The sequence below is a fragment of the Hyperolius riggenbachi genome, chromosome 6 (genome assembly GCF_040937935.1).
Source record: "Hyperolius riggenbachi isolate aHypRig1 chromosome 6, aHypRig1.pri, whole genome shotgun sequence".
Taxonomy (NCBI): domain Eukaryota; kingdom Metazoa; phylum Chordata; class Amphibia; order Anura; family Hyperoliidae; genus Hyperolius; species Hyperolius riggenbachi.
In genome coordinates, this window is record NC_090651.1 from 281,210,020 (window position 1) to 281,498,377 (window position 288,358).

The 288,358-nt window shown below is 44.2% G+C and overlaps 1 protein-coding gene across 7 annotated transcripts; it reads left to right on the plus strand.

The window, feature by feature from the left end:
• The first annotated feature begins 105,788 nt into the window (after positions 1 to 105,788).
• LOC137522765 (uncharacterized) lies at positions 105,789 to 222,268 on the plus strand. 7 transcript variants are annotated; one of them, XM_068242822.1, is made up of 13 exons: positions 105,789 to 105,876; positions 117,350 to 117,396; positions 126,634 to 126,690; positions 128,651 to 128,785; positions 141,044 to 141,127; positions 152,051 to 152,135; positions 160,843 to 160,980; positions 199,328 to 199,392; positions 202,368 to 202,560; positions 213,162 to 213,305; positions 216,079 to 216,199; positions 220,111 to 220,223; positions 221,209 to 222,268. In XM_068242822.1, exons 3-13 carry the CDS (start codon positions 126,641 to 126,643, stop codon positions 221,299 to 221,301), a joined length of 1,221 nt encoding a protein of 406 aa, XP_068098923.1. In that variant the 5' UTR covers positions 105,789 to 105,876; positions 117,350 to 117,396; positions 126,634 to 126,640; the 3' UTR covers positions 221,302 to 222,268. The 7 variants fall into 7 exon arrangements, with proteins under 7 accessions (XP_068098923.1, XP_068098922.1, XP_068098927.1 ...); XM_068242821.1 differs by lacking the exon at positions 105,789 to 105,876 and adding an exon at positions 106,363 to 106,446; XM_068242826.1 differs by lacking the exon at positions 105,789 to 105,876 and adding an exon at positions 106,363 to 106,446 and having other exon boundaries at positions 202,371 to 202,560.
• The last annotated feature ends 66,090 nt before the right edge of the window (positions 222,269 to 288,358 follow it).

Genomic DNA, 288,358 nt, shown 5'->3' on the forward strand with positions numbered 1-288,358 from the left:
GTTTTCTTTGCACAGGTAACATGCTTTTTGTCGGCATGCAGTCATAAATGTAATACATATAAGAGGTTCCAGGAAAAGGGACCGGTAACGCTAACCCAGCAGCAGCACACGTGATGGAACAGGAGGAGGGTGGCGCAGGAGGAGAAGGCCACGCTTTGAGACACAACAACCCAGGCCTTGCATGAGGACAAGAAGCGTGCGGATAGCAATTTGCGTTTTGTCGCCATGCAGTCATAAATGTAATACAGATGAGAGGTTCAATAAACAGGGACCGGAAACGCTAACCCATCACAGATGTTCATTGTTCATGTTACTTGGTTGGGGTCCGGGAGTGTTGCGTAGTCGTTTCCAATCCAGGATTGATTCATTTTAATTTGAGTCAGATGGTCTGCATTTTCTGTGGAGAGGCGGATACGCCGATCTGTGACGATGCCTCCGGCAGCACTGAAACAGCGTTCCGACATAACGCTGGCTGCCAGGCAAGCCAGCACCTCTATTGCGTACATTGCCAGTTTGTGCCAGGTGTCTAGCTTCGATACCCAATAGTTGAAGGGTGCAGACGGATTGTTCAACACAGCTATGCCATCTGACATGTAGTCCTTGACCATCTTCTCCAGGCGATCGGTGTTGGAGGTGGATCTGCACGCTTGCTGTTCTGTGTGCTGCTGCATGGGTGTCAGAAAATGTTCCCACTCCAAGGACACTGCCGATACCATTCCCTTTTGGGCACTAGCTGCGGCTTGTGTTGTTTGCTGCCCTCCTGGTCGTCCTGGGTTTGCGGAAGTCAGTCTGTCGGCGTACAACTGGCTAGAGGAGGGGGAGGATGTCAATCTCCTCTTTAAAGTCTCCACAAGGGCCTGCTGGTATTCTTCCATTTTGACCTGTCGGACTCTTTCTTGGACTTGGATTACAAAGATGGGGTCCCTACATCTCTGCAAACTAGAGTTACAGGGGTCCAAAATTGGTAAAATCCCCCATAGACTTTCATTGCCTCCCTATTTCACTTTCCAAAATCTCACATCTTTTCAAAGGGCAATGGCTCAGCAGTACCAAATTTTCTAGCATTGTAGGGACCCTTAGGGGGATCATGAATGGTGAGTTTTGCCACTGCTGAGCCATTGCCCTTTGAAATGGTGTGAGATTTTGGAACGGTAAATAGTAGGCCCAATGAAAGCCTATGGGGGATTTTACCAATTTTGGAGCCCTGTAACTCTGGTTTGCAGAGATGTAGGGACCCCATCTTTGGAATCCAAGTCTAACAATATGTCTTCTACCTGCATGAGACATTTTGTGAAATTCAGACGTTGCTAACGGCCATGGCTGAGATTTATGTACGTCACCATCACTACCATTGAAATAGCCCAAATAAACAGGTTTTTGTGACCTAGGCTATGACCACTTTGGCCTAGGGGCCCGAAACTAACCAGTCATGTTTCCCCTAAGGGTCCCTACAATGCTAGAAAATTTGGTACTGCTGAGCCATTGCCCTTTGAAAAGATGTGAGATTTTGGAAAGTGAAATAGGGAGGCAATGAAAGTCTATGGGGGATTTTACCAATTTTGGACCCCTGTAACTCTGGTTTGCAGAGATGTAGGGACCCCATCTTTGGAATCCAAGTCTAACAATATGTCTTCTACCTGCATGAGACATTTCGTGAAATTCAGACGTTGCTAACGGCCATGGCTGAGATTTATGTACGTCACCATCACTACCATTGAAATAGCCCAAATAAACAGGTTTTTGTGACCCTAGGCAATGACCTCTTTGGCCTAGGGGCCCGAAACTCACCAGTCATGTTCCCCCTAAGGGTCCCTACAATGCTAGAAAATTTGCCACTGCTGATCAATTGCCCTTTGAAAAGATGTGAGATTTTGGAACTGTAAATAGGAGGCCCAATGAAAGCCTATGGGGGATTTTACCAATTTTGGACCCCTGTAACTCTGGTTTGCAGAGATGTAGGGACCCCATCTTTGGAATCCAAGTCTAACAATATGTCTTCTACCTGCATGAGACATTTCGTGAAATTCAGACGTTGCTAACGGCCATGGCTGAGATTTATGTACGTCACCATCACTACCATTGAAATTGCCCAAATAAACAGGTTTTTGTGACCCTAGGCTATGACCTCTTCGACCTAGGACTGCATTGAACGCGACCCACGCATTGTGCGCATTCTGGACAACACCAATTACTGGGTTTATACCCTTCTGGATCCACGGTACAAACACAATGTTCCAAAACTGCTTGAAGAAAGAGTCCGACAGGTCAAAATGGAAGAATACCAGCAGGCCCTTGTGGAGACTTTAAAGAGGAGATTGACATCCTCCCCCTCCTCTAGCCAGTTGTACGCCGACAGACTGACTTCCGCAAACCCAGGACGACCAGGAGGGCAGCAAACAACACAAGCCGCAGCTAGTGCCCAAAAGGGAATGGTATCGGCAGTGTCCTTGGAGTGGGAACATTTTCTGACACCCATGCAGCAGCACACAGAACAGCAAGCGTGCAGATCCACCTCCAACACCGATCGCCTGGAGAAGATGGTCAAGGACTACATGTCAGATGGCATAGCTGTGTTGAACAATCCATCTGCACCCTTCAACTATTGGGTATCGAAGCTAGACACCTGGCACAAACTGGCAATGTACGCAATAGAGGTGCTGGCTTGCCTGGTAGCCAGCGTTATGTCGGAACGCTGTTTCAGTGCTGCCGGAGGCATCGTCACAGATCGGCGTATCCGCCTCTCCACAGAAAATGCAGACCGTCTGACTCAAATTAAAATGAATCAATCCTGGATTGGAAACGACTACGCAACACTCCCGGACCCCAACCAAGTAACATGAACAATGAACATCTGTGATGGGTTAGCGTTTCCGGTCCCTGTTTATTGAACCTCTCATCTGTATTACATGTATGACTGCATGGCGACAAAACGCAAATTGCTATCCGCACGCTTCTTGTCCTCATGCAAGGCCTGGGTTGTTGTGTCTCAAAGCGTGGCCTTCTCCTCCTGCGCCACCCTCCTCCTGTTCCATCACGTGTGCTGCTGCTGGGTTAGCGTTACCGGTCCCTTTTCCTGGAACCTCTTATGTGTATTACATTTATGATTGCATGCCGACAGAAAGCATGTTACCTGTGCAAAGAAAACAGACATTTCCCGCATTTAAAAGACAGTTTTCCCTTTGAAACTTTAAAATCGATTTTCTCAAAAACTATAAGCTCTTTTTGCTAAAAAAAATTTTCCTCTTGTACCCACTCCCAAGGTGCACATACCCTGTAAATTTGGGGTATGTAGCATATAAGGAGGCTTTACAAAGCACAAAAGTTCGGGTCCACATTGACTTCCATTATGTTCGGAGTTCGGCTCGAACACCCGAACATCGCGGCCATGTTCGGCCCGAACCCGAACATCTAGATGTTCGCCCAACACTACACGTGACCCGTTCGGCCAATCACAGCGCTAGCCGAACGTTCGGGTAACGTTCGGCCATGCGCTCTTAGTTCGGCCATATGGCCGAACAGTTTGGCCGAACACCATCAGGTGTTCGACCGAACTCGAACATCACCCGAACAGGGTGATGTTCTGCAGAACCCGAACAGTGGCGAACACTGTTCGCCCAACACTACTGATGAGTCACAGACCCTGCTGTAACACCGGATACTTTCCAGCAGTATTGTGGCAGAACTTGCTGTCTCCAAATTGCCCTCAGCTTTTTCAGTCACCTCCTATTAAGTAATCATTGGTTTTTAGCTAGTAACTAAGGGCCCGTTCAGACTGCACGCGTTTCCAGCCACGTTGTGGAAACGCGTGCAGGAGGCAGACACGCACGACATCAGACAGTGCATAGAGTGCACTGTCTGATGTTCACACTGCATGCATTCCAGACCTGTGCGGTCCGGGAACGCATGCTGCATGCAGATTTTGTCAAAACGCGTGGCTGTCCCATTCACTTTTCAGTGATGGGATCAGCCACGCAACGCACAAACGCGGATGGCGTGTGTTCATACGCGTTGCATTCCGCACGCGTTCCATACGCATGGCCATCCGCATTTGTTATCTGAACGGGCCCCAAGGGCCCGTTCAGATCACAAGTGCAGATGGCCATGCGTGCGGAATGCGTAAGAATGCACGCCATCCGCGTTTGTGTGCGTTGCGTGGCTGATCCCATCACTGAAAAGTGAATGGGACAGCCGCGCGTTTTGACAAAATCTGCGTGCAGCATGCGTTCCCGGATCGCACAGGTCTGGAACGCATGCAGTGTGAACATCAGACAGTGCACTCTATGCACTGTCTGATGTCGTGCGTATCGGCCTCCTGCACGCGTTTCCAAAACGCGGCTGGAAACGTGTGCAGTCTGAGCGGGCCCTAAGGATCAGACTTGGGTTAGTGTCTGAAACCTTTGGCATGCAAAATTGCATATTATTTACCTAATGACACCACAACCAGTTTGAATCATTTTCGTCACAAAAGTGATAAAGTGTACTTGTTCTTTAACTGCTTCGGGACCACCAACCTTTAAAAATAAGCTGCACTTGTGGCTGCCTAAGCCTAATGCCAAGTAATTTTAATGCCAGCAGCTCCCGTGCACAGAATGCAACAGCGCATCCCCACACAGGACACAACAGTGCACCCCTGCTGGCAGAGATCTCCGCTGTCTAGAGACGGCAGGGCTTCGTACATCAGTTGGGAGCCGTTTTCATTGGCTCCTAACTGCCTGATCACTGTAAATCAATCACAATGATCATGAAATGTAAAGTTGTTTGTTTGGGTTTTTTTTTTATTTTTTAAGGCTCTGGTCCTTAAGGGGCTAGAGTGTGGTGGTCCAAAATGAGTTAAGAAATTACACAATCACAGTAATAAGAACCAGAGGCTGTTTTGTACAAACACAAGGAATCCAGCGCAGGAGATTTGGGTGCAGTCGGCGCCACCATAGACCATAATAGGAATTACGGCTATAGTGGCGCACAGTGAGTAACTTCAGCGCTGTCAGAAGACGGTGCTGAAGTTACTTTTAAACACTGTAATGCAGCCGCCAACAATAGCTGGAAGCAGAATTACATCACTCCTTACCATCCACATGGACCTGGAGGAGGAATAGTAATTAACGCCGCCGGGACTTGTGCAGCAGCAGGATAAACCATATATTGTCTGTCTCCTGCACCCAAGTCTCCCGGCAGCGATTTCTTTCGTACCTGTTTTGTACACTTTTGCCCGGGTTTCAAGAGAGTACAATTTAAATCTTTTCACATGTTTATACAATCAAAGCTGACTTCAGACCCAGAGTCTAACTGCAGGTAAATCGGAATGGATGATACTTAGGTGCCAACAATAAGACAAATTGTTCACGGATATTAGCATGATTAACAACAATACTTGCTAGTTCTAGATCATTGTTGCAATCAAAACAAGCATTATCAACATCAGGAATATTGGACAGAAGCTCTTTTGGCTCAGAAAGACTCCTTCTGGTGCTCTGGCATAATGCTTGAATATGACCTTTCTTGTTACATTTTCTACAAAAAGTATCTCTGTTTCATCAAACTGCAGCACTTTTGAATGTGTCTGCATACCTGTAGCAGGATCATGATTTCTGCACCTTCTGTTTCTTATTTTCCCTGCGGTGTTGGCCTTGCCTTTGTTGTGTATATTTAAGGTATATTTAGTATAAATTTCTACAGTGCTTACCGGTATTTAAAAGTCAAATTATGTTCTGTCAGCAACTTTCACTGCATAATACATACAAAAAGGATCCCGCAATGGCTGGTTTAAGCCTATTTTAAAGTACAAAATACTCTAGAACAAAACATTTTCAATGCACAAGAATTAGTAGCTGATCGAGAGATACAGCCACTTCCTTTTTACAGTAGTTGTGTCATTTATTTTTAAAGAAGTAAGAAAGAAGAAAGAAGAAATAAAGAAAGATTGAAACACTATTTCCCTTATGAAAACAATAAATTAAGAATAAAACATTTCTGTAGATCAATTATGGGAATTATAGCGTTAAAATAATGTAATGAATAAAATGACTTTTTCATTTATTTTTTTTACAGTATTCATTTATAAATTATTTAGTTGGTGTTTCCCCATTGTCAAATCTTTCCTAACCCTGATTTACATTCTGAAATGTATCACAGGTGGTGACATATTTCGTCCTGCCAGGTGATCTATGCAGAATGTGTTTTTACTGACAGAAAGCCAGTAGAAAATATACCTGGTCTCTCACTATGCTTGGGGGAGGGGTAACACATATTTAATAAGTCTAGGCTAAGAATCACTAGGAGGGTGTGGTCTGATACCAATAAAAAGCAGGGGCAGAGAGAACAACAGGGTGAGCAGTGGACATCAGGACAGATTCCACTAAATACCTGCTCCCCCTGTTTTTTTACTTCCGCTGTGGTACGCTTTAAGCATGTTCCACTATATCTGTAAATAGTGGCAACTCCAGCTTCATTATTTTTACTTATTTTTTTTGGGGGGGGGGGGGGGTGCACAAAGGGCTGGCTTGTGGAGCCCGTTTTGGTGATCAAAATCAATGTTTGTATGGCGAGATTAAGATATTTTCTGCCTAACTCGGGTGATAAAATTAAGGTTAACTAGTTCAGCAATGGTAGGAACTAAATGTAAATTTCACAAACTGAACGCAAAGGCTTTTGAGCAGAGCAGATTTTCCAAATGATGGTGCTATTATGGAAGAAGAGTTACTTGCAGATGTACTTGGCTAGTTGGCTAGCATGCTTCAATATTTTGCTCCTGTGTGAATAGATCACAGACAATTCATTCCAGCCTCCAGCCTTTCTTATGACTCTACGAGCAAGGGGAGGGGGAAGAGGCAAGAGGGAGAGAAACACTGTGTGTGCAGAGCTTGTGTTTTACAGACAGGGAGTTTTTGAATCAGGATAATAACACTTATTGGTTAATTTAATAAGGAAAAAATTAAGCTTTCAGCTAGTAAGCATTTTAAGACTCTATCCTTACTGACTAACAATGCTAGAATATACAATCAGTAGGAGGTAAATATTTTTTTTTTTGTAAAGAGAAGTGTCATCCAGATATTAATTTCAAGGGATCTTGCTAGGGTTGTGAGGTATGTATGGCAAATAGATAAGATCCATGACTTACTTAATGCTTACATAGACTCAGGCTGACGTGGAGAGTTTTTTACAGACACTATCCTGTTTGCTTCAAGAGCGTGGAAACAGTTAATTGTATGTTACTGAGGGTGTGTGTGTGTGTGTGGGGGGGGGGGGCAGTGATTCGTGGGCGGGGGGCAGTGCCCCAGTGTGCCCCAGTGTAGTGCCAACACTGGTCAAAGAAGATCCATAATGACATATAGTACAATGTAGTAAATTGCACTGGATACTACTTATTTTGATCTTATTTTGATGCAATCAAAGAGGGAGATAAATGTAATTTAGAAAAATACATACAATAACATACAATATGAACAAATCAACAGTTATTATAAACATCTGCAAAAATACATTTACTAGAAATGGAGCAAGTCAATTACAGTCAAGCAGACCACTAAGTGTTGGGCAACATGGAGTCTATGCGTCAGCAGTATATTGCAACAAGACGTGTCTGCTAATTACTGCATAGCATCTTGAGGAAAGAGATATATCCCCAAATGTGCTGATATGTGCAATGAACATGGGGAACCTCGACAGCAGGCAGTGCCCCGGAATACAGGATTTCCCATAACTGACTATCATGCTAATATTTAGCACAAGGGATGGCTTTAATACATTGTACTGCTGGCCAGAGCTTCCTAGTTACTTGGCACCTAGTGGAATGCTCAACTGAGCTTGGTCTATTTCCATATCATGTAAGTGTTTTTTATCAACATTCCCTTGAAATTAATTATTGATTTGCAGATTGTGTACCATCTGTGTTCTTTTGATTTAGTTTGACATCCCAGCAATTTTATCTACATGTTTGTTTACACATAGTGATTGTATTGTGAGGATCAACAAGGCAAATCAGAACCCTGCTACATGGGCGTCCGCAGAAAATTTTCCAGGGAAAGGGGGCAAATATGGGGGGTGGGGGGGGGGGGGGGTCAGAGTCATGCACCGAAAAATGGGCAAGGCCATGAAACACAATGTGGGTGTGGACACAGGTAGAGCCAGAAAGGCAAAGAGAGAGCAGAAAGGCAGAAATCGAGAGACAGCAGAAAGGCAGAGAGAGAGAGAGAGAGAGAGAGAGAGAGAGACAGCAGAAAGGCAGAGAGAGACAGCAGAAAGGCAGAGAGAGAGAGAAAGAGTGCAAGCAGAAAGGCAGAGAGAGAGAGCAGAAAGGCAGAGAGAGAGAGAGAGAGAGAGAGAGAGAGAGAGCAGAAAGGCAGAGAGAGAGAGAGAGACAGCAGAAAGGCAGAGAGAGAGACAGCAAAAAGACAGAGAGAGAGAGAGAGAGAGACAGCAGAAAGGTAGAGAGAGAGAGAGAGAGAGAGAGAGAGAGAGAGAGAGAGAGAGAGAGAGAGAGAGAGAGAGAGAGAGAGCAGAAAGGCAGAGAGAGAGAGAGCAGAAAGGCAGAGAGAGAGACAGCAGAAAGGCAGAGAGAGAGAGAGAGAGAGAGCAGAAAGGCAGAAAGAGAGAGAGAGAGAGAGAGAGAGAGAGAGAGAGAGAGAGAGCAGAAAGGCAGAGAGAGAGAGAGAGAGCAGAAAGGCAGAGAGAGAGACAGCAGAAATGCAGATAGAGACAGCAGAGAGGCAGAGAGAGAAAGGAGAGAGGGCACAGAAAAGGAGAGACAGCAGAAAGGCAGGAAGAGAGTACAGAAAGGCAGAGAGAGAGAGAGAGAGAGACAGCAGAAAGGCAGAGAGAGAGAGAGAGAGCAGAAAGGCAGAGAGAGCGAGAGAGAGAGCAGAAAGAGAGAGAGAAAGAGACAGCAGAAAGAAAGAGACAGCAGACAGGCAGAGAGAGAGTGTGACAGCAGAGAGGGACATCAGGAAGGCAGAGAGAGTATAGTTGCCCCCAGTATAGTTAGTATAGTTGCTCCCAGTATAGCTAGTATAGTTGCCCCCAGTGTAGGTAGTGTAGTTGCCCCAGTATTAGTATAGTTGCTTCCAGTCTAACTATTATAATTAGTGACATAAAGGGATGATCGTAATCAGCAAAATTACAATTTTGCAAAATTTTGCGTACATTTTCGCAAATATACGTAATTATGATTTGCTAACTAAATTTATTTTGTAGTCATTCGTAATTTCGCATAGACATTTTGTGTAATTTTGTGCCGACTTTGGAGGTTAATAAAAAAGCCCCCATACATGCTATTGACACCAGAATTGCTACCTATGTTAATGGTGATAGAAGGTACAAGAGGAAAAAATATTTTTCCAAAAAGACCATATAGTTTTTAAGAAAATCGATATTAAAAATGCAAAGAAAAAATGTTTTTTAAACTTTGAAAAATGACAGTTTAAAAACCATTTTTCTTTGCATTTTTTAAAATCGATTTTCTCAAAAACTAGTTTTTTTGAAAAATTATTTTTCTTCCTTCTACCTAATAGTCTCCTTAACATATGTTCCAATTTTGGTAGCAATAGCATGTATGGGGGCTTTGCTATTAACCGCTAAAGTTGGCACAAAATTTCATGAAATTGCGCTAAAATTACGCGAAATTATGAAATACTCTTATTACAAATGAAATCAATAACGATTTTTCCCAAAATTTCACATTACGATTACGATGTGTAAATGCGAATTTCGATGTGAAATTTCAGCCCACCACTGGTGACATATAGTAGAATGCAGTATATCATTCCAGATACCCACTTTTACATGAATTATTGTGGTTTCTGCATTATAAACACTTTCTATATCCATATATTGTCGTATATTTGTATGTAATCCTGCACTCCCACTAATGTCACAGCCTTGACTTTTTATTATGCAGAATTCTCCTCCCAGTGCACTTTGGGAGACCAGGGGTCATATTCTTTTCATGGTGATAAGTAGCTTATAGATGCATTTGGTTAATTTATAGTTCATTTTACCATACTAATTTATGGTAAAGTTCCCCTCTAGCTATGGACACTACGGTATGGACACTGTTTGGCTAATGCAGTCCTAAACACAGCAAAAAAATAGAGATGATCATTGACTTCAGAAAGCAGGCCACCATCCACCCCAAATCCATATTGATGGGACCGGAGTCGTAAGGGTATCTAATGTCTGCCTAATGAGCACTACCATTTCCGAGGATCTGACCTGTAGGACTAACACCGTCTTAACTCAGAAGAAGGCGTAGCAAAGACTCTTCTTCCTTCGCCAACTAAAGAAGTTTGGTATGGCCCAGGAACTTCTGAAGTTCTACTCAATCAAGTCAGTACTCTTCTTAGTCTGCTCATCCATCCTGGTCTGGTACGCTAGCTCTTCCACCGGCAACAGATACAGAATCCAGGGGGTCATCAACTCAGTGGAGCGAATCATTGGAAAACTCTTCCCCCTTTAGACCTAATTTATAACACCAGAATGCGAGCTAGAGCAATGAAAATTGCTGAAGACCACTCCCACCCAGGACACAACTTGTTCCGTCCCCTAAATTCGGGCCGGAGGTTTTGGTCTATCCCTGCCAGGACCTCGAGGCACATGAACACTTTTTTTCCCCATGGCAGTAAGACTTTTGAATTCTGCCCTTTCTTCAAACACCCCCTCCGCAGCCATCTGCTGACCATCTAACCACAGCTGCTGTTGCTTAGAGATGGCTCGAACCTCCAATTTTTGGTTGGCGAACCATGAACGCGAACTTCGGCAAAAGTTTGGTTCAAGTGAACTTTCGCGAACCGCAATAGACTTCAATGGGGAGGCGAACTTTGAAAACTAGAAACATTTATGCTGGCACAAAGGTGATGGAAAAGATGTTTAAAGGGGTCTAACACCTGGAGGGGGGCATGGCGGAGTGGGATACATACCAAAAGTCCCGGAGAAATACCGGCTGCTGCTAGCAGCGGCCTTAAAGATTCAGGAATCCGCCTGGAGTCCTGGACCCTGTTGGTAGCGGTGGAGAAGGCAGTCAAGCGACCTGCAGGCAGAGATGCTGTGTGGGGAGTGACTTAGTTATGGGGCACACAGTCACACGGCGTGCAGGCAGAGATGCTGTGTGTGGGGACTGACTTAGTCTTTGGACGGGCAGTAGCCCTCCGGGATCCATGCCTCATTTATTTTGATAACGGTGAGGTACTGAACACTTTTGTGACTTAGACGACTTCTGTTCTCAGTGATAATGCCTCCAGCTGTGCTGAAGGTCCTTTCTGACAGGACGCTTCAGGCAGGGCAAGACAGAAGTTGAATGGCAAATTGTGACAGCTCTGGCCACAGGTACAGCCTGCACACCGAGTAGTCCAAGGGTTCCTCTCTGCTCACAGTGTCTACATCCACACTTAAGGCCAGGTAGTTGGCTACCTGCCGGTGCAGGTGTTGGCGGAGGGTGGATCCGGAAGGGCTAAGGCAAGGCTTTGGACTAAAGAATTTAAAGAATGTCCGCATGTCTGACATCACCATGAGATTGCTGGAGTGTCCTGTCCTTGCCTGCGTGGACATGGGAGGAGGATTACTGGCAGTGGTACCTTTATTCCATTGTGCTGTGACATCACCCTTAAACACACTGTAAAGCATAGTTGCCAGCTTGTTCTGCATGTTCTGCATCCTTTCTGCCTTCAGGTGAGTTGGTAACATCTCCGCCACTTTTTGCCTATACCGAGGGTCTAGTAGCGTGGCCACCTAGTACAGCTCATTCCCCTTCAGTTTTTTTATACATGGGTCCCTCAACAGGCTGGACAGCATGAAAGACGCCATCTGCACAAATTTGGATCCAGACGTACTATCCATCTCCTCTTGCTCTTCCTCAGTGACGTCAGGTAAGTTCTCCTCCTCCCCCAGCCATGAACAATACCACGGGAACATTGAGCAGCACAAGCCCCCTGTGACACCTGCTGCGGTTGTTCTTCTGCCGACGCCTCCTCCTCCAAAAAAAAATAAAAACACCTTCCTCACATCTAAATCTGACTCCTCTTACCCACACGACTCTTCCTCCTCCCCCCTCTGTGCTGCTGCCGGTGTTGAGGAAACATCTTGTTCTGATGAGAATTGATCCCACAACTGTTCCTCCTGTTCCTGTTCCTCTTCATGCTCCTCCACAGCTTGATCCACCACTCTACGCATGGCACGCTCCAGGAAAAAAGCATAGGGGATAAAGTCGCTGATGGCGCCTTCACTACGACTCACCACTGATCCACCTGTTTGTTAAGAGCAGCCAGGAGAACTGCTCCAGTGTGACTCTCCGCTTTTAGGCAAGACATGTCTAAGATGGCATGACACCGTCGTACCTGGCATGCAGCATAGGCCCTGTGGAGCTGGGGCTGTGTAGCTGGAGAGGAGATCGCAGCACCAATAGAGTTGAACTGCCACTCAGCCAAGCAGGAGGAGGAGAACAACAGCAAAAAGGATGTAGCAGGAGGAGATGAGGTGGCAGCAGGCCTGCCTGCAAGCCATGGAGGTGTCACAAGTTGGCCCGCTGCACAGCCACGTACTCCCTGCTTGCTAGCAGTCACCAGGTTGACCCAATGGGCTGTGTAAGTAATGTACCTGCCCTGACCGTGCTTGGCAGACCAGGCATCCATGGTCAGATAGACCCTTGACCCAACGCTGTGTGCCAGAGATGACAGCACTTGCCTCTCAACTTCATGCTACAGTTTTGGTATCATTTTTTTTGGAGAAATAATTGTGGCATGGTATCTTTCACTGCAGTGTCCCAATGGCAACAAATGTACGGAAGGCCTCAGAGTCCACCAGCTGGTATGGTAACAGCTGGCGAGCTAACAGTTCTGTCAAGCCAGCTGTCAGACGCCGGGCAAGGGGGTGACTGGCAGACATTGGCTTCTTCCGCTCAAAGATTTCCCTCATGGACACTTCGCTGCTGCTGTGGGCAGAGGAGCAGGAACCGCTCAAGGTGAGAGGTGGAGTGGAGGAGGGTGGCTGTGATTGTGAAGGTGCAAGGGAGAAAGCGGCTGAAGATGATGCACCTGAAGGAGGAAGAGGATAAAGAGGGTGGCTTTTCTTTTGTGTGCTGTTTTTCCTCAGGTGCTCTTCCCTTTGCAGTTTGGGCCTTTTTTGCACGTGCCTTCGTAAGACAGTTCTCCCTACGTGGGTGTTGGCCTTTCCACGGCTTAATTTTTGGAGGCAGAGAGAACAGATGGCATTGCTCTGATCTAAGGCAGACACACTAAAAAATGTCAAAACCGCTGAGCCCCCCTGGGGTGTGGGCACTATGGCGGCCTCAGCAGCTGACATTGAAGGGCATGTTGGCTGGCTGTCCATAGGTGGTGATACATGGCGCCGGACACTGCCACCAGCTATTTCTGACGACGAGCTCACCCTGCTTCTTTCAGCAACTCATCTCCTCCTACTCCTCTCTGGCTCCCCCTCTGAACTGTCCCCTTGGTCATCTTGTCTCTTAAGATCCCATGTGGCATCCATATCATCATAATCATCATAATCATCCTCCCCAGCTTCGCTTCCCTCAGACACCTCATAAACTGCACCAACAGCTGGTACTTCATCCTCCTCCTCCTCACACGTTACATCAATTGTGTCGCCTAACTCAGACATATGAGGTGGTGTAACTTGCTTAGCGCCTTCATCTTGTTGTAACAATAATGGCTGTGCATCAGTGATTTCCCCACCAAATAACTCCTGTGAAGTGTCAAATGCAGCGGATGTGGTGCTTGTAGTAGCGCTGGTGGCTGCGGAAGATTAGGTGTTTTGTGCTAAATAGTCAACCACGTCCTGACAATCTTGGGAGTTGATGGGACGTGCCTTCTTCTGAGCACTGTACTTTGAGCCAGGGCCGCACAAAATCATGTCAGCACGACTGCGAACAGACCTGCCCCTGCCTCTGCCTCTGCCTCTACCTGTTTTGTGCATATTGGGTGGGATGTAGTGAAAGGTATGCACTGACTTGAATACAATGTGCAGTCACACAGGTGCAGTGAAAGGTATGCAGTGACTGGTGATACAAAATGCAATGTGCAGCTGTCACACAGGTGCAGTTAACAGGTATGCTTGGAGTGGTATATTACACAGTGTGCGGTCACACAGGTACTGTGAACAATTACCGTATGTAATGAGTGGTATTACAAATGTGCACCTGTCACACACAGGCAGGTACCAGACAGGCACAGTGACACTGCATGCGCTCACATAGGTAGGTGGGTGCACTGAACAACAGGTAGGTATATGCAGTGATGGGTATTACAATGTGCACCTGTCACACACAGACAGGTAGCGGACAGGCACAGTGACACTGCGTGCGCTCACGTAGGTAGGTGGGTGCACTGAAGTAAACAACAGGTAGGTATATGTAGTGATGGGTATTACAATGTGCACCTGTCACGCACACAGGTAGTCACTGAATGTGCTGGGCCTGGCAGTGGCACAGTAGTAGGAATTACCAATGCTGTCTATGCAACACAAGTGTCTGTGGGACACACACACACACACACACACACACACACACACACACACACACAAATTGATCACAAGAACAAGATTAGCTCTCAAAAGAGCTGTTGAGGGGTGCTTTCTTAGCAATAAGAATCAGCAAGGAACAAGCTAACAAGCCTACAAGAGCCTAACTAAGCTTACCCTATATCTCTCTCTGAGTCTGCAGCTCTCCCTTCTCTAATTACTGCAGGCACACGAGTGAGTGAAATGGGTGACACTGCCTGCCTTTTATAAGGGGGATGGGGCTCCAGGAGGGAGTGTAGCCTGATTGGCTACAATGTGCCTGCTGACTGTGATGTAGAGGGTCAAAGTTGACCCTCATGATGCACTATGGGGGCGAATCGAACTTCCGGTAAAGTTCGCATTCGATCGCAAACACGAACCACTGAAGTTTGCGTGAATAAGTTCGCATGCGAACCGTTCGGGTCACCTCTACTTATGCTCTGCTTTCTGTATACTGTCCCGCCAGAGGTTTTACTTGGTTTTACTGTTCTTATCTTCTGTAACTCGCTGCTGTCTCTTTAAACTTGTGTTGTCTTACTTCCATTGTTGTATTACTTTCACTGTTCCAAATCTCTGTGCCAAAACCAATTCTGGGCACGGCCTAGCCGTGCTTGGCAAAAAAAAAATGATCCTGATTCCGGTATAGTCCCTCTATAGGTAAGAACACTATTTGTTCAGTGTATATAGAAATACTGTAAGTATATGCAACTGAATTTAATGTAATGATTCACAATACCACTTTTATTTTTTATTATTTTTTTTTTACCTTGTAATGCCTCTATTTACATGTGAAAAGGGAACATAATTGTGCATCAGTTGCAACACTTTTCCCATTTTGCTTCCCTTCCTGCCTTCCCCTTTCTCCCTTTTGTTTATGACTCTTGCACTCTTCTTTCACCTCTCATCACTAATTGATAAAACATTACTAGTAATGTTTCACGATGTTAGATGGTATATATACACACACTTATGGAAGACCCTCCCTCTTTTTTTCTCCATGTTCCACTGTTTTTTCACCATTACTGTTTATGTTCTTTACAGCATATCATGCTCCTGTTTCACTTTATGTGGATAAGTATCTAACTTAAAAAAAAAAACTCACAGGTTTCCTTTAAAAAATGATGATGCTTTGCTATAGCTAGTTGTCAGTGGAATCTTTTACTGATGCCCAGTAGTGCTACAGTGTCCCCAGAACATGGGCAGGCCTGTAATATTAAAACGGGAATGTAACGATTGTGGAATCCTCTCCGTGATCAGCACACAAGACGTGCGCTGACACTGCGGAAATTCTCCAGAAGCGTATAATTTGAGGGAACCCAGCAAAAGGTGCAATGCACCTGTAGAGGGAAATTCCTGTCGGCAGGTGGAGCTGTGGAGTGCAGAGCAACAGCTCCTCTGCCCTGCCACAGATGCAAGACAGGAATTGCACAAAGGGAAGAAACGCAGGGCAAGATAGCCCTGAAAGAGAGAGATCAAAGCGACAGAGGGTATGTGTGTCCACCAAACTAGTCGCCACCCTGCGACGATGAACACACAACCATGAAGATAAAGTGAGAAGGCAATCGCCAGAGATGGCGATTGCTAACAGCGACACAAGACCAAATAAGCACAGATGAGGAATGTATGTATGTCCACCAATCAAGCCGCCAACCTGCGACGGTGGACAAACAACAGAAGAAACCAAGTGAGAACGCAATCGCAAGAGAAGCGATTGTGGAAGAGAATGAGCACAGGGACAGAATGTATGTATGTGCCCCAATCTAGTCGCCAACCTGCGACGGTGCACATACAACAGCAGATATGAAGTAGGAACACAATCGCGAGAGAGGCGATTGCCAGAGGTGACACAAGGCTACAGCAAGGCAGAGCACGAGAGTAGCAAAGGCACAGCAAATATACAATGAGAAGATAAGGAAAATAACAAACGCTAACTAAATGCGAACACTGCACTCATTCGCAACAGTGCACGCATTTATGCGCGGTCTCTGCGTGTTAAGCACAACAGAGACAAGCACGCCTAACTAACCACCGACAGACAAACATGAAACAGAGGACGCGAGCGCTTACTTAACGGTTACCTCACCGAGACTCCAACAAGCGTTCGTAGCAGACAATACAGATACACGAAAACAGGAATAAGTGAGAGATATGATCCACTGCTCTTTCCATCAGAGCAAGTGCGATCCAAGTATAGAAACAAAGCGAGCTGGATCCACTGCTCTTTCCGCCAGAGCAAGTGCGATCCAAGTACAGCAAGAGAGATGGAGATCAGACGGATCCACAGCACTAGCGCCAGGCGAGTGCGATCCAGGCAAGACAGATCAGAAGAGATAGCTGGTAGCAACTGCTGCTCCAGCTATACTCCAAGAACAAAGATCAGAACGACTTCCTGTCGACCACCGCTGGGACAGGACAATCGCAACAGACAAACAAAACAGATATGCAATCCTAACTGCACTAGGGAACCTGCCTAGTGCAGTCCCAGGAATTACTCTAGGCTGATCTTCAAACAATGAGCAAGGCTGACACTCCAGGAGTGTTTCACAGGGCTTACCCTTATGATCAGCCCAGGTCTGTGATATCACATGGTATATATAGAGCAAGCCTACAAAGGATGTGGCTAGGCAATCTGCATGACAAACGTATGCAAATTCCTCAGCAGCAAGCTGCAAAACTAACAAAAGGTCTCTCTTCCAGAGACCTGCAGAATGCAGACCTGAACAGTGGTCAAAAAGCTGCCTGCCTGCGCTGGCAGCCGAGCGGATCCTCACAGGGAATTGCTGAACTTGTTATTCTAAAAATCTGTTTGCTGACAAAATCATCATCATCATCATCATCATCATTCTAACAATTGGATGGTGCGCTCCTGCTGGCATTTGAGAGCTGCAGCCTCTAAGGGAGCACACACAACAGGCCACCCTGGAACATTAGGGTGCCTTGCCCAAATACTACTTAGGTACTGGCCCCAGCTAAAATAATGCTGGGTCAAACCGGTTCCCGATTTTCTCAATGACAGTTTCCATTTTTTCGAATTCTATTTTCCGTTTTTCTGTGTGAGAAAACGCGGAAGAGCCGCCGCCATGAGCCAGCGGCAGGCGGCTCTTTCTGCGCACGGACGTGCCACACACGGAGAGGCAGCCGCCTCCCCTCAGCATGAGGCGGCTGTCTCCGTGCAGGCGTCTGCGGAGCACGGAGAAACCGCCGCGTTGGACGCGGCGGTTCGTGCGCATGCCCCCGCTGCGGAGGCACCGCAGAGCGGGGCTGCTGTGGCTGGGACTCGTAGTCCCTCAGGTTTCAGAGTGACGCGCGCGCACTCAGGCAGGATTTATGACTCTTAGAAAGGAGTCAGCTGACCAGGCTGGTCAGCTGACTCGAGCTCCACTTCTCATTGGTCCAGCACTTAGGGAGGTGCTGGGGGCACAACTGTGTATATATACTACTGGCTGTTCACTTGCTCCTTGCCTGGCGTTTCGATCACATATGTGGGAGCACCCAGATCCGTAGTCAGACCCGCAAGTGTGCCGGGACCAGCTGGAGCTGTAATCCTACACTTAGCTAGATTCTGTTGATAGCTAAAGTACTAGTTTGATTGTGATTATCTGTTATGACCTATTGCCTGCTCGACTATCCTCCTGAACTCTGATCTTGTACCTCGATATTTCTGATACTCTGTTGCCGAACCCCGGCTCGTTCCTTGACTCTGCTTCTGCCTCCTGATTTTGTACCCCGATATATCTGATACCCCGTTGCTGAACCCTGCCTGTACTTTGACTCCGCCTTTGCCCCCTGATCTTGTACTTTATCTGTCCGTGTGTGTACGACCTGGCTTGTCCGACCTCGAGAACCGACCTTACTGTTAGAGGCGGTTCCTCGTTCTGTTAGTGATCCTTCCTCCTGAAGGTTACTTTCAGTCTGTCCTTCCTACTGTCAGTCTGACTCCTTCCGTCTTGGAGAGCTCAGGTCTGCGGAAGGAATCTGTGCAGTACTCCTTGCTGCACTGAGGCCTAGTCCTCTAAGTGTTACTGTTACACCTAACACTACACTCTACTCAGGTGAACAGAGGTTAGCGAGTATATCGGATTATCAGTGATACTGCAGATCACGTATAATCTGGTATACATCTGTATTCCCAGTGATTCTGCAGATCGCTGGTAATCAGATCCTCTCTGTGCTTCACCGATCGTTACATTCTGATTTCTGTTTTTCCGATTTCCGAGTTTTTGATTTGTAATATTTTTTTGAGTACTTTATTAATAATTTTTTGCATCAGGGATTGAAAAAAAATGAAATAAGAATGGAAAAATGTAAATCATAAAAATGTAAATCATAAAAATGGAAAATCAGTCTTGTCATTGGTCTAAAATGACTGCGGTGATCCAATTTTTGCTGAAAAATTCTGCATTCTCTGATTGGTCCAAAGCTTCCGAGTTCTGTGATAGGGCTAAAATTGCTGAGCTGTGGTAAATGTAATTTCCACGGAATTCAGAATTCCATTTACCAATTTCCGATCAGAAAATTCAATTTTGAGGAATCTAAATGAGCATCCCTAAGGCTTGGAACACGCTAGCAGCGCTTTTCTGAGCCTTTTCCTGAGCGCTTGTGATTTGAAAAGCTCTTGCTAATGTAATGCTATGGGTGTGATCCCACTAGAGGGATGTGAATTTTTAAAAATCCCCCATAGCATTTCATTAGCAAAAGCTTTACAAATCACTGGTGCTTAGAAAGTGCTGCTAGTGGGTTCCAGGCCTAATACCAGGGCTAGTGACTCCCTGAAACGGATGAACTAAATTCTTCCCCTTTTTCTAGCAATACTACGGCTTACAACTTTTTGTTCTCTATAGGTAATTTGAAAATACATTAATAGTGGAAACTAGATGACCTAGCTGAACTTTACAAAGAACTCTCTTCAAAGTTAGCTAATGTTACACTTGCAGGATAAGTGCGAAACAATTTTTTTTGTATAATATCAGATTGCTTTTCAGAGTTCTAGCAAGTGGATCAGCACTTAGCTTTTTAATGCACACATAATAACTGTATTCATAGGAACACCTGCTGACAAAAAAAGGCCATTCTTACAAAAATCAAGCACTCTGCATTTATGTGACTTTAAATAAATTGGGCAAAGAAGCCATTGTCAACTTTAGTACACAATTAATGTTCCAGAATGGCTACATAAAACAGAGGCACTTTAAGAATCAGAAAGAGGAAAACATGCTATTATAGTACCGGTCTAAATTCCTTTCTATTATAGTGTACTGATTCTTGCTGCTACATCTCAGCACATTTCCCTGTAGGCTAGAGTCCGTTAATAGACAGTCTAGCTAGAGTCAACAAATAGCTGGCAAAACTCATTTGCAAAAAAGAAAAAAAAATATTTATGACAATATCAGCATTCTTTTATATGTAATTCATCGTAAGTGACGGAAGTGGATAGAATAGTAAAAGGATACAGAATTTAAAGATAACATTTGCATTAGTAAAGTGTTGTTGACTGTCATCTTTTGTTTATCTGTATAGGAATTTTTCAAAAATTCTGAAGAATACATTTATTGATGATTTAACCATTTCAGCCCGCGGGTATTTTTTACCCTATGCATCCAAGCAATTTTCATCTCCCATTTATTCACCAATAACTTTATCACTAATTATCACAATGAATTTATCTATATCTTGTTTTTTCCGCCACCAATTAGGCTTTCTTTGGGTGGTACATTTTGCTAAAAAAAATTCTGAATGCATTTTCACAGGAATATTAAGAAAAACGTGGAAAAAAATAATTATTTCTCAGTTTTCGGCCATTATAGCTTCAAAATAATACATGCTACCTTAATTAAAACCTATGTATTTTATCTTCCCATTTGTCATGGTTATTGCACCATTTAAATTATGTCCCTATCACAATGTATGGTGTCAATATTTTATTTGGAAATAAAGATGCATTTTTTCAGTTTTGCGTCCATCACTATTTACAAGCTTATAATTTAAAAATGTTTGTAATATAGAACAAAACACTTAGGAGGGAAAACCGTGAGATGGATGGTACATACATATAACACAACAACATTATTCTACTAGAAAACTGTATACATTTTATTTATCAAAAGACATGAGTTTAAAAACTTTAACCCCAAGCCTATTCCCTAAACCCACCCTGGATCCACTAACCTCTTAATGTCACACAAACATACACACCGCACACCGAACAACATGCATGCAGGGCCAGCAGCAGCAGCACGCTTAGGTAAATACTGAGAAGGAAGCATATATTATGTGATCACATATAATGAATTTTCACAGATGGGCTCATTGATGTGAACTATATGATAAAGTCACTATTAAAGGCTCATGATCTGCAATGATCCAGCCCAGTTCAAAGACATAATGATGATAAGTCAGTAAGACTTCTTGACCACTTTGCACATAATGATATAACAATCCTTTTTAGTGAACAATAGATGTCTTAGCAAGCTTTAGGCCAGTCAAGTGTGCACTGTGCAGCAAGAGGTTGTAGCATAGCATAGCATAAGCCAGTGTGGCCTACAGCATAGCAAAAGCCAGTAGTGTCCACAGCAGCTAGTCAGGTTTAAGTTCCCAAACACAGCGTAAGCAGACTTGCAAAGTACATATAGACAGTGGCTGAGTACGTACAGGCATACACGCCTTCAGCTGACAGTCTGTCAAGTGAAGACGGCTGTGTAATGGCTCACCAGACCAGATGTCATGTTTAAATGTTCATTGATCTCATTGAATGGCTGTGGACCGCCGCAGCAGCAAGTTGCTATATGCCAGTCGGAGGTGTCCAGATGGAAGGGGAGTCCCAGTGGAGCAGAGAGGTCGGGAAGGCCGAATTTTCGTAATAAACTCTCTTCACATGCATATTAAAAAGTTCAGACCCTTAGGTAACTATTTATGTTTTGTTTTTTGTTTTATTGTAAATTTGTGTTGTCATTAAAAATTGATTTGGGTCATTTTTGGTGTGGGAGGTAAACAGTTAATTTAAATGTAATAATGTGTGTTTATTTTATTAAAAATGTATGTAGATGTAGTTTTACTATTTGGCCACAAGGTGGCTACATTCAAAAATATGTTTTTTGTAGTCCTGGAAGCGAATGCTCTCACTTCTAGGAAGCATTAGGGGGACGGGAAACTTTTTTTTTATTAGAAAGATGGCGGCACTGAAAAGAAGCAATCTGTCTTTCTACCTGAGACTTAGATCAATGAATGGGAACACGCAGCATCGCAACAGAAGCTTAAACGGTTAAAGCAAATCTGAAGGGAAAGAAAACCTTTGATATAATGACTTGTACATGTAGTATGGATAATAAATAGAACATTAGTAGCAAAGGAAAAAGTCTCATATTGTTTTCCAGTACAGGAAGAGTTAAATAACAAAGTTATCTGCGCAAAAGAGCTTCTCTGAGCTAGTTGACTAACTTGGTCGAACTCAGCCCTGTTTTGTGAAGAGCTTAAAGAGTAACTGTTAGCCCCCAAAGTGAAATTTAAATCTCTACAGCAATGTTTTATGTAGTATTAAAGTGATCCAAAAATCTATTCGCACCACAAACAGCTGACCGCTCTGACAGGGAGAGAGAGCGGCAGCACTTCCAGCGCAGCCACGGCAGAGCAGCCGCCACCGTGCATCTCTCTCACATGTCTCACAGGTGACTGGGCGGCGGCTGCTCTGCGTGGCTGCGCTGGAAGTGCTGCCGCTCTCTCTCCCTGTCAGAGCGGTCAGCTGTTTGTGGTGCGAATAGATCGGCACCTGGTCCTGGGGGGGAGAGGGGGGAGAGGGGGGTCAGGCAGACATAGGCATGCTCTGCATGCTCATCAGTATCAGATATGCGGCTTTGCGTCATTAGCTTGGGCAAAAGGCTACATAGTAACAAAATTATATTGATTTTTAAGTTCAGCATTGGCTTTTTGGATCACTTTAATACTAAATAAAACATTACTGTAGAGATTTAAATTTCACTTTGGGGGCTAACAGTTACTCTTTAAACAGCCAAGAAACAATTAAAGACAGCTTCAGATAAGGTTTTACTGCAGGAAAGTTCAAAGGGTCATTCGCTCTGCGTTGTTTTACAGCTGAAAATACAGAGTTTGGATTCAAAACTGCAACTGTATATGTCTGATGCAATGTAATAAATAAAGCTATATATCTGAAAATACAATATGAGACTATTTTCTTTGCTACTAATGTTTATTTATTATTACCTGTACTACACATACAATTCATTACCTCATAAGTTTATACATACAGTGGTGTGAAAAACTATTTGCCCCCTTCCTGATTTCTTATTCTTTTGCATGTTTGTCACACTTAAATGTTTCTGCTCATCAAAAACCGTTAACTATTAGTCAAAGATAACCTAATTGAACACAAACTGCAGTTTTAAATGATGGTTTTTATTATTTAGTGAGAAAAAAAACTCCAAATCTACATGGCCCTGTGTGAAAAAGTGATTGCCCCCCCTTGTTAAAAAATAACTTAAAGGTGGTTTATTACACCTGAGTTCAATTTCTGTAGTCAACCAAAATTACCCCAAGAGCGCAGAGAAAACTCATCCGAGAGGCCACAAAAGACCCCAGGACAACATCTAAAGAACTGCAGGCCTCACTTGCCTCAATTAAGGTCAGTGTTCACGACTCCACCATAAGAAAGAGACTGGGCAAAAACGGACTGCATGGCAGATATCCAAGGCGCAAACCACTTTTAAGCAAAAAGAACATGAAGGCTGGTCTCAATTTTGCTAAAAAAAATCTCAATGATTGTCAAGACTTTTGGGAAAATACCTTGTGGACCGATGAGACAAAAGTTGAACTTTTTGGAAGGTGCGTGTCCTGTTAAATCTGGCATAGAAGTAACACAGCATTTCAGCAAAAGAACATCATACCAACAGTAAAATATGGTGGTGGTAGTGTGATGGTCTGGGGTTGTTTTGCTGCTTCAGGACCTGGAAGGCTTGCTGTGATAGATGGAACCATGAATTCTACTGTCTACCAAAAAATTCTGAAGGAGAATGTCCGGCCATCTGTTCATCAACTCCAGCTGAAGCGATCTTGGGTGCTGCAGCAGGACAATGACCCAAAACACACCAGCAAATCCACCTCTGAATGGCTGAAGAAAAACAAAATGAAGACTTTGGAGTAGCCTAGTCAAAGTCCTGACCTGAATCCTATTGAGATGTTGTGGCATGACCTTAAAAAGGTGGTTCATGCTAGAAAACCCTCAAATAAAGCTGAATTACAACAATTCTGCAAAGATGAGTGGGCCAAAATTCCTCCAGAGAGCTGTAAAAGACTCGTTGCAAGTTATCGCAAACGCTTGATTGCAGTTATTGCTGCTAGGGGTGGCCCAACCAGTTATTAGGTTCAGGGGGCAATTTCTTTTTCACACAGGGCCATGTAGGTTTTGAGTTTTTTTTTCTCACTAAATAATAAATGTGTTCAATTATGTTATCTTTGACTAATAGTTAACGGTTTTTGATGAGCAGAAACATTTAAGTGTGACAAACATGCAAAAGAATAAGAAATCAGAAAGGGGGGAAATAGTTTTTCACACCACTGTACATACTATATGGTTCTCTTATTAAATATCATAATCTTCATTATGCATAAAACAACTCTCTGGCCAGTTGGGCCACTACTGCAAAGAATGTAGTGTATGTACAGCAGCACCTAATTGCCTTTAAATAATTAGTGCCATGATCCCCTCTGATGCACTGGTGATAGAAAGTGGTGAAAGCCTCAAACCTGGTACAGTTGGCCATTGGGTGACTGGGGTTCAAATTCAGAAAAGGGGGTTGAAAGGTTTTATTAATGTGCTACTTGAATCACCCTGATATTAAAAGATATACAGCACATCAAAATGTCTTAAAATGACATAATTTCTCAACTAGTCAGCAGCACATTCCTGCAGACAGTGCTTTACAGATAAATTAAAATTAACACTTTAGAAGAAAATAGATTTGTTCAAGGCATCCATGAGAGACAGGATACAAACCTGTATTTGCATAACCACTTGGTGTATTACCATAAAAGCCAATGTAACAGAGATCTGAAGACTCAGACATTTTAAATGCATTGTTGTTAAGAACCTGGTGTATTGAAAATTTAAGGTGGCCATACACTGGTCGATTTGCCATCAGATTCGACCAACAGATAGATCCCTCTCTGATCGAATCTAATCAGAGAGGGATCGTATGGCTGCCTTTACTGCAAAAAGATTGTGAATCGATTTCAGCATGAAACCAATCACAATCTGTGGTGGTGCTGCTGCTGCCCCCCTCCCTTGCATACATTACCTGCTCCGCCGTCGCGTGTCCCCACTGTTACCGCTGTCTTCTTCTCCGCTGGGCTCCGGGTTCTGGCTGGCTTCACTTCTTTCTGTCCGGGGAAGTTTAAACAGTAGAGGGCGCTCTACTGTTTAAACTTCCTGCTGGGATAGTAGAAGTAAAGCCTGCTGGACTCGGAGCCCAGTGTGGAGACGGAGTAGCGGTGACAGTGGGGATACGCGCCGGCCGGATCAGGTAATGTATTGCGTCGGTCGTCGGGCATTGGAACACCGCTATCGACACACTCCCGACCCGCCGGCGGTCGAGAAAAATCTTCTGCACGGACGGCTCGACAAGAATCGACGGGAACGATTGATTTCAGATGGAAATCAACGTTTGCGTTTGCGCAACGATTTCACATCAGATTCAATCACAGTGATCGAATCTGCTGTATATCGGCGGGAAAAATGTTAGGTGTATGGGCCCCTTAACACATGTAACCAATTCTACCTTTGCTAGTGCTTATAGTAAAACATACCCTATTGTCTTTTCTGTCTGTACTATTGTTTAAAATAACTCACATGTTCACTCCAGTTGAATCTGGTTTTCCCCCCATCATCAGTGTATATAAGATTTATTTGTAAATAAAGACTTCAGATGCATTTTCACCAAACTTAAGTGTAGTGTGATTATTGCATCTCCCAGCTGTAGAGAAACTACTCACTAAAACCAGCGAGCTGATGTAACAGCTGAAGAGGCAGCCGCGACGAACAGCACCGCCGCCGCAGCTGCCTCCATTCCCCTACCCGTCCCTCTGGCGTCTAGGACGCCGAGGTCGGGTTGTTGGTCAGGCAATGGGGTCCCAGTCTCGCGCGGCCAGCCGGTCAGCTGACCTCAGAGGAGACTCACGGCGCCCAGGATTGGCTGAGCGCAGGGGGGGGGGGCGTGCCAGTGAGGTCCCCTTTGCTTCTTAAGCCTCTGGGCTTCAGTCTGGCGCTGTCTGCTGTCGTGAATACATCCTGTGTTAGCGCTCAGACCTTAGACTAGATCCCAGGTGTTGAAACCAAGGACTTCACACCTAGTCTAGGATATTATTTATATTGTGATTGATATTCTGTGTTTGACTCTGGCTAAACTCTGACTCTGCTCTAAGCTTATCGATTCGGTACCTCTGCCTATCTGCCTAAAGTTGCTGAACCTCTGCCTGATTACCGATTACTCTTCTGCCTTACGATTCTGCTCTGATACTGTCCCTCTGTTGCCGACCCTTGCCTGTCTGACCACTCTACTCACCAGGGGATCCTCGCCACTGGTGAGCTGTTAGCTTCACCAGCTCCTCTGGTGAAGTTATTTTCTTATGATCGATACCTCCTGCTCCTAGGCTGCAGTACGCTCTGAATCACCTGCTCCTCAGGTGATCAGTAGTTACAGTACTGTTTGTACTTCCTGCTCCTAGGCTGCAGTACGCTCTGAATTGCCTGCTCCTCAGGTCATCATTAGTCACAGTATTGTTTGTACCTCCTGCTCCTAGGCTGCAGTATGCTCTGAATCGCCTGCTCCTCAGGTGATCATTAGTCACAGTACTGTCTGTATCTCCTGCTCCTCAGGCTGCAGTACAGTCTCAATCATCTGCCCCTCAGGTGATCTCTAGGCTGTAGTACTGTCTGAATCACCCGCTCCTTGGGAGGTTCTATCTCTTCAGTCTTATTATACCCAGCTTGTTGGGGTTGATATTCTAGCACACGGTCAGTGTGCCGATAGTACCTCACCAGCCCCTCTGATGAGGTCTCGCCAAACTATTTAAGTTCTGTACTCTATTACATGGTCAGTGTACCGATAGTACCTCACCAGCCCCTCTGGTGAGGTCTCGTCAAACTGTTAAGTTACGGTTGCACCAAGCACTACATACTCAGCTCCTTGTGCTGCTATACTGGTATTATTGGTGATTCTGCAGATCACACATAATCAGGTATAGCGTCTGCATTATTGGTGATTCTGCAGATCACCAAATAATCAGACATCTGAGTTGCGACACCCAACCGGTACAGCTGAATCCACAGGTCTGCCTGCTGCTAAAGTGATCTGGCAGCCATCTCGGAAGGAACCGATCTACCAGGAGTGGAGTCACAGCTAATAAGATTTGTTTCATTTTAATGCAAATGATTGATGCCAAAGACCACAAAGCTCACAAACTAGGTCATTGAGTAATTGGGTAATTGTGTGTTAGAGTCATAAAAAGTGGGCAGAGCCAACACCAGCCAAATACATACTTGGGCAACACCGGACCATCAGATAGTTATTTAATAAAAGTCTGCATCCTTCAACTTTATCATATTGAGAGTTGTTGAAAGGTTCATAAATTAGCATGCGTGTGAATACAGTCCTATAAAATCACTCATAGTAAAAAAAACATTTAAACCTCTTGAGCCCCAGAGTTTACACCCCCTAGTGACAAGCTATTTTTTACAATTCGGCACTTTAACGGTTTATAGCTCGGTCATACAACTTAGCACCCAAATGAATTTTACCTCCTTTTCTTCTCACAAATAGAGCTTTCTTTTGGTGCTTTTTGATTGCTGCTGCTAGTTTTAGAGTTTTTTTTTATTTTGAATAAAAAAAGACTGTAATTTAAAAAATAAATATACCGATAAGTTAATTGTCTTCCCCTAAATTGGTCCTAGACTACGATATAAACACTACACTACATATACATAGACATATGCCTACGATAGGAACAGTTCAAGACTATACTCTGCGTAAGATGTCAGTGCTATATAAATAAATAATCATTAAATACTAAACAAAACAGCCTGTCAGCTCTGATGCTGATCGCTGGGGACCCATGCGTGCAATCATGGGAGAGCGCGCTTGTGCGAGAGCGTGAGCGAAGACCTGAGAGAGATGCTGTCCTGTCGCAGTCCTGCGCTAGGCGGACGGGAAGCGGTTAACAAAGAATAATAATAAAAAAAACTAGTCTGTCTCTGATTTATCAAAAAATGACCCAAAAAACTAAAATAAAAACAACACTAATCACCTAAATAAGTATGCCATGTGTCTCAAGTATGAGTTATTTAATGGAGGAAAGAGGTGAAGGTCGACACTGGATTCCTAAGTATTTATTAGTAGATATAAAAAGCTACCAGTGCCCTGCACCCACCCACTCCCTACTCACCAGGTATGTGTATTTCAACTTGTTTGAACCACCTACACTCACAACAATTGTTCATTGCTTGTTGCTTTTTATATCTACTAATAAGTACTGAAGATTGCAGTGCCTACTTTCACCTCTTTCCACCACTGAATACTGCTATCAACTTACAGGTCAGAGCATGCAGTACCTTCATAAGTGAGCGTACCACTCCTGTTACACCACAGTAGCCATCCTCCTGTGACATTCATGTACTGCAGTGTCGGCAGCTTTCTCTCTTCAATATTTGTTCAAGAATGAATTATCTCCACAAAGCAGCTTACATCTAGTGTGGTGGATTTGTTGGGACTTGTTAATGAGTATGGACCATATCAGAGACACACAGTTAATTTATTTAGGGGATCTAGAGCATTTACCACAATGATGGATGCAGGGAATTTGGGTGTCCGCTAGTGGCAGAAACCTGGGCGCTGCCATAGTTGCCTTTATAAATATCGGGAATAGTGTGAAATTTCTCACAACTACTGAATTTTATAAAAGAGCCTATGGCAGCCTGAAAAATGTGAGGTTTTTGTGGCAGATTGGTGGCAGGGAGGGTGGTGTCGTCCATGGCTAGGTATGCGGGGGGAGGGGGGTTAAGGTAAGGTGTGGGGGAGGAAGGTTAAAGTTAGCTATCGGGAGAAGGTTAAGGTTAGCCATGGGGGGATGGTTAAGGGTAGCCATGGGGTGGGGCAGTGCAGTTTAGGTTAGACGTGGGTAAGGGGTGGTTAAGGTCATATATTATGGAGGGAGGGTTTTGTGTGAGAATAGGGTTAGGTTTTGCGGTAGTAAAATATAGGTACATTTTACAGATATTTTACAAATGAAAAATAACTAACATAGTAGAACATCAGTAAGATACTGATATTCTACTATTGGCTATTCCCAAGCAACCAAATTTGTCAACGCCTCTATTTCATGCATACCAGAAGAATTTCTGGTGATTAAAATCCATTGGACTTGCATTCTTTAATGAAGATGATGAGCTAGTGATCTGCATAAAATAAATATTTATATATTTATGATGGTGGTGGAGCTCAAATTACAGTTGGTGAAACTCAAATTATAGTTTTTTTTTTAATAATATTGGCCTCGATTCATAAAGCATTCCCGCATTCGGAAATGCTGAAAACTGCTCACTTTACCGACCACACAGCAAAATCTGTATTCATAAAGGCTTTTTCCGCATGAAAAGCCGACATTCGCGAGCAGAGTGATCAATCACCGCCTTGCGCGGTGATTATCATAGCAAAAGTAACAAGTAGTCAATTCATAAAGATTAGAGGTAGCGGTATGCGGACGGGTATTACCGCTACCTCTGATGTGGCGAGAAGCGTGCGGAATACATTGCACTGAATGGGACAGACCTCCCAAGCAGCTGCAGAGAGAACACCGCACGGAGGGATTCCGCCTGCTTCTCCTGTTTCCGCATGTCTCCCGACAGCCTAACGCCTGCCTACAGCGGAATATCTCCGCACACCTGTCACAACTAGCAAAATGTTTATGAATTACCACCCTGAAGGCGGAAATACCGACAGCGGTGTTTCCCCGCTCAACGTTACCTTCCCGACAGCACTTTTATGAATCGAGGCCATAGTGGTGGTTTGTAGAGAATACACTGCTTAGAATGTGTATCATTTGTCTCCTACTGTAAGTTGTTTTTGAATAAATTGATTTTTTTTATATAAAAAATGTTGATGCATAGTGCCTTGGCAAGGTTCAGCACATTTTCACAATGCTTTAGTGTACAATGTATATGGGGTTGACATTAATGTATTAGGCTGTTTATGATCATTGAGTCCATTGAAGGTACTCGCACTGTCGGCAGAGTGGAAATCTGCCACATCATCAGATGCAACACATTCACTACCCATTAAAAACTGTGCAGTTTGGAAATGTCCATTGCAATTACACATTGGATAAAACCATACCTAGTGAAACCAGACTTTATGAATGGACCTATAACAAAGCATACGTTAATTCTACATGTCCATTGGTCCACTGTGGCCCAGTCTGGACAAGGTTCTGGCAGTGGATTTAATGTAAACCGACCCTCACTCTAAGCAGCTCTGTAAGCAGAGGTGATATGCCCTTACTAAAGAGCATTTTGAATGCTGATGACATAAATTCATACAACAGCATCTCCCAGCTGTATTTTGAGCTTAGAAGACTTGTGATTTTCACACAGATTACATATCTTTGGACAAAAAATTAAGATAACTGTATAAGCAATAAAGAGCAAAGCAATTCATTTCTTACTATGTTTTATGACAGATTGTAATTCTGCTTTAAACCGCACAGAACACAGCTACCCCAAGAAACTGAAGTGGTGGCTTTTTTGCTTTGGAGAGCTGGTGGAGTATAGTACAGTTGGAAAACTTGCTTTTATCTTACCTGCTCCACTGCAAAGTCCACTGATGTCAAACTTCCTGTCACCGCTCAGCTCTCCCCTACCGCCTGGCTCCTCTTCCTGCATCACGTGATTACGCAAGTGCAGGAAGCGATGCCAGCACTAGGGGAGAGCTTAGCGGTCACAGGAATTCTGACATTGCTGGACTCCAGGGAGCAGGTGAGATAGCAGCGCGTCTTCCAGCTGCACTATACTCTGCACGGTGGCTGCCGGCCGGGACACTGTAGCTGTAGAGGGGCTGGTTGTCTTGTTACCCCCCCCCCCCATACGCTGAGACCTGGGATGAGCCACTCCAAATACTACCTCCTTAGGATGCCTCAGACTCACAGTTAACCGATGAGCAGTATTTAATTCTCTCTCTTTTCTAGAGATGGTAAATGCACAACAAAGCATGCAGTCAATATGATCAGATCACTGATTTAAAAGTTTCTAATTAGATGATTGTAGCAGTAGGGTATTGTACCATGCTAGCCATCAGTAAAAGAAAGACGTTTTAAATAAGGATGATACCATTTATTGACTAACTAGAAAGAATAAGAATAAGCAAGTTTTCTGCTTTGCAGCCTTCGTCGGGCTTCGTCAGGATTTAAACCCGACGAAGTCTGCAAAGCCGAAAGCTTGCTTATTCTTATTCTTTCTAGTTAGCCAATAAATTGTCTCATCCTGATGTAAAACTTCTTGCTAATTCGATGATTATGATCATGCAGTCCTGTCTAACTTATACTAGGCTAAACATAAAGCAGAAATAAGACTAAATAAGTCAGCTACTCAAATCATTCACATGCGGCTTCAAAAAATTTGTGTAGAATGAATCGCTTGCCTCTTCGGTTTGCTCCCACCAATGAGTTGCTAAGGAATTCCTTTACCTTAAAGGAAATACAAGGTGAAAATAAACAAATGAGACAAACAATTGTATCTAACCTTCTCCTCCTAAAAATGACCCTTTTTTTTAGATATCAGACCCGTTTTTAATGTTACATTTTAATCTACTTTGTACTTTTTACTGTTTCATTGTCTCTACTCAATGACACACTTATTGAAGTATGCCAGAGCTAAACTCTATGAACTATTGTCCTTTTTTATCTCTTTCCTGCTCTTAGAAGCCATTTACTGCCAGGAAAGTGTTTTATGCTTTTAATTCCTTATCAGAGAGGGTTACTTTATAGTCTGACCCAGTCCCGACCCTGGACAGAAACTTTCACTTGCATACCTGATGTTTAACACTTTCAGGCAGAGAAAGAAAAAAAAAGGAACACAGTTGAATTATTTGTATGCTTGGTACTGTACACACACATGTCTGTCTCATCATGTCATATTTACCTCGTGTATAGTTTAGAAATGGATACAAAAGCTGTAAGTTGTGATGACATTAGCAATGGGTTAACCACTTACTACATAGCTCATAGAATATTTCGCTGGTTACATCGCAGAGCTGTTTTGTAATTATGATAGCTTTTATGTAGGTTTAATTTTACAAACCAGGAAAATCTACACATGCACACTTAAAAACAATAAAGATAATCACTTTGTAACTTCCTAAATTCAGTAATACGAGTCAAAAGGGTGGGGGAGGGCACTATTTAAGTAATGTACTATTACCTATTATACAGTTTAGCACAGCTGTTCTTCAAGAAATAGATGTGCATGCTTAAGATAAAGTGAATGTGAATTACTATTATCATATGAGAATAGAAGAAAGCACGAGTTTTAAGGAGCAAAGCAAGAATTAATAAGAAAGCCTTTGGTAAATGAGTCATTGTCAGAAGCTATTTTAGTGTCTAATACAATGCCAGTGTAAAAATAATATATATTTCTGACAAGAGTGTAGATATACCACAGAAGGCAGGGAAAGGTGTAGAATAGTTATATAATGCTATAGGAAAGACCTGCAGTGTGGAGTAACATTGTAATATCAAGATTAAATTCAATGTGCCAAAGCAACCTGTAGAGAAAAAAAACATTGCCACAGAGTTAATATGTATAAATAATTAATGTGTTCAAAATGAATAGTACTATTGTAAGTAATGTTTGTGAATGAAAATGAAAGCTTGAGATCCATTACTTCAGTGAAAAAAAAAAAGCAGAAAAGACATAAAAATGGGCTGTGGGATGTAAATAATGAATCTATGTAAGGGGATTATTTGGGGAGAAAAAGAAAATGAAACAAGAAAGATTTATTGAATATGGCTTCGTGCAGCAAAGAACTAACACTGATTATTCCGCTGTAGACACAAAAATGCATGCAAAGCGGGAGTAGACGAGGATTTAGAGAATTGCAAAGCCTGCCCTGCACTCAGTTTGAACCTTTGAGGGTAAAAGCAAAGGAGACATGGAAGTCAAGCCGAATTGAGCAGAAAAGTAGAGATAACATCATTAAGGCAATTTATGTCCAGGCACTGAATTCCTGTGGATACAAAAACTTGCAGAGAAATATTTCAAAGTAATGCAAACATAGACACGCAAGGAAAATACCAAAACAGACACTATCCATTAAAAATAACTCAAGAGGAACAACTAGAACAAGACTATAAACAATATAAACTTCCATGAATTCTGCACAAGTAAACAACTCAGGAGTTCACCCATAGCTCCGAAAAGTGTTTCAGACAACAGTAGTAAAGTTGTTTCCATTTTTTTTTTTAGTGGACCTAGGTTCAAAGATTTTAGCAGGACAACCAAAAGGCTGTAAATACCCACAATTACAAAAATAAAAATGCAATGGTAATGAGAGCATCCCTGGTATTTAAAGAGAACAAAGGTTGTAAAAGTTGGTTAAGAAAAGCTTTAATGTAAATATCTGTGTCAGTGCTGCAAGGATCGCAGGTTGCCAGTGGCAATAAGTTACCTGCTCACCCATAAATCAATAGAGATCTGAAACTCCACCCCCTCCTTGGCAAAACTGCCATGGCATTTTTTGTAAAGTGTTCCGAAACTCTGTGACCACACCCACTTGTGTCACCTCAGCCCACCCCCAGCTCGGTAGCTGCAGCCAAACTGGGGGGAGGACCATGTCAACACAGGTGTGGGTGGCAACAGTGCTTCAGAACAGACAAAAACTTCAGATAAAAATGGCCTTAGTGGTATTTCCAATGGAGGAAGCAGAGTTTCAGACCTCTAATGTTTTAGGGGGGAGCGGGTGTGTTATTGTCACTGACAAGTGATCTTTCACCCTTATTCAGTACAATCTTCTGGGCTGGGCTGGTATGCCTTTAATGATTCAGTCATGCTTGTGGGTGCCTAATGTTTGTGACTGAATCATCACAGGCACTTGTAATTGACCTGAGGAAACGGGCTGAGACCCATGAAATGTGCTGTTTTATGTGCATCAATAAATTTGGGCAGCACGGTGGTGTAGTGGTTAACACTCTTGCCTTGCAAGTGCTGGGTCCCTGGTTCAAATCCCAGCCAGGTCAACATCTGCAAGGAGTTTGTATGTTCTCCCTGTGTCTGTGTGGGTTTCCTCCGGGTACTCCAGTTTAATTGGCTTCCCCCAAAATTGGCCCTAGACTATGATACATACACTACACTAGACATATGACTATGGTAGGGATTAGATTGTGAGCCCCTCTGAGGGACAGTTAGTGCCAAGACAATATACTCTGTACAGCGCTACGGAAGATGTCAGTGCTATATAAATAATAATAATTTACCTTTTGTATTATTTATGGTTTGCTCTTCTGAGAAGGTAAGACATTACACTTCTCATTAATATTTTTGCAACCAGCCTATATCACCAAGGGTGCCTCCACCAGTGCTTGTTTGTCTATTATAAAGATAGATTTGGGAGTTTTGAAAAACTTTTGCTGATAAAGCCTTTTAAAATATGTTGCCCTTGGGAAGTCAATAATAACCACTGTTTAGATTTAATAATCTCCCAAAATTATGCACCGATGGTTAAGTGATTGTATACTCTCTTGGTTGTTAATTGTTGATTGTATACTCTCCCCATTTTGTGTGAATTGCCTTTCACAAACAAAACAAAACAAGCTATCACCATAGGTTAATTGGCTTTCTCCCCCCAAAATGGTCCTAGAAAGTGGTGGAAGACATCAGACTGTGAACTGAAGGACAGTTAGTGGTTTCATTTGTTTGTTACCTTTGCAGCAAGAGATTAATAATAGTTACAATTATTTAGGATTCCGAATGAGGAAACAGACTTTAGAGAAAGTAACTATTTGAAATAAAGAGGTTAAATAAGGTTTCAGCTTTGTGTTGTACAATCCGTAAATGTGAAAAACCTTCCATTCAACTACTATTGAGCCAAGATGTACATTGTCCATTTCAGAACATACTTCAGCATGTTGTATATGCTATGAATACTGAAGACTTACTCATAACTGCAAGACAACAGTTCCCTTACATTTTAGTGTGAGAAAAAAAAGCTAGTGGCAAGTGTTTAGTGTAGCTGGCAGACACTGAGCACTGCAGGTGGCAAATGAGATACATCGGAAAGATGAGTCGTTTCTCAACACTTGCTGATGTTTGAACAAAAAGAAAAAACTGTAGGCGTCTGGTACATAGCAGAAATTTCATTTTATGCTTACCTTGCTTGAAAGTGAGACTCTAGATAAAACTTTTTTTAATGTTTAGTCAGAGTTCAGTTTCCAATTTTTCCAACTCTCTTTTTTAGGATCATGACATTCTGAAATTTGAAGCCCTCTAATTTCTCCCAGTTATAGCTCAAGGGTTCAAACATATGCTGATCTTGAAATTCCCAGAGACCTACAGTCACGCTTTGGTCCCTTCAATCTTTGCTAACCATGCACTAGTTCTCTAACCTTAAGCTAGACACTACTCATTACCATTATATTTTTGTCACAACTTAGGCCCAGTCACTCCCTCACTGTATCATTTTAGTCTAAATTCACTAATTAGAATACAATTCTGATTATAAAAAAAAACCAGGGCCTCTGAATAGTGCTGGCATAGGGAATGGAGCTGTCTTGGTTTAGTGTGGTCAAAGGTTTGGCACAGCATGGCAGAAGGCTCTGAGTTCAAAGGTTCTGAGATGTGCTCTGGGATAATTAGATTAATCCTGTCACTAGGTTTGTTGGAGGTGGGCTGCAGCTGTTACAAATCGTTTACTTAACCAGGGCCTAAATTGTGTAAGAAGTTAAGTGCCAATAGACAATTTTGAGAAAAATTCTATTTTGTGGTTAGCCAGTGGAGTTGGCATTGTGTGGCAATGGTAGGATTTGTTTGTCAATAATTTGGCAGTAGCATTCGTCTCAGTTTACCCCCAAGCCTATGGACCATATGGTTTGGTATTGAGTAGGAGGTGAAACATCATGCAGAGGGCTTTGAATTCCTAGGGAAACATCAGCTTGCAGTAAGGACAAGGGGTTAAAAGTCTTTGAGAAGGGGCATCACACTATTCTGTCCATTTAACCCCCAAATCACTTTCATCAATTGACTTTGCATAACAAAAGCTATAGTAGATTGAAGCTTGGGGAAGATAATGAGCCAAAAACAACTACAATTCAACTGGTTAAAAAAACAAAACACTACTTTTAAAGCTTCTTCCATAGTTGAGTCAGCACCATCAGAAGTGTATATAAAGCTCTTTTATTGGTATATAAGCAGCATGATCATCATTGATATCAACTTACACAGCTTGAAAAAGGTCTGATAACCGAAACAGCGGAGCTGTCGCTGCTGGAAAGGTGATTATCGTGCTGCTTTTAAACCAATAAAATAGCTTTATATACACTTCTGATGGTGCTGACTCAACTGTGGAAGACATTCTGGAGTGTCTGAGTGTGCAGAGACACTAGTAGTCATAGCACATCACACATCCCCTACTTGGGTGCTTGCTATACACTGAAGACTACTTTTAAAGCTAAATATGGTGATGATAGAATGTTTGGGGGCTTTGCAAGTAACTTAGAAAGCCACAGCATATACCGAAATCCAAAATGCCAGAATTCCAGTCTAGTCAGACTCCAACTCGGAAATTGAGTAACTCTAGTGGTTGCTTTGTAAATAATGGTATATCAAATAAAAGATAATAAACAACCACCTACAAACATGGATAAACACAACTGGAATGCTGTGGAGATGCTAGTATACCTGAAATTATGGAAATATGATTGTAATATGTTCTTAGAAAAGCATATCTATTGTGAACTGTCTTGACTTTTTACTAATTATTTGTTAGACACCCAACAGTTTGGTTTCTGCCTTCACAATTCAACTGATACAGTACTTACTAAAGTTGCTAATGACCTTCTGGTAACAAAATCCAAAAGCCAACTCTCCATACTCATTCTCATTGACCTAGCCTTTGCTTTTGACACTACTTTGCTTCTCCATATTTTGTCATTACTAGTAACCAAGAGCGAAGTACATTCCTGGATTTCCTCTTATCTGTCTGAACATTTTAATATTTTCTCTTACTCCTTACTAACTAAAATAACTCCTTCACTGACTCTCTGTCTGTTGGTGTACCACAAGCTTTTATATTTAGATTTCTTTTCTACCCTGTTCACATTATTGGCCTGGAATAATGAATAAGCACTTTCAATTTTCAGAATAAGCTGCATGCCGATAACAACCAAGTGTGCGTACATTTAGAAACAGAGTAGGTGATTTCTAGCCCAATATATTACTAATATTACAGGTATTTTATAACTACATTCTGTTACATTTCTCCAAGTGAATCTGATATCTACTGTATATACAAATGGGATAATGAACAACGACTAATTCTGTTATTCAGGCAGAAACTAAACATAGCTATTCTGCCATATTGTCCAAAATATGGTTAGGAAACCAGGGATGGGAGTAGGGATAGGAAGGGGGCTAATAAAGTGCAATGGTCCAAATGTGTTGTGCCTTCATTTATTAAGTGCATATAGTATCAAAAAGGCAATAACAATAAGACATAGCGGTTCATAAAAGTTCTGTCTAAACATAAAAAATAGAATGACCGGCCCACACACACACCATTCACTAGCCAAATGCTCTGCACAACATATGTACCTGCCAAAGCAGGGCTGTCTGCTGTCTGAACACAAACATCTTGACCCCTGAACAAGAGAGATACAAGGTACACTGGGAGTATGGTGGTTTTCAGGAGAAAATACAGTACTGTCAATGCCGTATAGCTGAGAAGTCTTTTGGACACAAGCGACAAGCAAAGCAGGAATTAACAGTGTAAACATGCACGAAGCTGAAAGCTGAAGCTTTGTAAATTAGCATGCCAAAGTTCGTTGACACAGCAATCACATACGTCAGGAGGATCAAAGCTGTGCAATTAGATGCCCCCCAAAGCATGTCACTTATCCCCATGCTATACGGAGTTAGACCCATTGGACATGAAGTCTGCACCAGCAATGTCAAACAGTAGCAAACAGTTCTACATTAGCTGCATTAGCTTCTTTCACCACCTCCTTTCACTGTATGGTCTCAGCAGAGCCAAACGGTGTGCATGTCGCTCACTCATGAAGTATCTCCCAGAGAGCAGACAAGTACAGGCAGAGTCCCCCTGAATTTGCATCGGCTAGATGCTGATCACATGCGGCAGATCACTCCAGCATGGCATGGACAGCATTCCCATGCCTAAATGTTTTGCTTGGTCCAATCCAAGCTTTCTCAGGGCGGAAGTGTTTGTATTTTACCATATTGTGTCTCTAAAAAAATAGCTATACAATATTGTATGAACCTTTTATTTGTGTTTCAAAGTTTTATTAGGTTTTTAAATTTTATAAACAAGACAAGGAATTGTCAAATGACACAATACAGAGTATACAAGAACATGAAAAGGGGACACAATGACAATAACATCAGTACTCAACAGGGTGGGAATTGCCGAAGATAATGCAGTATGTGACCCAGAGGGTTAAACCCAGCTATATCTGAGACATGTTCTACTGATATTTAGGGGAACGGGCCCGGCATATAGCCAGGATTACCTGAGACCTCCGGGGCTCGTCGTCCAGCGATAGACCAGCCGCCAGAGGGGTCGTGTATGTTAGCTCTGCAGGTGGGAATGAACCTGTTATTTGGACTGTTTGTGGCCAGACAATCAAGTGGAACGCTCCTGGATTAAATTTGAATTTCATATGTTCTTTTGCCATTGCCACGTGAACCATAAACAATTCCGGGTACAACAATAATTGTACTTGGAGAATAAAAGTGATTCTAATTCTAAATAAATGTGATTCTGATTAAGTTTGCATAGAAAATCCTTTGCATACTTAAGTTGTAACCGATATGAATTTTCCTGTTCAACCCAAGCTGAAGAGGTCATTTCAACACCTTGACTTGCTGAATTAAGCATGCCTATCAAGATGGGTATTTGATGTGTGTCTGTGGCAGTAAACCCTTTGATAATCATTCATCTTTAGAGGGAAATGCTTTGTTACAGGGGCACAAGGTGTGGATAGTGATGGCAGAACAGTTTGCCAAGAGAACAGTTACCGGCGAACTTCCACTGTTCACCTGTTCGCATTTAATGCAAACTTTCCTGTCAAACGTCCAAGTTGCATTTAACATTAAAGACAATGACTGCCAACTTCAGCTGTTAACTTCGTGCCGACCACTCTTCACCGAGTGGAGTGAACGTGACGGCAGCCCCAGGACCACTCCATTCCAATTGGCGTGAAGTACTGGGAGTGGAGATTGCAGGAGATCGCCACTTGCATTACAGAGTTCCGCTCCATCATCAGCCTCCCAGCGGCAATCGACGCTAGGAGACTGTTAGACGGCAGAACCACTGTCTATTTACATAGTACAGTGCAGCGATCTACGGTAGTGCTGTACAGGGGACAGCCATGGGACACGGCTGTCCCCCTGAGACCCACAGGAGCAATCCACTGTCTTAGGCTGAAGCCCATGACAGCTAATTGCTGTCATTGGCTAGCGGGGGGAGGGAGGGAGTAGTAAAAAATAAATAATAAAATAGGTTTATTTATTTAAAAAAAATAGAATAAATAATTATTAAAAAACAACATCCTGAGAGCGATCGGAGCCCACCAACAGAAATCTCTGTTGGTGGGCAGAAAAAGAGGTGGGGTAATCACTTGTGTGCTTAGCTGTATGGCCCTGCAATGAGGCCTTAAAGCTAGAGATGGCCCGAACGGTTCGCCGGTGAACTTGTTCGCGCAAACCTCAGTGGTTCGTGTTCCAGGTGAACCACACATTTTTCCCAAAAAAGTTCGGGTTCGCATTTTTCCCATAGACTTTAATGCCCGCCGACTTTAGCGGTTAATAGCAAAGTCCCCTTACATAGTAGAAAGACCAAATTTGCAGGGTATGTAGAGGGGGAGAGTGACTACAAGAGAAACATTTTTTTTTCAAAAAGATCTTATAGTTTTTGAGAAAATCGATTTTAAAATTCTGACCGTGGGAAAATTAAAATGCCCGCTGACTTTAGCGGTTAATATCAAAGCCCACTTAAAAGCTAGAAGCACCACATTTGCTGGGAATGTTAAGAAGAACAGTGGGAACAAGAGGAAAAAAAAAGAAAAAAGTTACAGAGCTGATTCATTTGATTTATTCAAAATAGCCAATTCATTAAAAAGAACTGGATCATTCATGAACCGGTTAGTATAGCTTAGAATGCATCCTGTGCAGGACGCATAGCTCCCGCTGTCTCTCCCCACCTGCCTTCACCTGTCACCCTCACCTAGCCTAGCATCTGGTGCATCCATGGGTGCACCAGGTGCCATGCTAGGTGAGAGTGAGAGGTGTGGAGGCGGGGAGGACAGTGGGAGCTGGCAGCTATGTGTCACACACGATGCATTCTAGTATTCAGACTAGGAGACTTTGTCCACAATAATGATATCAAAGATATTTCAGCCTTAAACCAACTAGTATCTTCAGGTAAATTTCCTTTTTGGGCATATTTTCAATTGTGCAGTTTTTTAAGCAACACTGTACATAGAGCTGGAGCCTGCATGCCTTTGTCTACTCTCGAGCAATCACTAATGCAACCCGGGCCCCACAGTCACACAGTCTCCTTATTATACGACTTATTAATCACTATGGGTATCCCGTCCACCCTACCTTACCAAGCCAAGTGGGAGGATGCATTGGGGAAATCCCTCACAATGGCAATCTAATATCTCTTTGGCTCACAAATCAACCCTGAATGTCTCTATGCAAGAGCAAGGTTTCAAGATTCTTACTTTCTGGTACAAGACCCCGGTTTTACTAAGTAAATGTATTCCTGAGGTCACTGATTCATGCTGGAGATGCTCAGCACCTAATGCGGATTTGATACATATTTTCTGGTCCTGTCCCACCCTGGCCTCTTTTTGGAAGGAGGTACATAAGTGGATAGGCATAATTTCTTCCATAAAAATCCCTTTTACTCCTGAAGCCTTGTTATTGCACTGTTGCTCAGTCCCTCAGAAATCCTACAAAAAACAGTTTTGGTACAGTTCATAAATGCAGCTAACGCTTTGATCCCATTGTTGTGGAAAAAACAAGACCCTCCTTCTATTACTCAATGGTGGGCTAGAGTAGACAATATCACTCAAATGGAGGAGATTATTCTCACTGCACAAGACAAGACTGAACAATATGTACATAGTTGGGCATGTTGGGTCATGTTTAAAGATTCTGATGACTACAAAAATGTCACTAGACATTTCATCCCTTAGACCCCAAGATTCTGCACTTATTCTTCCCTTCAGCACTTCTCTGTGCTGCTGCTGATCTCATCCTGGTCTCTTCTTCTCTCTTTCCTCCTCTTCTTTCTTCTTTTTCTCTTCTTCTTTTTTTCTTTCCTCCCCTCCCCAATGCTTCATGCCGGTGCCATGTGGAGACTGTTTGTTCTTGGTAATAACCCTAAGAACACCCACTTTTAACTCACCAATGGCTACTTGACTAGCTCTTCTTCCTCTCGTTTTTGTAATTTTTCTTTTATTCCTTCTGTAATGATTGTTAATGTTACCTTGCTCAATACTTGTTCAACAATTGTTCTTCTTTATATGCCTGCTGATTTATTCTGCTACACCATGTTAATGTTTTTTCATTGAAAGATAATTACCTGTTTCTGACTTACCTTGTTAATGTCTGTTTATCATATACATAAAAATTAATAAAACTCTTGAATGTTAAAAAAAGGCGGCTCAGAGCTGGTGAGTTTCGGGCCCTTACCTTACTGTTCGGCAGAAACCTGCGTTTTTGTACCCTCAAAACCTAGGCTTCAATGAAAGCCTATGGGAAATTTTAGCAATTTTGCACCCCCATAACTCTGGTTTGCAGAGATTTAGGGAACCCAAAATTGGAGTGTAAGTACAACAATATGCCTTCTACCTGCATGCGAAATGTCGTGAGCTTCAGACTTTGTTAATAGCCATGGCGGCGATTTACATTCATCACCGGCATCGTTGCCAAAAAACAAGCTTTTGTGACCCTAGGCTATGACCTCTTTGGCCTAGGGGCCCCAAACTCACCAGTCCTGAGCCCCCTAAAAGTCCCTACAATGCTAGAAAATTTACCACTGCTGAGCCATCGTCCTTTGACAAGATTTGAGATTTTTGAAAGTGAAATAGGAAGCCCAATGAAAGCCAATGGCAAAATACAGCACCTTTGCACCCCCATAACTCTGGTTTGCAGAGATGTAGGAAAGCCAACGTTGGAGTGGAAGTACAACAATATGCCTTCTACCTGCATGCGAAATGTCGTGAGCTTCAGACTTTGCTAACGGCCATGATGGGGATTTATTTTTGTCACCAGTACAATTGCAAATATAAACAGGTTTTTGTGACCATAGGATATGATCTCTTTGGGTTAGGGGCCCGAAACTCACCATCCCTGAGCCCCCTTAAACTCTGTACAAAGCTTGAAAATTTGGGCCGCTCAGCCGTACCGTTTGGCAGAAACCTGCGCTTTTGTACCCTCAAAACCTAGGCCCCAATGAAAGCCTATGGGAGATTTTTGAACTTTTGTACCCCCCTAAACTCTGATTGGTGATCACCTGCCGACTTTAGCAGTTAATAGCAAAGGACCCTTACATCCTAGCAACACCACATTTGCGGGATATGTTAAAAAGATAGCAGGAAACAATATTTTAAAAAAATAAAAAATTATTATTTTTATGTGCTGAGTGTGGGAAATCTGAAAAAAAATTACGTGGGGTCCCCCCTCCCGAGCTCTCTGTAACCCCTTGTCCCCCATGCAGGCTGGGATAGCCAGAATGCGGAGCCTCGGCCGCGTGAGGCTTCGCACCTTGAGCTATACCAGCCCGCATGGTCCATGGAATGGGGGGCTCCGGGGGAGAGGGGCGGCAAAGCCTTCCCCTCTCCCCCGAGCCCTTTTTCAATCCATGGACAAGGGGCTCTTCCCTACCTCACGTGCCCCAGGAAGAGGTGGGGGTGACGGCTCCCTGGGGGGGTTCATGGTGGCATCTGGGAGTCCCCTTTAAGAAGGGGACCCCAGATGCCCACCCCCTCCCAGGAGAAATGAGTATAGGGGTACAAAGTACCCCTTACCCATTTCCACAAAGGGTTAAATGAAATAGAAACACAACCACGAAAAAAGTCCTTTAATGTTCTTAATTAACCAGAAATACTTACCTGTACCTTTAAAAAAAAAAGTTCCCACACCAATATCTTCGGAAATGTCCCATGACAGTATCCTCTAATCTTGTGATCTTCAATTAAGTTGATTAAATATCTCCGCCGCCCCCCACATAGCAGAGAATGAGCCTGATGCTATTCCAGGTGATAAGTAGCTTGCAGATGCGAGCTACTTATCACCTTGCCATCGCACGAGGATTACCGTCAAATCCTATTGCCAGTTTCACTCGTGTGATGGCCGATCGTTAGGGAGCCCCCATTGGTTCACAGGCTGGACCAATGAAAATGGCTCAGCCTGTGGAACCAATGGGGAGCCCCAGCGGCTGATTCAAAGATGCTTTGCCGGGACTCTGTTATTAGCGAGTGTAATTACAGTAACTCGTACACTGTAATTCCAAAGCGGGGACTTGCGGCGAGATGCGGCAGCCGGCGGGTGTAAAGTGTCGGTAAGAAAATTGCTTACAATTAACTTTGTAGCTACATAGGGGGTTGCAGAGACGAGCGGCGGCCGGCGGGGAGCTCTGGGGGTCTCCTTATTAAAGGAGACCCCCAGATGCAGCGGCGATGACGTGCGTTAGCATTTTTAGATCTGCTTTTTGCAGGTCTAAGCTAACGCTCATGTCTGCCGGGAAGCATCGCTTACTGGAGGCATGCAAAGCGCAATAGGATAGGGTGTAAGGAACTTGCTGGGCGATAATATCGCTCAAGCGAGTTCTTTTAGCACCCTGCCTAGGGCTAAATGCAATTGGATCAGGCGACTTTATAGTCGCCTGATTATCGGAACTCACCAGCGTTTAACGCTGGCGAGTCTGACAATTGCATCAGGCCCAATGTGTCCTGTGGGACGCATAGCTGCCGCCTCCTGCGGTCCTCACCGCCTCCTCACCTCTCACCCTCACCTAGCCTGGCACCTGGTGCACCCCGGGTGCCAGTCTAGGTGGGGATTGCCAGGTGAAGGCAGGTGGGGAGAGACAGCGGGAGCCGAAGCTATGCGTCCTGCACAGGACGCATTCTAAGCTATACTAACCGGTTCATGAATGATCCGGTTCTTTTTTAATGACTTGAATCGAATGAATCATCTCTTTTTCCTTTGAAACTTTAAAATCAATTTTCTCAAAAAGTATAAAGTCTTTTTGAAAAAATTTTTCCTCTTGTTCCCATTGTTCTTCTTAACATTCCCAGCAATTTTGGTGTTTCTAGCTTTTAAAGGGAACCTTAACTGGCGGGGAAAAAATAATTCACTTACCTGGGGGCTTTCCCAAGCCTCCTGCAGACGTCCTGTGCCCGTACCGGTCCTTCGGTGCTTTCCGGTCTCCCTCCGCCGCTAAGTTTCGTTTTCGGACGACTGCCAGTCGTCCTCGGGCAAAGCGTCATCTTCTTCCGCATTCCCCATCGTAAAGAGCCGTAAAGCGCGTCCGGCCATCCGCATGACGCCAAACGCGTCATGCGGACGCGCTTTACGGCTCTTTACGACGGGGAATCCGGAAGAAGATGACGCTTTGCCCGAGGACAACTGGCAGTCGTCTGAAAACGAAACTTAGCGGCGGAGGGAGACCGGAGGGCACCGAAGGACCGGCGCGGGCACAGGACGGCAGCAGGAGGCTTGGGAAAGCCCCAGGTAAGTGAATTATTTTTCCCCTCCAGTTAAGGTTCCCTTTAAGGGGGCTTTGCTAATAACCGCTAAAGTCGGGGGGCGTTTAATTTTCCCACAGTCAGAAGGAGAATTTTAAAATTGATTTTCTCAAAAACTATAAGGTCTTTTTGAATTTTTTTTTGTCTTGTAGTCACTGTCCCCCTCTAAATACCCTGCAAATCTGGTGTTTCTACTGTGTAAGGGGACTTTGCTATTAACCGCTAAAGTCGGCGAGCGTTTAATCTTCCCATGGTCAGAAGGAGAATTTTAAAATCGATTTTCTCAAAAACTATAAGGTCTTTTTGAAAAAAAAATCCTCTTGTAGTCACTGACCTCCTACAGTTGTTAGAACCCTTGCAACATCTTTTCCATCACTTTTGTGGCCAGCTAAAATTTTTGTAGTTCGCCTCACCATTGAAGTCTATTGCGGTTCGCAAAGTTCGCACGAACCCGAACTTTTGCGGAAGTTCACGTTTGAGGTTCGCAAACCTAAAATCAGAGGTTCGAGCAATCTCTACTTAAAGCTGCAGTGGCCTAATTATTTAAAAAAAATGGCCTGGTCACTAGTGGGGTTTAACAACGCGGTCCTTAAAGGGACTCAGAGATGAGTCTTCCTTCTTTTTTTTACTTACCCGGGGCTTTCTCCAGCCCCATAAGCATGGATGGGTCCCCTCCTGCGATGTCCCGTTCAGCTGCGGTGAGCCTGGGTAAGCGGCTGAGTGATGTCAGGGGCACATGCACAATCGCAAAAGGCCCCCGGCTGACGTCACTCAGTCAGACTGAGTCCGACTGAGCTGTGTACCGGGAGTTGACAGCAACTGAACGGGAGATTGCAGGAGGACGGCGAGGGACACATCCATGCTTATGGAGCTGGAGGAAGCCCCGGGTAAATAAAAAAAGGCAAGAAGACTTATCTCTGAGTCTCTTTAATTAAGTGGTTAATAGCAAAGCCCCCGTACGTGCTAGAAACACCAAATTTGCAGGATATGCTAAGGAGAACAGTTGAGCTGTAGGAAAATAGCTAGTTTCTTGAAACCACAGTTGTTTCATACATTTTACCTAATGCCCATACCTATGCTGATGTTTGCATTTCAATTCATTTCTTGACATACTTGATTGGAAATCCAGAGGCGTCCTATACTATATTGTGTAATTTAAATTATCTGTCTAGCTCACTTTTTCTGCTATGACTTATACAGTATATTTTTTTCTGATTATTTTATCACAAAGCGCTGCTGCCATTTTTTACCTGATGTTACTATTAGGCATAAGAAAGAAAATTTTTCAAGTTTGGTCTCATAATGCAATTAGCTCCAATCACACTTACGGTGACCAAACAAAATGCAATTTTTTATATTTCTTTTCAAATGCAGAATTGGGGCGGGTGCACACCAAGAGTGCTTCTGAGCGCTTTTTAAAATGCTTGTGCTTTGAAAAGCGCTTGGCTAATATATTTGAATGGGGTGGAGCACACCAGAGCGATGAGCTTTTTTCCCACACGCAAACGCGGGTCCTGCAGCAATTTTTTTGGTTTCTGAGGCGATTCAGCCTCAATGTTAAGTATAGGAAAGTGAAAAATCGCTCTGAAAAGCGCTAGATCAGAACAATTTTCCAAGCGTTTTTGTTACAGAAGCTGTTCAGTTACAGCTCTACTGTAACAAAAAATAAAAAAACGCTACAAAAACGCTATGAAGAACAATAGGCATGATTAGAAAATCGCTAGGCATATGCCTAGAATCACCTAGAAAAATCACTTCAAAAAGCTCTAAGCGTTTGCAATTATGCTAGCGCTTTTGGGTGTGCACTGGTCCTTACATTGATTAATTGTAACATTTAAAAATCTAACCAATGTAACACCCTCAAGTTTTTCTCTCAGTTTGAAAAAAAAATATTGCACACTGCTTGGGTATATAAATCATGAAATTAATAATCTGTCCTATACAATTCAATGCTCATAAGAATAAATCAGAAAAATCAGTCACCGGCCAATCGATTTACATATATCGTTAAAAATGGGAAATTTGATCAGATTTCTCCCTTGAATGAAAAGAAAACCTTAGACGTTTCAGTACAACGGATCAATTTTTATCGAATTGCACTGGTCACTTTAGGTAAGCAAGAGGATTTTATGTGTAAAAAAAATATAATTATACTTTAAAGTTATTAGCATGATCGGCCAATCAATTTTAGCCCCTGGAAATGCAAAATAGATGTGATTTATCGATTGGTTCGATTTGATTTTTAGTCACTTCACTTGGATGTATGATTGTTTTGTCGAATTTCACTCAGCCCTAGTTACTAAACACACTCAAGGAAGGATTGCTTGGCAGGAAATTCCAGTACTGGGTTTCATTCTAATTAACCTGTGATTCCTTGCTCTTGTGAAAATGTAAATGTAACACAGATACCACATACAGTAGGTGGTTGCAGATGGAAATAAAATTACACGTCTAACTTAGACCACCTATGTGGTATCTGTGTTACATTTACATTTTCCCAAGAGCAAGGAATCACAGGTTAATTAAGCAATCCTTCCTTGGCACATTATTAGTCTTCTGACAACCTTAGTTTGCAGAGTACCCTCCAATGGTATGGTCCATGTAACCTGGACTTTGCTCATGCTTATAGGCTCTTAATTCACTAGGGTATACCAGCCTGCATGGGCACAAAGGTTTAATAATGCATGGATCAGGGGTAGAGGACATGATCATTTTTTTTAAATGTTGTTTTATTCAAAATAAAAAATAAAATTAATATTAATATCCCACTTTTGATACACTGTGAATGTTCAGGTGCACACATGTGGTTACAGTACATTTATTTAATAAATGGGTGGACCATCACTTCAGCGGTGCAATGGTCATTAGTGTAATGTTCACACGTTTACTATTTCCTCAACAAAAGTTTTAAAAGAATATACAAGGGACATTTTTTTTCTTCCTGTTTTTCTCAATTAATGCATTATTTGTTTTTAAATATTTAATGTAATGATGATAATGATGATGATGATGATGATGATGATGATGATGATGATTATCATCATCATCATCATATATTTTTTTTGTACATTGAAAACTTAAGTTTTATCATATGCTTTGTATGGAGATATTGGAGGTATACTGTTTTATGTCCATTATATGTTACAATTATGGATATCCCAGGTAACAATTAATAGGCCAGTATGTGCAGGAGGCATTGCAACAGTTGAATCAAGAAGGTCAATATAGATTGTGTGATAGAGAGATCCCACTAGTGACATTAAAAAGAAGGTGGATATGTTCTATACGGTCCAACAGGGGGTTGAGGATGGTATTTTAGAGGATCGGACTGCAGCCTTTTTGACTATAGATAACCCACAAATACTGATTTTGTATATTTTACCTAAAATACATAAGTGTTTGGATATGCTGCCTGGGTGGCCAATTGTGTGTCGGGCATTGGGTCAGTTCTCTACCCATTGGCCAAATATGTTGGTTCTTTTTTACAGGAATTGGTGAAAGACGTTGATACCTGTTTGATTGATACAAAGGATCTACTATGTAGACTGAAAAAGTGGGCCCTGTTAAGGGGAACCTATTGCTGTGCACATTGGATGTTCAAAGCTTATTCACGTAGATCCCTCATGAGGAGGGTATGCTGTGTATCAAGGAGAAACTGTTGGAAATGACGCTTCCTAACAGTAAAATCTTTTTTTCATCATGGATACTTTGGAACTTCTTTTACAGTACAATTATTTTTGTTTTCTTGATGAGTTCTATATCCAATGCCAAGGCACAAGCATGGGTTCCCCTGTAGCCCCTTTGTTCGCAAATTTGTTCCTCACAAACTTGGAGAAGAGCTTGTTCATCAACCATGAGGTATATGGAATGCATATTTTTGCATTTTTTCACTTTGTGGATGATTTATTACTCCTCTGGGATGGCCCCCTCAAACTGTTTAGATGATGGTGGATGAGGCTAATTCAGCCCATCCTACCATAAAATTTATGGCAGGATGGTCTACGAGTTGTGTTCATTACTTGGATGTGACCAGTGATCAGTAATGAGAATGGAAAGTTTATATCAAAAAACAATTTGTTACATACAGATAGTTTTCATGTGGCTACAGTCAAAAAGGGCATCCCCAAGGGCCAATTTTTAAGGGCCCGGCGTATTTTGTTGAAACTTGCAGATTACAACAAAGCAGCTGAAGGTTTTCTAGCTAAAATGATGGAAAAGGGATATGATGAACATGCCCTCTGAAAGGTGAGTGGGAAGGTAAGGTCTATGGCTAGACAGGATTTGTTACTCCCAAAGGCGAGGGAAGCATCTAACTAGCTTCTCTTTGTGTGAAACTATGGGTACTTGTCTGAAAGGATCCGCTCTTTGGTGTGAAATTGTTGGCCAATCCTTAGACAAGACTAAGATTTTGGGCAACTTTTTGTTGAACCTCCAGTGTTTGCATACCGCAGGGGCAAAACCATGAAATTGGATATGCAAATCAGATATTGCCATTAAACAAAAAAAAAGGAAGTGTTAAGAACCAAGATGAGTACATTCCCATATTTGAGCTGTAATTGATGTGGTGTCATAATAAAAGGTAACAGCATTTCCCATTCTTCCACTGGGGTTAGCATACCGGTTAGGGACAGGTTTCCTCCCTGATCACGTATGTGGTATATGGCCTCAAGTGTCCCTGCGGGTATGTGTACCTTGGAAAGACGGAAAGGTCAGTAAAGCAACGGATACTAGTGCATAAAAGAGATATTGTTAACTTTGCAGCTGGTAAAAAAAGAATAAGACACTTCAATATCCAGGCATTTTCTAAACCTCTGCCACAGTGCCAGCCAGTTAAGGTGGTTTGTGGTGGAATGGGTACCAAAATGTTATAGAGTTGGGGAAAGGAAGAAGATGCTGTTACAGTGTGAGGCCAAATTAGTAAATGACTGTAATTGTGTTCACCCAAATGGTCTTAATGAGAACCTGAGTCTGAAATGTTTTCTTCTCTTCTAGGTTGAATTTGATTGCACAGAATGTCTGAAACAGGACTGTATCAAGATTGGTATATATTATTGTATAATATTGAAAATTGTGCAATGTATTGTATATATGTATCTGAGTTACCTATTCCTCAGTGATTCGCTGGGTAGACACCAACTGGTGTAGTTCCCTAGAATGGATGCAATGTATAAAAAGTTACGATTATAGATGTTTGTTTTTTATGCACTAGTGTTGACAATGTGATCAAGAATTGGGTCATGTGGTTTCCTGTGGGTGGGGTATTTAAGGGTCACTGCTAAAGAGTGTGGCACACCTGAGGAAGAGCTATGCCCGAAACATGTTGTGTGCTTCTGTATGTTGTCAATACAGTTGAATTGCTGAAGCCATTTGAGTGCTGTCTCCATTTTGTTGAACAATTTATAGGCCCCTATATGCTGTAATCATCTCTGATCCTTGGATTTTTGTTCAATTTTCTCTTGAAGGGTGTGACCTAAGGATTTAAGATTGTTCTCAGAACTTTTTTGTATCATTTTATCTATTGTCTTAATCACCGGAAGCAGAATATTGACAAATATCTCCTGTTTTCAGATGGAAAAATGTACTCAGTATGAAAAATGGAAGCATGGAAAATAAAACTGTGAATATCACTATTTATATATTTTTTTCACAATAACTGTGTTCAGCAAAACAATCTTATAGGTATTTGTAAAACAAAATGTTTTGCTGCTTACATTTAGCAAAAGCTTCACAAAATGTGTCTATTTATCCATTCTGTGAATATTATTTCTATCTTTTTTCCCAGTCCATCATTCATTTTAGGTTTTTGCATATCTTTTTTGTAAAAAGCATAAACAGGAAACATAACCTCTTATATTAAAAATGGATTTGTAAAGCAATAGAATTCAAAAGTAGAACATTTTTATTTTCCATTCTCTTGGGTAACATTTTACCTTTTTTTAAGTAAATTCTGTATTTCTGCACTACAATTGCCAATCATTTGTTGAAAATGCATGCAAGATTTAAATAAAGTAAGGTTTGTAACATTCCTTTCTCTCAATAATTTCTTCTTGTTGTCAGGATTTTTCTTTACAAAAAAGCAAAAAATAAAATACATATTTCTTAATATGAGTAAAATAGTGATGAGCTCAACAAGAAATATTATTTATGAAATAGTAAATAAAAACAACATAACATCATTTTTAATTTCATCTGCTTACATGTAGGTAGTTTTTTTCCTGTATCGATCTTCATTTTCTTCTGTTTAATTCATCTTTAGAAACTATCTTCCTCTGTATACAAGCTTTCCCAGCTTTCTATATACCTAGAACTGTGCTCGGCTACTACTACAACCATGGGTCCTTATTCAATTCACTTTTACTCCTATGGGCTTGATTCACTAAGACAAATAGCATGCCTTATCTTAGTTAAGGGGCCTTATCAGAGTTAAGGGGCCTTATTGGTGCCTTATCAGAGTTAAGGGACCTTATCAGAGTTAAAAAACAGTACATGGAGACAGACCAGGCACTTGTCTCTTCAAACGCTTTAATCTTCACTTAAGGCTGCCATACACTGGTCGATTGCCACCAGATCGACCAGCAGATAGATCCTTCTGTGATCGAATCTGATCAAAGTAGGATCTATTGGCTGCCTACACTGCAAACAGATTTTGAATTGATTTCACTATGAAACCGATTCACAATCTGTGGAGCTGCCGCTGAAACATCCCCCACCCCCCCCGCATACATTACCTGATCCAGCCGGCGCGAGTCCCCCGGTCTCCGCTGTCTCGTCTCCGGTCTCTGGGCTCCAGGGCTCCAGCTTCACTTTACTTCCTGTCTGGGGAAGTTTAAACAGTAAAGGGCATTCTAGTGCTTAAACTTCCTGTCGGGACAGGAAGTAAGTGAAGCCCAGCGCAGAGAAGTGATCGCCGGACATTCGAACGCCTCTATCGACCTACTGTAAGTGACAGCAACATAGGAGAAAAGTCATGTATGGCTCATTTTACTCAGGAAGAAATGTTATTCTTATTTGTATGTGTTTTAAATTTTAAGATTTTCGCGACAGTTCCTCTCCTCTTTAAAGGGAACCTAAACTGAGAAGGATATGGATATTTACTTTTAAAATAATACCAGTTGCCCGACTCTCCTTCTGATCCTGTGTCTCTAATACTTTTAGCCACAGCCCCTCAAAAAGCATGCAGATCAGGTGCACTGACTGAAGTCAGACTGGATTAGCTGCATGCTTGTTTCAGGTGTGTGATTCAGCCACTGCTGCAGGCAAAGAAATCAGCAGGACTGACAAGCAACTGTATTGTTTAAAAGGAAACATCCATATACCTCTCTGTTAAGGTTCCCTTTAAGATTTAGCTACGTGGGAAATCCTTAAATGACATGCTGAACTAAGGGACTGACCATTTTGAAATAACAGATGATTTCTATGTCCACTAAATGCACATCTAGTAACTACACTTATTTTCCTGGAATCTGAACAGCACTGATTTTAATTACATCATAATTATTTCCTCAGAAGGATCCCTTTCTGATTCAGTAAACCGCATGTTTCAGGTGTACATATTACAAAGTCGCTGGGCAGTTGGGCGCAGGGAGAGCCGAATTACATTTCACCCTGCTGCCGCTGAAATTCCTGGCAGTGTTAAACACTATTCTCCCTCCGAGTCATCGCAACTCAGGGGGGGCACGTAATTGGGGGTCTGGCTATTGCAGCTAAAGCCGCATAGGTACCAAGCACTATGCGGCGTGCAGCGCGTGCCGAGATAAGCTGTTTTGTGTTTCAATAAATTGCTGCCTCTGCATATAATGTTTAGCCTGCCTACTGTTAGAAAAAGGTCATTTTTCTACACTTCTTTTTCCTGATGGGCTTTTATTGCTCTTTAATATAGAAGAAATCTCTGCTTACATTTTTCAGTTTCTTTCTCTAAGTTGCCTTGTCATTTCACTGCAGAAGGCTGCTTCAGCAGATTAATCCTGGCAGCCCACTAGCTGGTATAGTGACATTTATATCTTTGCTTACGGAGACCATTTATTTGTCTTGTTTAAACATTTTAGTCCTTTTTCAAAAACCATGTGTTATAGTATAGTAGGCTAACAATTTTGTCTATTTACCTGTCTGTAAGAGATATGTAAGTGGTGGGATAACTTCCGTCTGTGCTGATGTGGTGACTAAATTACATATATTGACAACAGAGACTAGGAAGCACTAAACAATGGAATTTAGTCCTCATGGATGAAGGGTAGCAACCTTTTGTTCGGTCATTTGTATCAAAACAATGATAGGAAGTTTGTAGCCGCAGCTGACAGTTGCATTGTAGCTGAACTTTATCCTAGTAGATTATCCCAAATATGGACAATTGCATTACACAAGACTTTAATGCCTGGTGGTCCTGGAAGAAGTCATATAGGAAATTGTTAGTGATGAGCCCCAATTTCACCTTATCCTAATTTTGCATCATAATTCACAATTACTATGCAAACTCACAATGCAAAATTTCAGGAAAAATCGTAATTAATTTCATATGTAAACATAATGAGGAATCTTCATTTTGCGTAATTTTTGCATATTTTCATGCCGAATTTAACGGTTAATAGCAAAGCCTCCATACATGTTATCATCACCATCATTTTAACTCATTACATTCCTACCCTATAGTTACCCAAATAAAACACTTATAAATAAAACTTATATAGGTAAACAAAGCCTGTTGCATGTCGACAGCGCGTCTGTGATTTATGGGGGCATAGCAGAGCGCAGGGGGGGCCTGGGGGGACACTACATAACAGAGGCTGGGCTGTATAGGCAGACACAGCCTCTGTGTGCGGATATCATTCTTAGAAGCCACCTCGGGTTCTCTTTAAAGAGGTTCCAAATGGCCACTTAGGTAGAACACCCTTTACCATGTATATGAGACTTAAAGGAAAACTGTAGTGAGAAGAATCGGGAGGGTGCCATATTTATTTTCTTTTAAACAATACCAGTTGCCTGGCAACCCTGCTGATCTGTTTGGCTGCAGTGGTGTCTGAATCACACCAGAAACAAGCATGCAACTACTCTTGTCAGATCTGACATTAATGTCAGAAACACCTGATCTGCATTTGCTTGTTCAGGGTCTATGGCTAAAAGTATTTGAGGCAGAGGATGAGCAGGATAACCAGGCAACTGGTATTGCTTAAAACTAAATAAATATGGAAGCCTTTATATCCCTCTCTCTTCAAAGTTGTCCTTTAGGAGAAGTTGGGAGAGCAGACCTTCAAAAATTGAAGATCATAGCTAAGCTCCAAATAACAAAGGCTTGAGCACTGGCACAGGTAGGTCAATAGTTCATATAGTAAATATATGCTGATCAACATCACGTTGCTACTACTCACTTGAATTTTGTCAAATAGTAAGATCTAAGGTTAGAGAAACTGATGTGCACTGTGTGCCCAATAACTGATACTTCAAGGTGCTTAGATAATCATGTTGCATTTCACATCACATAATGCATCATTTTGCTGAAGGAATCTCATCTATTGGTTGAAGGCACAGCTTCAATTTCTAAGGAACTATCTATGCCTGTAAATAACTAAGCTGAGAAATTGCATAAGCAGAGGACTTTCAATTTCCTAAACTGCAGGTGAATGGCAGCGGTATACAGGTAGTCCCCAACTTACAAATGTCCAACTAATGAAGAACCTGCGTAAATGAACAGCACGAAAATGGGAACAAGTTAAGATAAAAACAAAAAACAAATAAACCTTGAAGTTTATGAAAAAGTTAATGTTAAAAAATTCATATAAAAAATGTTTTTTAAACTCAGTAAAATGACATTTTGCTGCAGTACACTAGCCTATATAGTGAGTTCCGAGTTCTGCATACACACGGACACAGCACACACAAACGTCGGAGGACTGGACAGCAGCTCAGCAGCAGCAGGACGAAGACTCAAGGTGGGTGGGCACTGGGCAGCCAAGCCAACTGCCAACTTTAATAGTTTTTTTTTTTACTTGCAATGCTGGCACCAGCCAGGCCTAAGCTGCCCTGGGGTCCCCAGCCCACCACCACCAGCCAGGCCTGTGCCTGTGTCCTTCCGCCCAGCCCACCACTGTCTATTATGTGCATTTACTGGTGAAACGCTGTCTCTCATTATGTGTATTTACTGGTGAAAGGCTGTCTCTCAATACATGCATTTACTGGGGAAAGGCTGTCTGTCATTATGTGCATTAACTGGTGAAACGTTGTCTCTCATTACATGCATTCACTGGTAAAATGCTGTGAGCCCCGCTGGCCAGACATTGTGCCCCTTTTGAGCCCCCCCCCCCCCCGCCCAAAAAAAATCTGAAGCTGGAGCCGCCGCTGATAATGACCCCCATAAAATCAGTTAACCTTATCATCACAAAACTAAGGAGAGGATTGTTAGAGATGTAAAATGAGTGTGTCAACTCCACCCCTTAAGGGCATAAAGCCCACCTCATTTAGCTCTGTTCTTTGCTGGGAACCATTCAGTGAAAAGCAAACTTACCTAATAAATTACATTTTTCTGTTGTGGCTTCTTCATAGTCTGATTGAGCAGTTGTTCTTGTCCTGCACCACCCCCTCAGAGGTAGGGCCCGTTTTCACTGGTGCGTTGCGATTTCTTTGCGGAAAATGTATAAACGAATTTGCATGCGAATATGAATTCGTATGCATTTGTATGCACATTTTCATGCAAGTTTGCATGAGTTTTCGTGTATTTTTGTAAGTATTCGATTTTAACCATGTCAGTGCCTGTGTGCTTTTACATTGATTTTACACTGAAACATATGCAAATTCACATAGTGAAAACGCATGCAAATTTCCTATTAAATACATTACATGTGAATCGCACACTAGCCTTGTGGTGTGCGAATTCTGATTGCTCTGCTTTGCAGATTTTTCCTGCACAGTCCACCGCACAGATTTCCTGACAAGTGGAAACAGGCCCATTGACTATTTTTGGCTATGCGAATCTGCATGCAGTAAACACGTGCAGATTCGCTCTAGTGGAAACGGGCCCTAAAACTAAAAGGAGACTTGTGGGTAAATCTGGGTGCAGTCTCTTTAGATTCAAACACGTGCAAATAAAAAGCTAAGATGACTTTTGTTTGGAGCAGCCCAAACTAGATATAGTTTGGAGCAGCCCAAACTAGATATAGAAGTCCTGTGTTTGACAATAAAACCTTTGACTAACGTAGAAATAAAGGACACTTACCTGTGGTGAGTAGGTGATCACAACTACCTTCACTCTGCCACTGCCACCATTATTACCACATTCTAGCCTGCTGTAAAAAAAAACATAATTGTCCTATAATAACAGAAAATAACTATACGAACACAAGGGAATACTAGGGGAGGAGGCAATTGAGGATTCCCTGAAGTTGAAAGAAATGCTGGTCGTTTGTGACTGCTGGCACACTTTTCACGCATCACATTTTGTCAGTTTCTGTTTGTTCATCTAGTTGATGGACCATAGTATCTTATGAGAATTATTTAATCAACTGATTACAATTGCAATAGGAAGTACACAAACAGGAAGGGTGGGACATGCCAGCAGTGATGGCTTCATCTTTACATATCCAGTGACAGCTTCTTCTAAGGTCGCTAAGATGATCATATGCAAAACAGAAAATTGCCTTTTTAAAATAGAAGGTATTTTAGAAGGTATTCAGGTTGGAGTGAGCATATCATGTCTCCCACAATGCATCTCTGCTAAATAATTGTATGGCATGGATTAATGTGGCTCTATGTGGTAGGACTTATTCAGAAATACCCAGAGTTACAGATGGCCCAGCAAGCTCATGGTGAACCAGAACTCCTAGGAGTGTGTAAGGGGGTAAACAGGACCAAAAATCCCTTTCACTATGCAAAATAAAAAAATGCCTTCTTAAAACAAAAGGTGTTTGCGCTTATTCAGGTTGGAATAACCTTCAGAACCACTGGAAAGCAATGATGTGTCAGCTTGATATTGAATACATTGAGTGGTAAGAATCAGTGATACAGGTAAATTATTGATAACAGGGAAACCTAGCAAAAATCTAAGCACGGTGTTCCCTTTAAAGAATGTATTTCTGGCTCTATAACAGGTTTTGAGCACAGTTCAGAAGCTATAATGTAATCCATTATATAGCTGAAAATTACTCAATTGAAAGTTCAATACAATGTTTGACAGCTATGTGTCTATGACATTTTCTTTTAAATATGAATGTTTAGAATGTTTGCTAATACTTCAAAAAGATCCAAAATAAACAGTCTAAGAGAGTCATTATTATATGGTGCCCAAATCACATTTTAGCATATAGTTTAGGTTGCATTGTAGCTTTTAGTGGTCTCATATGGTTTTGCTGGCTTTAAATTACAATTTTATACACAGAGAAAATCTATTTGATTACAGATTCGTAGTTCCTTTGATGCTGGAAAGACATCAAAGGAAGAGTTGAATTATTATTCTTGAGCCCCCTCTGCAGGTAAGGTTTAGATATGACATGTAAAAGCAGAGTAAAATGTATATTACTCTGCTTTAAAATGTACAGTGCAATGTTTTTGTTTGTTGTTGTTGTTATATATATATATATATATATATATATATATATATATATATATATATATATATATATATACAAGGCAGTAGATGGTAGCACTCACTATACAAGTCTATTGTTCTTATTGTTATCAGAAGCTCCTTTGGATAACATTAGCAACAACAACTGTAGCAAACAATTTGGAAAGATATGTTGTTGCTCCTTATTTGCGTGACATGGTTTCAACTCCGATATCCTGGCATTTATAAATGCTCTCAAATTGTCCTGACAATAATTGACTTACCTAGCATTTTCCTAACTCCCTGCACTTTCTATAAACCTACCTTCTGGAAGTCTTCTGTATAGATTAGACTATTATACAAAAACTAGTAGACCCAAGCCCGTTTAAAAATGGGCTATAGGTCTTTTTCCTGCCTCCGCCGCAAGAGCGCATGCGTGCGCCCGCCTGCCGTGCACGCAACCGCCGCAATCCCTGGTCCCGTCCAGCTGTCCATACTGCACACATGCGCAGTAGGCAAATAACAGGGACACAGGGACAGCTGGACGCAGCGACACAGGGAGATTATATTATAGGATTAGCCACTAGTAGAATATCAGTACAATAACTGATATTCTATTATTGGGCAATGGTAGTTCTGAAAGTAAAATAAATAAGGCATTCTTAATACTGACTCAGCAAGTTGCTCAGTTCTATAACCTTATGAACTGCAGTCTGTATGCCTTTGCTTTACCTCGCTATATGATATGCCAGTTGACTGTTTGGATTTAAGTGATATACTGCTCCAACCTGGGATATTTGCTTGCATGCATGCTGATTTACTTTGCGTTGCTATTCCACTAACTAGGAACTATATATCCTTATGATTGCATCTACCACTGGATTACATCCTGGATTTCAGAGACTCTGTCCCACTGTTGTAGTGCCTTGCAAGTGATACAGCTGCACTATTGGTTCAGTGATACAGATTTGTGGGCCCTGTTAGTGTTTTGTGTGAGAGTTGCGGTATCGCATTTGCGCTGGATGACCATCCTGCCTTATGTTTTAATGTGTGTGTTTTCTGGGTGTAATTCTTTATTAAAGCTTTAGATATTTTTCTAATTTAGAGTGTTGATTCACATTCCTTCCACAATCTACATTAGTGTTGGGCGAACAGTGTTCGCCACTGTTCGGGTTCTGCAGAACATCACCCTGTTCGGGTGATGTTCGAGTTCGGCCGAACACCTGACGGTGCTCGGCCAAACCGTTCGGCCATATGGCCGAACTAAGAGCGCATGGCCGAACGTTCCCCGAACGTTCGGCTAGCGCTGTGATTGGCCGAACGGGTCACGTGGTTCGGACCCGAACGCGCTCTGATTGGCCGAACTGTCACGTGGTTCGGGTAAATAAATACCCGAACCACGTCATATCTCCGCCATTTGTCTGTGGGTTTAGCTTTGGGTAGGCAGGCAGGGTAGTTCGCGCTCCAGCCACGCTAGCCAGGGTCCCCCCTGTCATTGTGTCACTGCTGGGAACAGTAGTACACCGCTTGCTCAGCCACACTATATAGCATTCTGTTTACTGCCACTCTGTGTACCTCGCTCAGCCACACTATATAGCATTCTGTTTACTGCCACTCTGTGTCTGCTGGGAATAGTAGTACACCGCTTGCTCAGCCACACTATATAGCATTCTGTTTACTGCCACTCTGTGTACCTCGCTCAGCCACACTATATAGCATTCTGTTTACTGCCACTCTGTGTCTGCTTGGAATAGTGGTACACCGCTCGCTCAGCCACACTATATAGCATTCTGTTCACTGTTCTGTGTCTGCTTGGAATAGTGGTACACCGCTCGCTCAGCCACACTATATAGCATTCTGTTTACTGTTCTGTGTCTGCTGGGAATAGTGGTACACCGCTCGCTCAGCCACACTATATAGCATTCTGTTTACTGTTCTGTGTCTGCTGGGAATAGTGGTACACCGCTCGCTCAGCCACACTATATAGCATTCTGTTCACTGTTCTGTGTCTGCTGGGAATAGTGGTACACCGCTCGCTCAGCCACACTATATAGCATTCTGTTCACTGTTCTGTGTCTGCTGGGAATAGTGGTACACCGCTCGCTCAGCCACACTATATAGCATTCTGTTTACTGTTCTGTGTCTGCTGGGAATAGTGGTACACCGCTCGCTCATCCACACTATATAGCATTCTGTTCACTGTTCTGTGTCTGCTGGGAATAGTGGTACACCGCTCGCTCAGCCACACTATATAGCATTCTGTTCACTGTTCTGTGTCTGCTGGGAATAGTGGTACACCGCTCGCTCAGCCACACTATATAGCATTCTGTTCACTGTTCTGTGTCTGCTGGGAATAGTGGTACACCGCTCGCTCAGCCACACTATATAGCATTCTGTTTACTGTTCTGTGTCTGCTGGGAATAGTGGTACACCGCTCGCTCAGCCACACTATATAGCATTCTGTTTACTGTTCTGTGTCTGCTGGGAATAGTGGTACACCGCTCGCTCAGCCATACTATATAGCATTCTGTTTACTGTTCTGTGTCTGCTGGGAACAGTAGTACACCGCTCGCTCAGCCAGAGTATATAGCATTGTGTTTACTGCCACTCTGTGTACACCGCTCAGCCAGACTATATACCATTGTTTACTGACACTCTGTGTACACCGCTCAGCCAGACTATATACCATTGTTTACTGACACTCTGTGTACACCGCTCAGCCAGACTATATACCATTGTTTACTGCCACTCTGATTCTGCTGGGAACAGTAGTACACCGCTCGCTCAGCCAGACTATATACCATTGTTTACTGACACTCTGTGTACACCGCTCAGCCAGACTATATACCATTGTTTACTGCCACTCTGATTCTGCTGGGAACAGTAGTACACCGCTCGCTCAGCCAGACTATATACCATTGTTTACTGACACTATATAGCAGACTATATAGCATTGTGTGTACACCGCTCAGCCAGACTATATACCATTGTTTACTGACACTCTGTGTACACCGCTCAGCCAGACTATATACCATTGTTTACTGCCACTCTGATTCTGCTGGGAACAGTAGTACACCGCTCGCTCAGCCAGACTATATACCATTGTTTACTGACACTCTGTGTACACCGCTCAGCCAGACTATATACCATTGTTTACTGCCACTCTGATTCTGCTGGGAACAGTAGTACACCGCTCGCTCAGCCAGACTACATAGCATTGTGTTTACTGCCACTCTGTGTACACCGCTCAGCCACACTATATAGCATTGCGTACTCTGCCAGTCAGTGTGTATATTGCTGGGATCAGTAATACTCCACTCACCGTCAACCACTATATGAGCTCAACATGAGTTCCCCAGAGACCTCCGCTGTGAGCAGCACTCCCAACAACAGCAACAGCCAACGCCCCACGCAAGCTATAACATCCACCCCAGCAGCCAGTGGTCAGCAGCAGCCCTCCCCGGAGGAGAACGTTGTGTCCATCAGTCCGTCGCCAGAGCGATTAATGAGGGCTGCCATTGAGGAGATGATGGGGCCTGATGTGGAGGAGGAGGTCTGGCTCAGGCCAGCATCCCAAGTTAATGTTGAGGACGATGAGGGGTCTGTGTCTGGGGATGTTGGGGTGGCAGAGGTGGTGGGTGGGTCAGACTCAGGAGAAGAGTTGTATGATGAGGATGATGATCGGGACCATCTGTATGTGCCTCAGAGTCCGACCCCGGAAAACATGTTGTATCGTGTGTTTAGGTACTAAAATCTGCGTTCCCTCCCAGTAGTGTTGGGCGAACAGTGTTTGCCACTGTTCGGGTTCTGCAGAACATCACCCTGTTCGGGGTGACTATATAGCAGACTATATAGCATTGTGTTTAATGCCACTCTGTGTACACGGCTCAGCCACACTATATAGCATTGTGTTTACTTCCACTCTGTGTCTGCTGGGAACAGTAGTACACCGCTCACCCGCCACTGTATAGCATTGTGCTCTGTGTCACTGCTGACAATAGTGGTACACCGCTCACCCACCACTGTATAGCATTTCTGTACTGCCACTGTACTGCTGCCAGTCAGCGTGTACTTTAAGGATAAGTGAAATGAGGAAGAAATCCGGTGAAAGAGGAAGGGGCAAGGGAAGAGGTGTTTCCCCTGACGGTTCACGTACAGGCCACAGGGGAGCACCCAAGAAAACCCACTCAATACTGCCCATGTTGTCCAGGACAACAACCCTCACAGATCCAAAAGAACAGGACCAGATAATTACTTGGATGACCTCTCAAGCGTCCAGCAGTGGGTTAAGCAGCACCAGCACATCATGCACGAGGTCCGAGTCCTCAGCCAGTTAAAGTCTGGGCTTTCTTTGAAGACTGCACTGAGGATGTTACCATGGCGATTTGCAAGGTGTGCAAGACCCGCCTGAGCAGGGGGAAAAGTATTAACAACCTCTCCACCACCAGCATGAGCCGCCACATTCTATCCAAACATCCCACTCTGTGGGCAAACGCGGCAGGACAGGGTACCACCAGCAACACTGCCTCCCTTGGGTTCACCAGACTCACCACCAGACCCGCCTCAGCAGCAGCAGTAGCCCAGCCATTGCGTGGTTCACAACATTCACAAACATCAGACGATGCTGACACTGTCACTTTCCGGACTAGTGCTCTTGAGGTCTCCCAGTGTTCATCAAACACAACAACCAACAGCCCTTCGGTGTGCAGCGCTACGGTTGAGTTGTCTGTCTCTGAGATGTTTGAGCACAAGAGGAAATTGCCAGCAAATGACCCCCGGGCCGTGGTAGTAACAGCCAGCCAGCATAGCCAAGCTTCTGGCCTGCGAAATGCTGCCATATCGAGTGGTGGAGACAAACAGCTTCAAGGGCATGATGTCAGTGGCCATCCCACGTTACGTGGTTCCCAGCCGCTACCACTTTGCGCGCTCTGCAGTGCCTGAGTTGCATGAGCACGTGGTCAGCTAAATAACCCGAAGCTTGAAGAATGCCGTTGCCTGCAAGGTTCACCTCACCACTGACACCTGGACGAGTGCGTTCGGCCAGGGTCGATACATCTCCCTTACCGCGCACTGGGTGAACCTTGTGGAGCCTGGCAGCGATTCCTCACCTGCTACGGCGCGGGTGTTGCCCACGCCGCAAACAGCTGGATAACAACAGCAGCACCTACCTCTCTGACTCCTTCTCCTCCAACGCATCTCAAAGCTGTACCTCATCCGGAAATGCTAACCCAGCACCAGCAGCAGTAGGATCGTGGAAGCAGTGCAGCACAGCTGTTGGCATGCGTCAGCAAGCGTTGCTGAAGCTGATCTGCCTTGGGGATAAGCAGCACACAGGGGAGGAAATTTGGAGGGGAATAAAGGAACAGACGGATTTGTGGCTGGCACCGCTGGACCTGAAACCGGGCATGAAGCTAGACACCTGGCACGAACTGGCAATGTACGCAATAGAGGTGCTGGCTTGCCCGGCAGCCAGCGTTATGTCGGAACGCTGTTTCAGTGCTGCCGGAGGCATCATCACAGATCGGCGTATCCGCCTCTCCACAGAAAATGCAGACCGTCTGACTCAAATTAAAATGAATCAATCCTGGATTGGAAACGACTACGCAACACTCCTGGACCCCAACCAAGTAACATGACCGATGAACATCTGGGATGGTTTAGCGTTTCCGGTCCCTGTTTATTGAACCTCTCATCTGTATTACATTTATGACAAACACACGAAAGGACCGGCACCACTCCGTAGAATTATAGCTCTTTTACAGCTTTATTGATGCCAACATGATAAGCAACAACAGACTGCTGTTTCGGCCGAAACAGCAGTCTGTTGTTGCTTATCATGTTGGCATCTTATCATGTTGGCATCAATAAAGCTGTAAAAGAGCTATAATTCTACGGAGTGGTGCCGGTCCTTTCGTGTGTTTGCTGATTGTGGCCCCTTGGTACTGGGGCGAGGACCTTGGCACGCCATTCTTTGTTTTGAGCCTTGGTGGTGCTCCTGGACGCTTGAGGGATTATTACATTTATGACTGCATGGCGGCAAAAAGCATTGCTGCTATATCCGCACGCTTTTTGTCCTCATGCAAGGCCTGGGTTGTTGTGTCTCACAAAGCGTGGCCTTCTCCTCCTGCGCCTCCTCCTGTTCCATCACGTGTGCTGCTGCTGCTGCTGCTGCTGCTGGGTTACCGTTGCCGGTCCCTGTTTATGGAACCTCTTATCTTTATTACATTTATGACTACATGGCGGTACAAAGCATGCTATCCGCACGCTTTTTGTCCTCATGCAAGGCCTGGGTTGTTGTGTCTCACAAAGCGTGGCCTTCTCCTCCTGCGTCTCCTCCTGTTCCATCACGTGTGCTGCTGCTGCTGCTGCTGGGTTACCGTTGCCGGTCCCTGTTTATGGAACCTCTTATCTTTATTACATTTATGACTACATGGCGGTACAAAGCATGCTATCCGCACGCTTTTTGTCCTCATGCAAGGCCTGGGTTGTTGTGTCTCACAAAGCGTGGCCTTCTCCTCCTGCGCCTCCTCCTGTTCCATCACGTGTGCTGCTGCTGGGTTAGCGTTGCCGCGTGGTCCCTGTTTATTGAACCACTTATCTTTATTACATTTATGACTGCATGGTGGTACAAAGCATGCTATCCGCACGCTTCTTGTCCTCATGCAAGGCCTGGGTTGTTGTGTCTCAAAGCGTGGCCTTCTCCTCCTGCGCCACCCTCCTCCTGTTCCATCACGTGTGCTGCTGCTGGGTTAGCATTACCGGTCCCTTTTCCTGGAACCTCTTATATGTATTACATTTATGACTGCATGCCGACAAAAAGCATGTTACCTGTGCAAAGAAAACAGACATTTCCCGCATTTAAAAGACAGTTTTCCCTTTGAAACTTTAAAATCGATTTTCTCAAAAACTATAAGCTCTTTTTGCTAAATTTTTTTTTCCTCTTGTACCCACTCCCAAGGTGCACATACCCTGTAAATTTGGGGTATGTAGCATGTAAGGAGGCTTTACAAACCACAAAAGTTCGGGTCCCCATTGACTTCCATTATGTTCGGAGTTCGGGTCGAACACCCGAACATCGCGGCCATGTTCGGCCTGTTCGGCCCGAACCCGAACATCTAGATGTTCGCCCAACACTAATCTACATCCTAAAAATGTCTTCTAGTTAAATAAATAAGTAAATAAAGTAAATGTCACCAATGTTTTACTACTGCAAAACCTACCTAACCCTATACTTAGATGAGCCCTACCTCTATTGATGCCTAACCCTCAATGACCTCCCCCCCCACCGATGCCTAACCCTAACCAATTCCCCACTGATACCTAACCTACCCCCCACTGATGCATAACCCTAAGTAACTTCCATCCATACCTAATCCTAACTGCCCCCCCCCCCCTGATCCCTAACCTACCCCCCACTGATGCATAACCCTAACTAACTTCCATCCATACCTAATCCTAACTGCCCCCCCCCCCCCAACAAATCTGTTGATATCCCTGCCACATTTGCCCCAATAATGCCGCAATATATGTTAAATATTGGTGTTGAGGAAGTTTGGGCACCCCATAAGCAACCATGTTAACTTTGTGCCCGCTGTTTTTTGCTGCAGTTTGAATAGCAGGTGGCCCCAGTACCTGGCATTTTTGGGGGTTCTTCTGGTGCCCAAATTTTCCCTTATAGCTGCAAATAACATGGGTACCTATAGGTGTCCCAAACTTCTGCAGCACCTCTGGCACCCGCATTTCTTGCTTCATGGGAACAGCTCCATCCACAGAGCTATCCTACTCATTTCACATTACATTATAAAGCCGCACACTGACACATTCCAGATCATTCCCATGTTGTTCAGTAGGTGGATACACATTTGCACCGTAAAAGATTTTTTTTTGCACCACACCTATTTTTATGGACAACACTCACAATATACATGGAAGTGGATGTAATTACATCCTAATGCATATGCTATTATGGATGCATAACACATTGCAAAATGCACACATTAGGTGCACATTTCACAGCAAGCATAATCTGAACAACATTGCCAACATGGCTGGTTCACCGTCCCTGACTGGTTCATTTTCAGCAACACTGCACAGTTTTCTCAACAAAAGTATCTACAGGATGTAGCCAGCAAGGTAAATGTATCCAATTCAGCACCCTTGCTATGCGTATCTATACCCCTGTATACGTCACTTCAGACTCAGGGGCGTAGATATGCGTACTGTTTACTTACCGCTGCCGCTCATGATCATTGTGTGTCTCGCCTTCACCACAATACTTTCTGCGATCGGGGAATGGGAAACAGCTATTCCCAAACCCAATCACCCTGCTTATGATGAATCAGAACCTCTGGCAGCAGTGCAGGCTCTGATTAAAAAAAAACCTGACGCAACCACATCAACGCTTTGGTTCCATGTTCTATTTATGGAACAGGACTGTTCTATGGCTTGAACTAACCTAATCAAATACTTCATCTTGTCCCTGACAAAAGCCTCAAACTAACTCACACTATCTAGAAATAACCAATGAGAAGCTATTTTCCAACTTACTTGAAAATATCACTTTGTGTGTAGCAACATATAAAATATAAGGATTACAAGATTGGTATTGCTGAGCTTTCATTGGCTAGAACCTTTTGATTTTTGACCAATCTGATTTTGTAAAACCAATCTATACATATACATACTTTTCAAAGTAATAATGAAGTTATGCCTAAAGCAGTGAGTGTGCAATGCTTTTGGGGGCATCTTTCTTAAGTTACCTGCATATTACATATTTGCACATATTGGCCCATATGCAATTAACCTTTTCTCCTGAGTGTTTTCTAAGGAGATAATTTTTCATCTTCTATTTAAAAAAACATTCCTGCACTATTCAACTAAAAGAGTACCAAAAAGTAGTTAACGTACTATCAAAATGATTTTGAGTATTTTCTTGCTTTCTGGTGGCTTAAAAGGCATTGTATTAACAAGTTTGAAATTACCACCTAGGAGAAAACTCTGGAGAAAAAGTTAGTTAATTGCATATGAGCCATTGTGTCACACGTTGGATCTGTTGGCCTGTCAGACTGCAATTTACATGCATTTAAAAAGTAAAAATATATTATCAGACTTTAATTTTTTTTGCCCCAGACTAACTTTAGGATGACAGCAAGGGGCATTTCTGATATGTGAAGCACTACTGGGCACCAAAAAGGCAGAATTGTGTGATACACATAGCGTGCCATGCCAAAAAGTTATCAAAGTCAATTATATTAGCTTTTAACTTGTTATGCACCACAAAGGCTACTTAAAGAGAATCTGTACTGTAAAATTCTTACAATAAAAAGCATACCATCTATTCATGATGTTCTCCTGGGCCCCTCTGTGCTGTTTCTGCCACTCCCTGCTGCAATCCTGGCTTGTAATTGCCATTTTTATGCAGTGTTTACAAACAAAAGACATAGCAAGTGATATGCTGAGAGCAACTGAGTGTGTGAGTCATACAGAGTGTGCAGGGGGCCTGGAGAGGGTGTGTATAGCTTCTATCCAATCACAAGCAGAACAGCACATTCCAGCCTGACTGCCTGAGCCCGACAGACCCGACAGAGGAGAGAAGATTAGATCATATAACAGAGATAAAAAAGCCACTGTGCAAGTAGGAAAGGCTGCAGTAAGACAGAGCACATTAGAACAGGTATAGGAACTTATAGGATAGAAGAAATAAGGCTCAACATTTTGTTACAGAGTCTCTTTAAAACATTTTACTTCAACTTTCCTTTCCACTATATTCCAGAGTTCACCTGCAAGTACTAAAGTTATTGCCACCTGTGATAAATTTCAGAGTATAAATCAGGGCGAGGAAAGATTTTACAATGTGCAAACACTGACTAAATCATTTTTAAATGAATATTGTAAAAAAAAAAAAAAAAGCAATTGTAATCATTACACTATTTTCACTACAGTTCCTCCTAAAAACTGCTTTCAAATACACCTAGTAGTAGTCACTACACATGTACACTTAGAATTAAGTATATCCTTTCAGATATCTTTGTCATCTGATGACTTTTTTTTATTATTATTAAAGACCTTTGCTATATTCACGGCAGGCAGAGCTTTATTGCTTCATCGTCAGTAATATAGGCAGGATGAGTCACATTCAAGTTCATGTACCATAGAAAATGGTGTGAACTTTGAGCTGACAAATTGAAGGCTGTTATCTGGGATGAACAAACTGAAGATTTTAAGATGAAGAAAATATACAGCATTCCGTAACATCACACGAAACAGCAATTCAAAAACATTCTTCCAGACAACAGAGAGCAAAGGCATTAGTTGTCAGTGAACCCAGAATAATGTGTTTACGGCTTTATGATGTCATGTTTTCTTGATAAAAGAGTAAATAGTAGCCTTGAAAAGTAAGGTACATCTGTCATGTTTATGCACATGAAAGAACAATTATGCTTATATTTTGCATCACCATTGTAGGTAGTACATATATATGGTTTCATAGTGACATTGAAGGCTCAAGAATAGACAACTTATATCCTGTTTGTGGGGGATTTATGATGTTTTGTTAACCACTCATACATTTGTATCCACATCCCGCAGGTCTTCAGTTCCTGTCCAGGCATGTAGATATTCGTCTATTGAGGCAGATGTCCGCCGCTCGCTCCTGCGCATGTTCTTGCCGCTGCCCATTAGAGGGGAGATCAATGAATGGGAACACACTTCCCATTCATTGATCTAAGTCCCTGTGTCAATGATCTCCGGCATCAATGAAATGTCTGTGGTCATTGTAACTATGGAAGTAACACGTCTAACTATTACTTTCTGTTTATGTACTAATAGTACGCTCAGGAAAATAATGCGCAAGGACAACTTGTGGCCAAATAGTAAAATTACACCTACATACAATACACCCATATACCACACATATACTATTAAAATGAACCTCTTTCCTCACACACTCTCCCATAGTTACCCAAATAAAATATTTGCATAAAAAAAAACTATATAAAGTTACCTTAGGGACTTTATTATGTATATCAAGAGGGGACATTACTGTTATTTTTGAAATTATGGGCTTGTAATTAGTGATGAATGCAAAACTGAAAAAATGCACATTTCTTTCCAAATAAAATATTGGCCCCATACATTATACTATGGTAATATTTCAAATGTTTTAATAACCGGTGACAAATGGGAAATTAAATTTGTGGGTTTTAATTACTGTAGCATTGTAATAGATAGCGGAGATGCCGCCACAGCGGTGAGCGGCATGGGGGCTGTCTCCGCGTCTAAGCCGGCAGCCTCCGCCGCGCAGTTACATGTGGAGTTTTGCCTGGTCCTACAGTTGCACATAGACTGAGGGCTACGCGCGAGCGTGTGCCAGGCGACAGGATCTTTATGCGAATAGAAGGGGAGTCAGCTGATCGGCTGGTCAGCTGACTCCAGCAGTGCTCCTGATTGGCTGAGTGACTGGGGCGGCTCTGTGGGGCGCTCTCAGTATATATAGGACCTGCCTGTCAGTAGCTCCTCGTCTGCTGTTGCAAATGCTACGTGTTAGCACTCAGACCTTAGTCAGATCCCAAAGTGTGCTAGAACCAGCAGGAGCTCAGATTCTGTTGATAGCTAAAGTACTAATTGAATTGTATTATTTGTTATGACCTTCTGCTAGCCTCGACTACTCTTCTGCTTATTGATTCTGTGCTTCTGCCTATCTGATCCTGTTACCGACTCAAGCCTGAACACTACTCTGATTTAAGCCTTTTGTCTTTGTACCGTATCTGTCCGTTTGTTGCCGAATCTGCTTGTCTGACTCTTCTGCCCTCACCAGTGAGCCTAGTCCCTGGTGAGGGATTCTCTGTACAGCTTAATCACCTGCTCCTCAGGTGACCAGTAGCTGCAGTACAGTCTTAATCACCTGCTCCTCAGGTGACCAGTAGCTGCAGTACAGTCTTAATCACCTGCTCCTCAGGTGACTAGTAAACTACGGTACTGTCCTCATCACCTGCTCCTCAGGTGATTAGAAGCTGCAGTACAGTTTTGATAGCCTGCCCCTCAGGTGATCACCTGCTGCAGTACAGTCTGAATCACCCGCTCCACGGGTAATCAGTATACATTGTCTTACTGTGCACCACCTGCTCCTCGGGTGAACTGATTACTAGTTCATCTGCATCTCCAGCTTGCTGGAGTGCTGATCCCTGTGTTCTATAGAGATATCTCCCTCTACCAGCTCCTCTGGGGGAGTTGGTATCTCTATCTGTATTACTGTTGCACCAAACACCTATCTTTACATCTGGTTGTCCTGTGTCTCGCTATACTCGCATTATTGGTGTTTCTGCAGATCATCACATAATCAGGTATAGTATCTGTATTATTGGTGATACTGCAGATCACCAATAATCAGAAAATCTGTTTTTGCTGACACCAATCGTTACAGAACAGCAGACCAAACATTATGGACACAGTGCGTAGTCAGGTTGAAGTCCTGACCACCGTGGTAAACAATCTTACCGGGGTGATCAATACCCAACAGACTCAGATCACTCAACTGTCTGGGACAGTACAGGTACCTCAAATGACTATTGATACAGTGCAATCCCCTTCAGTCACAGACCTTCATATGTCTGTACCCGAAAAGCACAAATGCTATGAATTAAGTTATGTTTAGAATTTGTCTGGTTCTTAAATTTGCAAAGCACAATCCAGCAAACATCCTGAAAGATTAGCATGTGTGGTGGGCAAGCACCCTAACCACTGTACCACAACAGTACTAACTGAAGCTGGCCTAGCATTTACCATGTATGCTCAATACAAGAGAAAAAGTAGACAAGACAAATAACATTTATATCACGCTTTTCTCCTAGCGGACTCAAAGCACCAGAGCTGCAGCCACTAGGGCATGCTCTATAGGCAGTAGCAGTGTTAGGAAGACTTGCCTAAGGTCTCCTACTGAATAGGTGCTGGCTTACTGTCTACTTTTTCTCTTGTATTGAGCATAAATGGTAAATGCTAGGCCAGCTTCAGTTAGTACTGTTGTGGTACAGTGGTTAGGGTGCTTGCCCACCACACAGTGAGACCCGGGTTCAAATCCCAGCCAATGTGAGTTGGCTTTTATGCTACAAATCCTTAAAGGGAACCTAAACGGAGAATGATATGGATTTTTCCTTTTAAAATAATACCAGTTGCCTGAATCGCCTGCTGATCCTGTGTCTCTAATATGTTTAGCCACAGCCCCTGAACAAGCATGCAGATCAGGTGCTCTGACTGAAGCCAGACTGGATTAGCTGCATGCTTGTTTCAGGGTGTGATTCAGCCACTATTGCAGTCACAGAGATCAGCTGGACTGCCAGGCAACTGGTATTGTTTACAGGAAACATCCATATCACTCTCAGTTAAGATTCCCTTTAAGCAACCTAATGTTTCTATTGCATTGAGCATAAATAGTAAATGCTAGGCCAGCTTCAGTTAGTACTGTTGTGGTACAGCAGTTAGGGTGCTTGCCCACCACACAGTGAGACCTGGGTTTGATTCCCAGCCAATGTGAGTTGGCTTTTATGCTACAAATCCTTAAAGGGAACCTATACAGAGAAGGATATGGATTTTTCCTTTTAAAATAATACCAGTTGCCTGAATCGCCTGCTGATCCTGTGTCTCTAATACGTTTAGCCACAGCCCCTGAACAAGCATGCAGATCAGGTGCTCTGACTGAAGTCAGACTGGATTAGCTGCATGCTTGTTTCAGGGTGTGATTCAGCCACTATTGCAGTCACAGAGATCAGCTGGACTGCCAGGCAACTGGTATTGTTTACAGGAAACATCCATATCACTCTCAGTTAAGGCTCCCTTTAAGCAACCTAATGTTTCTATTGCATTGAGCATAAATAGTAAATGCTAGGCCAGCTTCAGTTAGTACTGTTCCGGTACAGCAGTTAGGGTGCTTGCCCACCACACAGTGAGACCTGGGTTCGATTCCCAGCTATGGTATGTAAACTGGTTTTTGAAATAGTATAATTCCCTGGCAGATGAGACCCTCCTCCCTCCAGTAGGAGGAAGGAGGGAATAGGTAGGTGGGAGGAGGGAGGAAGTAGCAGCTGTCCCTTAACTAATTAGTGTAGGCAGACAAGTGAGTGAAATGGCATAAGGACCTTGCTTGGAGGAGGAAGGGGGCGGGCCTCCAGCAGTGAGAGCAGTGTGTTTGGCAATAATGTGACTGCTGACTGTGATGTAGAGGGTCAAAGTTTTGCTCACTAGAGCATTAAGGGGCGAATCGAACTTCCGCAAAAGTTCGCCTGGTGCAGGCGAACGCAAACCCCCAAAGTTCGCCTGGAACCGTTCGCTACATCTAAATTTACAATAAAAAAGGATAAAAAGTTGCACTTACAAAATGTAAATGGTTATGCAGGGTAGTGAGGATTCCCTTCTCCTTTATACAAATCCTGTAGCTGTCACCAGTAGCAGGGGTGCCCATATATATCCCAGACAATCGGGATGGAGTTGGGCATCGAGGTCCTCAATCACAGACAGTGCCTGCAGTGTCATGACGCTTTTCGGCATGCGTACGCCTTCATCAGATGATGTTGCAGGCTGCAGCACTGGTTTAAATAAAAAAGCACATAGCTGATTTTGCACTATCAAGAAGGCGGGTCTAAACCTATTTGACTCCTAGAATGGTTTCTAGGCAACACTCGCGCAAAGGACCTCATCTCTCATTTGTAATAAATCTAGAGAGCTCCATAAATGGCTTCTAATGTGAGCAAACATAAATCAGCAGCCTGTATTAATGTGATGAATGAACTTACCTGCAGGCACTTACAAAATAGTATTTGAAAGCAGCTGGAGGACCTTGCATGGGGAGGAGGAGCCGAACATTAATCCTGCAAGTGACTGGACATGCTATTCAGCCTAAGCAGTAAGAGAGGAGGTGCTACATCAACTCTTGCTCGGCGGCTCGATCAACAGGAACTGGCGTCACTTCCCCTTAAGACTATGGGCAGCAGTTTCAGACCTACTGCGGTGAGGGCGGAAGTAATTAACGCTTGGCTGCCTGGCATGCGCAGAAGTGTGTAACCAAGTGCGTCCCAGGTTGCCAGATGATAGAAAAACAGAAGCATATAGTTTGCTTAGTTTTATGATAGTGTATTACCGAAATAAAGGGGAGTAGATTATATCTCACCCTGATACTGGCCTTATCTCATGGCCCACCCATCTACAAATTGTATACATAAAAACAAAATATTTATCAACAAACACAAACATATATAAAAAAATATATAAAATATATAAAAATATATATATATAGTTCATTTAACAATTCATCTGGACCATGCCAGAGTTACATGCAAACAGCCATTTTGAACAACAGCATTACTTGAACATATCAATGCAAATTTATATTAAAGGATGAATCGTACCAATAATAAAAATGCAAAAAATTAAAAATTATTTTTCCCCATTTCTGATATATAAAGTAGTCAATAAAGAATGGTGAGTGACACAGTTCATCCTCCATCCTTTGTACCCTAAGGATTTTTTAATATGTTTCTTTACATTATAAGAATGTACATTGACATATAATTTGGCTAGGAGTCAGTTCTTCATTTATTTTCCATTTGGGTGTAAACACACTCTCGATTACTAATTAACGTGTAACTATGTCTATTTACCATATCTTCAGCATTGACTTTTGCCCATAATGAGAGTCAGTGTTTATCCATTTTGACCACTGATTCAAGGGGTTCGCTCTTATTGTGGTCTTTAGAATTCACGTTTCTGTGATCAGGCAATTTCTTCACTTTATTGTATTTAACTTAATTCTCATACAGGGTGCTGCTGATAACCAACTATTTTTATAATTTTTGAAATGTTTATATTTTTATGTTTGGTACGATTCATCTGTTAATATAAATTCGCATTGATATGTTCAAGTAATGCTGTTGTTCAAAATGCCTGCTTGAGGGTAACTCTAGCATGGTCTGTATGAATATGCAAGGGGCATTGTCAAATGAGTTACTGTATATTCCGGCGTATAAGACCACTGCGCGTATTAGACGACCCCCCAACCTTTCCAGTTAAAATATAAAGTTTGGGATATACTCGCCGTATAAGACTACCCCTCTTCCAATGCACTTCAAATTAAAATTAAAAAAAAATCATATACTGCTGCTGTGTATGAACAGATACTGGTGCTGTACTGTATGTGTTACCCAGTATATTACCAGATATAGTCAATTGACTTGTTGCATTGGCCAACTCTCCTTAAGCGGATTGGACAGCTCTCCTTGTCTACCTGTTTATCAGAGCGGTATGGAAGAATAGATTGTGCTCCCTCAGCAGGGAGATCTGAGAGGCGGTAACAGGATAGAGCATATCACCCGGCATTAATGACACCCGGCATATAAGACGATCCCCAAGTTTTCAGAAGATTTTCAAGGGTTAAAAAGTAGTCTTATACGCAGGAATATACAGTGTATATATATATATATATATTATATATATATATATATATATATATATATATATATATATATAGTGTGTTCATTTTTAGGGTAGTGAATTACCGAAATAAAGGGGAGTAGATTCATCATATTTCACCCTGATACTAGACTTAGCTCATGGGCCACCCATCTACAAATTGTATACATAAAACAACATATTTATCAACAAACACATACATACATAAAAAAAAATATATATATATTTTTTTTTTTTATGTATGTATGTGTTTGTTGATAAATACATAAAACAACATATTTATCAACAAACACATACATACATAAAAAAAAAAATATATATATATATATTTTTTTATGTATGTATGTGTTTGTTGATAAATATGTTGTTTTATGTATACAATTTGTAGATGGGTGGCCCATGAGCTAAGGCTAGTATCAGGGTGAAATATGATGAATCTACTCCCCTTTATTTCGGTAATTCACTACCCTAAAAATGAACACACTATATGCTTCTGTTTTCTATCATCTGGCAACTTGGAGCAAACTTGCTTACAACTTTTGTGCCTGCCAGACAGCCAGGTGTTGTTTACTTCTGCACTCACCACAGCAGGTCTGAAACATCACTGCCACCCATAGCGTTATGGGGCAGTGAAGTCAATTACTGTTGATCAAGCCGGTGAGTTGGAGTTGATGTAGCGCCTCCTCTCTTACTGGTCATGCTAAACAGCATGTCCAGTCACTTGCAGGATTAATGTTCGGCTCCTCCTACCCACGCTAGGTCCTCTAGCCACTTGTAAATACTCTTTTTAAAGTGCCCGCGGGTTCATTGATTCATCACATTAATAGAGGTTGCTGATTTATGTTTGCTCACATTAAGAGCCATTTATGGTGCTCTCTAGATGTATTACAAATGAGAGATGAGGTCCCTTGCGGTAGTGTTGCCTAGAAACATTCCAGGAGTCAAATAGGTTAAGACCCACCACGTTAAGCCACACCCCCTTGATAGGGCGAAATCAGCTATGTGCTACTGCTTTTTTATTTAAACCAGTGCTGCAGCATCATCTGATGAAGGTGTCTGGGATACATCTGGCCACTCCTGCTACTGGCCACAGCTACGGGATTTGGATAAAGGAGAGAGGAGAAGGGAATCCTCACAACCATAACATTGGGTGACATGCGTGCATAACCATTTACATCTTGTAATTACAACTTTTTATCCTTTTTTATTGTAAATAAAATGTTAACGCACCATAGAGCATTCCTATTTTATCCTGTTTTGTGGTTACGCTTGTCCCACAAGTTGTGGAGCTGGCTTATTGGTGTGGACTATTGGAGTATTATCTTTAAGGATCCAACACTTAGGTGAAGCACTGTCATTTTGGAACTTTAGCATGTAAATATGCATGTTTAGCCTTGGGGTGCATGAAACTTCTTACAAGGAGGGAGAAATGTAAGAAACCTCTTGCCATGGAGGAATTCATAGCAGTTGGAGACTCTTGTGCAGAGTTCCAAAGGTTGTGTGAAGCAAATACTGTATGGAGAGAGGGTTCAAGGGTGGGAGAAAGCTTAAGGTTAGTTGCCCACCGGGTGGGGTGGGGTTAAGGCTTAGACACTACTAGCGGAGGGTTACTTTTAGGCACCACCATGGGGTAAGTTAAGTGTTAAAGGGGAACTTCAGCCTAAACAAACATACTGTCATCAAGTTACATTAGTTATGTTAATTAGAATAGATAGGTAATAAATTCTCTTAACCACCATGTTTTAAAAGAACAGGCAAATGTTTGGGGGCTGCCATCTTTGTCATGGGGCAGCCATCTTTTTGGTTGAAAGGAGGTGACAAGGAGCAGGAGACACACTTCCAACTGTCAAATTCAAAATGTAAAAAAAAAAATTGCACCAAAATAGCAGAAAGAGAACAACAACATCAGAAATCCCATCATGCTTTGCACAGCATCAGGGGAGAAAAGCCCGGGCAGTTTCCTTCTGTACAGCTAAAAATGAGGCTTGTATAAGAGAAACAAAGTTCTGATGCTGTGAATCTGTTAAAGAAACACAAAGCCTTTTCAGTGCTGCTGAGTCGATTTTTAGTCCGGAGGTTCACTTTAAGCATCCCCAGGGTAGGATTCTATATGAGAGTAGGGAAAAGTTAGGTCATGGTAAAATATTTGTTAATATAACCAATAGTTTACGATTTGAATGAAGTAGTACAATATCAGTAAATGTACGGATATTCTACTACCTCTATCCTGCACTAGACATGCCTAAACAGGCGCCTTTTTTAAATGTATGCCTATAACAGGCTTTTTTAGGTATATGACAGAGGATTGCCCCATTGCTTGTCTTAGCATGTTGCAGAATGATGAATAGGCACTGACGTAAAAATAGGGGAAGCAGCCCCTGCCCCTGGGGCCCCCTCATGGCCATTTTGGGGGGGCAGGAGGGGTCGCAGCATAAGGGGAGAGGTTAGCACATCAGCGGGGGGGGGGGGAGAAACAATCCCTCCCTCACCTTGGGCTCTCCCCTCTGCGCTCCCCCTCCTGCATCTATCTAAGTGTCAGCAGCGGCGGGGCGGCAGCAGCTTTAATTACCTCCATTCACCACGGAAGGTTGCCTATCTACAAGGGCTTCACATTACTTCCTGTTAAAACAGGAAGTAATGTGAAGCCCTTGCAGATCGGAGACCTCCGGTGGTGAATGGAGGTAATTGTAGCTGCTGCTGCCGCCGCCGCTGCTGACACTTAGATAGATGCAGGAGGGAAGCGCAGAGAGGAGAGCCCAAGGTGAGGGGGGGGGACTGTCCCCCCTCCCTGCTGATGTGCAAAGCTCTCCCCTTATGCTGCAACCCCTCCTGCCCCCCAAAATGGCCATGAGTGGGCCCCAGGGTGGGGCCCGCTCAAATTCTTGCAGGGGGGCCCGGTGACTTCTAGTTACCCCCCTATGAATATGTATGAGGATTAAGACAGTCCTTTAGGTGTTTTTAGTTGCAGCTGCAGTGGTACAATCTGCTGATATAGAGATAAAAATATTTAGGTTTCAAAATTTGCTTACTGCAAAATAACAGCTAAGATAATTACTGTATTTGTTTGGACTATAACAACACTCATTTTTTCTCCCCCAAAAGTGGGGGGGGGGGAAGTCACTGCATCTTATAGTCCAAATGCACGGAGTTCCTGACTTTTGAACGCCTGCCAATACAAACCTCCAACCTGCCACAATGTCGGGGACTCCCTGTACTGTGCCCATGCAGAGGAGGACACAGGGGGACAAACGGAGGACACAGGGGGACACAAAGCAGAATAGAGGAGGACACAAGTAGGACAGAGGCAAACACATGGGGGGCACAGGAGGACACAAGGGGGACAGAGAAGGACACAGGGAGACACAAGGGATACAAGGGTGCATGCGGTACAAAGGGGGCATAATCCACAAAATGCCCCTTAACCATGGATGCACCAGGTTTAGTATACTGTATATTTTTTTGCCTGTTTTTTATCTTCTAAAATCAGGTGCATCTTATGGTCAGGAGCATCTTATAGTCCAAAAAATACTGTACTAATTAAAGGACACCTGAAGTGAGAGGCATTTTTTTCCTTTTAAACAATACCAATATTTCCTGGCAGTCCTGCTAGTGTGATTGAATTAGTGTCGCATTACACACTTGTAACAAGCATCCAGCTAATCAAGTCAGATTTTTGTCAGAAACCTCTTATCTACATGCTTGTTTAGTGTCTATGGATAAAAGTATTAAAGGCAGACAATCAGTAGGGCAACTAGGCAATTTGCATTGTTTAAAAAGAAATGAATATGTCTGCCTCCATATTCCTCATGCTTCATGTGTGCATTCAAGACAATTATACAAAGAGCTGTGTCACATGGGTGATTAAAGTGGTCTGAAACTCTGACATAACATTCAATAAAAATGTGTTTTTATTATTATTATTATTATTATTATTATTATTATTATTATTATACATACAGTTATCATATTTGATTTTGTGCACACATAATATTGTCTGTTTACAAACTACAAGTTTCCAAATTGTAGTTGTTCTTGCCCTGAAAGCTGGCATTGCATTTTATTCTTTTTCTATTATAACTGCTTTTTATTATATATTAAAATCTTCTAATGAGCTATTCTGAACACTGTGTGTGCCTGAAGCAGAGACACTTTCTCAGAGAGTGTTTGTTTACATTCCAGTGTTGATACATTTGTGTTTAACAAGTAAAAAAGATAGTGTTATCTCCAGTTTGGATGCAGATTTGAAGCTGAATAGCAGGACAAAGTGCTTTGTTTAACCATTTCAGTGATGTTCTGCTAGAATTTTTTTTCTACGATAGTAGCTTTCAAGCTGTGAGGAATCTTTTAGAGCAAAGTAGAGATGCTGACTTTTAGACCACTTTAATGAAAATCATATTTTAAGGTTAAAAATTCACATTCATGACATAAGCTTTTACTGTGAAAATAAACTCCTACTTGGCATTTATATTCAGTCAGGCAGTGGTTGACTATCTAATCTATTTCAGAAGGCTGCAGAGGACTATTCTACAGCAGAATGGGGGGGGGGGGGGGCTACTTTGAGTTCTTCTTGTGATGACCTACAATGCAACAAGGTTCACATGCAGGAAACTGCCAGGAAAATGGTCCTCACAGTCTCCTGTGGGAGGGGCTTCACCACAATATCAGCCATAAAGCGCCCCCTGATCATCCATTTGTGAAAAGGAATAGATTTCTCATGGGAAAGGGGGTATCAGCTACTGATTGGGATGAAGTTTAATTCTTGGTCACGGTTTCTCTTTAAATTAAAGAATAAATTGTAATGGTATTTCGCCTAAGTGTATTGTTTGTAAGCAGCAAGTTTGAAATATTGGGGGTTCTCCTCCCCCAATAGAGAGTGGGTACAAAGCAAGAGAAGGATATTCAAACAACTAGCACAGTTCTTCTGAAATGTTCAGTTGAAATACTAATCAGGTAATACCTTTCAATCCAACGTTACATGGCAAGTTGTATTTTCTAATGTTAAAGCTGCTTGAAATTGAAAACCAGTAACAGTTCAATGGTTTTGTTTTAATCGATGCAGAAAATTATGTTGTTTCCTATCCCATTGATAATAATTTTTCACTAAACTTAAACCCATATTTTTTATTCAGTCTCAAACTCTGTCAAATGCTATTAACTGACTTTCACATGTGCAACCATAACAATTAAATCTATCAGATATCAATTAACGATTGGCATAAGAACATAACCATTTAGAAAACTTCTGCCAATTAATGTGGTCTTGGCCAACAATATACAGTAGCTAAATTTAAATGTGATTTAGATGTTTATATTGCCATAAAGGCCATCTCCACTTGTAATTAGCAGAATTCATTAGCAGAGTGATTGATCTAGAGAATGAATCTGACTGTCATTGACAAGGTCATGTTGGGATTTCCTTTACCATTGCAAGGATACACTTATAGCTGCCTCATTGAGGTTTGATGTGCCTTAGATTGGAATACCAATAGTATGACATTTGTATGATAGTATTTTTTTTAAAGAGGAACTCCAGCCATAAGGGAATTATCTCATGCCAAGACTAAACTAGTGAGCAGCAGTCGTGGAATGTGACTGGACTAGTCACATTCCACACCTGGACTGGACTGGAATGTGAATAGACTGTAAACAAGGGGAGTGACCAGTGTTGCTTTTGGATTTTCGCCAAAGTAATTTTAGCATTAAAAATGCAATTTGGACTTTGAAAATATATTCTTGAAAATACATAGTATTTTCGCGATGTGAATTTTTGAGAAAAAAGAAAGAATTCCCCAAAATGTTTGCCAAAATTGCCAGAATTTACACCAAAATTGCCATTTACGAATTAAGAACAAATAACCTGCTAAAGCTAAAAATAGCAAAAAAACACAAAAACCTCACACCTTTTAAAGCAAAAAAAAAAATCGGTAAAAATGTGAAAAATCATAAACGTATTACAAAATGCTTTTCAGAGGCATTTTCGCTTGAAATTCAAATATTACATTATTTTTGTGAAAATGTATGCGAAAAGAATATTGTTTTTTTCGCTCATCACTGGGAGTGACAAGCTAGTATTTTACAACAGGGCTAAAATCAATAATGTAAGTATACAGTAGAGTCTCGGTTATCTGGCACTGACGGGGATCAGCTGATGCCAGATAAGTGTAGTTTCTGTTTGCTTGAGACTCTATAGGCCTAGCTAATACAGTACTATATATCCCATTTTATTTACATACCATGAACTATGTATTAAATGTTAAAATACAGTAATTGAAAGTATATTAACCTGGGGTTGGGGGGAGGGGGTAATGGTACTGAGTTGTGAAGAACAGCAGAGCCCAAAAACATTGTTTATTAAGTAAAAAACATAGAGACATTCATACTAATACACTTTCTTGAAGAAAAGTCAAAGTTAGAGGGAAATAGTGACATTCTTAACTTCCTTGTATGTTATTGTTCTAAATATTCTTGCCTGGCTGTTGCCTCAGGTTGCTATTTGTAGCCGCTCTTTTATAGGCACGCGCTATTTTTCTGCATGCCTACATTTCTTTTTGTAGCCGCTGAACGTGGCTATTAACATGGGAGCCTATAGCGGCGCCCAAACTTCCCCGATGTCTCTGGTGCACACATTTCTTGCTTTTATATTGATATCTAAACCCATTGCTAACAGATCATATGCTTAATATTTCTTAAAGTGTAACTTTCGAGCATAAAATCAAACGTCAATTCATTATTTTTATCTGGTAAACAAGTAATAAGGATGCTAACCAGGCAACCCAAAAGTTAAAAATCACTTTTTTGCTGAGTACACACGTTACATTTTTTCGTGCAATTTAGCCCCCTGATTGTTTTTTCAGCATGATTTCACACTCGATTTTGCGCTCGATTCTCTTATCTTCATTAATTTTTCTTATCTTTTTCCATTCAACGCTATGAGAAATCGAGCGCGGAAACGATCGGGAGCAATATCGGACATGATGGATTTTAGCTATCTGATCCATCTATCGCACGAAAAAACGTAACGTGTGTACCCAGCATTAGTTTTCTAATCCATAAAACAACAATCCTCGGTTTCCGTGGCTCTTATTTGGTACATCTGCAGCACAAAGGAATTTGCAAGGCATGCTGGGTTGTCTTTTTTTGCTTCTTTATTGCCCCTCAGACTTAACTAATGCAGCCTGATTGGCTGAAGCCACTTTCCCTCCTGCCCCCCCCCCCCCCACACACACACACACACACCTCTGTTCCTCTTTGATTGGCTAATATTTCTCATGCTGAGACAATGCACTTTCTATTGCAGAGCTGGGTGGGAGTGCCAAAAGACTGGGAGGAGGGCGGGAAATGCATACACAATCAGGCAGAGGAGAGTAAGGGAGGATATGGCATCAGGATTGGCTTCAAGATAGACCAGAGGTGCCCATTAGGTAGATCGCGACCTCATGGTTGATCCCGACCCCACTACATTTTCCATTCTGTATGTACAAGTGTGCTCCTAAAACTGTACATAGGTAGATAATTTTGACTTGGTAATTTTTTAAAATAGCTCACAAGCCGAAAAAGTGTGGGCACCTCTGATATAGCCTCAGTTAAAATGGAGAATCCTAAAATTGTACATAGGTAGATCATTTTGACTTGGTAATTTTTTAAAATAGCACAAAAGCCGAAAAAGTGTGGGCACCTCTGAGATAGCCTCAGTTAAAATTGAGAATCCTAAGAAGGATTTTCTCTTTTTTAACTATAGAAAATCACTAAAATCAAAATGTGGACAGTGCAATACATATGTTTTGTAAGTAGAGCAAGTATTTATCTATATATACTGTACTAGTAAAAAGGCCTTCCCATTAAAAAATGGGCACTAGGCAACTGCCGCTATCCCCTGCAAAGTGCGCACTGACACGTCCTGCTCGCCCCAACCCCCACTGCTGTCCGAAGTATATGCACACAGGGAGATGTTGCTTGCTTGGCACAATGCAATGAAGTTCACAGGCAGCAAACTGTCAGGTCTAGAAGCACGGACACTGGAAGACAGGAGGATGCAGAGACACAGGGGTTTTATTATATAGGATGTTTTTTTTTTCTGAGATAGTATGACTGACAGCTCCTCTTTAATTCTTAAGGGTCCAATGTTATTGTTCATGTTTTTCTAGTCTAATATACTCCTTTCATAACAATCTCAAGGAAGAAAACAATATGTTGAATATAATCGCAGGACTTTTCATAACCTTTTTTCCTGTAACTTAACAAAATGTGTCAAGCAGGGGTCTAGTGTACATTTTGAGACCAATAAAAGCTTGAAATACAAAATCTAAACTAAATTTCAAAATGATTCCCCAAAATCTCTGATCATTTATACTTCCAAGCTGCAGCTGCTCAACCTGCACTTATACAATAGAGATGATGGGCAGATTCGACCAAGAGACAGATCTTTATGTAATCAAATCTGATTTGAGAGAGATCAGTCAGCTGCTCATACTCTGCAGGTTGATTCCCGATAAATTTCTAACATGAAATCGCTCGGGAATCGTCCGTGCCCCCAATGTAAAAATGTACTCCCGTGTGTGCATTTATGCATTACCTGTCCTGAGTTGCCCACGGCGTGGTGCCCATCTGTCTTTGGAATCACCCGCAGATTATTGTAAGTAAGTAGCCAGGTCTAGGTGCCCCCAGTATAGGCTAGATAGATAAGGTGTCCCCCAGCATAGGCTAGGTTGGTACAGGTGTCTCTAGTATAGGCTAGGTAGGTACAGGTGTCGCTCAGTATTGGCTAGGTAGGTGCATGTATCCCCCAGGATAGGCTAGGTAGGTGCAGGTCCCCCAGGATAGGCTCGGTAAATGCAGGTGTACCAAAGGATATGCTAGATAGGTGCAGGTGACACCCAGGATAGACTAGGTAGCTGCAGGTGTCCCCCAGGATTGGCTGGTTAGGTGCCCCCAAGGATTGGCTGGTTAGGTGCCCCCCAGTATAGGGTAGATAGGTGCCCCTAGTATAGGGTAGATAGGTGCCCCCCAGTTTAGGGTAGATAGGTGCCCCCCAGTATAGGCTATATAGGTGCCCCCAGTATAGGGTAGATAGGTGTACCCCAGTATAAGGTAGATAGGTGCCCCCCAGTATAGGGTAGATAGGTGCCCCACAGTATAAGGTAGATAGATGCCCCCCAGTATAGGCTATATAGGTGCCCCCTAGTTAAGGTAGATGGGTGCCCCCCAGTAAAGGGTAGATAGGTGCCCCCAGTATAGGGTAGATAGGTGCCGCCAGTATAAGGTATATAGGTGCCCCCCAGTATAGGGTAGATAGGTGCCCCCTAGTATAGGGTAGATTGGGCCCCCCAGTATAAGGTAGATAGGTGCCCCCCAGTATAGGGTAGATAGGTGCCCCCCAGTATAGGGTAGATAGGTGCCCCCTATGCCCCCAGCTGGTGGCTGGGTGGTATAATGGTTAAGGGCTCTGCCTCTGACACAGGAGACCAGGGTTCGAATCTTGGCTATGCCTGTTCAGTAAGCCAGCACCTATTCAGTAGGAGACCTTAGGCAAGTCTCCCTAACACTGCTACTGCCTATAGAGCGCGTCCTAGTGGCTGCAGCTCTGGTGCTTTAAGTCCGCAAGGAGAAAAGCACAATATAAATGTTCTGTGTTTGTTTGTGTTTAGCATAGGGTAGATAGGTGCCCCCCAGTATAAGCTAGATAGGTGCCCCCCCAGTATAGGGTAGATAGGTGCCCCCAGTATATGGTAGATAGGTGCCCCCTAGCATAGGGTAGATAAGTTCCCCCCAGTATACGGTAGATAGGTGTCCCCCAGTATAGGGTAGATAGGTGCCCCCCAGTAAAGGGTAGATAGGTGCCCCCTAGTATAGGGTAGATAGGTACCCCCCAGTATAGGGTAGATAGGTGCCCCCCAGTATAAGGTAGATAGGTGCCCCCCAGTATAGTGTAGATAGGTCCCCCCAGTATAGGGTAGACATGTGTCCCCCAGTATAGGGTAGATATGTGTCCCCCAGAATAGGGTAGATAGGTGCCCCCCAGTATAGAGTAGCTAGGTACAGGAGCCCCACTTTAGAAGTTAGCTAGGTGCTGGTGCTCCTGTACACTATCTGCAGCATTAGGAATGTAAGACATAGTTCCCCCAACCCCCGATCCCCCCCAATCCCCCCCAATTCCCCCCAATTCCCCCGATGCAGCAGCTGCCTTGATAGATACATACCGAGCCTCGTTCCAGCGAGCGCCCCAGCCTGTCTTCACAGCTCCGCATAGCTTCCGGTATGCGGAGGATCGGGGCTGAAGTCATGTGATGTCTACCAAAAGATATGCGAAGCTGTGACAGCAGGCTGGGGTGCTCGCTGGAACGAGGCTCAGTATATATCTATCAAGGCAGGGGCTGCGTCGGGGAAATTAGGGGGGATTGGGGGGGGTGGGCTAATTAGGGGGGGATCGGGGGGTGGGGGGAACTACAACTTACATTCCTAATGCTGCAGATAGTGTACAGGAGCCCCTGCACTTAGTTAACTTATACAGTGTGGCTCCTGTAGCTAGGGAAACTCCCTGAGCGGCATGCCCGACACTGTGTTGGGCATACCGCTTTTAGCAAAAATTCCTTGCCTGACACAGTGTCCGGCATACCGCTCAGGAGGTTAATCCATGCCATGCACTGATGAGGACCAACCAGTCTGAAATGTCTGTATGCATGTTGGATTATTGTGGCTCTGTACAATTAACAAGCTGACACATCATTGCATTCCAATGGTTGTGGAGGTGTGTTCAGCTTACAAGGACAACAAAAGATGATTTGCATATTCAGCAGTGATGCTCACTTCAACTAAATAATCAAGCAGCACACAGTGCATAAAATGTACACTGTACGAAACAGATGAAGAACCTGGATTAAAATGTTGTGGAACAGGAGGCCATATGCAATTCACTTTTTCACCCCAGTTTTCTCCAAGAAGATAATTTTTCATCTTCTATTTAAAATAGCTTTCCAGTACGTTTCAACAAAAAAAAGTACCAAAAAAAAAAGTAAATGATGAAGTGCTATCAAAATTATTTTGAGTATTTTGTTGCTTTCTTGTAGCTTAAAGGGAAGCTAAACTGAGAAGGATATGGATTTTTCCTTTTAAAATAATACCAATTGACTGACTCTCCTGCTGATCCTGTGTCTCTAATACTTTTAGCCACAGCCCCTCAACAAGCATGCAGATCAGGTGCTCTGACTGAAGTCAGACTGGATTAGCTGCATGCTTGTTTCAGGGTGTGATTCAGCCACTACTGCAGTCAAAGAGTTCAGCAGGACTGCCAGGCAAATGGTATTGTTTAAAAGGAAACATCCATATCCCTCTCAGTTAAGTTTCCCTTGAAAAGCCATTTTATTGACAAGTTTAAAAACACCACCTCGGAGAAAACTCAGAAGAAAAAGTTAATTGCATATGGGCCAGGGTGTCTCACAAATCCACTCACTCAGTGAAAACTGAAGCCTCAAACATACGCTATACTGTTCCCGGCCAATGTGGTGTGTCTACAGGTGTCACCTGAGGTCTACTGAAAGCTATAATGGGGTTCTAGACTACCACAGACTATAGTGAGGAGTGTCACTTAGAGGGGGCACAGCGGCCACTACAGGGCAGACCTGGGGTCCACTATTTGTGGACACAGTGTTGGGGCCATTAAAGGGGGGCACAGCATAGTGGACATCAGTAGAGGGACATAACATATTACACAAATACAAGGGGCACACAGCATGAAGACCACTTTTAGGAGGCAGTATATATAGAGACAGTCTAAGAAATACATTATAGGGGATCTTAAAACAGGCAGATACTTTGATGATTGAAAAGGAAAAGCTGCAATAGTGACAAGAAAATATACTCAGCACATTGCTGTGGAATATGTGGGTGCTATAAAAATACAAAATAAAATAATAATAATAATTCTTCACTTAGGTGTGTACTTACTTTTGTTGTCAGCCGTTTAGACATGTAATGCTGCGTGTCGAGTTATTTTGATGGGACAGCAAATTCACACTGTTATACAAGCTGCACACTGACTACTTTACATTGTATCAAAGTGTTATGTCTTTAGTGGTGTCCCGTGAAAAAATATAATAATAAATGTGAGAGGTGTACGCACGTTTGTGAGATACTGTTTATTCATTTTTAGGGGCCATAAAGATGAGTTATCAATAGAGAACTACATAAAAACAAATGAACAGAAAACAGCTGCAGATGCATTTGGCTGTGTTTCTTAATCCTTTTAAGGATTAAGTCTACATAAATCTCAGATAAGATCTTTATTAAATCTTGTGGTTTCACTGATATTTATATGGTTGCATAATTACCCCAAAGTGGTCCAATCCAATCCATCCTATCAGCTGTTTTGGACTGTGCACAGCTACCTCTGCAATAACTGCAGAACTTTATAACAACACAACTAATATTACATTAGAGGCAGATTTTCTAAATACAACAAAATTTATTTATTTATTTATTTATTTATTTGTTGTATTTATAAAGCGCCAACATATTACGCAGCGCTGGACATTAATTTAGGTTACAGACAATATTTAGGGGTGACAAACAGCAAAATGACAATACAGGAATACAAGAAAACCAGATCACACAGCACAGTATGAGTACAAGGTAATGCTTAGTCAGTCACTGGATGGGAGCATGGAGTTAGGCAAGTTAGGTTCACTCAAATGCATAGCATGGGTGCACAGTAATAGAGGTGCATGATCAGGTAGGACACAAAAGGAGTGAGGACCCTGCCCAAAGGCTTACAATCTAGAGGGAGAGGTAGGGACACGAGAGGTAGGGGACCAGAGTTCGGCTGTGGGTTTAGAGCAATTGTGAGGGGTGGTAGGCAAGAGTGAAAAGGTGAGTTTTGAGGGCCTTCTTGAAGGTGTTGAAGGAGGGGGCTGCCCTAATGGGTGGAGGTAGGGAGTTCCATAGTGTCGGAGCGGCTCTTGAGAAGTCTTGGAGGCGTGCATGGGACTGGGTGATGCAGGGAACGGTCAGGCGAAGTTCATTGAAGGAGCGGAGTGAGCGGCTTGGTGTGTATCTCTGAGTAAGATCAGAAATGTAGGTTGGACAGGTTTTGTGGATGGATTTGTAGGTCAGACACAATATCTTGAATCTGATTCTGGACTGGATAGGAAGCCAGTGGAGGGATTCACGGAGGGGAGCCGCCCTGGTGGAGCGATGGGAGGAGTGGATAATTCTGGCAGCCGCATTCATGATGGACTGCAGTGGGGCTATTCGGGTCTTAGGGAGTCCAGACAGAAGGGCATTGCAGTAGTCGAGGCGGGAAATTATGAGGGCATGGATGAGGAGTTTGGTGGTGGCAGGGGTCAGGAAAGGGCGAATCTTACAGATGTTACGAAGGTGGAAGTTGCAGGACTTTGTGAGGTTTTGGATGTGGGGAGTGAAGGAGAGTGCGGAGTCCAGGGTGACACCCAGACAGCGGGCTTGAGAGGTAGGGTGAATAGTAGTGTGGTTAACAGTGACCTGCACATCTGGGAGGTCCAGGGATGACCGGGGTGGGAAGATCATAAATTCCGTTTTGTCTAGATTTAGTTTTAGGAACCTAGCGGACATCCAGGAGGAGATGGCAGATAGGCAGGAGGAGACCTTGTCCATGGTAGTGGTGGATATGTCAGGGGTGTGGAGATAGATTTGGGTGTCATCTGCATACAGATGATAGTTAAAACCCATGGAGGAGATAACCTTGCCAATGGAGGATGTGTATAGGGAGAACAGTAGGGGGCCAAGGACCGAGCCTTGGGGGACTCCCACTGAGAGGTGGTTGGGGGTGGACGAGGACTCATTGAAGGAGGTCGTGAAGGAGCGGTTGGAGAGGTAGGATGAAAGCCAGGTCAGGGCGAGATCGTGAATGCCCATGGATTGGAGGGACTGGAGGAGTAGGGGATGATCTACTGTATCAAAAGCTGCTGAAAGGTCAAGGAGGAGGAGAATGGTGTATTTACCTTCAGCTTTAGCTAAGGCAAGGTCATTGACCACTTTTGTGAGAGCCGTTTCGGTTGAGTGGGCAGGCCGAAATCCAGATTGCAGTGGGTCTAGTAGTGAGTTGGCATTGAGGTACTGGGTCAGGCGTTTGTGAACCAGACGCTCAAGGAGTTTTGAGGCGAAGGGGAGGAGGGAGATCGGGCGATAGTTGGAGGGTAGCGAGGGGTCGAGGGAGGGTTTCTTGAGCAGAGGCAGTACAGTGGCCTGCTTGAAGTCTGAGGGGAAGGTGCCTGTGGATAGGGAGAGGTTAAACATGGTAGTGAGGACTGGGGCCAGATCCGTGAAGTGAGGCTGAAGTAGATCAGAAGGGATAGGGTCAAGGGGGGAGGTAGTGGTATGGGAAGTCTGCAGTAGGTGGTTGACCTCCTCAGTGGTAGTAGGAGTGAAGGAGGTGAGGGGAGGATAGGGTGGAGAAGGAGTAGGTTGTGAGCAGGTGGGAGATGAAGATTGACGATTGGATATTTCCTGACGGATGGAGACTATTTTGTTGGTGAAGTGGGTGGCTAAATCTGTGGCAGAGAGGGAGGAAACAGAAGGTGGGGGGGTGGGTTTAAGCAGGGAGTTGAAGGTGCTAAAAAGACGCCGGGGATTGGAAGCTTGTGCTCCGATGAGCTTGGTAAAGTATTCCTGCTTCGCATGAGCAAGGGCAGTGTGGAACTGCTGCAGGTTAGTTTTGTACTGTAGGAAATAATGGTTTAGTCGAGTTTTCCGCCATTTTCATTCAGTGGCGCGTGTTTCCCTCTGGAGGTTGCGAGTATGGGTAGTGCGCCAGGGCTGGGGGTTAGGGGGTCGGTTGCGGCGGAATATTGGTGGAGCAGCTCTCTCTAGGGCTGATGAGAGCATTTGGTGATACTGAGCTGCAGCAAGATTAGGACAGGTTAGGGTGGGGAGAGTGGAGGAAAATTGTAAAATGGCCAATTTTTAAATATCACTTATTTTAGCTGTCTTCTAAACAACAATACAAATAATATGTTGTCAGTGCGCTAGTTGCACACACAAAATGCCCTAACTTATATGTAATCACAGCACATAATGTTCACTTGAATCATTTATATGCTGTTGCCAAGGCAGCACAGGACTAAAAGTAACTGTAATTAACTGTATGCTTGGTCAACATTTTTTGTCATTTAAACCCCTCCATCTGTAACATGTCAGCCACCACTCAGTCTATCAAACTTTGCATTCCTCATATCCTGTAATATGTACTGTCAGCCATCCCTCCATCCTTCTAAAAGGGAATCATAAGTAAAAAAAAAAATAAAACTTACCTGGGGCTTCTTTCAGCCCCCTGAACTCCTACTGTGCTCACAACATCCTCCTGATCCCCTCTGGGCAGCAGCGGGGACCCCCACAAAGCTGGGCTGTCATCACTAGTAAGCAGCCACTGCGCACTCTGTTCGCGCTCACCTACCCTGGAGCATTCTGCGAAGTACATGTAATTCACTACTGCACATGGGCAGAATGCTCCCAGCGACAGGGGAGCGCGACAAGGGTGTGTGCGGCTCAAGGCCATGCGTGGGCAGTAGCGGCCAGCAGGTGGTGAAAGCCCAGCTTTGCGGGGGCCGCTGCCACTGCCCAGAGGGTATCAGGACCCAGTAGGAATCCAGGGGCTGGAGTCCCCATGTAAGTTGAATTTTTGTTATTCTTTTTTTTTTTTTTACTTACCATAAGTTTCCATTTAATAGGTGAGGTTAATAAGTCTTTTTAAAGCAGAAAAGGAGAGAAACCGAGAGCCCAATATGGTGTAGTATGTATTGACCAAGGGAGGAAATATGATAAGTAAGTAATATACTCACAAACGTGGGTTACCGCTCAGGCAACCACTGTATAGGCAGGTGGGGAGATTAGACCTGTCCCCACTCTGAAGGAAGAAAGAGGGTTTGTCACCCTTCCACCCAGGGTGGTAATCTCGATTGTAAGATGTACAGAGGCGCCAAATAGGATAAAAGGTATTTAAAAAGTTTAAAAAATCCGGGTGGCGGCGGTGGACCAGCCACTCAAAAATGGACTTTGAAACGTCAATTAGGAACAAATAATTTATTCACATACTCCAATGAACAGTATCGCAACGTGTTTCACGGGCATAATCCCGCTTCATCAGGCATTCAACAGTAGGAGTAATACACTAAAAAATGACAGAGATAAAAAGGTACATCAAAGTGCTGCACAAGTTAAGTGTTATCTATGTAAATAGTATAATGCATCACATGTAGTGTGCAACCGCCTTAATCCATCAGGTGAACCTTATGGTGACCATTGCATAATATGGTGGTGAGTGGTTGGTATACTTATATATGCAACACAGAAGGTGTGATGAATAAGTTGGTATTTTGAGATCCAATTCTACTATATGCCATACCTCTGTATAGTGGGTAGTGTGATTTCTGAGCGAGTGAAAGTGCTGGGAAAAAAAGGGGGGAAAAATCCTATTCATAAGCAAGGGGGTGCTTTATTAGACCTAAGAGGCAGGGCTGTGGGGGAATGGGGGAGTGAGGAGGTAGAAATGGGGAAACAGTATATATGCGGAATGGGTATGAGGAAGAGCGCATGAGCAGTGTGTGTATAAATATTACAATAGAGAAAAAGGTGAAAAAATTATAAGACAATAATGACAGCGTTTACCTTAAACAGGTCCAGTGTACGCTTGGCACCTCTGTGTCTTGGTGTCAGCGTCGGATCTTTAAATAGAACTGCACGAGTGATAGACGGGGTGGGCTGGTCTAGAGGGGGTGTGTGGGGATGCGGGGGGTAGTGTCCAATGGCTGTCTCTGATGAGGGGGGTATGGCCAATGGGAACCTGTGTTGGGCGGGGTTCTGGGGTCTGTATTTGCCGCTATTGGTTGGACCCTACGTGAGGGAATAGGCGGCAAAGATGCGGGGGGCGGTGTGTAGTGTATGCGGCGTCATCTGGAGTAATGGCGCCTGCATGGAGCCTGTATGCGTCTACACGTATTTTGGGACGCATGCGCAGACCGCAGTAGCGCGCACACGTGTCATTAAAGCACGCAGGGCGCGTTATGGGCATAGTGCGCATGCCCATTTTAAAGCATGTGAGGTCATATAATAAAGTGCTGATGTGCTTCAAGGACAACTGAAGTTAGTGGGGTATGAAGACTGCCATATTTCCTTTTAAACAATGCAAACTACCTGACTGCAATGCTGCTGATCATACTTTTTAGCCAAAGACCCTGAACAAGAAAGCAGATCAGATGTTTCTGATTGTTTCAAGTGTGAGATTCAGACACTACTGATGCATAAAATATTAGCAGGATGCCAGGCAACTGGTATTATTTAAAAGAAAATAAATATGGCAGCGGCCCTATTCTTCTCACTTCAGATGTCCTCCAGGTGTGTGCGTGTGTGTGTTTGTGTGTGTGTATATACACTCACCTAAAGGATTATTAGGAACACCATACTAATACAGTGTTCCCCTTTCCCCTTCAGAACTGCCTTAATTCTACGTGACATTGATTCAACAAGGTGCTGAAAGCATTCTTTAGAAATGTTGGCCCATATTGATAGGATAGCATCTTGCAGTTGATGGAGATTTGTGGGTTGCACATCCAGGGCACGAAGCTCCCGTTCCATCATATCCCAAAGATGCTCTATTGGGTTGAGATCTGGTGACTGTGGGGGCCATTTTAGTACAGTGAACTCATTGTCATGTTCAAGAAACCAATTTGAAATGATTCGAGCTTTGTGACATGGTGCATTATCCTGCTGGAAATAGCCATCAAAGGATGGGTACATGGTGGTCATGAAGGGATGGACATGGTCAGAAACAATGCTCAGGTAGCCCATGGCATTTAAATGATGCCCAATTGGCACTAAGGGGCCTAAAGTGTGCCAAGAAAACATCCCCCACACCATTACACCACCACCACCTCCAGCCTGCACAGTGGTAACAAGGCATGATGGATCCATGTTCTCATTCTGTTTACGCCAAATTCTGACTCTATCGAGACTCATCAGACCAGGCAACATTTTTCCAGTTTTCAACTCGTGCAAATTGTGCAAATTGTAGCCTCTTTTTCCTATTTGTAGTGGAGATGAGTGGTACCTGGTGGGGTCTTCTGCTGTTGTAGCCCATCCGCCTCAAGGATGTGCGTGTTGTGGCTTCTTAAGTTCTTTGCCACATACCTCGGTTGTAATTTCAGTCAACATTGCTCTTCTATCAGCTTGAATCAGTCGCCCATTCTCCTCTGACCTCTAGCATCAACAAGGCATTTTCGCCCACAGGACTGCCACATACTGGATGTTTTCCCTTTTTACACCATTCTTTGTAAATCCTAGAAATGGTTGTGTGTGAAAATGCCAGTAACTGAGCAGATTGTGAACTACTCAGACCGGCCCGTCTGGCACCAACAACCATGACACGCTCAAAATTGCTTAAATCCCCTTTCTTTCCCATTCTGACAGTCAGTTTGGAGTTCAGGAGATTGTCTTGACCAAGACCACTCCCCTAAATGCATTGACACAACTGCCATGTGATTAGTTGATTAGATAATTGCATTAATGAGAAATTGAACAGGTGTTCCTAATAATCCTGAAAGAGACTCTGTAACAAAATGTTGAGCCTTATTTCTTCTATCCTATAAGTTCATATAGCTGTTCTAATGTGTCCTGTCTTACTGCAGCTTTCCTAGTTGCACAGTGGCTGTGTTATCTCTGTTATATGATCTAATCTTCTCTCCTCTGTCGGGTCTGTTGGGCTCAGGCAGTCAGACTGGAATGTGCTGTGCTGCTTGTGATTAGATAGAAGCTATACACACCCTCTTCAGGCCCCCTGCACACTCTGTATGACTCACACACTGAGCTACTCTCAGCCTATCACTTGCTATGTCTTTTGTTTGTAAACACTGCATAAAAATGGCAATTACAAGCCAGGATTGCAGCAGGGAGTGGCAAAAACAGCACAGAGGGGCCCAGGAGAACATAATGAATATAATGGTATGCTAGCTTGCTTTAGCCTAGTACACACATGCAGTAAAAGCAGGCTTTTATTATAATTCCATTAAAAAACGAAGCAGGCGACCACAGCAATGGTCAGTCAGGAGAGAGGGTAGCAAGCATGAAAAAGACGTCTACAGCTGTTTCGCACTCAACACGGAGTGCTTCATCAGGTCCTGATGAAGCACTCCGTGTTGAGTGCGAAACAGCTGTAGACGTCTTTTTCATGCTTGCTACCCTCTCTCCTGACTGACCATTGCTGTGGTCGCCTGCTTTGTTTTTTAATGGAATTATAATAAAAGCCTGCTTTTACTGGATGTGCCTAGCCGCTTTGTGCCTCTACACTGTTTTGACTTGCTGGAACTTGTTTTGGCCTGGAGCACTCCGGAGTATTATCTGGCTTTTGGTCTTGTGCACCTCCCCCTCTACCTATTGACTAGTACACACATGCAATTGTAATTTTTTTTTTTGTATCATATTAGTAATTCATAATTTACAAATATTTTACAATAATAATTTACAATAATAAAATAATTTACAAATATTATGTATTCATATTAATACATCTTCATATATAAGTATTACTTATTATTGTAATTGTAATCATTGGATTGGCCAATTTTACCACTACCATGTAGTTATCTACCAATGTATTGATTGCATTCAACATCTGTTGGCCCTCATACTACATGGAGGTGGTAAAATTGGTCAGTGATTGGCAAATCAAAATTAGATGTGTGTATGCACCTTTTGCCAGATTTGCTTTAGCAAATGGTTAACCGATAAGGTGCCCAGAGTAATTTTACATTGTGGGCAAAAAGTGAAGAGCGATTGCAAAGCTGACCTTGTAACAGTGACTGGGTTTGTAATGACCTTGCAGCTGGCAGAGCAAAGAATTCTGGAAGGAAGATATGGTGGCTGGCAATTCCAAAAACTATAAGATGTCACTAGCATAAATTAACCATTGCATACATTTATACTGCATTTCCTATGAAGTAAAGTCCTGTACAACAAAAGCCAAGAAAATGCTGCAGAACATTTAACTAGGAGGCTGCTGGAAAATGATAAGCAGATTGCTTCAACAGCTGCAGTTTAGCTGAAGATGAATTAGTATGGGCAGCATGAGAAAAGATTTGAAGCCAGGGTTATATTTAAGGCTACAGCGTTAATTTAAAGCCAGACTTTATAGTTTATAAATAATATAGTTATAAGTATAGAATTTTAATAGCATAGTAAACAAGTACAAGTAAGCAAGTACTAAAATATTTCTTGTGCAAAATGAGCATCTGCACCTAAAATCTTCTTATCCAAAATATGTGACCTGAGTCAAAATAATAATAATGCTAAAAATAATAATTAATTAAAAAGAAAAAAAAATCATAAAAAGCTGCATTTTGATTTGTGTTGTCACGGTGCTCAGACTGAAAAGGGGTGGGGCACAGACTGAGTTGTCTGAGGAGTTTACTTCATGGAGCTCTAGAAGTCTGTGCTGTAGGAAACGGCTGGTGAACAAGATAATCGAGCTTATTCACAAATAAAAACAATATTATTGGCTAGAAGGATGCACGGAACTAGAATCTATATATATACATACACACACACATACGCAACTCTGACACCTCTCTCTCTCTCTCTCTCTCTCTCTCTCTCTCTCTCTATATATATATATATATATATATATATATATAGAGGTGTCAGAGTTGCAAGAAGGGAATGGGGAACAGTTTGTTAATGATTACCACTATTCAAACTATCTATAGAAGTGATTTTTATGAGCACAGGGCACATAGAAAGCTAATACTGTAGTTAAGGGCCAGCCCTTCAGGGCCCCTCTGGCCCAAGGGCCCCGATGCAGTCGCTACCTCCGCAACCCCTATTGCTACGCCCCTGTTTTATATATATATATATAGATATATATATATAGATATATATATATATGTATATATATATATATATATATATATATATATATATGTATATATATATATATATATATATATATATATATATATATATATATATATATATATATATATATATATATATATATATATATATATATACATTTAAGGAAAGGTGGGGGAAAGGCTGCGCATCCCTAAACACATGTTGCAATTGAATGGTTAATCGCACAGGCATACACCGCCTCTGCCAGACTGAAAAATGCATGCCCTGCATCCAAGACAAGTGCTAACATTTATTAAACTAGGAGGAACTTTAGCTTCCAATATGGTTTGCATGCAAAGTATATTATACTAGACACTTGCGCCATGGTGAGGCAAACCTCCGGGAAAGTGACCTAACCTAAATTTAAAACCTTGGGAGCAGCTAAGCAAAAAAATTGTGTAACTTACATTTGGTTGAACAGCGAGGAGAACGCCAGCGCATACCACTAAGGCTGCATCTAAAATGACCACCAGCTCAGTGTGAAGCACCTAAATAGATTTTCTGCACACTTCGCATTCAATTCAGATGCAAATCATATGCAAATCTGCTACTACTAATCATGGAAACAGGAAACTCAGGAGGAGGGGCTGGGAGCAGCTAACCTGACAGTTACATAGTTACAAAGTTAAGGAAAGGTGGGGGGAAAGGCTGCACATCCCTAAACACATGTTGCAATTGAATGGTTAATCGCACAGGCATACACTGCCTCTGCCAGACTGAAAAATGCATGCCCTGCATCCAAGACAAGTGCTAACATTTATTAAACTAGGGGGAACTTTAGCTTCCAATATGGTTTGCATGCAAAGTATATTATACTAGACACTTGCGCCACGGTGAGGCAAACCTCCGGGCAAGTGACCTAACCTAAATTTAAAACCTTGGGAGCAGCTAAGCAAAAAAAAATGTGTAACTTACATTTGGTTGAACAGTGAGGAGAACGCCAGCGCATACCACTAAGGCTGCATCTGAAATGACCACCAGCTCAGTGTGAAGCACCTAAATAGATTTTCTGCACACTTACCATTCAATTCAGATGCAAATCATATGCAAATCTGCTACTACTTATCATGCAAACAGGAAACTCAGGAGGAGGGGCTGGGAGCAGCTAACCTGACAGTTACATAGTTACAAAGTTAAGGAAAGGTAGGGGGAAAGGCTGCGCATCCCTAAACACATGTTGCAATTGAATGGTTAATCACACAGGCATACACGCCTCTGCCAGACTGAAAAATGCATGCCCTGCATCCAAGGCAAGTGCTAACATTTATTAATCTAGGAGGAACTTTAGCTTACAATATGGTTTGCATGCAATGTATATTATAATATTATACTAGACACTTGCGCCACGGTGAGGCAAACCTCCGGGCAAGTGACCTAACCTAAATTTAAAACCTTGGGAGCAGCTAAGCAAAAAAAAATGTGTAACTTACATTTGGTTGAACAGTGAGGAGAACGCCAGCGCATACCACTAAGGCTGCATCTGAAATGACCACCAGCTCAGTGTGAAGCACCTAAATAGATTTTCTGCACACTTACCATTCAATTCAGATGCAAATCATATGCAAATCTGCTACTACTTATCATGCAAACAGGAAACTCAGGAGGAGGGGCTGGGAGCAGCTAACCTGACAGTGACAGTTACATAGTTACAAAGTTAAGGAAAGGTAGGGGGAAAGGCTGCGCATCCCTAAACACATGTTGCAATTGAATGGTTAATCGCACAGGCATACACGCCTCTGCCAGACTGAAAAATGCATGCCCTGCATCCAAGGCAAGTGCTAACATTTATTAATCTAGGAGGAACTTTAGCTTCCAATATGGTTTGCATGCAATGTATATTATAATATTATACTAGACACTTGCGCGACGGTGAGGCAAACCTCCGGGAAAGTGACCTAACCTACATTTAAAACCTTGGGAGCAGCTAAGCAAAAAAATTGTGTAACTTACATTTGGTTGAACAGTGAGGAGAACGCCAGCGCATACCACTAAGGCTGCATCTGAAATGACCACCAGCTCAGTGTGAAGCACCTAAATAGATTTTCTGCACACTTACCATTCAATTCAGATGCAAATCATATGCAAATCTGCTACTACTTATCATGCAAACAGGAAACTCAGGAGGAGGGGCTGGGAGCAGCTAACCTGACAGTTACATAGTTACAAACTTAAGGAAAGGTGGGGGGAAAGGCTGCGGATCCCTAAACACATGTTGCAATTGAATGGTTAATCGCACAGGCATACACCACCTCTGCCAGACTGAAAAATGCATGCCCTGCATCCAAGACAAGTGCTAACATTTATTAAACTAGGAGGAACTTTAGCTTCCAATATGGTTTGCATGCAAAGTATATTATACTAGACACTTGCGCCACGGTGAGGCAAACCTCTGGGCAAGTGACCTAACCTAAATTTAAAACCTTGGGAGCAGCTGAGCAAAAAAAAAATTTGTAACTTACATTTGGTTGAACAGCGAGGAGAACGCCAGCGCATACCACTAAGGCTGCATCTGAAATGACCACCAGCTCAGTGTGAAGCACCTAAATAGATTTTCTGCACACTTGTGTATGCCTGTGCGATTAACCATTGAATTGCAACATGTGTTTAGGGATGCGCAGCCTTTCCCCCCACCTTTCCTTAACTTTGTAACTATGTAACTGTCAGGTTAGCTGCTCCCAGCCCCTCCTCCTGAGTTTCCTGTTTGCATGATAAGTAGTAGCAAATTTGCATATGATTTGCATCTGAATTGAATGCGAAGTGTGCCGAAAATCTATTTAGGTGCTTCAGAGAGCTGAAAACATTTACAAATGGCCTTGTAGCCCTTTCCTGACTTGTGAGCAGTCACAATGCGCAGCCACAGGTCCTCACTGATCTCCTTTGTCTTAGCCATGACTGTCTACCAACCAACTGCAGAGAGCTGCTGTTTTTCACCTGTTGAGTTGATTAAAACCGCTGTTCCCAATTAATGAGGGTAATTAGGATGCTGTAGAACAGCTTGGACTATTTGGAATGTTATTGAACTTTAGATTTTTTCCCCAGACTGTGACAGTTTGTGAAGGGTATGATTAATTTTAGACTGGACACTTTTTGCTCAATTTTAAATAAAAGCTGAGAAATGTTTTTTTTTTTCACAATAATGCATATTGTACATTGTCTTATTATCTTTTGGGAAACACCTATGTCATTTACCCATTTACCATCAAAAAAGTACTTGCTGTTTGAATAAAAGTAACTTTAAGTCAAAATTTGCCAGGGGTATGAATAATTATGGGCAGCACTGTATATATACAGTGGGATGCGAAAGTTTGGGCAACCTTGTTAATCGTCATGATTTTCCTGTGTAAATTGTTGGTTCCAATGAGAGTCTGGATTCTGGTTGAAGGTATTTTGGACCATTCCTCTTTACAAAACATCTCTATTTCATTCAGGTTTGATGGCTTCCGAGCATGGACAGCTCTCTTTAATTCACACCACAGATTTACAATTATATTCAGGTCTGGGGACTGAGATGGTCATTCCAGAAAGTTGTACTTGTTCCTCTGCATTAATGCCTTAGTGGATTTAGAGAAGTGTTTAGGGTCATTGGCCTCAATTCACTAAACTTATCTCCTGTCTTTAATAACTCTTCTAGAGTTGTTACCATGGTGATAAGGCATGTAGTATTAAGGAAACATTTTACCTCAGGCAAGCCTAAAGTTAACTCTTCTGTCTTTAAATTAACTCTCCAATCCTTAAAATAACTCCAGAGTTAAAGACAAGCTGTTAATTAGCTGCATGTGAAATTAACTACAGAGGAGGTAAATTAACTACAGAGGAGGTAAATTAACTACAGAGGAGGTAAATTAACTACAGGAGAGGTAACTTAAGGAATGAAGAGGTAAGATAACTCTCTCACGTGTGGAGGTAAGTTTTCTCTTGCCTTATTATCTCTAGCATGATCTTAGTGAATTGAGGCCATTGTCTTGTTAAAAGATCCAGCCTCAGAGCAGCTTCAGCTTTGTCACTGATTCCTGGACATTGGTCTCCAGAATCTGCTGATAATGAGTGGAATCCATGCATCCCTCAACTTTGACAAGATTCCCAGTCCCTGCACTGGACACACAGCCCCACAGTATGATGGAATCACCACCATATTTTACTGTAGGTAGCAGGTTTTTTTCTTGCAATCCTGTGTTGTTTTTCCTCCATGCATAACGCCCCTTGTTATGCCCAAATAAATAAATTTTAGTTTCATCAGTCCACAGCACCATATTCCAAAATAAAGCTGGCTTGTCCAAATGTGCTTTAGCATACCTCAAACGGCTCTGTTTGTGCTGTGGGCGGAGAAAACGCTTCCTCAGCAGTGTTGCTCGAATGCACTGAAATTCGATTCGAGTACATTCGAATCCGGGTCCGGGTCAAATCCGGATTCGGCCCTGATTGCGACCATAGAATTCAATTCGAATTCAAACTCGAGCCGTGATCACAAATAGAATCCGGATAACGAGTCGTGATCACGAATTCCAATGGCCTTAAAGCATTTCTTTTAAAGGGAAACCACAATTAAATATATGTGTAATTAAAAAAAATAAAAAAAAATTGATGGAAAACTGTTTTTTCTGTATTTTCTTCTCCTCCTCCTCCTCTTCCTCCTCCTTCTTCTTCTTCTTCTTCTTTTTTTTTGTTTTGTTTTTTCTTCCGCTTGTCTCCAACTTAATGTTTTTCCCTTACAGAACTGTTTAATGTTTTTCTTCAACAGCATAGCTAAATTTGTGGTGTTATAGCTAGTGGTGCATGGCAGCAGCGCATAACTCTGTGGACCCTGGCAGTGGAAGCACCGACAGCAGGAGGTTAAAGTAGCAGCAGGAGGAGGAGGAGTGATGTGTGGCAGCATACAATGTAGTAGGCCGTGGCACTTAGCGTTGGTACCATGGCTGTAATAAACACAGTACAGAAGGAGGTTCCAGACAGCAGTCGTGAAGCCCACATTGTGTCCAATACACAACTGAGACTGCACAATTTTAAACACAGACACCTCAAAAAAAAATTTTACCAAAAAAATGTAGCTATTGTAGTGGCATATTAGCTAGTGGCGCATGGCAGCAGCGCATAATTCATTGGACCCTGGTGGTGGGAACACAGACAACAGGAGGTTAAATACAGCAGCAGGAGGAGGAAAAGGAGGAGTGACGTGTGGCAGCAGGCAATGTAACGGGCCATGGCACCTTGCGTTGGTACCACGGCTGTAAATATACACCAGCAGCAGGAGGTTCCAGAGAGCAGTCGTGAAGCCCACATTGAGCCTGATTCACCAAGCGGTGCAAAGTGTTTGCACGCTGGTGAAAAGGCCCTTATCACGCCTAAACTCACTTTAGGCATGATAAGAAGAAACTCGCGCGAAGTTACCGCGCGTACGCGCGTAAGTGCGCGCGCAGCACCCGACGCTTCGCGCGAAGCTCCCATTAAGCCCTATGGGACTTTGCGCGTGCGCTCACGCGCATACGCGCGAACGCGCGTACGCGCGGTAACTTCGCGCGAAGAGCAGGAAAAAGCGGTGATAACTCAGTGGTGAAAAGGTCATCACGCCTAAAGTCTTTTAGGCGTGATAACTGGGTTATCACCGCTTTGTGAATCAAGCCCATTGTGTCCAATACACAACTGGGATAGCACAGTTTTCAACCCAGACACCTCAGATTTTTTTTGTTTTTTACAATATATAATACAACAATATATATTTACAACAATATATAGCTATTGTAGTGGCGTAATAGCTAGTGGCGCATAACTCTGTGGACCCTGGCGGTGGGAGCACAGACCACAGGAAGTTAAAGTAGCAGCAGCAGGAGGATGAGGAGGAGTGACGTGTGGCAGCATAAAATGTAATAGGCCATGGCACTTAGCAGTGGTACCACGGCTATAATAAGAAACATACAGCAGGAGGTTCCAGACACCAGTCTTGAAGCCTACATTGTGTCCAATACACAACTGGGACAGCACAGTTTTCAACCCAGACACCTCAGAATTTTTTTTTGACCAAAAAATGTAGCTATTGTAGTGGTGTAATAGCTAGTGGCGCATGGCAGCATTGCATAACTCTGTGGACCCTGGCGGTGGGAACACAGACAGCAGGGGGTTAAATACAGCAGGAGGAGGAGTGATGTTTGGCAGCAGGCAATGTAACGGGCCATGGCACCTAGCGTTGGTACCACGGCTGTAAATAAACACCAACAGCAGGAGGTTCCAGACAGCAGTCATGAAGCCCACATTGTGTCCAATACACAACTGGGACAGCACAGTTTTCAACCCAGACACTTTTTTTATATACAACAATATATAGCTATTGTAGTGGCATAATAGCTAGTGGACAGACAAGAGCGTTTCTCGGTGACTACGTCACCGGCCGCTCTGGAGTACCTCTCGGACAGCATGCTGGAAGGCAGTCACAGATCACAACAGATGCTGGCATGTAAAGTAACTAACATAGTACTGAAGCTAATAAACTCACAGACTAACAGTAGAAATTAACTTAACTAGTACTAGTACACAACTAACTATAATCCCTAACCTACCTAAGCTAGTAGGCTAAGGCTACCTAGGCTAGCAGGCCCTAGCCTGCACACAGACATAACACTAGCCTAGCACAGTATACAGTATATACACTACACTAGCTGACTGAACTATAACAATCAAATCACTATCTAACTATAAATCAATATAATCAATGTGTGCAGAATGTGTGTAGGATGTAAAACGCTGGGTAAACAGTGAGAAAAGCACTTGCTAAGACATGCAGCAGCACTGGAGATGCTCTCAGTACCACACAGTCACACAGCAAGGACACACTCCCTAAGATGGCCACTGCCTTATATAGAGGAGGGAAGGGCCAGGCTCCCCTCCTCTGATTGGTTGCTAGGGCCTTGGCTGGGGGCCTTCTGATTGGCCCAATGACATCATACCTTGGATACCAAAAGCTGAATTCGTGATCACGGGTTAACACTTGTGATCACGGCAGAATTCGAGAGTGACTATTCAGGTACCTTCGACTTTGAATTCGAGATCGGTACTGAACTTCGACTTCGAATTCGAGTCTGCTCTGGATACATGAAAAACAACCCGTGATCACGGGTAAATTCAAATTCATCCTGATGAGCACCACTGAGGCATCACTCTCACATACAGCCTTTCCTTGTGTAAAGTGCGCCAAATAGTTGAACGATGCACAATGACTCCATCTGCAGCAAAATGATGTTGTATGTGTTTGGTGCTGGTTTATGGGTTGACTCTACCTGTTCTCACCATTTGTTGCTTTTGTCTATCCGAGATTTTTCTTGGTCTGCCACTAAGAACTTTAACTTGAACTGAGCCTGTGGTCTTCCATTTCCTCAATACGTTCCTAACTGTGGAAACAGACAGCTGAAATCTCTGAGACAGCTTTCTGTATCATTCCCCTAAACCATTATGGTGAACAATCTTTGTCTTCCAGTTATTTGAGAGTTATTTTGAGACCCCCATGTTGCTACTCTTCAGAGGAAATTAAAAGAGGAGGGAAACTTACAATTGACCCCCTTAAATACTCTATCTCATAATTGGATTCACCTGTGTATGTAGGTCAGGGGTCACTGAGATTACCAAGCCAATTTGAATTCCAATAATTAGTTCTAAAGGTTTTGGAATCAATAAGATGACAACAGTGCCCAAATTTATGCACCTGCCTAATTTTATATAAACATTTATTGTGCACTTTCTGTAAATCCAATAAACTTCATTTCAATTCTTAAATATCACTGTGTGCGTCTCCTATATGATATATTTAACTGACTTTTGTATCGTAACAACCAATGATTTATAAAGGAAAATGATGACGATTAACAAGGTTGCCCAAACTTTTGCATCCCATATATAATTTTTTTTTTTTTATTTGCCTAGAACTGTGTTTTGGGTGATACTGGAAAAAAGGAAACATGCAGGCTCTTGTTTGCTTTTAATGTGGGAACTCCTGGGTTTCCATCTTAATAATGATGTCATGTTACTTCTTAGTGAGCCCCTCACTTAAAGTCAGAATGCTGGAATAAATTGTCAGACTAGATTGCACTCTAAACCACTAGATTTCACAATTTCTCTGGGATTGGGACTATTTCCCCAACACCAGCACCACGTTGCTGAACATGGAAAAAAAAAATGAAGTTGCAACATTATAAAAGTGGATTCAGAATCACGTGAGACTGTGAGTCTAGATGAGAAATGGTTAAATAACACCTGATGTGAGAAAAGTACATAAGCTGCATGGTCCTCATAAGTGCATGGCAGGGATATTGATATGGCTCTATAGGATAGGACCAGTACTACAGAGTACACACAGGAAGCTCATGGTGACCCAGAACCACTAGGAGAGTAAAAGGAAGTAAAATGACCTCTCTTACCCCCCAAAAAGTGATGTTAAATATAAATTTTGCCTTTTTATAACAGAAGGTATTTGTTACTACTCAGCTTTAAGTGAGCAAGTGAGCAAGTATAGTTTTCCATGGTGCACGACTCCAGATTATGCCAATCGTCTTTTCCTGTTCCTAAAAGCCTGGCACACATCCAGAAATATTGTTTTATAGTGAGCTTATAGCTTATACATTTTACAAAGCCACCAATCCAACATACATATCACTGTGTCAGACTTTATGGTCTGGTTTGGGTTGAAATGGTGTAAGGTTTGGATTGATATGGCTCTATGACATAGGGCTTGGGCCAGTACTACAGAGTACTAAGAGAGCTCATGATGATCAGCTACTTACTGTCTTCCACTGTGCCATATTGTCTATCTGCTTACAACCCATGTCACTCTGCAAAATCTCTGGAGGGAGGGGCGGATGGTATAGGCTTTTGGCTGGGGCTTGGTCAGAAGTGGGAAATGATTTTGCAGGGGGCCCAGCTGGATCAGTTCTGCTGGGGGGGCTCACAGACCTCTAGGCACTTACAACCCTCCTATGTATTACCCGTGGTCCTACCACTAGCATCCTTACTAGCAGGACATGCATTGCAGATAAGCATGCCAGAAAAGGGGCTGCCACCCCAAGAATGGAAAACAACTCACAGTTTATCTTTACTTATTGGTTTTATCTCATGAATTGTATATCCTTAGCTGTTTATTTCATTATTCATCACATTTTAACTGTTTTAACTTTATCTCTCTCTATAGTTGATATGAAAAATAAAGAAGGTAGTATAATGCTTGACATACATTTTGTGAATCAGCCCCATAGAAACTTAAAGTCATTGGGATGGGAACAGCTGTATAAAAAAGAAACCAGATACTTACCTAAGGAGAGGGAAGGCTAATGATCCTTCCCTCTCCTCTGCCGATGCCCTCGGTGCAGCGCTGGCTCCCCCGTTCAAATTCCCAGCTGCGGGGGACTTTGGAAGTCTTCGGGAGCCGAGTCCTCCTACAGACATGCTTCATACTGCGCATGCGCAGTATGGAGTACTTGGGCTCCCGAAGACTTTCCAAGTCACCTTCGCCGGTGGAAGGAGCAGTATTTGACCAATTTAGTCAAATACTGCTCCCGGGGACAGCACAGCACCACGGGCCCCCGGGAGAGGAGAGGGAAGGCTCATTAGGACCCATAGCCTTCCCAGAGTCTTCCCTCTCCTTAGGTAAGTATCTGGTTTCTTTTTTCATAAAGCAGTTCCCAATGGCTTTAAGCCTCGTATGTGGACTGTCACCAGGGAGTACTTGATTCCTCTAGTTAAAGTGTGAGGCCAAGTCACTACAGAATCATCACTAGCTTCCAGGCTAAGGACATGTCCTATCACTATGCAGGGGGGAGGGAGGCTGACAGAGCAGAGCACAGGGAGCATCACAGAGCAAACTGGGTGAGAACAATGCCCTTGGTCAGAACTCGGCTGAGTCGATCCTCCAGGCAGAGCACTCGCCAATAGGCCAAGAGGACCAGAGACCTCTGTGCACGTTAGATATTTGGCAGAGGTAGTCGTTATCAGCCACCTTGACCGAGTTTAATCTGGCATATATGTACATAGCTTTAGCAAGCCTTTTATTTGAATTAGAACACAATTAGAACAAGAAACATATCAAATATTAATAAAAAAAAAATGTAACATTTTAACATTAACTACTTCCCTACTAAGGGTTTTTCCCCTTCTGTACCAGAGCAATTTTCACCTGTCAGCACTCCTATTAATTCACGAATAACTTTATAGCTACAACAAAATGATCTATATCTTTTTTTTTTCCGCTACCAATTAGGCTTTCTTTGGGTGGTACCTATTGCTAAGAATTACTTTATTCTAAATGCATTTTAATGAGAACAATGGAAAAAAAAATATTATTTATTAGTTTTTGGCCATTATAGTTTTACAATAAAACATTCTCCTGTGCATAAAACCCACACATTTTATTTGCCCAAATGTCCCGGCTATTACAATGGTTAAAATATTTCCCTAGTACAATGTATGCTGACAATATTGTATTTGGAATTAAGTGTGGTGTTTTTTTCTGTTTTGCATCCGTCACTAATTACAAGCCCATATTTGCAAAAATAACAGTAATATACCCTCATGACATACATATTAAAAAAAAGGGGTCAGTCTCTCTGGTAACCATTCATGTATTTTTTTTAAAACGGTCATATTTTTAATATGCAAATGTTTTAGTTTGGTAACCATGGGGGAGTGGGGGAGGTAAGGGGTTAATTTAATGGTATTTGTATTTTCATTTAAAAATGTATGTAGGTGTAATTTTACTATTTGGCCACAAGATGTCCCCCACCCCTAACTTTTTCTTCCTGTGCATACTGTTAGTACGCTAACAGGAAGTAATGCATGCATGTGTTACTTTCATTTTATAAATGACCACGGTATTTCATTGCGGCTGATGTTTACTGATTACGGGCACTTAGGTCAATGGGGACTGTGTTCCCATTCATAGATCTTCGGGCTAACATGTGGGGACAATAACACTTGCCGGAGCAAGCACACGTTGCGGCCATTCATGGCAATGAAACGAATGTCTACTTCCCTGGGCAGGAACTGAAGTCCTTTGGGGTGTAAATATAATGCCACAAATGGCATAAGTGGTTAAAGGCCACTGTTGTGAAAATATATCAAATGTAAAATGTACACTGCCCACAGAGTAAAATGCATTATAAACCTTTTCCTTATGTTGCGGTCACCTTTTTCCTATGTTGCAGGCGGTAAAAAACGGACAGATTTTTGGACTAGTCCATCTCCTCATGGGACATTCTTAGTATCACCCTTATTCTTTACAAACGCACTGCCTGAAAAGTGTCTATATAAAGATGCTGGCCACCCTCCCTACTTATTTGCACACCATTTTGACAGTTGGGATGAGTAACTGCTGTTAGTAAGTGCTTTTCTAAATAAAGAAACACCTGAGAATCCCCGATGAGAACATGAAGTAGTCCAAAAGCTGTCTGATCTATTAGATCTTATATTAACTACCAAATGTAAGTGACAGCGACATTAGACAAAAAAAAAATTATAATGCATTTTACTCTGGGAGAAATCTAAATTTTATATATATGTACTTCAAATTTTCTAATTTTTGTTCACGATACATGTCCTTTAACCTATGAACAGTAAATGAAAAGGTGCCGGTTTTCAATCCAATTAGGTTAGACACCGTTGGATCCACCTTAAAAACCCAAATTGGTTGCTATAGGTTATTACAGTGTTTATCTTGCTTTTTGCTTTATTGAATACAAATAAAAGTGAAAGGACAAGAAAACACAAAACACAGCTGTTATAGATCAAACCTTCCACAACACACCTAATTCTTTGTAAGAAGAAAGAATGCTGTTCCTTTGTCTGCAAGCCTCCTGCTTGCAGCATGAGTTATGTGTTTGTTTGGAGGGAGGAGTGTTTCTAAGCAGCTCAGGCTTTGTTTGTAGCAATAAGTGGCAGAAAGCATTGCAGCTTGTTATGATTGTTAAGGCATCTTCTCTAATCATTTTTCCTGAATGAAATCACAGCGAATATGAAGCCGAAGATGAAGAGTTGTTAATGTCTCAGATTCAGTAAGTGCTATGTAAAAGTACATTTGAAATGTATTGTTTTTTTTTCAGTCACTCTGCCCTGTTCATGCAGACTGTGCATTGCTCACTTTAGTTCTAATTGATTAAGCTTACTGCTGTGTTAGCTGTTGTTCCGTGGAAAAAGTGTTTTTCATGCATATCTGAAAACGGAATACTTGAGTGCCATAAGTGTGCAGCAACAATGAGAGTATCCAGTACGGCAATATTACAATACTGCATAGAGAACTGTATTATAAATCCACTTCACCATAAGCTGTGCCTCACTTTGTGAAAAAAATGAAATGACTGATCTAGGTTTTTTGTTCTTAAAGAAATATATTAAAGACATAGTGATATTATACCATGAAGTTTTCAATACAATGGATATTGGAGAATGGCTAGAACCTGTCGGGTGTTTGTGCTCCATTAGTGAGATTTTGTTTACTTCCTGTAATTTGTGATACAGCAGGAAGTTAATACAGCAAAGTCTCAGTTTTCTGGAACTCATGCAACTGGAGGTCTCAACTAACCAGCATTCCTGAGGGGATAACGGGGGCTGTACTTTTAGGATTTTTGAAAGGATCTGCAGGCCATTAACCATTTTAGCCACCTGGACGTGATTATCACATGCAGACGGCTGCTGCTGTGCTTCTGCGTGCTCCTTTGCACCCCCGTGCAGGGGCAAATCCAAGATTTTCAAGGGGGGGATTCCTGAAAGCGGCATGTGGGCGTGGCCAAAACATGATGTGCGTGGAGCCAAATACTAGCAGTTTCTAGGCTAAATTGCACCCAGGGCGAGGGCGTAAAATGTGCCCCAATGTGGAGACAGGTATAGGTGCCCACAGTATAGGTAGCCAGCCGAGTATAGGTAGCCCATATAGTTTCCCCCAGTATAGGTTAGATAGGTATATGGCTCCAGTATAGGTTAGATAGGTATATGGCTCCAGTATAGGTTAGATAGGTATATGGCTCCAGTATAGATTAGATAGGTATATGCCCCAGTATAGGTTAGATAGGTATATTCCCCAGTATAGGTTAGATAGGTATATGCCCCAGTATAGGTTAGGTATATGCCCCAGTATAGGTTAGATAGGTATATGCCCCAGTATAGATTAGATAGGTATATGCCCCCAGTATAGATTAGATAGGTATATGCCCCCAGTATAGCTTAGATAGGTATATGCCCCAGTATAGCTTAGATAGGTATATGCCCCAATATAGATTAGATAGGTATATGCCCCCCAGTATAGATTAGATAGGTATATGCCTCCCAGTATAGATTAGATAGGTATATGTCCCCCAGTATAGATTAGATAGGTATATGCCCCCCAGTATAGCTTAGATAGGTATATGCCCCCCAGTATAGCTTAGATAGGTATATGCCCCAGTATAGATTAGATAGGTATATGCCCCCCAGTATAGATTAGATAGGTATATGCCCCCCCAGTATAGATTAGATAGGTATATGTCCCCCAGTATAGATTAGATAGGTATATGTCCCCCAGTATAGATTAGATAGGTATATGCCCCCCAGTATAGATTAGATAGGTATATGCCCCCCAGTATAGATTAGATAGGTATATGCCCCTCAGTATAGCTTAGATAGGTACATGCCCCAGTATAGGTTAGATAGGTATATACCCCCCAGTATAGATTAGATAGGTATATGCCCCCCAGTATAGATTAGATAGGTATATGCCCCTCAGTATAGCTTAGATAGGAACATGCCCCAGTATAGGTTAGATAGGTTTATGCCCCGGAATATGTTGGATAGGTAGGCAGGGGGGGGGGGAGCGGGGAGAGAGGAGTTTCCACTTACCTGCCTTCATCCTGCACGCAGCTTCTATCTTCTGTTTGTCCCGGCGCGCGTCGCATCGTTAAGAGCTCCCCCTGTTATGACATGCGGTACGTCATCACAGGGGGCGCTGTTACCATAGCGACAGACGCCGGGACAGGAAGTACATGGAAGCCGCGCAGGATCCAGGCACCGTAAGTGTCTTCTCTCCCCGCAGCTCTGCCCGCAGCCAGCAGCAACCGACCCGAGGCCCCCCGCAGCGCCGCACACATATCCTTCTGGTCGTGGGGGGGGGGGGGTGTTCCAGACACCCGGAATACCCCCTTCGGTGCGCCAGTGCCGTGCCGCCCCCCAGTAGCCCAGAACATATTTCCCTTTCATTGATCTAAGTCCCCGACAGAAAAACCGTCGGCTTCTTATCAGAGGCCGCCGTCTTTCTGACTAAAAAAAAAATAATTCCTGTCCTCTATATGCTTCCTGGAAGCAAGCATTTCGCTTCCAGGGCTAAAAAAAAAACAACTCACCATGGCCATCTTGTGGCCAAATAGTTAAACTACATCTACATACATTTTTTTTTAAATAAACCCCCATTATTAAATTTAAAATTAACTGTTTACCTCCCACACCAAGAATTACCCAAATAAATGTTTTAATGGAAAAAAAAAAAATACAAAAAAAACATAAATAGTTACCTAAGGATCCTTGGTACGCATATCCACGCCCCTTTAAACTACACGTGCGGATCAGGGGGGTAGATATGCATACTGCTGCCTTACCGTCGCGTTCACGATCCCCGTGCTGTTTACCGTCGATCCACCGTCGCAGCCCCTTCCATCTGTGATCAGGATGTGAGAATCTTTTGATTCTCAATCCCGATCACCGTTCCCGTGTCTTCAGAGAGCTTGTTAACGTCGCAAAAGCTCTCAGACCCGACACTTCTGTGTTTGGCTGTGTTCTATTAATAGAAACACGGTCTCAGTAGCACCATCTTGTGGCCAAAAAGTAAAATACACCTATTTATGCCACTATAAACCCCCATTATTACATTTAAAATTAACTGTTTACCTCCCACACCAAAAATTACCCAAATAAATGTTTTAATGGAAAAAAAACAATAAAAAAAAAAATAGTTACCTAAGGGTTTGAACTTTTTTAACCACTTTAGGATCCTTGGTACGCATATCCACGCCCCTTTAAACTACACATGCGGATCAGGGGGGTAGATATGCGTACTGCTGCCTTACCGTCGCGTTCACGATCCCTGCGCTGTTTACCGTCGATCCACCGTCGCAGCCCCCTCCATCTGTGATCAGGATGTGAGAATCTTTTGATTCTCAATCCTGATCACCGTTCCCGTGTCTTCAGAGAGCTTGTTAACGTCGCATAGCTCTCAGACCCGACACTTCCGTGTTTGGCTGTGTTCTAAGCACCATCTTGTGGCTAAAAAGTAAAATACACCTATTTATGCCACTATACTGTTTTACATAGAAAGTTTATTATTATTATTTTTATTTTATTACTTTTAACCCCTTCCATCCCTGCCCCACAGTTATAGAAATAAAACACTTGTTAAAGGACTTACAAGGTGACATGTGACATGATGAGATAGACATGTGTATGTACAGTGCCTAGCACACAAATAACTAGGCTGTGTTCCTTTTCTTCTTTCTCTGCCTGAAAAAGTTAAACATCAGGTATGCAAGTATCAATTTCTGTCTGGGTCGGGACCGGGTCGGACTGGGTCAGACTATAGCATAACCCTCACTGATAAGTAATTACAGCCATAAAACATGTTTCTGTCAGTAAATGGCTTTTAAGAGCAGAAAAGAGATAAAAAGGGTCAATAATTCATAGATTTTAGCTCTGGCATACTCAATGAAGGTGTCATTGAACAGAGATAATGAAACAGTAAAAACTTAAAAACTAGATTTAAATATAAAATAAAACTGTGGGATATCTAAAAAAGTCATTTTTAGGAGAAGTAGGATAGATATAATTGTTTTTCTCAGAAGTTTATTTTCACCTCGTAAGTCCTTTAAAAAAAAATGTAAAAAAATTACATTATTTAATTTTTTATACAAGGTGTCATTGAGCAGAGATAATGAAAACAGTAAAAACTTAAAAACTAGATTTAAATATAAAATAAAACTGTGGGATATCTAAAAAAGTCATTTTTAGGAGAAGTAGGATAGATATAATTGTTTTTCTCAGAAGTTTATTTTCACCTCGTAAGTCCTTTAAAAAAATGTAAAAAAATTACATTATTTAATTTTTTATACATAAATAGTTACCTTAGGGACTTTTCTAATAAGGATGTCATGAGAGTATATTTTTTCAAAAAAAAGTTCTTGTAATAAGTGAAAAAGTATTAAAATCCCTAAATGAAAAAATGCTCCTTCATTTCCAGATAAAATATTATCACCATACATTGTACTAGGGACACAATTTAAACGTTGTAATAAACCGGACAAATGGGCAAATAAAATGTGTGGGTTTTATGTACCAAAGCACATTTTATTTTAAAACTATAATGGCTGAAAACTGAGAAATAATCATTTTTTTCTTTTTTTCCTTATTATTCCCTTTACAATGCATATAAAATAAAATAATTCAGAGAAAAAACTACCACCCAAAGAAAGCATAATTTGTTGCGAAAAAAAATATATAGATGATTTCAGTGTGACAAGTAACAATAAAGTTATCGCTGAATGAATGGAAGAAGCGCTGAAATGTGAAAGTTGTTTTGGTTTTTAAGGGAAAAAACCTGTGATCCTGAAGTGGTTAATATGCATGTGAAGAGTAGAGTTGGGCCGAACCTCCGATTTTAGGTTCGCGAACCGGGTTCGCGAACTTTCGCGGAAGGTTCGGTTCGCGTTAAAGTTCGCGAACCGCAATAGACTTCAATGGGGATGCGAACTTTGAAAAAAAAAAAAATTATGCTGGCCACAAAAGTGATGGAAAAGATGTTTCAAGGGGTCTAACACCTGGAGGGGGGCATGGCGGAGTGGGATACACGCCAAAAGTCACCGGGAAAAATCTGGATTTGACGCAAAGCAGCGTTTTAAGGGCAGAAATCACATTGAATGCTAAATGACAGGCCTAAAGTGCTTTAAAACATCTTGCATGTGTATACATCAATCAGGGAGTGTAATTAAGGTACTGCTTCACACTGACACACCAAACTCCACTGAACAGAACAGGTATGCAGTGGCGGGTTCACTGAACAGAACAGGTATGCAGTGGCGGGTCCACTGAACAGGTATACAGTGGCGGGTCCACTGAACAGAACAGGTATGCAGTGGCGGGTTCACTAAACAGGTATACAGTGGCGGGTCCACTGAACAGAACAGGTATGCAGTGGTGGGTTCACAGAACAGGTATGCAGTGGCAGGATCAATGAACAGGTATGCAGTGGCAGGATCACTGAACAGGTATGCAGTGGCAGGATCAATGAACAGGTATGCAGTGGCAGGATCAATGAACAGGTATGCAGTGGCAGGATCAATGAACAGGTATGCAGTGGCAGGATCAATGAACAGGTATGCAGTGGCAGGATCAATGAACAGGTATGCAGTGGCAGGATCAATGAACAGGTATGCAGTGGCAGGATCACTGAACAGGTATGCAGTGGCAGGATCAATGAACAGGTATGCAGTGGCAGGATCAATGAACAGGTATGCAGTGGCAGGATCAATGAACAGGTATGCAGTGGCAGGATCAATGAACAGGTATGCAGCCAGGGACAAGCTAAGGCTAACTAATCTTTCCCTATGAGAGACTGCAGTAGCTCGCCCTACTCTAACTAATGCAGGCACACGAGTGGCCACGGCCGCCGCTGCCTGCCTATATAAGGGGGGGTGGGGCTCCAGGGGCTAGTGTAGCCTAATTGGCTACACTGGGCCTGCTGACTGTGATGTAGAGGGTCAAAGTTGACCCTCAGTGCATTATGGGGCGAACCGCAATGGGGCGAACTTTTCCGCAATAAAGTTCGCGTGCGGTACCCGCACGCGAACCACCTAGGTTCGCGCGAACCAGGTTCGCCGGCGAACCGTTCGGCCCAACTCTAGTGAAGAGGGTATATTGTGAACATTTTTTAAATTATAAGCTTATAAATAGTGGACGCAAAACTGAAAAAATGCACCTTCATTTCCAAATAAAATATTGGTGCCATACATTGTGATTAGGGATGCTCATTCGGATTCCGCGGAAATGCAATTTCTGAAATTCCGATCGGAAATTGCATTTCCGCATCGGAATGCGGAAATCAGTAATGCAAGTGCATTAGGCGGATTTTCGAAATTCCGCCCGACTTTAACATCGATTTTCTCAAAAACGATAAGGTCTTTTTGAAAACTTTTTTTGCATCTTCTTCAGGAGATTCTGTTTAATAAACCCTGAAAATTTGGTGTTTCTAGGACTTACGGGGGCTTTGCTATTAACCGCTAAAGTCGGCGGATTTTTACTGTAATGTAAAATGCAGAAAATCTGCATCTGCCTATTTTCTGCATTTACATTACAGTAAATATCCGCCGACTTTAGCGGTTAATAGCAAAGCCACCATAAGTCCTAGAAACACCAAATTTTTAGGGTGTGTTGAACAGAATCTCCTGAAGAAGATGCAAAAAAAAGTTTTCAAAAATACCTTATAATTTTTGAGAAAATCGATGTTAAAGTCGGGCGGAATTTCCGCGATTTCCGGCGGAAATTCCGCATCGGAATGCGGAAATTGGTAGCGGAAAGCGGAATCGGTATTTGGCAATGGCGGAATGCGGATTTACCGCGGAATCGGAAATTGGCATTTCCCGACCATCCCTAATTGTGATAGGGACATCATTTAAATGGTGTAATAACCGGGACAAATGGGTAAAATAAAATAAATAGGTTTTGATTATGGTAGCATGTATTATTTTAATGCTATAATGGCCAAAAACTGAGAAATAATGAATTTTTTCATTTTTTTCTTAATTTTTCTGCGAAAATACATTTAGAAAAAAAATAATTCTTAGCAAAATGTACCACCCAAAGAAAACCTAATTGGTGGCGGAAAAAACAAGTTATAGATCAATTAATTGTGATAATTAGTGATAAAGTTATTGGCAAATGAATGGGAGATGAAAATTGCTTGGATGCATAAGGTAAAAAATACCTGGGGGCTGAAATGGTTAAATACTCACCGAGACTCCAGTGACATCTTGTAGCCTTCCTGAAGCTCCTAGCGGCTATCCCACATCCGCGCCCAGCTAGCGGCATGTCAAGTGATGCGGGTCAGGTGACATGGTGGGAGCCGCACACTAAGGAAGCCAGAGAGCTGCTAGGAGCTTCAGGAAGGCTACAAGACAACACTGAATCCTAGATGAGTACTTTATAATGCATTGGGGGGGATTGTGCTTTTTCAACCAGTTGCTCAAGCATCAGGCAAGCACATGTGTCCGGCATCAGGCGATCCCTGCCAGTGCCGGATACTCAGGACTTTGCTGTATTTGTTTTTTCTTTTTTTTCTTTTTTTTATGATAGAGGAGGGAAGAGACTAAAACCTTTCTCATGTTTTTGTGAGTAGCTAAATTACAACTGCAGGGGTGAAGTCACTTTTTTATCCTTGTTCATAACAGATTATGAGACAGTAACTGATGGTACTCACCTCCTCAGGGGGAAAGATACGCAGTGACAAGCAACCCTGGTAGCAATCTTTTGTTTATCGGGTTGGCTCAAACAAAAAATTGTGATAGAAGCATGGCATTGCGCAAATTACAGTAAAACAGCTGTAAACCATGGTACCGCTGCTGCCCATTCATCAGGCCTGAAGTCTCATTAGAATATTAATACTAGGAGAGTACTCAGGGTAATAGGGTAGTGACACTAGTTCAAAGGAACTTTATTGTATCTTAATGCACTTAAAACTATGCACTTAAAACTAAACTTTTTTAGTTACTTAAAATGTAGGGCAACAACAACACACACACATAATGTATAGTACAAAGGCAGAGTGAGGAGACCTGATCTTACAGGACAAATGCCGTCCACCCCAAGCTCAATCCCAGTGTAACTGCAGTAGTAGCCATCAGGAGATGGACAGTGCACATACCAATGTAACTAGGGTCAGACTAAGGATCACAATCAGAACCTATATATATATATATATATATACATATATACATATACATATATATATATATATATATATATATATATATATACATATATACATGTATCAAAACAGTCAAGTTTCTAAATGGCAGTAGACATTATCTGTGTGTAGGATGGAATTTTATTATTTTTCAATTTCACTGTTTTGCACTGTATACAATCCATACATCTGATGAAGCCCTTTTTACGGGTGAAACATGATAGTTTTATTTAGTGTGTAGGGTGATTTTGCATTATCCTCATTTACCTACTGTCTGTGAATGATAGTTATCTATGTGCCATAATTTTGCTCCAAGGGCTTACTAATAAAATCAGAAGCCCGAACTGGGGGTTATCCAGACAGTTGCACAACTGTTTTGATACATGCTGAGACCCTTATGCATCCACTGTATAGGTTCTGATCCTCAGCTGGACCTTATGCTGGGTACACATGGTACGATGCGATAGATGCATTCGATTGATAAAATGCCTCATGTCCGATATTACTCCATTCTGATTCTGCGCTCGATTTCTCATAGAAGTGAATAGAAAAAGATAAGAAAAATGAGCGAAGATAAGAGAATTGATCGCAGAATCAAGTGCAGAATTTAGCGGAAAAAATGAGCGGGTCGGCATGGAAAAATATACCGTGTGTACCCAGCATTAGTCACACTGGGATGTGCACTGAATGAAAAAGATTGGATCATTAGTGGCCACCATTAGTCTCACTAGCCAGGACCCAGAGGGGATGGTGGCATACTAGATAGCACTCACATATTACAGCTTTGTGGTTGTAGGTTTACATTTTAGCCAGGATAGTATGTGCTTAAAGTGTATACTGTATGTTTTCCCTATGTTGCGTGAGTTTCCTTTAATCTTCCCAATTTTCCATTTTTCTTCCACGCAATGAAACCACACTGGTGAGTTAATTGGCTTTAGACTATGAAAGGGACACTAAACTTTGACAAAGTGTAAGGAACTTACCTTCCGATTATTCCCATGACGAGTCCACATCTGCAGAGAGCGAGCCCATGCAGCCGACATCCAGGTCTACCTAGCATCAGGCCACCAGGGGCCATGCATGCAGTACAAGGTTCGCCATAGCTATAGATGGGGCCCTGCGGCTCTTCCCTGTTTTATTCCCTAGGCAAAAAATAGGTACTGCAGGCTCAAACTGCAGAATCATTGAAACAGCCAATAGTCTGTCTGTTAGAATGTTGTTCCTATGATGTTCCTAGTCTATTTAAGTCTGCTCTATAAAATTTGCCCAAGATAGTGATAGCTGCCTTGTGCTACTCCGCTGGGTGTGATGTTATTTATGGATTACTGTCTATGACCTTGCTTTGCTTCTTCACCCTGTTATTGGATTGCTGCCTGGTCCAACCTTTGGAACTGTACTTGACTTGATATTGCCTTATCCTTTGGTGATCTAGGCAAGGAAGTAGGTTTGAGGCCCCCTTGTGGTTCTTTTGGTAAGCTGGAGTAAATAGAGGTCAAAGAAGTCGACAGGTGGGCCCCTTGACACCCACTAGGCCCCGAGCACCTGTCTAAGTTGCCTGGTGGATGATCCTGCTTTGTTCCATATTATTCTGATCTACCAAGTATGACCTCTGGATTGTTACTGAATTGGCTTACGTTTTGAGATTCTGTACCTTGCTATATTGATCACCTGTTGCTGACCTGGACAGTCTGATTTTCCCGCCTGTATCTGTCAGTGTGGTTCTGTTGGTACCACTGTCTTACAGCCTTCAGTTCCTATACCTTGCGCAAGTCCTAGGTTGGAACAATGCACTTGTCATCCATTAATTCTATAGCACCAACTCCAGCTAAAGCTTTGGGGCCGGTCGCAGAGCCAAAATGACCACCCCCTTCACAATTTTCTGTCCCCAGAAATCAGGGGTGCATGAAAAAGGGCTGCTTTGGGCACTATATTAATGATAAATGCATTAGAGTCTATGGCGGCGCCCTTTTCGCCCACTTGCCACTAGCACCCTTTTTTCCTGCTACCAAAATCAGTTTTAATAACTTCATGAATACTTTCTTAATATATTTCCAGGTATGACCTAATGCTTCTGGCCCAGAAACCCATAGGATTGTCTTATTGTATCTTTACTTCAAGGTTTTTTTTTTAAGTCCTGGCCCTTCAGCCTATCCCAAGGCCACCCAGCATTATCTTCTGTGGAGGAGTTTTTAAATGCCATGGGAGTACTGTAAAGGAACCTACTTCCTCATTTATCATTCACCAGGTAAGAAATTATTCACCCCTATCTGGTGCCATGCCCCTCCTATTGTTTTGGCACCACTGGTAACTGGTTCATTGTAAGATTAGTATGTGTTGGAATGGAAAGCCAACAGAGAATCTGCACCAACTATTGATTGCTTTGTTAGTTGACTATTTTGCCTCAGCTTAATCAGAGGCTCTTAAAAAGGCACTTTCTGTAAGCTAATAAAATAAAGTATGGATGAGGGTGTGGTTTACATTATAGGCTTTTCATTCTTCACACTTAACTTAAAATAGGGACAGTAGCAGATCCTGAACAGCTAAGTACAGCCTAGGATTACAATCTCCGTCTCCTAAGAACTTTTCATATGTTATTAAAGTCAAAATTCACTTGACAAAACTGCACTACAAGGACTCAGTAGTTTTCGCATATTTTAACAAATAGGTCCTCAAATAATTTTAAGAAAACGTGATTACACTCTGTACTACAATCCAGACCTTCTGGTAGATTGACAATAGAAGACTATTATTTAGAACATTCAGATTTTAGAAGCAAGACCTAAGGTTTCACTGAGGATCATGCTGAAAAAGGGCATGGTCCATAGTTGAGGAATTATATTGCAGAAAGCATTTCAAAAATACAGTAGCTATTTTGTATCTGTCAAAAATAGACAGATCAGTCATCAAGAAGAAATGAAAAATGTAACTGTGGCTGATATTTATAACAGTTCCAATCGTTACATAGTGTTCTGTTTTGCTTTTGACAGATGCTGATGGAAGCTGCTGTTCCTTTGATGGCCGGATGACAGAAGTGGTAATGCTGATTTCTTGTCAGATAGACTGGGCTGCTGATTTCCATACTTTTTGTTTGTATTCCATTTTTTTTACTAGGAGATCTGTACTATTTGTATAATCCTGCTTTAAGGGAGGTTTTTTTTTTTGGCTCTTAGCCACTTACATAATCTTTGTCAACATACTTCAGGCGAGCTCATAAGCAGGATCATAAGCAGGTTATATCTCCAGAATCTGTTCAGCACTTGCAGAGATGCATTGATTAATCTCAATTAGCCAAGACTTGCAAAAAGGGAATCTTAGCTTTTTGTATTTGCAGTACGAGTGAGACAGGAAACAACATAAACTTCTCATTGCTTGCTGAACGTGATGTGCTATTTGTTAACACTGACCACATGAGCGTCAGTTGTCATGACTGGAAAACCTGGAGATCTTCTAGGAAATGTAAAAACATAGGAGAAACCAGGAGCCCCTGATAGTGTAGTAGGTCAATACAATTATAGAGAAGAAGGCAATAAAAATATGATACTCACAAACTGGGGTTTGCGGAACAGGGCCGTAGCAATAGCCATAGTAGCCATAGCAACTGCTACGCGGCTCTGGAGATTAGGGAGCCCAGGTGATACTTGATGTGTTCACTATTAACATTCCATTGTTTCTCTACCCTCTGACTTTGTCTCAGAGCCCATAGACTATACACAGTATACATTTCATTAATATATAAATTGCCCAGACAACTCATATCCATAGGGTAGGGCCAGGTGGCATTGCTACAGAATGCCTAGATCTAAAGGCCCCATGAAAATTTTGCTGTGGGGCCCCATAGTCTCTAGCTATGCCACTGATGGGATTCGTTGGGTCAGACCACTCTATATATCCTAGTAGATTTGGTTAACAGACTTACTCATGCTCTCTCATTTTTACCATTTGAAGCATCATTAAATTTAACCACTTCAGTGCCAACATATACAAAGTGTTGATGTTTTAGCCACGTCCCTATTCAATTCGTGATACGTTTATCCGTACTTTTGACTATTAAGTGATTCATGTATCATTTTATTTTGGGACAAACTAGACTTTTTTGGGGAAGTATTTTCTAACCCAAGACTGATTGTAATTTTCATGCTTTTTAACACAAAAAAATAAGGAAAAAAAAAAACAAAAATTAAAAAATACATTATTTCTCAGGTTTTACCCATTACCCATTTACCCATTACCTATAGTTTAAAAATAAAAAGTGCTACTGTAGATAAAACACATACATTTTATTTGGGTATTTCATTAATTTATCATGAAACTTAAATTATGTTCCTACCACAATCTATGGTGAGGATATTTAATTTTGAACTAAAGTTGTTTTTTTTTTCTACATTGTGTACTTTTCAGCATTGCTAATGGTTAACGCTAGGGAAAAAAAAGGTTGTTGGAGAAAGTTAATTAATAATTTGATTATGTGTGATCTTAAAAGTGGGTGGGGTTAAAAAAGGTCTATTTGATCAGTGAGGGGAGATATCAGCTGTCAAATGACAGCTGAATCTTTGTCGTCTGTGCACTTTTGTGGCAGGAATGCGGAATTCGGGTCATGCAGATTCTATGCCACACCAGAGTTAGGAAGCCAGAAGTACAGCATAGAATCTATCATCACAATGTCCCGAGCTAGTTAAATGTTTGTATTTCAGCCAAAAAATCATGGATATCGGTCAGCCAGAGTCAGAGACAGAACAGCAACATTGTTGCTGTTTTGACAGAATGATCACTGCAATAGGCTCACAGTGATCATGGGGTCAGGGACCAATCACTGCATCACATCAGCTGATTGCCGGGGCTGGGCTATATCATTGTGGGGGTGGAGCCCAGGATCACAGGGCTGATAGATGGAATGTCAGCTGTTTATAAAGAGCTGATTGCTGGTTGTGGGGCCATGCAATTGCAGGGGGTGGGGCTAACTGGGGCAGCGAATGTCAGTTGTTGAATAACAGCTGATTAGCAGGGGGTGTGGCTAACTCTTGGCTAGTTACATTCCGTCAGCCTGAAACAACCATAGAAAGGACATAACTGCTACATCCTTAGACCCTAGGGTTGGTGTTCAGGGCTTTATTGACCAAATATATTTCCTTCCCCCTACAGGGTTCAATTGACCATATGTACTGTATTATTTCAAGAATAATAACATTTGTAAACTCTGTGCATCGAAAGTGAGCACAGGTACGCAAAAAAATGAACCTGCACCCATTTGTGTCTGTGAAGGGGAGGGGACTGCGGCAGTGAGTTAACTTACCCGACTCTATGCTGCATGCCCTAACTAATGCTTCACAGTGGATGTTTTGGCTGTAAAACAAGAAGTACTGGAAGGGTGGAGCACAGCATGGAGCAACGTGGCAAGAGTCAGACATCTGAATAAGTTAACTATTATCACCGCAGTCCCCTTTGCAGACACATCTGGGTGCAGTTCTGTGTCTTGCAAAATTGGGCTAGTTAGTACAGAATCATTTCTGCTGAGTCATTTCTTTCATGTCAATGTTAGCAGAAAAAAAGGTTGTGCATTGGAAAAGAAGAAAAATCTAAAATAAAACTTCACTGCATTATTCACTAGAGCTATTTTTAATCTAATGGCTCGATCCACTCCCCATCAATTAGTTATACATGCACTACCACTTTAAATCCAGAAATGTAGAAACAGCATATACAGTATGCATCATTTTTCTGACACAGTTATGTTTGTCCTTGAGAACATGAAATGACAAAGTAGTCCTTTGGATACCACACTAACTCACCACATGCTCTGTGACATGAGTGAGGTTTCTGCAGCTATGACCCTATTAGATCAAAATATATAATATTTATATTCATATAGGCATTTCAAATTGAGCCATGATATGAGTAATGTTACTGCAAAAATGAATCTAATGGCTCGATCCACTCCCCATCAATAGCCTACACCAATTATAACATACAAAAGCATGAATTTTTGTCTTCCCCAACAAATACAGAGTGCTCTGCATCAAACATATAAACCTTACATACCATGTACACAGCGAAGTACTTGGCTGTGAAAGTACTAATAACAAAAGTCATTTCTTTAGAGATTCCACGAGTGCAGTTGTTAATTTTAACTGCACATTAGCACGGCAGGTGTACTGATAATAGCAGAACAAGAAATAGGCATACAACAGGCCTGCCGAAACTTCACCAGGACATCACACCTCACATGTTCAGGAACCACACACATTTTCTCCTCCAGAAGAAGTCAGGTGTTCATCTAATGACACGAGTAGGAGACATGAGCATTAGTGGTGGTGTTGATCCCAAATTACCTACAACATGGACTACCAGGGCCGCCATCAGAAATTTTTGGGCCCCTCACATATCATCAAGCCTGGGCGCCCCCCCCCCCCCGCCCCATCTCTACCCGGACCCATATAGGACACATTTGTTGCTTGCCCCGATATCGTTCACCGTTACCGTTGCTCACCCAATCCAGAAAGTCGGCCCTACATCTTGCAGCATGTCTGACCAATATATGCAACCAATTTTCAATCGGGCATGCATTTGGCATCAAAGACTGAGCCATGATATGAGTAATGTTACTGCAAAAATGAATCTAATGGCTCGATCCACTCCCCATCAATAGCCTACACCAATTATAACATACAAAAGCATGAGTTTTGTCTTCCCCAACAAATACAGAGTGCTCTGCATCAAACATATAAGCCTTACATACCATGTTCACAGCGAAGTACTTGGCTGTGAAAGTACCAATAACAAAAGTCATTTCACAAGACTGGCAGAACTAACGGGACCCGATACCGGAGCTGCAGGCAGCAAAGGACGGTGGCGTGGGAGCAATCTGTGCACATGGGGTGGGAGGAAGCCCCAGGTATGTATACAACAGTCAAAGTTCAAATTCAGATGGAAACAGCGCTCTAAGATGCTTATGCTTCACACAGCAAAGGATAGATATATGATAAGCAGACCCCCCCTTCTAGGGGAGACTCACCAGATCCTGCGGCCACCTGGGCCCGTAATCGCCTTCGGGGTATTGGCCACCCCGCAGCCTCACTGGCAATCCGCTCTCTGCTGCTCCGGATCTGTATGTGCAGATAGACAAAGCAGAAGGGGCCTCCTCATAGCGTAAAAGCATCTGGTTTATTGTAAAACTTTTTTTAAAAAACATTAAAAGCATTCCTCCAAGCTATGGAGTGTACAATATAGCCAGCCCCTTCAGTACACAAACAGCGCTTAACAGCGTATATAGGGGATCCAGGGATTAGCTGCACTTAGCACAGTGGCAAGGCGTACACCTCTGCCACTAGGTTCACCCTCTGATACCTGCTGCAGTTCCCTCTGGCTAGATGTTAGTAACAATGTCCTCTGCCTCTTGCACACGCTGTCTAGCCGCGTCCGGCCAGTGCTGTGCGTACTAGCGTCACTCCGAGACTCCGCCCAATGTTTTGTTGCCTTAGCAACTCCTCAGGGGCTACGGAGTCTCGGATAGTGACGCCTATTTATTGAGATACACATCGTGTATTTCTGCGCCTGCGCAAGCTATTAGCAGGGGGCACTCATGTTAGTACACATCCATCTGCTATATGTCATTTGCACAGTGACTCCTTTAGTAAACAATACAGGAACCTTGAATCTGTTATAACTAAACATTGGGGGATATTAAAACAGGACCCTGTCCTCAAAAGAGCGATCCCTGAGAAGCCCAAATTCCTATATCGCAGATCACGGATCCTTAAGGACTATCTGGCACCTAGTTGCATTGCCCCCACAAAAAAGCCTACTAATCCATGGCAGGAGGAAGGTATCTACCCCTGTAGAAGCTGTAGAGCCTGTGAGGAGGGCCTGACTTACAGATGTAAGACAGTGCGATCACATAATACAGGCAGGATGTTTAAGATTAAGAGGTTCATCACATGTCACACTAAATATGCAGTTTATTTGATTTTCTGTGGCTGTGGTCAGCAATATATAGGGCGCACCACTAGGGCCTTATATAAAAGATGGGGGGAGCATATTTGCAACTCACTCAAAGGATTTTCAAAACATAATTTGTCCAAGCAAATGGGTGAGAAACATAATTGCTGTATAAAAAATCTGAAAATTTGTGAGATAGAAAAACTGAACCCGAGTTGGAGGGGGTGCAACCGGGAAAGGAGTATCTCACAAATGGAAACTGAGTGGATACACAAAATGGGGACGTTGGTGCCCTTGGGACACAATGTGGACATTGACCTAAACTGTTTTATTGCAAATGGTTAATACCTAGCCTGCTATATGATGCTTTGATAGAACGTAGCCAGGATGGGGTGTAAGTGAGATATATAGGGGTATGAGAAGGGTATGATGAATTATGTACTAAAATTTATATAATTGTTGATTAATTGGGGTCTATTGATATGCAATTTGGGGGGTGCGGGGTTATTCGGGGGATAAGTAGAATGTAAAGGGAATGCAAAGGATTACTGCATGAAGCTTATAACCTTATCATCCTCCCATATGCATATATATAAATGGATCAGGAAAATTTGTATGATTTATTTATGATATTCATTTATTTATTTTATCCACACTTTAATGAACATGCTTTATGTATCCTATGCGTAGGTTTTGTCCAAATTTACACTGGCAGGGGGTCATGCGACCATCTAGCCGCATCAATTTCATACACTACGCTTAGAGAAAGGTTTTTCCATTCTGTTTATAGGTAATTTCCCATTTTTAACTGTAGGGGTTGCTGTGCAAATGACATATAGCAGATGGGTGTGTACTAACGTGAGTGCCCTCTGCCAAAAGCTTGCGCAGGCGCAGAAATACAAGATGTGTATCTCAATAAATAGGCGTCACTATCCAAGGCTCCGTAGCCCCTGAGGAGTTGCTAAGGCAACGAAACATTGGGCGGAGCCTTGGAGTGACGCTAGTACTCACAGCACTGGCCGGACGCGGCTAGACAGCGTGTGCGAGAGGCAGAGGACATTGTTACTAACATCTAGCCAGAGGGAACTGCAGCAGGTATCAGAGGGTGAACCTAGTGGCAGAGGTGTACGCCTTGCCACTGTGCTAAGTGCAGCTAATCCCTGGATCCCCTATATATGCTGTTAAGCACTGTTTGTGTACTGAAGGGGCTGGCTATATTGTACACTCCATAGCTTGGAGGAATGCTTTTAATGTTTTTTTTAAAAAGTTTTACAATAAACCAGACGCTTTTACGCTATGAGGAGGCCCCTTCTGCTTTGTCTATCTGCACATACAGATCCGGAGCAGCAGAGAGCGGATTGCCAGTGAGGCTGCGGGGTGGCCAATACCCGGAAGGTGATTACGGGCCCAGGTGGCTGCAGGATCTGGTGAGTCTCCCCCTGAAAGGGGGTCTGCTTATCATATATCTATCCTTTGCTGTGTGAAGCATAAGCATCTTAGAGCGCTGTTTCCATCTGAATTTGAACTTTGACTGATGGTGCACACATTCAGGAATAGCGCTCCCAACGGCCAAAATCGTTGAACTTGATGAAGATTGGACTGTGGTTGATGCTTGGTGGGGTGGAGCTCACCCTTAATAGATTGAATTTGTTATCTTGCAACTATATACGAGCGCAGTTTTGGGGTGCCATAACTATATCTATATGTATACAACAGTGTCAATCATCTCTGGTACACTTTAAGACATTCTTAATAGGAGACCAGCAGCAGCTACAAATTATTAAATTAGGATACACAAAGCTTAAGAAGCTAGAACAAGCAGTGAAAGGGTTAAAAGAAAATGCAGACTGGAGTGAGCAGTGCAGATAAAAGAGCAGAGGGCAGGTCAGTCAGTGAGACTGAATAGTGAAAGGAAGTGGGGTGAGCAATTACACAGAGTATACCTGACCTCTGTGCAGATTGTTCCTGTGTTATGATCATGTCTGCAGCGTTTACTGCTGGCTGCAGTGGTATTGTAACCCAAGCAGTTCTGATGTCATTACATGCATTTTCTTGCATAGTTTGGTTTGCACTTAAACTAGTTGCTGATTCCATCTGCAGTCGCTCTGAAGTTAATGACAGTTTAATATGCTTTTGTGTAAACAAACATTGTCTGCTGCAATGGAGGGGCAATCCCTTTCCTACAGGCTGCATATCATTGTCTGCCTTTTCCTGCTGTCAGCCTGTGATTAATTACCATTCACTTGTGTGGGAATCTGCAGGTCTGCTCCCATTGGATGACCTCAGTATAAAGAACTGCTTCCTGCAATGCTTGATGGGCTACCATAGTCTCAGATTCTGTCTGTTACTCTGCCCGTGCCCCACCTCGTTCCTAGTCCGTGCGGACTGCGCTGACTCCTGCGAAGGGGTCAGCGAGTCCTCCTAGTTCTGCTCTTGTTCTAGAAGTTGTTACTCTGCTTGTCTTGTTTCATATATTGGTTCATCGCCAATATATACGCATACTTGCGCATTTTATTATTTTCCTTGTATTCGTGTTACGTTGATACATCAGTGTCGCTGATATATACGTACACGAACTGTTTATATCCTATGTTCCGTTAGTCAGTGTTCCAGCACGCTGAGCTAGTTATCCTGTTCCTGGTCCTGTTTGTGGATTGCGTTCATCTCTGCGAAGAGATAGCAAATCCTTCTGAGTCCTGTTCCCTGTATTACTCCAGCCTTAGTCAGAGTTCCTGCTTATGTCATATATCGGTTCATTGCCGATATATACATATGTTAGTCAGACGTTACAAATAGTTTCATTGATAGCTGTAATTGTAATACGCTAGGAAATCATACTTATTGTATGTATATATAGGACTGGAGACATAAATCACTTGTCTTTTCCTCTCATGTCTCCCCAGCGCACCCATCGCTCTCATCACTTTCATTCCGATGCAGACACTTGTGGCTGGCTGGGATCACATGGGGCCGGGCAGCCACTGAGAGAGCAGAGTGTCTCACTCCTCTCTCACTGGCTGCCTGGCCCCATGTGATACCCGACCAGGCTACTGAGTGTCTCTATCTCCGCCCCCGCACACAACACAGCAGAGAGAGGAGACGCAGCCATAGTAACAATGGCTGCGTCTCCAGCGTTCGGGGCACCTTTGCCTAAGCCCCTAGCGACGCCGCTGGGGGGGGGGTGTCAGGTGGGCGGGCCCCCCCTGGGGCACCAGGCCCGTCACTGATGTGTCGGCTCTCCCCCCCTGATGGCCTGTGGACTACTACAACACCCTGATAGACCTACCTGCTTTTGTCTGGGACATCAAGGACACTTTAATCAATGGGTACTTTCATCAAAGTAATTTTTGCATTGAAATTTTCAGGGGTTTTATTAGGGAAGAAGTTATCCCCTCGTGGCCCCACAGTAGCTTCAGAGACTGACGGAGCAAATTTTATTTATTTTGCTCAGCTCTATGCAATCATTAGCATAACATAGCGAATATACATCTAAAGCAAATAATGGAATATACTTTCATTAGTAATTTTGCTTCTATTCCAGGAGACAACTTCCTCTATTGCGCCAGCAGACATGCACTTGATCCTGTCTTAAAAGGCCAAACTCAAAATTTAAACCACTTTTCCACGATGAGTGAGACCTGAGACATATAGACAACTTAATTGTGTACTTGTTGTGCAGTTCATGCTTCAGTCTGCGCCTTCCAGCTACAATTGAATGCAGCAGCATGGCATAGTTTATGACCACACATGTGTCAAGTCTTGAGGTGTTGAGTAGTTATTCAACAGCAAGAAACCATCTCATGTCACATTTCCAGCGTGGCTGCTGCCAGGTGTGCCTCCATAGAATGGTCTCATTTCCAATGCAAGTGCTGCTGAGCAGTGTTGCTAGCAAATTTTTTGCCAAAGTCATTTTACCATCAAAATGCCATTTTCAATTTCGAGAAATTTTTGTGAAAAAACAGGCGAAAAAGCAAAAATCTATATTTCTACAACAAAAAAATCATGAAAAAAGCGTGACAATGATATTTTTACCGCAACAATTTTTACCGCAAAAATGTGAAAAATATCAAAACAAATTTCTAAAGGAATTTTCGCTCCATAATCAAATTTAACATTTTTAGCGAAAATTAATGTGAAAAGAATATTGGCATTTCCACTCATTATCACTACTGCTGATTGCTTACCGGTGCATATCGCTGCCTGCATCTGCCCATACAAAAGAGGCCAAAGTGAAATGGGATCATTGTGTGTTCATCATTAATGTATATTTAGAATTATTGTAACATAATTGATATATTTTAAAACCAAGTTGTATTACTTTTTCTTGCATAATTTTTAGATACTAAATGATGGCATCGAGCAAGACTGCAGGAACCTGGGCAGACCTCCAGGAAAGGTAAAGGGACAATATACAAACTAAAATAAATTGTGTGAAAAAAGTGACCGTACTGCTACAGTAAGTACTGTATGTTATTCTTCTACAGTAAGTACCGTATATTGTAGCAAGCAAGCCTTTCATTCCTTCAATAACACTAAAGTAAAAGGGTGGGCTGCAGGGGAGTGATGGTGAAGATTTTTGGCACAAGTATTTTGTGTAATATAATATTCATGAAATGTGGCCAGTCCTTTTAAATGTGCTAAAAATTGAGCCCGGATATGACAGAGTTTGACTTACTGCTTTCTTTATTTAAAGAGACACTGAAGCGGAAAAAAATTATGATATAATAAATTGGTTGTGTAGTACGAATAATTACTAAAACACTAGTAGCAAATAAAATATTCACATATTTTTTATTTTCAGTTAGTGTTTTTTATAACATTGCATCATTCTCTAATATTTGCAGTTTACACACTACTCAGCATTCTAAATGATTTTACAGAGCAGGCCAGTGAACTTTTGAACTGTCCTCTGCAGAGAAAAATAAGATACAGTGACTGACATTTGAGATAACAAGCTTCAGAGACAGAGCTCTTGGCAACATTGAAAGTCGTGGAGCTTAATGGCTCTTTTGCATAGATAACAACTGGATTTTTTTTACTCTTCCTGTACTGGAAGCAATATTAGACTTATGTCTCTGCTCCTAATGTTTTATTTCTGAGGACTACACATACAAATTATTATATCATATTTTTTTTTCACTTCAGTGTCTTTTTAAGGAAGACCATTGTCCAAAACCGCGTCAGCCATGTGAACAACTAAATGTATGAAAAAAATCCAAGCAAATCTTAGGTTTATTAGGGCTCCATCAGTATAACTACACTTAGGCTGCTTTCACAGTAAGACGTTACAGGCGCACGTTAGTGCAGCCTGTAACGCAGCCCACCGCATAGCAATGAAAAATCAATGGGCTGTTCACAGTGCCCACGTTGCGTTACATTGTAACGCTTCACGTTATTTCAAAGTGAGGCATGCTGTGCGTTCTACGTGGCTAAGCCATGTTAGACTGTTTGCACATGCTCAGTAGTATTGGAGGAGGAGGTCTCCCCCTCCTCCTCATCTGCCAGGCACATAGCTAATTAATATTCACTGCACGGTGTGACATGCAGTGTTTACTTCCTGGAGCACCGCTCTGTGCGGCGATTGGCTGGCGGGACCACGTGATGCTGCATGCGTCCAAGAGTACGCATCACGGCATCACAGGACGTATGAAGAGCCGCTTAACGAGGCTCGATCTGACGTCCAGCTTCTACCACACTATGCATTACGTTAGGTGCACGTTAGGCGACCTTAACGTAGCATCTAACGCAACCTCTTAGTGTGAAAGTAGCCTAAAAGTGTACTTGAGATGAAAGTCATCTCAGGTACCATACTTACCTGCAGCTTCCTTAAAGTAAACCAGAACTGTCCTGAAAAGATTTGATACTCACCCGCAGCTTCCCCCAGAAGCATAAACACATGTGAGTCCCATGCTGTCCTCCCATGGTCTGCTGTTCAGCCGCGATTAGCCCCGGTAACTGGCTGAATCGTGCCAGTCCAGGTCTACTGCGCATGCACAGGAGGTCCGAACATGCACAGAAGACGCAGACTGGACTCGACTGCGCCAGCTCTGGTACACTTTAATCCCCCTTGAGGCCGCTCAGTCCCTCACTGTCTCCCTGGATGGCTTCTGTCACTCTCAATACTGCCCAAAAGCCAGGCTGAGTCATGTTTCCTTGTGCATGCACGCTCCATCGTTGCTCCCCTGTCACGTCCCCCAAAACCTGGCAGATCGGTCAGATTTTTGCTACCTACTGTAACTGACAGCAACATAGGAACAAAGTAATTTATAGTGCATTTTACTCTGGTAAAATCGTACATTTTATGTGTATGTATAGTTGGTGTAGTGGTTAGCCTTCTCATTTTTGTATCTTCACAGCTTAAATCGCGTGCGAAAGCAATATGGCCTTTTACCAAGAGCAGGATGGGATGACCTAATCACAATGGCCTCCTATGAGAGATCTCTTTCGGGCAAACTGAGAAACAGAAACCAGCCGGGACCAATTCTGCCAAGGTAGGAATTATGTATTTAGTCATGTATTTAAAATAAAACCATGTACAGTACCAATGTTATTATTATCCTATATAATAAACCCCTGAGTCCCTGCATCCTCTTCTGTCCCTGTGTCTGTGCCTCTGAGCTACTGCACATGTGTGGCACGCGGGCGGCCATTGAGGACAAGAGAAGGATGGGTGCAGGGGGAGCGCAGCCGTGTGCACGTGTGGTGTGGAGCACGGGCGCGTGTGGTGGTGAGGAGAGGGGGGTCACGGCTGAGCTCTAGCGCCAGTTTTAAACGGGTGGGCTTAATGCCTAGTTACTATATATTAATAAAGTGTTTCCATTCTATCTACAGTGCTTACAGACAAGTCACCTCATACACTGTACCTCTGTGTGACTCACAATCTAATGTCTAAACCATAGTTTAGGGACAATTGTCTGTTTTTGCCATCTGGAGAATTTTCATATTTTCAAGATAAATTTGCTTACTTACTCCCTTGAAGGACAGGTTCACACAATAAAAAAAAAAAATCAACTTACCCGGGGCTTCATCCAGCCTCTGGCAGCCAATATGTCCCTTGCCACAGCTCCGATATCTTAGGATACCCTCTGTTGAAGATGCTGACCTCGCCAGGTCGGCATCTTCTGCACCTGCGTGAGAGTTCAACTGCTCCGCTCGCAATCGCACTCACATGGCCTGGAGTGTTCTGCGCAGGCGCTACAATACACATGTGTGCAATAACAAGCAGCGCGGCTGCGCGCTTGCACAGGCACAGAGGATGCCAACTAGAGATGGCACGAACCTCCGATTTTCGGTTCGCGAACTTCCGTAAAAGTTTGGTTCGTGTGAACTTTCGCAAACCGCAATAGACTTCAATGGGGAGGCGAACTTTGAAAATTAGAAACACTTATGCTGGCCACAAAAGTGATGGGAAATATGTTTCAAGGGATCTAACGCTTGGAGGGGGGCATGGCGGAGTGGGATTGATGCCAAAGGTCTTGGGGAAAAATTTGGATTTGACACAAAGCAGCGTTTTAAGGGCAGAAATCACATTGAATGCTAAATTGCAGGCCTAAAGTGCTTTAAAGAGGAACTGTAACGACAAAACGGCCCCTGGGGGGTACTCACCTCGGGTGGGGGAAGCCTCAGGATCCTAATGAGGCTTCCCACGCCGTCCTGCGTCCCTCGGGGGTCTCGCTGTAGCCCTCCGTGCAGCGGTGACGCAATATTTACCTTCCTGGCTCCTGCGCAGGCGCTCTGATGCCTCTCGGCGCCGAAGTAGGCGGAAATACCCGATCGCCGTCGGGTCTGCTCTACTGCGCAGGCGCAAGTCTCCGGCGCCTGCGCAGTAGAGCGGACCCGACGGAGATCGGGTATTTCCGTCTATTTCCGTGCCGAAAGTCGCCACAGCGCCCCCGCTGGAGCCAGCAAAGGTAAATATTGAACTGACAGTCGGCACAGTCGCCGGCTGTTCGGAGGGCTGCGGCGAGACCCCCGTGGGACAAAGGACGGCGTGGGAAGCCTCATTAGGATCCGGAGGCTTCCCCCACCCGAGGTGAGTACCCCCCAGGGGAGGTTTTTGTTGTTACAGAGTCTCTTTAAAACATCTTGCATGTGTATACATCAATCAGGGAGTGTAATTAGAGTACTGCTTCACACTGACACACCACACTCACTGTGTAACGCCCCACAAACAGCTGTTTGTGTAGTAACGGCCGTGCTGGACTGGTGCGCACCATGGCGAGATTGCTCTTCCTCAGTGATATCAGGTAATGTCTGACTGCCTTATCAACTTTCGATGGTTCTTTCTCTACCGTTGTTAAAGCTTACATCTATTTTTTTTAAATTACATTTTCTGCTGGCTGTTCAGTACCTGTAACGAGAATCTGTTATGGAGGGCAAGTCTGCCATTGTGAGTAACCACGGGTAATGGCCGGGGAATCAGGGTTATATTCCGGTCCAGAGTGGGAGCCTGAAAACCGGCTATCACCACCACACATCCAAGTAAGGACACATTTGCTGTATAAGTAATGTATCTGCCCTGACTGCGCTTTGCAGACCAGGCATCTGTGCTCAGATGGACCCTTGACCTAGCGCTGTGTGCCAGAGATGACACCACTTGCCTTTAACGAGAATCTGTTATGGAGGGAAAGTCTGCCATTCATTCAACTGTGTGAAACTTTCCATGGTACTTTCTCAGTAGCAAGGTGACCACGGGTAATGGCCGGGGAATCCTGGTTCGATTCCGGTCCGGAGTGGGAGCCTAAGAAATGGCTACCACCACACATCCAAGGAAGGCAGCAGGCACGCTGTGGGCAAAGGAGCAGGGACACCTACCACACATCCAAGGAAGGCAGCAGGCATGGCATGCACGTCCCGAGGTAGTGACCACAAATAACAATACAGGAGGACTTTCTAGGCCCTGCTGTATAGGACACTGATCAACTTTACTACCTGTGTCTTTGCGGTGGCTAGAGGGGTTATCTACACAGTAGGTGTGGATTTCATCTAGAACACGCTTCACAGTGGTGTTTTGTATGTTGAACCCTGATGGTGTTACACTATATACTGTTTGTATTTATCCCCCCATACATATCGACATGGGACTTCGAGGAATAAGAGATATTGAAGAGGATAGCTGAATGATTGTTTATGTGGATACAAATGAGCATTTATTGCTGTCTGTGATTGGTCAGCAATAGTTTCTGGTGAGCACATTTGTTTTCATAAGCTGGTGGAGGAATTGTGTGCTGTACACTGAGTGACACCTACACGGAAGTTTGCAGAACTTACCATATATTAATGGAAAAGTGCTAAGCAGGACTTCACTATATGTCCCCTTTTTTTGTCTTTTGTTTCTGTTTTTTCCCTTTCCTGCGAGAATCATCGATGGTTGCATCGTTTGGAGTGGAGGACTGTGTTGAACCTGTGATTAGGACTGAGTAAATATATGTGTAATGACTGTAGATCGCTTGTGCACTAAAGTCTATATGTTTTTTGGGCTACCAACCCTTCATATAGCGATCCAGTATTTATGCAGTGGTATGGTATAAGTAGATTGTTTATTATTGTAATTTATTACTCACTTGAGGAGCGCACTTGCTGCCACCTGAATAATATTGCATCTCTAATGCCAACCTGGCAATCTTCAATGGAGGGGATCTCGGGACACTGAAGCCGTAGCAAGGGACATATCGGCTGCCAGGGGCTGGAGGAAGTCCAGGGTAAATAGTTTTTTTTATTGCTCGGATGTATCCTTTAAGCTGCATAAACACATTAAAATGAAACTCAGCTGAGGTGACTGATAAAGACTGCCTTTGCTGAGAATCTAGCATTTTTACAGTGGCCCCTGCTTCCCCCCTGCATTGTTTTCTCCCTCATCCTGAGCCACTCCGTGCGCTACTCTATCAGCACCCTTCCCCCTGTGGTCATTCAAGGTAGAATCAGAGCACCTCGCCAAGTGCTGCACCCTCTCCCAGAAGCAGTTACTAACCTCTCCACATCCAGTGACTCTCTACATAGGCAAACGCAGGGGGGGGATTACAGCTGCCCAGAATCCCCCCTCAGACCAGGGCCAGTGCAGTGTCTGGGGACAGGCACAGGTTGAGACACCAGAATATCTGGAGGTATCCTGCAGCTCACAGCACTGCCCCCTTTATTTCCCTGCTACAGCTGACTTTGGATGGAGCAGCAGCGTGGGTACAGAGCATGGAGCAGCTCTGGAGAACTTAGAGAGTCAGGTATGAGCACAGCCCTGTGCCTTGCTGTGTGAATGTTTCACTTTCCCCTTCATTAGCAATGACGGCTGTCCTCATTATTATCTGTATCCAAACTGCTCCTGATCGATCTTGTTGTCGATCTGGAGCAGATTGGACATTTAAGAAATAATTGTCAGATCCTGTCAGTCGGACAAGAATTTGCATTGTGCGTACCAAGCATGATGTCCTACCATATTATTATTATACTATATTGTGCATGGCTGAGGGAAACCTCAGGAATCCCCCTCCCCCTTGAAAATCCTGGGTTTACCCCTGCTCTACCAACCATTCATCCAGTCTCCCTTCTCCATTCTCCATGGCTACAAGTGTCACTCCACATGTAACCTGTCAGCATGTACTGATGTGTCACATGAGGAGTGATACTTCTGTAGTGATAAAGGGGACACTAGAGGTGCGGCTAATAGAGAGCCTACATTCCTGAAAGCTGAGAAGTGAGTACATTTTAATTGCTCTACCGACACTTGCGACAGAGTATTGGGGTGGGGGGCATATCTGCTACCCATACTTATGGAAACAATTACAATGGGAAAACATCTTCCTCTATGTTGGGAAGATTAATCCTGGGGGTGGCACATTTTCTCCCTATACTGGGGTCCTACCTAATAGGGGGGGGGGTTAATAAAATGCAGACATCTAGCTCATTAAAATGGGGACCTACTTAATACTGGGGGCAAATCTGGCTACCTATGTTGGGGAATATTTGATATCTATACTGAGGGGCTACCTAATTCTGGGGCACATCTGGCTACATATACAGAGAGGGGAGAGAGCTTTTATCTATATTGAGGGCAGTACCTAATACTGGGATACCGGGAGCACATATGGCTATCAACATTAGGGTGCTACAAAATTATGCAGGCACATCTGGCTACCTATTGGGGGCACATCTGGCTAACTAATACTATTGGGGCAGATCTGACTATCTAATACTAATATCTAGTGACATAAATGGCTGGATAGTGTAATGGTTAAGGGCTCTGCCTCTGATACAGGCGACCTGGGTTCGGATCTCGGCTCTGCCTGTTCAGTAAGCCAGCACCTATTCAGTAGGAGACCTTGGGCAAGTCTCCCTAACACTACGACTGCCTATAGAGCACATCCCAGTGGCTGCAGCTCTGGCGCTTTGAGTTCGCCAGGAGAAAAGCGCGATATAAATGTTCTGTGTTTGTTTGTTTTGTTTTTACCTAACACCTGCCTCTACCAAGAATCCAGTGTAGCAGTGTTGCAATGTTTGGCAGCAGGGCCGGTAGAAATCTTGCGGGGCACCAAAGTCTCATTTCGGTAAGGGGGTTGTGAAACCTAAGGCCGATCCTCATGGCAACCTTCATTTTACTGTAACTTCAGGTTCTCAACAAATGCTATCCACACAAATCTCAAGCAGTTTTCCGTCAGTGAAAACATTTTCAATAAGCAAGTGAAAACAACGTCATTTACCAGCATACGGTTTAGAATATTCTCCAAGCAAGTCGTACCTCGAATGCTTGAGCACCTGAGTTGGAAAAACTGAGACCGGTCAGGCTAAGGCAATCTCACTTTTTGATTCGTAGCCGCAGGCTACTGGACTGAGCCATTCCATTAAACAGAATTTGCAGCATTTATGGAAATGAATTATAAACGGCTGTATAATAAAATCACAGGAATTTCTAGAAGCCTGCGATGGGTCCAAACCCATAAAAAATCATAATGACACGCTTCTGGCTGTGACAATATCTTGCTGAATAGTGTATACTGCTTAAAATGCAATAATTTGTTTAAAGACTTTATCTTCCCCTGGACCCAGAGAGAACTTCTGTAGTTTCCTTCAGCTGTTAAGTGCAGCTGTGAACTTAGATGAGAAAATGTATTTTATTTGTATTGCTAAGCTGTCTGAGTACTTGGTGTCTGGCATCTGCAGTGCACCAGCCTCCCTCCCTTGTCTGACATTTTCATTATGGGACTTTCATATTGTGTAATTCTTTTATACAGCACTTTGCTGTTGTGCTTGTGTTAAATTCCTGTGAACTCTATTTTCTTGAAAGGATCTATTACTCAAAACACGGGAAGCATTAAAACTAACAAGATCCGGGGTAAACATTTATTAAATAATACTAATTATTAACACAAGTATGTGCAGTGCAGTAATAATACATATTAACAGTAAGAAACAATTCTTAATGACTTTTTTTCTTAGTATTTTAATACTACAAAGGACTGCTATTAAAACTGTGCTAAATTATATGCTTGTTTCTCATAAGTGTTGTAATCCAATGATAGCACATGCCAATTGCTACACTTTTATTCATTTGTTAAATAGTTTTCTAAGAGACTTTGAGAAGGAGAGCTGCTGTTTCCTAAAACTAGTGTGTCGTAACTGCTTATTTGTGGAACATAAGGCTTATATGTATACATAGGCATGTGGTATATTGAAGGCAACAGAACAACAAAGAAAGCAAAGTAATGATACATGGAATGATAGTTTACTCTTCATATACATCTCTGTTAAAATGTTTTTAATGGATTCTTAAAGAGGATCTGTAACCTCAAAAAATCCCCCGGGGGGTACTCACCTCGGGTGGGGGAAGCCTCCGGATCCTAATGAGGCTTCCCACGGTGTCCACTGTCCCACGGGGGTCTCGCTGCAGCCTTCCGTGCAGCCGTGACGTAATATTTACCTTCCTGGCTCCTGCGCAGGCGCTCTGACGGCTGTCGGCTCCGAACTACACGGAAATACTCGATTGCCGTCGGGTCTGCTCTACTGCGCAGGCGCAAGTTTCCGGCGCCTGCGCAGTAGAGCGGACCCGACTGAGATCGGGTATTTCCGTGTAGTTCGGAGAGGAAAGCAGCCACAGCGCCCCCGCTGGAGCCAGCAAAGGTAAATATTGAAGCTACAGTCGGCTCTGTCGCCGGCTGTACGGAGGGCTGCAGCGAGACCCCCGTGGGACAGAGGACAGCGTGGGAAGCCTCATTAGGATCCGGAGGCTTCCCCCACCCGAGGTGAGTACCCCCCAGGGGATCTTTTTCATGTTACAGAGTCTCTTTAAGTCAAATAATAATAAATTAACTTACCTGGGGCTTCTTCCAGCCCCCTGGACTCCTACTATGCCCACAATGTCCTCCTGATTCCCTCCGGCCAGCGGCGCCAACCTCCCAAAGTTGGGCTTCGCCGCCAGTCGGGCGAGTGCGCACCCTGGTTGCATTCTGTGCATGGTCAGTATGCCTAATTCACTTCTATGTATGTGCAGAATGCTCCCAGCGGAGAGTGACCAAGGAGCGTGTGGCTTGGGGTTGGGCGTGCGAATTAGCCACCTGGTGTCAACAGCCCAGTTTGCATGAGTCGCCGCCGCTGCCCAGAGGGGATCAGAAGGACATTGTGGACACAGTAGGAGTCCAGGGGGCTTGAAGAAGGTAAGTTAAAATCTTTTTATATTTGACTTAAGAATCCTGTTAACTTCTGCTAAAAGCTCACCAAAATGAGCACCAAAGTGGGACCAAAGAGGAAGCCCTGTCCAACAGTTTCTATGTTCTTGTCAGCCTGGTTAATCACAGGTTGTGTTGCTTCTTAAAGGGAAGGTTCAAGCAAAATAAAAAAATGAGTTTCACTTACCTGGGGCTTCTACCAGCCTCATGCAGCCATCCTGTGCCCTCGTAGTCACTCACTGCTGCTCCAGTCCCCCGCTGGCAGCTTGCCAACCTCGGAAGTCGGCGGGCCGCGTTGCGTACATTTTTACGCATTCCTGCTAGTGCAGGAACATTAACACATACATTTTTATGCATTACTGGTTCAATGCGTACATTTTTACGCATTGAACCAGTATTGCGTAAAAATGTATGTGTTAATGTTCCTGCACTAGTGGGAATGCGCAAAAATGTATGCAATGCGGCCCGCCGACCTCCGAGGTCGGCAAGCTGCCAGCGGGGGACTGGAGCAGAAGTGAGTGACTACAAGGGCACAGGATGGCTGCATGGGGCTGGTAGAAGCCCCAGGTAAATGAAACTCATTTTTTTATTTTGCTTGGACCTTCCCTTTAAGGTTTACTGCTAAAGCCTTGTACACATGGTAAATGGTTCTCGGCTAAGGCAGCCAGCCAGGACCACCTCTGCTGAGAATCTAGCATGTGTATGGTGGCTTAGACACATTGACAAGAGATCCAGACTCCCGGATCATCTTGTCAGAGTGCATGCGCTATGCGAGTTCCATGTGCCATCCCTCTGTCCCCCCTCCATACCAACAGAATGCATCACAAGCCTCTAGACCAGGCATGGGCAAACTTGGCGCTCCAGCTGTTAAGGAACTACAAATCCCATAATTCATTTGCCTTTTTGAGTCATGACTGTGGCTGTCAGACTCCTGCAATGCATTGTGGGACTTGTAGTTCCTCAACAGCTGGAGGGCCAAGTTTGCCCATGCCTGCTCTAGACTGTAGGAAACTTGAACTTTGAACTGTCTTTTGAGGAATCAAGCCCCCAACCGTATGGGCGACAGTAGTTCTATGCATGTACACACCTTTAAAATGAGAATGATCAAGGAGATGTAAACATTTCCGAGTTCATGCAGGATTATGTACATTTTGCATGCAAACATATGCAGCTTGAAAGTGGACCAATCAATTTAAACTTTGGTGGGACTTATATATATGGTGGGAATATATAAATTTACATAATCCTGCATGAACTTGGAAATATTTTGCATCTCATTGATCATCCCTACATAAAAGGTAGTAATTATGGTAGTTGGCACAGCCAAAAAAATAAAAATGAGGGGTGAAAGTAAGGTCACACTGTGACCACACTAGTCTTCCTTAAAGGACATCTGAAGTGAGAGGGATATGGAGGCTGCCATATTTATTTACTAAATAAATAATACTAGTTGCCTGGCTATCCTGCTGATCTTTAGTAGTGTGTCTTAATCATCCACTGAAAAAAAAAAAAACATGCAGCAAATTCCATCAATCTTCAGTCAAACATCTGATCTGCATGCTTGTTCAGGGTCTATGGTGAAATGTATTTGAACCAGGGGGTCAGCAGGATGACAAGCAACTAGAATTTTATAAAAGGATGAATATGGCTGCCTCCATATCCTACTTACCTCTGGTGTCCTTTAAGATGCTCACCCAGGTGAATATAAAGCAAAGAAAACTATTTGCCATGATACCAGGCTTCATAAACAGGAAAAGGTGTTACAGGTACAGTATTATTATGAGGATGCCAAATAAATGTTTGTTTTTTTAAGTTAATTATACAGTTTATTGAGTTTCATCCCACTTTAACAGTAAGATCAGGCATGGGCTTCCGAATTCCGCGGAAGCTAAAATTCCGAAATTCCGCCGGAATTGGGGTTTCCCGCATGGTTCCGCGGAATTCGGAAATTGCAATCCGGAATTCCGGCAAAATCGGAATTGGAATGAATTGCCCAATCAGGAGATGTGGAATGAGTTGACCAATCATAATCAGCGGAAAGTTACCACGCTAAGATAACGGTTTCAACATTTTTTATATCCAAATTTACAAAATACAAATCAACTTTATTAACAATAGACTGTTATCAACAGTATTGATGATCATCTTAAATTTCAGATACAAAAACGATATTTCAAATGAGCGATTGAGTAATTCCTCCTAAAGTTACGGAAATCCGTTTAAAAATTACGGAAATCCGTTTAAAAAATACGGAAAGTGCACGTGGCGGAATACCGCGGAATTCTGCGGAATGTAGCGGAATTCCACCGGAATGTAGCGGAAGCGGAATTTTGTTATGGCGGTATGCGGAATTACCGCGGAATCGGAAATTGGCTCTTCCGACCATGCCTGAATAAGATGTGTTTAATGAACTAGGGATAAAGGAGGGCAGTGACAAGAGTGGGGTTGCTGCAATTCTTTGGGATCACACTGGTCCTGTTAAAGAGGCACAGATTACATCACTAAGGAGTCTCTGGACTACTAAGTGTAATGATGTACTGAAGAAAATGTCAGTAACCTAATGGGGGTCCTATAAAAATGATTCCTTATTTCATACACAGAAACACACCAGAAAAAATAGCAATTGGAAGTGGCAATACACTTTAGATCTCACTGGGGTGTGTCATGTCTAAAGGCTCAGTGAGATCCTACATGCATCCACAGCTGCTGAACTTCTTTTAACAGAAGAAGATGTTTTCTGATACTCCAGCATGTTGCTGGCATTTTTTCCATTTGTTTTTGCTCTTGTGCTGCTTTTGAGGGAGTGGCCTTTCCCCACATCAGAGAGGAAGATCAGTGCACCATTGCTGCAGGCAAATCTATTCTTGTATTATGGAAGTGCTTAGTAATTAGTAATGAGCAACACTTGTGCCATAGTGTGCAGAGCCAAATGCAGTCAGGGGTACATATACAAATATTTAAAGTCTATTTTTTTCTTTCTGGCTGTTTACTGTCATGTGCTGGATATTTTTATGAAGTATATTAGGTGTGTTTTAATTTGAAAGACATATTTATGAAACTGTGTGGGTAAAAAACTTCAACATTAAAGAGAATCTGTACTCTAAAATTCTTACAATAAAAAGCATACCATTATATTCATTATGTTCTCCTGGACCCCTCTGTGCTGTTTCTGCCACTCCCTGCTGCAATTCTTGCTTGTAATTGCCATTTTTATGCAGTGTTTACAAACAAAAGACATATGAAGTGATAGGCTGAGAGTAGCTCAGTGTGCGAGTCATGCAGAGTGTGCAGGGGGCCTGGAGAGGGTGTGTATAGCTTCTATCCAATCACAAGCAGCACAGCACTGTCCTGCCTGACTGCCTCAGCCCGACAGAGCCGACAAAGGAGAGAAGATTAGATCATATAACAGAGATAACACAGCCGCTGTGCAACTAGGAAAGGCTGCGTGAGACAGACCACATTAGAACAGGTATAGGAACTTATAGGATAGAAGAAATAAGGCTCAAAATGTTATTACAGAGTCTCTTTAAGACTTGCTAGTAATTTAGACCTCACTTATAACCTGATGGGAAAAAAAAAAAGTTGCATTATTAAAGAGGAGCTGTTAGCTATACTATCTAAAAAAACCAACAACACATATATAAGTAGATAAATACTTGCTCTACGTACATAACATATGTATTGCACTGTCCCCATTTTGATTTCAGTGACTTTTATATAGTAAAGAGAATTCTGTTTCAGGCATTTGCCATCTTAATGCCCTCTGACTGAAGCCAATACTAATGTGATGTCCTACCTTACTCTGGGAGGAGGGCAGCCAATGCAAACACAGACAGTCTTCAGACACTCCCACCCAGCTTTACAATAGAAAGTGCATTGTCATTGTGTGACTCTGTAGCTTGAAAAGCATGAGGAATATTGGCCAATTAGAGAGGAACAGAGGTGTAGGAGGGGAAAACAGGAGGGAAAGAGGCGTCAGCCAATCAGGCTGCATTAGTTAAGTCTGCGGGGATAGTAAGGAAGCAAAAACAGACAACTCAGCATGCCCTGCCACTTCCTTTGTGCAGCAGATGTACCAAATAAGAGCCATGGAAACTCAGAAAGGTTTTATGGAGAAGAAAAGTAATAGTGATTTTAACTGGTTAGCATCTTTATTACTTGTTTACCAGATGGAAATAAATAATCGATTTTTGATGTTATGCCCGACAGTTACTCCAGTCTTTAAAAAGAATGCAAGGGGAACGCGGGTCAACATTCCAATACTTACCTAAAAAGAAGGAATCCTCTGGATCCTCCAGAGGCTTCACACACCATCCTCTGGACCAATACTGCTGCCTGGAACCCTCCTGCAAATTGCAACCATGCACCTTTTCACGCATGAGTGCCCAGTAGAATAGAGCCTCTTGTGCACAAGTGGCTCTGGCATACAGTGCAGACATGGGGCGTGCTCACACAGGTGCTCGTGCTAGAAGAGGAGTGTGGTCACAACCTTGAAATCCGCCAAGCTCTGGAGAGTCCACACTCAGCAACAGTAGAAGGAGGATGGCATGGGAAGCCTCCACAGGACCAAGAAGCTTTTCTCTTCTTAGGTAAGTATTTGATTTTTGACTAGTTTACATTTTAACTATAACCTTGCATTATGCAAGGCCAATGTCAGCCTGAAACAGTCATCTGCAAGTTGGCTCTGTAAAGTGAATGTTCATACTGCAAATCCGCAGCTCTGGTTGTGCGTTTGGCTTTTTTAATGACATAATAAATGATTTGCATATTCACCCAATAAATAGAAAGAATGCATTATGGGAGCTTCTTATTACTCACATAATAATTCCAAATACTCTCTGTTCTAAGAAGACAAAGTTATATTTATAGTGATCTAATGTGAAGTAATTACCCTAGATTATCTATAATAAAACTTTATTTTACTTGCATATGTAAAGCAATTAAACTACTTTATGGTATTATCTATGATGAAATAATTGAAACTTGATTTTACTTGTGTATGTAAAGCAGTTTAAGTACTGTAAAGTATAACAAAAATAAGAACATTACTTTCACTTTTTCTAAGCACATTTTTACAAATTGTTATGAATTTGACAGTCTTACAGATGAGGTTTCAAGACCTAAACACAGAACAAGAAGTAAGCAACACTCTAGTCCAGTCCTCCACAAGAACAATGACATGTAAGTTTATTTGATTACTGGTTGAATCTTCTGAATAGACATGCTTGTATAACCATGATGCCTATGACAAAATTCTATGAATATCTGACAACTGTTTTATGAGGAAAACATCAAAACCTTTTTGTTTAGCACTGCACAGAGAAACTGAAGTTTTAGGACTTTCATATTCCTTGTTTCACAGGTCACAGCTAAACATTATGAATATGAGGATGTCATTTAATGTTACTGTAACGAATGCGGAATAGTCTCCTCGGTCAGCGCACGCTGACACGAGGGAGATCTCCTACAAACGTTCAAACAAGAGGGACCCAGTAGTGGTGGAAACAAAGCAGCCAGCAGTAGGCGCTATGGAGCAAAGAGGAGAGATTCCTCCGTGCGCTCCAAAGACGCCAGACTGCGACTGCACAATGCAAAAACAGTACACAGGTGTGAACACAGCACTGAGACAGAATAGACTAGAGCAGAATGCATAGAAACAAACTGGACAGTCATAGAATGAAAGGATGTCTGCCAATCTAGTTGCAAGCCATGCAACAGCATACAGCCACAAGACGAGGAAGAAGAAGTACAGAGATCAAAGTAGCGATGCACGACCGCAGTGCACACTAACTTCGCAGACTTCAGACAGAGAATCGCCTCAATGCCACCGCAGCACTGAGACGAGAGCAAGAAACCAGAACACATCTGATATGAAAAATAACAAACGTACTCGCTAAATGCGGTCTCCACACGATAAGCGCAACAGAGACAAAACGCGTTCCATCCACGGTCGCCGCACGTTAAGCGAAACAGCTTCAAAGCATGCCACCCTAACTAACAGCAGAGATCAAATAGCAAGATGAGTTCAAGCTGACAGAAGTTGAGAACCAACTCCTGAATAACTAACAAAACCCTTACAAACAGATCACGGAAGGCTGGGCTCAATCCAGTCACACTAAACAGGAACTATGACGAGCAAAGTCTTCTGGGAGCAAGTGACATTTATACTAAAGCCCTTCCAGAGAAGTAGAGAAGTCAATTTGCAAAACAAGTGGATGCAAATTACCTCTGCAGCAAGTTGCAAGCTGACAAAAGGTCTCTCTTCCAGAGACCTGCAGAATGCAACCCTGAAAATGACAAAAACTGCCTGCTTGCGCAGGCCAACAGAACAGATCCTTACAGTTACTCTCAGTTTAGGGTTAGTGTGGAGGGTTGTTTGATTTTTTTTTGTGTGTATTTTTTTTAAATAGCATTGGGATTGTTTAGAGATAGTTAGAAGTGTCTGGAGATTGAAGTTGAACTAGCTGAAAGTCAGGATTAGAGTTTGTATCTAAAAAGGCCAAGGTTAGGAACAAAGTTCAGATTAGTTCTGTTTTAGAGGTTGAGTGCAGTTTTGCCTCTTCTTTGCACGTAATAAGACTTAATTGCAAACATATTATTTTAGAGTTATGATGACTTCCCTGATGTCCGGCTGTCCTCTCATGTGCTTGTGTGCCAGGCTGATGGCAGCTTTATGTACACAGTGAATCATTTAGTACTTTATGCACATGCAAAGGACTTGTATGTCACTCAAAACTTTGCCCCCAATTACTTGGTCCTTCCCCACAGACGTCCCCCTTCTCATTCTGTCCTGGAATAAGTTATTGTCTTCCTAATGTGACCTGCCCTGGAACCCTGACTCTGCCTGTTGTCTGCCTGCAGTGACCTTAAAGCCCCATCTACACCATACGATTCTTTGTGTGATTCGATTACAATTCTATATATGATCTGATTAAATCTGACATGTCCGATCGGGATTCGATTTGATTCAATTCGATTTGCCATTGCTTTGTAGTGGCAAATCGATTTGAATCGAATCCCGATCGGACATGTTGGATTTAATCGGATCGTAAATAGAATCGCAATCGAAGAGCACAAAGAATCGTATCGTGTAGATGGGGCTTAAGGCTTGTGACTGCAAATTTGTCTGCTTTCCGCTTGCTTCAACCTTTAGCCTGTGACCTTGACTCCATCTCATATCTGCTTGACAAGATCCTTGGCTTGATCTCGATTCTGCTGTTTTACTCCACATTTCATTTACTCTTGTTCTATTTGGTCACTGGTGTGGAAATCCCAGGGGCTGTAACTAGATGGTGGTCACCAGGCAGCAAAGTAGTTTATCGTCCACTAGGGGTAGTATCCCATCATCCCTTGCAGAATGCTTTGGTGAAGACCTGTGGAGCCTTGGGAGAGCCCACACCTTGGTGACTGGGTTAACAAGTCCTGCTCTGTTTCCTTTGCATTGGTCCTTTAAAATGAGGAATGCCATTACTGCCCAGCAGAAAATCTCAGGTGTTTTCTCAAAATGTTCTGCTCCAATCAGTGTCAGTGCATATTTTGAAATTGTGGTCAGGAAATATTCTCTGAAAGTAACTTCTGAATTCGTAGTTTTCATGACCTCCTCAATTGGTAGGGTGCTTTCCCAGCCTTTTTGAAAACCTCGTTCCCTGTGTAGGCTGATATTGTCCAGGACAGCTGAGCTGACAAGTGTGGTACCCCATGACCAGAACAAAACATGTACATGTAAAAAGGGTGCGGCAGCAATTTAGGCATGGGAAAATCACCAATATTTTACTATGTAACTATGATTGCAAAATATTTGCACCCACTGTTTGTAGCTGCAGTTAGTATAGTCGGCGGTTCCGACACCCACCATTTTATGTGGTGCAGTGTTCCCCAAACCTGTCCTCAAAGCCCACCAACAGTGCATGTTTTGTGAAAATCCATAGAAGTAGTTAATAAGCTCTGCTGAGACACTAATTACCTCATCTGTGAAAGTTTGTGTTTTTCTGCAAAACATGTACTCTTGGTGGGCCTTGAGGATAGGGTTGGGGAACTCTGATGTAGTGGCTCTGGTGTCCAAATCACCGCTTATAGTCACTTATTGTGGATGTTAGCATAGGAGCCTGTGGCATGCCAAAATTACCATGGTACCTCCAGCACCCAAATCACCTTCTTTGTCTCCTCCACCTGAGCACTAGAAAAAAGGGTGGAGTTCCTTCTGGTGATTACTTTGCTAGGGAGTATTTCTTAAGAACCATGTGGGGAGATATTGTTGAGGCACAGCACTTGCAGGCTTACCTTTCCTGGGCAATGTTTGCATAGATGGGGATAAGGGGTTAAACAGGTTTTGGGAAGGAGGGATGCATGAATGCTTTTTTTTTTTTTTACATTTTAACCTCCCTGGTGATGTGATTACTTCAGGATTTTTTACGGTCTAAAAGCGGAATAATTTTCTAACACGCTTTATACCCTAAAAGTAGTACACTAATCATACATCTCACCTCCACTGGATCCAGTGCTGCAATTCTCTCACCGTCCACTAGGTGTAAATACAACAGACAGTCTCACTAAAGGCATCCAGAACCTCCAAGGACCGGAAGTACAATGGCTGTTGGCATCTTGATCCTGGGGAAACACTTGCTGTGCGCAGGCTCTGCCTGTTCCTCTTGACAGCTACCACGAGTCAGGCTCAGAGTTACTGCTTTGAGCTGCAGATTTCCCGCCCAAGCCTGACTAACCGCTAAGGAGATGAAATAATATATTTATACCATTTTTTTTTAACCAGGACCGGTCTGTAACGATCGGTGTAACACAGAAAGGGTCTGATTATTGGTGATCTGCAGTATCACCAAGAATACAGATATATACCTGATTATTGATGATCTGCAGTATCACCGATAATCAGATATATTACTAACCTCTGGACACCTGAGTAATATGAGTGTTTGGTGCAACAGTAATACTTTGAGAACAATACCAGGAGAACAGGTACTAAGGCAGTAAGGAATACTGCTAGAGGATGAGTACCTTTCAGCAGCCTGTGACTCTCCGCAGGGAGGAGTCAGACTGGAAAAGGGAAGGACCAGAGCGAGAGTGACACCAAGGAGGATGTCACTGACTGATCTGTGAACTATCTCTTAACTGGGGAGATAGCTCTCAAGGTCGGACAAGCCAGGTCGGCAACACACGGACATACAAAGTACAAAGACAGGAGGCCGATTTGGTAATCCTAAGGCAAGCAGGGTTTGGCAACAGAGTATCAGAAATAGTGAAGTACCAAATCAGTGAACAGAAGAGTGGTCAGGAAAGCAGAAAGTCATAACAGAAAATAAACAATGCCTAGTCTTGGGTGTGAGCTCCGTGATCATCAACACCCTGGAGCTAGTCTGAAGTATAACAGAATGATAACACAGATTCCTAATCTTGGGTGTGAGGTCCTTGATAGAGTTGGGCCGAACCTCCGATTTTAGGTTCGCGAACCTGGTTCGCGAACTTCCGCGGAAGGTTCGGTTCGCGTTAAAGTTCGCGAACCGCAATAGACTTCAATGGGGATGCGAACTTTGAAAAAAAAAAATTATGCTGGCCACAAAAGTGATGGAAAAGATGTTTCAAGAGGTCTAACACCTGGAGGGGGGCATGGCGGAGTGGGATACATGCCAAAAGTCCCCGGGAAAAATCTGGATTTGACGCAAAGCAGTGTTTTAAGGGCAGAAATCACATTGAATGCTAAATGACAGGCCTAAAGTGCTTTAAAACATCTTGCATGTGTATACATCAATCAGGTAGTGTAATTAAGGTACTGCTTCGCACTGACACACCAAACTCACCGTGTAACGCACCGCAAACAGCTGTTTGTGTAGTGACAGCCGTGCTGGACTGGTGCGCACCATGGCGAGAGTGCAGTGGCGGGTTCACTGAACAGGAATACAGTGGCGGGTTCACTGAACAGAACAGGTATGCAGTGGCGGGTTCACTGAACAGTACAGGTATACAGTGGCGGGTTCACTGAACACAACAGGTATGCAGTGGCGGGTTCACTAAACAGGTATACAGTGGCGGGTCCACTGAACAGAACAGGTATGCAGTGGCGGGTTCACTGAACAGAACAGGTATGCAGTGGCGGGTTCACTAAACAGTACAGGTATACAGTGGCGGGTTCACTGAACACAACAGGTATGCAGTGGCGGGTTCACTGAACAGGTATACAGTGGCGGGTCCACTGAACAGAACAGGTATGCAGTGGCGGGTTCACTGAACACAACAGGTATGCAGTGGCGGGTTCACAGAACAGGTATGCAGTGGTGGGTTCACAGCACAGGTATGCAGTGGTGGGTTCACTGAACAGGTATGCAGTGGTGGGTTCACAGCACAGGTATGCAGTGGTGGGTTCACAGAACAGGTATGCAGTGGTGGGTTCACTGCACAGGTATGCAGTGGTGGGTTCACTGAACAGGTATGCAGTGGTGGGTTCACAGCACAGGTATGCAGTGGTGGGTTCACAGAACAGGTATGCAGTGGTGGGTTCACAGCACAGGTATGCAGTGGTGGGTTCACAGCACAGGTATGCAGTGGTGGGTTCACAGCACAGGTATGCAGTGGTAGGTTCACAGTACAGGTATGCAGCCAGACAGGAACAAGTTAAGCCTAACTAATCTTTCCCTGAGAGACAGTCTGCAGCAGGTCGCCCTACTCTCACTAACGCAGGCAGCACACGAGTGACCGTAATGGCCGCCGCTGCCTGCCTTATATAAGGGGGGGTGGGGCTCCAGGGGCTAGTGTAGCCTAATTGGCTACACTGGGCCTGCTGACTGTGATGTAGAGGGTCAAAGTTGACCCTCCATGTGCATTATGGGGCGAACCGAACTTCCGCAAAGGTTCGCCTGCGGGACGCGAACGCGAACCACTGAAGTTCGCATGGAACCGTTCGCAGGCGAACCGTTCGGCCCAACTCTAGTCCTTGATCATCAACACCCTGGAACTAGTCTGAAGTATAACAGAATGATAACACAGATCCCTAATCTTGGGTGTGAGGTCCTTAATCATCAACACCCTGGAACTAGTCTGAAGTATAACAGAATGATAACACAGATTCCTAATTTTGGGTGTGAGGTCCTTGATCATCAACACCCTGGAACTAGTCTGAAGTATAACAGAATGATAACACAGATTCTGACAATAAGGTCTGAGTGCTTCCACGTAGTGATCGCAATGGCAGACAACCAGCGAATGACCAGTACCCAGTATATATAGGCCAGCGCTCTCCAGCGCCTCCCCTAAGTGCTGGACCAATAGGAACTGATACAATCGTCAGCTGACCGGCTTGGTCAGCTGACTCCCTTCTGGCTGTCATAAAAGTTCTGCCTCTCAGCGCGCGCGCCTGTGTGGACTATCAGTCCCAGCCACACCAGACATGTCTTGCGTACCACCCGCCGCGCTGGACGTGGAGCCAGCCGCACCGCTATCAAGGCATGCGGCGGTTTCTCCGCATTCAGCCATACTGGCAGATGTAGGCCTACGCGTGCAAACTGCCGCGTTGGATGCGGAATCAGCCGCCTTGTTCTGAGCGCACACGGCGGCTTTTCCGCGTTTTCTCACACGGTCCAAGACTTTTTGCTGCCTGAGGCAAACTTGTGAGGATGCCCCTCCCCCCCTGCAATTAGGAATGATTACCCATCTTCCGAAATTTACACCACATGTAATAGTTGCGAAGCAACCCCCCTTGCTCTAATCCACTAACTGGTCATAATATATGATGCTTTTAATTCAACATCTTACATGTTACCATCAATATTTGCAATTTAAGTAGATGAAGTGGATGTATTGTGTTTTTTTTTTTTTTTTTTTCTTTATGAAAGTGTAATTTCTCTTTAAATTACAAATTATGCTAGAAACTGTAGCTTTTTTTTGTCCCGCTTATGGTTTTCCCTAAGGGAATGATCTCTGCACCAATATTCTCAACACGAAAAAATATCTCCTAATTAGAGTTTTGTTTTACTATGTTTGCTTTGCGAATAAGCAAACTCTTGGAAGATCTATTTCCTCATTTATGCCTAGATCATATTTTTATTTATTAGCCACTGGTAAATTCAGTGTACTTATTCAGCAACACATACTTTTACAGAATCACATCTCATGCCTCTTGAACCGACTTTGGTTTTGCAGATTCAGAAAATGGAGTCAACCTAGGGCACAGTCGCAAAACAGAATATAACATTGTTTGTTTAGAGAGCAAAGCCAAAAGCATACATAATGCTGCATAATTTGGAAATCCTTATAAGCCGCTACAACATCTGCTCATACTAGGTGCTGTAAAGTCTACTGGAGCAGTAAAGAACTATTAGTAGCTCTACAACACTACATGAAAAGACAAGCACACAGTCTTATATTATTCCAGCGCACAAAGAGATGATGCTGGTTTCCTGCTTAAGCCCTTTAGAAACAAGAGCTCACACGGAAGCTGCTGTAGCAGGAGAAAAACAGTTTTGGGAATAAAACAAAATGAAATAATTAGAGCAGAGTAAATCTGTCCAGATTTGCTCCACTGTGTATCTGTCTATCACAGACTAGGAATACGGCAAAGAAATTTAGAATTTTGATTTTCTTGTTTTTATTATTGTTTCCCTACCCATAACAACTTCATTTTCTGGCTCTTTACTCTACCCCTTCTCCTAACAATATCCTTCTTCATGGCTCTTAACCTTACCCTTAACCTCCTACTTTAAGTATCTCCCGAGGCCAAGCTTTAAAAGTATTCCTTAAAGTGCTATTGTCAATCATAAAATCAAATTCCATTTCGCACTGCTCTGTGTTTATAATGCAGTCTGCAACCTGACCCTGCAATGCGAGCATCCCAATATAATCATAAATGTGTCTGCTGTAATAAATCTTATCTCAGTCAGCCTGGCTCTATTTGGTACATTCTGACAAGAGGGAATCTTGTTATCTTCCCTCCCACATTCCTGCTCTGCACTGATTGGCGAATAGTACATTGATTGCAGCAGGAAATTCAAATGATCCCACAATAACCTGCCAGAATTCCCAGCGTCTGCTGATATAACTTACATCATGTTGCCAGATTTAAAGAGAGTCTTTGCCAGTTAGATTACATCAATTTAATTCCAGAGCTTAACCTCCCACACAGTGTCGGGCTAGCCGCCGCAGGGGATCACATGGCCCCGGGAAGATTTTTTTTAAATAAAAACAGTTTTAAACTGTTATGCTAGCACTTCACTAGCTAACTATGTGTGGCAAGTCTCTCCGGTCCCCACCGATCGCCCCCGATTGCCGCCGGTATACATACCCCCCAGGGATCCAACGATGGGGCAGCCTCCCAATCAGCTCCAGGCTTTGCTATGGGGATGATCGGGACTGCGCATGATTTCATGACGTTGATGACGTCATGTCTGATTGTTGCCATAGCGACAGTGAAGCTCATTGCTGAAGCTGCGCTCTCGCGGGATCGCGGAAGGGTAAATATTGCCGGGGGTGATCGGGGGGGGAGGGGGGTCAGAGAGGTGCCGGGGGACTTGCCGCACATAGTTAGCTAGCCTAGTGCTAGCTAACAAATACTAAACATTTTTTATTTTAAAAAAATCCCTCCTGCGGATGCAGCCACTGCATCTGCGTACCTCGCTGCATGGCCATACAACTCAGCACACAACTGATCCCCCCCCCCCCCCCGTTTTCTGCCCACCAACAGAGCTTTCTTTTTTTCTTTTTTTTTTTTGTAATCCCCTCTCCCTCCATCCCCCCACCAGCCAATTGGCACGATCGGCTGTCATAGGCTTTAGCCTATGACAGCGGATCACTGTAGTGCCTCCCAGGGGGAAAGCTGTGTGACACGACTGTCCCCGTACAGTGCTGCAGTAGATTGCAGTGCTGTACACAGTAAATAGATTTCCTGCAATCCCCGCCCCTAGCAATTCACACCAATTGGCGTGGAGTGGTCCTGGGGCTGCTGCACTGCTCACGCCAAATGGTGTTGAGCAGTCGTTAAGTAGTTAAAGTAAGGTGATAAGGTGACAAGTTGGTGGGCAATAAATCAAGATAAGGGAACCCTGAACTTTTACAACATTAACCTTCCTAGTGTTAAAGACGAGCCTTACTCATCCTTACAAAATAGCTGGAAATGGTAAGGATTAGTCAGGAACATCCAGTAATTACAATTACTCACCTGCACCATTGCTGGCATGCGGGATCCTTTGCAGACACCATGCAGCTTCCCTCCGAGCATATTCCCGTATTCTTTGCAGCTATCCCGGGTGCCAATCTCCTCTTCTTCCTTCTTTGTCACTTCCTGTCCCTCAGCAATGACGCTGCATGCACCCCCTGGTGTTGGGTTTATACAGCATCATCACATTAGACAACCAATTCCCATTTTTTTTGTTTTGGATTTAATATAAAAAAGTGTAAAAAAAAAAAAAAAAAAAAAAAAAAGCTTGGCCAGCATTATTGCCCATAGCATCAAATAATAAAGTAAAAAAAAAAATTAAAAACCTGCTTTTTTGTTATTCTTGTATGCATGCTTGTGGACAGCTTGCAAGATCGCAACTTACAAGCGGTTCACAAAAACACTTACAATATACAGAGATGCTTGAAAAAATGTACCGCTTTTGGTACAAAAATCGCACAGAAATCAAACCCAGGAGAAATAAAGTATTACAACCTCATGTGTATTTATTGACTCATTTTACAATGCTGGAAAATAAATAAGGGGTTTTAGAAATACCCCTATGCTCACTGCCCAGGGCAGTGGTGATTACCTGATTGGACAACATCATAAACTCTCAGCCCTCATTACTGAACACTTCACCAGATAATATGTTCTCTGAAGAGCTTGTATGCTTATCAGCATTAGTAAAAGTGGTTTGCAATGCTGGGGAAAGGGCTTTCAACCTCCCTTTGTAAAAGTATATTCTATTAAGATGCATAGCAGTCTGGAAACCAGAGCAGTGACCTCTATTTGCGCATTTCCAGCTGCCATAGCTAAGAAATAAAACATTAGGAGCAGAGATACAAGTCTAATATTGTTTCCAGTACAGGAAGAGTTAAGAAACTCCAGTTGTCATCTATGCAAAAGAGCCATTGAGCTACACAACTTTCAAAGTGGCAGACAGCTCTGTCTTCTGAAGCTTATTATCTCAAGTGTCTGACACTGTATTGTTTTTTTTTTTTCTGCAGAGGACAGTTCAAAAGTTCACTGGCCTGCTCTGTACAATCACTTTGAATGCTGAGTAGTGTGTAAACTGCAAATATTAGAGAATTATGCAATGTTATAAAAAAAACTGTAACTGAAAATAAAAATATGAGAATATTTTCTTTGCTACTAATGTTCTAGTAATTATTTGTACTACACAACTAATTCATTATATCATTTTTTTTTTTTTTTGCTTCAGCATCTCTTTTAAGCCTTGTTTATTTCAACAAGATCTGGCTAAACCAAATTCTGCATGTATTACAGCAGCACGGCTCCATAGTAAAAGAGAATAGGTGCTAAACTGACCTGTCTAGATCACAGACCATTCATTCATGAAAAATATTTGGTCCACTGTGATACAAAATGACAAATATTTAGCAGAACACATTGTTCAGCAAATACGTTCTAGATTATAGTTAAAATAGATTGTAAGCATCTCAGTACAGTACATAGTAAATAGTTTCACTTGAAAAAGGATGATGAAATTATATAATAAGATGTAGTGCAGTATTGTACCACATGTAATGTCCAGCTTATCTTATTCACACTACACACAGAATGTGGTTCTCATAATATATTGTAGTGTGAATCCTTAATTCAATATACTTATCAGGATTGTATGCCTGTTTATTGCACACTTCACCTCCCTAGTGCGAACACTATTTCACACAATGTACACACTTGCTTTTAGCATTTCTGGTGTATTGACAATAGTGCACCTGCTCAACCAGCAGCCATTGTAAATAAGTCCTAAAGCCAACGGCAGAAGGAAATGATTAACTGCCATTTCATCCAAAGCCCCTCAGCAAAACTTGTGGTTTTAAATTACCTTTAAAAAATGTTTTCTTCTTCAACCAAGCTTAAATTGCTCCTGTACAGTGTGCTGAATAATCATATTTAAATTGCATTTTCTTTTCCCTTTTGAGGAAGAAAAATCCTGAATGTGATGCCTTTTACAGGAGAAAAATGTTACTAAAAAACCTGGACAGAGAGACAACCAAACCGAACCTTGTAAGCAGAGTTGTAATTGTTACTGCAATAAAATAGTTCTGTGTCCTTCAAGAATATGGGAGACATTATTTCTGTAAACCTCAGTCTATAAAGTTGTGATTAAGACGCCACACGTTTTGTAGTAAGATATTAGTATATGTACAGTAGATTAGGAGGAGCACCACCTCAGGTATAAAGATGGTGTGCCACGGTCGCAGTCTCTGTGTCCCCAGAGACCCACAAATGCAGCTTCTTCCAAAGGACCGGCACCACACTCAAGGAGTAATTATAGCAATGTGCTGTCACGCTTTATGCAATAAAAGAGCTATAATTACTCCTTGACTGTGGTGCCGGTCCTTTGGAAGAAGTTGTAAGATATTAGAACGTTTGTCTAATTGCATCTCTAAAGGGTGAAATACTAAATAAGGTATGCATTTACAATTCGTTTGATTTTCTAATATTCCTCAAAGGTAGAAAAAACTGCAGACTGTGAATGATCCAGTAAGTCTGTCCTAGATTTGTCAATAATCATTGTTATTAGGTGGGAAAGTATGCAAAAGTTCCACTAACTTTTCAGAAATGCTGACCAGATATGCCATTGCTCCGTTGTTGTTGTCGTTGAAGCAGGATCAAACCTGCAAAACGTGTTGCATTGATCCCCGGAGTATGTAAATAAACTTGCTGTATTTGACAAATATATTGGCAATTTTTGTGTCTGCTTGGAGGAAGTAAGTCCACCACTGCTCCTCATGTTTTAAACTTTTTAGATTATTTTATCCTTTTGGTGCCTCTGTATCCATACTACGCTTTTCAGAAATTCTGTCACTAAATCACTACGGTCTGCTTTGACCCAGATGAGGGTTGTGCATTTATACTGCCAACAACTTTTTTTTTTAATAATCTCAGGTCAGGGTTTGCAGGACCACTCATGCTCTTCAGTATCCTCTAGCCATGAAAAGTCAGGCCCACTCAACTCACATCAAGTAACCAATATTGTGCAAGACCATAAGAGGAACTTCTTTTCTGGGTTTTCTGAGGCAGTATGGTATCATGGATGCACACATTTAAATCATTTTTGCAACAGTGCAAATTAGCAGTTGAATTAGTATCTCTCAACTTGATATCACTTTCTTTTTTTTTTTTTTTTACTGTCAGTAACAGGGATGGGGAAGATTGGGTTCCATCAATCTTTCTAATCCCAACTGCATTACACAAGGGGCTGATTAGGCATGTTGTATATATATATAACAGTAGAATATCTTTTTGTTAAACTTTAACACTCATTATCTTTGAAGATAGCGAAGATGAATGACACATGTGATGGTCATCATACCTTTTCTTCTTTCTAAGGCAACTGCAGTTGGCAGTGCAGGAACCTTTATTAATGTACTATAGGGCCAGTGAAGCAGGAATGCCATCAATGCAATGATTGTAGCAGTCCCCTCCTCATTACAGACCCACTGGGTGGTGCTATACTGCACTCTAAAGCTTCATGACCACTATTTGTAGCCATAGTTTGTATAGCAGGTGGCTCCAGCTCCCACTGTATTAAATTTCAAATAATAGCGGCTATTTGCGAATATTTACATGGGCATCCATGGTGGCATCCAAACTTCCCCGGTGGCTATTTAATAGCAAATCTGCACATATATTGGCAGGGATAGCGGTGGGGAGGATGGTTAAGGTTTGAAATTGAATAAAGGGGTCAGTAAGGGTAGGTATTTTGTGGTAGGGAATCAGTTAGATTTAGACATTGGAAAAGGGAGGGTTCAGGCAAGAATCGGTTAGGGTTAAGCATAAATATCTGCACATTTTTTGGTGGGGGATCGGTTAGGCTTATGCATTGGAAGAGAGAGGCTTGTAACAAACTTACCTGGTGTTGACTCTGGAGGCTGCTCTGAGCAGCTGGAGGAAACTTCCTCTTCCTCTTCGGTTGGTCGCATCCCCAGCTCCCCTGTAGGTGTGGGTCAGCGTGTTGTTTCTGGCAGTCTCTAGGAGGACGCACACAGCTCAGAACTGCCTTTATATGTTAAGGAGGCATGTCTGAAGTGTGTCAACTGATTCCTGCGGTCAGCTGACACTTGCTGCAGGGATGTTGCTGATTGGTCTGATTTTTCTGGGGGCTTGGTCTGTGCTCTATTCCTGCTATATAAACCCTGGGCATTCAGTTACTCGCTGTCCGTTATAACTTTCAGTTCTCTGAGTGCTGGACCTTGCTTTACTACTTAGTCTAGTTAAAGTTCCAGAGAGCTACATTTCATATATTGCGCATCAGCGCAATATATATGTACTCTAGTCAGTCAGTATTGTATTATTGTAATATTGTATATTGTTCTGTATATCGACCTTTACCTGCCTCTTGACCTCAAATCTGCCTAGCCCCTCTGTATTACTGCCATCTGATATCTGTGTATGACTCGGCCTGTCCCTGACTTCGCTCCTGTTTGATCCATCCAATACTACTGACATATGACCTATGTGTATGACTTCGGCCTGTATAACATTTCCGCACCTGTCTTAGCCTACTGTACTTTAGCCATCTGATTACCAGTGTATGATCCTAGTCTGTTATTGACCTTGCTCTACCTCAGTCCCTGTGTACCCCATATCTCTGACTTCGTGTATGACCTCAGTTGACGTTCTGACCTTGATTATCGTTTATTAAGTGTACACTTCATAGCCTGCATCACAGCCAGCGTTACATTATAGCTGACCAATAAAATATATCATGGAGGAGTTACAATGTCAGGTTTAGCTTCTTGCGACTGCTGTGAATCAACTCAATACCACAGTCACTGCTCAGCAAGATTAGTTAACACAGTTGTTAAACACATCTCAACTTGAGCTTAATATAGGTCGTAGAGAGCAGTTTGTAGTTCCTCCTATCTCTGAGCCTAAAATGCCATTGCCTGAAAAATTATCTGGTTCCAGATCTGATTTCAGTAATTTTATAAACCGATGCCTGACTTATTTTGAGGTCAGACCGAGATCATCGGGTATTGAATCTCAGAGAACTCCCTTATTAATACTCTCTTACAGGGTGACTCTCAGACTTAGGCTTAAGGGTTACCTCCTGATCACGAAGCTCTGTCATTTGTAAGCAAGTTTTTTGAGGTCATGGCTGTGATTTATGCCGACCCAGACGTGTCTGCTACCGCAGTTCGTAAACTCCGCAAACTGCAGCAGGGCCGTCATACTGCAGACGATTATGCCCCCGAATTTAGCCGTTGGTCAGTTTCTTCCAAGTGGGGAGAGGCTGCACTTCTTGACCAATTTTTATTAGGTTTGGCAGATTCGTTAAACGAAAACTCTGGTTAGTCACCCTGAACCTAAGACTCTTGAGGAGGCCGTTTCCTTGGCCATTCGTGTAGATAGACGCATTAGATATCGCCGGCGGTGCTCCCTCTTCTACCATGCCTACTCCCCGATCTAATAATACTGTTATGCTCTCTAGTGAGGAACCCATGCATTTGGGATATTCTAAATTACCCCCTTCTGAGAAACTCAGAAGACGTCATGAAGGGTTGTGTATGTATTGTGGTGAAAAAGGGCATTTTGTGCAGAACTGTACAGCCAAGAGCAAGGCGGTAAAACTTCCACGCCTAGGTGTAGTTGGGGAATCTCATCTGGGCGAGCAGATGCTTCCTCTTAAAGTAAAAAAAATATTACTGCCAGTAACTATTTTATGGAATGGTCAGTCTAGCTCTGCACAAGCAGTGGACTCTGGGGCGGCGGGTAATTCCATTGATTCTGAATTTGCAGCAAGTTTAGGTATCCCTTGTCATAGACCGCACGGGCTGGTCCTTGATCGGGTCAATCACTCAGAGTCAGAAACTCGGTCTCGCTGTAGCTTTGTGCAGAGATGCCCATATGTGGATTTGCAGTCTATGAACCGAATAGCCGAGAGTAGCGTCCTGACTCCAAAGGATTCACCACACATGTACAATTCAAAAGCTTGCCACCACCTGTGAGTCAGCACAGGACTGTAAATACTTTAGCACACCTTGAACACCATAAGTTAACCCTTAGCTGTATGCAGCTATCGGCACCAGACCCGTTTATTTGTGCCCGATTCAAGCATACGGGTTATAAATACAAGATACTCTAGAACACAAGGTAACATTTTCGGAGAAGTAAGTACGATTGTGTATGTTCAGGAACAGGTCATAACCGCTAAATGATTTTTAAGCGTTTAATAACAAAAATTCATTACACACATGTACATACACTAATTAACATATACACACAAAGTTTAAAATAAAAGGGAATAATTGTGAAAAGGCTTACTTAGCCGGAATGCAGTCTGTGTGGGGATATTTCCTTCTGGGAGAATAAATGCAACATCCTTGGTTTCAGAATCAGAGGTCTTTAGGTATACTTTGTAATCCAAACTGAGGTTACAGTTCCAAGATGGCTGCTAACCACATGGTCCTCTGGTTAGCAGCAGCAGGTCGAGTTGTAATCCAAATGATGTTAAAATGGAGGACTGAAGTCGCCTGCTGGCAATGTGCTTTTGATGAAGCTGGTTTGGGGGTGTGGGAACACCAGCCCCCTCTCAATTACCCACCAATGACAGTTCACCTCCTCCTAGGAGGATGTTGAGCTTAAACTGTAAAATACTGTAACTCATAAACTATACATGTCATATTTGGGTGGCTGGCAGATTCATAATTGTCAGAAAATACTGATTAATATGACATCTTGCATGAGTGCGTTAGGCTGAGCGGTCTCCAAGGAGGTTCGTACACCAATAACTGGACGGGTTATTGTTATGAATTTTATATCAGCACATTGGGCAGATTTTAACGATTTAGACTATATTAATTTCATAGCTGTGCTGTACACGGTTTTCATTTAACAAACCAAAATCAAAAACTACATGCATTTCAATCTGTTCCTAATCGGAGCCACTGTGTCTGAGCCCTTCAGTGGACTCCTGGGGAGCTAGCCTACTTTAGTTGAAAGGAACTTTTGGTGTGTTAATTAGCATCTAAGCGTGACCAGCTACAACACCCAGATTCTGGCTAGGTTTCACACCTCTGGGTCCCTGGCCAGCAAGGAATTCTTTTGAACAAGTTAATTAAATGTGGGTGAGGGGTTTGCTTTCACACAACAGAGAGGGAAAGACATCAGTTGTACGTTGTACGTTCAATTGCGGAACGATACAGAGTCGCTAATCGTCTCGATTTCGGTATCATTCATCACATCCCTGCCTTGCCTTTATTAAATAAACTTTATGTTACTGCCATTGACGATTCTCCTATTCAGGGTGGCCAGCCCATTGCCATTACTCCTAAAATTTCTCTGCAGATTGGAGTTCTGCATTTTGAAAAACTGCAGTTCTTCACTCTCAGAATGCCTTCTAGTCCCTTGATTCTGGGTCTTTCCTGGTTGCAGATGCACAATCCACTCATCCATTGGTGTTCGGGCCAACTTACCAATTAGTCTCTGACTAAAAAGGGAGCTGATCCTTCCAAGTTACCCTTGTCAGCCTGTGAAGCCTTTTGCCACACTGAAGACAGCATTTTGCTCCTGCCCATTTTGACACATCCTGATGTGTTATTGCCCTTCTGTGTGGAAGTTGATGACTCAGAGGTAGGAGTAGGGGCAGTTCTTTTGCAGTACTCGGGTCATCCTGAAAGGTTGCATCCTTCTGCTTTCTTCTCTGAAAAGTTTTCATCAGCAGAGTGCAATTATGATATACTGAACAGGGAACTTCTGGCAGTTAAGATGGCATTTGAGGAATGAAGATATTGGTTAGAGGGGGCTGAACATCCTGTCACCGTGTACACCGATCACAAAAACTTAGAGTATGTGGAAAAGGCTAAGAGACTCAATCCCAGACAGGCACGGTGGGCATTGTTCTTCTCACGTTTCAATTTCTCCATTACCTATAAACCAGAATGTAAAAATGTGAAGGCCGATGCTTTGTCCAGATGTTTTTATTTCGAGGTTGCGCAACCTAAGGTTCCTGTGTCCATTATACCTAGACACTGTGTGGTCACGGCCACAGACACTCAAGAAGCTCCTGACTTGTCTGAATTACTAACCTCATTTCAGGAAAACTGTCCACCTGAAAAGCCTTCAAATGTATACTTTGTACCAATTCACCTTCGTTTACAGGTGCTTCAGCAATTTCATGACACCAAACTGGCAGGTCATCCGGGTGAGACCAAAACCTTGGATTTACTAACACGTCATGTTTGGTGGCCAACTGTGAGAAAGGACTGTAAGGCCTATGTTGAGGCATGCAGCATTTGTGCCAGAAGTAAAGTCTCTAGGAAAGCTCCTAGAGGGAGTTTGATGCCATTGCCCATTCCTCAGGTTCCATGGACTCATATTTCTTTGGATTTTGTGGTGGATTTGCCTTCTTCCAGTGGAAAAAGTGTGATTTGGGTGATCGTGGACAGGTTCAGTAAGATGGCCCATTTTGTTCCCCTGTGTAAATTGCCTTCTGCTAAGGAACTGGCAGAATTATTCATTTAACATGTCTTCCGTCTGCATGGTATTTCAGAGAATATTGTGTCTGATAGGGGAGTTCAGTTCGTCTCCCAGTTCTGGTGGTCATTTTGTTCTCGTTTGGGGATCTCCTTGTCGTTTTCCTCGGGTTTTCATCCCGAGACCAACGGTCAGACGGAGAGAACAAACCAATCCCTGGAGCAGTATCTCAGGTGTTTTGTGTCTGACTGTAAGGAGACCTGGCTTCAATTTTTACCATTCGTCAAATTTGCGTTCAATAATAACCTTCCCAGTTCTTCCACCAAACAGTCACCATTTCAAGTGGTTACTGGTTGGACTCCTAAGTTTACCTCATTTTCCAGTGCCCAGTCTTCCTACCCAGTCCTGGAAGAATGGATCTCCCATATGCAGTCAGTCTGGCTGCAGGTCAGAGAAAACCTAGAAAAAGCAGTCGCCCGACAAAAAAATTCATGCTGACCATCATCGTTCTTCTGAGTATGAGTTTACATCTGGGGATCTGGTGTAGGTATCTACCCACAACATTCCTCTCTGACAACCATCTGTCAAGTTGAGTCCCAAATACATTGGTCCTTACCCCATTGATAAAAGAATTAATGATGTTGTATATCTGGTGACTTTACCTCAGTCTATGAGAGGAGTAAGATCTTTCCATGTATCTTTATTGAAACCAGCAGCCAATGTTTCTTCCTCTGATCCCCCTCCACCAATTGTGGTTGATGGGGAACCTGAGTATGAGATAGAAAGAATTTTGGATTCTCGAAAAGTTCCGTAATTCTCTACAATTCTTGGTAGATTGGAAAGGTTATGGCCCAAGGGAGAGAAGCTGGGTTCCTGCATGGCAAGTCCATGCTGATGAATTAATTCAGGAATTCCATTGTCAACATCCTGATAAGCCAGGTAGGGAGTGCCTGGAATCCACCCCTCGAGGGGGGAGGGGGGGTAATGTAACAAACTTACCTGGTGTTGACTCTGGAGGCTGCTCTGAGCAGCTGGAGGAAACTTCCTCTTCGGTCAGTCGCATCCCCGGCTCCCCTGTAGACGTGAGCCAGCATGTTCGCATCCCCGGCTCCCCTGTAGATGTGGGTCAATATGTTGTTTCTGGCAGTCTCTCTAGGAACACGCGCAAAGCTCAGAACTGCCTTTATAGGTTAAGGAGGCGTGTCTGAAGTGTGTCAGCTGATTCCTGCGGTCAGCTGACACTTGCTGCAGGGATGTTGCTGATTGGTCTGATTTTCCTGGGGGCTTGGTCTGTGCTAGGCATTCAGTTATTCGCTGTCCGCTATAGCTTTCAGTTCTCTGAGCACTGGACCTTGCTTTACTACTTTGTCCAGTTAAAGTTTCAGAGAGCTACATTTCATATATTGCGCATCAGCTCGATATATATGTACTCTAGTCAGTCAGTATTGTATTATTGTAATATTGTATATTGTTCTGTGTATCGACCTTTGCCTGCCTCTTGACCTCAAATCTGCCTAGCCCCTCTGTATTACTGCCATCTGATATCTGTGTATGACTCGGCCTGTCCCTGACTTCGCTCCTGTTTGATCCTTCCAATACGACTGACATCTGACCTATGTGTATGACTTTGGCCTGTATAAAGTTTTTACACCTGTCTTAGCCTACTGTACTTTAGCCATCTGATTACCAGTGTATGATCCTAGTCTGTTATTGACCTTGCTTTGCCTCAATCCCTGTGTACCGCATATCTCTGACTTCGTGTATGACCTCAGTTGACGATCTGACCTCAATTATAGTTTATTCAGTGTACACTTCATAGCCTGCATCACAGCCAGCATTATAGGGCTCCTGTAAGAGTAGGTTAGGGTTAGGCATAAATATCAGCAAATTTTGCGGTAATGGGCTTGGTTAGGGTTAGCCATTGGTAGAAGGAGGGTTCGTGTGAGAACAGGGTTAGACTAGGTATTAGTAAAATATTAACAATTTTTACCAATATTTTACGGTCAGTATAACGCATTGGGATAGCTGTAATTTCACAGATATTCTTCTACAGGGTTTCTCTGGTGCCAACATTACCGTGGCTCCCTTCTTGAATGTACTCCTCGAAAATACCTTTTATTTATGACATAAACTATAAAATAAAATTATGCATTATTTATCTTGGCATTTTTCCCCCTTTCCTGGAGTTTAGTATCAAAATTTATAAAACTTCAAAATGAAAAAGTAAGTAATATTCACAGAAGTGCATTTCAGCTGTTTAAACTACTTTATGCTTCTTTATCATTCTCAGGAGGATGGTTTATATAGATATTTTATAGAAAAACAACATTTTGCCTGGGAGTTTGTGGAATCCCTAGTGGCTGAGATCATGCTCGATGAGATTCTGCCAGATGTGGTTATTGAAGCATTAACTAATAATCCATCAAAGGTAAGATCAGAGTTATTACATCAGGTAATATATGAATTTTACTCCACATTATATATTTCAGAACTGTTCACTAAAGCACTGCTGATGCAGATGTATTAGTTAGACAGTGTTCTCCATATTTTTTAAGCAAAATGATGTTATGTACAGAAATCTCTACTTCTTCAAGGCAAAACCCTATGTTACTTTTTACAGAAAATAAATAAACAAAAAAAAAAAGAACAAAAAACTATCCACAGTTAAAATAGTCAATATTCACCGTATAGCAAAAAGCAGACAAAAGCTCCTGGTCAGTTGTAACTAGTGTTGGGCGAACATCTAGATGTTCGGGTTCGGGCCGAACAGGCCGAACATGGCCGCGATGTTCGGGTGTTCGACCCGAACTCCGAACATAATGGAAGTCAATGGGGACCCGAACTTTTGTGGTTTGTAAAGCCTCCTTACATGCTACATACCCCAAATTTACAGGGTATGTGCACCTTGGGAGTGGGTACAAGAGGAAAATTTTTTTTAGCAAAAAGAGCTTATAGTTTTTGAGAAAATCGATTTTAAAGTTTCAAAGGGAAAACTGTCTTTTAAATGCGGGAAATGTCTGTTTTCTTTGCACAGGTAACATGTTTTTTGTCGGCATGCAGTCATAAATGTAATACATATAAGAGGTTCCAGGAAAAGGGACCGGTAACGCTAACCCAGCAGCAGCACACGTGATGGAACAGGAGGAGGCGCAGGAGGAGAAGGCCACGCTTTGTGAGACACAACAACCCAGGCCTTGCATGAGGACAAGAAGCGTGCGGATAGCATGCTTTGTACCGCCATGCAGTCATAAATGTAATAAAGATAAGTGGTTCAATAAACAGGGACCACGCGGCAACGCTAACCCAGCAGCAGCAGACGTGATGGAACAGGAGGAGGCGCAGGAGGAGAAGGCCACGCTTTGTGAGACACAACAACCCAGGCCTTGCATGAGGGCAAGAAGCGTGCGGATAGCATGCTTTGTACCGCCATGCAGTCATAAATGTAAAAAAGATAAGTGGTTCAATAAACAGGGACCACGCGGCAACGATAACCCAGCAGCAGCAGACGTGATGGAACAGGAGGAGGCGCAGGAGGAGAAGGCCACGCTTTGTGAGACACAACAACCCAGGCCTTGCATGAGGGCAAGAAGCGTGCGGATAGCATGCTTTGTACCGCCATGCAGTCATAAATGTAATAAAGATAAGTGGTTCAATAAACAGGGACCACGCGGCAACGCTAACCCAGCAGCAGCAGACGTGATGGAACAGGAGGAGGCGCAGGAGGAGAAGGCCACGCTTTGTGAGACACAACAACCCAGGCCTTGCATGAGGGCAAGAAGCGTGCGGATAGCATGCTTTGTACCGCCATGCAGTCATAAATGTAATAAAGATAAGTGGTTCAATAAACAGGGACCACGCGGCAACGCTAACCCAGCAGCAGCAGACGTGATGGAACAGGAGGAGGCGCAGGAGGAGAAGGCCACGCTTTGTGAGACACAACAACCCAGGCCTTGCATGAGGGCAAGAAGCGTGCGGATAGCATGCTTTGTACCGCCATGCAGTCATAAATGTAATAAAGATAAGTGGTTCAATAAACAGGGACCACGCGGCAACGCTAACCCAGCAGCAGCAGATGTGATGGAACAGGAGGAGGCGCAGGAGGAGAAGGCCACGCTTTGTAAGACACAACAACCCAGGCCTTGCATGAGGGCAAGAAGCGTGCGGATATAGCAGCAATGCTTTTTGCCGCCATGCAGTCATAAATGTAATACAGATGAGAGGTTCAATAAACAGGGACCGGAAACGCTACACCATCCCAGATGTTCATTGGTCATGTTACTTGGTTGGGGTCCTGGAGTGTTGCGTAGTCATTTCCAATCCAGGATTGATTCATTTTAATTTGAGTCAGACGGTCTGCATTTTCTGTGGAGAGGCGGATACGCCGATCTGTGAGGATGCCTCCGGCAGCACTGAAACAGCGTTCCGACATAACGCTGGCTGCCGGGCAAGCCAGCACCTCTATTGCGTACATTGCCAGTTCGTGCCAGGTGTCTAGCTTCGATACCCAATAGTTGAAGGGTGCAGATGGATTGTTCGACACAGCTACGTCATCTGACATGTAGTCCTTGACCATCTTCTCCAGGCGATCGGTGTTGGAGGTGGATCTGCACGCTTGCTGTTCAGTGGGTTGCTGCTGCATGGGTGTCAGAAAATTTTCCCACTCCAAGGACACTGCCGATACCATTCCCTTTTGGGCACTAGCTGCGGCTTGCGTTGTTTGCTGCCCTCCTGGTCGTCCTGGGTTTGCGGGAGTCAGTCTGTCTGCGTACAACTGGCTAGAGGAGGGGGAGGATGTCAATCTCCTCTCTAAAGTCTCCACAAGGGCCTGCTGGTATTCTTCCATTTTGACCTGTCTGACTCTTTCTTCAAGCAGTTTTGGAACATTGTGTTTGTACCGTGGATCCAGAAGGGTATAAACCCAGTAATTGGTGTTGTCCAGAATGCGCACAATGCGTGGGTCACGTTCAATGCAGTCTAGCATGAATTGAGCCATGTGTGCCAGAGTCCTACCAGAATCCTCATCATCCTCTTGTGAGCGTTGTGATAGTTGTTGTGATGCATCATAGTCGTCACCTTCCTCCTGGTCTGCTTCTGCTGACCATTCGCGTTGAATTGTGGAAGTCCAACGTGCACCGCTCTGGCCCTCGTCAGTGGTGGCATGAAATTCCTGCTCCAACTCCAGCTGTTCCTCCTCCTCTTCTTCGTCATAGCTGCTGGGGCCAGCGTTCCCTGAGGCGGATGGCCTGATGTTGGTACCATCACGCTGATCGTTTTCTCCTTCAGATTCCCCCAGTTGCATCATGACAGCTGTTTCCTTGATTTTCAACATCGACCTCTTCAGTAAACACAGCAGTGGTATGGTAATGCTGACTGAAGAGTTGTCACTGCTCACAAGCAACGTGGATTGCTCAAAATTTTGGAGGACTTGGCAGAGGTCCAACATGTTGGCCCAATCGGATCCACAGAAGCTTGGCAGCTGGCCGGATGCGCCTCGGTACTGCGCCGTCATGTACTGGACCACTGCACTCTTCTGCTCGCAAAAGCGGGCTAGCATGTGCAGCGTAGAATTCCAGCGCGTAGGGACATCACACAGCAAGCGATGGTGGGGGAGATTGAAGCGCTCCTGCATCTTGGCGAGTGCCCCCGAAGCAGTACTGGAATTTCTACAATATTTGGCCACTCGACGCACCTTCAACAGAAGATCGGCCACGCCTGGGTATGTCCTCAGGAACCGCTGAACTACTAGGTTCATCACGTGCGCCAGGCAAGGGATGTGTGTCAGCTTAGCCAACCTTAAAGCGCGAATAAGATTACTCCCATTATCACACACAACCATGCCCGGTTTCAAGTCCAGCGGTGCCAGCCACAAATCCGTCTGTTCCTTTATTCCCTTCCAAATTTCCTCCCCTGTGTGCTGCTTATCCCCAAGGCAGATCAGCTTCAGCAACGCTTGCTGACGCATGCCAACAGCTGTGCTGCACTGCTTCCACGATCCTACTGCTGCTGGGTTAGCGTTTCCGGATGAGGTACAGCTTTGAGATGCGTTGGAGGAGAAGGAGTCAGAGAGGTAGGTGCTGCTGTTGTTATCCAGTGGGAGGGACGGCGGTGCAGCTGTTTGCAGCGTGGGCAACACCCGCGCCGTAGCAGGTGAGGAATCGCTGCCAGGCTCCACAAGGTTCACCCAGTGCGCGGTAAGGGAGATGTATCGACCCTGGCCGAACGCACTCGTCCAAGTGTCAGTGGTGAGGTGAACCTTGCAGGCAACGGCATTCTTCAAGCTTCGGGTTATTTTGCTGACCACGTGCTCATGCAACTCAGGCACTGCAGAGCGCGCAAAGTGGTAGCGGCTGGGAACCACGTAACGTGGGATGGCCACTGACATCATGCCCTTGAAGCTGTTTGTCTCCACCACTCGATATGGCAGCATTTCGCAGGCCAGAAGCTTGGCTATGCTGGCTGTTACTGCCACGGCCCGGGGGTCATTTGCTGGCAATTTCCTCTTGCGCTCAAACATCTCCGACACAGACAACTGAACCGTAGCGCTGCACACGGAAGGGCTGTTGGTTGTTGTGTTTGATGAACACTGGGAGACCTCAAGAGCACTACTCCGGAAAGTGACAGTGTCAGCGTCGTCTGATGTTTGTGAATGTTGTGAACCACGCAATGGCTGGGCTACTGCTGCTGCTGAGGCGGGTCTGGTGGTGAGTCTGGTGAACCCAAGGGAGGCAGTGCTGCTGGTACCCTGTCCTGCCGCGTTTGCCCACAGAGTGGGATGTTTGGATAGCATGTGGCGGCTCATGCTGGTGGTGGAGAGGTTGTTAATACTTTTCCCCCTGCTCAGGCGAGTCTTGCACACCTTGCAAATCGCCATGGTAACATCCTCAGTGCAGTCTTCAAAGAAAGCCCAGACTTTGGAGCACCTGCCTCCTTGCTGGCGATTTCTGTTTCCTCCTCTTTTGCCTCTCACTCTAACTTCCACGCTTGTGGTGCCTGAAATTGCGCGCCGCCTACCTTGTGGCACAAGGCGAACTCGTGCAGCAGTGGGTTCTTCAACAGACTCATCTGTGCTGCTGCTACGACGGCGATGTTCTCGTTCACAAATAAAATCTGGGTCTCTGTCCACACTGTCCATACCCTCCTCTTCCATCTCCTCAAACTCGTCATATGTCATTGTGGGGGGCCGCCGCCGTGGAGTAGAGCTCCCCAGAACAACCTCTGCGCAGCTCACTCCAACGTCGTCTTCCAGATCTTGTCGGCCGACCTCCTGCAATTGCAACCCCTCCTGCCCAACTTGCTCTGGGATTTGGGTTTCCGAGTCCTCCTCGGACTCGCCTTGTATTTCAGTGCGCGGTGCATTTCCCACAGTTAATGGTTGTGAATCCGGGCACAACATTTCTGGCTGTTCCTCCATTGACCTTTCATAGGTGGAAGTTTGTTGGGCTGGGAATAGCTCCTGCGAATACCCCATTGTGTCCTGAGGTAATTCATAGGACTGGTTATCTGGCAGTTGTGTGCGTGGTGTCGCTGCCGGTTGTGTCAGCTTTGTGCCCACTGGCTCCTTGTAACTGGCTGAGGACTCGGACCTCGTGCGTGATGTGCTGGTGCTGCTTAACCCACTGCTGGACGCTTGAGAGGTCATCCAAGTAATTATCTGGTCCTGTTCTTTTGGATTTGTGAGGGTTGTTGTCCTGGACAACATGGGCGGTATTGAGTGGGTTTTCTTGGGTGCTCCCCTGTGGCCTGTACGTGAACCGTCAGGGGAAACACCTCTTCCCTTGCCCCTTCCTCTTTCACCGGATTTCTTCCTCATTTCACTTATCCTTACAGTACACGCTGACTGGCAGCAGTACAGTGGCAGTACAGAAATGCTATACAGTACCACTATTCCCAGCAGCGACACAGAGCACAATGCTATACAGTGGCGGGTGAGCGGTGTACTACTGTTCCCAGGCCCAGCAGACACAGAGTGGAAGTAAACACAATGCTATATAGTCTGGCTGAGCGGTGTACACAGAGTGGCAGTACACACAATGCTATATAGTCTGGCTAAGCCGTGTACACAGAGTGTCAGAAAACACAATGCTATATATAGCGTGGCTGAGCGAGGTGCACAGTGGCAGTACACACAATGCTATATTAGTCAGGCTAAGCCGTGTACACAGAGTGTCAGTAAACAATGGTATATAGTCTGGCTGAGCGGTGTACACAGAGTGTCAGTAAACAACGGTATATAGTCTGGCTGAGCGGTGTACACAGAGTGGCAGTAAACACAATGCTATATATAGCGTGGCTGAGCGAGGTGCACAGTGGCAGTACACACAATGCTATATATAGCGTGGCTGAGCGAGGTGCACAGTGGCAGTACACACAATGCTATATATAGCGTGGCTGAGCGAGGTGCACAGTGGCAGTACACACAATGCTATATTAGTCAGGCTAAGCCGTGTACACAGAGTGTCAGAAAACACAATGCTATGTATATAGCGTGGCTGAGCGAGGTGCACAGTGGCAGTACACACAATGCTATATATAGCGTGGCTGAGCGAGGTGCACAGTGGCAGTACACACAATGCTATATATAGCGTGGCTGAGCGAGGTGCACAGTGGCAGTACACACAATGCTATATATAGCGTGGCTGAGCGAGGTGCACAGTGGCAGTACACACAATGCTATATTAGTCAGGCTAAGCCGTGTACACAGAGTGTCAGAAAACACAATGCTATATATATAGCGTGGCTGAGCGAGGTGCACAGTGGCAGTACACACAATGCTATATATAGCGTGGCTGAGCGAGGTGCACAGTGGCAGTACACACAATGCTATATTAGTCAGGCTAAGCCGTGTACACAGAGTGTCAGAAAACACAATGCTATATATATAGCGTGGCTGAGCGAGGTGCACAGTGGCAGTACACACAATGCTATATATAGCGTGGCTGAGCGAGGTGCACAGTGGCAGTACACACAATGCTATATATAGCGTGGCTGAGCGAGGTGCACAGTGGCAGTACACACAATGCTATATATAGCGTGGCTAAGCGAGGTGCACAGTGGCAGTACACACAATGCTATATTAGTCAGGCTAAGCCGTGTACACAGAGTGTCAGAAAACACAATGCTATATATATAGCGTGGCTGAGCGAGGTGCACAGTGGCAGTACACACAATGCTATATATAGCGTGGCTGAGCGAGGTGCACAGTGGCAGTACACACAATGCTATGTTAGTCAGGCTAAGCCGTGTACACAGAGTGTCAGAAAACACAATGCTATATATATAGCGTGGCTGAGCGAGGTGCACAGTGGCAGTACACACAATGCTATATATAGCGTGGCTGAGCGAGGTGCACAGTGGCAGTACACACAATGCTATATATAGCGTGGCTGAGCGAGGTGCACAGTGGCAGTACACACAATGCTATATATAGCGTGGCTAAGCGAGGTGCACAGTGGCAGTACACACAATGCTATATTAGTCAGGCTAAGCCGTGTACACAGAGTGTCAGAAAACACAATGCTATATATATAGCGTGGCTGAGCGAGGTGCACAGTGGCAGTACACACAATGCTATATATAGCATGGCTGAGCGAGGTGCACAGTGGCAGTACACACAATGCTATATTAGTCAGGCTAAGCCGTGTACACAGAGTGTCAGAAAACACAATGCTATATATATAGCGTGGCTGAGCGAGGGGCACAGTGGCAGTACACACAATGCTATATATAGCGTGGCTGAGCAAGGTGCACAGTGGCAGTACACACAATGCTATATATAGCGTGGCTGAGCGAGGTGCACAGTGGCAGTACACACAATGCTATATATAGCGTGGCTGAGCGAGGTGCACAGTGGCAGTACACACAATGCTATATTAGTCAGGCTAAGCCGTGTACACAGAGTGTCAGAAAACACAATGCTATATATATAGCGTGGCTGAGCGAGGTGCACAGTGGCAGTACACACAATGCTATATATAGCGTGGCTGAGCGAGGTGCACAGTGGCAGTACACACAATGCTATATATAGCGTGGCTGAGCGAGGTGCACAGTGGCAGTACACACAATGCTATATTAGTCAGGCTAAGCCGTGTACACAGAGTGTCAGAAAACACAATGCTATATATATAGCGTGGCTGAGCGAGGTACACAGTGGCAGTAAACAATGCTATATACAGTGTGGCTGAGCGAGCGGTGTACTACTGTTCCCAGCAGCGACACACAATGACTGGGGGGGACCCTGGCTAGCGTGGCTGGAGAGCGAACTACCCTGCCTGCCTACCCAAAGCTAAACCCACAGACAAATGGCGGAGATATGACGTGGTTCGGGTATTTATTTACCCGAACCACGTGACCGTTCGGCCAATCAGAGCGCGTTCGGGCCCGAACCACGTGACCCGTTCGGCCAATCACAGCGCTAGCCGAACGTTCGGGGAACGTTCGGCCATGCGCTCTTAGTTCGGCCATGTGGCCGAACGGTTTGGCCGAGCACCGTCAGGTGTTCGGCCGAACTCGAACATCACCCGAACAGGGTGATGTTCTGCAGAACCCGAACAGTGGCGAACACTGTTCGCCCAACACTAGTTGTAACATTCAAATATACAAAATCAATTTTGTTTAACACCATCCATAAAGCAACTACGTACAACAATAAAAACTATTTCACAATAGTAACAAATGGCTTGAGATTGAAGACTAGAGTGCTTTACGCTTTGCCAAAGAACTGATGGCGTGTTACAATTTCTATAAGGTATTTATTGCAATCTGGATATCTGGTGGAAACAATAATACAAATTTATTTTTTAATAATAATTTGTATTTGGTTTATCAACCATAAAGACAATACAATGCACTTTTTTGTATACCCAATAAAGCTCTTTTTGTAATTTTGCATATTGCTGTTGTGGTCTGGTTTTCATTGGATCCACTTTCTCTCTCCCCCATTTTGTATGTTTAATTTAGGGATATTTTCTGCACACTACTGTGGTTTATTGATTAACTATTGCATGTTGAGCTTTATTATCTCTTACCATGCGTAAATGCGAATTATGATGCGTAATTATGAAGAGGCGTAATTTCTGCTCATCACTACTTAGGTTTTGTTTCTGAATTATGTTGCTATTCCTAAATATTTTATAGATTAGTTAGTCCATAACAATGAGGAGTTACTCTTTAAAGCCAGTATCTGTTAAGTTGTGAAATTCAAAGGCATCTACATAGACTTACTTTCATTCAGCTCCTAAGAAACTAATGAAAAGGAGGCGATTTCTTCTCTACTGCTAGTAAAGAAGTAGCTGGTGTAGATAAGCTTAAGGCTATATCATCGACAAAAAGCCCAAACTTATATTGCCAGGAAGAGCTAGATACAGTGGCAGGCGAAAGTATAGGCAACCTTGTTAATCGTCATGATTTTCCTATATAAATCGTTGGTTGTTACGATAAAAAATGTCAGTTAAATGTATCATATAGGAGACACACAGTGATATTTGAGAAGTGAAATGAAGTTTATTGGATTTACAGAAAGTGTGCAATAATTGTTTAAACAAAATTAGGCAGGTGCATACATTTAGGCACCACAAAAAAATAAATGAAAACAATATTTAGTAGATCTTCCTTTTGCAGAAATTACAGCCTCTAAATGCTTCCTGTAGGTTCCAATGAGAGTCTGGATTCTGGTTGAAGGTATTTTGCATCATTCCTCTTTCAAAACATCTCTAGTTCATTTAGGTTTGATGGCTTCCGAGCATGGAAAGCTCTCTTTAAATCATACCACAGATTTTTAATTATATTCACGTCTGGGGACTGAGATGGCCATTCCAGAACGTTGTACTTGTTCCTCTGCATTAATGCCTTAGTGGATTTTGAGCAGTGTTTAGGGTCGTTGTCTAATTGAAAGATCCAGTCCCGGCACCGCTTCAGCTTTGTCACTGATTCCTGCACATTGGTCTCCAGAATCTGCTGATACTGAGTGAAATCAATGCGTCCCTCAACTTTGACAAGATTCCCAGTCCGGGCACTGGCCACAAAGCCCCACAGCATGATGGAACCACCACCATTTTTTACTGTAGGTAGCAGATGTTTTTCTTGGAATGCTGTGTTGTTTTTCCTCCATGCATAACGCCCCTTGTTATGCCCAAATAACTCAATTTTAGTTTCATCAGTCCACAGCACCTTGTCCAAATGTGCTTTAGCATACCTCAAGCGGCTTCCTCTGCATCACTCTCGCATACTGCATTTCCTTGTGTAAAGTGCGATGCACAGTGACTCCATCTGCAGCAAGATGATGTTGTAGGTCTTTGGTGCTCGTGTGTGGGCTGACTTTTTTCACCATTCGTCACTTCTGTTTATCTGAGATTTTTCTTGGTCTGCCACTTCGAGCCTTAACTACCTAGAGACCGCTCCCCGTCCATGGCTAACGCCCATGCCTAACACCAATTGGCGTCAAGTCCTGGGGCTGCAGTTTGCAGGAGATCGCGCGCACGGTGCGCGCGCGCATCTCCTACTCGGGGGGTGGAGCTCTACCCCCTCTTCAGTCTCCGAGTGGCGATTGCCGCTCGGGAGATTGTTAGACGGCGAAACCGCTGTCTTTACCTATAGTACAGCACTGCGATCAGCTCTGGAGGACAGAAGCCTATGACAGACGATTGCTAGGATTGGCCGGCTGGGGGGAGGGAGAGGATTTTAAAAATAAATAAAGGAAGAAAATAGCAAAAGATAAAGAAAAAAACATAGCATAAATATTTATTAAAAAAATAAACACAGGGGGGCGATCAGACCCCACCAACAGAGAGCTCTGTTGGTGGGGAGAAAAGGGGGGGGGGCATTTGTGTGCTGTGTTGTGCAGCCCTGCAGCTTGGCCTTAAAGCTGCAGTGGCCAATTAGCAAAAAAAAGGCCTGGTCTTTAGGGAGGATTAACACTGCGGTCCTCACGTGGTTAACTTGAACTTAGCCTGTGGTCTTCCATTTCCTCAATATGTTCCTAACTGTGAAAACAGACAACTGAAATCTCTGAGACCACTTTCTGTATCCTTCCCCTACACCAGGGGTGCCCACACTTTTTCGGCTCGCGAGCTACTTTTAAATTTGCCGAGGCCAGGAGATCTACCAACGTCTCAAATGCTAAGCACGCCACCCCCCCCCCCCGCGTAGGTTAGCCAGGTATATGTGCCTGCAGCATAGGTTGCGTGCCCTCAGTGTAGGTTAGCCAGGTATATGGGCCCTCAGTGTAGGTTAGCCAGGTATATGGGCCCTCAGTGTAGGTTTGCCAGGTATATGAGCCCTCAGTGTAGGTTTGCCAGGTATATGGGCCCTCAGTGTAGGTTTGCCAGGTATATGGGCCCTCAGTGTAGGTTTGCCAGGTATATGGGCCCTCAGTGTAGGTTTGCCAGGTATATGGGCCCTCAGTGTAGGTTTGCCAGGTATATGGGCCCTCAGTGTAGGTGTGCCAGGTATATGGGCCCTCAGTGTAGGTTAGCCAGGTATAGGGGCCCCCAGTGTAGGTTAGCCAAGTATAGGGGCCCCCAGTGTAGGTTAGCCAGGTATAGGGCCCCCCAGTGTAGGTTAGCCAGGTATAGGGCCCCCCAGTGTAGGTTAGCCAGGTATAGGGCCCCCCAGTGTAGGTTAGCCAGGTATAGGGCCCCCCCAGTGTAGGTTAGCCAGGTATAGGGCCCCCCCAGTGTAGGTTAGCCAGGTATAGGGCCCCCCAGTGTAGGTTAGCCAGGTATAGGGCCCCCCAGTGTAGGTTAGCCAGGTATAGGGCCCCCCAGTGTAGGTTAGCCAGGTATAGGGCCCCCCAGTGTAGGTTAGCCAGGTATAGGGCCCCCCAGTGTAGGTTAGCCAGGTATAGGGCCCCCCAGTGTAGGTTAGCCAGGTATAGGGCCCCCCAGTGTAGGTTAGCCAGGTATAGGGCCCCCAGTGTAGGTTAGCCAGGTATATGTACCTGCAGGCAGAGGAGAAGAGGCGGCAAGGAGAGACTCTGGCAGGCCAATGGGATGTAGGAGAGAAGCGGCGGCGAAGAGAGAGGCGGCGCGGCCGCTACGTCATGGCTGGGGGCGGCGCCGGGCACGTTACACACGCACATTACACAGGCTGCCCGCCGCCGCCCCCAGCCATGACGCAGCGGACGCGCCGCCTCTCTCCTCCCCTGCATGCATCCTTATTGGCCAGCGGCCAGCAGCTAAACACGAGCTGCTGGCCGCAACAAACATTAACGAGACGCGGCCAAGAGGCCGCGATCTACCAAGGAGGCGGTCGCGATCTACCGGTAGATCGCGATCGACCTATTGGGCAGCCCTGCCCTACACCATGATGGTGAACAATCTTTATCTTCAGGTCATTTGGGAGTTGTTTTGAGACCCCCTTGTTGCTACTCTTCAGAGAAAACTAAAAGAAGAGGGCAAGTGGCTTAAGAAGAAGGACAAAAATGATGGGGGACAACGGGCAGCCCTGACAGTTTTCATTGGTAATTTTAAAAAATTTGCAGCAAGTACCACTAATGTTAAGATCTCGTGGCAAGGTTTGAGCTGTGTTTCCAGACGGCCATTCCATGGAGCCTTGGGAGTCCTTCCCTGATTTGTCTGAATTGTGTAAAGAAGTAGGATCAATTTGTGGAATGTTCCAGTTTAGGATCAAGTCCAGTTCGTCCTGATGAGTTTTAACAATAAAAGTAAAACTATTCCTACTAATCAACCATTTCGTCAGCAAACCCTACTTCTACACTTTTTTTTTTTTTTTGCTTCTGAGTAAACCCCAGTAAGCATTTGGATACTCTTATTTCCAGCATGAACACTTACCCATACAGATTCCCCCCTGTCACAGTTCTCAGCCATGTCTTCCACCAAACTGGATATAAGGCAGTTTTAACAAATATACAGACCCCCACACTCCCCTACTTTTTTATTTGATCAATCTTTTCTAAAAACACTGTAATCTTCCAAATTTGCCATCCAATCATAGCTATTAGCTAGCATACATCTATGTTTCTGTGGAGGTGGAGGCTCGATATATATACGAAACAACCATATGCTGAATTAATAACATAAATTGATATGTATGCACAAACTCTGGTAAAGCATAAATAAACAAAACTTTCTGAGCAAGTACCACTATAGCACATATTCCACAATTTTTAAGCAAGTACCACTATTGTTAAGATCTCAGTGGCAAGGGTTGAGCTGTGTTCTCAGATGGCCATTCCATCCATGGAAACTTGGGAGTCCTTCCTTGACATGCTTGAATTGTGTAAAGAGGCAGGATCAATTGGTGGAATGTTCCAGTTTAGGAGTATGTCCAGTTTGTCCTAAAGAGTTTTAACAATAAAGGTAGAATCGTTCCTGCTGATCAACAATTTAGTTGGAAACCCCTACTTATACGCAATTTTGTTTTGCTCTTGAGCACAGCCATGATGTACTGAACCTTTTCGGTCATCTGGGACAGGTCTGCATACAGAGATATGTATTTCTAAAGGGTGGAAGACGTTGTCCTCTTCTTTAGGAAAGAAAAGTTGGTTTAGGAAGACGGTGAGCCCTGGCGATAATAAGATCCTGTGCCAACGCATCCAGAACCACAGATGTAATCATTTTGGCAACATAGGATTTAGGTTCCTAAGCTGCCTGTTATGATCATTTCTGTAGCATGTACTGATGGCTGCAGTTTTACTGAAGACAAGCAGTTTTTGATTTCTTTGCGTGAATTTGCTCGCATAGTTTTGCGTGCTCTTACACTGAGCGTTGATTCCATCTGCAGTCGCTCTGAAGTTAATGACAGATTAATATGCTTTTGTGAAACAAACATTGTCTGTTGCAATGGATCTGCAATCCCTTTCTTGCAGGCTGCATATCATTGTCTGCCCTTTCCTGCTGTCAGCCTGTGATTGATTACCATTCACCTGTGTGGGAATCTGCATGTCTGCTCCCATTGGATGACCTCAGTATAAAGGACTGCTTCCTGCAGTGTTCCATGGGCTATCATAGTCTCAGATTCTGTCTGTTACTCTGTCCGGCCCCCACCTCGTTCCTAGTCCGTGTGGACTGCGCTGACTCCTGCGAAGGGGTCAGCGAGTCCTCCTAGTTTTGCTCTTGTTATCAGAAGTTGTTACTTTGCTTGTCTTGCGTCATATATCGGTTCATCGCCAATATATACGCATACTAGCATGTTTGTTATTTTCTTGGTATTCGTGTTACGTTAATACATCAGTGTCGCTGATATATACATACTCGAATTGTTTATATTCTGTGTTCAGTCAGTTCGTTTCCAGCACGTTTTGGTAGGTTGCGCGTATCGTGATCACCCGTGCTTAGCTAGTTCAGTCCTGTTCCTAGTTCTGCTCCAGTGTTAGTGTTAGTGTTAGTGTCCAGTGTTAGTGTTAGTGTTCCTTGCTTATGTCATATATCGGTTTATCGCCGGTATATACATATGTCAGTTAGTCGTTTGTAGTTCATTGATAGCTGTAACCGTAATACGCTAGGAAATCATACCAATTGTATATTTGTGTGGATTACGTCTGCCTTCTTTGACTCTATTTCCCGACTATTCTGACCTGTCCTTGTGAGGCACGCCACCACTGCAATTGCATTGGCTGCCTCATTCCAGTCTGTCTTGTTTTGGACATTTGTTGTCACTTAAGCAGTGACTTGTTAAGCAAACGTTCATTCTGTTACCTGTCCTGATCTCCTGAGTTCTGGTTTATGCGCTCAGCGCTACCTTGTGCTGAGCCACTACAGTGGAAGGATTGTTTGTGGCTTTTCGGATCTACACCTGCTCTGTGCGCCACATCTCCTGTTGGAGTCAGTCCTCTCCTCCACTAAACTGGGGATATCCTGGTTCCTTGTGCTAGCGTGTGTACCTCCTTCACGTCAGAATCCGCATTGTGTGCTGACCATGGAGGATATACCACCAAGCGTAACACTGCCACTATTTATTCCTTGATCCACTTTATGTCCTCAGCTAGCTCTATATCCACATCAACCAGCATGTTGTGCACTGCTGTTATATTGGGTAAATTAATTTCGATATGAGAAAGATTTGTGATGGCAAGAGACAAAAGATTAGAGATGTCGCGAACCTCCGATTTTCTGTTCGCGAACCCCGTTCGCGAACCTTCGTGGAAGGTTCGGTTCGCGTAAAAGTTCGCGAACCGCAATAGACTTCAATGGCGAGGTGAACTTTGAAAAATAGAAAAAATTATGCTGGCCACAAAAGTGATGGAAAAGATGTTTCAAGGGGTCTACCACCTGGAGGGGGGCATGGCGGAGTGGGATACATGAACAAAGTCCCAGGGAAAAATCTGGATTGGACGCAAAGCAGCGTTTTAAGGGCAGAAATCACATTGAATGCTAAATTGCAGGCCTAAAGTTCTTTCAAACATCTTGCATGGGTATACATCAATCAGGGAGTGTAATTAGAGTTCTGCTTCACACTGACACACCAAACTCACTGTGTAACACACCGCAAACCGTGGCCAGAGTGTAGCCCGTGGCGTTTTTCAAGCCCATATGGTCGCCGGGCTGTGGTAGCTCAATGATAGAACAACAGTAACTGTCCAGCTGATCAAATTTGCTCTGACCACAATGAAGCAACGACCTAATTATCTTTTGTGTGCCACCCCCACCCGAGACACTCAAATAGCCGGCGGTCATTGCTTCATTGTGATGTGCAAGCCCCTTCACCGCGGCAAGGTAATGATCACGAAGGGGGATGTACACATGTACATGCAGGGCCGGCCTTTGACCTGAGCGACTAGTGCGATCGCTCAGGGCGCCGGCTTCCAGGGGGCGCTCCTGCCGCCTGGCCGCATGTGTTTTTAATACCGAAGCTGTGGCCCCGGCTGGTCCGTCTCGCTCCGCCCGCCCCCTGGTGCTGCTGTTGTGGGTGATGGGGCATGGGGGCAAACATGCCCGTGCGGCCACCGTGAGGGAGGGGGGAGCCGCAGCCGCGGGGAGGGCAGCCCGACCTCTCCCTCCCTTCCTCTCCGGGCCACCCTCCGTGCTCTCCCCTCAGATTGCAGCAGAGAGAACAACTCACCTCCCCGGTTCCGATCGCCGGCGCCTCTCACTTGCTGCTGGTCTCCTCTTATATATAGTCACGGATACACACTAAACTTCCTGCTTAACAGGAAGTTTAGTGTGTATCAGTAACTATGTACAGTAGAAGAGGAGACCAGTGGCAAGTGAGAGGCGCCGGCGATCGGAACCAGGGAGGTGAGTTGTTCTCTCTGCAGTCTGAGGGGGGGAGCACGGAGGGTGGCCCGGAGAGGAAGGGAGGGAGAGGTCGGGCTGCCCTCCCCGCGGCTGCGACTCCCCCCTCCATCATGGGGGGCACCTACCTAACCTATACTGGGGCAGCTACCTATCCAACCTATCCTGGGGGGCACCTACCTATCTAACCTATCCTGGGGGGCACTTATCTATCTAATCTATACTGGGGGCAGCTACCTATCTAACCTATCCTGGGGGGCACCTATCTATCTAATTTATACTGGGGGCAGCTACCTATCTAGCCAATACTGGGGGCACCTATCTATCTAATCTATACTGGGGGGCAGCTATCTATCTAACCTATCCTGGGGGGGGCACCTACCTATCTAACCTATCCTGGGGGGCACCTATCTATCCAATCTATACTGGGGGCGCCTACCTATCTAATCTATACTGGGGGCACCTACCTATCTAACCTATACTAGGGAGGCAGCTACCTATATAATCTATACTGGGGGCACCTACCTATCTAACCTATACTGGGGGGCACCTACCTATCTAATCTATACTGGGGCAGCTACCTATCTAGCCAATACTGGGGGCACCTACCTATCTAACCTATACTGGGGGGCAGCTACCTATCTAATCTATACTGGGGGCACCTACCTATCTAACCTACGCTGGGGGAAGCTACCTATCTAACCTACACTAGGAGCAGCTACCTATCTAACCTATAGTGGGGGCAGCTACCTATCTAACCTATACTGGGGGCTGTTACCTATCTAACCTGTATTGGGGGCAACTACCTATCTAAAGTATACTGTGGGCAGCTACCTATCTAACCTATACTGGGGGCAGCTACCTATCTAATCTATACTGGGGGCAGCTACCAATCTAATCTATACTGGGGGCAGCTACCTATCTAATCTATACTGGGGGCAGCTACCTATCTAACCTATACTGGGGGCACCTACCTATCTAATCTATACTGGGAGCAGCTACCTATCTAATCTATACTGGCGGCAGCTACCTATCTAATCTATACTGGGGGCATCTACTTATCTAATCTATACTGGGGGCAGTTACCTATCTAATCTATACTGGGGGCAGCTACCTATCTAATTATACTGGGGGCAGCTACCTATCTAATCTATACTGGGGGCAGCTACCTATCTAATCTATACTGGGGGCAGCTACCTATCTAATCTATACTGGGGGCAGCTTCCTATCTAATCTATACTGGGGGCAGCTACCTATCTAACCTATACACTGGGGGCAGCTACCTATCTAACCTATACACTGGGGGCAGCTACCTATCTAATCTATACTGGGGGCATCTACTTATCTAATCTATACTGGGGGCAGTTACCTATCTAATCTATACTGGGGGCAGCTACCTATCTAATTATACTGGGGGCAGCTACCTATCTAATCTATACTGGGGGCAGCTACCTATCTAATCTATACTGGGGACAGCTACCTATCTAACCTATACACTGGGGGCAGCTACCCATCTAATCTATAGCTGGGACAAATGCCTATCTAACCTATACTGGGGCAAGTATACTGGCTAACCTATACTGGGGGGGATCTATAGCTGGCTACCTTTACTGGGTCACCTATGCCTGGCTACCTATACTGGGGGGACTTATAGCTATATGTCAGGAATCAGGATGGACAGAGGCACGCTGAGCCTCAGGCTGCTGCAGAGAAGCGTGCAGCACGTGTGCCACTCAGCCTTGTGACAATGTCCTGAGTGACGACGAGTCCTGCTCCCAGAATCCTGGCACCTACACTGGCACTAAGTCTGCAGACTGCTCTGCAGACAGTAAGGAGAGAAGACTGACCAGCAAGAAGTAAGGCTCCCCAACCTCCCTACGCTAAAGGGGGAATGTGCTTATGCTGCTATATACACTAATGGGGGGGATCTGCTGCCTAAATACACTAAAAGGGGATCTGTGACTGCAAGACTAGTAGCCTAAGCCTATATACACTAAAGGGGGAATCTGGCAGATCCCCCCTTAGTGTATATAGGCTACTAGTCTTGTATATGTAGACAGATCCCCCCTTTAGTGTATATAGACTTAGGCTACTAGTCTTGCAGTCGCAGATCCCCTTTTAGTGTATTTAGGCAACAGATCCCCCCCCCCCCCCATTAATGTATGTGTGTGGTGCGTTCACACGCGAAGAGGATGAATGTGGGGGGGGGGCACCAAAATCTGGTTACGCTCAGGGTGCTGTGAAACCTAAGGCCGGCCCTGTGTACATGCCTTTTGTTTTTTTGTTGCAGCCGCCCGCAGTGCAGCCAGAAAAATTAGCCAGGCATGTACACGTACCAGAAAAATTAGTGTAGCGGCCACTGCTAGCAGCGGCCTTGAAAATTCAGGAATCTGCCTAGAGTCCTGGACCCTGTTGGTGGTGGCGGAGAAGGCAAGCGGCCTGCAGGCAGAGATGCTGTGTGTGGGGACTGACTTAGTCATCGGTCGTGCAGTAGCCCTCCGTGATCCATTCCTCATTCATTTTGATAAAGGTCAGGTACTGAACACTGTCGTGACTTAGGCGACTTCTCTTCTCAGTAACTATGCCTCCAGCTGCACTGAAGGTCCTTTCTGACAGGACGCTTGCGGCAGGGCAAGAGAGAAGTTGTATGGCAAATTGGGACAGCTCTGGCCACAGGTCAAGCCTGCGCAACCAGTAGTCCAAGGGTTCATCGTCGCTTTTTGCAGTGTCTACATCCACACTCAAGGCCAGGTAGTCGGCTACCTGCCGGTCCAGGCATTGGTGGAGGGTGGATCCGGAATGACTATGGTGAGGAGTTGGACTAAAGAACGTCCGCATGTCCGACATCACCCTGAGATCGCTGGAGCGTCCTGTCCTTGCCTGCGTGGACTTGGGAGGAGGAGGGTTACTGCCAGTGGTACCTTGATTGCGTTGTGCAGCCACATCACCCTTAAACGCATTGTAAAGCATCATCAACAGCTTGTTCTGCAAGTGCTGCATCCTTTCGGCCTTCTGTTGAGTTGGTAACAGGTCCACCACCTTGTGCCTGTACCGAGGGTCTTGTAGCGTAACCATTTAATACAGGTCATTCGCCTTGAGTTTTTTGATACGGGGGTCCCTCAACAGGCTGGACAACATGAAAGAGGACATCTGCACAAAGCTGGATGCAGACGTACTCTCCATCTCCTCTTGCTCTTCCTCAGTGACGGGACACAACTCCTCTTCCTCCCCCCAGCCACGAACAATACCACGGGAACGTGGAGCAGCAGAAGCCCCCTGTGACGGCTGCCGCGGTTGTTCTTTTTCCGCCACCTCTTCCTCCTCTACAGAAACACCTTCCTCATCACCATTATCAGAGTCTGACTCCTCTCCTTCCCCACACGACTCCTCTTCTTCCTCCTCCTCCCCCCTCTGTGCTGCCGCAGGTGTTGTGGAAACATCGGGTTTGGATGTAAATCGCTCCCACGACTCCTGCTGCCGTAACTGTTCTCGTTCATGCTCCTCCACAGCTGTATCTACGCATGGCACGCTCCAGGAAGTAGGCGTAGGGGATCAAGTTGCTGATGGTGCCCTCATTGCGACTCACCAGTTTGGTCACCTCCTCAAAGGGCTCCATGACCCTGCATGCATTTCGCATCAGTGTCCAGTTGTTGGGCCACAACATCCCCATCCTCCCAGATTGTGTCCTTGTACTGTAATTATACAGGTACTGGGTGACAGCTTTCTCCTGGTCTAGCAGGCGAGAGAACATCAGCAGGGTGGAATTCCAGCGAGTCGGGCTATCGCAAATGAGGCGTCTCATCGGCAAGTTGTTTCTACGCTGAATGTCCGCAAAGCGTGCCATGGCCTTGTAAGAGCACATGAAATGCGCACACAACTTCCTGGCCTGCTTCAGGACGTCCTCTAAGCCTGGGTACTTGGACACAAATCTTGCACGACCAGAATCAGCACATGTGCCATGCAGGGTACATGTGTCAGCTTTCCCAAATTCAATGCAGCAATGAGATTGCTGCTGTTGTCACACACCACGTTGCCAATCTCAAGCTTGTGCGGGGTCAGCCATTGCTCCACCTGTTTGTTAAGAGCAGCCAGGAGAGCTGCTCCAGTGGGACTCTCCGCTTTCAGGCAAGACATATCTAACACTGCGTGACACCGTCGTACCTGGCATGCAGCATAGGCCCTGGGGTGCTGGGGCTGTGTAGCTGGAGAGGAGATCACGGCACCAACCAAGGAGGAGGAGGAGGATGACGACAGCGAAGCGGTGGTAGCAGGTGAAGAGGAGGTGGCTGGAGGCCTGCCTGCATGCCGTGGAGGTGTGACAAGTCGGTCCGCTGCACAGCCATGTACTCCCTGCTTGCTGCCATCGGTCACCAGGTTGGCCCAATGGGCTGTGTATGTAATGTAGTGGCCCTGCCCGTGTTTGGCAGACCGGGCATCCATGGTCAGGTGGACCCTTGACCCAACGCTGTGTGCCAGAGATGACACCACTTGCCTCTCAACTGCACGGTACAGTTTGGGTATGGCCTTTTGTGAAAAATAATTGCAGCCTGGTATCTTCCACTGCGGTGTACCAATGGCCACAAACTTACTGAAAGCCTCCGACTCCACCAGCTTGTATGGTAATAGCTGGCGAGCTAATAGTTCCGCCACGCCAGCTGTCAGACGCCAGGCAAGAGGGTGACTGGCAGACATTTGCTTCTTATGCTCAAATACTTCCTTCATGGACAGCTGGGTACTGCTGTGGGCAGAGGAGAAGGAACCGCTGAAGGTGTGGAGGAGGGTGGCTGTGAAGGTGCAAGGGAGAAAGTGGATGAAGACGATGCACCTGAAGGAGGAAGAGGAGAAGGAGGGTGGCTTGTCTTTTGAGGGGTGCTGCTTTTCCTCAGGTGTTCTTGCCATAGCTGTTTGTGCCTTCTCTCCAGGTGCCTTCGTAAGGCACTTGTCCCTACGTGAGAGTTGGCCTTTCCACGGCTCAATTTTTGCTGGCAGAGACAACAGATGGCTTTGCTCCGATCTGAGACACACATGTTAAAAAATTTCTAAACCGCTGAGCCCCCCTGGGGTGATGGCGCTACGGTGGCATCAGCAGCTGACATTGAAGGGCATGTTGGCTGGCTGGCCATAGCTGGCGATACATGGCGCCGGACACTGCCCGCAGCTGTTTCGGAGGACGAGCTCCCTCTGCTTCTATCATGGAGTCGTCTCCTCCTACTCCTCTCTGACTCCCCCTCTGAACTGTCCCCCTGGTCATCTCCTCTACCGGGAACATATGTGGTATCCGTATAATGGTCATCATAATCCTCCTGGCCAGCTTCGGTTTCCTCAGACACCTCCTCAACTGCACCAACTTCAGGTGCTTCATCATCCCCCTCCTCACATGTTACGTCCATCCTATCGCCACCTAACTCAGATGTATGAGGTGGTGTACCTGCGCCTTCTTCTTGTTGTTGCAGTAGTGGCTGGGAATCAGTGATTTCACCACCGCCACCAAATAACTCCTGCGAAGTGTCAAATGCAGTGGATGTGGTGCTTGTTGTAGCGCCGGTGGCTGCGGGAGATGAGGTGTTCTGTGTTAAATAGTCAAGCACGTCCTGATCTTGGGAAGTGATGGCACGTGCCTTCTTCTGAGCACTGTATTTTGGGCAAGGTCCGCATTAAATCGCAGCAACACCACCTCGCACAGACCTGCCGGTGCCTGGTGGCCTTCCTCTGGGTCTGCCTCTACCTCTTCCTCTACCTGGTTTGTCCATTTTGTCCATCTCGGGGTATATGCAGTGAGGTGGGTTCACTCAACACAACAGGTAGTTGGATGCAGTGAGCTGGGTTCACTGAACATTAAAGGTACTTAGATGCAGTGAGGTGGGTTCACTCAACACAACAGGTAGTAAGATGCAGTGAGCTGGGTTCACTGAACAGTAAAGGTACTTAGATGCAGTGAGGTGGGTTCACTGAACACAACAGGTAGTAAGATTCAGTGAGCTGGGTTCACTGAACACAACAGGTAGTGAGATGCAGTGAGCTGGGTTCACTGAACAGTAAAGGTACTTAGATGCAGTGAGGTGGGTTCACTGAACTCAACAGGTAGTAAGATGCAGTGAGCTGGGTTCACTGAACACAACAGGTAGTAAGATGCAGTGAGCTGGGTTCACTGAACAGTAAAGGTACTTAGATGCAGTGAGGTGTGTTCACTCAACACAACAGGTAGTTGGATGCAGTGAGCTGGGTTCACTGAACAGTAAAGGTACTTAGATGCAGTGAGGTGGGTTCACTCAACACAACAGGTAGTAAGATGCAGTGAGCTGGGTTCACTGAACAGTAAAGGTACTTAGATGCAGTGAGGTGGGTTCACTCAACACAACAGGTAGTAAGATGCAGTGAGCTGGGCTCACTGAACAGTAAAGGTACTTAGATGCAGTGAGGTGGGTTCACTCAACACAACAGGTAGTTAGATGCAGTGAGCTGGGTTCACTGAACAGTAAAGGTACTTAGATGCAGTGAGGTGGGTTCACTCAACACAACAGGTAGTTAGATGCAGTGAGCTGGGTTCACTCAACACAAAGCTAGGTATATGCAGTGCTGAGGTGGGTTAAAGAGAACCTGTACTAAGTAAAAATATTTAAAATTAACACATGAGGTAATTTCAAATGAACATTGCATAGTTACCTTGCCATCAGTTACATAGTTACATAGTTATTTTGGTTGAAAAAAGACATACGTCCATCGAGTTCAACCAGTATAAAGTACAACACCAGCCTGCTCCCTCACATATCCCTGTTGATCCAGAGGAAGGCGAAAAAACCCTTACAAGGCATGGTCCAATTAGCCCCTAAAGGGAAAAATTCCTTCCCGACTCCAGATGGCAATCAGATAAAATCCCTGGATCAACATCATTAGGCATTACCTAGTAATTGTAGCCATGGATGTCTTTCAACGCAAGGAAAGCATCTAAGCCCCCTTTAAATGCAGGTATAGAGTTTGCCATAACGACTTCCTGTGGCAATGCATTCCACATCTTAATCACTCTTACTGTAAAGAACCCTTTCCTAAATAAATGGTTAAAACGTTTTTTCTCCATGCGCAGATCATGTCCTCTAGTCCTTTGAGAAGGCCTAGGGACAAAAAGCTCATCCGCCAAGGTATTATATTGCCCTCTGATGTATTTATACATGTTAATTAGATCCCCTCTAAGGCGTCTTTTCTCTAGACTAAATAAACCCAGTTTATCTAACCTTTCTCGATAAGTGAGACCTTCCATCCCACGCATCAATTTTGTTGCTCGTCTCTGCACCTGCTCTAAAACTGCAATATCTTTTTTGTAATGTGGTGCCCAGAACTGAATTCCATATTCCAGATGTGGCCTTACTAGAGAGTTAAACAGGGGCAATATTATGCTAGCATCTCGAGTTTTTATTTCCCTTTTAATGCATCCCAAAATTTTGTTAGCTTTAGCTGCAGCTGCTTGGCATTGAGTACGATTATTTAACTTGTTGTCAATGAGTACTCCTAAGTCCTTCTCCAAGTTTGATGTCCCCAACTGTATCCCATTTATTTTGTATGGTGCTAGACCATTAGTACGTCCAAAATGCATGACCTTACATTTGTCAACATTGAATTTCATCTGCCATGTATGTGCCCATATAGCCATCCTATCCAGATCCTGTTGCAATATGACACTATCTTCCTGAGAGTTGATGATTCTGCACAATTTTGTATCATCTGCAAAAATAGCAACATTGCTCACTACTGCATCTACTAGGTCATTAATAAATAAATTGAAGAGCACTGGACCCAGAACAGACCCCTGTGGGACCCCACTGCTAACAGTCTCCCATTTTGAGTACGATCCATTGACCACAACTCTTTGTTTTCTGTCCATTAGCCAGTTCCCTATCCATGAACACAGACTCTTCCCCAGTCCTTGCATCCTCAACTTTTGCACCAGACTTTTGTGGGGAACAGTGTCGAAGGCCTTTGTAAAGTCCAAATATATCACATCTACAGCATTCCCAATATCCATATTAGCATTCACTACCTCATAAAAGCTGAGCATGTTAGTCAAACAGGACCTGTCTTTAGTAAACCCATGTTGATGCTGAGAAATAAGATTATTTTCTACTATGAAGTCATGTATAGTATCTCTTAGTAACCCCTCAAATAGTTTGCATACAACTGATGTTAAACTTACAGGTCTATAATTTCCTGGATCAGATTTTTTGCCCTTCTTAAATAATGGGAAAACATGGGCTGTACGCCAATCCACTGGGACTCTGCCAGTTGCAAGAGAGTCACAAAAGATAAGATAAAGGGGTTTATCTATAACTGAACTTAATTCCCTTAGGACCCGAGGATGCATGCCATCCGGGCCAGGTGCCTTGTCTATTTTTAATTTATTTAGTCTTGCCTTCACTTCTTCCTGCGTTAAGTATTTAATATTACAGTTAGAAGATTGAGACTCTTCTGCCTCTGTAGTTTGCAACAGTGCTGTTTCTTTTGTGAAGACAGAAGCAAAGAAAGCATTTAATAACTCTGCCTTACCTTGGTCATCCACCATTGAGTTCCCATCCTCATCCTTTAGGAGTCCTATACAGTCAACCTTTCTTTTTTTAGAGTTAATGTACTTGTAAAACTTTTTTGGGTTAGATTTGATATCCTTAGCGATTTGTTTTTCAGCTTCAATCTTTGTCTGCCTAATTTCTTTTTTACAATTTTTATTGCACTCCTTATAATTGCTTAGTGCAGCCTCGGTCCCCTCCTGTTTTAAGACCTTATAGGCATTCTTTTTCCTCTTCATTTTATCTTTAACCTTTCTATTCATCCATAGAGGCCTTCTTTTATTCCTAGACATTTTGTTTCCATATGGGATATACATACTACAGCATTGATTGAGTATAAGTTTAAAAGCTTGCCATTTCCCTTCAGTGTCTTCCCCTTGTAGTACATTATCCCAGTTCCCCAAACTTAGTGCCTGCCTAATTTGAGTGAACTTTGCTTTTCTAAAATTCATAGTTTTAGTGGTCCCGCTGCCCCGTGGCCTATCAGTCACCAGATCAAACGTTATCATGTTGTGATCACTATTTCCCAAATGTTCTTGAACCTGCACATTTGATACATTATCTGGTCTATTAGAAATGATCAGATCCAGTAACGCATGCCCCCTAGTTGGTTCAGTTACCATTTGAGTCAAGTAATTGTCCTGTAGTGCTGCCAGAAATCTGCTGCTTTTACCAGAATGGGTAGCCTCAATACTCCAGTCAATGTCTGGAAAGTTGAAGTCGCCCATAATTATGACCTCATTTTTACCTGCAGCTTTTTCAATCTGCTGTAGTAATCGCAGTTCTGCAGCTTCATTAATAAGAGGTGGCCTGTAGCATACCCCAATAAGCAATTGGCAACTTTTATTTCCACCATGAATATTTACCCAAACGGACTCCACATCTTCGCAATCTTCCTCCATCTCATCGTTGAGGACAGCTGTAAGAGAATTCTTAACAAAGAGACAAACCCCTCCACCTTTTTTCCCTGTTCTATCCCTCCTAAACACATTGTATCCTTTTAAATTAGCTATCCAGTCATGGCTTTCATCCATCCATGTCTCGGTTATTCCCACAATGTCATAGCCTTTGTCATTCAGAATGAACTCTAGTTCGTCTATTTTATTTGCAAGGCTCCGAGCATTGGTTACCATGCACTTTATATTTTTACCACCACATTTACCAATTTTGTTTACATGAAATTGGCTGCTTGAATTTTTACCAACCTCCTTAATCTTTACACTGTCCCCACCCCCCTCTCCACCCTCCATAATGATAGGTTCCCACTGTCTTTTTACCTCATCTTGTCTACGTATTGAGACTTTATCCTCCCGCCTCCCCCCAGATCCTAGTTTAAAATCTCCTCCAACCGTTTAGCCATCTTCTCCCCCAATGCAGCTCACCATTTTCTTCTGACAATAATCCCTTCCAGTTCTGACAACATTTTGTCAGATCTGAAATATATCAGTTGCTGTCAGTAAAATATCAGTTGCTATCAGTTATAGGTGAGAGGAAAACTGATGTACCAGGTAATGTCCATGTTTCCCTATGGCTCAAGTGGGCGATGTTACAGTTTAACTGTGTGCTGACCAGAAAGCTGTTATGGGTAATGGCCATTTTCAAAATGAAGGACGGAAAATTCCCTTGATCACAGTGAACAAAAAGGACGCGGGACAGGAGAAAGACACTGAGGAGTAGACTACATGGGAGGTAAGTATGACTTGTGTATGCTTATTTTGACTTTTAATTTTCAGTTCAGGTTTTCTTTAAGTAAATACAACAGGTACTGGGTATATGCAGTACTGGGTAGTACAATGTGCAGCTCCCTGTCACACACACAGGTAGTCACTGAATGTGCTGGGCTGCTGGCAGTGGCACACACACTATCAATTAGCAAGGCTGTGCACGCAACAAAAGTGTCAGTTTGACACACAGAAGAAAAAAAAAGTACAGGATGAGCTCTGAAAAGATCTATTGAGGGGTGCTATAAAAGCAATAACAATCAGCCAGGAGCAAGATAAGCAGCCAAGAACCTAACTAATCTGTCCCTAGAAGAACACATGTGCAGCAGCTGACCCTAGTCTGTCTCTAGCAGGCACACGAGTGAGGCTAATGGCCGCCGCAGCCTGCCTTATATAAGGGGGTTTGGGGCTCCAGGGCTTAGTGTAGCCTGAATGGCTGCAATGTGCCTGCTGACTGTGATGCAGAGGGTCAAAGTTGACCCTCATAGTGCATTATGGGGCGAATAGAACTTCCGCAAAAATTCGCCTGGTGCAGGCGAACGCGAACCCTCAAAGTTTGCCTAGAACCGTTCGCAGGCGAACCGTTCGCGACATCTCTACATACATATGATCTGTGATAGCTTGCAATGCACCTCGAAAGGATAACATGAAATCCTTTAGGAAAGATTGTTATATGGCCTGTTCAGTAACAGAAAACTGTTCAACGGATCAGCGACCGTGGAGGCAGGAACATCACCTACCAGACCTGAAGAGCTGTCTGTTCTAGCCCTAGACTTAGCTAGGCTGTGTTCATGGCATGGAAGAGGCCCTCCAGTCTGGGATGGTATGGAGAAGAGGTTCCTGGAGGAGTTGTGCAGCCCCAGGAATAAAGTGTGCACAGGCAGTGACACAGAATCCTGTGAGTATGCCCACAGCGGAGATCTGCCAATGCCATCTTCAGAGGCAGAGGAGGGGAAGGCTGCAAAGAAGTCTGTCAGCTTATGTGGTTGGGACTCGTCTTTCTTCTTATTATTTGGCATGTTTCATTTGCAGAGGCAAGAGAGCTAATTAGAGCTCTGAGAGAAGAGGTGCAGATGCGGTGTGTCACTGCAGAAGCTGCTGACCAAGAGGAGCTGCCATCTTCACTAGCTGCTGTAGTCAAAATAACATAATGGACAAAATGTTTTTTTTTTCTTTACAGTATATGATTATAAACCTTTTAGTCAGTGTTTCCTCTCAATGATTTAGTTTATGATATTTATCGCATGTGGCAACATATTCAGCTCCATAAAATGTTCATTCACTGAAAGTTCTAAAGCCAGGTCTCCCAGAATGCTCTGGAGGGGGATAATTCCACATAATACACAGCCTAGGCTAATCCTCAGTGGTATAAGCATACCAATATACAGCAATATATCACTATATGAAGTGTTTCTGATGCTAGAACTATAGATATTTAACACAAAAACAGGCACTCTGAATAATTTACTGCATTCTACTGTGAGTTGTCATGGTTCCTCTTTAATGTATGGTAACTTAAAAACAATGGTGCAGTGACATAGAGATTGATTCACGTGGTTCTAGTAAACTTGCTGTGTGCAGAAAGGCAATTAGTGCAACCTGCCTTGACTAGGGTAACATGCATTACGCTTCTTGCGTAATGTGTATCTCACTAGTAGGGATGCTCGGAAAATTCCGCGGAATTATGAATTCCGTAATTCCGGCCGGAATTAGTTTAATTCCGATTCCGGTAGACAAATCGGAATTCCTATACCTCTCAAACGGAATTCCGCGGAAATTTTATAATTCCGACGGAATTGCACAAAAATCTCTCTCTTCTCCTCCTCCTCCTCCTCATCCATATCATGCAGTAGGGAATTGCAGATTTTCAAAACAGCTTACATACCATAGCTGGGATTTGAACCCAGAACCTAGTGTGTAGTAGGTATCTGTCTTAACCTCTAGACCATGACCCACACTACATGCTAAAGCTGGCGGTAGCATAAACCATACTTCCATTATGATCAATTCGATAGAAAAAGTAGCATGATTAAGAATTTGTACTTTTTGAAAAGCATGCTTATATACCATAGCTGGGATTTGAACCCAGGACCTAGTGTGTAGTAGGTATCTGTCTTACCCTCTAGACCAGGGGTTCCCAAACGTTTTGGGTTGAGGGCCGGGTCAACATACTTCAGACCGCTGGTGGGCCGGAGTAAACATAAAATGATGTAGAAGTCTTTGCGGACCAGACAGTGAAGCATACCCAGGTGACAATCTGCAAGCCAATTGGACAGCAGTGTCACCTGATGTGGAATTTGATTGGAAACCAGCAAAATTTCTGCTTTTTGGCTTCCATGTGGATGGGGGGTGCTGCACTGCTATTCCATATGTGGACCACCAATATTTAAAGATGTAGCTGACTGCATTTATAAGCAATACATTTTCTGTGTGGGGGGCCGGTAAGAAAGCCTTAGGGGGCCACATTCGGCCCGCGGGCCTTAGTTTGAGGACCACTGCTCTAGACCATCAACCACACTCAGGGCCAGGCTTTAGCATGTAGTGTGGTCAGAGGTGGGACAAGGTCCTTCAGCACCCAAGGCTGAGACAGCAAAGTGCGCCCCCCCATCCCTCCCACCCCAGCTGTCACACACTGATTGCTATTACACTAAGAGGTGCCCCAGGGCCCCCACCCCCCCCCCCAACACCTTAATCTCTACTTATCTGGCTTGCAGTCGCTGCCATGTATCACCTTTTCTTATTTCTTTCTGCTTCAAACACAATTGGGAATGACAGCTGAATGAATTGTGCACCCCCTCCTACACTGCGCCCTGAGGCTGCAGCCTCTCCAGCCTCAGCCTTACTAGTGGGTAAGACAGACACCTACTACCATGCAGTGTGGTTCATGGTCTAGAGGGTAAGACAGATACCTACTACACACTAGGTCCTGGGTTCAAATCCCAGCTATGGTATATAAGCATGCTTTTCAAAAAGTACAAATTCTTAATCATGCTACTTTTTCTATCGAATTGATCATAATGGAAGTATGGTTTATGCTACCGCCAGCTTTAGCATGTAGTGTGGGTCATGGTCTAGAGGTTAAGACAGATACCTACTACACACTAGGTCCTGGGTTCAAATCCCAGCTATGGTATATAAGCATGCTTTTCAAAAAGTACAAATCCTTAATCATGCTACTTTTTCTATCGAATTGATCATAATGGAAGTATGGTTTATGCTACCGCCAGCTTTAGCATGTAGTGTGGGTCATGGTCTAGAGGTTAAGACAGATACCTACTACACACTAGGTTCTGGGTTCAAATCCCAGCTATGGTATATAAGCATGCTTTTCAAAAAGTACAAATTCTTAATCATGCTACTTTTTCTATCGAATTGATCATAATGGAAGTATGGTTTATGCTACCGCCAGCTTTAGCATGTAGTGTGGGTCATGGTCTAGATGTTAAGACAGATACCTACTACACACTAGGTTCTGGGTTCAAATCCCAGCTATGGTATATAAGCTGTTTTGAAAATCTGCAATTCCCTACTGCGATGGATGGATGGGAGAGAGAGAGAGAGATTTGTGCTATTCCGGAAAATTCCGTCGGAATTATAAAATTTCCGCGGAATTCCGTTCCGGAGAGAGAGAGAGATTTTAAAATTTTTCCGACGGAATTCCGCGGAACTGCCCCGGTATACTGTCGGAATGGAACGGTAACGGAATTTCTATATGACGGAATGCGGAATTGTGCCGTAAACGGAAATGGGCTATTCCGACCATGCCTGCTCACTAGCAATGGCTCTGTACAAATTAACAAGCTGACACATCATTGCATTCCAGCGGTTCTGGAGGTGTGTTTAGCTTCTAAGGGTACAGTGGTTAATTTTCATATATTCAGCAGTGTTGCTCTGGGAGACATCTCAAGCTCACTCCAACCTGAATTATCGCAAATTCTTTCTGTTTTAGGAAAGCAAACTTTTGTTTTTCTTAACATCTTAGTAAGGAGGCTTTTAGGACCATTGTAGTCCCTTACACAGTCCAATGAGTTCTGGGTCACCATGAGTTTGCTGGTTAGTCTGTACCTCTCAGATTTACAAGCCCTACGCCATAGAGCCAAATTAATCCATGCCATGCACTGATGAGGATCGAACAATCCGAAACAGTCTGTATGCATGTTGGATTATTATGGCTCTGTACAAATTAACAAGCTGACACATCATTGCATTCCAGCGGTTCTGGAGGTGTGTTTAGCTTCTAAGGGTACAATGGTTAATTTGCATATATTCAGCAGTGTTGCTCTGGGAGACATCTCAAGCTCACTCCAACCTGAATTATCGCAAATTCTTTCTGTTTTAGGAAAGCAAACTTTTGTTTTTCACTAGCAATGTGAGTGGTACCTGGGGGTGCACTAATTGCGCAACACGTGCTCCATAACTGGCAGAGATAGCAGTAATAGTGCTGTGCACTACCTGTGCATGGCAAGCTTACTGAAACTATGCAAATCAATCCTAAAGAGAGAAAGTCAATTAGAATAGTTACCAAGTACACATTAAAGAGGACAGAGCCATGTTTTACCAAATGTGTTGTATTCCTAAATGATTTATAAATAACCAGATCACTTTCATACAAAGAGACAATTACATTATATGCATATATAATTACAGTATATATTTTATTTTCTCAGTAATCTTACATTTTTCTGTCAAATCTAACTGTATGCTTTTTGCACATTGTTCAACCTGCTATAAGCCCCAGAAACATGTTTACTATGTGAAGTAAAGCCTTTTACAATGTGTAAGTGAAAAACAGCACACTGTGCACTTACTGTAATTAGCCTTGGATAGCTGACATAGTACATAAATAGCCTGTTATAAGATATGCTGATATAACAAATTTGTCATGTTATGTATAAAACAGAATTAATAAGATGCTTTGAATCTTCTAAACATTGAAATCAGATACAACCATTACAGAATTCTCTAATAGTGAATTTGATTGAAACCTTGCATACTTTATTACTCTAGCATGGCTTATAATCAGCAGCAATGTTGATAAAAGGCTAAATTCAATACAATAACTGTGCAAATAGCACAGATACAGTATGGGCAATTACCAACGTTCAAAGTGAAGTCTGCTCATCCTTACGCTGGGAACAGAGCTGTAGCCAGGTAACTCATTCCCCAACACAGACTTATTGGAAAAGTGAAGTTCCGCTCAATGGTCCACAGAAGCGTAGAAGCCTTTATGGAATACAAAACAAACTGACATGTTTCGGACACACACTGGTCCTTAGTCACAGAATATGCTATGACTAAGGACCAGTTTGTGTCCGAAACATGTCAGTGAACCTGTTATGCTGTTTGTTTTGTATTCAATAAAGGCTTCTACACTTCTGTGGACCATTGAGCAGAACTTCACTTTTTCGATAAGTATGGGCTATTACCATTGTACACTTATCAAAATGCTTTATAAAAAACGGACCCCTGCCTGAATTGTTTTAGCCATTTATGTTGATTGTTTACAATACTTGTCAGCTGTGTTTGCTGATTGCTTGAGTCAGTTAGTCACATGGCGGAATTAGAAATCTGACATGGATATCACATGTAATTGCCATATTGAGACATATGCTGAGTAATTGTGATGAGTGGCACCGATTGCGTTTGTTTATATGGAATCTATTGGAGTTAGAAAAATCTCTTGTTATAAGTGCATCCGTTATTATAAGTGCATCTGAAGGTCTCTCCTTTACCAGTAACCCAGAAGGGACAACCTCTACTCCACCTTCCATGTCCAGATCACATTAGGAACAGCTAGTATCTGCAGATTAAAAAAAAAATGATTTTAGTATACACCACTAGAGGTGTGCAGTGACCCATGGTAATGTATGGTCCATTTAATGCCATCTCTGGCACCTAATGCCTCCTCTTCAACAAGAAGGGAGCACCTTGGAATCACACCCCACCTCTTCATTCGTCACAGTAATGTTTGCATGAATATATACTTCTTACCAACTTAATATATTCTTATACAAACGTAATCCTGTCAGACATGCTTTCAGATGTAAACAATCATATTTGCTATTTAGATGACAACAATGGTGTTCATTAACTAGGAAGTCAGCGCCTTGTCAGCAAGGTAGTTAATCAGAAGTTTGATTACCTCTGAAGACCCTAAGTAACATAGCCACTGGGTGCAGTTGCTATAGTCTTTTGCAGTGGTAGCAGTCCAGCTATGGTGGCTCAAATTACAATACCAAGTTCTAGCATCCATTAAACGGCTGAAGATGGATAAGATGTAATGGTCCCCTAGGCAAGGTAGTGGTTTTGGGGTCCCCTTTGAGGTCTTTTTGGTAAGCTCAAGTGAAGAGAGATCAAATAAGGTGGCAGGTGGGCCCCTTGACACCCACTAGGCCCCAAGCACCTGCTTAGGTTGCCTGGTGGAATACTATTCGGTGCCGCTCAGTTTGGCACGGAAAGAGATGAATGACAGCTCTCCCTGCTGCCGCTAAACTCAGAGGCAGCGTTAAATACTATCCGCTTCCAAGTTGTCGCAACTCGGAGGGAGATATAATTCGGGATCTGGTAGCCGCCAGAGCCCCTAATTACTGATAAGCAGGGTGCGCATTATAGTATTGCTGCTATAATGGCGCCCAGCTTTGGCACTCAGCTCTCAGAGCCACGCGCCAGGTTGAACTGATTCGGCCTGGTGAATGATCCTTCTCTGTTTGATGCAAATAATAATAATTAGTTGTACTTAAAGGAAACATCAAGGCAAATTAAAAAACAAAAATCCACTTACCTGGGGCTTCCTCCAGCCCCTGGCAGCCGTCCTGTGCCCCCGCCGCAGCTCCGGTCACCGGTGGCTCCCGGTCTCCTCCACAGCATATGCCAACCTCGCTAGGTTGACTTTCGGTCGGCTTCTTCTGTGCTCCACCACGCGGGTGACGTGGTTGCGCTGATGTCAGCAGGACGGTACTGCGCAGGCACAGAAACTACTGTGCCCGTGCAGTACAGTCCTGATGATGTCAGCGCGACCACGTGACCTGTACAGTGGAGCGAAGAAGAAGCCGACCCAGAAGCAGACCTGGCGAGGTCGGCATCTGCAGCGGAGGAGACTGGGAACCACCAGAGCTGCGGCAAGGGCACAGGACGACTGCCAGGGGCTGGAGGAAGCCCCAGGTAAGTGGAATGATCACAGCCACATTTTTGTTGCCCTTAAACTGCATATGACTCTCTTCTACCAATACTGTGATTTGCATTTGGTTACATGCATTTCTTCATGGTTTTGCAATTTCACGTGATGAGTGTATACAATTTTAAATTTTTTATTTTTTTTTCCGTGCCAGCATTAATGTGACCGATACAGAATGTGTTTAAGATTGATTTGGATGTGCAGCCTAACTTGTTGAACAGATTATACATAGTGTGGCACTTACAGTGCTTACAATCAGTGTTGCTCGCAAATTTTGGCTGAAGCCATTTTCACATGGAAAATGTCATTTTAAATTTTGAGAAAATGTTCCCAAAAAAAAAACCTTGTAATTTTTTGCATTATGACAAAAATTTGCAGAAACGGTAAAAATATTTTTGTTTTACCGCAAAAACGTGAAAATCATGTATTTTAGTGAAAAAATTCTCAAAAAATGACAAACTTATTGCAAAATGATTTTCAATAGCATTTTCAGTCCAAAGTTGAATTTAACATTATTTTTGAAAAAATTAAACACTGCTCCCAATATGTAACAATCTCTAACTCTGGACATTCTTGAAAGGGAGTGCATGTAAATTTTTTGTTGCATTTTAGGAAACAAACAAATAACTATATGTGCTCAAGTACAGATGTGCTTAAAGGAAAAAAAACCCAAGTGTGACACTTCTCAATTCAATATGTTAGTTGTAAAATGTGACAGAAATGTTTAAAGTTTTCTGATCAATGCTAATCAGACGGAATATTTCCTTCCTTCTTTGTAAAGTAGCCATTAGTGATCAGTGAGCACTTGCTGCTGTGGCTGTTTTCTGCATAATCTGAATATTTTATAGTAAACTCATTTGGAATTATATATGATGACAAAGCCAAATGTGTCTCTATAATTGCTTAAATTAGGTATTTGGTAACCCTCCTCTACTGCCCTTTTTAATAAAAGGCTACGGGATTCCCTGCTCTCTTAGGGCTCATTTCCACTATCGCGAATTTGCATGCGTTTTTCGCATGCAAATTCACATAGCAATACAAGTGAATGGGACTGTTTCCACTTGTCAGGATTCCTTTGCGTTTTTCTGTGCAGAAAAAATTCGCATGGCAGAGCCATCAGAATTCGCATACCGCTATGCGAATCGCATACAATGTATTTAATAGGAAATTCGCATGAGGTTTGGGTATGCGAATTGTCATGCGAATTTTCATGCGAATTCGCATAGAAACAATGGAAAAGCACACCAGCACTGCCATGGTTAAATTCGCCTACATCGTCATCCATGTGAATTCGCATGAAAATTCGCATAGACCCGCATGCGAAATTCGTATCCGCATGCAAATTTTTACCGCAGCGATTCGCACCGCACAAGTGGAAATGCAGCCTTAGTCATCCAAATCCATGCATTGAAAATTAGCATTTCCCACAAAAAAACACTTGCTCAGAATCTACTTGCATTGATAATGAACTATGTGAATCATACATAAATGAATAACATTCTTTTAGAATCACTATATATTTATGATAAAATCAACCTTTCCATTCCTTTTCTTTTTAAGATATTTTTTTCCTTTAAAAGTTTAACACAACATCCAGTAATGCAAAATGTAGTATGCTTTTATATCTTTAACCACTTCATCACTACAGGTTATTTTCTTTTATAAGGGAAAGGGAAAGGTCTGAGCACTTTAAAAATAAAAAAATCCACTTACCTGGGGCTTCCTCCAGCCACCTGCATCCGACCTGTGCCCTCGCCGCATCTTCCGGTGGCTCCCAGTCCTCTCCAGTGGGGATGCTGACCTCGCCAGGTCGGCTTCTTCTGCACTCCAGCGGGCGGCTCACTGGTCGTGTGACTCTGAGAGCCACTTGAGCAGATTCAGTGGACATACTGCGCCAGAGGGGACCCCAGTCCAAAAGCAGTGAACGGGGCTGCTGCAAGGGCAAAGGACGGCTGGCAGGGGCTGGAGGAAGCCCCAGGTAAGTGGATTTTTTTTAATTTGCTTGGATGAGTCCTTTCAAAACCTGAGCAATTTTCATATTTCAGTGCTCATTCCATTAATTGGGCAATAACTGTACTACTTATCACACCTAAAGTATGTAATTATTATTTTTTTTTGGGGGGGGGGGGGGATTAGGCTTTTTCTGCATTTTGAAGGGAAAGCATGGACACATTAAAAAGGCACTATTTCCTAATTTGCACCCACTATAGTTTTTGTTTTTTTAAAATAAGTAATACTTCTATAGCTAAAACCCATTTTCCTGGTTATCTCAACAGTTAATTGATGCTCCTAGTACAATCTTAAAGGGCAGTATATTATTTGGAAATAAATGTGTATTTTTGTGTATATTATTTGGAAATAAATGTGTATTTTTGCTGTATTGTGTATTTCTGTTTTCTCATTGTACCTTATCAATAATTGCAAGCCCTCATTTGCAAAAAAATAACAGTAATGTACCCTCATAGTATACATGTTAAAAGCTGAGTCCCTAAGATAACAATTTATGAATTCTTTCAAAATGTTGTCACTTTGTTTTTTTATACGTTTTTTTTTAGTACAGAATATATGATAACAATCATTTTATTGCTTTTGATTCAGTTTGCCACTAAAATAATTTACATACAGCAGACTTCAACCCTAAAACACCCTAAAATCAATTCTAAAACTTATCATGGTTAAAATGATAACACATATGTCTCATTTGACAGCTAGCTGTGTATTTAGCAGGCAATTAACTCTGAAGTGTGCATGCTGCTTTATACAGGCCAATTTTTTGCACACGTATTTTGGAGCCATTCTTTCCTTGTATAGCCCCAAAAGAATCTGGACAGCAGAAAAAGGCCACAAATGTCACAATTATGGAACGCTAACAACTGAGTCTATTCAAAAGTGTGTGTGTTTTGTAAGATACCAACTCATGTAGTTTTTCTGAAACTTTCCCACGTTTAATTATAATTTTGAAAATGACATTTTTTTAATGTTGAATTGAGTTAGTTTCTACCTATTTTTTATGTGACACAAATTAAAACTGTAAGACACATTAAAATGTATTGAACAAGCGATTAGGAACACATGAAAATGTATCTAAATTAAAAATCGGATGCAATTGTTGATACAAAACACGATATTTGTGCATTCCATTTGACTCGCAGTAAATGTGAATAGCATATGAAAAATACCTGCCACATTATTTTAAAGGGACTCCGAGCAGTGCAGAAACTATGGAAAGATGCATATCATTTTAAAGCTCTCTTTCTCCTCTTTCCGATGATATATAAACCGCTGCGCTACGCCTTTTAGTTTTCGATATTTTTGCGATTGAAATTGCCGCGGCCGCGATTTCAATCGCGAAAATAAAGAAAACTAAAAGGCGTAGGGCAACGATTTAGGTGTCGCCAGAAAGAGGAGAAAGAGAGCTTTAAAATGATATCCATCTTTCCATAGTTACATTGTATTACACAGGCCGACTTTTTCTGCTGAATGGAGCTGCTGACCCTGGGGAAAGTGTCCTCCTGTGTAATACAAGTAACTATGGAAAGATGGATATCATTTTAAAGCTCTCTTTCTCCTCTTTCTGACTACCCCTAAATCGTCGCTCTACGCCTTTTAGTTTTCTTTATTTTTGTGATTGAAATCGTGGCCGCTGCAATTTCAATCGCGAAAATAGCGAAAACTAAAAGGCGTAGGGCGGTGATTTATATATCATTGGAAAGAGGAGAAAGAGAGCTTTAAAATGATATGCATCTTTCCATAGTTTTTGCACTGCTCGGAGTCCCTTTAAAACTCCTATAAATTGCAAAATGCAAAAAAAAAAATTAAGAAAAACACTGAAAAAAACACAATGTCATTGTAATACATTAGATGTGCGTTGAAAGCAAAATCGCAAAAACACCAAATGCACATGAGTTGTAATCCGTTTGAATGGCCCTTACCCATTTCCTTTGCCACTGAGCCAGCTTTCTGGACGTAAAGAGCTTGTGATACTGTAAGAGTGGTGCAGTGAATAAAATCTAATTCCGTAATATACATATCTCCTTTACTGCAGAGGATCTGGCACTGGAGCATTTAAGGGATCTTTTAATATAGGTGGTTTAAAGAGGTAAAGGATCATTCTGAGAGTTTAAAAGATCTCTAAACTCTGTAAAGCAAACATTATGATAATAATTTAATCCATGACCTATACATGGGAAAGTGTTTTTCCTATACAAACCCTGGTGGAGCCTGACTCTTTCCCTGCTCTCTACTTCTCTCCCCCCCCCCCCCCCCCCCGCACCACCTTTTTCTTTCTCTTCATTTCTTCCTTCTTCTTTCTCCTCTATCTAGCAACCTCTTCTCCCTTGCCAGGCAGCCCTTTATTACTTTCCCTATTGGCTTCAGGCTAAATGGGATTATATGTGGTTTAAACCTTGCACTGGACCTAGAGCCTTAGGGCTCATTCACATTAGAAAATAGAAAAACAGTAATGCTTAGCGCTACCTTTTTGCCAGGGTGATTTTACTGCAATTAGCGCAGTAAAATCCCTGAACACTTCCGCGATTTCCGACAATCGCGATCAGCACTTGTTTAAGCAGTGTACCACCATCACTTCTATTGTGCTAGTGCCTTAAAAAGCGATAGCGCTTTGGCGATTAGCGGGAATCCGTGACTAATCGCCCTAGTGAGAACGGGCCCTTACTGAGTGATGTACTGTTATTGTAAATGTGATGCAATGCTTATAGCGAGAATAATGAGGCCTTCTATGTACTTTAACTATTATCAAGTTCATGAGTTACAAGTCTATGATCCGCAATATTTTTGTAAACAGTTGTATGTGATTATTGTTGAAAACCTCGATGAAAATTTTGAAACAGAAATTAAAAATCCTTCTTTGGGGCGGGTTGTCTTAGATCTGAGGTCAACTTTATTTCAAGTATATACAATAACCTCCCTTTAATCTGAAATTATGATTATATTGTGTTCTAGTTTCCTAAACTAGCTCATGTATGCAATAATTAGTTATTTTATATTTGTTGTCTGCTGCATTTTGTCTTTTTCTCTTGTTAAAGAACTGTCATTGATGCACACCTATGTTTGCACTGTATCTATGTTGTTAAGTAATAACTAATTATTAATAATGTGTATTTATTCACTTGTTTTATAGTGCATAGAAGAGCCAACAAAGAAATATTATGGTAAAGAATCAACCAAACTGCCGTGGATGTCAGAGTGCGTGTCTACCATTGTGATCTTTCTATTGTACAATTTACACTAGTATAACAATCTAAATCAAAATAGTTGAATTTGACATATTGCTAAAATGTATTACAGCATAATAGCATATTAAATTACTATATATTGATACACACACCACTACACGAAGACTGTCACCGAGAGGTCTAACATTTATGTCCTGGAGGTGTCAAGTAGTAAAAACAAAGATATGCTCACCTGACGCAATCACGTTTTTTGCGGTTGTTTGCGGACTGTGGTGTGTTAAATGCGACATTTTGTCTGTCAGTGTGAAATGGGTGCAACTCTTACACTACCTGATCGACATGTACACACACTGGATGTTTAACCACTTTACCCCCGCGCGTACGTATTTCTCCGCCCCTTTTTCCATCCTTTAAAAACCAGGGACGGAGAAACACGTACTTTCCGCGTTCCCGACGCTGCCCGCGCTCCCGCTCGTAAACACGCCGCCCGCCGCTAGTAAAACCGCCGCCGCCCGCTCGCCCAGAGATCAATGAACGGGAAAATCCATTCCCGTTCGTTGATCTAAGCCCCGCAATGATCAGCTGCTCTCCTATGGGCAGCGCGATCATTGTGAGAAAAAACTCACGTGTCCAGCCTCCTTATTCTTCCTCCAAGCTTCCGGAAGGAAGCTTGGAGGTCGCATTAAAACAAAAAGTTACTGTGGCCATCTTGTGGCCAAATAGTAAACTACACCCTACACATTTTTCACATACAAATAAATGACTTTTACACATAAAATTAACTCATTACCTCCCACACTCCCCATTTTTTTTTTTTTTGTAATTAAAAAAAAATTAAAAAATTTACAATTAAAAAAAATACATAAATAGTTACCTTAGGGACTGAACTTTTTAAATATTTATGTCAAGAGGGTATAACACTGTTACTTTATAAACTATGGGCTTGTAATTAGGGATGGACGCAAAACTGAAAAAAATGCACCTTTATTTCCAAATAAAATATTGGCACCAAACATTGTGATAGGGACATAATTTAAATGGTTTTATAACCGGGACAAAAGGGCAAATACGTTTCATGGGTTTTAATTACAGTAGCATGCATTATTTAAAAACTATAATGGCCGAAAACTGAAAAATAATTATTTTTTTCCCCACATTTTTCGTATTTTCCCATTAAAACACATTTAGAAAAAAATAATTCTTGGCATAATGTCCCACCTAAAGAAAGCCTAATTGGTGGCGAAAAAAACAAGATATAGTTCATTTCATTGCGATAAGTAATAATAAAGTTATAGACGAATGAATGGAAGGAGCGCTGAAAGGTGAAAATTGCTCTGGTGCTCAGGGGGTAAAACCCCTCAGTGGGGAAGTGGTTAAAGCACTTTATTCCACCAATTTAGGAATGTAATGTTATTTCTGCCCTTCAACGATTAAAACACGACTCTGTGTCAACTACGTAATTTTTGGTACGACTTTTGCCATGCATCCCCCTCTGGCATGCTCTCATCTAGGTGTTAGGCCCCTTGAAACAACTTTTCCATCACTTTTGTGGCCAGAAACAGTCTCTGTAGGTTTTAAAATTCTCTTTCCCATTGATGTCTATTGAGATTCACCAGATTTGCGAATTTTTGCAGAGATTCGCCTTCACAATTCGCAAACCCAAAATTTGATAGTTGGCCCATCACTATCTGACAGCACTATTGATTGCAGCAAAAACTGATGGCTTCACAGTGTGGAGAGTGATGTTATGTAGCTGATACAGATACAGAAGTCTACGGCCCATAAGCAATTACATTTTTTCTCCTGAGTTTTCTTCAAGAAGATAATCTTTTATCTTTTCTTTAAAATAATTTTTTAGCACTCTGCAATTGAAAAAGCACCAACATGTAGGTGAAAAAGTACTATAAAGATTATTTGGAGTATTTTCTTGCTTGATGGTAATTTTAAAGGCATTTTATTGACAAGTTTAAAAATATCACTAACAAAACTCGGGAGAAAAAATAATTTGCATATGGGCCCTTATGCTCAAAAGGAGACAAGACATGTTAATTAATTTTTTTTTCGATATCTCCTAGGATAATTTGCAACTTCTCTTTCAAATAACTTTTAAGCATTTTACAATTGAAAAAGTACCAGTACCTAAAAGTTGGTGAAAAAGTACTATCAAAATTATTTTGAGTATTTTCTTGCTCACTGGTGGCTTAAAGGGTATTTATGACAAGGGCCCATATGCAATTCACTTTTTCACCTGAGTTTTCCCCTATGAGATAATTTTTATCTTCTCTTTAAACTAATCTTTTAGCATTTTACAATTGAAAATGTACCCGAAAGTTTGTGAAAAAGTACTATGAAATTTATTTTGAATATTTTTTTGCTTGTTACTTGCTGTAGGCCTCTTTCACAGTGGGACGGTGCATTTGAGGCAACGTTAAGGTCGCATAAAGTGCCCCTAATGCAACGCATTGAAAGACTATAACTTGGAAGTTATAGTACATTCTTTAGCTCTGCGTTTGGTGCGCTGTTTTCGTCGCACAGTGATGGAACAAAAATGGCGCATGCGTTACATTAAAAAGAAAACACATTACTGAGCATGTGCAACACACACAACGCAGCAGATTTATTGCTAAACGCACAGCATGCAGAACTTTCTAAATATTGCTACATGTTACACACAACGCAACGTGTGCACTGTGAATGTTGCACAGACTTAATATTGCTGTGCGTTAGTCTGCGTTATAACATTTTCTAACGTCACACTGTGAAAGAGGCCTAAAAGACATTTTATGACAAGTTGTGAAAATATCACCTAGGAGAAAACTCAGGAGAAAAAGTGAATTGCATATGGGTAGTTGCCTGTTTAATTTACATTTGTTACCAGTTTCACAGTGTGTGCGTTTCATTACTGTCACACTAAATGCACAGCTGTCCCATATACCCAGTATATTAGCTAAGCTATTTAACAATATTTCCTTTTCTTTACATCAGCAGAAGATTGCGGACATCTTACTCAGAACTCCTACTGGATGATTTGCTGACTGAGTTGCTAAAAGAGCTTTCTAGTCATGTACTCAAATCAGAGGTGGACAATTTTGTAACAGAACATCTTGTGAAGTCCACATGTAGAGATTTGATGGATGACTTGCTCACTGATATTATCCGAACAGAGCTTCCATCTATGGTGAGTTTTTTTTAAATTATTATAGAAATGTGTAACATCGACAAATGGCATAAAAATATAATTTACATAAATATTTTCTACCACATTGTGGAACATCTAATGCCTGGTACACACCAAACAATTTCCCAATTTCCCAACAGACAAATGCCCCTTGTTTGTTGTTTTCTCCTCCGTTTGAGATGCTGCACTCGCTGATTCTTGGCTATTGTCTTAGAAATGCTATGCAAGTGATTTCTGCATCATGCCTACAAGACTTATTTTCACCCCACTCCCCTGCAAGTGTCTTTCCACTCTAAGAAACAGAAATGAATGTTGATGGAGAATGAAAAGATTGATTATGTTTGGACAGCACAGAGAGTAATATGCATTTAGAAGTTAAAGCCATGCATATCTTTTTAGCAGATGTTTCAACAGATGTTTTTATACTAAACTTAATATCCTAATTTCTGTTTACAACACAATACAAAAATACTGCTACACCTCATTTGGAAACAGATGTTTTACACAGCTGACAATGTACAAATGTACCTGATTGTGTATTCTCAACCAAAAGCTGGCCAACTATCAGACCACTGTCATCAGGTTTTTATAAACCACCAGACCTTTTTCAGACTTTAAAATTTTAGGGACTTCCTACTCAAGCTTTTTGGTAAGATTTGAGCAGTAAATCTCCATTTCTATCGCAATGCATCATTACTAGTATGTGCAAGTACTATACTTTTACTATCAGTATTTGTTAACATATCTCCATTACAGATAAATGGCAATTTTACAGTAAAAAGTAGTGGTAGGGGTGATGCAGCACCCTATGGGAAAAGACACAGGAGACAAAAAACGGGAGCCCAGTAGTGCAATATGTTAAAACACCAAGGTAATGGAAGGAATAAAAGCACTACTCACAAAGGAGGGTTGCTGGGGGCAACCAACCACAGGAAGCAGGTGGAGACAATAAACCCGACTCCACTCGGGGTGGTCCTGGCCAGGACCGGAGGAACGGTCGCTCTCTTAGTGGAAAAAGGTTGTGACCACCACTGTGGAGACCCACTAGTGGCGTATCACCACCCCTCGAACAGAGTCTGTTCGGGGGTATACTTAGCACAAGCGGAGGAAAGAGGCGCCCTGGGATGATAAAAACGTTTAAAAACGACTAAAATAAGTAAGAATTAAGGAGTCCTTGTTGCTGTTATAGGCACTGCAATTGGCCTGATGAAGCGGGCTGCGACCCGTGAAACGCGTTGCCGCTTGTGCTAATAAAAATCTTTTGTAATAACTTGCAGAGATTTCGTCTTTGAGGTAAGCTACCTCAAAATTCTTACTTATTTTAGTCATTTTTAAACGTTTTTATCATCCCAGGGCGCCTCTTTCCTCCGCTTGTGTTTACAGTAAAAAGGCTATTTCCACCATGTGTTCCCACCATTTTTCTGAAAACTGAAATGTACATGAAAGTATTGACTGGTATAAATTACTAGCTAGTATCTCAGTGTGGCCATTTCCGGGTACAAAAAGGCATTCATTATTTTAATTGGTCCCACTTGGAGAGCAGCGAAGAGACATGATTAGAATAAATCATTCTAATCGCATTGATCAACTTAGCATAGCAGACATTAACATATAGACCCCTTAAAGGATCAACTTATATAAGTTGTATTAAAGTGGCCACATGGACTTATAATGATAAAGATTAGGGTTGCTATTAGGATTTGGGTCCCACTCGAGTTCAACTCAAACATCTGTCTTTTGATCCAAATCAAGGAGAGCTGACTATCTCCAACATACAGTATTTGGTTCTGTATTTGGGTGGCTATTATCCAACCATACTCATTCATCCATTTTACACAGTTGATATGCCTTGCAATGTATTTTTCTTTATTGTTACAGATAGTATTAGGGATCTGTGCTTATGTTCAAAACATACATTTAAACATTGAAATGCTATCAGCAAATTAATATGGATGTTGCTGTCCTTTGTATTTTATTTTTATTTTTTTACATAGAGTTCAACCACCTGAGCAAAATCAACCAGTTTAATCCACGGCATGGAAGAGGAGGATGGAGTTCTTTTGCAAAGCCTCTTCTCCATGTCAAGGACAGGGGGCTAATCCCCCTCTCTGGTGCATAGAAGGTAGTGGGGATAGCTACCACCACACATGCAGAGAAAGGCCTAAGGGAAAACATTACATCAAACTGCTGTCAACCCAGACTGAGTCATACAACCTGCCTGAAGACATAACCATAGAAGTTGTTTAGGTGATACTTTTAATGACTAACTGAACAAGATCTTTCTACAAGCTTTCGAAACTTTAAGTTTCTTCTTCAGGCATGTTTCAGAACTGGTTCGGTTCCATCTCTGTAACATGCCTAAAGAAGAAAGTTAAAGTTCCGAAAGCTTGCAGAAAAATCTTGTACAGTTAGTCATTAAAGGTATCACCTAAACAACTTTCATTAGTAATGGTTGTAGAAAAAGATGCATGCCCTCTTCCTCCTATTTAAACGCCGGACTGGCGTCCACGAACACGGTGTCCTCTCCTCCTGTCAAAGCGGGGTGACGTCCGCGAACCTGGTGGAATGTCCGAGGGGACCCCAGTCTTCTCCAGCTGCCTTCAGCATCAGTGCCCTGGGCTAAGTATCTTCCTCTTTTTTCACGTTTACTCTTTGCTCACTATGCACTTTACCTATCAGGCTGCCCCTCTTAATTTAGTTGGTTCATGCTATTATTTACGCTTATTTAAATGATTGTTTTGCACAGAAGTATCTCATGTATGTATGTATTATCACGGAGCACTTTATATAGCTACTGAAGCCGGGTTCTACCACTGGTGGGCTCTTATTTGTAGCCCACCAGTTTGGCATATTTTCATAGGAATTTCTCTACATGTGTATATAGACATTAGCATATGTATAGAGTATATAGATCATTGCAGCTGGTGTTTTAGGACTATGTGGTCTTTTTAATTGTTTTTATATATATTTGAACCTCATATTATGTCTATTATTAATATATGAAATAAATTGTTACATTTTGAATCTATTCTGAGTGGTGCTGTATATATGGGCTTTCTTTTTCTACAACCATTACTTCCTTATTTGGGCCCTTAGCACGCTCCTACTTTTTGCCAGTGTTGCGGACAAACTGCTTTGTTATCCTAAACAACTTTCATTGCTATGTTTTTGGATTCTCTCCATGACTAATACCGGACCACACGCAACTGACAACCTGCCTGCAAACTGTAGGTCTAAAATGACTCATGTCGAAGCTACCTGTTGTTCTTGGAGGTAGCCATTAGACAAGTATTCTACTCGACTAAATAGGACTTTGGGTGACATGATTATTTCAGTTTGTAGCTTCAATGGCTGTTTAAGGGAGAGCCACAAAAAACTGTCAAAAATTGTCAGTGCATGAATGGTGCGTGTTTCTAGCATGTTCTCCATATTGTAATTCAAAAAAGGACACAGCAAACGTTCTACTTGTGATTGTTTTTGCATGAAAAAAAACAAACCTGCTAGGAATAAGTGTATTCTTAGGTCCCTAAAACCCGAATAAGCCGATTTCAGCACAGCACTTTGGGCGTCACCATATGCCCTAATGAGAATTACCACTATAGCAGCTCTCAGCAACTAATTTACGATAGCCGGAGTGAATGAAAAATAAGAGGTAATTTGGTTGCCAGAAAAAGCTGGTGACCGAAGTACGTATTGCCCCTAAATTGCCACACTGTGGAGGGGTATAGCATTAATAACACCCAGCATTTGTCTGCAGCAGGGTGAGCCCTTTTCTGCTTCACCCTGCAGACCATTTCAAATGTACATCTAAAATCACACTAGATGAGGCAAACTCAACCTTAGGAAACCTTATGTAGTCTGGTGAGAGAAAGCAGTGAGGGATGTTATTGGGGATCATGCAAGGTTGTTTCCGGACAACACATCATCACCTAAAAAGTGCAGGTTACCAGAGTCAATGAAAAAATGATGTTGCATGTAGATAAACTTGCGGATATTGTAACATGTTCAGTCCTTCACTGCCCTTCGTATGGATAGGTGATAGGAGCCTGGGATTGATGGTGGCTTGCTGGGAACTAAAAAAAAATGAGAGAAAATACACATTTAGAGTCTGACATTGTTTACTTTTTCCCCTTTTATAACAAACTACAAAATAAGCTGGTGAGTGGTGTTCTATATCAGGTCTGCTATTGCATTATTTTCTATTTTAATCAGTTTGGTCATGACAGTTTATTTTATGCCCCATGCATATCTAATGTTCCAGGGCTTCCTCTTGCTTTTCCTTCCATGTGATTTTGCAATAGGGTTCCACATCAGTTTGTGTGTTATATTTAGAGGCCAATTGTGAGAAAGCGTGGAGGAGCCACCGCCATGAGCCAGCGGCAGGCGGCTCCTTCCGCGCATAGTGAGCCTGCAAACGGAGAGGCAGCTGCCTCCTCTCGGTATGAGGCGGCTGTCTCCGTGCAGGGCTTAGCGCAGCGCGGAGAAACCGCCACATTGCACGCGGCGGTTAGCGCGCATACCCCCGCTGCGGAGACACCGCAGAGCGGGGCTGCTATGGCTGGGACTCGTAGTCCCTCTAATTTCAGAGTGACGCGCGTGCGCGCACTCAGGCAGGGTATTTATGGCAGCCAGAAAGGAGTCAGCTGACCAGGCTGGTCAGCTGACTCTGGCCCCACTCGTCATTGGCCCAGCACTTAGGGAGGTGCTGGGGGAATACCTGTGTATATATACCACGGGTTGTTCACTTGCTCATTGTCTGGCGTGCGATCACATATGTGGGAGCACCCAGATCCGTAGTCAGATCCATAAGTGTGCCGGGACCAGCTGGAGCTGTAATCCTACACTTAGCTAGATTCTGTTGATAGCTAAAGTACTAGTTTGATTGTGATTATCTGTTATGACCTTTGCCTGCCTTGACTATCCTCCTGAACTCTGATCTTGTACCTCGATATTTCTGATACTCTGTTGCCGAACACCGGCTCGTTCCTAGACTCCGCCTCAGCCTCCTGATTCTGTACCTCGATATATCTGATACCCCGTTGCCGAACCCTGCCTGTACTTAGACTCCACCTTTGTCTTCTGATCTTGTACTGTATCTGTCCGTGTGTGTACGACCTGGCTTGTCTGACCTCGAGAACCGACCTTACCGTTAGAGGCGGTTCCTCGCTCTGTTAGCGACCCTTCGCCCTGAGGGTTACTTTCAGACAATCCTTCCTACTGTCAGTCTGACTCCTCCCGTCTTGGAGAGATCTGGTCTGCGGAAGGAATCTGTGCAGTACTCCTTGCTGCACTGAGGCCTAGTCCTTGAAGTGTTACTGTTACACCAAACACTACACTCTACTCAGGTGAACAGAGGTTAGCTAGTATATCGGATTATCGGTGATACTGCAGATCACTTATAATCTGGTATATATCTGTATTCCCAGTGATACTGCAGATCACCGGTAATCAGATCCTCTCTGTGCTTCACCGATCGTTACAGAACGCCAGACCCATAAACAGATGGACGCACGCGCTGACCCTCTGACTGTGCTTGCCACTTCGGTGGATACTATCCATCAAGCACTGGGCCAGCACAAAGCTTTAATTGATGCCCTAACAGGCTCTGTGCAAACCCTTCAGACGTCAGTTGATTCGGTGTGATCCCCTCCTAGTGATGACATACGGATGCCCGTACCACACAAATTTTCCGTCCACAAGTCTGACTTCCGGAATTTTAAGAGTAGAGTGTTATCATACTTCGAGTTGAGACCCCGATCCTCGGGGACTGAGACCCAACGGGTCATTTTTATTAAAACCCTGTTAACTGGTGATTCCCAGTCCTGGGCATACAACCTGCCTCCCACAGATACAGCTCTGACCTCGGTAGAGGAATTTTTTAAGGCCATGGCAATGATATACGATGACCCTGACCTGGTGGCAACCTCTGAGCGGAAGCTCAAACTGTTGCGACAAGGCAGAGGCTCGGTCGAGGATTATGCGGCAGAGTTTCGTAGGTGGTCACTTACCGCCAGATTTGACACCTACGCTCTGATGGATTACTTTCTGTCTGGGTTGTTGGAGGAGGTCTCCGACCTAATGTTGACCTTACCCGAGCCCAAGACAGTCGATGAGGCCATCACATCGGCCATTCGAGTCGACCGTCGCTAACGCCATCAGAGGCAGACTCGGGGTAGTCACCGTGTCAGGGTGACATCTTATGCGGCACCTTCCGCTGCACCTCTAGTAACGCCATCTCCATCTGTCTCACCTTCTCCGGCCTTGCCTCCACCCGAGCCAATGCAGATTGGTCGATCAAAACTGACCCAGGTGGAGCGAAGGCGGAGAATGACGGAACAACTGTGCCTATACTGTGCAGAAGCAGGTCATAGGGTGCGGAACTGCCCTAACAAGTTGGGAAACGAGTTTGCCTAGGAGTAGTGGGGGGTGACACCCTAGGCACACAATTTTCACCTCAGCGGCGAATTTTATGAACTTTGAGTTTGCTCAGGAGTTGGGTATTCCCCTCACCCCTGTGAGACCCCCCATTCAGGTCACGGCAGTAGACGATTCCCCTCTGCAACGGAATTGTGCTCTGTCGCAGACTCCGGAGGTGAAGGTCACCATAGGGGTACTGCATGGGGAACAATTACCGTTTTTTGTGTTAAATATGTCAACCTCCACTATTATCCTAGGCATGCCGTGGTTGCAAGTCCATTCACCTCAAATAGACTGGGCCACGGGTCAGTTAACCACCTGGTCACCTCGTTGTTTTCAACATTGTTTGGGAAAGTTGACATTGGGGCAAACCAGAATTCAGGTGGGAGGGGTACCAGACCAGTACTCTGAATATTCCGATGTGTTCTGTCCCAAGGCAGCTGACAAATTGCCCCCACATCGCCCTTTCAATTGTCCCATCGATCTCCGTTCAGGTTGTGTACCTCCCCCCCTCCCCCGGGTCATTTGTACAATTTGTCAGGGCCCGAAAAATTGGCCATGCAGGATTACATCCGTGAAAACTTGGCCAAGGGTTTCATTCGCCCGTCCCGGTCGCCTGCTGGGGCAGGTTTCTTTTTTGTTAAAAAGAAAGATGGAGGTCTGCGACCCTGCATTGATTACCGCGGCCTTAACAGAATTACAGTAAAAAATCACTATCCGCTGTCGCTTAGTCTCACTAAGAAAGGGGCAGATACCACTCACTGGTCTCCCGAGGCTTTACATGCTTTTGCCACCCTGAAGGGCCTATTTTGTTCAGCACCCATCCTCAGACATGTGGATACGTCTTTCCCGTTTATTGTTGAGGTGGATGCTTCGGAGGTTGGGGTGGGGGCTGTGCTGTCTCAGCGGTCAGGCTTGCAGGGTAGAATGCACCCGTGTGCTTACTTCTCTCGTAGGTTCTCCTCTGCAGAGAGGAATTACGATATTGGCAACAGGGAGCTCCTGGCCATTAAATTGGCTTTCGAGGAATGGCGACATTGGTTAGAGGGAGCTGAGCATACCATCACGGTTTACACCGATCACAAAAACTTAGAGTACATCGAGGGGGCTAAGAGGTTGAGCCCTCGTCAGGCTCGATGGTCGTTATTCTTCTCTAGGTTCAGTTTCATTATTACGTACACCCCGGGTAGCAAGAATGTTAAGGCGGATGCTTTATCCAGATGCTTCGAGTCAGAGACAGCACAGCCCTCCATTCCAGAGACCATTGTTCCCCAGAGGTTGATACTGGCAGCAACTGAAACTTGGGAGGATTGGAGGGAGACTTTGATTCCCTTTCAGCAGGACATCCCGGAAGGGAAGCCTGCAGGGGTTCTGTTCGTTCCTCTGCCGTTTCGCCTCCAGGTTCTAGAGATGTTCCATGCGCATAAAAATGCGGGGCATCCTGGAGCATCTAGAACACAGGATCTGGTAGCCAGATGTGCCTGGAGGCCTTCTTTGGCAGCGGATTGCAAAGAATACGTGAGGGAGTGTGCGACATGTGCCAAGAGTAAACCCTCCCGGCTGGCACCTGTCGGTACCTTGCAGCCTTTGCCCACCCCGAGTGAGCCGTGGACCCACCTGTCCATGGATTTTGTGGGTGAGCTCCCCAGATCTGAAGGTATGACAGTCATTTGGGTGGTAGTCGACCGCTTTAGCAAAATGGCCCATTTTGTGCCATTGAAAGGACTCCCCTCGGCTCAGGAATTGGCCGAGTTATTCATCACTCATGTCTTCAGATTACACGGCATTCCTGAAGACATAGTCTCAGACAGGGGAATCCAATTTGTCTCCCGATTTTGGAGGGCTTTTTGCCAGCTTATGGGCATAAAGCTGTCATTCTCATCAGGCTATCACCCACAGACTAACAGCCAGACTGAGAGGATAAATCAGTCCTTAGAGCAGTTTTTGAGGTGTTATGTGGCAGAGGCGCAAGACGATTGGGTCAGATTCCTGCCCTTCGCAGAATTTGCTCAAAATAATTTAAAGAACTCGTCCTCCGGATTTTCTCCTTTTCAGGTAGTGACGGGGAGATCACCCAAATTTTCCCCTTTACCAGTAGCCGCCACTCCGTTCCCAGCCCTGGAGCCCTGCAAAGGTCATTTAAGGACCTTTGGGGGACGGTAAGAAGTAACCTGGAGAAGGCCTTTCTGAGTCAAAAGGGTCAAGCAGACAAGAGACGATCCGTGGAATGGAAGTTTCAGCCAGGGGATTTAGTCTGGGTGTCCACACGTCACTTGACCCTGAAGCAGCCTTCTGCCAACCTGGGTCCCAGGTTTGTGGGTCCATTCCCAGTGACCAAAAGAATCAATAACGTGACTTACACCATTGATCTTCCTGCCAGCATGCGGGGCGTAAGGTCGTTTCATGTGTCCCTACTCAAACCTGCGGTCCAGGTGGGTCCCACTCCTCCTCCTCCTGTGTTGGTAGATGACCAACCTGAATACGAGGTGGAAAAGATTTTAGATTCATGCATTGTGCAAAACTCGGTACAATATCTTGTACATTGGAAAGGGTATGGCATTGAGGAGAGACAATGGGTACCAGGGACTCGCATGCATGCCGATGAATTGAAGAGGGAGTTTCACACTTTGCACCCAGGGAAACCTGGAAGGAGCTGTCCGGAGTCCACTCCTCGGGGGGAGGTACTGTGAGAAAGCGTGGAGGAGCCGCCGCCATGAGTCAGCGGCAGGCGGCTCCTTCCGCACATAGTGAGCCTGCAAATGGAGAGGCAGCCGCCTCCTCTCGGTATGAGGCGGCTGTCTCCGTGCAGGGCTCAGCGGAGCGCGGAGAAACCGCCGCATTGCACGCGGCGGTTAGCGCGCATACCCCCGCTGCGGAGACACCGCAGAGCGGGGCTGCTATGGCTGGGACTCGTAGTCCCTCTAGTTTCAGAGTGACGCGCGTGCGCGCACTCAGGCAGGGAATTTATGGCAGCCAGAAAGGAGTCAGCTGACCAGGCTGGTCAGCTGACTCTGGCCCCACTCGTCATTGGCCCAGCACTTAGGGAGGTGCTGGGGGAATACCTGTGTATATATACCACGGGTTGTTCACTTGCTCATTGTCTGGCGTGCGATCACATATGTGGGAGCACCCAGATCCGTAGTCAGATCCATAAGTGTGCCGGGACCAGCTGGAGCTGTAATCCTACACTTAGCTAGATTCTGTTGATAGCTAAAGTACTAGTTTGATTGTGATTATCTGTTATGACCTTTGCCTGCCTTGACTATCCTCCTAAACTCTGATCTTGTACCTCGATATTTCTGATACTCTGTTGCCAAACACCGGCTCGTTCCTAGACTCCGCCTCAGCCTCCTGATTCTGTACCTCGATATATCTGATACCCCGTTGCCGAACCCTGCCTGTACTTAGACTCCGCCTTTGTCTTCTGATCTTGTACTGTATCTGTCCGTGTGTGTACGACCTGGCTTGTCTGACCTCGAGAACCGACCTTACCGTTAGAGGCGGTTCCTTGCTCTATTAGCGACCCTTCGTCCTGAGGGTTACTTTCAGACAATCCTTCCTACTGTCAGTCTGACTCCTCCCGTCTTGGAGAGCTCAGGTCTGCGGAAGGAATCTGTGCAGTACTCCTTGCTGCACTGAGGCCTAGTCCTTGAAGTGTTACTGTTACACCAAACACTACACTCTACTCAGGTGAACAGAGGTTAGCTAGTATATCGGATTATCGGTGATACTGCAGATCACTTATAATCTGGTATATATCTGTATTCCCAGTGATACAGCAGATCACCGGTAATCAGATCCTCTCTGTGTTTCACCGATCGTTACACCAATCAAATTGTTTCTTCTATCCTCTGGTTTCTAGAGGATCTTGCATTTCACACACTTTTCTAACAGTTGGTTATTGTTAACCCTACCAGTCCAGGAAACTTCATTTTATAATAAAAGCTTTCTGGCACTATAAAGCCTTTACCATCCATATGCCAACCATTTATATTAGTACTTACAATGGTTTTGTTATGATCTTCATCTTGCACCACATGCTTCTTATAAGTTATGCTTTACCTACATCAATGTATGTGTTTTTCTTGATGTTTATTTAATCTGTGTAATGAATGGGGTGGTATTCTTAAGTGTTTAATTTTTTTTTCTAGTTCTTTATTGTGTTTTGTCCTTTTATTTTTTAGATAGAAGAACTTCACAAAGAAACTGAGCTCGACAGAACTCTTGAATCTCTTATACAGAATGTCACTGATATGGCCGTGAAAGATATTGTTACCTCTGCCCTCAGTGAATATGATGAGCAATTCTCTGAAATGCAAAAAAATCAGGTAATTAGTGTTCGTCTTTATATTCAGGCATATTAGGCAGCAACGGTTCAGCTTAATGGGAGATTGTAGAAGGTTCAGAGGGAACAGCTGGTTCGGAACCCATGAGACCCCAACCATGACTTTTCCCCGCAACATAAACATGAAGTTGCTCACCTCACGAACCAAATATATAAATAAATACTTATCCAGCAGCCCATTGGGCTAAGTTAGACAAAAATACATTAGTGGATTCTGTAAAAAGAAATTAAATTTGTGTAATTTGTGAAATTTAAGTGAAATAAAGTTTACCCCCAAAATTGTTATTACAATTAGAATCTCAATTGCAAAAAATTATTAAAAAATCCCCGAAAGCAAAATAACCTATTACAATCAACACTGCTTGCTTGCATGTATTGTCTATTGAAATATGTGTCATATAGGAGCCATCTGCCACTGAATAAATGGCATTTGGTCACAAAATATTTACAGCATGTATATAAATATGGCTAAAGACTCAACATTAAAGGTTGCTACACACACCATTTATATATGAAACCGTACGTTATTGTAATATGCTGAAATAGAGTTCCTACTGGTAATACTTGACCTAACATAGGCCTAAGCACGTACTAACGCTCATAGCCAAGATGGTCCTAAGTAACCCCATAAAAACAAACAACAACCTTCCAGGTTCTCCTAATATGGCACAACTGAGTGTTCTCCTACCTGTTGCATCAAATTAGGCTAAATTGATGCAGCACGAAAACACATAATTCAAAAGCCTTTCATCTCCCACCTACACACCTAAAATGTAGGATCTGGTTCCAGAGTGGCTTGGGTTGACTTAATGTAAGATAATAAGACTAGTCTTACCATTCACTATTACAAGTGTTAGAGATCAATTGGTTCATCCTGGCTGTACCATCGCACTACTGCATTCTTTTCAAAGAGCTGAGCTGTATAACTTACCATTGTGCCAAGATCTCATGAGAGCCAACCAATAGACTTGGTGCAGATCTCTTTATTCAGGCAGAAGTGACCTTTGTGGGCTTTGCCTGGGAACTAGAATGGCAAGGCAAGTGGAGTAATTCTGAGAGGTGGGCAGGTGGGGCAATTTTTTTTAATCTATACACTTTCTACTCCTTATTGAGGAAACATGTTACGTCTTGCCATCCCATCCTCTAGATCACTGGTCCTCAAACTAAGGCTCGATGGGACAAAGTTGATATCATTATGAAATTATTTTGGAGATATGGGCCCATATGCAATTCACTTTTTTACCTGAGTTGTCTCCTAGGAGATCATTTTAAACTTGTCAATAAAATACCGTTTAAGCCACCAGAAAGCAAGAAAATGCTCTAAAGACTTTTTTGCCAACTTTTTGGTACTTTTTCAGTTGCAAAGTGCTGAAAATGTATTTTAAATAGAAGATGAAAAAGTATCACCTAGGAGAAAACTCAGGAGAAAAAGTGAATTGCATATGGGCCATTGACTGCAGTTTACAAATCCATGCTGTCTCTGCTCTCAGTAGAAGATTCTACTAACTCCCACCAATTATTAGACACATCACTCTTTGAATTTCTTTAAAGGTTGTGTTGCATCTACTTTCATGATGTTCTATAAAGTGCTGCAATAACAAACCATCCACATTGCTGCATCTAATGCCCCTGATGTGCTCCTGTACTTTACTTTTCCCCTTCCTTTTGTAATTCCGGCATACAGTTTATTGCATGGACAAGTAATGTTACAGTATATATCACATGGTCAGTTCCTCAACTGATGAATGATTTGATATCATGGATCTTTGATCAATTACTACTGGTTAATTATTGTATTTTCTCCATTTTACCACACACACACACTTCATTTTCCCCATTTGGAAACTCACCTATAGTATGGAAAAACCTATTAGGGTTTGGACATGTTCCTCACTTTTTGAATACATACATTTGTCTGAAAGCGTTTTTATACATATATAAAGTGTTTAAATTGTACATGTAACTGTCTGCAGTTATATAAAAATATAGATAAATAAAATCTGTTTTGTAAAATCACATATTTTTTAGATGTGTGGTGTAATAAAAACACTATTGAAGTAAAAAGCACCATTTATAAATTGGGTCTAAAACTTAATGATTCTTTCTTTCCTACCATTGAATTAGTGGATTTGGTCATTTGTTGGTCATATGTTGGCGCTATATAAATAAATAATAATAATAATTTGAAGATTGTGTTCATTGTTTACTACAATAGTAAACTTATGTTAAATAAAAGGTTTAGTTGCACCACTCTGACACATATAAAGATAAATAAACACTCCTTCAAGCCTATGAGCATTTCAGTGCATGCTTTTCACCCTTCTCTTTCCATAACTAGGGTTATACAGGTGGCAGCCATTAGCAATTCCTCCTTTGCTACTCCACCAGTTTGCCGGCTTCTGTCCCGGCAATATGAAAGAAAGGGAGGGGTTCCTCCATTAAATGTAAAATATTTTATATTTGTCATCATGCATCTGAAAAAAGGCTGCTATTTTTTATTATAATTTAGAAAATAGATTTTTTTTTTCTGAAATCTTGTATTTTTAATTTGGGTCCACTTTAAGTGCTGCAGGAGATTGCCAGTGCTGTATAAATGGTAAAATAATAACAATATTGAATGGAAAACCTCAACCTTTGACATGAAAATACTGAAACCTCTACATTATAGCCTATTAATTGATACATACAATATAATACAGAAAACTCATTAACTTCAAAGCAAAAATACTAAATCGTAAACTGTGTTATTTTTACAGATTGTGGTTGGTGCAAGCAAACACATTGTGGATATGTTTCTTTTAGAGCAATTAGTTGGACTTATGGGAAGACACAGACCGCTCATGTTTGAAAAGGATTCATCAGGGTGTCTACTGGACAGTATGTAAAACAAACATCAAACATTCAGCTATTTAACCCTTTAACTGCTAAATTATTACGTTTATTTATACACCTTGGCACATTTTCCCTTGTCGCCTCCAGCATCCATCAGCCTCCCTAAGCTTAATGCAGAGCAGGTGCAGAAAGTTCCTGACATATTTACCTGATCTGGACATAGGATTGGCTTCTCTCTTCCACCACCAAGTGGCTGTTACCTTAAAATACTTCTTGGAGTCCTTCGCCCCCCCCCCCCCCCCCCCACGAAAGTATGCTGAAAAGGGCTTGTAGACATTCAGTTGCAGTAGTCATTGGGATCCTGAATCATAACAAGCCTGTGATGCACCTTGCTCAAGGGCACTAGCAGCTTACCAGTGGTAATAGCCAAGCATGATTGTGTCCACTCTACTGCGCAGGCACAAGCTATCTGCGCATGCGCAGTAGGGCGGACAGATCGGGCTCAGCTGTTTTTGCCAGAGCCCAAGCGGTAAACTGCTAGTGCGCTTGCACACGGCATGTCACAAGTTTGTTATGTTTCTGAAGAGTTTAAAGTGGATCTGAGATGAACTTTTATTCATTGCATAATTGTGTTCCTTACATATAGTTTATGGGGCATTCCTCATCCTCAAGCCAAATACTTTTTTTTGTTTTAATACTCTAATTCCTTATAAACTAAACAAGCCTCGCCCATAGCTTCTCCAAAACGCCAAGGCACTCAGACCCATGTAGCAAGGGCTTATGGGAGCTCAGTATGGGCAGGAGGAGGAGGAGGTTACTAGCTAGAGATTTCAGAGGCAGAGGTGGGGGGGGGGGTAATTTTTCACAGGCTGAGAGGTGGAGATGCAGTTGCAGATTACCTGTGCAATGATGACAAACAGAACATGGCTGCCCTCATTGTGTAACAGATATAAATCATCATAAGCTTTTGAAGCTGTATGCAGCCAGATTTGCTGTGTAAACCATCTAAACTTTGGATAAGATATATAGACAAGTTACTTGTTATTAGTTGTTAGTTTTTCCTCTTGGATCCACTTTAAGGGTCCCCGCGCAGGAACGAGGCTGAACGGGAGGATGTTGTCTTTTTTAAAAATGACTCCATCTTTACCATGCAGGTTTCTACCATTTTTACTGAATAAGAGGTTTTGGTGATCCCTGGCCTTTTCTCTGCCCTCTATGGGGTCGATACACTAATCCATGGTAAAACTGCCATGCACTGATAACACATTACCATAGCAATGTATGTGTTACCCTTGTACTGTTGGTTGTGCTAATTGCGTAACAAGTGCTACTATAGTGGCATAAGTACTGGTAAAATTGCTGTGTGCTGAAGGCTGTTTTACTGAAGATTAGTCAGTCAAACCCTATGTGTCTGAGCTTCAGGCTCCTGAATGGATATTATTAAAGCAATGGGGATGTGTACACACTTCTGCTATCAGGAAAGCAGAGGAAAGATGGAAATATCAGAGGCAGCAAATAAAAAACTGCATGCCAACACATGCAAAACACACAAATATATAACATTTATGGTACAATCCACTAAAGATGGGGTATCAAACAACATTTGACCATAGAAATAGCAATCTGAAGAGGTATCATTCAAGTATAGAAATAATAATTTACAGTCTACCCACAAATATAATTTGTAAATAAGCACTGTTCAGACACTGGCTATAGCGGAGCAGCATGTGCTGTTCTATGGCGAGAGGAGGAGGGATAAGGAGCAGCAAATGAGCAATCCTGCGATGTGGGAGAAAAATGAAGATAATGTGAGCACATGTCAGCTGTTCATCAATCCATCAGGATAAATTGTTATACAACATAAGTACAAATAACAGTTTGGCAAAAACCACCTAAAATGATAGTCTTGGCTCAGGTTTATCCAGCATGCATAGGAGAGCCTTTATAGCCAGGCAGACCTAGCTAATCATTGATTCTTCGTATTGACAGATACCACATGGCAACTAGTGTTGGACATATGTCTGGCTTCCTGAAGCAGTCAGATCTCAACTTCTCTCTCATAAAATGGATTTTTCTATTTGTGTAATCTGTCAATTATTCTTTTAACTTAAGATTTAGATAGACTGTTTTAAATAATCAACACAAGCATAATTTTTGATCACAGATACATTTATGGATATAGTTGCTAACAGGATTAGTAATGACATGGTCACAACCTCTCTAGCATATTTTTCAAACATAAATCTAAACAATTCACTCCAAAAAGGGGAAATAGGAAGTTCAGCTAACTCAGAGTTATAGTTGTCTTCAAGCCACACCTCAAAAATTGACAATTTGGGCAAGGGTGGGGGATTTGGGCATTGCCATAGGCGACCATACTTAAATTAAAAAATACAGTCTATCAGTGGAAATTAGGGCACACGTAAGTCCCTGGTAGTGCACATTCCCAATCCTAAAAAGTAGATGGGTGTTAGGCTTGGAGGTGTATTCTCCACGGTCAGCACGTGATGCATAAGCTGACGTGAAGGAGGTACACACACCAGCACAAGGAATCAGGATATCCCCAGTTTAGTGGAGGAGAGAACTGACTCCAATAGGAGATTGTGGCGCACAGAGCCGGTGCAGATCCGAACAGCCACAAACAATACTTTCGTGATAATGTCTCAGCGCAAAGTAGCGCTGAGCGCATAAACCAGAACTGAGGAGATCAGGGCAGGTAGACAGAATGAACGCTTGCTTAACTAGCCACTACTTAGTGACAGCAAGCGTCCACAACAAGACAGACTGGAATGAGGCAGCCAATGCGTTTGCAGCGATGGCGTGCCTCACAAAGACAGGACAGGATAGTCAGGAAATAGCAGGATCAAGATAGATGAACGTAACACAGACAAATATACAATAAGTATGTTTTCCTAGCGTATTACAATTACAGCTATCAATGAAACTATTTGTAACCTCTGACTAACATATGTATATATCGGCAATGATCCGATATATGACATTAGCAGGAACACTGACTAGCACTGGAGCAATACAGGGAACAGGACTCAGAAGGATTCGCTATCTCTTCGCAGAGATGAACGCAATCCACAAACGGTAACAGGACAGGATTCAGAAGGATTCGTTATCTCCTCGCAGAGATGAACGCAATCCACAAACAGGACCAGGAGCAGGATACTAACTCAGCACGGGTGATCACGATACGCGCAAACTACCAAAACGTGCTGGAAAACTGACTAACTGAACACAGGATATAAACAGTTCGTGTACGTATATATCAGCGTCACTGATGTATCAACGTAACACGAATACAAGGAAAATAATAAACGTGCTGGTATGCATATATATTGGCAATGAACCAATATATGATGCAAGACCAGCAAAGTATCTTTAGAACAAGAAACACGGTCTGGGGCTGAAGCAACAGCAAGACTAGCTACACTGAAACTATGATAGCCCGAGGAAACCCTGCAGGAAGCAGATCTTTATACTGAGGTCATCCAATGGGAGCAGACATGCAGATTCCCACACAGGTGAATGATAATCAGTCACAAGCTGACAGCAGGGAAAGGCAGACAAAGCTATGCAGCTTGCATGGAAAGAGATCAGAACTGCCTGAGCAGCAGCACTACTACTGCCAGCAATACCTGCTGCAGCAGCGATCATGACAATGGGCTAAAATCAACAAAGCAAGGGACCAGCATTCTGACAGTCTTTTGATAAAGAATGATATATTTACCTTTAGGGGAGGAGACCAATCTTAAAAGATAAAAAATAAACAATATTTTTGGATCAGTGCATCAAAATGTATGGCAAGTTAGCAATGGACTACACAACAAGATTACATAAATCACCAGCAGAGTAGACATTTAATCCGCCTCATTTTTACATGTGAAATTATCCAATGTAACTTTTAGATGTACGTAACCTTTAAACTTTGTGGTATTGCATTACAGGTATCACCCTTGATATTCTTCTGAAAGAGTATGTTGCCATACAACAAGCAAGTCAAATGACCCTTGAAAATTTTCCAGTGAGACATTTCCACCAAAACACATTTACCAAAGTGGTACGTACTATGCAATCTTCAAGGCTAAAAGATGAATATGTAAAATAATGCTTGGTTATAAAGCATCATTTTATATTAGTAGCTCTCTTATTGATGTGTGAACAATCTGCTGCAAGTATGAATTTTTGAGTTCAAAGGGTAATAGGATTATTTGTTGTATGACTGGACCATGCCCCCTTACCATCTCCTTACTAAGGCTGTTTTAATTAAGTGTTGTAACTAGGAGATGTGGTTCTATGGATTAGATTGCTTTCCACAGTATATCCAGGCTGAAGAAAATGTGATTTGTGCGACCTGTCACCTTCCATTAATCCAAGTTTGGGTTCTGATCCTCATTCAGCCACTAGGTGTTTTCAGCCATGGATAGAAGTCAGTATGGGCACTCTGCCCCAGGCAGCAAGCCTTGATGCACTGTGTATCGGCATCTTTCTCCCATGCCCAGAATTATATTTCTTAGTAGTAGCTGTACACAGACTGGCTAGCCTTCAGTAGTATCTACTGAATGGCTGGATAGTGTACTGGTTAAGGGCACCACCTTTGACATGGGAGACCAGAGTTTGAATCCTGGCTAGGGTCAGTACCTATTCAGTAAGAAGTCCTTCGGCAAAACTCCCTTAAACTGCAGGGTGGGATCTTGAGCCCGCCCCAGTGGCTGTAGCTCTTGAGCGCTTTGAGTCCTTCAGAAGAAAAGTGCTATACAAATGTTCAGATTATTATTTTGGATATTCAGATGCAGTTATCTAGTCATCACAAATTCACCATTGTCATAGTTTCGCAGATCCTTATACATGGTCACTATTTCTTCTTACAAGACATTACTTTCAAGCACTAATTGTTCACTTGCGGCCTGATATATCACACCCCCTTGTCAAGTCCTATTGTAATGACATTGTCACTGTTGTTCATTTCACCTGTTCTTGATTTTAATTTTGTTGCAGATTGGTTTATAAGTAATTGGACTATACATTCTCTGTCTTTATTCTAGGCTCTAGAAGTCATTTTAACTGACCTAAGTTCAATGTTAACTGAAAAGATGGAAGACATCCTTGAATATGAGCAAGACATAGAGTTGGGATAAAATTGAAAGGCATTGAAGAATTGAAGGACTTGGAGACTTTCTCAGCCTTTAAGATACAGATAATTTAGCTCAAATTCAGTCAATGTAGAAGACCAAAAACGTAACCCAAGATTGTATAATAGTTTTTGTTTTTAAACATATTCTAACACTCACTGCCCCCTAATCAATATAACTTTTGAACCAACTGTAAAAGCACTAAAACATGCATGAAAAGTAATGACAAAGTTATTTTGAGTACCTTATATACTCGCGCATAAGCCTAATTTTTCAGCACAAAAAATGTGCTGAACAGTTACCCCCTCGGCTTATATTCGAGTCAGTGGAGCAGAATGGATATTAGAGTAGGTTTTGTTACTGGCAGAGGAATGTAAGAATCATGCACTAGTGATCCTGTTTTTGCCAGCTGGCTCCCTGCTGTGTCTGTGCCCTCCATCCCCTGCAACATGGTGTGCAGAGTACGCTGCTCAAGACTACCTGTGTCCCCTCGTTTTTGGAGTAAAGCATGCAAGTAATGTGTCAATTGTGCAATGCTCCAGGATTCTCCCTGCGTGGCAATCGCTGTGTCTTATATCTATGACACCATCTAGTGGTGTCTTGAGACACAGCTGTATCATTCTGGGGGCATATCTGGCTACTGTGGAGGAGGCTATATACTGGGGAGGGGGCTTATATGTGGGTCAATCACTTTTTCCTGGTTTCTGAGGGAAAAGTGGGTACCTCGGATTATACGGTAGGTCCTATTGTCCTTGCATGATGGTTGCTTAAAGTGAACCTCCAGACTAAAAATTGACTCAGCAGCACTGAAAAGGCCTGGTGTTTCTTTAACGGTTTCACAGCATCAGAACTTTTTTTCTCTTAAATAAGCCTCATTTTTAGCTGCACAGAAAAAAACTGCCCGGGCATTTTTCCCCTAATGCTGTGCAAAGCATGATGGGATTTCTGATGTTGTTGTTCTCGTTCTGCTGTTTTGGTCCAATTTTTTTTTTTTTACATTTTGAATTTGACATTTGAAGCCTCGCACGTGCAGCTGGGAGGGGTGATCAGGACACAGGACAGTTGGAACTGTGTCTCCTGCTCCTTGTCACCTCCTTTCAACCAAAAAGATGGCTGCCCCATGACAAAGATGGCAGCCCCCATGAATCACAAACATTTGCCTGTTCTTTTAAAACGGGGTGGGTAAGAGATTATATTACCTATCTATTCTAATTAACATAACTTATATAACTTAATAACAGTATGTTTGTTTAGGCTGAAGTTCCCCTTTAAAGAAATCCTTAACTGAGAGAGATATGACATATGACATATTGATTTCATCATGACATATCGATTTCCTTTGAAACAAAGCAAATTTCCTGGTTGACCTGCAGATCCTCTCCTGCAGATCCTCTACTTCCAATACATTTAAAGTAAACCTGTAAGGAAAAAAAGTGCCCCTATGGGGTTCTTCTCTCGGGAGGGTAGAGCCTCTCAATCCTAATGAGGCTTCCCCCATCCTCCTTAGCCTTGGTAATACTGCTAAAAAGTTAGTACATTAAAATTGTTTCTCACTCACATGTCCCAAATCGTATATAAGGCACAGAGTTTTACAGAACTGTCTCTCCCCCATATGTTAGCCGGCTGGCAGGTTTCTGTATCCAGGCTCAATCACGTCACCTCTGCCGCGCACTCGGTCAGTGCATGTGCTCACATGTAGTGTCGTTGTCGCCGATAGGGGCCCATCCGCTGACACGCTAAACTCACAGCATGCTCCTGATGAGTCACATGGTGATGAAATCCATAGGGCAGAGCTTGATGTGAAAGCGAATTTAGCGTGTCAGCGAATGGGACCCTGGCAGCGGCAACAATACTACCCGGGAGCACACGCACCATCCGAGTGTGCTGCGGAGGTGACATGATTGAGCTTGGATACAGAAACCTGCCAGCTGGCCAACATACAGGAGAGAGCCCGTTCTGTAAAACTCTATGCCTTATACACGATTTGGGACATGTGAGCGTAAAACGATTTTATTGTAATAAAACTTTTTAGCAGTATCATGCTATGTGGACTATTTTTATTGAGGTTGATCACCACAAGTGGACCACTGACAAGTTTTAGAATAAGAAGAGGGACCTAAAGACTGCCTGAGTGGTGAGGGATGACCCGGGAACAATCCCAAGGTGCTTCAGACCCGAAGATTGGTTCAGAAATTGCAGTGAGTGAACCACAAAAGGGTGTGGTGGTGGTCTGTTCATATAGGAGAGAAGTAACCATTGAACTACCTAAGGAAAAGGAAGGATTGCTGTGTTCTTGAAATAGTGGTGCAAGTGGAATTGAGAGGACTGGTTCACACTGGCTGTTGCTGAACTGTCTATGTGAAGAGTGCATTTGTCATTTTTTAGGATATAATATACTTGATGTTGTTTTATGGACTGGATTGAAGTGGATAGTATATGCAAACTATGAGCGCTACCTCTTGAGAATTGAATTTAATTGTATATAAGAGGAGGCGATCCGGTCTATGCTAATATTATTACAGCTGTGAGCGCATACCTCTTTTAGAAAATTATTTCCACCGGAGCCCAAGGTAAAGTTTGTACTGCACCTGCGCAGGAGTGAGGATTGGTAAATATTGCCACATGTTGTTTAGAGGGTGCCAGTGTTGGATCCCTGATGCTGAAGAGGATGGGGGAAGCCTCATTAGAAATCAGAGGCTTTCCCCTCCTGAGGTAAGAACCCAAAGGGGCACTTTTTTCCCCTTACAGAATTACTTTAACTGTAGACCCTGAGCAAGCATGCAGATCAGGTGCTCAGACTTAATTCTGACATGATTAGCTGCATGCTTATTTCAGGTGTGTGATTCTGAGAATACGGTAGCCAAAGAGATCAGGAGGTCTACCAGGCAACTGGTATTGTTTACATGGAAATAAATATGGCAGCTTCCTTATCCCTCTCAGTTCAGGAGTACTTTAAAGATATTTTATTGATAAGGTGGAAAGACATAACCTGTGAGAAAACCCAAGAGAAAAGTTAACTGAACATGGGCCACTGTCATTTATAACTGCTTAGGAAAATGGATGGAACAAAGCACTTACGGTAATTACATTAATGCAAATGAAATGTAATAGTTGAATGCATCTGACAATCAAAGCAGGATAAAATGTAACTATTGCCTTATATCAACCTGCTAAGAATAAAATGGCCCAGCCACTATTCTGAAAAGGAATCTATCATGTATTGTTATAAATCAGTGATAAAATGTTTTGTAGGTCACGCTATGTTGTTGCACATTGAAATAAAATAGTTTAAAAAGTTGAAGTCTTGTGAAAAGACCATGATGTGCAGCAATGTTCTCTCTACAGCCTCAAGCCCTCTCTTGGCCACATATCAGGTCTCCTAAAAGGGCATGTGACGTTGCTGAAAAATTTTCTCTCTCTTTTTAAAAGCTGAAGTTGTAATTGGAGTTAACAAAAAAATCAGCCCTCAATGAAATTGGTGTTCATATGGCTTCTCTGCAGCCAGGGGTGTAACTATCCTCGACCGCCCCTCCCACAGAGATCTGTCAGAAGGCCTCTCCCACCTCCCAGGAGGGCCCAGTCCTGTACATTATTGTGCAGAGCAGGCAGAGCATCATAAGCATTATTATACATTACCTGCTTCAGGCGCTGGTGTCTCCTCCACTCACTTTACCATCTTGAAAGTGGGATTTTTGATTTGGATTTAAAAAAATGCAATACTTTTTTTAATAAAAAAAAATGGATCATATGAAAAATTGGAATTGCATGTAGTGTGCAAAAAAAGGCCTGAGGTATTGTATTTTCTACTTAGTAATGGTCTGTAGTTAATTAATTCAGTAAATTCCTTGTCAGGCGGCAGGCCAACCAAGTCCACCAGTGCATTTCCTCCCTTGATTCCTCCTATTTTTTGATCCACTGGATGCAAAAATATAGTTTCCAAACATGTATATAATGGCAGGCTTATGTCCAGGGACAGATTTACCATAAGGCACTGTAGACTTGGGCCTACAGGTAAAAATCTATTAACCCTTCGCACACTCACATGCAAATGTTCAAACAATTGCATTCACAGATTCCCTCATCCAGGCACAACTGTTATCCCTACAGCTAAATTAAAAGCCAGGGTTTTAGTTCACAGAAGAATGCATTCTTATGCTTAATCACCTATACTGCGCAGAAGTACCCAGGTAAACATAGGTGTCCTAACTCTGGCCCTGTAACATGCATAGTGCAGACATGCAAACACATTCATTGCATCAAACCTATCAATGGATTAGGAGCACACATCCTAACTTCCTCTCCTGGGAAAGACAGTGCATCTTACCAATCGCACAAGGGAGCTAATGTTATGTGTCCATGTGCACAATGCGCATACACCAGCATAAGCTGTCTGCATGCTGACAAACATACAGGGGAAGGGGGAGTGCACCGAATTGGACCCTAGCCACAGGGGTCAATGATAAGAATAAACATACATATATCCAGGCACATCGCCTCTAGTTAGGACATTAAATAAATTATTAGGGAAAGGGAGGTGCTGAAGGGGGTGTGGCTAGAAAACAGCAAAAATCTATTAACCCTTCGCACACTCACATGCAAATGTTCAAACAATTGCATTCACAGATTCACTCATCCAGGCACAACTGTTATCCCTACAGCTAAATTAAAAGCCAGGGTTTTAGTTCACAGAAGAATGCATTCTTATGCTTAATCACCTATACTGCGCAGAAGTACCCAGGTAAACATAGGTGTCCTAACTCTGGCCCTGTAACATGCATAGTGCAGACATGCAAACACATTCATTGCATCAAACCTATCAATGGATTAGGAGCACACATCCTAACTTCCTCTCCTGGGAAAGACAGTGCATCTTACCAATCGCACAAGGGAGCTAATGTTATGTGTCCATGTGCACAATGCGCATACACCAGCATAAGCTGTCTGCATGCTGACAAACATACAGGGGAAGGGGGAGTGCACCGAATTGGACCCTAGCCACAGGGGTCAATGATAAGAATAAACATACATATATCCAGGCACATCGCCTCTAGTTAGGACATTAAATAAATTATTAGGGAAAGGGAGGTGCTGAAGGGGGTGTGGCTAGAAAACAGCAAAAATCTATTAACCCTTCGCACACTCACATGCAAATGTTCAAACAATTGCATTCACAGATTCACTCATCCAGGCACAACTGTTATCCCTACAGCTAAATTAAAAGCCAGGGTTTTAGTTCACAGAAGAATGCATTCTTATGCTTAATCACCTATACTGCGCAGAAGTACTCAGGTAAACATAGGTGTCCTAACTCTGGCCCTGTAACATGCATAGTGCAGACATGCAAACACATTCATTGCATCAAACCTATCAATGGATTAGGAGCACACATCCTAACTTCCTCTCCTGGGAAAGACAGTGCATCTTACCAATCGCACAAGGGAGCTAATGTTATGTGTCCATGTGCACAATGCGCATACACCAGCATAAGCTGTCTGCATGCTGACAAACATACAGGGGAAGGGGGAGTGCACCGAATTGGACCCTAGCCACAGGGGTCAATGATAAGAATAAACATACATATATCCAGGCACATCGCCTCTAGTTAGGACATTAAATAAATTATTAGGGAAAGGGAGGTGCTGAAGGGGGTGTGGCTAGAAAACAGCAAAAATTTATTAACCCTTCGCACACTCACATGCAAATGTTCAAACAATTGCATTCACAGATTCACTCATCCAGGCACAACTGTTATCCCTACAGCTAAATTAAAAGCCAGGGTTTTAGTTCACAGAAGAATGCATTCTTATGCTTAATCACCTATACTGCGCAGAAGTACCCAGGTAAACATAGGTGTCCTAACTCTGGCCCTGTAACATGCATAGTGCAGACATGCAAACACATTCATTGCATCAAACCTATCAATGGATTAGGAGCACACATCCTAACTTCCTCTCCTGGGAAAGACAGTGCATCTTACCAATCGCACAAGGGAGCTAATGTTATGTGTCCATGTGCACAATGCGCATACACCAGCATAAGCTGTCTGCATGCTGACAAACATACAGGGGAAGGGGGAGTGCACCGAATTGGACCCTAGCCACAGGGGTCAATGATAAGAATAAACATACATATATCCAGGCACATTGCCTCTAGTTAGGACATTAAATAAATTATTAGGGAAAGGGAGGTGCTGAAGGGGGTGTGGCTAGAAAACAGCAAAAATCTATTAACCCTTCGCACACTCACATGCAAATGTTCAAACAATTGCATTCACAGATTCACTCATCCAGGCACAACTGTTATCCCTACAGCTAAATTAAAAGCCAGGGTTTTAGTTCACAGAAGAATGCATTCTTATGCTTAATCACCTATACTGCGCAGAAGTACCCAGGTAAACATAGGTGTCCTAACTCTGGCCCTGTAACATGCATAGTGCAGACATGCAAACACATTCATTGCATCAAACCTATCAATGGATTAGGAGCACACATCCTAACTTCCTCTCCTGGGAAAGACAGTGCATCTTACCAATCACACAAGGGAGCTAATGTTATGTGTCCATGTGCACAATGCGCATACACCAGCATAAGCTGTCTGCATGCTGACAAACATACAGGGGAAGGGGGAGTGCACCGAATTGGACCCTAGCCACAGGGGTCAATGATAAGAATAAACATACATATATCCAGGCACATCGCCTCTAGTTAGGACATTAAATAAATTATTAGGGAAAGGGAGGTGCTGAAGGGGGTGTGGCTAGAAAACAGCAAAAATCTATTAACCCTTCGCACACTCACATGCAAATGTTCAAACAATTGCATTCACAGATTCACTCATCCCGGCACAACTGTTATCCCTACAGCTAAATTAAAAGCCAGGGTTTTAGTTCACAGAAGAATGCATTCTTATGCTTAATCACCTATACTGCGCAGAAGTACCCAGGTAAACATAGGTGTCCTAACTCTGGCCCTGTAACATGCATAGTGCAGACATGCAAACACATTCATTGCATCAAACCTATCAATGGATTAGGAGCACACATCCTAACTTCCTCTCCTGGGAAAGACAGTGCATCTTACCAATGGCACAAGGGAGCTAATGTTATGTGTCCATGTGCACAATGCGCATACACCAGCATAAGCTGTCTGCATGCTGACAAACATACAGGGGAAGGGGGAGTGCACCGAATTGGACCCTAGCCACAGGGGTCAATGATAAGAATAAACATACATATATCCAGGCACATCGCCTCTAGTTAGGACATTAAATAAATTATTAGGGAAAGGGAGGTGCTGAAGGAGGTGTGGCTAGAAAACAGCAAAAATCTATTAACCCTTCGCACACTCACATGCAAATGTTCAAACAATTGCATTCACAGATTCACTCATCCAGGCACAACTGTTATCCCTACAGCTAAATTAAAAGCCAGGGTTTTAGTTCACAGAAGAATGCATTCTTATGCTTAATCACCTATACTGCGCAGAAGTACCCAGGTAAACATAGGTGTCCTAACTCTGGCCCTGTAACCTGGGTACTTCTGCGCAGTATAGGTGATTAAGCATAAGAATGCATTCTTCTGTGAACTAACAGTTGTGCCTGGATGAGTGAATCTGTGAATGCAATTGTTTGAACATTTGCATGTGAGTGTGTGAAGGGTTAATAGATTTTTGCTGTTTTCTAGCCACACCCCCTTCAGCACCTCCCTTTCCCTAATAATTTATTTAATGTCCTAACTAGAGGCGATGTGCCTGGATATATGTATGTTGGGCCTACAGGTGCCTGATGATGGAAAGGTGGAGTGCACTTCCCTCCCCAAGAGCTTCCCTCCCACCTTACTTATGCAGGTCCAGAGCAGAGTGTAAATAAGATCTTACTCACCCAGGTCTCGGCATTCCACTGACCAGATCTCCTTTCAGTTGAGGGCTACTTAATATTTGGGGGCATCTACTTAATACTGAGGATAGCTCTGGCTACCTAATACAAAGGGAAACCTGTAGCTACTTATGACATGCAATGGAACGGACAGCTGGGCCAGCCAGCACACTTGCAGTGCGGTTATGCAGGTGTTCGTAGGTTCATGGAGGGCAAAATCTAGAGTGCCAGGACATCTGTGCCTATAGGCTTCTGTGATGTAAATCTGACCTGCTTATATCTATAATTATTTTCAAGTATTGATGTCTATAATACCTATATAAAATATTCCGTTTGTTACCTGTGACCTATAATGTCACAATAATGCCTAGCTGTCTGAAATAGCACTGACATCTCTTTTTCATTACTTTATGTCATTCACATGTTCTCAATGAGACTCAGAGGTACATCTCATTGACATATTGTAAAACCCATCACTGGATAGGAAAGGACAAACAGGAAGAGGTGCTCAAAGCAACTTGACTCTATTTAGAGCAATTAAGTCATTATTAACAACAGATGTCTCGGCAAGATGTGCATCAGTAAGTTGTTAAGGCTATTTACAAAGAATTAAACTAAGGACTCAAAGTCCTTACTAACACCAAAGTTAATTTGACATTTTTGTTAATTTAATTTACACTCGATAAAGTTTTCCTTATTGCGAACACATTCGCTTAAAGTGTGTTATCATGTATAATTGCAGTAACACCAGTGAACTTCTCTGGATGCCTGCAAGCAAAGGCTCTGTAATGAAAATCATGTCTCCTATAGCGATCCTGCTGTTCTGCCTCTTTAGGGTCTTCTTCTGCTGACTCCCAATCACTTCCTGATCCTCTGGCCACCAGAACACACAGATGGTAGATAGATAGACTAAGTGTGCTGCTTTTGCTCCTGGAGAGAAAGAAAGAGCAGGCACCGTTGCTCATGACAACTAGACAGCCCTGAATAAAAGGAAGACTGTGTTTGCCACGAGGCATTGGTGCAGCAGTGACTAGGAGGAATATTAGGGAGAAAATACTTTAAGAGGACCTGTAGTGAAAATAACATAATGAATAAAATGTCTTATTTTTTACAATTTGCAAATATGGATTATATAATTGGTTGCACATTGTAAACTCTTTCCTCTCCCTGGTTTATATCCTGAAATGTATCACTGGTGGTGCCAGGTGATCTGTACAGAATGTTTGCTACTAAGAGTTCTATGCCTAGAGGGACATATTGCTTGCCTGGCAGCTGGTAAAAGCTGTTATTTCCCACAATGCAATAAGGTTCACAGACAGAAAACTGTCAGGACCATGGTCTGCCATCACACTGTGGGAGGGGTTTCAATACAATATCAGCCATGCAGACCCCCTGGATGATCTATTTAAGAAAAAGTAAAGATTTATTGTGGGAAAGGTGGTATCAGCCACTGGTAGCAATAAAGTTCAATCCTTGGTTAAAGTTCCTCATTAAATTGTATTATTTTCCATTATTTAAAGAGACTCTGTCCTAAAAATAATTGTCCCCTCCGGGGTACTCACCTCGGGAGGGGGAAGCCTCAGGGTCCCAATGAGGCTTCCCCTTTCCCTGCAGCTGCAGGCAGTCCAGCGCTGGCTCCCCTGAAGCGCCCCGCAATCCTCGCTCGACAAGCCTGACAAGGTTTGATATATTTATCTTCCCTGGCTTCACCGGGTGGCGCTGATGCAGCTCTCAGCATGGAAATAGACAGAAATAGCCCATCTCTGTCGTGTTCGCTCTACTACGCAGGCGCAGGAGACTTGCGCCTGTGCACTGTGTGCAGTAGAGCGGACCGACAGCGATCGGCTATTTCTGCCTATTTCCGTGCTGAGAGCCGCATCAGCGTCTGCGCTGGAGCCGGGAAGGTAAATATTTACAACCCTGCTGTTCGGAGGGGCACAGCGAGACCGCCGTGGGACACAGGAGGATGGGCGGAGCCCCGATAGGATCCGGAGGCCTCCCCCACCTGAGGTGAGTACCTCACAGGGGAATTTTTTTTTTGTTACAGAGATCCTTTAAAAGGAATTTTGTTTTCACTGTATCTGCAGTGGTTGTACAGATATTCAGTGGTTCAAATTAGAGAGTCCATGGTGCGTGTTCCTCAATAGCTGAAATACATATTGCATATTTCATTACAGTAACAGCCTCTTGCAGGCAGCATCTCTGTACCTATCTTATACAACAGTATTAACAGCTACACTATCACACTCTGATCTGGGGAAAGGGTAGGGGAGGGGTTAAGGTACCACACCAGCAGGTGTGGACATTTCATATCTTCATTGTGGATGTAAATATATAACACCCTGATCTATTATAGTTTTTTTTTCAATCTGACCAAGGCAATATCTATTTATGCCCATACATCACTCGATTTTCCTGTATGTTTCGATCTGATGATTTTATCAATTCAGGGCAGAATCCATAATGGTCCATTATGTTCTACTCAGCTGATCGAATTTGGTCTGTCCACAATGAAGAAGCAATGACCTTATTATCTTGGGTGTGCCCCCACCCCGAGACACTCATATAGCCATAGGTCATTGCTTCATTGTGATACGCAAGCCCCTTAACCACGGCAAGATAATGATCACGAAGGGGAATTGACACATGTACATGCCTTTTGTTTTGTTGTTGCAGCTGCAGTGCAGGCAGAGAAATTAGGCAGGCATGTACGCACCAGAAAAATTATTATAGCAGCCACTGCTAGCAGCGGCCTTAAAAATTCACAAATTTTCATAGAAGATTTTATTTTTTGTCACAAGTTAGCGGAAAATGACACTTTGTGAAAAAAAACTATAAAAAACAATTTCCGCTAACTTGTGACAAAAAATAAAATCTTCTATGAACTCACCGTACTCCTAACAGAATACTTTGGGGTGTCTTCTTTCTAAAATGGAGTCATTTGTGGGGTTCCTATACTGCCCTGGGATTTTAGGGGCCCTAAACCGTGAGGAGTAGTCTTGAAAACAAATGTCTCAAAATGACCCTTGAAATCCTGAAGGTACTCATTGGACTTTGGGCCCTTTAGCGCAGTTAGGGTGCAAAAAAGTGCCACACATGTGGTATTGCCGCGCTCGAGAGAAGTAGTTTAATGTGTTTTGGGGTGTATTTTCACACATACCCTTGCTGGGTGGGAGAAATATCTCTGTAAATGACAATTTTTTGCTTTTTTTACACACAATTGTCCATTCACAGAGATATTTCTCCCACCCAGCATGGGTATGTGTAAAAATACACCCCAAAACTCATTATACTACTTCTCCTGAGTACGGCAATACCACATGTGTGGCAGTTTTTTGCACCCGAACTGCACTAAGGGGCCCAAAGTCCAATGAGTACCTTTAGGATTTCAAGGAATATTTTGAGACATTTGTTTTAAAGACTACGCCTCACGGTTTAGGGCCCCTAAAATCCCAGGGCAGTATAGGAACCCCACAAATGACCCCATTTTAGAAAGAAGACACCCCAAGGTATTCTGTTAGGAGTAGAGATGTCGTGAACGGTTCACCTGCGAACGGTTCCAGGCGAACTTTGGGGTTCGCATTCGCCTGCATCAGGCGAACTTTTGCGGAAGTTCGATTCGCCCCATAATGCTCTATTGAGCAAAACTTTGACCCTCCATATCACTGTCAGCAGACACATTATTGCCAAACACACTGGTCTCACTGCTGTAGGCCCACCCACCCTCCCTCCTTCAAGCAAGGTCCTTATACCATTTGACTCAGTTGTCTGCCTACACTAATTAGTTATGGGACATCTGCTACAGAGATTTTAGTTATATGTGTCATTTTCCGCTAACTTGTGACAAAAAATAAAATCTTCTATGAACTCACCGTACTCCTAATGGAATACACCCCAAAACACATTATACTACTTCTCCTGAGTACGGCGATACCACATGTGTGCCACTTTTTTGCACCCTAACTGCGCTAAGGGGCCCAAAGGCCAATGAGTACCTTTAGGATTTCAAGGGTCATTTTGAGACATTTGTTTTCAAGACTACTCCTCACGGTTTAGGGCTTGAGTTCTTTTTTGATACAAAAAGTTTGCCAAAGCATATGAACTCCAACAACGCTACTCAGCTTATATGCCTCTGCAAACGTATCTTTTTAACTGCAGAGGAGAAATCTCGTCCTGCAGCGCTGCATGCACCAATTTTGTGCAACCTGACAGACGCGCAATGTTCTGTCAGGATGCACCATCAGTGCTGCAGCTGGTTAGTCATTCACTCGGTGCACCTGGAAGGTTAATGGATGGAAAAAGAGAAAAAAAAATACAAAAAAAAAAACAAGCGGCAAAGCAATTACTTCATTAACATTAATAAACTTTGAACTTTTTTAATCAAAACCTTAACATTGCAAACCAAACATTAACTTTTTTGCTTACCTGTTTTTTTTTTATTTATTTTTTTAACTAACCTCCGGAGGGCAAACCTCTCCTCCCCCATGGGACAATGTGCGAAGTGCAAATCGCACAGAGTTGTGGCGAAGTACATTACGCATTTTGTCCCAAGTGAAAGGAGAGGTTTCTGGCAGCCCTGTGTATTACGGTCTCTCGAAACCAGATGTTTGGTTTCACACTGCATATTGACATATCCGGTGGGTCGAGCCCGCCGCACCGTATAGTCCAAAACAGACCTTCAGGGAATACCACAAGAGTAGCATTCGGCCTAGTAATGAACTGCGTCACCATAGACTAACATGACTTCCGGGCCGATCGAAATTGCCACAGAAGCCATGCAGTAACGTAGGCATGCACTGGCGTTAAGTCAAGCACTTCCGGCATAGGGGGGGACTGCAAAGTGTGACTTTCGCTAGGCATTTTGCCCTAACGCATCGCAGCAGTGTGAAATAGCACTGAGAGACCCTTGTGTGCCTACCGCTGTGTCTGGAGTTACCTACTCTCTAATAGTGTACCTGCTCGTGGTACCTCTCAAAACACTCCTCTAGGCATAGGCCAGGCTGGTCAGGACAGGTGAGACAATAAACAGTGGTGTCACTCCTTACTTCAGCCCTGCTGCAGACATGACAACGTTTTCTTCGGATTCGGTGACCTGGGGTACTCGGAATTGGATAGGCGTAATGCCTTCCATGCAGCCGGCTAGTTGCATCTTGGGGTTGGGCCACGGCACCTCCTGGATACAGGAGTTCCATCACGATCTGTTTCTGAAATTGAAGAAACGACCCAGTTCTCCCAGCCTTACTGTAGAGAACAAAGCTGTTGTAAATTGCCAATTGAATGAGTTAAAAAGACACTTTTTTATACCAGCGTCTTGTTTTTCGGGCAACTAAATAGGACGCTAACCTCTGGTCATTGAATTCCACCCCTCCCATGTTGGTATTATACTCGTGGACGACAAGGGGCTTTTCAATGACCTCAGTTCGCTGTTGAATTTCAACTGTCGTGTCGGCGTGAATGGTGGACAGGAAGTAAACCTCCCTCTTGTCCTTCCATTTCACCGCGAGCAGGTCATCAGCACACAAGGCGGCCCTCTGCCCCCGTTCAAGTCTGGTGGTAATAAGCCGTTGGGGGAAGCCCCGGCGACTAGGCCGCACGGTGCCACAGCATCAGATTTTTTCTATTCGTAAGTGCTGAAAGAGAACCACACTTGTGTAATAATTGTCCACAAAAAGATGGTACCCCTTCTAGAACAAGGGTGACACCAAGTCCCACACAACCTTTCCACTGCTCCCCAGGTAGTCAGGGCATCCGACCGGCTCCAATTTTGAGTCTTTCCCCTCATAGACCCTAAAATAAGATGTATAGCCTGTGGCCCTTTCACAGAGCTTATACAGTTTCACCCCATACCGGGCGCGCTTGCTTGGGATGTACTGTTTTATGCGAAGGCGCCCGGTAAATCGTATGAGGGACTCATCTACGCAGATGTCCTGATCAGGGGTATAAGCATCTGCAAATCTGGATGACAGGTGGTCTATGAGGGGCCGAATCAAAAGCAGGGGGTCACTTCGATGACAGGTTTCGTTGTTATTGAAGTGCAGGAAGCGCAGGATGTTCTCAAATCGTGTCCTGGACATGGCAGCAGAGTACAGGGGAACATGACATGCTGGTTCCATAGACCAATAAGACCGCAACACATTCTGCTTTACTAGTGAAGGAGAAGGCCCCAAAAAAATTTAATTTCGGAAACTTGGACTGGTTTCCACCGAAAATGCTGGGCAAGAAACTTTTCCGGATTGGCGGTTATATATTGTGTGGCCTTACGGTTGGTCTCTGCCACAATTAAGTCTAAGAGATCCTGGGTGATAAACAGATAGAAAAAAGGTCTAAGGCCGATCCTAGATTATCTGTCTCCACCTGGACTCCAGACTGGGTGGTGAAAGGGGGAAGTACGGCGGCGGAATCAGGGGATTGCCAATTTGGGTTTGCCAGTAAACTAGGGGTAGTACGGGCCGGTCTTCTTGGTGGCTGCGACTGGGATCTTATTGCACGTGCCACCGAACCAGTTTCAACTTCCATGCTGGTACTCGCCACTTCACCAGGGTCTACGGAAGTACTGGTGCTAGGTCCAGGGGAGGTTGTGCTGCTGGTGCCTGCCCCACCGTGAAATCTCAGACCAGCACTAACACCACTCTGCTGCCCTTGAGGCTGATCCTGCGCCACCTGCGGTCCAACAGCATGGGGTGTGGTACGCCTGGCTCTAGCCGGGACCTCAACCTCGTCATCACTATCGGTTAGTGAGCCACTGCTCTCTACAGGTTCAAACTCTGACCCGGAAGATTCGTCGACTGAGGCGTCCCAATGTACCTGTACGCCTCATCATCGGGAATACCTCTTTCTTGCCATGGTGGACTGCTAAATTTAGGGGGTATTCCTCTGAGACTACCCAGAAAAAAAGAGCACCTAACTATCAAAAGGGAGTATTTGAGAGGTAAAAAGCTGTGGTCACTGAGTTTTGATTTAAATAAAATCAAAACTGATGTTTACAGTGCCACAGCTATTGTACAGTGTTTTTTGCAGTGATCAGAAAAAAAATTCTGTCACTGCGGTGGGGCGGGCTGAACGCAAGTGCAGGCGAACGATCAGGCCTGATCGGGCAAACACTGCGTTTTTTTGTGGATCCTAGTGACCCTAATATAGATCTGACTGCGATCAGTAATGATCACTTACGGATCCTATATAGTACCAATGTTGATTAGCGACAGTGATGACGCTAATTAGTGACGGTGATGCAGTGGGCTGAGCACTAACTGACACTTACAAAGGGGCCTAGCTAACTGGCCTAACTGCTAACACTAGTGATACTAAAAAAGTGACAGTTTTCACTGATCACTGTTTTTAGATCACTAGGATAGTGACAGGGGGGTGGTGGCGAGTGGGGAATCAGAGGCAATCAGAAACAATCAAAGCCAATCAAAGGCAATCACAGAGCATTCGCAGGCCAATCACAGGGCACTCAAATCACGGGACAATCAAAGCCAATCACAGTTAAATCACGGGACAATCAAAGCCGATCACGGGACAATCAAAGCCGATCACGGGACAATCAAAGCCAATCACAGGCCAATCAAAGCCAATCACAGGGCAACCACAGGGCAATCAAAGCCAATCACAGGACAACCAAAGCCAATCACGGGACAATCAAAGCCGATCACGGGACAATCAAATACAATTACAGCACAATCAAATACGATGTCAGCACAATCGAATACAATGTCAGCGCAATCAAATACAATGTCAGCACAATCAAATACAATGTCAGCACAATCAAATACAATTACAGCACAATCAAATACAATGCACTGGGAAGGTGATGGGGGGGAAGTCTGAGGGCGATCTGAGGGTGTGGGGGGTTGATTAGGTGCCCGCACGGGGCAGACTGGGTCCTGATCTGATGGGTGGCAGACACAGGGGGTGACGATGGGAGATCAGTGAGTGATTACAGGGGAGAATAGATGTAAACAATGCACTAGGGAGGTTGTCAGGAGGGGGGGGGGGGTCTGAGGGCAATCTGAGGGTCTGGGTGGATGATCAGGTGCCCCCAAGGGACAGTTTAGGGTCTGCTCTGATGGGTGGTGGTGACAAGGGGTGATAGGCAGGTGATAGATAGGTGATAGACAGGTGATCAGTGGGTAAGGCAGATGTATACAAACGTATACAGTATACAGGGGGGTGGTCGGGAGCGGGGGGTCTGGGGGGGATCTGAGGGTAGGGGGGGATGATCAGGGGACCCTAGGGGGCAGTTAGGGACCTAATCTAGGGTATAGCGTCAGCAGTAAGTGGCAGGGAGTGATTGATGGGTTTTTAGGTGGGTGCTAGGGTGCAGATACTGGTGTGCTGGGGTGGTCAGGGGGGGTTCTGAGGGCTGGGGTGGGCGGTTGGGGGGTCTGTGTGGGTAAAAAGTGTTTGTTGTCACTTAGCTTGCAAGGCTGCCTGTCCTCTCTGATGGTCCGGCCACGATGTGACCATCAGCGGAGGAGGCAGCCAGTATAATACACTTTGTTACAATAACAAAGTGTATTATACTATTCTGATTGGCCGGATCGCCGCATTTGAAACCCGTCGGCGCTGCTAATTGGCCGGCGGGTTACGGCGAAGGGTGGGCGGGGCCTAATGCCGGCAGCAGACCGCGTCATTAATGATGCGATCGCCGCACAGCTATGCTTGATGCTGCCACAACCGATGGGCGTATTGCGGTCGTTTGGGCCCAGCCCTTGCCGCCGCCCATCGGCTGGGGGATGGTCCTCAAGTGGGTAATGTTGATAATAGTGGCCGGTATAACTGTGGTGGTTTGGTTACTGACATGTGACTCAAGACAATCAAAGCCTGGTGGAGCTAGAGAACAGAAGTGCAGACATGAGGGTATATGGGGGAAGCTGGTGATCCACAAGCAGGGTCAGGTGGAAAAGTGGGCATAGCCGAGCAGTGAATATATGGGTCTATGTTACTGCTGATAGTGACAGCTGACCAGGGCCGGCGCTATCATATAGGCAAAGGGGGCAATTGCCCCAGGGCCCCAGAGCTTGTAGGCAGTGGCGGCTCCAGGAAATTTTTTTAGGGGGTGCTATGCAGGTGCTGGACCAATTTCCGGGGGAGCTGACGACCTGCGGCGCGCGAAGCGCGCCGCGCCAAAAATGGGTGTGGCCACAACCTGCGGCGCGCGAAGCGCGCCGCGGCGAAAAAATGGGCGTGGTCATGACCGGATGAGGGCGGGGCTAACTGTAATTTAAAGTGAACCCAGGGTGAGAGTGATATGGTGGCTGCCATATTTATTTCCTTTTAAACAATACTAGTTGCCTGGCAGCCCTGCTGATCTATTTGGCTGTAGTAGTGAACTGAATTACACCAGAAACAAGCCATGCAGCTAATCTTGTCAGTTCTGACAATATTGTCAGAAACCCCTGACCTGCTGCATGCTTGTTCAGGGTCTATGGTTGAAAGAATAAGAGGCAGAGGACCAGCACGGCAGCCAGGCAACTGGTATTGCTTAAAGGGAGATAAATATGGCAGCCTCAATATTATTCTCACCTCGGGTTCCCTTTAAAAGTGCAACGCAAAGACAGAGGGCCCAAGTTTTGGTGACCCTTTTCCCAGAAAATTCACATAATTGTGCAGGTTTTCTCAAGAAAATACACGTAATGTGAGCAGATTTTAACAAAAAACACGTCCAATGACCCCAATATGCACAATCGTTATCAGATATGGCCCCAATATGCACAATCGTTATCAGATATGGCCCCAATATGCACAATCGTTATCAGATATGGCCCCAATATGCACAATCGTTATCAGATATAGCCCCAATATGCACAATCGGTAGCAGATATGACCCCAATATGCACAATCGTTAGCAGATATGACCCCAATATGCACAATCGTTATCAGATATGGCCCCAATATGCACAATCGTTATCAGATATGGCCCCAATATGCACAATCGGTAGCAGATATGGTCCCAATATGCACAATCGGTAGCAGATATGGTCCCAATATGCACAATCGGTAGCAGATATGGTCCCAATATGCACAATCGGTGGCAGATATGGTCCCAATATGCACAATCGGTGGCAGATATGGTCCCAATATGCACAATCGGTGGCAGATATGGTCCCAATATGCACAATCGGTGGCAGATATGGTCCCAATATGCACAATCGGTGGCAGATATGGTCCCAATATGCACAATCGGTGGCAGATATGGTCCCAATATGCACAATCGGTGGCAGATATGGTCCCAATATGCACAATCGGTGGCAGATATGGTCCCAATATGCACAATCGGTGGCAGATATGGTCCCAATATGCACAATCGGTGGCAGATATGGTCCCAATATGCACAATCGGTGGCAGATATGGTCCCAATATGCACAATCGGTGGCAGATATGGTCCCAATATGCACAATCGGTGGCAGATATGGTCCCAATATGCACAATCGGTGGCAGATATGGTCCCAATATGCACAATCGGTGGCAGATATGGTCCCAATATGCACAATCGGTGGCAGATATGGTCCCAATATGCACAATCGGTAGCAGATATGGCCCCAATATGCACAATCGGTAGCAGATATGACCCCAATATGCACAATCGGTAGCAGATATGACCCCAATATGCACAATCGGTAGCAGATATGACCCCAATATGCACAATCGGTAGCAGATATGACCCCAATATGCACAATCGGTAGCAGATATGACCCCAATATGCACAATCAGTAGCAGATATGACCCCAATATGCACAATCGGTAGCAGATATGACCCCAATATGCACAATCGGTAGCAGATATGACCCCAATATGCACAATCGGTAGCAGAAATGACCCCAATATGCACAATCGGTAGCAGAAATGACCCCAATATGCACAATCGGTAGCAGAAATGACCCCAATATGCACAATCGGTAGCAGAAATGACCCCAACATGCACAATCGGTAGCAGATATCGCCCCAATATGCACAATCCGTAGCAGATATGACCCCAATATGCACAATCCGTAGCAGATATGACCCCAATATGCACAATCCGTGGCAGATATGACCCCAATATGCACAATCCGTGGCAGATATGACCCCAATATGCACAATCCGTGGCAGATATGACCCCAATATGCACAATCCGTGGCAGATATGACCCCAATATGCACAATCGGATCCGTAGCAGATATGACCCCAATATGCACAATCCGCATCACCTGAAAAAGAAAAGAAAAACCCATTTACTCACCTACAGCCAGAAGACCTTCTTTCCCGACCTCCCGTCCCGAGTCCCGACCTCATTGTGGCGCGCAGCGCCCGCGCGCCCACGATCCTCTTCCTTCCCGACGTCACGACGAGACTTCCTGCCTGCATGCAGAGAGCAGGGCTACGGGAAAATGGCCGCCCGAAGTCTGCAGAACAGGGCTCCGGGCGGCCATCTTACCGTAGCCCTGCCTGCTGCTCCGTGCTGCCGGTGTGTGAACTGACTTGGCGTCTTTTAGACGCCTGAAGTCAGTTCACTCCAGGGGGTGCTTTGGGGGTGCTTGGACAATTCTAGGGGGTGCTCGAGCACCCCCAAGCACCCCCCTGGCGCCGCCACTGCTTGTAGGGGCCCCAGTAGCTACAAGAGGGAAAAAAAATTCAAATCGACCTTATAGTTTTTGAGAAAACTGATTTTAAAAAGTTTCAAAGGGAAAAAAAATACACATGTAAAAACCCGCCGACTTTAATGGTTAATAGCAAATCCACCTTAAATGCTAGCAACCCTAAATTTGCAGGATGTGTTAAGGAGATCATTGGGAATAAGAGGAAAAAACTATTTTTCAAAAATACCTTATAGTTTTTGAGAAAATCGATTTTAAAGTTTCAAAGGAAAAAAGTATACTTTTAAATGTGGTAAATGTCACTTTTAATAGCGAACCTAACGGTAGTGTAATTTTACATGTATCAAAAGAAAGAGCAATGAATTTCCTGACGGGGTTTTCAGGGGGTCCATACACAGCCGCAGCGCTTTGGCCAGGGATCGCTATACAGCCGCAATATGGGTATGAAGATCCCTGGCATTTTTTCCTATTTTCCCAATTTTTTTTATGTTTAGAGTGCGGGAATTTTAAAGGGTCCCCCCTCCTGAAACTTTTTAACCCCTTGTCCCCTATGCAGGCTGGGGTAGCCAGAATGTGGAGCTCCGACCGATTGGGGCTTCACACCCTGACTATACCAGCTGCAAAAAAGGTCCCTTGATGCCGATTTTTGTTCCGGGGTATCTGTTGGGGGTGGACCCCCCAGGTTAATTTTGCCCTGGGGCCCCATTGTTGCTTAAACCGGCCCTGCAGCTGACATTATGATGCTGGTTTGCTCACTAAATTTAGACTCAAAACAGAAAAAGCTTAGGAAGATAGAACAGTGAACAGAGGTGCCAAAAGAATAAAATATTATAACATTTTTAAAACATGGATGTGGTGGAGGTGGACTCTTACCCACTCTAAAGGACATGACAAAAAGAACATGTTAACGTATAACCAGAAAGTTTATTCAAATACTCCACAATATTTGCAACGCGTCGGAAGGTGTGACCCCGCTTCATCAGAAAGTCAGAAAGGAGTATATATAGCAAATGCCGTCCTGGTCTGTGCCAAGCACCTCTGATATATAACGTTATACATTAACACTAGTGTTGGGCGAACAGTGTTCGCCACTGTTCGGGTTCTGCAGAACATCACCCTGTTCGGGTGATGTTCGAGTTCGGCCGAACACCTGATGGTGCTCGGCCAAACCGTTCGGGCCATATGGCCGAACTAAGAGCGCATGGCTGAACGTTCCCCGAACGTTCGGCTAGCGCTGTGATTGGCCGAACGAGTCACGTGTTTCGGACCCGAACGCGCTCTGATTGGCCGAACGGGTCACGTGGTTCGGGTAAATAAATACCCGATCCACGTCATTTCTCCGCCATTTGTCTGTGGGTTTAGCTTTTGGTAGGCAGGCAGGGTAGTTCTCTCTCCAGCCAGGCTAGCCAGGGTCCCCCCAGTCATTGTGTCGCTGCTGGGAACAGTAGTACACCGCTCACCCACACTATATAGCATTGTGTTTACTGCCACTCTGTGTCTCTGCTGGGAACAGTAGAACACCGCTCACCCGCCACTGTATAGCATTGTGCTCTGTGTCGCTGCTGGTACACCGCTCACCCACCACTGTATAGCATTGTGTTTACTGCCACTCTGTGTCTCTGCTGGGAACAGTAGTACACCGCTCACCCACCACTGTATAGCATTGTGCTCTGTGTCGCTGCTGGTAACAGTAGTACTCCGCTCACCCACCACTGTATAGCATTGTGTTTACTGCCACTCTGTGTCTCTGCTGGGAACAGTAATACACCGCTCACCCACCACTGTATAGCATTGTGCTCTGTGTCGCTGCTGGGAACAGTAGTACACCGCTCACCCACCACTGTATAGCATTGTGCTCTGTGTCGCTGCTGGGAATAGTAGTACACCGCTCACCCACCACTGTATAGCATTGTGTTTACTGCCACTCTGTGTCTCTGCTGGGAACAGTAGTACACCGCTCACCCACCACTGTATAGCATTGTGCTCTGTGTCGCTGCTGGGAACAGTAGTACACCGCTCACCCACCACTGTATAGCATTGTGCTCTGTGTCGCTGCTGGGAATAGTAGTACACCGCTCACCAACCACTGTATAGCATTGTGCTCTGTGTCGCTGCTGGGAATAGTAGTACACCGCTCACCCACCACTGTATAGCATTGTGTTTACTGCCACTCTGTGTCTCTGCTGGGAACAGTAGTACACCGCTCACCCACCACTGTATAGCATTGTGCTCTGTGTCGCTGCTGGGAACAGTAGTACACCGCTCACCCACCACTGTATAGCATTGTGCTCTGTGTCGCTGCTGGGAATAGTAGTACACCGCTCACCAACCACTGTATAGCATTGTGCTCTGTGTCGCTGCTGGGAACAGTAGTATACCGCTCACCCACCACTGTATAGCATTGTGCTCTGTGTCGCTGCTGGGAACAGTAGTACACCGCTCACCCACCACTGTATAGCATTGTGCTCTGTGTCGCTGCTGGGAACAGTAGTACACCGCTCACCCACCACTGTATAGCATTGTGCTCTGTGTCTCTGCTGGGAACAGTAGTACACCGCTCACCCACCACTGTATAGCATTGTGCTCTGTGTCGCTGCTGGGAATAGTAGTACACCGCTCACCCACCACTGTATAGCATTGTGCTCTGTGTCGCTGCTGGGAACAGTAGTACACCGCTCACCCACCACTGTATAGCATTGTGCTCTGTGTCGCTGCTGGGAACAGTAGTACACCGCTCACCCACCACTGTATAGCATTGTGCTCTGTGTCGCTGCTGGGAACAGTAGTACACCGCTCACCAACCACTGTATAGCATTGTGTTTACTGCCACTCTGTGTCTCTGCTGGGAACAGTAGTACACCGCTCACCCGCCACTGTATAGCATTTCTGTACTGCCACTGTACTGCTGCCAGTCAGCGTGTACTTTAAGGATAAGTGAAATGAAGAAGAAATCCTGTGAAAGAGGGAGGGGCAAGGGAAGTGGTGTTTCCCCTGACGGTTCACGTACAGGCCACAGTGGAGCACCGAAGAAAACCCACTCAATACCGCTCATGTTGTCCAGGAAATCAACCCTCACAAATCCAAAAGAACAGGACCAGATAATTAATTGGATGACCTCTCAAGCGTCCAGCAGCGGGTTAAGCATCACCAGCACATCACGCACGAGGTCCGAGTCCTCAGCCAGTTACAAGGAGCCAGTGGGCACAAAGCTGACACAACCGGCAGCGACACCACGCACACAACTGCCAAATAACCAGTCCGAAGAATTTCCTCAGGACACAATGGGGTATTCGCAGGAGCTATTCCCAGCTCTATAAACTTCCACCTTTCAAAGGTCAATGGAACAGCCAGAAATGTTGTGCCCGGATTCACAACCATTTACTTTGGGAAATGCACCGCGCACTGAAATGCAAGGCGAGTCCGAGGACTTTGAAACCCAAATCCCAGAGCAAGTTGGGCAGGAGGGGTTTCAATTGCAGGAGGACGGCCGAGAAGATCTGGAAGACGACGTTGGAGTGAGCTGCGCAGAGGTTGTTCTGGGGAGCTCTACTCCACGGTGGCGGCCCACAATCACATATGACGAGTTTGAGGAGATGGAAGAGGAGGAGGGTATGGACAATGTGGACACAGACCCAGATTTTGAATGTGAAGTAGAACATCGCCGTCGTAGCAGCATAGATGAGTCTGTTGAAGAACCCACTGCTGCACGAGTTCGCCTTGTGCCACAAGGTAGGCGGCGTGAAATTTCAGGCACCACAAGCGTGGAAGTTCAAGTGAGACGCAAAAGAGGCGCAAACAGAAATCGCCAGCAAGGCAGGTGCTCCAAAGTCTGGCCTTTCTTTGAAGACTGCAGTGAGGATGGTACCATGGTGATTTGCAAGGTGTGCAAGACCCGCCTGAGCAGGAGGAAAAATATTAACAACCTCTCCACCACCAGCATGACCCGCCACATGGTATCCAAACATCCCACTCTGTGGGCAAACGCGGCAGGACAGGGTACCAGCAACACTGCCTCCCTTGGGGTCACCAGACTCACCACCAGACCCTCCTCAGCAGTAGCAGTAGCCCAGCCATTGCGTGGTTCACAACAACATTCACAAACATCAGACGACGCTGACACTGTCACTTTCCGGAATAGTGCTCTTGAGGTCTCCCAGTCTTCATCAAACACAACAACCAACAGCCCTTCAGTGTGCAGCCCTAAGGTTCAGTTGTCTGTCTCTGAGATGTTTGAGCGCAAGAGGAAATTGCCAGCAAATGACCCCCGGGCCGTGGCACTAACAGCCAGCATAGCCAAGCTTCTGGCCTGCGAAATGCTGCCATATTGAGTGGTGGAGACAAACAGCTTCAAGGGCATGATGTCAGTGGCCATCCCACGTTACGTGGTTCCCAGCCGCTACCACTTTGTGCGCTCTGCAGTGCCTGAGTTGCATGAGCACGTGGTCAGCAAAATAACCCGAAGCTTGAAGAATGCCGTTGCCTGCAAGGTTCACCTCACCACTGACACCTGGACGAGTGCGTTCGGCCAGGGTCGATACATCTCCCTTACCGCGCACTGGGTGAACCTTGTGGAGCCCGGCAGCGATTCCTCACCTGCTACGGCGCGGGTGTTGCCCACGCCGCAAACAGCTGCACCGCCGTCCCTCCCACTGGATAACAACAGCAGCACCTACCTCTCTGACTCCTTCTCCTCCAACGCATCTCAAAGCTGTACCTCATCCGGAAACGCTAACCCAGCAGCAGTGGGATCGTGGAAGCAGTGCAGCACAGCTGTTGGCATGCGTCAGCAAGCGTTGCTGAAGCTGATCTGCCTTGGGGATAAGCAGCACACAGGGAAGGAAATTTGGAGGGGAATAAAGGAACAGACGGATTTGTGGCTGGCACCGCTGGACCTGAAACCGGGCATGGTTGTGTGTGATAATGGGAGTAATCTCATTCGCGCTTTAAGGTTGGCTAAGCTGACACACATCCCTTGCCTGGCGCACGTGATGAACCTAGTAGTTCAGCGGTTCCTGAGGACATACCCAGGCGTGGCCGATCTTCTGTTGAAGGTGCGACGAGTGGCCAAACATTGTAGAAATTCCAGTACTGCTTCGGGGGCACTCACCAAGATGCAGGAGCGCTTCAATCTCCCCCACCATCGCTTGCTGTGTGATGTCCCTACGCGCTGGAATTCTATGATGCACATGCTAGCCCGCTTTTGCGAGCAGAAGAGTGCAGTGGTCCAGTACATGACGGCGCAGTACCGAGGCGCATCCAGACAGCTGCCAAGCTTCTGTGGATCCGATTGGGCCAACATGTTCTGCCAAGTCCTCCAAAATTTTGAGCAATCCACATTGCTTGTGAGCAGTGACAACTCTTCAGTCAGCATTACCATACCACTGCTGTGTTTACTGAAGAAGTCAATGTTGAAAATCAAGGAAACAGCTGTCATGATGCAACTGGGGGAATCTGAAGGAGAAAACGATCAGCGTGATGATACCAACATCAGGCCATCTGCCTCAGGAAACGCTGGCCCCAGCAGCTATGACGAAGAAGAGGAGGAGGAACAGCTGGAGTTGGAGCAGGAATTTCATCAGAATCAGAATCAGAATCAACTTTATTCGCCAAGTGCGACAGACGTCGCACCCGGAATTATTTGTGGACACATGGCCATTGGCAAAGTACAGGTAGTGCATTGATCAATAGATCGCATCAATATGGTACAGAATAAAAACTAAAGAACAACAATACAATTTACAATTTCAATTGACTAACAACAACCACAATAGCTCATAGTGTAGATAGGCAAGACAATTGTGCAAAGCAACATGATATGGTGGCATATAGTGCATTGGGGATATCTTACATGCAACACTCATCCGCTGGGCCAGCTAAGGAGGATTAGGGAATGTCAAGGGATAGTGCACGAGTTGAGTAGGAGGACCGCTTGGGGGAAGAAGGTGTTTCTATGCCTGGTGGTTTTGGTGCGGATGGTCCTATAACGGCGGCCTAAGGGAAGGAGATCGAAGAAGCGGCTGCCCGGGTGTAAAGGGTCTTGGGTAATCCTGTTGGCCCTGGACATCAATCGAGATGTATGAAGGAGATCCAGAGGAGGCAGGGGAGACCCGATGATCTTCTCAGCCGCACTGATTACCCTCTGTAGTTTGTGCCTGTCCTTTGCATTTGCCCCAGAGTACCATACAATGATGGAGGAGCAGAGGACAGACTCAATGGTGGCAGTGTAGAAACTAGTCATTAGCTCCCGCGGCATTCCAAACTTTCTCAGCTGCCTGAGAAAGAATAGCCTCTGCTGGGCTTTCTTTTGAGTTACGGTGGAATTTACATCCCACTTCAAGTTGTTAGTGATGGTAGTTCCTAGGAACCGAGCGCTGTGTACCCTGGAGACCTCAGTACCATTGATGGAGATCGGACTGGGAGACGGAGCATTCCTTCTAAAGTCAACAATCAGTTCCATAGTTTTCGCCGAATTTAGTACGAGTTTGTTATCCTTGCACCACCCGAGGATCCGCTCGATCTCCTTGCGGTATTCATGCTCCCCGTTCTCACCAATGAGCCCCAGGATGGTGGTGTCATCTGCAAACTTGATGACTTTGACTCGGCGGATGAGGAACAGCCGTTTGTGTACAGGGAAAAGAGTATCGGCGACAGCACACACCCTTGAGGGGCACCTGTGTTGGTGATTCTTACACTGGGGGAGCAGCCGCCAATTCTCACTAGCTGTGACCTATTGGTAAGGAAATCCTTGATCCAGGTACACAGATTGAGGTCAACACCGAGTCGTGCTAAATTATCATACAGGATGATCGGACATATGGTGTTGAAAGCGGAGCTGAAGTCCAGGAGCAGGATTCTGGCGTAGGTGTTGGGATTATCTAGGTGTTCTGTGATGTGTGCTAGGCTGATGTTAATGGCATCCTCCACAGACCGGTTTGCCCTGAACGCAAACTGCAGGGGGTCCATTTTGGTGGTGGAGTGATCCTTCAGATAAGAGAGGACGAGTCTTTCGAAGGTCTTCATGATGATTGGAGTTAGGGCAACAGGTCTGTAGTTGTTAAGATCTGTGAATCCTGGCTTCTTGGGGACTGGTATGATGACGGCTTTTTTGAAGCAGGAGGGGACCCTGCCCAGCGACAGGGATTTACTGAAGATGGAGGTGAGGATCGGGGCTAGCTGAATTGCACAGGTTTTCAGGCAGGTGGGGGATATGCCGTCCGGGCCTGAAGCCTTCCTGGAGTTGAGCTTCTGGAGGTGCCGTAAGACTTCAGCCTCGGGGACTATTTCCAGTTCCAGGGGGGCAGCGACAGCTAGGCGGGATGAGGTGGGGAGAAGCTCCCTTGGTGGGGAATCGAGTGCTAGGTTCACGAGGTGGGTGGATTGGTGCTCGAACCTGCAATAGAATTTGTTGAGCTCCTCAGCTAGCGTAATGCTAGGAGGTGTATGTCAGTGGTGCTCACCGCCAGGTCGTGATCACGCTTACGCGTGGATTCACGACCATTTTGACGCATTCCGCCTCGGACACGCTAAGCCGTGAATAGATTTTCAACCACGAAAATCTGCTTCGAATACGCGTGAATGCGGACAGAAATCTGCATTCACGCTCGTGAAACCCGGCGCTGAAGTCGTGGTTTGCAGAAATGCGTCAAACTATGCAGAAGTGACACATTGCAGGCCAATCAGAGTGCCCCAGCCAGGCCCTAGCAACCAATCACAGGAGGGGAGCTATGCCCTCCCCTTCTGAATATAAAGTGGCGGCCATGATGGAAAAGCACTGTCCTTGCTAGACTGTGGTGCTGAGAGGATTATCTCCAGGCCATTGTTGTTTGAGCAAGTGCATTTATTGTGTTGAAAACAAAGCGTTTTTTTTTTGCTAACACTGCTCTTATACTGTACACAGTTAGCTAGTCAGTGAGTGATTGCTGTAGTTAGTTGTAGTCAGTGTAGTGTAGTGGGAGTGTGGGAGTCTAGTGATTATTTAACTGTGTGTAGTGCTGTGCAGGCAGGTTCAGTGCTGCAGTGTAGTGGGAGTGGGGATTATCTGTGTGTAGAGTGCAGGCAGGCAGGTTAGTGCAGCTGCAGTGTTCACTTGTATATTCCAGTGACAGTTATACACTTGTACTATTTGCAGGCAGCCAGTCACACCGCCGGCGCCGCCACTCTCTGCCAGCGCTGTTCATTCATTCTGTCAGTGATCTTGTGCCGTGCCCAGTGCCCACTGCTCGCTCGCTCGCTGGCATATGAGCATCTCATTACACAGTGTGACATACTTGTGTGCCCACTGCATCCTTCAGTGACCTAGTTGTATATCCAGTGGCCACTGCTGTGCCCACTGCATCCTTCAGTGACCTTGTACTGTGCCCACTGCATCCTTCAGTGACCTTGTGCTGTGCCCACTGCATCCAGTGATTCATTACTAGCAACATGTCTGGCAGGGTTTCGCGGGGTGAGAGGAAAGGGAGTTCAATTGCCTCAGCCACTTCTGGGACTGCTCCACGTCCAGGGAGAGGACGCCCAGCTGTACGTGGTCGTGATGCAGCAGAAAGGGGGGCAGCAAAGCCTGGGCCGAGTCAGCGGACGCCATTGTCCAAATATTTTAAAGTTTCTGGTCCCCGTGTGGTGGTTGAGCAAATGGAACCTGACGTACTCATGGACATCATGACTTCCTCCCAGACCTCTACTGTGAGCACCACTCCAAGCAGCAGCAGCAGCCAACGTCCCACGCTTGTTGTGACATCCACCCCAGCACCCACTGGTCAGCAGCCCTCCCAGGATGACAGCGTTCTGTCCCTCAGTCCGGCTTCTGGGAACCTGCTGATGCAAGAAGCTCAGGACTTACTGGGGACTGATGTGGCAGAGATTGAGATCGGGCCACAATCACAAGCGTTGTTGAGTTCTGATGATGAAGAAGAGGGGTCTGTGTCTGGGGATGTAGGGACAGAAGAGGAGGCAGGGGAGTCAGAGGAAGAGCTGGATTATGAAGATGCTGCTGTTGATGACGACGTTGTGGACCCTAACTATGTGCAGCCTGCTGAGTCCGTGGAAGAATGGTCAGAGGCAGAGCAGGATGACGAGTCACCTCGGCCTAGGCAAGGATATCGCCATATGTCAGGCAGGGGCAGGGGCATCGGCAGCAGTGGGCGTGGAGGAAGTAGACAGGACACTGCTTCAGCCGGCACCACCACCATGCAACCCCCGGCAACTACTACCACACATTGTTCCGCTGCACCCTCTGCTAGTGGGGGCCGCAGTAAATTAAAGTCACCAGTGTGGGATTGCTTTGAGGAATGTACTGATGACAAAAGGTATGCTGTGTGCAGGTTATGCAGCAAAAGATTGAGCCGTGGGAAAAGTCTGAGCAAGATGGGTACCTCATCCCTCCAGGGCCACCTGAGAAGCCGCCACTGCCGCGAGTATGCGGAGTTTAAGAGGAAGCAGGCACTTCTGGCAGGGGTTCCTGAGAGCAGAATGCCCACCAGCGCAGCAGCATCATCCCTCCCTCAGGGTCGTGAATCCCCCACAGCAGCAGCAGTAGTAGCACGCAAGCGCTCTTCCACCTCGGCTACTCAGGACACAGACATTGAGGCTGGCAGCCAGTGTTCGTCTCTCTCCTCTGTCTCCCCTGCATCCCAGCGTCGTCAGACCCTGCTGAGCGACACCTTTCAGGGTCTGACCAAGCCTCTGCCTCCAAGCCACAGGCGGATCCGCAAACTAAATGGCTTGCTGGCCCGGGCCATGGCATCACAGCTGCTTCCCTACTCCCTGGTGCAGGAGGGGAGCGCCATGCGGACGCTGCTCCAATTTGGCATCCCCGAGTGGCAAGTCCCCAGTCGCCACTATTTCAGCAGGAGCGCGATCCCAGCACTCCACAAGTTTGCGGTGGAAAACGTGGCCCGTTCCCTGGACTACTCTGTGGGCAAGCGGGTCCACGTGACCATGGACTCGTGGAGTAGCAGATTTGGGACAGGTCGCTACCTGTCCTTTACGGCCCACTGGGTGACACTGATGGAAGGGAGGGAGGACAAGAGCGCATCAGCCCAGCTAGTGGTGCCACCACGCGGGATCAGGGGGGATGCAGAAGGGTCCTGTCACGACACTCCCTCAGCACCCGGAAAGCAAGCCCGCCTCGGCAGCAGCAGCGCCAAGCCTCGGCACTGCCAAGCCCTTTTAAAATTGGTGACCCTGGGGAAGGAGAGGCTTACGGCCACCAACGTCCTGGCCGCCCTCAGGAAGCAGGAGCGGAGGTGGCTGACCCCCAGAGGCCTGGAAGTGGGGTATGTGGCAGCCGATAACGGGGCCAACCTGGTGGCAGCAGTGCAGCAGGGAAACCTCCAGCACATCCCCTGCTTGGCCCACGTGCTCAATCTTGTGGTGCAGCGCTTCTTGCGCACCTACCAGGGGATGAGCGAGCTGCTGCAGGATGCCCGGGCGGTGGTACGCTTTTTCCGCCTGTCAGCCACTGCCTCTGCACTCTTGTCCACCTTACAGCAGCAGTATGGAAGGCCACAACACCGGATGATCATCGACATGCCAGTTCGCTGGAATTCGACTCTGGCCATGTTGGAGCGGCTGTGTCAGCACAGGCTGGCTCTTAGGGCCTACATGCTAGACCCAAGTGTCCCCAGCAACCAGCAAGTCCCCATGATTACTGCCACTCAGTGGACACTGATGCAGCAAGTATGCCTGGTGCTGAGTCCCTTCCTGGAGGCAACCAAGATGGTCAGTGAGGAGCGGGCCTCTGTGTGCCAGTGGGTGCCCTTGGTTTGTCTACTGGAGCAGGCAATGGACAATTTAATTGAGCGTGGGGATGAAGCCCTGAGGCAGTTGGAAGAACAGGAGCAGATGGCAGCACAGTCCAGCTCAGAGGAGGGCTCACAGCAGGTAGTGGAAGAGTTGGAGGTCCCTAACCTGAATGAGGAGGAGGAGGAGGAGCAGAGTGCAGCAGGCGTTGTACGTGGATGGCGGTTTGAGGAGGACAACGACATGGCACAGGAAGAGGACAGGCATGCGTTATGGGACAATGGCGAGGACGAGGAAGATCTTGCTGGCAGGGCCCACTTGTTTCCCATGGCTGTGCACATGTTGCGCTGCCTTCGCAGGGACCCCCGGGTGATCCAGATGCGTTCAAGGGAGGACATCTGGATTACCTTGATGCTTGATCCCCGTCTGAAGGGGAAGCTGGGAGACTTAATGACGCCATCCACCACAGAGCAACGCACAAGGGAGTTGAAGGAGACCCTTGTGCACAGACTACTGGAAGCATTCCCCCAGCCTTCCACCCCCACTGTAACTGCTCTGCCAAGCCAGCAAGAGGTGCCTGCTATTGCCACTAGCAGCACAACAACAACCACCAGCAGCAGCAGCAGCAACTGGCGCCCCGGAGACCTGAAGAGCCTAAGCAAGAGCCTGTATGCAGTGCAGCAGCCCAGAACAGAGGTGCCCGCCACAGCATCCACCACCAACCAGCACAAGCAACGACTGACCACCATGGTGTCTGACTATATGGGGTCATCCAGCGGGCTCAATGACACCGACAGCCCCGTGGACCCCTTGGAGTACTGGGTCAAGAGACTGGACATCTGGAGCGAGCTTTCCCAGTACGCCCTGGAACTCCTATCCTGCCCTCCTTCCAGTGTCCTCTCAGAGAGATGCTTTAGTGCGGCCGGTGGCGTGGTCACAGAGAAGCGCTCTCGGCTCTCCCACGCCTCTGTGGACAAACTCACCTTCCTGAAAATCAACCAGGCTTGGGTGGAAGGTGAGTTCCTGGCCCCTATTGTCGGACACAGGGGGACATGAAGTGGCTGCTGCATGTGCTGTTGTTAACTATGCCTGCCTTTATAAAGACATTTACTACCTGCCTAGTGCCTACCTTGGTTAATTTTTTGGTGTTATGGTACTACTACCAGTAAGTTGCCATGGTCCTCCTTCTGAGCTGCTGAACTGACCGCCCGCTTTGTCCTCCTGACTCAGTCGCTACTACACTCTGCGTTCACACTGCCCGGGTCGCCGGGTGCATTTAATTTTTTGGCCAGCACTATGACGCTGTGCTACTACTACTGTGCTGCTGCTACTGTGCTGCTGCTGCTGAACTGACCGCCCGCTTTGTCCTCCTGACTCAGTCGCTACTACACTCTGCGTTCACACTGCCCGGGTCGCCGGGTGCATTTAATTTTTTGGCCAGCACTATGACGCTGTGCTACTACTACTGTGCTGCTGCTGCTGAACTGACCGCCCGCTTTGTCCTCCTGACTCAGTCGCTACTACACTCTGCGTTCACACTGCCCGGGTCACCGGGTGCATTTAATTTTTTGGCCAGCACTATGACGCTGTGCTACTTCTACTGTGCTGCTGCTGCTGAACTGACCGCCCGCTTTGTCCTCCTGACTCAGTCGCTACTACACTCTGCGTTCACACTGCCCGGGTTGCCGGGTGCATTTAATTTTTTGGCCAGCACTATGACGCTGTGCTACTACTACTGTGCTGCTGCTGCTGAACTGACCGCCCGCTTTGTCCTCCTGACTCAGTCGCTACTACACTCTGCGTTCACACTGCCCGGGTCACCGGGTGCATTTAATTTTTTGGCCAGCACTATGACGCTGTGCTACTACTACTGTGCTGCTGCTGCTGAACTGACCGCCCGCTTTGTCCTCCTGACTCAGTCGCTACTACACTCTGCGTTCACACTGCCCGGGTCACCGGGTGCATTTAATTTTTTGGCCAGCACTATGACGCTGTGCTGCTACTACTACCACCAGTATGTTGCCGTGGTCCTTCTGTGCTGCTGAACTGACCGCCCGCATAGTCCTTCTCCTGACTCGCTACCACCACTGCACTCTGCGTTCACACTGCCCGTGTCCACTGACAACTCTGCTGCGATGTCATTGCTAATTGCTGCAAAAAAAACAAAAACAAAAATTTACAAAAACCTCTCTGGAGCCTTTTTGCCGTCAGCCACTCATCCTCCTCCAACGGTACCTTCGCCGCCAAGTGCCATTGGAACTCGCCTTCACCTCTTTGACTGCTTAACGCGTATATCCCTTTTTAAAACCACTTATTACCAATTAATAGCCCCATTTAAAGTGTTGATTTCACTTTAAAATCCATTTTCTCTAGAAAAAAAAAATTTGGGGGAATTTTTTATGTTGAAGTTATGTTGCCCCTTATCACCTCGATAATCCATGCTGTTTGGGGGACTGTAGCATGTATGGGGGCTTTGTTATTACCGTTAAAAGAAAATCCGCCTCCGGGCGTGAATCCACGCGTGATTACGCCTATTACGGGAAAAAATCTGCGTGGTTGCGTGGACGCGGACGAAAATCCGCATGCGGCGGGGCCGAATGCGGATTTTTTTTTGCAACCACGCGGATTGCCGAATTCGTGGATGAGGCACATCCGAGCATCCCTGGTGTATGTTGAGGAGGGGGCTTGAAGTTGGTGGAAGCCCTGAGGCCTTTCCAGACATCCCGTAAGTTGTTGGACTGCAGGTTCAGACTCAGTTTATCTGAATAGTCTCTCTTTGCCGCCTTTAGCTCTCGGTTCAAGATATTCCTGGCCTCCCTGAACTCCTCTAGGGTGCCAGATTTGTGTGCTTCCTCTTTGATCCTACGGAGTCGGCGTAGCCTGCCATTAAACCAGGGTTTGTTATTTGGGAAGATTTTGATGGTTGACGTTGGGATGCATGACTCCTCACAGAAACTGATATAGGAGGTGACGTTCTCTGTCCATTCATCCAGGCAGGGAGCCTTCAAGGCTGACCAGTCGGTGCTGTCGAAGCAGGCTTGTAGTTGACTCTTAGCCTCTTCCGTCCACTTTTTCACTGTCCTGACAGTCGGCTTGGAGGTCTCAAGGTGCCTTCTGTAGGTGGGGATCAGGTGGATTAGGCAGTGGTCAGAGTTACCTAGGGCAGCCCTGCGGGTAGCCTTGTACGCATCTTTGAGGACCGTGTAGCAATGGTCCAGGGTGTTCTGATTTCTGGTGGGGCAGGTGACGTGTTGCTTGTATCGGGGCAGCTCCTGGCGAAGGTTTGCACTATTAAAGTCCCCTAAGATGATGAAAAGGGAGTCCGGGAGGGACGTCTCCCACCGCGATATGATGTCGCTGAGTATACGCAGGGCATTCTTTGTGTCCGCATCCGGGGGAATGTAGACACCTGCAAGGACATAGGAGGTGAACTTCCTTGGCGAGTACTGAGGCCTGCAGTTTATGAGTAGAAACTCGATGTCTGGAGAGCAGCAATTCTGCAGGATGGTTGTGTTTGAGCACCAAGTGGCATTGATATAAAAGCAGATTCCGCCGCCCTTACTTTTCTTTGAAAGAGAGTGGTTGCGGTCTGCGCGGAAAAGATTGAAGCCCGGTAGGTTGAGGGAGTTGTCGGGGATGGACTCACTTAGCCAGGTCTCAGTGAAACAGAGTACTGAGGAGCTGCCTTCTAGTGAGGGTTTACTACCAAGTAGTAATAGCAGTTCGTCCAGCTTGTTCGGGAGGGAGCGAACGTTCGCTAGCAGAATGGCTGGGATGGGAGACTTCAGGCCTTTCCTTTTGAGTCTTACATGAGCGCCCACTCTCATGCCTCTACGCCGGTGTCTACCGCTACAGGTCCATTGTTCAATGTGGGTCCAGACCTTGTCCCACAGGGGTAGAGCCTGGGCCTTGGTCTCCCATTTCGAAAGCTCTGCTTTTGTGTAGGTGATGGTGCACTGGGAGGGTAGAGGCCCTTGGTCTCCCATTTCAAAAAGCTCTGCTATTGTGTAGGTGATGGTGCACTGGGAGGGAAGGGGCTTGGGATGGGGCATCGCGATGTTGCAGGCCAGTACGGGGCATCATGATGTTGCAGGCCTGTACGGTGCATCAACTGTATCGGGACAATGCAGCATCAACTGTATCGGGACAATGTAAAGCAGTGCGGGAGTTCGAAGTGACCCATAGGGCAGGTAAAAACACTCGTATGGAGCAGTCCTAGTGGAGACAGTTGCACGGTAACAGTTCGTGTGGCAAGAAGGTAGCTCTAACAGATTACACAGTAACAGTTCGTGTGGCAAAATTGTAGCTCTAACAGATTACACAGTAACAGTTCGTGTGGCAAAATTGTAGCTCTAACAGATTACACAGTAACAGTTCGTGTGCAGTGGCGTAGCTAAGGAGCTGTGGGCCCTGATGCAAGTTTTACAATGGGGCCCCCCCAAGCACTCTATACATAACAATTGATACGGCGGCACCAAAACCTGCCAATGGCAACTACAGTGTTAGAGGTGCAAGAAGGGGATGGGGAACAGTTTAATGATTACTACTTTTCAAAGTATCTATAGAAGTAATTATTATGAGCACAGGACCAATAGAGAGCTTAAACTGTAGTTGAGGGAGGGCCCTTCGGGGCCCCTCTGGTCCAAGGGCCCCGATGCGGTCGCAACCTCTGCAACCCCTATTGCTACGCCCCTGTTCGTGTGGCAAAATGGTAGCTCTAACAGATTACACAGTAACAGTTCGTGAGGCAAAAGGTAGCTCTGATACAGATTAGAGTACTGGTGAGGAACAGTTCTGGTGGGGCAGATATGCGGTCACAGTGTGTGGAGCGCAAAGGGATGGCTAAGTAGCACACACAGTTCCAGGGGGGGCACCCAGATTGGGGAGGCATCAGTCAGCAACCGTTAACATCTGGCTACTGATATCCCTCCCCAGTATACGCTACTGATATCGGCCTCACTCACCGGTGTCAGCAGGTCTCACAGATGTTGAGCAGGACAGAGGACGGCCGGAGATGGTCTGTGCCGTGGGGCAGCGTACCTGGTGGGCTGCCTAGCTGCACTGTAAGTTCAGGTCCCAGATGAGCACGTGGAGAAGGCCACGCAGATGGAGCGCCGAGGGGACCTCGTCTGCCGGTGGAAGAGGTGGCGCTGCCAGGAGGAGCGGAGTGGGCGGAGGAGGCTAGTCTGACCCTGACCCGGACACCGCGGGCAGCAGGGGAGTGCACGGTGGAGGGCAGCCCACGGATGGTCTCCTAGCTGCAGCAGAGCCTCTCGTCGGCAGCCGGTAATGCTGGAGACATCATGCGAGCAGTCTCCTGGACCCGGAGTGGAGCAGAGACACCCCTGGGACGGTGCGGCTGCGGCCACGAGTGCAGCGGCTGTCAGACCTCGGGCTGAAGCTGGAGGCCGCTTCCTCTGCGCAGCTGGCTGGATGTACGCTGGGTCCCGAAGCTGGGACGGTCCGAGAGAGCATCAAAGTCCAATGCACACGATCCGCACGGACTCGGTGCAGCTGCCCAGATGGATGCTCAGTCCAGGCTCCCGTGTGCGGCGGAAGATCGCACGTGCTCCCTCCAGGGAACCAGGACTCCAGGAGCAGACAAGCTGGCTGCGGGGGAATCACACCCCGGACTTTCCTCCTGTAGAGTCTGTGGTACTCCGAAGTATCTAACTAATAACAAAATAGTAACTAAAGTAACTAAAAGGTAACTAAAAATTAACTAAAACTAAAAGGTGCTGGGAGCCATGTGTCCGTGGCTGCCTCTTACGGTGGTCATGCCACCACTGACGAGGGCCAGAGCGGTGCACGTTGGACTTCCACAATTCAGCGCGAATGGTCAGCAGAAGCAGACCAGGAAGAAGGTGACGACTATGATGCATCACAACAACTATCACAACGCTCACAAGAGGATGATGAGGATTCTGGCAGGACTCTGGCACACATGGCTCAATTCATGCTAGACTGCATTGAACGCGACCCACGCATTGTGCGCATTCTGGACAACACCAATTACTGGGTTTATACCCTTCTGGATCCACGATACAAACACAATGTTCCAAAACTGCTTGAAGAAAGAGTCAGACAGGTCAAAATGGAAGAATACCAGCAGGCCCTTGTGGAGACTTTAGAGAGGAGATTGACATCCTCCCCCTCCTCTAGCCAGTTGTACGCCGACAGACTGACTTCCGCAAACCCAGGACGACCAGGAGGGCAGCAAACAACACAAGCCGCAGCTAGTGCCCAAAAGGGAATGGTATCGGCAGTGTCCTTGGAGTGGGAAAATTTTCTGACACCCATGCAGCAGCCCACAGAACAGCAAGCGTGCAGATCCACCTCCAACACCGATCGCCTGGAGAAGATGGTCAAGGACTACATGTCAGATGGCGTAGCTGTGTTGAACAATCCATCTGCACCCTTCAACTATTGGATATCGAAGCTAGAAACCTGGCACGAACTGGCAATGTACGCAATAGAGGTGCTGGCTTGCCCGGCAGCCAGTGTTATGTCGGAACGCTGTTTCAGTGCTGCCAGAGGCATCGTCACAGATCGGCGTATCCGCCTCTCCACAGAAAATGCAGACTGTCTGACTCAAATTAAAATGAATCAATCCCGGATTGGAAACGACTACGCAACACTCCCGGACCCCAACCAAGTAACATGAACAATGAACATCTGTGATGGGTTAGCGTTTCCGGTTCCTGTTTATTGAACCTCTCATCTGTATTACATTTATGACTGCATGGCGACAAAAAGCAAATTGCTATCCGCACGCTTCTTGTCCTCATGCAAGGCCTGGGTTGTTGTGTCTCAAAGCGTGGCCTTCTCCTCCTGCGCCTCCCTCCTCCTGTTCCATTACGTGTGCTGCTGCTGGGTTAGCGTTACCGGTCCCTTTTCCTGGAACCTCTCATCTGTATTACATTTATGACTGCATGCCGACAAAAAGCAAATTGCTATCCGCACGCTTCTTGTCCACATGCAAGGCTTGGGTTGTTGTGTCTCAAAGCGTGGCCTTCTCCTCCTGCGCCTCCCTCCTCCTGTTCCATCACGTGTGCTGCTGCTGGGTTAGCGTTACCGGTCCCTTTTCCTGGAACCTCTCATCTGTATTACATTTATGACTGCATGCCGACAAAAAGCAAATTGCTATCCGCACGCTTCTTGTCCGCATGCAAGGCCTGGGTTGCTGTGTCTCAAAGCGTGGCCTTCTCCTCCTGCGCCGCCCTCCTCCTGTTCCATCACGTGTGCTGCTGCTGGGTTAGCGTTACCGGTCCCTTTTCCTGGAACCTCTCATCTGTATTACATTTATGACTGCATGCCGACAAAAAGCATGTTACCTGTGCAAAGAAAACAGACATTTCCCGCATTTAAAAGACAGTTTTCCCTTTGAAACTTTAAAATCGATTTTCTCAAAAACTATAAGCTCTTTTTGCTAATTTTTTTTCCTCTTGTGCCCACTCCCAAGGTGCACATACCCTGTAAATCTGGGGTATGTAGCATGTAAGGAGGCTTTACAAAGCACGAAAGTTCGGGTCCCCATTGACTTCCATTATGTTCGGAGTTCGGCTCGAACACCCGAACATCGCAGCCATGTTCGGCCTGTTCGGCCAACACTAATTAACACATTATTTTTGTCGTTTCATTTGATGTGGGTAAGAGTCCATCTCCACCACATCCATGTTTTAAAAATTTTATAATATTTTATTCTTTTGGCGCCTCTGCTCACCCTTATATTGTACTAGTACAACCTTGGTAGAAAGGCAGAAACCCTCCTATCTACAGAGAGTGACTTCTTAATCCTGAGTGGGGACAGGCTAGTTCTTCCCACCTGCAATCACAGTGGTTACCTAAGAGGTAACTCGTGTTTGTGAGTATTACTTTACTTACTTCTATCTCCCTTTTTTACCAATACATACTATACCATATTGGGCTATCAGCGTCCCTATGCTTTTTGTCTTTAAAAGCTTAGGAGGAGGATTTAAACATTATAATAACCAACAGATCTTCATTACAGCCAAATCAGTAGTATTATACGGAGGTTTGCAATCCAGTCTCTATATTTTTATTATATTAATTTCTCTATGACTCTAGAAGTGAAGGTCAATGATACATACTGCTCTGGGCGGCCTCCTCACTGCCAGCCTAGCAGGGGCTCTGAAATATATGACATAACCGAATTGTGAGCCCGTGTCATTATGAGCAAAATAAATCAGGGAAAGGAATAACAATCTGACACACATTCTAACTCCTCTCCACCAAGTACTTTTTTTCATTACTCTATTTGCTCCTATTGAGTCCTACTGAATTGTTCCTCTAGAATTACCTCCTCGTATTCACGTATACAAGATTTCACACGTTATTAAGCTTGGAGGTGTAATCTCCACAGTCAGCATACAACACATAAGCTGACGTGACGGAGGTACACACACCAGCACAAGGGATCAGGATATCCCCAGTTTAGTGGAGGAGAGGACTGACTCCAATAGGAGATTGTGGTGCACAGAGCCGGTGCAGATCCGAACAGCCACAAACAACACTTTCGTAATAACGTCTCAGCACAAAGTAGCGCTGAGCGCATAAACCAGGACTGAGGAGATCAGAACAAGTAGACAGAATGAACGCTTGCTAGCTAGCGGCTACTTAGCGACAGCAAGCGTCCAAAACCAGACAGACTGGAATGAGGCACCCAATGCGTTGCGGCGATGGCGTGCCTCACAAAGACAGGACAGGATAGTCAGAAAATAGCAGGATCAAGATAGATGAACGTAACACAGATAAATATACCATAAGTATGATTTCCTAGCGTATTACAATTACAGCTATCAATGAAACTATTCGTAACGTCTGACTAACATATGTATATATCGGCAATGAACCGATATATGACATAAGCAGGAACGCTGACTAGGACTGGAGTAATACAGGGAACAGGACTCAGAAGGATTCGCTATCTCTTCGCAGAGATGAACACAATCCACAAACGGGACCAGGAACAGGATAACTAGCTCAGCGTGCTGGAACGCTGACTAACGGAACACAGGATATAAACAGTTCGTGTACGTATATATCAGCGACACTGATGTATCAACGTAACACGAATACAAGGAAAATAACAAAATGCGCAAGTATGCGTATATATTGGCGATGAACCAATATATGACACAAGACAAGCAAGTAACAACTTCTAGAACAAGAGCAGAACTAGGAGGACTCGCTGACCCCTTCGCAGGAGTCAGCGCAGTCCACACGGACCAGGAACGAGGTGGGGCACGAGCAGAGTAACAGATAGAATCTGAGACTATGGTAGCCCATGAGGCATTGCAGGAAGCAGTTCTTTATACTGAGGTCATCCAATGGGAGCAGACCTGCAGATTCCCACACAAGTGAATGGTAATTAATCACAGGCTGATAGCAGGAAAAGGCAGACAATGATATGCAGCCTGCAGGAAAGGGACCGCCCCTCCACTGCAGCAGACAATGTTTGTTTACACAAAAGCATATTACACTGTCATTAACTTCAGAGCGACTGCAGATGGAATCAGCAACTAGTTTAAGTGCAAACCAAACTATGCAAGCAAATGCATGTAATGACATTAGAACTGCTTGGTTTGCAATACCACTGCAGTCAGCAGTAAACGCTGCAGAAGCGATCATAACAGTACCCCCTCCCTTAAACGCGGCCTCTGGACGCCTATGAAAACTGACATATTTCTCCTGAACCACCCAAACCAAAAAATCAGAAGTGGGAAATCCAGCAAACTGATCTGACTGAAAATTCATGAAGGTCGGATCCGTCCGACAAAACCAAATTCCCGAATCAGTCTCACCAAAACTAGACCAATTGGAACCAGAACCTACCGAACCATGCCCGTCAGCACTACAAGCCTCAGTGTGACACCCATCAGAACCACGACTTCCAGAAAACAACCCCAAGAAACTCTCTGCGCGATACCCACCGCCTTCCAAGGACTGTCCAAAAACGCCAAAGCCTTTGCAATGCCCACCGGAACTGTCCTTACCAACACAAAACCCACTGTTGAACCAGTCCAAGGTACCAGGACAAGTTTCCTCAGAGATCTCCCAGAACACTTGGAAGAGATCCCCACATGTCAGAATGCCCCTTAGGCTCACATGGAGAACTATCAAGAACCCCTATGGAACCCAGGGCAACTCCAGAGTCAGGGTCACAAGGACAAACATCAAGATCAGGGCTTTTAGGGACCAGAACCATCTCCGGGCATGCAGGCCAACCGGCAACATCAGAACATGTCTCCACTAGGGAAGCACGTGAGCACGCTAACACAGACACATCTGGGCACTCTGGCATACGAAGCACATCTGGGCACACCGGCACAAGAGAAACCTCTGGGCATGTCAAGGAACTGCGAACCTCAAAGTCAGTCAAGACAGGACCGAAACCAGAACTGGGCAAAAAAAATTCATCATGACTAGACTTCACAGTTACTGGATTCTCACTAAAAACTGCAGGATCAGACTTAGATGTCGCTGATTCCAGCAGGGTTATTAACAAATCATGTTCAGGGGCATTTACAAGACAGGGCAAATCTTCTGATGTATGCACTGAACTAGACAGGGTTCCCATAGCTTCTTCTGGACTAGACAGAGACTCATCAAATACACTGGACTGGAGCTCATGAAGGGCTGCAAAACAAGTCAATATTGCAGCAATCCCCACTGAACTAGGCAAAACTGAGAAACTCACTGGACAGGAAGGGGACTCTGGAACTACTGCCACACCGGGCAGAAAACCAGAATTTTCCAGGATACAGGGCTGGGTCTCAGAAACACTCATTAACCCGGACTGAAATTCTGAGATTTCTATTATTTTTTCCAGCGAGTCAGAATTATCCATGTTACAGGGCAAGACTTTTGAAACATTCAGAGGACAGGGCTGGAGTTCCTCGGCTGTTACAACACTAGAGAGGGACTCAACAACATTGGTTAAATCAGACTGTGTACAGGGCAAGGTATCTAACACACTTGCTGACGAGGACAATATTTCAATGGCTTCTGCTTCGCTGGGCAGAAATTCATCAAGTTTTATTAGAGCAGACTGTAATTCCAAAACAGCTGCTAGACAAGTGAATATTACTGCAACACCAACTGAGGTAAGCAGTGCCTCAGACTGCTCTGCTAGAGGGTTTGAAGTATCCAAAGTACTGGGTGAAGCATAAGACTCTGTGACCACAGCTTCACTGGACAGGATCACCGAACAGTCCACACTGCAGGGCAAAACCATGGAAGCACCTGCTGGACAGCATAATGATTCTGTGACCTGAGTTTCATTGGAGAGATCTACTGCACAATTCATGGTACAGGGCAAGTTCACTGGAACATTTTCTGAACACGGTAATAATTCTGCGATTTCGGACTCACATAGCAGACGCTCTGAGTTATTCATGAAACTAGAGTGAGGTGTAGAAACAGGAAGATCAAAACACAATGTTTGCGCATCTAAATCACCATTCAATTGTGAAATTGGAAAATTCAGATGCTGGGGTTCTGAGGTTTCTGGACAGGATTGCTGGGACTCAGAAACTGATGTAGTGCATCTATTGGCATGTGCTGGATCAGACAGGAGTTGAACTTTATTAACACAGGTAATTTCTGCAGAAGTGTTTGCAGAGACAGGCAAGATTTTTCTGGTGTCTGTTTCACTGAACAAAGACTCATGAGTACTGGCTAGGCTGGACTCAGAAGTCAGCAGGACCTCTGGGTCCTCTGCTGAGAAATTTGTGCAGGGCAAGATTAAGGAAGTATTAGTAATTTCTGTCTTACTGGGAAGTAACACTGAGTTATCCATGGTACAGGGTGGAATTACAGGAACTTCAATTTCACACAAAAGGAGCTCTGAATCACTCGCTGAATCAGCCAAAGGTGCTGAAGCAGGCGAGTCCTCAGGAACTGAGGAAGTGGAACAATCTCCACTTGACAGTGTGTCTTCCCTGGTATCAACTGATTGAATCGCATAAAAATCGTCCAAAATCATTCTCCACACATCGATCAATGGAGCCACAAAGTCATACCCACACACACCAGTTTTTATTAGGTTATAGGCAGACTTAATGCATGCATTCAATACTAATTCACTTTTTGCACTGTAAAACTGACAAAATGAACTTGCATCTTTCTTCCATTCATAGACCAGGGCTTCCATCTCTCCTTTCTCAAATGGAGGATCCCATGCATATTTAACAGCTGAGCATTCCGGCTGATCATAGTTTGCAAATGTGTTAGTGGCAGAAACATACATTGGGTTATTTAGCAGGTGATTGGCCGATTTCTTATTCCTAAGGATCTCCAGTACCTGTAGCAAGTGTTGAACTGTAGTGTATGCAAATTTCCCTTGCTGCACGAATAAATTGATCTGTTCAATACTCTGTAATATATCTTCATAATCATATTCAGATAATTCATTTAAACAAGAACTTTTATTTTCCCTGGCTAGCAATGAAAGTTTATTAGTAGTTTCATAGGTCCATTTGACTCCCCTGAATGGTGACTGAATTTCATTATCTGCTACTGGCGGAGTCTCATTACAGATCTGATGCGCAGTCGCCAAGGGCAACGACTCCGCTGATTGTAACGCTTTTCTTTTGGAGCGTTTACGTTTGGCTTTAGACCCTACTGCCTTAGCAGAAGAAAAGTTATCAGAACAATTATCTGCTTGCTGATTATTTTTGTAGGCAGTAGAAGGAGCAGCTGATTGACAAGCTGCCAGGAGCTTATCAAAAGGGCTAGGCAAATCGGTTTTGCGCAGCCAGTTATGGATCACAAACGCTAGAAATTCCAGTGGTCTCTCTTTTAAATTGGTATGATCCAAGACATCGTAGGCCCACTGAAACAATCTTCCCTTAAATAAAACATAAACTAGCTGGGGGGCCCACGTTGAAACAGGAGTAGCCTGGAGCTCGGGATTGGCCAGGAACCTGGTACATTCAGAAAAAAACTCATTTTCTGTTTCAGAATTGAGTTTTTCAAATTTCTTAAAGGAACAGGAACCATAACAAACAGTGTCATTTTTGCTGGGAACCCCCCCCCCCACAATGGGGATTGGTAATGGGGCTACTATAATGTTAAGCTTGGAGGTGTAATCTCCACAGTCAGCATACAACACATAAGCTGACGTGAAGGAGGTACACACACCAGCACAAGGGATCAGGATATCCCCAGTTTAGTGGAGGAGAGGACTGACTCCAATAGGAGATTGTGGTGCACAGAGCCGGTGCAGATCCGAACAGCCACAAACAACACTTTCGTAATAACGTCTCAGCGCAAAGTAGTGCTGAGCGCATAAACCAGGACTGAGGAGATCAGAACAAGTAGACAGAATGAACGCTTGCTAGCTAGCGGCTACTTAGCGACAGCAAGCGTCCAAAACCAGACAGACTGGAATGAGGCACCCAATGCGTTGCGGCGATGGCGTGCCTCACAAAGACAGGACACGATAGTCAGAAAATAGCAGGATCAAGATAGATGAACGTAACACAGATAAATATACAATAAGTATGATTTCCTAGCGTATTACAATTACAGCTATCAATGAAACTATTCGTAACGTCTGACTAACATATGTATATATCGGCAATGAACCGATATATGACATAAGCAGGAACGCTGACTAGGACTGGAGTAATACAGGGAACAGGACTTAGAAGGATTCGCTATCTCTTCGCAGAGATGAACGCAATCCACAAACAGGACCAGGAACAGGATAACTAGCTCAGCGTGCTGGAACGCTGACTAACGGAACACAGGATATAAACAGTTCGTGTACGTATATATCAGCGACACTGATGTATCAACGTAACACGAATACAAGGAAAATAACAAAATGCGCAAGTATGCGTATATATTGGCGATGAACCAATATATGACACAAGACAAGCAAGTAACAACTTCTAGAACAAGAGCAGAACTAGGAGGACTCGCTGACCCCTTCGCAGGAGTCAGCGCAGTCCACACGGACCAGGAACGAGGTGGGGCACGAGCAGAGTAACAGATAGAATCTGAGACTATGGTAGCCCATGAGGCATTGCAGGAAGCAGTTCTTTATACTGAGGTCATCCAATGGGAGCAGACCTGCAGATTCCCACACAAGTGAATGGTAATTAATCACAGGCTGATCGCAGGAAAAGGCAGACAATGATATGCAGCCTGCAGGAAAGGGACCGCCCCTCCACTGCAGCAGACAATGTTTGTTTACACAAAAGCATATTACACTGTCATTAACTTCAGAGCGACTGCAGATGGAATCAGCAACTAGTTTAAGTGCAAACCAAACTATGCAAGCAAATGCATGTAATGACATTAGAACTGCTTGGTTTGCAATACCACTGCAGTCAGCAGTAAACGCTGCAGAAGCGATCATAACACACGTGCTTCACTCCTCCTCTGGAATGCCCTTCCACAACACATCCATCACTCTCCAACCTTTGATATCTTTAAAGAGAACCTGTACTGAGTAAAAATATTTAAAATAAACACATGAGGTAACTTCAAATGAACATTACAGAGTTACCTTGCCATCCGTTCCTCTCAGGAGCTCACCATTTTCTTCTGACAATAATCCCATCCAGTTCTGACAATATTTTGTCAGATCTGAAATATATCCGTTGCTGTCAGTAAAATATCAGTTGCTGTCAGTTATAGCTGAGAGGAAAAATGATGTACCAGGTAATGTACATGTTTCCCTATGGCTCAAGTGGGCGATGTTACAGTTTAATTGTGTGCTGACCAGAAAGCTGTTATGGGTAATGGCTATTTTCAAAATGGAGGACGGAAAATTCCCTTGATCATAGTGAACAAATAGGACGCGGGACAGGAGAAAGACACTGAGGAGTAGACTACATGGAAGGTAAGTATGACTTGTGTATGCTTATTTTAACTTTTATTTTCAGTACAGGTTTTCTTTAAGCACTCCCTCAAAACTCACTTTTTCCGACAAGCATATGCTCTATCTATCTTAGGCCATCCCTTCTTTAACCTCCTTAGAGGTATGCTGCTCTCTGGCCCCAGGAGTTCCCTTTAATTAAATTATTTTCTCAAATGACTGTAAACCCTTTAACTAGCACTAGGCTAGCTAGTAAAGGTGTCGAGCACCCCCCGGATTCCCAGCGATCCCCCCGTTTATACATTAACCACCCCCCCCCCCCCTTGATCTAGCTATCGCGCAGCCTCCCCGCACAGCTCTGGTCTTTCTATGGGGAGGATCGGATTTGCGCATGATGTCATGATGTCAGCTACGTCATAACGTCATGTGCGATCCTCCCCACAGTGAAGACCGGAGCTGTGAGGGCAGGCTGCGCCAATCGCTGGATCCAGGCTGGGTAATGTATAAAGGGGGGAGCGGTGAGGATCGGGGGGTGCTGGACACCTTTACTAGCTAGCCTAGTGCTAGCTAAAAGGTTAAAAGCCATGTGAGATAATTATTTTATTATTAGGCAAAAAGTAACAAAACTTCCTGAGCGACATAACGCACAGAAGGTTAACCTACGGCCAAATTTCATTCCTACTAGACATTCTAAAAACACACTGCCTCTAGGTATGTTTACTGTATACTGTCCCACCTCTTATTTCCCCCCTGTTCCTTTAGATTGTAAGCTCGCAAGGGCAGAGCTCTCTCATCCTTTTGTGTCTTGGAAATCGTTATACATTCTATTCATTATGTTACTTTTGTCACTTTAATTTAATTACTAATTCCATATTTTGTACCAATTCTGTATTTTGCATATGGGTGTATTGGTATACCACTGTATTATCATGTACCTCATGTTTGTTTCTTACTTTGTACAGCGCCACAGAATATGTTGGTGCTTTATAAAGCAATAATAATCATTTAATAAAATCATGTTCCCTGCATTTGCAAAAAATGAACGAAATTCACCCTAAAAAGACTGCAGACAGCAATAAAAACCTAAGAGATGTTCTAACAATTTGCACATTTTATACTAAAATTAAAATAAATCAATAGATAGTGTTTATCAGCGATTGGCAAATCTGGGTGATAGAACCTTTTTTCCCCCTTTTTTATTACTATTATTTCCATACAGGGAAAGCATATACAAAACAAAGAGAGTAAACAGATATAAAGGCAAAGTATAATTTTTCCGGAAACTGGGCAACACATTTGGTGTAATAAACATATAAAACACAAGAGGGAGCTCTGACACTGCAAGATGTTCATCATTTTCCACAGTCAGTGCAGTCAGATGAAAATTCTAAGGTGAAGTAGGTTTTGTTTGTTCACAGAAATGAATCAGTTGGAACACAAGACAATCTCATACTGCAAGATTGGATAATACAGTATGTCATAGGAAAAGTTATTACACCACAGTTGCGAGGTATTATAATTTGCACTGTGAACTGGATACTTGTTATGCATTCACATAACATTTAGGGGAAAAACACACGCATACACAAAAAAAAAAAAACACACACACACACAAGTGTTACTCTGCAAAAGGGCTGTCTTCTGAACGTGGAATTAAAAGGCAAACTGTACAGACGGCTGCAAATTTTTGCTACTTTTTTTCTTTTGGTTGCTCAGAAGTTTTGTAGTTTAAAAGGACTCCGAGCACCAGGGCCGGGCTGAGGCATAGGCTGTAGAGGCTCCAGCCTCAGGGCGCAGTGTAGGAGGGGGCGCAGATTTCATTCAGCTGTCATTCATAATTGTGTTTGAAGCAGAAAGAAATAAGAAAAGGGGATACATAGAAGTGACTACAAGCCAGATAACTAGATATTAAAGGGACTCCGAGCTCAGAAAAAAAAGGAAAGTTGTACTCACCAGGGGTTTTCTTCAGCCCAGTGCTGGTCGGGGGGTCCCACGCCGGCATCCTGGCTCCTCTCCTTCTCCCCGCTCCGGAATGGCTGGCAGGCCGCAGCCCGGGCGACACTCTCCCGAGTGTCGGGCTGCTTCTTCCGCATATGACGCGGATTACGTCACACGCCGGCCGCCTTGCGTCATCACGGCGGCCGGCGTTAAAGTACTGCGCATGCGCGAACAAAGCGCGCATGCGCAGTACTTTCACGCCGGCCGCCGTGATGACGCGAGGCGGCCGGCGTGTGACGTAATCCGCGTCATATGCGGAAGAAGCAGCCCGACACTCGGGAGAGTGTCGCCCGGGCTGCGGCCTGCCAGCCATTCCGGAGCGGGGAGAAGGAGAGGAGCCAGGACGCCGGCGTGGGACCTCCCGACCAGCACTGGGCTGGAAAAAGCCCCTGGTGAGTACAACTTTCCTTTTTTTTCTGAGCTCGGAGTCCCTTTAAGGTGTTGGGGAGGTTGTGGGCCCTGTGGCCCTCTTAGTCTAATAGCAATCAGTGTGTGACAGCTGAGGTGGGAGGGATGGAGGGGCGCACTTTGGTGTCTCAGCCTTGGGTGCTGGAGGACCTTGTCCCGGCTCTGCCGAGCACCTCTCATGGGCATGCCTTCAAGACAGACAACTTCCAACAAAGTTGTGCTATGACCCCTCTGGAGAAGCCTCTTGCAATGGTCATGCGTGTCACTTCCTCTTCCTGCTTTATTCAGTGATGCACTTCTCTAACTGAGAAGACAGGGGTGACCCAGAAGTTATAACATAGCCGAGATGCTAGTCCCAATTTTTAAATTGAAATCAAACAAAAACTATTTGGTGTAGAACGGCGATTCAGGCATCAAATGAAAGAGCACAAGCTACAGAAAGGTGTATCTTTAAGTACTTTACAGTACTGGTCGGAGTCTTAAAGGCATGCCCATGAGAGGTGCTCAGAGTCCCTTTAAAGGGAACTTGAAGTGAGAGGTATATGGAGGCTGCCCTTCTGAACAAGCATGCAGATCAGATGTTTCTGACAAAAAAAAATGAATAGATTAGCTGCATACTTGTTTCAGGTGTGCAATTCAGACTCTACTGCAGCCAGGCATCTGGAATGGTGTAAAAGGTAATAAATATAGCAGCCTCCATGTACCTCTTGCTTCAGGTTCCCTTTAAGAATTACATGAGACAGGCTTATAGATGATGGATACAAATATGGTTGTCAGAAACTCTAGCTATTCATACAAGCAAGGCCTGGGCACAAGAGCGTAGCAATAGGGGTTGCAGAGGTAGCGACCGCATGGGGGCCCTTGGGCTAGAGGGGTCCCATGGGGCCCACTCTCAACTACAGTATTATCTCTTAGGGATGGTCGGAAATGTCGATTTCCGATACTGCAGAAATTATTCCGCCAATGCCGATTAACAATTTTGCGGATTTCCGATCGGTTTCCAATTTTCGAGTAGTGTTTTTATTGGTCATTTTTTTGCATTCTCTGATTGGCCAAATACTTCTGAGTTGATTCTGCATTCTCTAAATGGTCCATTGCTTCCGAGTTCTGTGATTGGCCTAAAATTACCGAATTGCAGTAATGCATTATTTCTGCAGAAATCCGGTGTCCGAGTTCCGTTTCACGATCCGAAATTCAGATTTCCGATCGGAAATTGGGAAATTTCAATTCCGCAAAATCCGAATGAGCATCCCTAGTTCTGTGCTTGTAATACTCACTTCTATAGATGCTTTGAATATTAGTGATCATTAACACACTGCTTCCCATCCCCTTCTTGCACCTCTGACACTGTGGTGGTCCTTGATTGGTTTTGGTGCGCCATATCAGTTATGTATAGCATGCTTGGGGAGCCCCAATGCAAAACTTACACCAGGGCCCACAGCTTCTTAGCTATGCCACTGCCTGGGCACCCAAATCGAATGACAAGTGACCTGATTTCATAAGGGATTATTTCTAAAGGAGCAAACAGGCCATGTGCCAGAATAAGAGCCATCGCTTTTTCTAAATTAAAGAAAAAAAAAAAAAAAACAAACCCAAGCATTTTAAATATTATCAGTTTTCAGTGTATCTTTCATTTTGTAAAAGGTATCATGTAAAAAAAGCACCTATTAACTACCTGCGGACCGAGCGAGTGCGAATCTACGTCGGGCAGGGGCCGCTGAGGTCCTGACCGGACGTAAACTCTACGTCCCATTGACCGCGCGCCCCAGCCCATCTCTGCCGCTCGGTCCGCTCTGCCCCCGTCGCTCGTTGCTGCCCTGCCGCCTCTATGATGGCAGAGCACTGTGAGTCGGGCAGGAGCCGTTTTCATTGGCTCCTGGCCCTGTCATTCATGTAAGCCGCTCTCATTGGCTTACATGGAGTGACAGGGTCAGGAGCCAATGAAAGCGGCTCCTGACCGGCGCACAGCGCTCTGCCGTCATAGCGACGGCAGAGAGAGCAGCCTGCGGCAGGGACAGAGCGGCGTGTTCGTCGGGAGCGGCGGATCATTGCGGCGATTCGTCGGGAAGCGGCGATTTACGGGACCAGCACCCTCAGGTCCTTAAGGGGGCAGAGGGTGCTGGTCCAGAAAGGGTTAAAAAGGGTGCCCCATGGACATCAATGCTAAACAGTTTTTGTTTGGCGATAACTGGATAAAAAGAGTGCCACGTTAATTTAAATCAGTTATTTCATTTGTAAAATCGTTTGAGAAAATATAAAACAAATATAATGCTTACATTATTTTTTTTATGGCATTTGACATCTTACTATCCTTGCGCTTGTGTATATGTGCACTACAGGATACGCCATTTCATAACACATGAATGTTTTTATTTTGTAAAATCATTGCATACATTATGCTAGTAATCAGGTACAGAACTCGCTATAGCAATGTTTGTTGTCTCTTGTCTACAGTTTTGTCCCCCACTTTATTGCCTGATGAAGCGGGCTGTGCCTGCAAAACGTGTTGCATCCTTTGGGGTACCTATAATAAATGTGTTTGTATAAAATCAGACAGTCTTTCGTGTCTGCTTTCCGGAGGTAAGTCCACCTCCCGGCAACTTTAAAGTTTTCACAAATTTTTATCCTGCTGGCGCCTCTGTTCTTACTAATTTTGGTGTACTTTTTCACCTACTTTTTGATAGGTTTTCAATTCCAAAGTACTGAAAACGTATATTAAATATATGAAATAGAATATGGAAAATGATCTTCTTGGAGAAAACTCACAGAAAAATTGCATATGGGCTCTTGTGTGGAAAGAACCACTGTTTCTCCACTTTCCATGAAAATGGATAGGCCTTCTAATCACCACTAGAAATGGCCCGAACCTCCGATTTTAGGTTCCTACCTACCTACCTCGAAAGTTCGGTTCGCGCGAATTTTCGCGAACCGCAATTAGGGTTGGGCGAACACCTAGATGTTCGGGTTCGCGAACGTTCGCCGAACATCGCCACGATGTTCGGGTGTTCGACCCGAACTCCGAACATAATGGAAGTCAATGGGGACCCGAACTTTCGTGCTTTGTAAAGCTTCCTTACATGCTACATACCCCAAATTTGCAGGGTATGTGCACCTTGGAAATGGGTACAAGAGGAAAAAAAAATTTAGCAAAAAGAGCTTATAGTTTTTGAGAAAATCGATTTTAAAGTTTCAAAGGGAAAACTGTCTTTTAAATGCGGGAAATGTCTGTTTTCTTTGCACAGGTAACATGCTTTTTGTCGGCATGCAGTCATAAATGTAATACATATAAGAGGTTCCAGGAAAAGGGACCGGTAACGCTAACCCAGCAGCAGCACACGTGATGGAACAGGAGGAGGGTGGCGCAGGAGGAGAAGGCCACGCTTTGAGACACAACAACCCAGGCCTTGCATGAGGACAAGAAGCGTGCGGATAGCAATTTGTGTTTTGTCGCCATGCAGTCATAAATGTAATACAGATGAGAGGTTCAATAAACAGGGACCGGAAACGCTAACCCATCACAGATGTTCATTGTTCATGTTACTTGGTTGGGGTCCGGGAGTGTTGCGTAGTCGTTTCCAATCCAGGATTGATTCATTTTAATTTGAGTCAGACGGTCTGCATTTTCTGTGGAGAGGCGGATACGCCGATCTGTGACGATGCCTCCGGCAGCACTGAAACAGCGTTCCGACATGACGCTGGCTGCCAGACAAGCCAGCACCTCTATTGCGTACATTGCCAGTTTGAGCCAGGTGTCTAGCTTCGATACCCAATAGTTGAAGGGTTCAGATGGATTGTTCAACACAGCTATGCCATCTGACATGTAGTCCTTGACCATCTTCTCCAGGCGATCGGTGTTGGAGGTGGATCTGCACGCTTGCTGTTCTGTGTGCTGCTGCATGGGTGTCAGAAAATTTTCCCACTCCAAGGACACTGCCGATACCATTCCCTTTTGGGCACTAGCTGCGGCTTGTGTTGTTTGCTGCCCTCCTAGTCGTCCTGGGTTTGCGGAAGTCAGTCTGTCGGCGTACAACTGGCTAGAGGAGGGGGAGGATGTCAATCTCCTCTTTAAAGTCTCCACAAGGGCCTGCTGGTATTCTTCCATTTTGACCTGTTGGACTCTTTCTTCGAACAGTTTTGGAACATTGTGTTTGTATCGTGGATCCAGAAGGGTATAAACCCAGTAATTGGTGTTGTCCAGAATGCGCACAATGCGTGGGTCGCGTTCAATGCAGTCCTAGGCCGAAGAGGTCATAGCCTAGGGTCACAAAAACCTTTTTATTTGGGCTATTTCAATGGTAGTGGTGGTGACGTACATAAATCTCAGCCATGGCCGTTAGCAACGTCTGAATTTCACGAAATGTCTCATGCAGGTAGAAGACATATTGTTAGACTTGGATTCCAAAGATGGGGTCCCTACATCTCTGCAAACCAGAGTTACAGGGGTCCAAAATTGGTAAAATCCCCCATAGGCTTTCATTGGGCCTACTATTTACCGTTCCAAAATCTCACACCATTTCAAAGGGCAATGGCTCAGCAGTGGCAAATTTTCTAGCATTGTAGGGACCCTTAGGGGGAACATGACTGGTGAGTTTCGGGCCCCTAGGCCAAAGAGGTCATAGCCTAGGGTCACAAAAACCTGTTTATTTGGGCTAAATTTGGTACTGCTGAGCCATTGCCCTTTGAAAAGATGTGAGATTTTGGAAAGTGAAATAGGGAGGCAATGAAAGTCTATGGGGGATTTTACCAATTTTGGACCCCTGTAACTCTGGTTTGCAGAGATGTAGGGACCCCATCTTTGGAATCCAAGTCTAACAATATGTCTTCTACCTGCATGAGACATTTCGTGAAATTCAGACGTTGCTAACGGCCATAGCTGAGATTTATGTACGTCACCATCACTACCATTAAAATAGCCCAAATAAACAGGTTTTTGTGACCCTAGGCTATGACCTCTTTGGCCTAGGGGCCCGAAACTCACCAGTCATGTTCCCCCTAAGGGTCCCTACAATGCTAGAAAATTTGGTACTGCTGAGCCATTGCCCTTTGAAAAGATGTGAGATTTTGGAAAGTGAAATAGGGAGGCAATGAAAGTCTATGGGGGATTTTACCAATTTTGGACCCCTGTAACTCTGGTTTGCAGAGATGTAGGGACCCCATCTTTGGAATCCAAGTCTAACAATATGTCTTCTACCTGCATGAGACATTTCGTGAAATTCAGACGTTGCTAACGGCCATAGCTGAGATTTATGTACGTCACCATCACTACCATTGAAATAGCCCAAATAAACAGGTTTTTGTCACCCTAGGCTATGACCTCTTTGGCCTAGGGGCCCGAAACTCACCAGTCATGTTCCCCCTAAGGGTCCCTACAATGCTAGAAAATTTGGTACTGCTGAGCCATTGCCCTTTGAAAAGATGTGAGATTTTGGAAAGTGAAATAGGGAGGCAATGAAAGTCTATGGGGGATTTTACCAATTTTGGACCCCTGTAACTCTGGTTTGAAGAGATGTAGGGACCCCATCTTTGGAATCCAAGTCTAACAATATGTCTTCTACCTGCATGAGACATTTCGTGAAATTCAGACGTTGCTAACGGCCATGGCTGAGATTTATGTACGTCACCATCACTACCATTGAAATAACCCAAATAAACAGGTTTTTGTGACCCTAGGCTATGACCTCTTCGGCCTAGGGGCCCGAAACTCACCAGTCATGTTCCCCCTAAGGGTCCCTACAATGCTAGAAAATTTGCCACTGCTGATCAATTGCCCTTTGAAAAGATGTGAGATTTTGGAACTGTAAATAGGAGGCCCAATGAAAGCCTATGGGCGATTTTACCAATTTTGGACCCCTGTAACTCTGGTTTGCAGAGATGTAGGGACCCCATCTTTGGAATCCAAGTCTAACAATATGTCTTCTACCTGCATGAGACATTTCGTGAAATTCAGACGTTGCTAACGGCCATGGCTGAGATTTATGTACGTCACCATCACTACCATTGAAATAGCCCAAATAAACAGGTTTTTGTGACCCTAGGCTATGACCTCTTCGGCCTAGGACTGCATTGAACGCGACCCACGCATTGTGCGCATTCTGGACAACACCAATTACTGGGTTTATACCCTTCTGGATCCACGGTACAAACACAATGTTCCAAAACTGCTTGAAGAAAGAGTCTGACAGGTCAAAATGGAAGAATACCAGCAGGCCCTTGTGGAGACTTTAAAGAGGAGATTGACATCCTCCCCCTCCTCTAGCCAGTTGTTCGCCGACAGACTGACTTCCGCAAACCCAGGACGACCAGGAGGGCAGCAAACAACACAAGCCGCAGCTAGTGCCCAAAATGGAATGGTATCGGCAGTGTCCTTGGAGTGGGAAAATTTTCTGACACCCATGCAGCAGCACACAGAACAGCAAGCGTGCAGATCCACCTCCAACACCGATCGCCTGGAGAAGATGGTCAAGGACTACATGTCAGATGGCATAGCTGTGTTGAACAATCCATCTGCACCCTTCAACTATTGGGTATCGAAGCTAGACACCTGGCACAAACTGGCAATGTACGCAATAGAGGTGCTGGCTTGCCCGGCAGCCAGCGTTATGTCGGAACGCTGTTTCAGTGCTGCCGGAGGCATCGTCACAGATCGGCGTATCCGCCTCTCCACAGAAAATGCAGACCGTCTGACTCAAATTAAAATGAATCAATCCTGGATTGGAAACGACTACGCAACACTCCCGGACCCCAACCAAGTAACATGAACAATGAACATCTGTGATGGGTTAGCGTTTCCGGTTCCTGTTTATTGAACCTCTCATCTGTATTACATTTATGACTGCATGGCGACAAAATGCAAATTGCTATCCGCACGCTTCTTGTCCTCATGCAAGGCCTTTTTGCTAAATTTTTTTCCTCTTGTACCCACTACCAAGGTGCATATACCCTGTAAATTTGGGGTATGTAGCATATAAGGAGGCTTTACAAAGCACGAAAGTTCGGGTCCCCATTGACTTCCATTATGTTCGGAGTTCGACTCGAACACCCGAACATCGCGGCCATGTTCGGCCCGAACCCAAACATCTAGATTTTCGCCCAACACTACACGTGACCCGTTCGGCCAATCACAGCGCTAGCCGAACGTTCGGGTAACGTTCGGCCATGCGCTCTTAGTTCGGCCATATGGCCGAACAGTTTGGCCGAACACCATTAGGTGTTCGGCCGAACTCGAACATCACCCGAACAGGGTGATGTTCTGCAGAACCCGAACAGTGGCGAACACTGTTCGCCCAACACTAACCGCAATAGATTTCAATGGGGAGGCGAACTTGGAAAATTAGAAAAAATTATGCTGGCCAGAAAAGTGATGGAAAAGATGTTTCAAGGGGTCTAACACCTGGAGGGGGGCATGGTTGAGTGGGATAAACGTCAAAAGTACGAGAAATTTTTTTGCTTTTGACGCAAACCAGTGTTTTAAGGGCAGAAATCACATTCAATGCTAAATTGCAGGCCTAAACTACTTTAAAACATCTAGCATGTGTATACATCAGGGAGTGTAATTCTTCCTCCCATGAACCCTTCCTCCTCTCTTGTCTTGTCTTCCAGGGATGTGTACGATGTCAAAAGCCAGCTTACATACATTGGCCGGGAATTTAACCCAGGTCAACTGCTTTGAAGGCAGCTATGCTCACCACTATACCACCAACACTACATGCTGAAGCCAGCCTAGCATGTACCATTGTGATATACCCAAGATAAAAATGAGCTTACTTAGGGATTTGTAGGATGTCAAAAGAAACCTCACATACATTGGCCGGGAATCGAACCCAGGTCAACTGCTTTGAAGGCAGCTATGCTCAGACTATACCACCAACACTACATGCTGAAGCCAGCCTAGCATGTCCCATTGTGATATACCCAAGAGAAAAATGAGCTTGCTTAGGGATTTGTAGGATGTCAAAAGCAACCTCACATACATTGGCCAGGAATCGAACCCAGGTCAGCTGCTTTGAAGGCAGCTATGCTCACCACTATACCACCAACACTACATGCTGAAGCCAGCCTAGCATGTACCATTGTGATATACCCAAGAGAAAAATGAGCTTGCTTAGGGATTTGTAGGATGTCAAAAGCAACCTCACATACATTGGCCAGGAATTGAAGCCAGGTCAGCTGCTTGGAAGGCAGCTATGCTCACCACTATACCACCAACGCTATATGCTGAAACTTCTCGTAGCAGACTTCCTTCCTTCCTCCAAAAGACACACATACATCCCCATAAAATAATTTAACAGCAGCTGCATGCACAGTCTCTGTGGCACAATCGGTTAGCGCATTCAGCTGTTAACCGAAAGGTTGGTTGGTTCAAGCCCACCCAGGGACAGCCTTGCCTTTTGCATTGAAGTCTATTGCGGTTCGCAAAAGTTTACGCAAACCGAACTTTTGCAGAAGTTCGCAAACTGAAAATCGGAGGTTCGGGCCATATCTAATGGTCAGCATGGGGCTCCGCTGCATAACAGTACCGTGGTCCATGACATGCAAGGGATCCTGCAAGAGTGGCAGAAATCATTTCTTCTCCCTCTTGCAAAGCCCCCTTGTCCATATTTAGATTTTTACAAGAGGTCACCATAAGATGACTCTCCTTATAGTATGGTCACCTTTACCTTTAGAAAGGTTTCAGAGGTTTTGCTTATACAAATACAAAAGAGAGGTTTTGATTATACAAAAATATCTCACCAAAAGCCTTATTTAGCATCACACTAAAATCACTCCATTAATACAGCACCCTTGATTCAAATGGGCACATGGGTGCTGTAGCATATACAATCAACCTATCATTTCCTACACTTTGCTCTCTTTCATACAGTGCAAAACTCTATCTATGTAATGCTAGGGGGTCATACTTTGTGACCACCCAGCGCAACAAGGCTAAGTAGCTGGATAATGGAAGAGGCTCCACAGATGGACACAGGAGTAAGGAACAAGGGAGCAAGATTGCCCAGAGCACCTGCAGCTCTGGGCCGCCAATCAGGCTAGATGCTATGTGATACAATACACAACAGACGTAGTCGGTAACAGGCTTGGGTCATACACGTTAATTCAGATGTCAGTCGTATTGGACGGATTTGGCAGATTTGTAGTCAAGAGCCAGGCAAAGGTGGGTACACAATAAAATATTACAATAATACAAAACTGACTGACTAGAGTACATATATATCGTGCTGATGCGCAATATATGAAATGTAGCTCTCAAAAAACTCACTAGCTAAAGCACAAGTAATTACAATTAACAAGACAGACAACAGACAGACAGACGGAATGCTCAGCCAATCTAGTCGCTGTTTCAGCGATGGCAACATTCACACTGAGATAGACAAGACTAACAGGTAGGAGCAAACTAATGGCAACTGCTGCTATAGTTCATCCTCAAGAACAAGGCTAGAAGGAATACTACCATACCAGTCACCAACGTGGTGCTGGCAGAATCTAACTATCAGAATCAGAAGGACTTCACTGACCCCCGCAGGTCAGCAAACGTCCAGCAGACATGACAATACAGAGCAAGGCATTATACATTTACAATAACAACTTTCACAGCATAGACCCAACGACATGTGACAACATGCATGCATAAAATCCAGGGCTATCTGGCCGCAGCTCAGCTGCAACAAGCAATTGGTGGAATGATGACAGCTTCCTGAGCTGCCCAGAACTGCAGAGTGATTGCAAATGACAATGAGACTTATTGCGAATGCACAACTGAATGCAAGCAGACAAACCAAAACTGTCCGTTTGCAGCTCCACTGCAATGGACAGAACACTCTACAGGAGGGATCCTTACTATCTATCTATCTATCTATCTATCTATCTATCTATCTATCTATCTATCTATCTATCTATCTATCTATCTATCTATCTATCCATCCATCTATCCATCCATCCATCCATCCATCCATCCATCCATCCATCTATCTATCTATCACAATTTGTGGACTATTAGCATATAAGCCACACAGTCCTCGGATATCATTACTACACCTCCTTTCTGAAGTTCTGTGGTTATGCTTAGCTATAACTGTGATGAATTAGTAATATAGTGTTCTTCCTTGTTGCTTGCTTTGTTACCATGGTTTGCTTACAGTATTATAGTATGCTAATAACATCCTGTTAACCTACTTATGCCATGAATATTACAGCAGATGTAAATAGGCGTTAAACAAAATGTAAAGATGCCTACCATTAAAAATGGGATCTAATATTTAAAGAACACTCTGAATTACGATTTAAGACATTAAGGCCTTGATTCACTAACCGGCACAAAGCCGGTTAGTGTGCCTTATGATTTAGTAGGCACAAACGACAGCGCTAACCTTATCTGAGGTTAGTGTGCCTTATCTGAGGTTAGTGTGCCTTATCTGAGTTAGTGTGCCTTATCTGAGGTTAATGTGCCTTATCTGAGGTTAATGTGCCTTATCTGAACGTAGTGCCCCTTAAGTAGCTTTGTGCACACTAAAAGATGCACAAAGCTACATTGTGCACTGCACCGTGCACAGCGCGCACAGCGTAATGCATCAATCTTTATGCGTGGTGCAACAATAACGTCGCAACCACTATACTGTATATGATGCGACCATGAGGTCGCATAGAATCCAACGATAACAGTGCACTGATGCGCCATTTGGTGAAGGATTTCTATTTAGATGTTTTGTTTATTAACTCATACTCACTAAGGAATTCGCTCATACAGCTGATATAGATGCTTGGACATCCACTCACATTGGTTAAAAATCTGTTATAAACCATTTGGTAAAGCTTTACAAGGTAAGATATGTGTGATTTACACAAGCGGTTTAACTTATGCTTATAAACAGTAAAGAAAAAAAAAAGTTGTTAAAGGAATAAAAGAAATACAATTCAATAACCCTTGTATTTGGTATGGATTTAACATTTAAAGAAAACCTGTACATGTTTTAAAAAGTTACATAGAGGGAAGCCTTGGGATGAGAGGCTTACCGATCCATCTCGAAAACATACTGCTCCTGTCTTAAAGCCCACCACTGCTGTACAAACCAGGATCTCTCCAAACATAGCAGATATTTTCCTATCTATATCCATGCATTTTGAGAGTGGGGTAGAGGGGGGAATGTGGGGAGGGGGGATATGTTATATGTATTGTATGTCATTTGTGTAATGATAAAAAAGCAAAATAAGTCAATTTTGAAGAGGAGGCATTGTAGGCATTTTTAAATGCAAACTCAGATCAATCAAAATCACTCCAAAATATGCCTATGACATTATATTGTATTAAGGCCCACAGTGTCTTACAAATACCATGTTTCTAACCACCCCTAATAATCCCTAAAAAAATTAATACCAGCTACCCATGAAGTGCTCCCAGACGCCTATTATTCACAGTGTTATACTGTAGCCCCAGAGGCACACCTGGATTGAAGCGCCTCTTCTTGGCACACAGAGTCGGCCACCTAGCACCTTAGTTGGGTGCCACTATAGTGGCAATACTGTGCACGGGTAATTCGGGGTTATGGCAATCGTCGAACCCCAAATTACTTCTCCCTCCGAGTTACTATGGCACAGGGGGGGGGGCAGTATTTAGAGTGAACCGGAGGTGAGAGTTATATAGAGGCTGCCATATTTATTTCCTTTTAAGCAATACCAGTTGACTGGCTATCTTGCTGATCCTCTGCCTCTAATACATTTAACCATAGACCCTGAACAAGCATGCAGCAGATCAGGTGTTTCTGACATTATTGTCAGAACTGATAAGATTAGCTAAATGCTTGCTTCTGGTGTACTTCAGTTCAGACACTACAGCAACCAAAGAGATCAGCAGGGCTGCCAGGCAATTGGTATTGTTTAAAAGAAAACAAGTATGGAAGCTTCCATTTTACTCTCACCTCGGGTTCACTTTAAATTTGCCGGGAATTTCAGTGTCAGCAGGGGGAACGGTCATTCAGCTCATCCTCCGCCTACTGATGTATAGGCCACCTGGATGTAGCAGAGGGCTCTTTCTTTTTACAGCAGAGTCCCGTGGCTGTTCTATAATGTTCCAATATTAATGGTAATTTCTGGTAAATTTTGAACACGGCATGACATGGAAAGATTAAAAGAAAAAAAAATCAGCATCAGCCCTTATAAAACAAACAGGGCCGGATTTAGGCCTAGGCCTCCTAGGATATGGCCTAGGGCAACACAGGAGGAAGGGCACCAAAGCAGTAGGCTAAACTGGTGCAGCATTTGTAAGCTTGCAAATGCTGCAATGCAGGGAGATCAGGTGAGTGCCTGACTGCTGTACTCTGCTGCTAGTCGCCTCTGCAGCGGCCACCTTTCTCTCTGTGCACGTTTCCATTGTGGCCATGGCCCTGGACTTGGGCAGCACTGGAGACGGAAAGGAAGAAGAAGCTTCTACACTGGAGATGAGCGGAGAAATGAGTGACACTGATGGCTGCTGCAGTGTGCAGGTGATCTGGCTACCTATACTGAAGGGGGAGGAGAAGGGATTAAGGGGATCATCTGGCTACCTATACTAGAGGTAAAGGGAGGAGAAGTCATCTGGCTACCGATACTGGTGGGGTGTGTGGGGGGGGGGGGGGGTCATCTGGCTATACTAGAGGGAAGGGGGGAGGGATCATCTAGCTACCTATACTGAAGGGGGCGGCTGGTGACAGTGGCCTAGGGCAGTAAAGAGTACAAATAGCACGTTATACTAGTTGCCACACGTGACTGCCCCAATATGTTGAAATAGTTTCGCTAGTTCGTCCCTGCAGGGATGGTCGTAGTCAGCCAACTTCGCTACGCTGGAACTACGCGTAGTTTTACGCAATTATGCTTCGCCAAACTACGGTTTTGAAATCAAATTTTCGGTTTGTATGCATTTCGTAGACTACGCATTAAAATACGCAAATACGTGTAGTGTGAAGCGTAGCTTCTGCGGATGCTTATGCCCGCATGCAGAAAATTTTACGCATTAATTCCTCTTGATTTGCTTATACCGGGCACTCTTCTATGCATTCCCCTTTCCAATGCGTAAATTTGTAAGCATACAATCGCACGCGGAAAATTAGACGCGAGTAACGCATTCGTAGTTCACTACACAATATACATGTTAAATATGCATAGTGGGCAGAAGCTACGCTTAGCGGTACTTCGCTACGTGTAAATTCGTAAGCGTAGTTTTGAAACTTCATCTTTGAACTACGATGCGTAAATTCGCACTGGCATAGTTTCTGCTCATCCCTGCATCCCTGGCTTGGCTGTGCTGATGTGACTCTTAGTGAGATAGGATTTAGGGGAAATATCAGCTGAAGCAGGGTGGACCAACCAAGAACAGGTCAATTATAAATAGGTTTGTGTGTTCTGGACTGGAACACAGGGGATTCACAAGCACATTGTTTAATAAATGATCTAGATGAGATAGGCATGAATAAAACAGAATTCTCATATACCCGGATCTAGCATAGTGGTAGAGGAAGATAATGAAAATACCACTGAAAAGTATGTTTCAATGGGACAATAAAGGTAACTAATAGCAGCACTAACAGCATTCATCCTATTGACTGGCAGAGGTGGTAGAAACAGTAGTCGAGCAAAATCCCATGGGATGGTAAAGATATTTAAAGATAATTAGTTGTGGTAGAAGCAGCAGTCACACCTGCTTAGACAGATGAGTGCAGATTACTTGATGGAAGATGAAGCATGTAAACTCAGCAGTTCAATCATTGTTTGTTGTTATGTTCAGTTATTTTATTTACTTTTTTTTTTTTTTTTTGGGGGGGGGGGGGGGGATGCATTTATGAAAATAAAAGTATGGGCAGCATGGGCCATATTCACTAACCAGCAGTAAAATAGCCATACTAGAACTTACACCACTGATGTAGCACATGCAGGGCCGGATTTGTACGGGTGAAGATCACGTGAAGATCGCGACCCCGCCGGCGGTTTCGGGTCTTCTGTGTGGATATTTGTGCTTGTACGTTTACGTCAACTGGCATGTAGTGCACCTGCGCACCACTACTGTGCAGGCACAGTACGTGCCCGATGACGTGGACGCGCGGGCACAAATGCCCACGCAGGCGCAGAAGACCCAACCTACTGGTGGGGTCGCAATCTTCACAGACGGCCAGCTGGACAATGCGGAGGATCGTGGCTGTGGCGAGGGCACCAGATGGCTGCTTTGGGATGGAAGAAGCCATAGGTGAGTAAAATGTGTTTAAGCCCCCTTGCCTCGGAAGTCCTTTAACCGTTTCCAATCTATTTTCCTGATCACCCGCATCCCACCCCAGCACTATTTTTTTTACCGGTGTGCTAGGAGGGATGTGAATAATCATGAAAATGCTCCTGTTGCTGGCAGTTGGAGGGTCTGTACAGGCTCACTTTAAAGCAAGGCGGTGACTCAGAACCAGGGGGAGGTGGCAGGGCCAGCAGCAGCTCATACATCGCAGCTCGGCCCCCTTGCACGCGCAGAAGCGTAATATTGTTATTACACAGTGCAGTATAAGACTGAAGGGGATCAAACTTAAGGATGATGCCATGTCAGGCTAGATCTGGCAGTGGCTCTCCTGTAACAAGCCCAAATGCTTCCAAGTAATATTTGCATTATGTGGCGTAGTGGCAGAGGATGGGACCGGTGGCAATAAAAGTGTCAGACAGAGTCGGAATTAGTCTGAAGAGAGTGACACTGTGCTGGATATTATGTGACAAAAGTGGCACTTAGTGGTAGCCATTTTTACTATATCGGAGCCCTGCAGGAAATGCCAATGTCAGGCATAGTCTGATATAAAAGCAGAAAGGGTTAATGAGTATGCCTCTATAAAAATAAAAAATAAAAATGCTGTGGCAGAAATTGTGCCCGTGGCAGAAATTGCTATGCCAAAAGAACTGCAAGGGCTGGACCCACAGGAGCTGTTTTAGCTGCACCTTGGAATCACTGTGGGTTCCAAAAGCTCAAGGCTAAAGAAATGTAGGTGAGCCCATGAGAGCAATTGTAATTTCCATAAAAATGCAACCATGGGTTCTGCAGCAATTTTTGGAATATTTGTGCTCTAATAAAAAGTAGACAAATGCTGAAAAATCATAAAAATTGATTTTGCAGTGATTTTACTACCCAGAGCCCCCCCCCCCCCCCCCCCCCCACACACACACTCACACACAAAATTAGTTATCACAAATAATTGAATTACAAGTTCTTTAAAATCACCAGAAATGTCTTCAGAAAACACTCCAAAAAAGCAGTTGCTATTTCTAGTGGGCCAGAGCCCTAAATAGTGATCACCTTGGGGCCCCATGTAAAACTTGCACCGGGGCCCCAGGCTCCTTAGTTACGCCACTGGATAGATAGATAGATTCCAGGCCAGACAAAGACTTTTTCTTATACATTAGAACATGTACTGTAGCATTTAAAGTGATTAAAATGTCCCCTTAGGTTCTTTATAATACTGTGGTTGCTGGCAGTAGATAAAAAGAAACACGTGCCAAAGAATACAAATTCAACAACAAGCTTCCTTCCACACTTTCACTCTCAGCACATGCTGCTAGGCTCATCCTGTATGTTATCAAACTTCCATTGTTTTTAAATAAGAGCTCAAGTTATATGGCAAAAGACCTTCAGTTTCCCAGAATGAAATCCAATATCACAGAAGTGCATGAAGTTATTTTGATTGGCAAACTGGAAAACAGAGGACTAATGGAAACAAAACCTTTTTTATTTCACAATTTCACACTACACGTTCCCTTGAATTAAGTATTGCCCACCGTGTCTCATGTCTGCTGTATCAGTATAGCCAACGTATGTAGCTACACTATGTACATGTTTTTTTCTTAATTACGAGTGAAGTCAGAAATGTTGTTGTAGATTAAACCACACTGTACTTTTACACAAGCAAGTGTAGCCAATGCTCATCCTGCTGTTTCTTGGATTTTAGACCTCTTGTGCGTGGGCAACTGACAGGAAGTGAATTTGCCGCCTGTCTGCTGCTCTCCTGCACAGGTCGGGGATTTGTTAGTACCCGGAACTGGCGGCGCTAGCTAGGTGGCCCTCCCCCCCCCTTAGAGTCAGATCTGAGTGCAGCAGCAGCCATACTCAGATCAACATGTCGGTGGCATCTGCCACTAAGTAACACCATTGTGTATCAGCGGCGTACACGACACACATGGTGTTACTACTGCTGCAATTTGGCTGCATTTAAATTGCACTTAAATTGCACTATTAGGCCGCAGATGGGACACTGAACTGCACAACAAGTGAGCAGTTCAGCCTCCCATCTGAAAGTGGCCTCAAAGGAATATTTAAGTGAGACAAAAATGAATTTAACTTACCAGGGGCTTCTTGGAGGCCCCTGGAGTACTCCTGTGCCAACGATATCTTCCTGGTTGCCCCAGCAAAGCCATCCCGCCGCGGGCTATTGTGTATGCGCACGCGCAGTAGTCAGCAACTCGTGGCAACAGGCCAGCTTTGCGGGGGTCACCTTGCTTACCATTCTGGAAGCTAAAATCTTACATTTTTGAGACTAAATACAGTTTTGCAAGCTAGTTTTTTTATTGGTACTAATGTTCTAACCTACTGTGAGGGTATTTTGAGTGCAGTGTGTTAATGATTGTTTGTATGTCAAGCCACCGATCCCCTCAAGCTCCTGCTTTTCCCTTAAAGAGACTCTGTAACAAAATTGTGCGCCTTATTTTTTCTATCCTATAAGTTCCTATGCCTGTTCTAATGTGGTCTGTCTTACTGCAGCATTTTCTAGTAGCACTGTCTCTGTAATAAATCTTATCTTCTTTCCTCTGTCGGCTCTGTCGGGCTGAGGCTGGAATGTTTGGAATGTGCAGCACTGCTTGTCATTGGCAGAAGCTTTACACACCCTCTCCAAGAGTCACACAGTAAGCTGTTCCCAGCTTATCATACTTTGGTTAGAAGCCATGTCATTTGTTTGTAAACACTGCCTAAAACTGTTAATTACAAGCCAGGATTGCAGCAGGGAGTGTCAGGAACAGCACAGAGGGGCTCAGGAGAACATAATGAAGAGAATGGTATGCTTTTTATTGTAAGAATTTTAGAGTACAGATTCTCTTTAAAATCCCAGTCCCAGCAGGATGAGCATGGCTACCCTTGCTTGTGTATATGTTTTAGCAGCCATAGTGGTCTGGCTGCAGGCTGTAGCTCTCTCTGTACAATGCCAGCACATTCTATTGGTTTAATGGTGTGAGTGGGGAAGTTTGTCACCCCCTGGAGAAATGAGACTTTATGTGCATGCATGTCATCCCATTTTTCAGCCTAGTTTTTATTGCTGCTACAGTTCCAGCTTGCTGCTAGCGAGCGCTTGTAAAAAAAGGCAGAAGATTTGGGCGCAGCCGGAACCGCCATAGGCCATATTGAGAATTACGGCTATAGCTGCGCTCAGTGAGTAATTTGGGTGCCGTCAAAAGACAAACCTCAAATTACTTTTAAAACACTGTAATTCGTCCGCCAGCAATAGCTGGAAGCCGAACTACATCATTCCCAACTATCCATGACGGCCTGGAGGGGGAATAGTAATAAACGCTGCTGGGACTTGTGCAGGAGCAGGATAAGCCATTTATCGGCTTTATCCTGTGCCCAAATCTCCCAGTGGCTACTTCATAGGTATGCGCTGCTAGCTCATTTTATCTGGTAGTGTTGCTCCTAAGTCATGTGGTTTTCAACTTTTTGCAGCTTTAGCAAAGTTTGCAAGAGGTAGAGATTCTTTCCTGTGGGGGGCAATTGTGGATGCCTCTCCCAAGTGGTGGTCAGGTTTTGGGGGGGTTGTCCACATTGCTCCTTCCCCCACCCTCAAACTGCCCCATGAAAATACCCAGCGAAGCTCCACCTCTATAGTCATATGTCTGTGTGTAGCCCCTCATTTTCTCCAGAGGAACAAGTAGGCTTTCACCCCATCCACTCTTTAGTAAGCTCCTCACTCCCCTATCTACTCCCCTGCCCCTCACTCCCACATCTACTCCCCTGCACTCTCAGAAAGTCCCTCTCTCCCTATCTAACCCCCTGCACCCTCACTAAGCCCCCTTGTCCTCCATCCACGCATTGGTAAGCCGCTCCCTCCCCCATCTACTACCCAGCACCTTCACTAAGCTCTTATATCTGCTCCATAACCCTTAGTAAATTTGTTCTCTTCCTCTATCTGACCTCACTAAGCCCTTCTCTCCCCAGCACACTTAGTAAGCCCCCTCTTTCCCCATCCACCCATGAGCATCCTCACTAAGTCTCTCTCTCCCCCAGCACACTCAGTAAGCCCCCTCTGTCCCCATCCACCCATGAGCACCCTCACTAAGTCCCTCTCTCCCCTATCCACCTCTCAGCACCCTTAGTAAGCCGCTCTTTCCCTCCCCAGCACCCTCTGAGCCTCTATCTCTACATACTCCTTTTAGCCTCCTCAGTAAGTCCCTCTCTCCCCCAGAACTTTAAGTAAGCCACCCATTCCCACTATCCAACCCCGAGCACTCTCAGTAAGCCCCTATCTACCCAACCCCCTGGCATGCTCAGTAAGCTGATCCCCCAGCACCTCCTGTAAGCCCCTCTCTCCCCCAAAAACTTTATTAAGCCCCTCCCTCTTCACCATCTACCCAACAGCATCCTTAGTAATCTACTCTCCCTCTCCAGCACCTAAAGTAAGCCCCCTTCTCCCCATTTGTCTATTTACTAAATATGCTAAGTGTTTTTCACTTGTTATTTAATGACCTGCTGTGAATGTCATAATCAGAGGGTAGGGGGGCACTAAAGTCTATTTTCGCTCAGGGCACTATGAAACCTAAGGCCGGCCCTGGCTGGAAACAACTGGCCTAAATACACACTGTATTATTTTATTTACGTGATGAGGCAATACCTTGGATTTCAGTGTCATGCCAGTCTACTGAATATTGCTGTTTTAGATACTTATTCAAGCATTATTCCATAGATACCATGTCAAACCATTTGGCATCTGAAAGTGCCATGCAAATAATTTAAGGCAAATTAGATGTCTGTGTTATACAAGCATGAAAGCAGGTACTATTCACCTGTATAGCAAATGCACTATGAGCAAAACTTTCCCTGGAGCTACACAATGGCCTCTGTGTTTTCTTTCCTGCACACACTTTTTATACTACAACCTCATGATTGATTGATTGGTTATTGAAATTGTATTTTATTATTTTATTCTTCATTTGGTCTAATAAAAACACAGACATATAACGCAATAGAATCTCTGAATATTTGCATAACCTGGCACCGTGGAAGCCACTCGGATGGAAAAAGGTAAAAAAAAAAAATACATAGAAAATGGGTATCTGAGGAGATAGACAGCTAATCAGGAAGTATCGGAAGTATGAGGGATTCAATTCTACTAACATAGTCCTGTTAAAGGGTTAGTATAGGAAGCAAATTACATTATGGATATAGGTAGAGTTTTTAATCTCTTGTAAAACTAAGTAATGAACCCTTCCAGCCGTAGTTTCTATTTATTTTGTAACTGAAATCTGAAAGTGCCTCATCCAGAGCAGGGACAAGGTCCTCCAGCACCCAAGGCTGAGACACCAAAGTGCTCCCCTCCATCCCTCCCACCCCAGCTGTCACACACTGATTGCTATTAGACTAATAGGTACCCCA

What these genes read in the sequence shown, in the direction of transcription:
- LOC137522765 (XM_068242822.1), top strand. Translation starts at nt 126,641, where the DNA reads ATGATGGCATCGAGCAAGACTGCAGGAACCTGGGCAGACCTCCAGGAA. An exon ending in AAACTGCCGTGGATGTCAGA is followed by an intron (nt 199,393 to 202,367) that starts GTGCGTGTCTAC and finishes TCTTTACATCAG; the next exon opens with CAGAAGATTGCGGACATCTT. An exon ending in ATCAGGGTGTCTACTGGACA is followed by an intron (nt 216,200 to 220,110) that starts GTATGTAAAACA and finishes ATTGCATTACAG; the next exon opens with GTATCACCCTTGATATTCTT.